General features: G+C 45.3%; 2 protein-coding genes across 7 annotated transcripts; one reads left to right on the top strand and one right to left on the bottom strand.

Moving 5' to 3' along the window:
* The first annotated feature begins 55,794 nt into the window (after window positions 1–55,794).
* On the top strand, window positions 55,795–66,564 carry LOC120402351 (serine/threonine-protein kinase PDIK1L-like). 4 transcript variants are annotated; one of them, XR_005597159.1, is made up of 6 exons: window positions 55,928–55,995; window positions 57,268–57,896; window positions 59,105–59,321; window positions 61,843–62,078; window positions 64,161–64,293; window positions 66,247–66,564. XR_005597159.1 is itself a non-coding variant. In XM_039532932.1 (5 exons), exons 2-4 carry the CDS (start codon window positions 57,351–57,353, stop codon window positions 62,070–62,072), a joined length of 993 nt encoding a protein of 330 aa, XP_039388866.1. In that variant the 5' UTR covers window positions 55,795–55,928; window positions 57,268–57,350; the 3' UTR covers window positions 62,073–62,078; window positions 64,161–66,564. The 4 variants fall into 4 exon arrangements, 3 of the variants coding, with proteins under 3 accessions (XP_039388866.1, XP_039388869.1, XP_039388868.1); XM_039532932.1 differs by having other exon boundaries at window positions 55,795–55,928; window positions 64,161–66,564; XM_039532935.1 differs by having other exon boundaries at window positions 61,843–62,096; window positions 64,161–66,564.
* A 20,576-nt stretch (window positions 66,565–87,140) lies between these two features.
* ELP3 (elongator acetyltransferase complex subunit 3) lies at window positions 87,141–231,786 on the bottom strand. Of its 3 annotated transcripts, none has more exons than XM_039532197.1 (15): window positions 231,521–231,757; window positions 229,507–229,606; window positions 227,490–227,628; window positions 221,864–221,934; window positions 219,145–219,208; window positions 217,423–217,491; window positions 213,447–213,601; window positions 174,471–174,632; window positions 171,994–172,120; window positions 145,433–145,626; window positions 130,290–130,380; window positions 121,711–121,776; window positions 118,561–118,788; window positions 115,824–115,905; window positions 87,141–88,652 (listed from the first exon to the last, which is right to left on the bottom strand). In XM_039532197.1, the coding sequence occupies exons 1-15, from the start codon at window positions 231,537–231,539 to the stop codon at window positions 88,576–88,578; spliced, it is 1,644 nt and encodes a 547-aa protein (XP_039388131.1). In that variant the 5' UTR covers window positions 231,540–231,757; the 3' UTR covers window positions 87,141–88,575. The 3 variants fall into 3 exon arrangements, with proteins under 3 accessions (XP_039388131.1, XP_039388130.1, XP_039388129.1); XM_039532196.1 differs by lacking the exons at window positions 87,141–88,652; window positions 231,521–231,757 and adding exons at window positions 110,032–111,119; window positions 230,952–231,088; XM_039532195.1 differs by lacking the exon at window positions 87,141–88,652 and adding an exon at window positions 110,033–111,119 and having other exon boundaries at window positions 231,521–231,786.
* Between the last annotated feature and the right edge of the window lie 1,936 nt (window positions 231,787–233,722).

The following is a 233,722-nucleotide window of genomic DNA, read 5'->3' as shown; positions in this document are numbered from 1 at the left end:
GCTGCTTCATGCACCAGCTGGACGGGGATCAATGTGAGGTGCCCCTTCTTCCCTTCCTCTGCTTAAGCATGCTGCCTTTGCACCAGGCTTGGCCCTGGAACTCAGAGCCTTTTATCTGATGGCCATTCGTATTCATAGATTCCAAGGCCAGAAGGGATCCATTGTGATCATCTAGTCCAGGGGTGGTGAACCTATTTCCCGCTTCATTTAATCCAGCACCGTGTGCCGGAAGCCCCGAACCTGTCCCTGTGGCCCCTAGGTGCAGGGGTGATCAGGGAAACTCCGCATGCCTCTCCCACCCCCAGTGCTGGCTCTGCAGCTCCCATTGGCTGGGCATGGTGGGGGTGGCACCAGTAGGTGCAGGCAGCATGCACCGTGCAGAGCCACCTGGCCCCTCCCCTAGAGGCCGGACATGCTGGCCGCATCTGGGAGCAGTGCGGAGCCAGGGAAGGCAAGGACCCTGCCTTAGCCCCGCTGCGCTGTCAGCCAGGAGCCGCCTGAGGTGTAAGCGCTACCCGGCCAGAGCCCACACGCCAACCCCCCTCCCCCAGGTGGGGACCCCCTCCCACACGCTAACTCCCTCCCAGATCCCGCATGCCCTGCCCTAGATTGGAACCCCGTCCCCTGCCCTAACTCCCTCCCAGAACCCCACCCGCACCCCAGCCCCAGCTCTGAGATCCCTCCCGCAACCTGCCCCATCCCAGAGCCCCTGCTCCCTGCACCTCTCATTTCTGGCCCCACCCCAGAGCCTGGGGGCCCCCTGGGGGGCTGTGTGTGGCCCGTAACTGATTTTTTCTGTGGGTCAACGGCCCCTGATAGAAAAAAGGTTCCCCACCCCGATCTAGTCTGACCCCCTGTATAGCTCAGTCAGAGAACTTCCCCATAATAATGCCTAGAGCAGATCTTTTACAAAAACAACCAATCTTGATTTTAAAATGGTCAGTGATAGAGAATCCACCATGACCGTCGGTAAATTTTTCCAATGGCTAATTACTCTCACTGAAAAATGTACACCCTATTTTCAGTCTGAATTTGTCTAGCGTTGACTTCCAGCCATTGGATCATGTGATACCTTTCTCTGCTAGGTTGAAGAGCCCATTATTCAATATTTGTTCTCCATGTAGATACTTATAGACTGTGTTCAGGACACCGCTTAACCTTCTCTTTGTTAAACTAAATAGATTAGGCTCTTGGATAAGAGATGTTTTCTACGCCTTCAGTCATTCTCATGGCTCTTCTCTGAACCCTCTCCAATTTATCCACATCTATGCTAAACAGCTCCCGGACCTTAGGAAATTTGGGCCTGATTTTCAGAAGCGCTGAGCACCCACAACTCTACCTAAACTCCTTGAGAGCACTATTGCTCAGTGCTTCTGAAAATCAGGCTCTCTATGACAGTGCAGTTTGGGACAGGACTGCAATATGGGGCTTTTCATTGCTCCAATCCAGCCCAGGGCTGTAATAACTGGAAGCTCTTATTAGTGGATGGCTGTGGGATGATTTTAAAGGAATAAGACATTTGGTCTCTGCCTTGGCTACAGAGCCACCATCTCAGGGTGGCACTAATGGCCACCCTCAAAGAGCGAGGCTAAGGAATGAATGAGCCCTGGAGACTGAGCTGTGGCGGAAGGTCGTCAGTCCAGCTCAGGTTATGTCATCAGGCAGGGCTGCCCCGAGGGTGGGGGCAAGTGGGGCAATTTGCCCCAGGCCCCCACGAGAGTTTTTCGGGGCCCCTGGAGCGGGGTCCTTCACTCACTCCGGGGGCCCTGGAAAATTCTTGTGGGGCCCGGGCCCCCGGAGCATCTTTCACAGCAATTCAGCGGCGAAGGGTCCTTCCGCTCCGGGACCCGATGCCGAAGCACCCAGAAGACCTGCAGCAGCGAGTCCCGGGGCAGAAGGACCCTCCCCGCCACAGTGCCGGGTCTTTGGCGGCAATTTGGCGGCGGAGGGTCCTTCCACTCCGGGACCTGCCGCTGAAGTGCCCCGAAGACCCGCGGCGGGGGGGGGTCCTTCCCCCCCCGGGACCTGCCGCCGAAGACCCCAGGCCCCTTGAATCCTTTGGGTGGCCCTGTCATCAGGGCGCATGGGGGGAAATTTTGTTGTTGGAGCTTACCCATTGCATGTGTAATGCCATGCTCCTGGATGGGTCATTGTTATCGGGCTGGGGCCTCCGTATCTTAATGCATGAGCCTCTAGCGCTTGAAAGTAGGTTATAGCAGGATCATCAACCTCTATGTGACCCCGCCCCCACCCGACGGGGACAGAGCACCACACCCAGTGGGCAGGGGTTACACATATGAGCAGAGGGCTGGAATCTTGAATCCTCACACTCCTGTGGAATTCTGAAGGAAATAAACATGCCAAAGTGGGGCAAATCGTCGCTTTCCAGACCCCGAGGTGGAACTTTAAAAGAAACCCTGTGATTTTTAGTTTGTAATTGTAAAAATGGTTTCTTGGGGGAATTTTGTGGCGAATATAAATTGGTATTATTAATGTGTTCCGGTAGCCCCTAGCGGCGTCAGCACAGAGCAGAGCCCCGCTGTGCTATGCACTGTACATACTCTTAAAGAGAAACAGTCCCTGCCCCCAGGAGCTGACTGTCGAAATAGACAAGCTGACGAGGTGGTCTCATCATTTTCCGTGCCTTCAGTTGAATTCTAATTGAAGAACACTGGGTGTGCTTGCCTAGCTGAGCCACTTACCATGAAAGCCAGCTTGTTAATGTAGCTGTGAGTCTTTCCTCTAATACATTTATTTCCTGGGTTTCTTTGGTTCCTCATTAGGGTCAGAGTCTGCCACTCTTAGGCTACGTCTACACTAGAAACGCTACAGAAGCACAGCTGCAGCTGAGTCACTGTAGCACTTCAGTGTGGACAGTTTCTGCAGCAACGAGAGGGATTCTTCCTTTACTGCAGCACATCCACCTTCCTGAGAGGCGGTAGCTAGGTCAATGGAAGAAATCTTCTGTAGACCTAGCATTGTCTACACTGGCGCATAGGCCAGTTTAACTACATCTCTGAGGGGTAGCTGCGTCGCTCCACCTTTCTAGTGTAGACCAGCCGTTAGTCATGCTGAGTAGCACATTACCCCATACATGGGCCCACTGAAATAACTGGGTGAGGTTCCGTGCTATGACTCCAAGAGGTGCAGCCCAGAACTTGATGCCCAAGATGAAGTGCGGGGGCCGAGGTAGTTTTAAGCCACCTTTGCACTCTCTTGACCCTGGGCTGCTCCGTGGCCCCCAGCACAATTTAAAAGGCCCCGTGGATCTGTCTAAGGAATAGAAGCCTTCGCAACTGCCTAGGAGCTGCAGCACGTGGCCTCGTCAACAACACCCTTCCGAATCTCCCCTCCCCCCCGTACCTTATATCAGGACTTGTGAGGAGGTCCTTGGAAGGCAGCCTGTGGCTGTCTCCCTCAGTCTCTGAAAGCTGGGATTTGCTCTAGCTGTGAAAAGAGTAATTGCTTATCAATGTTCTTTTGAAGCATGACAACGGTAACCTTTCACTGCTAATCTATTAAAGCAAGACTATAGGAGAGGGACGTTTTAAAAGACTATGATTATCATGACAATTCAAATGCTCAGAAGACTAACAACATCTTAATAAGACTAGCTGGCAGGACCCTGCAAGATTGTTCTGTGACCGTGTAACTATGATAGGTCTGGAAGCTTTGCTGTAATGCGCAGGGGCGGCTCCAGGCACCAGCGCACCAAGCGCGTGCCTGGGGCAGCAAGCTGTGGGGGGCGGCCTGCCAGATGCCGTGAGGGTGGCAGTCAAGCTGCCTTCGGTGGCAGGCCTGCGGGAGGTCCGCCGGTCCCGTGGCTTTGGCGGCAATTTGGCAGTGGGTACGCCAAAGGCGTGGGACCGGCAGACCTCCCTCAGGCATGCCACCAAATCTGTGTTACCAGCAGACCTCCCACAGGCATGTTGCCGAAAGCCACCTGACTGCCGTGCTTGGGGCAGCAAAATACATCGAGCCGCACCTGCTAATGCGCACTCGTCAGCACAAGTAGGTGGCTGTGGGGTACGAGCGGGTGGTTCAAGTTGTTGAGTTATTTTGTCCCCAAAATTACTCAAATGTACAGTCTAAAGGAACAATAAATGGGAGGCCAAATCTCAATAATTGTCTTTCAATGCCAGTTCAGGAATGTGACTCCTGCTATTTTGGCCACATGGGATTCTTTGCCAGGCCCAAGAACAAGCAAAGACAAGCACAATAATCACAATTATTAATTATGACAAAGAGAGAAAGAAAGAACACAAACAATGGCTATTTCAATTATAATCTCTTCTTTATTCTTCTCTGTGGAGAACTTGCAACAGATTGCCCCTTAAGAGAGAGTCTATCCTGGTGAGGGTTCTCTTCTCTAAATAGCTTTGGACCAAAATTACAAGTCATTCCTGTCTCAGTGTATCATAGATAACTGAAACAAGGCAAGGGAATTTCATTTCCAGGCAGGTGAGAGTCCTATTTGGTTTTTCATGGATAACCTGAACAGTTTATAAAGGGGCAAAGGTGAGTGGACTTAATTTGTCCTATGAAACCAAAAAAAGTATTTAAATTCAGTTACTTAAAAGAAGCCATTCCAGGCGTGGTCTTGAGGCAAACAATTAATGAATATTAAGACTCTTAAACTCAAATTAAATCAGCTATTTTTCTCTTTTTAGCTCTCCAGGAATACATAGTCTAACAATCTGATGTTTTCCAGAAGGAGCTTTTACTATCTTAAATTACAAGAGCATTTCAATATCCCATTAAAATCATTACAAGAAAATTTTAAATCTAATCTCTTGGCAGCACTTTTGCAAACTCCATCTCACTTTTGCATGTTGAAGTCTTGGTGATGTCATCATACTGCAGAAACAGTACGGAACTAGAAAGTTGATGTTTCTTTGTTCTTGCTGCCTTTTTACTGCTGTTGCCGCTTGTTAGCTTGAGATGAGATGAACTTGTTACAGCTGAGAGCGGAGCAGATTGCATTGACTGTTTGGTTTGCTGAATTCAGAGATTTGATATGCTTCTCCTTCCACAGTTTTACTGGAGGAGGCAAGCACACTTCCTTCAGGTGTTGGCTGGATTTGGAGATCAGCTGCTCTCATCCTTTCATTGGCTCAACACCTTCCTGGGCTGATTTTAGAAGCATCTTCACTTCATGAATATGCAATATGTTAATGCATATGCAACAGAGTTCTGATTGCCTTTACTTTTGTGGTGGGAACTCTTAGAACACCTTTACAGCTGAGAGTTTAAACTCTTTTATTCAGTCTGTTTCTGAGGTTTCCCTTTAGTTCCATCATGGTTTAATAGGAGTTGAAATTCTGCTTCAAACAAGTCCAGACACTCCTATGTCCCAGTAAAGGTCTTTCAGCTCCCATAATAATTTTAAAAAAACTTAAATTCTTATTTAAGAGAATCTTTAATGTAAAAAGTCATCAAAGAAGTTATTGTCCCTCCTTCTTAAAGACCTTTAAAGAGGTGGTTTTTGTATTAGGCAAGGACTTGCTTAAGCATTGCCAGGTAACTAACTAATTCCCCAGTATAAATATTCCATACTCAAGTGGCTTCTTATTTAGCAACTAGTTCTGGCATCAGATAACAACGTATTTTAGTTATCATTAGAGGAAGGTTATTTATAAACCAATGGTATCAAAAAGTTATTATAAGGTTTGCATTTAGATACAAAATGTTTGCAATATACATCTCAAAAGCAGTTCATGCTATCTCAAGCCTTTAAGGAACAACCAAAGTTTGCGCCTTTAAGTGGAATGATGGATTAGATGTAAAAAAAAAAAAATCTTTTGTAAAACGTTTTTCCAGTCAACAAAGACAAGTGCAGAGTCCTGCACTTAGGAAGGAAGAGTCCCATGCACTGCTACAGACTAGGGACTGAATTGCTAGGCAGCAGTTCTGCAGAAAAGGACCTGGGGTTACTGTGGACGAGAAGCTGGATATGAGTCAACAGTGTGCCTTTGTTGCTAAGAACGCTAACGGCATTTTGGGCTGTATAAGTAGGGGCATTGCTAGCAGATCGAGGGACGTGATCATTCCCCTCTATTCGACATTGGTGAGGCCTCATCTGGAGTACTGTGTCCAGTTTGGGGCCCCCCACTACAAGAAAGATGTGGATAAATTGGAAAGAGTCCAGCGAAGGACAACAAAAATGATTAGGGGGATGGAGCACATGACTTATGAGGCGAGGCTGAGGGAACCGGGATTATTTAGTCTGCAGAAGAGAAGAACGAGGGGGGGGTTTGATAGCTGCTTTCAACTACCTGAAAGGGGGTTCCAAAGAGGATGGATCTAGACTGTTCTCAGTGGTAGCAGATGACAGAACGAGGAGCAATGGTCTTAAGTTGCAGTGGGGGAGGTCTAGGTTGGATATTAGGAAAAGCTTTTTCACTAGGAGGGTGGTGAAGCACTGGAATGGGTTACTTAGAGGAAGGTGGTGGAATCTCCTTCCTTAGAGGTTTTTAAGGTCAGGCTTGACAAAGCCCTGGCTGGGATGATTTAGTTGGGTTTGGTCCTGCTTTGAGCAGGGGGTTGGACTAGATGACCTCCTGAGGTCCCTTCCAACCCTGATATTCTATGATTCTAAACTCAGCATGAACTGAGAGAGGACATGAAAGAGGGCTGTCAGCAGCCAATTAAAACCACAAGCTGCACTTCCTTTTTATTTAGAGGATGTGGGGTTTGGTGCTGGGGAGGACTGGAGGATCCAAGAACTGGAAGATTCAAGACACAGAAAATTCTTGAGACTGGAGATGCTTAAATCTGGAACAACGTGGGGCTGTGCTATGTCCTGAGTTGTCTTAAGAGTATCAAAGAATTAATTATCTGAAAAGGGGGGTGAACAGTGAGGTGGCAAAGTTTGCAGCTGATACAAAATTACTCAAGACAGTTAAGTTCAAAGCAGACTGCGAAGAGTTAAAGGGATCTCACTAAACTGAGTGACTGGGCTAGAGAATGGCAGATGAAATTCAATGTTGATAAGTGCAAAGTAATAGAAAACATAATCCCAACTATGAATACAAAATTGTGGGGTTTAAATTAGCTGTTACCACTCAAGAAAGAGACCATGGAGTCCTGGTGGATAGGTCTCTGAAAACATCTGCTCAATATGCATCCGCAAACCAAAAAGCTAACAGAATGTTAGGAAAGAGATAGATAATAAGAGAAAAAATATCATAATGTCACTATATAAATCCATTGTACACCCACTTCTTGAATAGTGCGTGCAGTTCTGGTCACCCCATCTCAAAAAAGATATATAAAAATGACTAGGGTATGGAACAGCGTCCATTCAAGGAGAGATTAAAAAGCCTGCACTGTTCAGTTTAGAAAAGAAACAACTAAGCGAGAATATGATAGAGGTCTATAAAATCGTGACTGGTGTGGAGAAAGTGAACAGGGAAGGATTATTTGGAGCCCTGCAGTACCCTGGAGAGCGGCACCCATAATGCTGCCAACCCTGAAGCCTCAGGCTGGGAATAAGTGAGATAGTTTGGGGTTTGTGGCTGCTGTCTTCCCTTCCTTTTCCTTAGCTGGTACTGCTTGTCATCCGGTTTCTACCAGCAAGGATCCAGCCCATTTTATTATCTCCAACCCTGAAGGGAGCCCCTCCTTGCATAGACCTTGCAACATTAAGTACCAGACTTGAGTTTTCCAGCGATGGAACTATATTTTTTAACTCATGCAGGAAGATGAACCTGCCAACCTGTCTTATGGGGAAGGAAACTGCTCGCACTTAACCTACCATACACTATAGGGGTCACTTCTGAGAGGTGGCCTTGCAAGATCCCTTAAGGTCAGTGCTGGGAAATGATCTTGGTTTTGTCTTTGGGCGATGGTGGCTCTCTGTGATTCTTCCACCATCCCACGGAGGAATCTGTCTCATGTGCTTTATGTATGTTTCTCAAGTAAGTGCAGTGGGTCTCTAAAGAGGGGTGGACGTGATCAGCTACAATAAGGACTGACCCAAATGCCACCTCTCTTTTTGAGGCTCAAAAATGTTCAATGAACTCTCTCTCAAAAAAATCAAACCGCTTTACTTCCTTGTCTCTTTGCATCACATAAGAACGGCCATACTGGGTCAGACTAAAGGTGCATCTAGCCCAGTATCCTGTCTTCCAACAGCCAATGCCAGGTGCCCCAGGGGGAATGAACAGAACAGGGAATCATCAAGTGATCCATCCCCTGTCGCCCATTCCCAGCTCCTGGCAAACAGAGGCTAGAGACACCATCCCTGCCCATCCTGGTTAATAGCCATTGATGGACCTATCCTCCATGAACGTATCTAGTTCTTTTTCGAACCCTGTTATAGTGTTGGCCCTCATAACATCCTCTGGCAAGGAGTTCATTGCTCTGTAATCAGAAAGCAGACAAAAGGGTTGCACAAGTCCCTTGCATTGGTTAGTGACACATTCTCAGGGCTCTGCACATGTGGCCCAGCCCAGAAGGTAGAAACTGGATTTCTTCAATCCAACATTGCTGGGGAAGAAACTGAAACTCTGAATTATTTTGAGTAGCAATATTTAGGAGCCAGATTATTGTTGTGACACACTGGCCAGACCTTCTGAAGGATGTTCATTGTTTTCATGACCATACAGGGCTTTTACAATGCAGTCTGGAACTGCTTCATGTTACCACTTGATCAGAGGAATCCGAGTTTGAGTCCCTAGCCCTAAGCGGCTCATTCCTAGGACTTAGAAACACCGCAGAAGTGATCCAGTGATTTGGCTGAGGGATACGCCTTTGTCATGGCACCCCACTGAGCAGGGAAAGGGGAAGATGCTTTTTTTTTTAAACCTCCTTTTACTGTGTCCCAGTTAGTCACAGAGTCAATGTCCTGGTAAGTATGTTTTCCTCGCAGTATCTCACTAGCATATGTGTCTCTGGCATGTTACTTGGAAGGCAACAGTTGGCTTTGATTTTCTCTCACTCTCTCTGGTCCTGTGCCACTGAAGTCAATGGGAGTTTTGCCATTTGCTGCGGAGGCACAGGATGGGAATGTAATGGAGTGCACAGACCTAGTGAGCAGTGTACGATAGCTAAATCACATAGCTTGTGCCTCCTTTGCATGATGGGGATCATACATACACCCACGTATCCTCACCCCTGCCCAGCCCCTTTTTGTACTTGACTCTAGTGAGTAAGTATGTGGACAAGCGAGGCTTGTGACTGTGCAGACAGCTGCATCCAGCATGTAGGACGACTATTGCACCCACAGGGTAGCCTCCACTCACACTTTTGCTGGAGTGCCACAATTTTGCACACCCTGCTGAGCAACCTGCAAGGACTTGCAGGAGCAGAGTTTTAGCAGATTGGTTTTTGTTTGTTACCTCCTCTGCTCCTGGTATTGATGAGTCTTAACTAAAATGTCTAACTCAAGTCCATGCAAAGGGAACTGGGGCCTGGATGCCCCTCCGTTTGCCCTAGGAGATTAGCTGGACTTATTCAAAACAAATGATTGAAGTCATGCTGAGGATGCTTTGGGTTGCCTGGAAACCAACATGCTTTGGAGGAGAGAGAAGCAGATGCTCTGAGAGGTGGTGGTGAAAGGCAATTAAAACAGAAACGCTCCGAGTCAGATTGCTATGGATTCCTGAAGGAAAAAAAAAAAAGAGCAAGAGACAGACTGATTCTTAGCAAAACAGAAGCTCAGTGATGATCACAACCTGGAAATAGAAGCCAGAGGGTGGAAGGCACACAGGAGAGCCATGCAGGCCTGGCTGTGTCATTAACCAGGCAGAGGAGAAATTGAAATGGAGAGACATCTCCTTATCCATGGAACAACATGCAGAGAGCAAAGTGAATTCTGAAACCCACAGCTCTGGACTGCGGGCGAGAGCTGTAACGAAAGGGCCACGCAGCATGTAGCAGCCTGGTACACAGGCGTGGAAATGGGCAGTGATGCAGAAAGGGGGACACGGTGCCAGTTTCAACCCCATAAGCCAGGAGCAGGGCCCTGGTGCTGGGACATTAGCTGGGACGGGAGCCTGCAGTGATGCAAACCAGTCCCAGTCTCCAGGCCATCAGGGGGTCTGCCGGGGTGGGGGACAGTGCAGCCCAGAAAGCAGGAGTGCTGGCTGGGAGGGGACATGGCAGGTGTAGCCAGAGGAAAAACTCTGATTCAGCTTCCATCACCAAAGCTCCTGTGGACCTAGTGGTGTAAATACCTGAAAACAGGAGCGGGGACTTGCCAGTTCTGTGGGTTGTCGTGATGGGTCTAGAGATCATGGGAGGCTGCAGCGTTGGATGGGCTTTGGGTGATGGGATACACCATGTGGAAGAGAATGAGGACAAGATATAAAATTGTGTCTGAAAAGTCTTATGCTTAAGGCAGTCTGTAGCCGGCTAAGTGAAAATGTGTATTTAACATAGCCTGCACAAGGGAAGGTACGTCTCTGGTGGTCTGCCTCCTTTTTCCTATAAAACCCACCATTTAGACTTAAGCAGGCTGAAGAATCTCTGTATTGATTTAAAAGCAACAAATGAAATGGAGAGGCTAGAGCGCCTTCTCCTGGAAAATGCTGAATGCCCCCCGAACCCATTCTCCTGCATTTTACAGCATAATTTAGTGGGGGGGGGGTTTCCTTCACAAAATCATTATGTTCTACTGAACTGATCAACAGCCATGTATCAAACCCCCGCCCCCATGCCACCACACATACCCAAAGCACGTTATCCCTTCAACCTGGGCTCTTCTGTGCATCTCCCACCTGAGTCTAAGTCTCTCAACCCCCCTTTTCCCACCCCTACGCTGTAACATCTCTGGAACAGGCCTGTCTTTGTTACTTGCTTCCACAGGGTCCAGCACAGGGGTGGGCAAACTATGGCCTGTGGGCCACACCCGGCCTGCCAGACGAATTCATCCAGCCCTCGAGCTCCTGCTGGAGAGTGGGGTCTGGGGCATGCCCCGCTCCTGCTGGTGTTTGGGGCCACTCCGTACACGTGCTGCAGCTCCATGTGGCTCCCAGACGCAGCAGCATATCCCCTCTTCGGCTCCTATGCATAGGGGCAGCCAGGGGGCTCCACATGCTGCCTCCGCCCCAAGTGCCACCCCCACAGCTCCCATTGACCAGAACTGTGGATGTGGCAGTGTGCAATGCACAGAGCCACCTGGCCACGCCTCTGTGTAGGAGCTGGAGGGGGGACATGCTGCTGCTTCTGGGCGCTGCTTGAGGTAAGCGCTGCCAAGAGCCTGCACCCCTGAGTCTCTCCCATGGCCCAACCCCCTGCCCCAGCCCTGATCCCCCTCCCACCCTCTGAATCCCTCGATCCCAGCCTGGAACACCCTCCTGCACCCCAATCACCTCATCCCCAGCCCCACCCCAGAGCCTGCACCCCCAACTGGAGCTCTCACGCCCCCCCGCAGTTCCCCAACCCCCTGCCCTGATCCCCCTCCAAACCCTTCGGTCCCAGCCTGTAGCACCCTCCTACACCCCAAACCCCTCATCCCCAGCCCCACCCCAGAGCTCACACCTCCAGCTGGAGCTCCCACTCCCCCCAGCCCCGTTCCCCAACCCTCTGCCATGATCCCCCTCCGAATCCCTTGATCCCAGCCTGGAGCACCCTCCCCAGAGCCCTCACCCCCTCCTGCACCCCAACTCCAATTTTGTGAGCATTCATGGCCTGCCATACAATTTCCATACTCAGATGTTGCCAAAAAGTCCTTGACTAGGTTTCCCAGGGGCTTCCATGGCATAAATAATAATAATGTAGCCCTTTTGGCCCAAGAGAATAGCAAAATTTGGGACTTTACAGGGCTGTTTCCATTTGATTGAGAAATCAGTGCCATGAGTCCTGGTGCAATCATGTATATCTATAAGAAATGAACACCAAGTCCTGTTTCCCTGAACACAGTAGGAACTAACAGCAGGCAGCTTCCTTGCTCAGGAATTCCCAAATCTGCCACTCCAGTGAACTCTGTGCCCAAGAAGCTGTCTCTCTGCTTGCTCTCAGGGTCATGCTCACAACTCCTCCTGCTGGCTTTCCTGCCTCCTACACACACCACCTGCAACCAACCTCTTAGCTCCTGTGTTTGTAACAAGGGAAACCCCTGCTAGATACCTGGTTAAGCTCTGCCTATTGCCATGGGTCATCACCACTATTGTCTGCAGCTGTCTTTACTACATAAAAGGCCTTGATTGCATCTTCTGTTGAACCTGAGCATGTTTGGCATCTCCACTGGCTTTAACATGGTCTGTGATTTTCTTTGGATCCAAAGCTTATCTGATGGCAGTCTTCAGCATAACAGTGATATCCCCTGACATCTATACCAAACACGGAGGGGTACTTGCAATGTGAATGCTTAATATGTTCCAGAGGAACTAAAATCAATGTGCAGTAACAACACCAACACCATGAGAATACAATAGAGTAGATGCTTGTTTGCAGCAACACCTTGTAAGAGCAACCGCCGCTTACAAGCAACGTTTCCCCTGGGAACACTTTCCCTGCTGGGAACTGTCGATGCTCCCCATGACAGCAACAGCTGCTTAGGAGCAACATAGCAAAAGGGCTCCAATGTGCTGTTACTAATGAGCATCTACTGTACTGCCGTCCATCGGGAGTTAGAGCTCATGGCAGAAGTTGTGGTGGGCACCTTCTGAGGCCTTGAAGATTTTCTTCTCGTCTCGTTACAAATTACAGTTTTATTGAAAGAACAATTTCACCCATTTAGCTGTCACTCAGCTGGTGCTGCAGCCACTTATTAGCATTGAAACGGTGCTACGAGAAGGAGCAATCTTCGATATTTCTGGAGATCATGGGTCCTTTCGCAAATTACCTTTTACTGGTAAATTAAGTTTGTCAATACCAAGCTCGCCTGGCTGTGCTTTAAGGGTATAAATGTCTGAGTTTAAGATAGAAATGAAGATACAGCACACACCAAATGCAGATTTCACATATGATACACTGTGTCGTGTAGCAACCACTAGAGTTAGGGCTGCAGAACAGTTTCCATTCTAAACCCCTTTGTTTTCATGTGCTTGTTACTTTGAGTCATTCTCTGTTGGAATGAAGGGCTGAAATTTCCCATTTTGGTCTCCATTGTGGAAACGTGAAATGGTGAAAAAGAAGCTGGCATCTGAAACCTAACTTGGCCAGGATGCAGTGCTCTGTTATCTTGCTTGGCATGAAAATAGATTAACTTTGATTTAAACAAAGACACCAACGCTTGAAAGTTGCAGTGGCAGTAGAAAACATCTTTGCCTGCAGATATGCACTTTCACATATATGATTCTGTGTATCTGTCAGAAGTAAATTTAATTGTGCACTGGTTGGTTCAAGTAACTTCTTACAAGCTCCCCTGGTGGCAAGGTGCACAGCAAAGAATTTACAAGCTGTGCTGTTAAAGGTCCTACTCTTACCATTATTTCTGCACAGGCAGAACCTGGTGCAAAGTCCACTGGGTCTCTATGTAGCAGCAAGGATTCACCTGTGCAGACCTGATGACTAGATGGGAGCCTAAGCCAATAAAATTTGTAAGCTTCACAAGCAGAATAGCTGCAAACGTTCACACTTGTATTTTTAAACCTGCAGTGTTTCCCATTTCACATTACTGCAAGCTGATTTTCCTTGTTGTACTGTGTGACACTCATTGAACTTCTCAGTTAAGACCTCGGCCGATAATTTCATAATGCAGTACAGCTGTGAAACAACAAAATTGCAGCAACATTTACAAGTGGTGCAGTACAAAGAAGCTGGGTGCCGCAGTTGGGTTGGTTTCAAAGGTGGGTAGAAAATAATAAATGAAATGAGTTTACTGGTCCTCCTTCTAGCCTCCTTTGGATACATGTCTGTGTTACCAAACCTCTCTGTGATTAGCTGTAATTTGCCAGGAATGGCACTCCCCACTAGGGGCAGTGAGGAACAGAATAGAAAGGCTTGGTGCATATCAGGATTGAGGTTCATTGGCGGGGCTCTGCAGGTACATCTACACACCCCGTGGAAGCAAGCGTCCCAGCTTGGGTCAACAGATCCAGGCTTGTGGGACTCGTACAGTAAAAACTGCCATGTAGACATTGCATCTTGGGCTGGAGCGCAGGCTCTGAAGCCTAGGGAGGGGGTGGGCTTCAGAGCCGGAACGGCAACTTCAAAGCACTCTCTCTGCAGCTATTTGTAGAGTGCTGGTGTGAGCCCTGCAAGCCCAAGTCTGTCAATCTGCACTGGGAGGCTCGATTCCACAATCGGGAACAGTAAGGGTGGTGGCAGGTCCGGAGCGTGAGGCACTGTGTGTTGTGGTCCCAGCAAGGCAGAGCGGCAGTTCAGGATGGAGGTGCATTTGCACAGCTGTGTGGGAGCCCACTACTAGATTAGCTCAAGGGGCTGCAGGTAATGTCTGAAGTACAGGGGTAAAATGGGGAGGTAAGAACTTGCACAACATCTGTTATTTGTTTGCACCGCAGTAGCACCTTGGAGCCCCAGTTACAGGCCAGGGCCCTATTGTGCTGGGTGCTGTACAAACAGAGCAAAAAGATGCTGTGCCTGGCTTTAATCACACATTGGTGCCTCAGTTTAACAAACAGTAGCATAAAAGTGGACTAATTGGAGCTACTGGAGATTGTGGAGCTGCTTTTTACTTACTCTGGGCAACTGAGCAAAACAAAGAAACAACAGTACCAAATACCGTCTTCAGCATTAAGAATACAAAACCTGTTGGGTTTAACTTATTTCATCCTCTTTTGCAGGATTTCTCAAACTGGGGTCTGCGGACCCCTGGGGGTCGGCGAGGGTGCTCCAGGGGGTCCGCGATCATGCCTGCTGTGTAAGCTCCTCTATTGGGTTCTGATCTGATAGGCAAGGTCTGAGCACACTTATTAGATTGGGCTTCGAGAACACCCATCTTTCCCCAATTTGTGCATTGGTCTGGGGCTGCAGTATGCATGTACACAGGCACGGAGGGAACTTTTACTGCAAAAATTTAGGCATTGAGTGAGTGAGGAGCCTACAGGCTTCAGTATCAGTTGAGCCGGGGCTCTGTGAATCCCTCACTTACACTGATGCAAATCAGGAGCAAGTCCATAGATATCAGGCATAAGAAATATCAGAATTATCCCACAGATGGCTATGCTTGAAGTTCCCTGCTCTAACCACTAGACAGACTTCCTTGAAATTTTGTAATTCATGTCTGTTCCATTTGCAAATTACTCTTGTAAATACTGTGTGAGTCAGCTACTGTGCTTCCTCTCAGAATGTCGTGTCTATGAACGGATGTGAAAGAAGCAAGGGTGCAAGAGGTGGTGGTAGTGTTCTCTGCCGCCATCGGTGCTTGTCTTCCAGTTCCTCATCCCTCACCATCTACCCCCTAGACACAAGAATCAGAAAGTGACAGCAAAAGCCACTTAGCACTTTTAGACAAAGCTAGAGAATCAGGCTATTAAACTCCACCACCAACTGCTGTGAGACAGATAATGAAATCGCCCTGCAGCCTTCCATTGAGTGATACTTTCCACAACCGCACCGCAACAATTACTTACCGTATTGCTTATCTGACAAGAGATCACAGCTCAGATTTATGCCGGCTAATAATAACATAATCTCACTCTCCCCATTCCATCGAACACAAGAGGGCAGCTTCTTTAAAGGGGACATGCATTTATATTAGCCCTGCCAATTCACAAGCTAATTCCTGGTTCCTGCAGTTTTGCTCTCGTGACCTCGGTCATTAAGGATCAGTATACTAGGCCCATAGGGCCACCTCCAGACCCAGTGTAAAGATGTGCAACGGCACTGCAATCAATTCAAGTTGCACCTGATTTGAATCTGCTTCCTACTGTCAGGATTGATATTAATAAGCCTGACGAAAGACTTGATTTGCTGTGCAGTCATGTACACTGGTACGAAGCAAGTGGGAAATGTTACCGTATCAGAAGGGCAGTGTGTTATGCCCCCTTTGCGCTGGTGAAAATGACTGTGCAAGGTGCATGGCAATGGTGAACTGGCCCAGAATCTCTGAGGGATGGCATCTGGGCCTGCAGTAGCTGAGACAATCCGCAGTACGAGATCCCGATGTAACTCACTAAGCCACTAACCCAGCTGTAATTTGGTCAGGGTTAATGTCCCCACCTTGAACAACGTGCAGTGGGGCCTTTTAACTCAAGGGAGTCGGGACTTTGGTTTTATGTCTCAGCTGAGAGAAAGCTTTGCAAGTTCAAACAGCCTCTTGGGGTCGGGACTGTATTTGGAATAAAAGCACCAACTATTCACTTGTTGGCACTACTGCAGCATCTGGATTTCCCTCCATTCAAGGACTTCCCTGCCTAGGAGATGGAATAAGATGCTAGTACCTGTGTGATTTGCCTACAGGGCACAATGGGTGATTGTTTACCCTCCGTTGACTCTGATGGAGTCACGTACACTTTACACCAGAGCATGGTGTCATTCAATTCTGCTCTAAGAATCCTTCCCCCATCGTTTCTCAGACTCAGTAAGCTACTTGGCTCCAAAAACAGACTCATTACGCTGGGTTGAGCTTGACACTAGAGGAGAGAGACTCCAACAATGGTAACAGGATGGATGAGCACCAGGAATGTAACTCATACAAAGCTCTAAATAACGTGTGTTTTCCAGCACACACGTCACATTATCCCTCATGTACAGATTCCTCCCACCCTCCTTTCAGAGTCACATTCAGCCCTTTCAATGGCCTGAGACTCAATAGGCAGCCCCAATGTCTGTGCCCTCATCTCCTGAGAAAGCTTCATAATCATATGCCTGAGCTTGTTGTCTGCAATCTTATCCATCTAAATGGAGATTTTAATAACGGGGTCTAGGCCTTGGTTGGCTTCAGCTCCTTTCTCCTCTGGTTGGGGCCACAGCTGCCTCATCACCTCGCCTTGGCTAATGCACTTAACAGGCCACGGCCAGCCAAAAATGTAAGCAGCTGGGCTCAAACGGGGGATGGAAATGGATTCAGAACAGTGACGAAAGTGCACTGCCTGAATCACCGACTCAGGGCAGGGAGGCAGGGTCATTGGCAGCAAGTACACAACAGAGCTATGTCTCTGTGCTCTAATAATAGCAGCGTCCAAAGTGTGCCTACGTACGGACAGCGGCACGCTCGTCAGCAGGGACAGACGCTATGACCTCCGGCACCCATCTCTACTGCCCTTCTAGCTCCATGGAGCGACTGTTATAGTTGCAGAGCCAGCCACTAGGGAGCGGTAGGATCACATCCGCGAAGCCAGTGTTTTGGGTTGTGCCTTTGTTTTGCCTTTGCACGGCACCGAGCACACTGGGGTCCTGGTCCATGACTCAGGCATCTAGGTGCTACGATAACACAGATAATAATAATAGTTCACATTTTTAAAGTGCCTTTCATCCCAAAGGCACCTAAAGCCCTTGGAAGACCCGAGTGAAATGTGCACCCATGCAGAGTCAGCACAAGGGCTGTGCACTACGCCAACGCCAAAGTGGGACTTAAGTTGAATCTAGGCCTTGTGCCAGCCCTCTGCATGGGGTGAATTTCACCCATTCTCCATAGTGAGGTCAGTCACCTGCCAATGAAATGCAGCCACAACTGGGGTGGAACACAGTAACTGCTTAACACCGCACAGTGATGCCACACAATAGGTTTTAGTGGGGGAGGGAGGGAGAGGGGGAAGGAAGCAGAGGATAACATTTCTGATTGACACTGAATTTGGCCAGGGGACTGAGGCTAACACCCGGCCTCTGGCTAAAAGTGCAATGGGATCACTGATGACTGCAGCTTGGGTTTAACGTCATCTGAAAGGCGGCATCTCCAGCAGTACGGTGCTGTTTCTGATGTACTTAAAAGAAAATCTGTTAGTTTTTGAGTCTTTACCTAGTTGCACCTCAAATTCTGCTTTGGCCTGCCTAATTATACTTTTACAGTTGACTTGCCAGAGTTTATGGTCCTTTCTATATTCCTCAGTAACTTCCAGTTTTTAAACGATGCCTTTTTGCCTCTAATAGGGTGACCAGACAGCAAATGTGAAAAATCGAGACGGGGTTGGGGGGTAATAGGAGCCTATATAAGAAAAAGACCCAAAAATCGGGACTGTCCCTATAAAATCAGGACATCTGGTTACCCTAGCCTCTAACCACTTCTTTTACATTGTTGTTTAGGCAGGGTGGCACTTTTTTGGTCCTCTTACTATGTTTTTTAATTTGGGGGATACAATAGACCCTCAGAGTTACGAACACTTCGGGAATGGAGGTTGTTTATAACTCCGAAAAAAACATTATGGTTGTTCTTTCAAAAGTTTACAACTGAACATTTGCTTAATACAGCTTTGAAACTTTACTAAGTGGAAGAAAATGCTGCTTTCGCTTTATATTTTTTTTAGTTGTTTATATTTAAAACAGCACTGTACTGTATTTGCTTTTTTCTTGGGCGGCAGGGGGGAGGTCTTTGCTGCTGCCTGATTGTGTACTTCTGGTTCCAAATGAGGTATGTGGTTGACTGGTCAGTTTGTAACTGGTATTCGTAACTCTGAGGTTCTACTGTACATTTAATTTGAGCCTCTATTATGGTGTTTTTTTAAAGTTTCCATGAAGCTTGCAGCCATTTCACTTTTGTGACTGTACCTTTTAATTTTTGTTTAACTAGCTTCCTCATTTTTGTGTAGTTCATCCATTATTATTAAGTGTTCTATTTTTATAGCCCTTCTAATCTCCCTGAGCATTTCAGCCACCATCACAATCCTGGTCAGGTGGTCGGTAGCATGGTCCTACTGCTATATTCTTACTATTTGAGCATGGAATTTCTACCCATAGAGATTCTATGGTACAGTTTGCAAATTCCACTTCTACAATGCTCTAAGCTTTGGACCTCGCATACCCCTCATATTGGATGAGAATACATGCAGAGATGGGCATGGCTGCAGGCCTTCCTATAATAGCTTATGCACATTTATGTTAATAGAATCATAGGGTTGGAAGAGACCTCAGGAGGTCATCTAGTCCAACCCCCTGCTCAAAGTAGGACCAACCCCAACTAAATCATCCCAGCCAGGGCTTTGTCAAGCTGGGCCTTAAAAACCTCTAAGGATGGAGATTCCACCACCTCCCTAGGGAACCCATTCCAGTGCTTATAATGGGGCAGCACTCTGCACTGACATAGGGAGACCCAGCTTTGTTTCCAGTCAGCCATGCCTTTCATACATTGTGCCTAAAGCCCCCTAAGCTGTATCAGCCCTTATGAAGTGAGCATTGCCATGGAGATCATTAACACAGGCCAGAAACCAGTGCAGCTTTCATAAAGTCCCATTATTTTAAAAATCCCAACAGGCCAGTTAATGTATAGGGGTGGCTAATTGCCATGGAAAATGCCAGTTCAGTGCTTTCAGCCGTATCTCATTAAAAGGGAGGCCACACTCCTCCAAATAAGGATGAAATTCCTGTTTCCCCTTTCCTACCCCTGGTCTATTCTCACAGCTGAATCTTGAGACACAGGGTTCCATGTGTTAATGCAATGACTCCCTGCTTGGCTGTTTGCTGTTGCATTTCTCCTGGCATTGGCTCTATCTCACACTTTTCAAAGAGCAGCCTCACACTTCTGGGACTCAGCCGCCTCAGAGTCATGTGTGCTGTAACTACATGCCACGCAGCAGCCAGAGCTTTTGTGAGAGAACAACATCCCTGTTCTTCCCTCCCTGAATGTAGTGCTAGTGAAGGGAGCCTGACTGGCAGTCCTGTATCCAGCCATAGACATGGTACAGCACAGGCAGGAGCAACAGCCAGAAGGACAGTCCCCTGGTTCGGGTACTAGCCTGGGGTTTGGGGGATCTGGGTTAAATTCCCCGCTTTATCACAGGCTCCCTGTGTGAAACTGGGCAAGTGTCGCTTAGGGCTAGATCCACAAAGGGGACTTAGGCTCAGCGTTGCAGCATCTAGCTTTAGGCACCCTGGTGTGCAGTGGAACTGCAAGCCCTGTGTGAGGAGCCCAGGTGCTCCACCCGAGGCATAGGGAGAGTTAGGCACTGAAGAACGGGATCCACACAGTCTGCTTTTGTCCTAAGCTCCACCCATCAAAGGAGTTAGGTGCCATAGTCCAGGGCAGAGGGTGGCACCTGTCCTCACTTGTGATTCCCAGCCGTGAACTCCCTCCTGGAGGCAGGTGCCTAAGACAGGTCTGCCCTTTCTCAAGAAAAGTGGTGGTGGTGTCATTATAAGGGGGTCTCTTCTGGGGATGAGTGGGAAAGCCCCATCTACTGAGCCAGTCAATTAGCACCACTTGTGGCAGGGAGGGAGGTTGTGTGTGATATGGATGCTTGCTGGCTAGGATGGGAAGGGCTTTCAGTCACTGTCAGGCTGAATTGCTCAGTGCTGGGGCCGAAGAGGCAAAGACCAGTCTGAGGTCAGTCCAGGTCACGCTGCAGAGGCAGAGTCCGCTATCATGCTGAAAGCGTCAGGCGAGAATCAGAGTCAGGCCAGGCTGAGGTCTTGCACCGGGGTCGGCAGTGGTCCTAAGTCAAAGACAATAAACCAATGTCAGGGTCAGGAGCTAGACCAAGGTCAAGAATCTAGGATCCAGGCAAGGTGGGGTCTAGGGCAAAAGCACACTGGAGGTCTACATTGCTCAGCCAGCTCCCAGAAATGGCTTCCTGGTTTATATGGAGAGTGCCAGCCAATCAGGGAATCACAGAGGTCTGTCACGCATGCCATTTAGGGTGGGACTTCCTGCAGGGCTTAGCCTCTCTGGACTCCTTGGTGACCAGCCTGCCCCTGGTGCTGAAAGGAAGCAGCATCTGCCTCAGACTACACAGTCCCTGGTTCTAGGCCCATGGGGTCTTAGAGCCACTCCCACCCGGCAGCCTAGTGTGAAAGACCTAGTAGCCTTGGGTGGGAGGGGTAGCTCAGTGGTTTGAGCATTAGCCTGATAAACCCAGGGTTGTGAGTTCAATCCTGCAGGGGGCTGTTTAAGGATCTGGGGCAAAAACCTGTCAGGGACAGTATTTGATCTTGCTGTGAAGGCAGGGGACTGGACTCAATGACCTTTCAAGATCCCTTCCAGTTCTATGCGATAGGTATATCTCCATTATACATAAAAAAGCCTGTCTATACCATCCTCTGCATCTCCTTACCCAACAGCAGGGCTATGAGGAAAATGACTTTGGTTTTAATTGAAATTCTCTGTCTCTTACACACACAAACACACACAGCCTCTCTGGGCTTGGGCATGCTAAATCCTGAGCATCTTTAACTCTCAATGAAGGGGTGCTCAGCACTCCCACAAAGTGCTCAGCACCCCTCCAGCATTGTTATCATCTCCTCTATGCCATGGAGATAACTGCTATTGACCAGCTTTCTCAGGCGTTCCCGGAGAGAAAGATAATTAGCAATCAGCTTTCCTTTGAGATTGTGATCAGTTGTAGCTACCACATTGAGATGCTGAGATTAAGTGGAATGTGCTGCCTGATCAATACTAATCAGACTCTCAATGAATGCTCTGGAATGAAGCTTTCCTTCCAGGTACCATCCTCGCAGACACAGGTAAAAGAGCCACAGCAGGGTTGGGAGGTGAAGAGCACATTTCAGCACCACGGAGAGCAGCAGTTTACATTAAGGGCCTGCTGCATTGGGGGGAGAGATAGCTCAGTGGTTTGAGCATTGGCCTGCTAAACCCAGGGTTGTGAGTTTAATCCTTGAGAGGGCCACTTAGAGATCTGGGGCAAAAATTGGTCCTGCTAGTGAAGGCAGGGGGCTGGACTTGATGACCTTTCAAGGTCCCTTCCAGTTCTAGGAGATTGGTATATCTCCTTTTATTACCTACACTGCAGTTAAAAACCTGTGACTGGCTGGTGCCAGCTGACTCTGGCTCACAGGGCTCAGGCTAAGGGGCTCTTTAAGGACTTGGCCTGGGGCCGGGCTCTAGGACCCTGTGAGATGGGAGGGTCCCAGAGATCAGGTGTCAGCCTGAGCCCAAACATTTACACTGCAATGAAAGAGCCCCATGAGCCAGTTGGCACAGGCCACCCATGGGTGTCTGATTGCAGTGTAGACATACCCTAAGACGGCCAACACATACTAATGAGCATTCACCCATTCCTTCCTTCCTTCTTTCGTTCTTGTGTTAAAAAGCCCCCCTCCCTAGCTCTAGGAGTTTGTCAAATCTTTTAAAGCAACTGACCACTTCCCCATTTCCCAACTTTCAGAATGCCCAAGAACATAACTCACCTCCCACATCTGCTTGTTCAGCATCCCCCAAAGCACCAGACCTGCTTCCAAGCTTTGGACATAGGCAGGCCCCTCGGAGGGGCTAACTCTCTGGTGTGCTTGGGCCTCTTAGCACCAGGGGAGGAAATGGCTTCTTGTGTAAGGAAATGGCTTCTTGTGTGCTCAGTCCCCCCGCCAACACAGAGTGATCAGAGTGGCCTAATAGCAGGTCCCTTCCCAGCCCCCAGCACAAAGGACATGCTGGGAGGCAGCGAGGAAGAAGGTCAGGGGCAAGCCAGGCGTGGGCAGAAGGGGGACACGGCCAGGGTGCTGCTGTACTGCAGCTGCTCTCTGCTTCCCACAGCCCTGGCAGTACCTGGGAAGCAGAGCAGCCCTGGGCCTGGACTGATTGACACTGGGGGCTGGACAGGCCCCTAATATGGGGAAACAAAGGTGGAGTAAAACCTTCCCACTCTGCTCCTGCCCTGGGCACAGGGACAGAGCTCTTGGGAAACATGCCCTGAAGGTCATCAAAGCCAGACCATATCAGACAGGAGCAGAGAGTGAGTTGAATTGTCCAGGATGACCATAGAGCACATTCATTTCCAGTCCACTCTCCCATTTGAGCTTGGGAACTGTAAGTTTGAGCACCTCTGCTGACCAGAACAGGAGCGGCAATACACTGGGAGAGATGCAGCTTCTGGGGTAGGCTGGTCCTGGGCTGGTTAGGTCTTTATGGGTCAAAGCCAATACTGCAAATGCCACTGGAAACCGATCAGAGGCCAGCACAGAGTACAGCCCACCAGTGTCCTGTGCTCTGACCATGCAGCTTCCAAGCAGGCAGCTACATCTAGTACTCACATATGTTTCTGGATGCGCTCATGTTACAGCCTCGTGTAGACTGTGTCGTAACATCTCCAGGTGCCAAAGGCCAGGATAACTAGTGAGATCTGTGTCCATATGAAAATACTGCACCAGCCTCGCCAAGTGCAGCTGAAGAAAAGCAGCCTTAACCTCATCGTAACCTGAGCTTCCTGGAGTGGCGGGGAGGCTAATAAGTGTTGTTACGTGCTGAGGAATGTTGCTGCTGCAGCATTGTTACTGTCTTGGAGCTCTGATGTCAGCTGCACTAGCAGACAGCGCAGCATATTAATTCAGCAGAACTCAATGTTACTCATAAGGAAAGACCACAGGCTCGGTTCAGTGGCAAAGGTGCTCGGCCAGGTTTATTGTCGATGAAGCACAGTACTAGCGCTCTGGCTCTGTGGTTACCGGTACACTAACGTATGTATGGCCACAACAATGGTACCAGGACACTGTCCCCTTGGCTGGACAAAAATGCCCCTCCGATGAAATAAGTTACATATTACACTCCAGACGTTACTAGTTACCACCCTTCTCCTGGTACCTGCTAATTCAAACAAAACAGCCTTTTCCATTATCCTGTCATCCCATCCTTCGGAGGGGTTGGTGTGCTCCCGTACCATCTCTTAAGATTGTGTTTACGTAGTTACTTGAGAATTCTTCATGTCCTGTACCATCTTCTCAGGTCAGGACTGTGTTTATTTGGTGTTAGCCAATACTCAATGTGTGGTTTTTTTTGCCCAGGCCAGCCCTACTCTGGTTCACAGCCTTTGGTTCACACTGTTAGTTAGGCCTTGGGCTCCAGCAAGGACTACAATAAAACCCTCTCTCAAGTGTGCATCTGTGTGATGGTACCTTCAGCTCAATAGTTTAAGGGTCTCAATCTGTTGCGCAAGGGTTAATTGGAAGAAAAACTTTCCAACGTGGCCCCACTAGCTTGATGTGCCTGAGAACAGACATCAGATAATACATTGCTTCAACCAATGTTCTAATCCATACCAGTGTTTAATTAACCTGTATTTGATCCTGAAAGGTAGTGGGTGGCCTTCACGCCCATTTAAATCAATAGGAATTAAGGGTGCTCAGCTCTTTGCAGGGTCTCATCCTTTATTTGAGTGAGTGAGCTGAAGAGAAGAGGAAATGTGACAGAGACTAATGTAAAGAATACTGCTTTCAAAGCTGGTTAATCCATCTCTCTGAAATAGTGTTTACATAAAAATTTAGCAATTTGGTAATCTATAATCTGCAATAACAGTGCAATAACAATTGCTATTTCTGTGAGTCCCACTGAACCAATTCTTTGCACTGCCCCTGCTGGCGAACTAACGGATGACCTGAGATGTGAGGATACGTAGAGTACATCCATGCTGCAAATTCGAGTGTGATTATAGTGTGAGTGGGCATACCTGTGCTAGCTTTGTCACAGTTCCAGGGTAGCTGCACCTGTATTCCCCCTCCATGTTCCACCAAGGGCACCCACTTAAAGGTTTCCAGCTCCCAGCCATCACCTCTCTTGAGTGGAGACCCAAGTCTCTCTTCCTCTTGAATGGGGTTTTTTCTAAGGCTGCACGGTTCCCTGCCTTACACAGTGATATTCCCAGCAAGCCAGACTGCCTAAACAGGCCTGCGTCTGCGCTTTGCTTTCTCTCCAGCGGTTATGAGCAGCTGTAATTGCCAGTTATGTTACCACCCGGCTCTTTCTATGCAAGCATATTTATTCTTAAGGTGAAAGAATTACAAAGAAAACATATTAAAACAATAAAAGAACCTGCACGTGTGCTAAAAAGACCAGCCCATCTCCAACCCAGGGCTCTGGGAGGAGTCGGTCCTTCAAAACCCACAACTGGGTTTTTGTCACGGTTACACATTCATAACTGTCTTGGATCCAGAGCCAGAAGCAAGGCTGGGAAGTTGACGCATTTCTTTATACACCTTGGGCCTTTAATCTTCTCTCCAGGAGCAGGTAATCAGCCAACAATGACCACCCACTGGCCACTCCTCAGGGTGTAGCTTGAAAAGGCTGGGTTTTTGCATAACCAGAGGTGGCAGATTTGCATTAACCTCCCCCTAGCACAGGCCTGCACAACTCATAAAGCGGCGAGGGCCATATTACTCCAAAGAAAACAGCTGAGGGCTGAACCCCCTGGCCCCGCCCCCCCAGCGCCGCCAAGCCCCCCCAAAACACAACACACACCCCCAGCGCTGGCTCCCCCTCAGCACCACCTGCCTCACGGAAACAAACCCTCCTTCCCCAGCGCTGCCCCACCGAAACAGCGGTATTGAAGCTTGGTAATATGTTATAGCGGGCCCCTAAGGTAGTATAATTAAGGTAAAAGAAAAATGTCTTTTTGCTAGAAGTAGAATAAGATCTTCCCCCCACTTTGTAATCAGTTGCCCTGTTCAATGAATGAGGTGTGGCTGAGGAAGGTGTGGAAGGCAGCACCTCCAGACAGCTGCAACCCTCAGAGAGGGGATGGGAGTCAGACCAGATCAGTAGAACAGGTCAGCCACCGATTCGGAGCTTGTCTCCTCAGGCCCCCACTCCCCCCGCCACTACCTGCCCGCTCGCCTCCTCAGCCCTCCTCCCCAACTGCCGGCTCACCTGCCCCCCCGCTCGCCTCTTCAGCTCCCCACTCCCCCGGCTCGCCTACTCAGCCCCCGCCACTGCCTGCCCGCCCACTCGCCTCCTCAGCCCCATCCCCCACCGCCGGCTCACCTGCCCCCCCGCCACTCCCCACCTGCTTGCCTCCTCAGCCCCCACCCCCAGCTCACCTCCCTCACCCCCCGCCACTGCCCACCCGCCTCTTCAGTCCCCCTCCCTCACCCGCCGCTTGCCTACTCACCCCCCGCAGGCCGCACAGTGAGCCCACGTGGGCCGCATGTTGTGCAGGCCTGACCTAGGGAATCCCCAGGAAAGCCACTTAACACTTATTGTCCCTAAAGTCCATATTTGTCTGGCACATTGTCAATCTAGTCCTTTGAACTCCAAGAGGTCACATCACATCTGCCCCCCTAGAGAGGTTGTGTACAATCCTGGCCCACCATAATACATAACCTTTGCATTCAATTCAGTAAGGTTTTTCATGGATATTGCAGGAAATTGCCATATGTGTCACAGCTTTAATCTACCTAGTGCAGGTAGAAATAGTATTGATGATGCGGCGGCATATACTACAGTGTGGGCTAGCAACCCAAGTACATACCTCGGGTCCCCAGTGGACCTATACTGGGATAGAGAGCTTGTGCTGAAGCCCGTGCCATCTTCAATACTACTGTTACCCATGCTAGCTAGACTAAAGCTAGTGCAGATGTGTCTACCTGCCGTATAATTACACCGTAATTTGTGATGTAGCTGTAACCTCATAAACGCCTCGGGGCAGGGACCATCATTTTATTTATGTTTGTACAGTGCCTAGCACAATGGGTCTTGGTCCATGATTAGGACTCCTAGTGCTACAGTAATACAAATAATAAATGTCACCACACAGTGATACTGGTGCATGAAGAAAGGGCCATTCTCATTCAGTAGCGTTTCATATCCACTTTGCACTAGCGTCAATGACTACGTAAGGTATAAGGCAATGATGAATTGAGCCCCAAAATATTTCAGCATGATCTGGCACTGCTATGGGTTGAAGTTCTTGTTTAACAGAAATGTCTGTGTTAATTTCAAGTCCACTTGAATCAGGGAGAAATTGTTTCAGGGTTATTAAAATGGGTTCTAAAAATGATCTGTAGAAAAATAAGAATGATAAAAATGAGAGATTTTATTCAACCTTTATTTACCACCCACAAAAATTCTTCCTATTTGGGGGTTCCTCCCATCAAATTCGCCTATCCAGGCAATGTGAGATCACACACAACTCTGACGCAGTCATTATTATTGCTCTTGGTTCCAATACAAAACCCATACAATTGAGTGACTGACTGCAGCTTTACAGAGAAGAATTCTCATTGATTGGCCTGATTCTGATCTCATCTACTTTGGTTGCTGATGAACCAGGATGCCCAAAGATGAAGAGCTATGGTCCTTTAGAAATGGAAAATGTTGTATCATGGTCTCCTTTACGTCTAAAAAAACTGAGTCACAAAAAGGTTATGCAATGCTTTTTAATTGCTTCCAAAAATGTCTTAATGGGCCAGAGTTTAAAATTCTGTACGCACGACTTTGATTTATTTTATTTTTATTTATCTAGCCTTTCACATTAAAACACTCTCCACAAAACTCACCTATTGAGGCTCTACGTGCATTGTCATCAATTAGAAATGCAATTACTACTACAGACCCAGCAACTGCCTCAAAGTCAAGAAGAAAGCAGAAACCATCTCAACCTTAGATACCGCCACACAGATCCCAGGCTTCACTGTGTAAGCTTCTTGTCAGGTGGCAACAGCAGTAACAGGGGCCAAGCTCAATATCTAGGGGTTCCTCTTAAAATTACAAAACAAAACAGGCTGAAGCTCCCACCCAGAAATCTGGGAAAGCTACCCTAGGTACCTCTAATAGGCAATACTTCCCCACTCACAAGCACAGAGTCTGTGTATAACAAAAAGAACATTTTTATTAAGAGGCTAGGGAACACAGCATTTATTTTGGAAAACACAGCATCAGTGGCTCAGAAGTATTCAAACAATAAGTGAAACACCCACCTGGTGCTATCTTGGGCAGTAGTCTTTTGCCTCAGTTTCCCACCTTATGGTGTGAAAGGCCAGTGGACAAATGTCCCTTTAATACACCACTCCTCCTTTCCCTCTGCTGCACCCTATGCAAAGTTCATTGTCCGAGGTCACTGTTTCACTTCCTTAAAGAAGTCCCACAATCCAAGGGTGCATTCAGGAGAGTTCACCTCCAGTCCCTACAGCTGGTAGTGATTGATGCCATCATGCAGTTGCCTCTGTTGGTGCTTTTCAGCCTCTCAATTCTTCCTGTGCCACTTCTGCTGCTGCCAACTGCAGATGCTCTGCTTGCATCCTTGGTCTGGTCCAATACCACAGCACCATAACTAGCTAGCCCAGCAATTCCACAGCCCTAGGAATTGCTGGGTAAAGGACCTCTCTGGTGCTAGTACTGCTGCTACAACATCGTTCTCCATATTCCCTTTAGCTGCCATGCTGTGTTCTGAGGTTCCACCACTTGGCCCAGTTCTTAGTGATTTCAGGTCAAGCAATTTCATTGGGTAGTGGAGAACCACATTACAGTTGCTTCTTCTGCATTTGCTTCTACCACAACACTGTCTCAACACCACATCTAAAGCTCTGACCCATAGATCAGCTTATTGGTGATTTCAGCTCTACTAGCTAGTGGGAAGAAACATGAATCTTAGTTGAGGCTAATCACTGGGGAAGAAGGTCAAATAGCATCTAGAATCCTTAAACAGAGTCCTCTCCACCAGCTACCAACTTCTACAGACGCAGTCTCTGTTGCTCACTTGAAATTGGCTCACTACCCAACACTTAGCAAGTGACATTACAGGTATGGTGACCCCCAATTAGGACTATTAAGTGCAGTTCTACTTCCCTCTAGTCATCCAAGAAGAAGAATAACATTTCATTACCCCTGCATCCAAGGTTTAAGTGAATTTTAACCCAAAATGGCTAAAATTGATCACCTTGGCAAAGTAGGTGTGTCTATCCAAATAAGATCTGTTCAAGAGGGCTTTCTCTCCAGTTTACCAATAGATGGCAGTAGAGAGCTCCTTCAGACCACTGGCTTATAAATGCAGTTACACCCTCTCCTAAGAGACTTGCTTTGCAGCATGTTCTGAGGGTCAGCAGACCTGGCTATTTCTGAGCTGGGGGGGGGGGTTCCAAAGCTGATAGCCCCTCCCAGAGCACACACTGCCACCAATATCTCCTCCTTCATACTGACAGTATTCCAGCTTGTGTGTGCCTGTTGATCACTAGCTGGGGTGAGAGGTGGTCTCTCATGTAGGCCAGTTCCCAGCTGTTTAGGATTTTATAGCTCAAAACCAACACCTTAAACTCCACCTGGAAACCCACAGGCCAATGTAAACACTAACACCCATCATTCTTTACTCACATGCTTAGGTGTTTACAGAATTGGGGGCTGAGTTTTAGTGGGGACCCAACAAGTGGGAATTACAAACAGGAGGGATTAGAGTGGATGAGGAAGGACACTCAGGCAGTGGCTGAGTTCAGGCATGTCTGCATCTTCATGCTTCAGTTTTTATTTATTTTTTTAACCTCAGTGCAAACATAATGGCTCGCTTGCTGCAGGTGAGATGTCTGATCTCTAACCTCCTGTGGCTTTGTTTGAAATGAGCTAATGAAATAGATTTGTGACTCTAGTAATAAAAAAGGGCTTTACTCCACCTCAAAATAAATAGGCACATAGAAAGTGCCATGCCACATCAAACCAGTAGCCTACCAAGGCCAATATCCTGTCTCTGATGGCAGCCAGCACAGGAGGAAGGGTTGCTTTGTGGTTAAGGGTTTGGGTATTTAGGACCAGTTCCTGGTTCTGCCAGACTCCATGTGTGACCTTGGGCAAGTCACATAAGCTCTCTGTGCCTCAGTTCCCCAGCTGTCAAGAAGGGATGATGCTATTTCCTCTTTTGTCTTGTCTATTTATCTTCTCTTGTCTTCAGGGCAGGGACTGTCTCATACTTATAGCAACTAGAGGGATGGGGGGCCAGGATCTTGGAAGACATCCCTAGGTGCTTACTCAGTAGTAATCAAATGCATGACAGCTAGCAGCATAGCTGGCTCTATTCCTCAAGGTCTGACTAGGTGCCTTGTGCACAAAGAGCAGCACTTCTGCATCTGGGAGGTGCTTACAGGAACAGGGAAAGTGTGTAGTAAAATCAAAGAACTGCATTAAGGGAAGAGGTTATCAAGGCCTCATTAAAAGGTGAAATCACAGGACGATGATTCCATCTGCACCCTACCAGCAAGTGATTAACTCAGTCTCACGTGTCCAGCCATGGCATGAGGACACAAGTGGAGCTGCCACGCTGATGAAGAGGTCAGGCAAGGATTCACAAAGCCCCGTTGGGACCAAACAGCATGTGTCAGGAGTGAAATCAAAAGGAAAGGCTAATTAAGGAACCTAGCATCGTATTTCAATCAGGAAGATTGTTTATTTCATTCTGAGGTTTTCATTTCTTCCCTGAAGTTTGTGTGTTACTTTGCCAGCCCTGTAGCACATTGGGACTGGTGATTCATCCCTTCTCAGAAGAAAGTAAGGTTGCAATAACGGGGCCTACACATTAACCCTACCTGTGAGCTCAACTGTCAAAAATGAGGGCAGGTTTATAAAATGTCACAATAAGCTATAACCACAAACGTTGATGAGAAAAGGTGCAAAAAGGAGACAGACTTAATTAGTTCAAACAAAAAGAGCTCATGATATGAACTCAAGGACTGTGTTAAGATCATGCCCAATAATCAAGAGAAGTGTGGGACCGAAAATCAGTAAACCAAAATTGGTGTGTTGGAAATTGGTGTGTTGGAAATTAGGCCTAATTGGTGGACAAAGTACTGAGGGGATGGGCTGTTCCACCCAGCAGTCCCTTTTGGGGTCCTTACAAAAAAAAGACTGGGGGGTGGAGGGGGGGAATATGGACAGATGGAGGCAAATACCTGCTGACCAAAAGATGAAAGAAGAGGCAGGAGCGAGAGCATTGAGCTGTTTAGGCCATTGCTTTTAGTTGCCTTGCTGGTGACAGGCTTACAACAGTGTTGTAAAATACAGTCTTGGCTGGCTAAGCCAGACTCTTACTGGACAGAAATTAAAAAAGAGGGGGATAGGAAAGAGAAGAAATAAGGTGGGGAAGGAAAAGGACACAAAGGTTGGAGGAGAGGTGTGAGACAAAGTCTCGCATCCCAGGTGGTATTCAAGATTTAGCCAAATCCAGTGGAGGTGGTGATATCATCTGGGTCCCTCTCTCTTGTCCTGCTCTGGTCAGAACATATCTCAGGTTCAAGACAACAAAAGTCCAGGGTCCCAGGAGACGGTGGAGGTGGCATCCATCCCCAGTAGTCCTGTGATTCATTACTTAACCTCATGGGCTTGATTTGTCACTTCATGCTTCCAATTTTGCCCTGGTGCAACCCAATGAACTTACATCCGAATAACACAGTGGTGAACCAAGTTTCACATTTGTAAAGTGTGCTGGGGTGCAGTTGGTATGAAGGAATCTATGAAAAGTAAAGCTCCATTGTATTGTAAGGCTTCCTTTGCTGTTTCTGACTAGGGCTTTGGTACTACAGTTTCAGCACCATGCAGTGGAGAGTACGAAATTGCTCATCAGCACAGAACCACCTGCTGGGTGCTCAGGAATTCGCTTTGGCTTCATGCCTCCCTTCACAGATAGGTTTGTTAATAAAGTGACAAAATGGATTTATGTATGTATTTGGCCTGATCTCTGCACAGAAAGAGGGAAACCTTTGCTAAGGACCCACCACCAAGGTGCTAAGCCAAAACTCTGTGCTTCAAATGCTGCAGACACATTCCACCTCCCCTTATGTCTTTCAATGTAGGATCACCCTCCGGTTAAATCATGCCTCTTCCGAGAAACCTTCAAAACTGGGCTTCCCCTTCCCCTGGTACAGCCTCCCTTATCTGAATTGTTGCTCTTTATTTTGTCTGGTCTGTCCTAAACTGTAAGGATACTACTTTATTTTGTATTTTTTAGTGTCATTTAGACGTACAGTGCTGTTAGTGTTTATTATTACAGACGCTTCCCGAGTTACGTAAACCTGATGTACACAAATCTGAGCTTACAGGAAAAGTTCCGAAAGCTAGAAATAGGAGGGGGTTTGGGGTTTATTTGAGTAAATGGTCAGAGATACGTTTCCGATTTACGCAAAATACGAGTTACGCAAGGCGTTCTGGAACAGAACAATTGCGTAAGTCAGGGAGTGTCTGTAATAACAATACTGATGGTTGATGGTTGATGACAATACTGATGGTTGACGTCCACAGTGTAGTCTGCAAGGCAGCCATGAAGATATATTAGCACTATGAATTCTGGATGGAATCACTGAGTGAACTGTCAGTCAAGAATAAAATTTACTGTTGATTAGGGTGCTCTACAGAGAATCTCTGCTCACTGAGCCACACAGTCTACAGTAGCAGCAAGTATTAAGTAAAAGTATTTTTATTATAAGAAATTGGGCAAAGCCTCTATTGCTTTTTATAAGATGCTACAGCAGAACTTTGTACAATCTAAGTTGTGTGTTGGTTCAGTTTTCAGAAGGCTCCCATTTTCCATTCCTGGCATCACTGTGGTCCCTGGCAGCTGGGAGGAGCAGCTGCAAAAAAAATCTTCTTCTAGTGATGGTCCCGATTATATTTCACTGAGGGATTATGCATGTGTGTCACATGTTCGAAGCTGGAGATTTTGAAAGTTGTAGGGTCTGTTGGTCCATGCGTGCACCCTAGGCTCATTTCATGGTTTTGTCCAAGGTAATAAAGAGCAGGACTGTCTCCAGTTCCTTCTCACCATTCCATGGTCCAGTTCAGAACTATTACTGTCCTCTTGCATATGACACACTTTAAAAAACATAGTGTTGTATATAGTTAGGCTTAGAATTTTTTACTGTTTACATAGTAGCATTGGTACTTACTAGGTTTAGGAGTAGAATTGGGGCTTTGGGGGGGGGGCTGTTTCCAAGTAAACACCCCCTCTATGCCACCCCTGTACCCATGCACTGGTACTGGACTATGCCAAAGATCCCAGGTTTTAAAATCTGCGCCTCCTGCTCGCATTCCTTCTTGGAACATCAACACTGCCTCTACTGCTTGGGAGAAGCCCACATTTCATCCAAGTGCAGTATTTGCCAGTCCTTCCCCAGCTGTACCAGAGGAAGCCGGGTTCTCTTCCTCTAGAAGCATCTCACGAAGGTTGCCATGAAACCTCATTCAGACCCAGGTTGGACAATCCCCCTTGTGCATCAGCCTGGAGTACTCCTCCAGCTATGGAGTCTGAGTCCAGCACCAGCAGTACCACCACTATGGATCCCGTGCCGGGACCCAGTCGGGAGGCAAGGAAGCATGCACATAAGCATGGCAGTAAGTAAGGAGAGGCTCCTTCCACGAGTTCCAGTTGTGGAGAGTGAGCACAGTCTAAAGCGCACAAGCATGAAAAGAGACCCCAGAAACCAACCGATCCATCAGTACCGGGTACTGACCAACACACACTGTCAACACTGGCATTTCTCCGAGCTCGAGAGCCGTCCACTCCAGGGAAGACCATTACTCTCATATCAGTTCCATGGACTGAAAGAGTAGCCTTGATTCCAGGGAGGTCAGGAAAAGTGCCAGAGCCCCAGGAAATGATTGCATTCGGAGAGCTGGGGTCTCTACACCTTCTCGGACCCTCTACTTCCACAGAGACTTTATAACCTGTTCAGGGTATGCCATAACTGAGCTGCTGCCGGTGCACATGCTTCTGACGGCTTCAATGGTACCGCCGATGGAACTGGTCTCTGAATTTTCACCTTCAGAGGAATTGGATGAGAGTCAGGGGCTGTCCATACCTTCCCGCCACTACAAGTACCAATGGAGGCCTTCTACATTGTTGCAGTACCCTCCATTCCAGTAGCCCTGGAGTCACTGGTTTCCTGCACTGTGGGGCCCACTATAACACTCTCCAGATCTGTCATGCTGGCCCTATTGGGAATCCTGGCCCCTATAGCCACCCTCAGAACCCATCTGTTCTGCCAGAGAAACGTTACCTATTTCACCAAGTCGGGCACCTTTGAGTAGATGCTTGGAACCAATGATGGAAGAAGAGCCGCTCAGTCCAGCTCTGCTGGTACCACCAGAGCAGGAGAGATTTCCATCATCACCACCTGATGCGGCAGTGGCTTTGGCATCTCCCCCATCCCCTGATGACTACTGCCAATTCCAGGATCTTCTGCACAGAGTGGCAGGAGGGCTGCACATTCTCCTGGAGGAGATCCAAGACATTCAGCATAAGCTGCTGGACATACTTCACGCATCGCTGCTGGGTAGAGTTGCTCAGCCAATCAGTGATGCCAACCTCAAGCCAGCTGGGATGGTTGGGCATATGCTGGCCACATATACAGCCAGGGGGCAGAGAAACATTGCTATGTACCAGCCAAGGAGTCTGAGTTTCTTGTCTCACTCCCCACCCAATTCACTTGTGGTCCCGGCACAACAGCACCCACACTCCACCCCATCTGACAGGGAAGGCAACTAACTGGACGTTTTGGGCTGTGAGGTCTTCTCCTCAGTCAGCCTTCAATTCAGGATCTCAAATTATCAGGCATTACTTGTGTGACACTAGTAGAACAACCAACTTGTGTATGACCCATAACAGCTTAACAAGAGACATCACAATTGTATCAGGACAATTCACTTGTATGTGAATGTCAAACAGATGTACTAGACCCACAATAACCAACCCATTCATTTGTAGTAACAGAAATCAAGGATAGATGCTAAGTGTATTTGTCCATGTTTACCTGTGTCTTGTTAAAACTTTAACAATGTAACCAAATTAGCTTGTAGATGTTAATTCCCTTTCATGTCTTAATTGCCTTATATTATATATGTGACTGTAGTCAGTAAACCTTAAGATCAAAGATGTGAGACATCGCAGGAAACTAATAATATCTACACTGTCTTCAGCTTAACTATCTCTGTTATAATTAAGGCTGTGAGTCTGTCACGGAGGTCATGGAAGTCATGGATTCCGTGACTTTCTGTGACCTCCGTGACTTTTGCAGCGGCTGGTGCTGGTTCAGAGGCTGCCCAGCCAGCAGCAACAGTTTGAGTGTGTGGGAGGGGGCTCAGGGCTAGGGGCAGGGGGGTGCTTACCTCAGGGTGGGAGTCTCACCGGCTCCCACTGGCATGGATCCCCTGCAGCTTCTAGGCAGCGGAGGGGCAGGAGGTCTCCGCACCATGTGCTGCCCGTGCCCGCAGGCCCCGCCCCTGCAGCTCCCAATGGCTGCAGTCCTGGGCCGGGCACCGCCACGTGCTTTCCCTCCCCCTCCCATTACCAGTGTGGGTTCCAGGCCACCTCCCCCAGCACTCGTGGTGCCCCCGGACTGCCCCCTAGAGCAGCCATGGCTCCCCGCCCAAGTTTTAGTCAGGGTGGGTATTTTTAGTAAAAGTCATGGACAGGTCACGGGCCCATGAATTTTTGTTTCCGGCCCATGATCTGTCCATGATTTTTACTAAAAATACCTGTGACTAAAACGTAGCCTTAGTTATCGTGAATGACCTGCTGTTGTTTTGTAGTGTAACTAGTTTACCTGTTTATGCACAGGAAATAGAAAATTAACTTCAAAGCAAATGTCCACAACTGTCTGCATGGCCTCATCTTCCACGGAGGAGAGCCCTGCTGTGAACATTTCTGGGAGAAGGCTTGTTAGCCTGCTGGAGAGCTATAAAAGAAACCTCGGGCTTGATCCTTTCATCTCTAGTCTGATGAACTTTGAACAGGGAAAGCGTAAGCTGTAGGACTGAGATCTTTCAAACAGTTACTCGGAATACCCTGGAATATGCATAGAAAGACTCTATCAGACTCTACATCTAAAGTGCATTTGTATTTGAACCTTTTGTGATGATTCCAGAGAGGCTCTTACAAGCCAGCAGCTATAACCGGGGTGGCCAAACCGTGGCTCGTGAGCCTCATGTGGCTCTTTACGGTTAAAGTGCAGCTTGTGGAGTGCCCCACGCCCCCCCATTCTCCACTTACCAGACTGTTTGGGGAGCTCAGGACGTCTGCCCTGCAGCAGGATGGCGGGGCTAGGGGTTTCTGCCGAGCAGGGAGGGGAGTCTCAGGACGTCGGCCTCATCAGAGGCACCGGCCGAGGCTCGGGGCTTCAGCGGGAGCAGGGCTTGAGCCATGAGCCCCGGCAGCTGCACCCTCGAGACCCCCAAACCCTGCAGGGCTGAAGCCCCTAGTCCCATCACCCCGCCGCAGGGCTGAAGCCCCAGCCCCATCAGGCACGCCCCAGCTCCCGAACTGCTGAAGATTGTCCCATGTGGCTCAAAGGTCAGTAAGTTTGGCCATCCTTGAGCTATAACATCACTGCTTTGATCCTGATCTATGAACACTGAAAGTCACTTGTATGTATGATTCCTTAACCATTAATGTCGCTCTTCTTTTTATTAATAACTAGTTAGTTAGTTTACTAAGGATTGGCTGACAGGGTGATATTTGGGTAAGGTCTGAGATTCACATTGACCTGAGGTTAAGTGTCTGATCCTTTGGGATTGGTAGAACTCTAAGGATGGTGAATAGGGTTTTCACTAACCCCTCACGCTATTAGATTTGGTTGTCTAGCTGGGAGCCAAGGGCTGGAATGCCTAAAGGGGACAGTGTTTGGCTTCTTGTTAACCAGTGTGGTACCATAGAAGCTCTTTTGTTACTGGTTTGGTGAATCTAATTATAAAATAAACCTCCAGTTTTGGGGACTGTCTGCCCTATTTCTTGCAATCTGCTCCGAATGCAGCCTTCTCAGTGTGACCCATCCAGGCACCTGGTCACAACTTGCCAAATACGATTTCCAGAATTACAGCAAATTAAAGGACTTTGCTGAAAACTGCCACAAGACTGGGGCCCGCTTCCAAGCAATAATAGAAGAGGGGAAGCTTGTAGCAAGAATATTGCTTCCATCAGTGATGGAGGCAGCAGATACCTCATTGTGCTCTATGGCCACGGACATAGTCATGCGGAGGAAGTGATGGCTGCATTTCTCTGGTTTTCCACAGAGGTACAAAATACCATCAAAGACCTCCCTTTTGATGAATCTCATCTTTTCAACTAGAAAATGGATGATTCTCTCCAGGCCCTCAAGGATTCGAGAGCTACACTTCGTTCCTTGGGTATTTACAGATCTGCGCCGAAGCATAAATTCTACTGTCTGCCACCCAGACAGCATTACAGAACCTCTTAGTTTTTCCATCAGAGGCTTTACAAACCACCAAGAAAGCATCAAAAGACTCAAAGATCTCATCCTCAGGGCCCGTCCTCCCAACTTTCCTCCTTTCAGATACATCCTCCATAGAAGAGATATTTATGAGGAACCCTAGAGAGCCATCAGCCACCTTGCCTGCAGCCATAAAACCACAGCACCCTCTTCAGGGGCATCTAACACTCTTCTTACCAGCTTGGAGTGCAATAACGACAGACAAGTAGATAATAAATGTCATCCACTATGGCTGTATGATCAAGTTCATCACTACCTCATCCACAACCCCCTCCCCGATCCCTCCTCAGGAATCACTCTTACAACAGCATCCTTGCCCGGGAGGTGGACTCTTTACTACAATGAGGGTGATAGAGAGGGTTCCTCCAGATTATAAAGGGACAGGATTCTATTCAATGTACTTCCTGATACTGAAAAAGAAAGCAGATGGAGACTGATTCTGGACCTCCACCGTCTCACTCGCTTCATCCGCAAACCCAAGTTTTGTATGGTCATGTTAGCAGTGAGCATCCAATCATTAGAAAAAGTCATGTGGTGCAGGGCTCTCGATATGCAGGATGCTTATTTTCACATAAAAAGCGACAAGGAGTCCTGTGGCACCTTATAGACTAACAGAAGTATTGGAGCATAAGGGCATGCGTCTGACGAAGTGGGTATTCACCACGAAAGCTTATGCTCCAATACATCTGTTAGTCTATAAGGTGCCACAGGCCTCCTTGTCGCTTTTTACAGATCCAGACTAACAAGGATCCCCCTCTGATATTTTCACATAGACATTCATCCGGCCCACAGATGGTTTCTGAGGTTCACGGTTGACCCGCAGCATTTTCAATACCGGCTCATGACATTAAGACCCACCACTGCTCCCAGGATCTTCACCAAGGTTTTTTCCATTGTGGCGGCCCACCTCATGCATTATGGGGTCCTGGTATTCCTCATCTTGGCGACTGGCTCCCAGCAGCGCAGTTCAGAGACGAGACTCAGCTTTCAACCTCCATGTTGCTTGGACTCCTTTTTTCCCTCGGAGTCAGCATCAGTGTCAAAAAATCAACCTTATATCACACACAGAGAGAACAAAAGGCACATCTTTGACACCATGGTGACCACTCTGCCAAAGGTCAGGTCCCTGCTTCAAAGCATGCGGCGCGAGAGCATCGCAATGAAACAGATGTACGAATTTTTTAACGTGGTCAAAACAGCATATTTCCCCCTAATATTGTTCTGAGAAATAGCTGAACTGTTTTAGCTGAAACTCCCTGAGAAAGTTCAGACTGAGGCAGACACCAGCATGGAAATAGGCAGCTGAAAACATGGTCTTATAATATAAAATGTCAGGCAACTTAACTATAGATGTTGCTCCCTGCACCACCTATAATCTTATGGTAGCATCTAGGAGGACAGCTACACTGCACAATTCCTATGGCAGTATGCAGCGTACATACACTGCACGCCCCCAGCATGGGTATAAATAGCAGGGAGGCACTGCTTAGGCCAGTAGGGGAAGGACAGGCCTGAAAGCTCTTTGCACACCTAAGCAGTACCTCTCCTGTCTACCCTGCTATTTTTTGCAGTGCAGTGTCCTGCTGCTTCCCTGCTGCCAGAGCCTTTCCCTCCTGCCTCTTCCTTTCACTGACACATAGCTACACACTGCAGCGTGAAGGCAGCCTGCTTTTCACTGTGGCATGTAGCTACACGTTCCTTACATGCTGCCGCCAGATTCAGATCAGGCCCCCATTGTGCTAGGTCAGGGTTTCTCCAACTGGGGTCGCTACTTGTGTAGGGAAAGCCCCTGGCGGGCCGGGCCAGTTTGTTTACCTGCTCCGTCCACAGGTCCGGACGATTACGGCTCCCACTGGCCGTGGTTCGCTGCTCCAGGCCAATGGGAGCTGCTGGAAGCGGTGGCCAGTATGTCCCTCAGCCCGCGTCGCTTCCAGCAGCTCCCATTGGCCCGGAGCAGCGATCTGTGGCCAGTGGGAGCCGCGATCGGCTGGACCTGAGGACAGGGCAGGTAAACAAACCGGCCCGGCTTGCCAGGGGCTTTCCCTGCACAAGCAGCGACCCCAGTTTGAGAAATGCTGTGCTAGGCGAAGGACATAAATCCACACCGTGTAGAGGCCAAGCATAGGAGTTTATTACACACAGCGCTGGCGGAGTGTCACCTGGCTTATTAGGCTCAGAGACACTGCTAATTAATTGATTACAATAGAATATATAGATTTTCCATGGGTGGGGGAAGTGACAGGGTCGGCAGTTCCACACCCCGGGATAGGTTTTGCAGCAAGACAAGATAGCACATTAGCCAATGGTTAAAAGGTTACATTATGTCTCCGCCCATGGACTCAAGTTAGCAAGTTAACATTTAATTAATACTTTGATTAAATGTTATTAGTATAAAATATATATGTTGAATTCTGATTTGGGGTCCATAGGAATGGAACAACTCCTTTGATTGTCCAACAGGTACATTCCTAGGGTTAAAGCAAAGAAACAGTGAAAGTATATGGCAATAAAGATTGTCCCCTTTATGTCTTAAGGCAGGCATTGGTCCCTCGGAAGGGAGGTGGAAGGATGCCATCTCTTATATTGACATGTGCCAACTTTTCATAAACTCAAGGTTGGATCTGTGGGAAGAACGTTCCCTACAGAAGAGACTGACAAAATAGGAAAAGGGATCCTTTGTTCAATCTGAAACATTGGATAAAACATAATTATTCAGTTATAGCTCCAACATCTGGCATTTCTACTGACCAAGCATATCTTAGCAAAGGCAGTTAGTTATCTTGTTTACCCAGCTTTCTCGTAGCTGATCACTATTTGCTAGGCCTCTGGTCTCTTGACCAAACTCTGGACTTTGGGTCTGGAAAAGAGCTGGCACAATCCATATACCAGGTTGTTATATAAAATGCACATGGATTTTAACCCTTCACTAGGTGACAGGTTTCAGAGTGGCAGCCGTGTTAGTCTGCATCAGTGAAAGGAACGAGGAGTACTTGTGGCACCTTATAAATAAATTGATTTGTTAGTCTCTAAGGTGCCACAAGTACTCCTCATTCTTTTTATTGTGCTACACGAGACAGTCCTTGTCCTGAATGCAGGGATTAAACAGACAAGACTGGCAAAGGGTGGAGAAAGGAATTGTTGCTATACTGCTTGTACAGAAAGACTAGGTGACTTGCACAAGGTCACACAGGGAGTCTGTGGCACAGCTGGGAATTTGAACCCAGGTCTCTGGTGTCCCGATCCAGGTAATGTCTTTGGGGAAGGGACATCTCTTTGTTTTCTATTGTACAGTCCCTTGCCTAATAGGGCCCTTACCTTTAGACGCTCCCGTAATACAAATATTAACATTAATGCTTGCATGCTCACCTTCTCTCTGTGTGTTTAAAGCTATGTTTACTGACTAATGTGGGTTCCTGCTCCCAGCACCCCAGGCAGGCTGTTACGGGTAAGTAGCTGCTTGAACCAAACAGTAAGCAGCATTATGCAGCTGCCTTCTCCTGCGATGATCCTGCTCTGTTCTAGATGGGCTTTTTCCGGTTGGCACATCGTTATGGGGGCGTCTCAGATGGGAAAGTGCCGATTTGCAGAGTTTTGTAAATGAAATAGATCCATTTGCATAAAAAGAGGTTAAAAAGCAATTAGCGCCGCCTCCTTCCACCATAAAGTGCACTGTGCTCATTGCCTAAAAGGGTTTGTTCATGCCATCATGCCCTGTATTGCGTGTGCCTGTGTATGGGGGCGGGGGAGGGGACACGGCGAGATGTAAATGAGGCTCTTCCATCATGAGCGCTGGTAATAGCCCCATATCACATTCCCAGAGTCTCAGTCATCTGGCACGCCTCAGGAAACTCTGGGATTAAAGGCACAGTTGAAAGCTCACTAAGACATTAACTTCTTAATGCACGCGGGTTAGGAATTAAAACAAATGTCAGAATGTGGAGGGACTGATTTGCATTTTACCTGGCGTCTTAACGTGATGGGGCTCTGGTTCCTTCATTGTTGTTATTCATTATTATGATGATGATTATTATTTATATGACCATAGTGCGTCGGAGCCCCAGCCACAGATCAGGATCTTGCTGTGCTAGGCGCTGTGCAAATATAGCCTGAAAAGACCATGGGCAGTGTGTGAACTGCCTGTTCGGAGAGGCTAGCCCTGGCCCCGCCCCTTCCATTGCCCCTCCCCCACCAGAGCCTTGAGCCTCCCACCGTGGCCACCCCAACGCTCTCAGCCCCGGGTGGGCGGCCCGGCCCCAATGCTCTCAGCCCCGGAGCACCAGCTGGGCAGCACGGCCCCCAGTGTCCCCATTGACCCCAGCCCCAGAGTGCCGGGTGGGCGGCGCAACCCCAGTGCCCTCAGCCCCAGAGCACTGGGCAACCCCCTCGCCCCGGACCCCCCACCAACCTCAGAGTGCAGGGTGGGCGGTGCCCCAGAGAACTGGGTGGCGCAAGCCCCGGCCCCAGCTGCCCCAAGTCCCGGGCGGCAGTCCGGCCCGCCCTAGCCCAGGCCCCAGGGGAAGAGTGGGAAGCAGGAGGGGGCCTCAAGGCAGGGCCACGCCTGGCTGTTTGGGGAGGCTCAGCCTCCCCTGGCCTGTGATACGATTCACCTACCAATGAAAAACATGGTCCTTATCCAATCTAAGTATAAGACAAGAGACACCAGATGGATACAAGATAGACTGGCAGGGGAGTACAAGGAAACAATCAGACCGTCCTGGCCACATGATAAGTAGTGGTCTCAACACACCAACTGCGTAACTGTTGTCGAGCTTTTTGTAGGCATCACAGCAAAGAACATAAGAACATAAGAAAGGCCGTACCGGGTCAGACCAAAGGTCCATCTAGCCCAGTATCTGTCTACTGACAGTGGCCAATGCCAGGTGCCCCAGAGGGAGTGAACCTAACAGGCAATGATCAAGTGATCTCTCTCCTGCCATCCATCTCCATCCTCTGACAAACAGAGGCTAGGGACACCATTCTTACCCATCCTGGCTAATAGCCATTTATGGACTTAGCCACCATGAATTTATCCAGTCCCCTTTTAAACATTGTTATAGTCCTAGCCTTCACAACCTCCTCAGGCAAGGAGTTCCACAAGTTGACTGTGCGCTGCGTGAAGAAGAACTTCCTTGTATTTGTTTTAAACCTGCTGCCTATTAATTTCATTTGGTGACCCCTAGTTCTTGTATTATAGGAATAAGTAAATAACTTTTCCTTATCCACTTTCTCAACATCACTCATGATTTTATATACCTCTATCATGTCCCCCCTTAGTCTTCTCTTTTCCAAGCTGAAGAGTCCTAGCCTCTTTAATCTTTCCTCTTATGGGACCCTCTCTAAGCCCCTAATCATTTTAGTTGCTCTTTTCTGAACCTTTTCTAGTGCTAGAATATCTTTTTTGAGGTGAGGAGACCACATCTGTACACAGTATTCGAGATGTGGGCGTACCATGGATTTATATAAGGGCAATAATATATTCTCAGTCTTAGTCTCTATCCCCTTTTTAATGATTCCTAACATCCTGTTTGCTTTTTTGACCGCCTCTGCACACTGCATGGACATCTTCAGAGAACTATCCACGATGACGCCAAGATCTTTTTCCTGACTCGTTGTAGCTAAATTAGCCCCCATCATGTTGTATGTATAGTTGGGGTTATTTTTTCCAATGTGCATTACTTTACATTTATCCACATTAAAAGGATGCTCTCCTATCACATACCCAACACCATATACAAGAAAAAACAACTCGACTCAACACATTCAGCTAGCGAATTGGACTGAAAATCAACCGCAATAAGACAGATATCATGACCTTTCATATTGCCTCACCACCCGCAGTATGGATAGAGGATTATGGTCTCACCAATGTAGAAACATTCACATACTTGGGCTGCACCATCAGCCAGGATGGTGGAACAAGCCAGGATGTCCGGAACAAAATAAATACAGCCAGGAACACCTTCAGGAGCTCAAATACAGTCTGGAAATCATCAAAATACAACACCAAAACCACACTCAAGATTTATCAGAGCTGCGTACTTTCAACTCTACTTTATAGTGCAGAATGCTGGGGAATGAGAACGTATGACATGTCCAAACTGTCTTCATTCCATACAACTTGCCTCAGAAAAATCCTCCATATCCTTTGGCCCAGAACAATCTCAAACCAAGATCTATTGACACAGTGCAGCCAAGAGGATCTGAGCACCATCATTGCCAGGAGGTGTTGGAGATGGATCGGTCATGTGCTTTGGATGGAAACTGATTCCATCACCAGACTAGCAATAAGATGGACACCTGAAGGCAAGCGAAAATGAGGCCACCAGAGAACAACATAGTGAAGAGTTGTGGAAACCAAGCTGAAAAACCTGGGACACAGCTGGGGAACCACTGAAAGACTTGCCAGAAACAGACAGGAGTGGAGGAGCTTCGTCACTGCCCTAAACGCCAGAGGCATAATAGGAACATGATGATGATGATGATGGTGACAGCAAAGGAGAGTTTTAGGGAGAGTTGAAGGAGGATAATGAGATAGTTTTGCAAATGTTTATCGAGAGCTTCTCCCCAGCATGAGGGGCGGTGAAGGAGAAAGCACGGGGATGCTTGTTTGGAAATTTAACAAGTGGGTGATGGAGGCTGGCCTCATTGGCCAATCAGAGATGGGAAGTAGCATTCCTCTCTCACTCACACACAAACACTTTGCTTTCCCACCCCTTCTTCTCTGCAACACACAGAGAATAAGCTACAGAATGAGAGATGATAGGTAGGGTGTGGGTAGGCCATGAAGGGCTGTGAAAATGAAGACAAGCAGTTTCTGTTTGATGCAACAGAGAAAATAGCGCTAATGGAGAGATGCAAAGACAGAGGTGACATGGTCAAAGCAACCAGCTTGGAAAATGGCCTTTGCAGCAACATGCTGGCTGGATATGAGCAGAACAAGATTGCATTTGTTAGGGCCAGAGAGAAGATGTTGCAATAATGGAGATATGACGTGGATGAATGTTAGCTGTTTGGATGGACAGGAAAGGCCGTATCTTAGCGCTGTTATGCAGAATGGATCTGCAAGACTTAGACAGAGCCTGGATGTGAGGAACTACAGAGAGCTATGAATCGAAGATGACACCCAGCTATGGGCCTGAGTCACAGGCAGGATAGCAGTGTTGTCCACATTGATCAGAGAAGGAGGTAGCAGAGAGGGCTTGTGATGGGAAGGGAAAATTAAGAGCTCTGTTTTAGCCAAGTTGAGGTTGAGCTGATGGCGAGACGTCCACGGGGAGATGTCAGCGAGATAGGCTGAGATTTTAGTTTGGCTAGAAGGAGACAGTAGAGAGGTAGATCTGTGCGTCATCTGCATAGAGAGGGTAATTTGTGTTTGCAGGTCAGATTACCCAGAGATATGATGTAGAGAGAGAAGAGAAAGGGCCCAAGTCCACAGCCCTCTGGAACCCCTTAGAAAATTGGAGGTGGGAGGAGGATCCTCTGAGGGACATGCTGAAGGAACAATTAGAGAGGTCAGAGAACCAAGAGGAGACAGAGTCACAGAAACCAAAGGACAAGATTTCAGAAAGAAGAGGATGATGATGTGGATGGTGGCTGACAGGTCAGGGAGGATGAGGATGGAGGACTGGTTCTGAGATTTGGCTATGAAGAGGTAATTAGGAGACCAATGGCTAGAGCAGTGAGCCTGGAACTCAGAAGACCTTGGTTCTGTTCCCAGCTCTTCCACTGGCTCCTGGCTAGACAATCTCTCTGTCTGTGTATGGGTAAACTGAGGCTAATTAAACTTACTTGTCTCTATAAAGAGCTTTGAGCTGTATTGGTGGTAAGTGCTAAATGCTGCTGAGAGCAGGGGAAGGCTGCTTTTATAGCTAAAGCATAGAACTAGGGGACTCAGGAGAGCTGAGTTCCAATCCTGACCATCACTCACTCGGGGTGTGATGGTTGGCCTTGGGCCTGCAATCTTTACTCACACAAATCACTTCATATAAGGCATTGCTCACTGAAGTGAATAAGGCTGCTCATGTGAGTGAAGGGAGCAGGATGGGGCCCCTAACAGCTCTGTGCCTCAGTTTCCCCATCTATATCATGAGGTTTAATAGCACACACCTCACAGGGTTGTTGTGAGGTTAAATTCACTAAGGTTTATAAAGTGCTTTGAGACACTCAGATAGAAGGTGCTATAAACACACAAAGTACCTGGGAGTATATAAGCCCTCAACAATCATAATCCAGAGTCCTTGAGTGATGGCCTGTGTCCCTGCCCAGCAAGTTTGGTCAGTCAGGCTGGGTTGGCTCTTGGTCTCTTGGGATGCAGGATAGGACTTGTTCAGTTGTAGATTTGAAGCTGCCGCTAGGAGTCTCTCTGTGGCTGCTTTTAGGGGACAGTGCGTGTGCCATATACTTTGGCAGGCTGATCTTTGACCATTTTCTGTGTCCCCTGCTTTGTGGTTTGCATTTGCTCCTGTGATGGGCCTTCCCGGGGCGCAACCTGAACTGTGGGACTGCTGAGCCCTCTTCCAACCAGGTCAGGCTCCCTCTCACGCCGTGATGTTGTTGCTAAGCCACAAACCTCTGTCAGGTACTGTACTTACACAGACTGCCCTAGGCTGAGTTACATGAATGCTTCTGCCATCCACTCATGATCTAACAATAGACGTGATCCAGCCAATTCCCCCCAGAGCTGCCCATCCTTGCACCCCAGAGCTGTACCATCCTGCCTTGGTCAGAAGCCTGCCCAGTGTACGTTTATTACCCCGTCTGCCCCTCCTTCGATGTGGGGAGGACACGCACCTTATTCCTGAGCTGAGCTTTCCCCGGCACGTCAAGGAAAATACACGGTTTTAGGTGAAACATTAAGCAGGTTTATGAACTACAGAATGATGGCTTTCAAGTGATTGTAAGTGGTAGGCATAAAGGACGGAGATAGTTACCAAAGAACAGGGCCACCCAGAGGATTCAGGGGGCCTGGGGCAAAGCGGGGGAGCTGTGGTGCTTGTACTCACCCGGCAGCGGCATTTCGGCGGCGGGGGGCAGTCACTCCGCGTCTTCGGCAGCACTGAAGGGCCCCCCCGCCGCCAAAGACCTGGACCACCACCGGGCCAGGGCTCGCGGGGCCCCCGTGGGGCCTGGGGCAAATTGCCCCACTTGCCTCCCCCCTCTGGGCGGCCCTGCCAAAGAAAATAAAAATAAGCGCACAACCTAAGTTCTATAAACAGGCGTTGAATCAAGCACTGGCTCACCCTGACAGATGGCACAAGCAGGTTACAGATCTTCAATACACAGGCTGGAATTCTCCTCCAGCCCTGGACCACCTTCCCCCTTTCAGTCTTTGTCCTCCAGATGGGTTTCCAGGTGTTGAGTTGTGAGGGGAGTGAGGCTAAGGGATGATGTCACTTCTCCTCTTTTATAGTTTCTTCCAGCTTGCTGGAAAAAGGCTTTGCTATGACATGGGCCAAGCAATCTCCATTGTGTAAGGGCCCCCGCTGAGAAGTCTCCATTGTATACAGATCCTGGGATGGTCTTTGGGAGTGTGGCTGCCCTTTAATGGGCCATCAGCACATCTGGCTTCTTCATTGCTGAACTTGGGGGGCAGGGGAAGGGATAGCTCAGTGGTTTGCACATTGGCCTGCTAAACCCAGGGTTGAGTTCAATCTTTGAGGGAGTCAGTTGGGGATTGATCCCCCTTTGAGCAGGGGGTGGGACTAGATGACCTCCTAAGGTCCCTTCCAACTCTGGCAGTCTATGAAAGGCTGGCTGTGTGTATTCCCAACCTCACAACATGTTTCAGTAACACACACTTCACATGCAATGATGGTCTATTCAATCCAACAGGATATTAATATTTAACAGATCAAAAAGACACCTCATAAAGCAGACTTTGTACAAAACATATCATAATTATATGACAGTGGTGAACATGGGGTTGCAGGGTGTTGTTTTGAGGTACCAACTGGCACAGCTCCCTCCTCTGTCCCTGTTCATTGTGATAAGTAGGAGCCGTTCCCTTTTGTCAGGAGGGTTGGCCTGTCTGGGAGTTCACTCTAGTACTTGATCGGCTGGGCTGAGCTGGCTCGTGATCATTTGAGCTGCTTGGTTCTTTATTTTGATGTTAACACCAAATACTGATGTAATCACCTGTCCCTCAGATGCCTATTGAGAAGTATTTCATAAATACAGCAAATCAGAAATAAATAGGGATTGGGTGGGGCCAGTCCTGGCATGATTCCAACACTTGAGGAAAACTTCTGTGCAAGAAGCAGCACGTCCGTGTTATGGAGAAAGATGTCGTGGGAATGTAGCTTCCTCTTCCACTACCAGAGCCTCATAAAGACAACCAGACAGCCTGGAAGCCGAGACAAAGCGAGAGCTAAATTAAAGAGAAAACAAATACAGTGGCACAAATACAATTAACATATCAGCAAATTGCTCAATTTTCTGGCAAAATTGGATCGTTAAAATGATTTTCTGTTCTATTAAGTCCTGCAGGTGCTTTATCTAAAGCATTTCTCTCTCTCTCACACGCACATTCTGCTTTCCTACCCCTACCCCTCTGCAACACGCAGAGAACACGAAAACAAGCCGATAAGCACAATGAGCAGAAAGCTTGAAAAGAGCCACCGATCCAGTTTGAAATGATGCCCCCTAGAGATTGGCCAGCTGTCCTGCCTTGGGCTGTCATAGCCTTTGAACTTATGCTAAACAGGGTCAGGACAAATCATTACTTGGATGAGGGACCTCTGAGCTGTTGCAGTAAGTGGAGCTCTGAAATAATCCCCCAGCATGGTGCCAGAGGCTGCTTTATTTGTTTAACTGAGGTCAGGCCTGCTTGTAATCCTTATATACCCCAGAGTAGGAGTGCTGATCCCCAGTTTGCTGGCCAAATTTCAGCATGAGGTAATTGCCCCATTTTAAAATGTCGTCCTTCCCAAACCACTGGCTTTTCGACATCAGTGAAACTTACATACATTTCTATCACCATGTAGCTAAACATCTAAGGCAGTGATCCCCAAACGTCTCAGTGTCACATCCTCCTTCCTCCTGTCTGCACCTTCTCCCCCTCCCGCCCAGCGCTGGGGCTGAGAAGCAGGGCTGTGGCTCCTGGGGGGACGGGGAGGAGGGATTCAGAGGTAAGGGGGCTGAGGCTGGGACCGCAGCTGGGGTTGGGTCTGAGGCCGGGAACAGAGCCGTGGCTAGGACCAGGGCCAGGTGCAGAGCCGCTGTTGGGCTGTGGTCAGGGGCCACAGCTGGGAGCAGTGGGGATGGGTGGTCGGGGCCAACTCCAGACCCCAGTGTGCCAAGCGCGTGCTTGGGGTGACATGCCGCGGCGGGTGCTTTGCCGGTCGCCGGGAGGGCGGCAGGCGGCTCTGGTGGACCTCCTGCAGGCGTGCCTGTGGATGCTCCACCAGAGCCGCAGGACCAGTGGACCCTCTGCAGGCATGTCTGCGGGAGGTCCACCGGGACCGGTGACCGCCAGAGCACCCCCCGCGGCGTGCCGCTGTGCCTGGGGTGGCAAAATTGCTAGAGCCGCCCCTGTGGGTGGTGCTCTCTCCCTGCCTCCCACCGCACTCCTCCCCACAATATTCCTCCATGCCCCCCTAGGAGGGCGCACCCCACAGTTTGGAGACCTGTGATTTAAGGCATCCCGTGCTAGAAAAGGATACCATGGCAGACAGAAGAATGACCACAGGAGAGCGTTAGGGCTGGTAGGCAAGGCAAGGTGTTAGTTATGCAGAGGCAGAAGCTGATGAGAAAATAACAGATCTATAAAATATTAGAAAATAAACATACATGGTCATGTTAATATGTGACAATGTGGGGTGTTTCAAAGGTGGGATTGATGTGAGCTTGGGACGGCTGCATTAGTCTCAAGTGGTGAAGCTAAGAGTGAGTTAGGCAGATGATTTTTGTGCCATCTTATATTCTGTGCATGCCACCAGCACAGTAGCGGATAAAGAGAGGATTTCAGTCTCCAAGGTCGTGAGTCCGACACCCGTTATCCGATAGTCACATCAGACAGAACTCCTGGAAGGAATTATCTAGATGCTGAACCGATGCATCCTGCAGTCACAGAGTGGAGAGGTTTTTGTTGTCCCCTGGTGGCTGGCCACAAATGAGGCTGATGAGTCTAGTGCAGCCAGGAGGCGTACTCCTTTAGCTCAAGCAGCACTCATGCTTTTAGTGCAAGAGGTCCTGTGTTCAAACCTTGATGTCAGCCCAAGCAGGGTGGGTAACATCTGCTTAGATTGTCTCAAAGCGTAGGCTGAACTGCTGAGAGATTCTTGCCTAGCCAATAGCTGCCAGCTCATTCTTCTCCACAGCTCACTGCTTTTGAACTTCCCCAAACCCTGGCCATCATTTAATGGTCCTTCAGCTAATCAATACACCCACCTCTCCCATGTAAAAAGCTTATCCTCCCAGCATGTCTTCTGTTTGGTGCATGAACCAATCCCCTTCATTCTGCAGCCCAGCTGCAGTTAGTTTATGGCCAGGTTTTATCATTAGGGGCTAAAAGGGGGAAAAAATTGCAGAGTAAAAAGGTTCCATGGTTTATCCAGTGGCCGGTGTAATGTGGATGCAGCAAAGCAACTGCAGTAAGAAGGTGACTCTCCTTTGGGTCACATGCTTATTACACCAACCGTATTCTGTGCGCGTGAGGCGGCCAGACAATGACAAAGAAAGAAGGGGGAATTATCCTGACTTTCCCCCTTCCTTTTGACATTTGGTTTTGTTTGATTCTCAGTTGCTGCGCGGCCAAAGCCAGTGACTGGGGACTCTCTGTGGGAGGAAATGCAGAACTGCTAAACGAGCAAAAAAGCAAGTCATAGTAGACTAGGTTCCAGGCCTTGCTCCAGCCCTGAGAAGAAATGCTCTAGTTCAATTATCAGATTATCTAGTTCCTCACCTGGCACCAGTGCAGCATTGTTCCTGGCAGCACATTTACTTGTGTTTCCTTGCGATTAAACTTAGATTGCATTGGACTCCTGGGGGAATGCTGTGCCAAAGAATACAAACATTATGTGCATAATATTTTAAAATTCTGCAAAATTGACAAATGTTGTTTGTCAAAATAACACTACATAATCATGCCAGTTTCAGTTATTTTGGTAATTTATTTCAAAATACCTATCAGCAAGTATGTCTGTAACAATACAGAGTAGCAGCCGTGTTAGTCTGTATCCGTAAAAAGAACAGGAGTACTTGTGGCACCTTAGAGACTAACAGATGTATTTGAGCATCAGCTTTTGTGGGCTACAGACCACTTCATCGGATGCATAGAATGGAACATATAAGAAGAGGAGATATATATACATACAGAGAAGATGCCATACCAGCTCTAAGTGGCTAATTAATTAAGATGACCTGTTTTCAGCAGGAAAAAAGCCTCTGGCTTGAATAGAGACTGGGAATGGCCGAGTCATTACACTACTTGAATCTATTTCCTTATGATAACTATCCTTACACCTCTTGTCAACTGTCTCTAATTGACCATCTTGATTATCACTACAAAAGTTTTTTTCCTGCTGATAACAGGTCATCCTCTGTATGGACTAACACTTGCTGGCAATGAGACATACACTATGTCTGTGGGTTTCACAGATACTTTCTGACATCAGATGAGGTTCAGGAATCTTGGGTTCCATTCCAGGCTCTAGGGGAGTATGTTAGGAGACACGGATTTTCCTGCTTGGTTCCCCCCATGTGTGACCCCCTCTACCTCATCCTCTCCAACCTGTCCCTTTTCTTTCCCTCCCCTCACTCCTTGTCCCAGTCTCATTTTCCTGGCCTATCCAGGCCCCAGCTCCACTCCTGAGTCCCAGTCCCCTCTCCTAGCTTCTCATCCAATCTGTCTTTCCCACCCTCCTTACTCTGGCCGCCAGTCCCAGTCTCCCTCTCGGGGCAGTTCATCCACTGTCACTTTCCTCCCTCCCTGGCTCCTTGTTCCAGTCTCTTTTCCCAGCCAGTCCCCAGTTACGCCCCCACACTCCAGCTCCTTGTCAGATCTATCTCCCTTCCCCAATCCCTCCCCATTTCCTTCCTCCTCCCGCTCCTCAGATGATCTCATTGGCTCCCAGTCTCCCCACCCTCCTCATTATTTCTCTCTCCTTGTCCTAGTCTCTTCCGGCCAGCTCCCAGTCCCAGACAACTGTGAGGGACCATGGGCCTCAAACCTGGGCCCACGGGTCCTTGGCTGCCACCCAGCAGCTCACCTGAACCAGTGGAGAAGGGGCTAACATGGTCTAGTTCACAAAGGGCCCCATCCACAAGGCTGCTGATTGGGGGAGACATCCAGCCCCACTGATTGGCTGGGGCACACCACTTAAACCAGAAAGAGGCAGAGGAAGTTGTGTGAGCAATTAGGTCAATTGCTGGCTACTATGGATCCTGCCTACATGCCTCAATCCTGAGCCCTGCCTCCCAGCCTGCTCCTGTCCTCCTTATCCTACCCCCCGGCCCCCGTGTGTTTCCAGTTTCTGCTTTCATGTCTTGCTCCAGCTCCCGTCTCCTCTCCATGACACTGACTCTGGCGTCTACCCCTGGCTTGGCTCCTGCCTCTGACCTTTGGCTTGGCACCTGATTCTGGTACCAGATGCCTGACTCTAAGCATTAGGCATGACTGCCATGCCCTGGCCCTATCACTGCTGCTCAACCAACCCTATACTCCTCTTTCCCCAGCTCTTAGTTTCCTTGCCCAGTCAGTCCCAGCCTCTCCTTTCTTTTCCTGAGTTCCCAATTCCTATTTCCTTTCCCAACCAGTTCCAGCCGCGCTTCCCCCCAGCTCCCAGTCTTCTTACTGTTGCATTCATTTTGATGGAATCAATGGGCAAATGGTATTAACACAATTCAGGCCTGGTCCAGCATTAAACAGTGTTAAACAAGATCCGGAGTATGGTATTGAGAGACCTCAGCCTGGATAGTACCATGGAAAACATACCAGTCAACATCCTTTTATGAAAGATAAAGAAAAGCAGGAGAAACAGTTAAAACATTTGAAATGTAAAGTATTAAATATTAGCTGGAGAGAGTCTTAGGAGGGAAACCCCTTTGTTTGACAGTCTCTTAGCCAGTATTCAGATGGTAATAACTGTCCTTTTGGGGAACAGAGAAGTTAGCTAAGATGGGCTGGAGCTGCTGTTGTTGCTGATGTTAAAGTCCAATCCCATTTCATCCCAGGTGGTGGTTAGGATTCAGCTGGAGCCAGTAGAGGGGTGGGTCTGTATCTGACCCAGTATCTGGGTCTCTCTCTCTGACCCGGTCTGGTCAGGTCGTCTCTCAGGATTATGGTGACGAAGGCCTGGGGTCCCAGGAGATGGTAGGAATGGCAGCCATGATGGTGAAGCTTCCTTCTGGAGCCCCTGTCTGTTCTTTATTTTTTACCCAAAGTCTCTTTCTTTAAGGACCCAAAAAGGGAGTGATGAATGGACTAGCTCATCCCCTCATTATTTTGTCCACCAGTTAGGCCTAATAACTGACACACAAATTTTGGTTCATAATTTCCAGACCTTCATTTTCTTGTTTACAAGGCATGATTTTAACATACTCCGTGAGTTTTTGTTTGGACTAATTCAGTCTGTCTCCCTTTCGTGTCTTTCCCCATCAACATCTGTTATCTTAGGTTTCTGTGACATCTCATGAACTTTATATATGTTACAGCTGAGCTCACAGTTAGGGTAAATTTGTAAGCCCAATTATCAACCAGTCTGAGCCTTCCTCCCCTCAGCCCCAGTTACAGTCCTCTCCCCATCTAGTCCCAATCTCACCAGATGCCCAATCCCAGCCGGGAGCCATAGCAGGGAAAATCTGGGTTCACCCCTGCAGCCTGGACTAGAGGGACCATGCTCAATCCTGGCACACATAGGAGGTGTGAGGGAATGGCATCTGCCCAGCCACTGTGGGGATGGCACATGTGCTATCTGGTGAGCACTAGGACCTGTGAGAGGCTGAAGCATGCTTGTTGAAGACAGAATCTTTGGAAATTTTTCTGCTCAAGTCTAAGAAGTCTCCACTGAGCATGTGCAACCTGAGATTTTTCAAAGGCTTATACACTGGATAAATTTGGTCAGATTTTCACCAGAGCAGGCAAAGGCACATCCCTGACACAAAGGCCACTACCCTGACTAATTTCAAATTCCTGCACCATATTATGGGAGTGCTAGAACTTCTTGAAGAATAGGTCACCAGAATTTTTTTCATATTCCAAAATTATGCATTTCCCCCTAGCCTCATTCTCAGAAATGGCTGAATTGTTTTGGCTGAAACTTTCTAGAAATATTCAGCCTGAGGCAGACACCTGGCATGGGAAATTGCACTCCAAATGGTTAAAATTTGGCAAAGGTATGAGCAACTGAAAACAGGGTCTTATAATGGGAAGTGTCAGGCAACCTTAACAACAGTCAGTGTAACCATCCTGTATATAATAATAATTAATAATAAATCAAATTTAATTTGTGACTTTGGGTAGATTTTACATCAGTTACTATTTATGGTTTTCTCCCTGCCTTGTTTTAAATGATATTTCCTTCATCTGCAATATATTTGACATCTCCGCTTGTCTCATCAGTCCATTATTCTTTGTTTTTTCTTTGCCTTTAGCCTAAAGCCATCATTCAAAAGTGAAATGTTTGCTCATGTTACAAAGCAAACATCTGGCTTCATTATGGAGAGATGTCTTCATATTTTCATCACAGGCGCTTCAGGTAGTGAGAGCTGGAATTATGCTAGAGCACTTCAGGGCAGTGAACTTGATATGCTCAGTACCTGGAAGGCCTTCGAACCTACATTAATGAACTGGCTTTTGTGTAAGTGATGTTGTCCTTTAGTTGGTGGAACAGAGACAGACTAAAGGATTTACAACAACTACATGCAGCTAAAGAAGTTCTCCCTTAGCTTATGGCTACTACCCCCAGGCTATAGAGTCATTTTTGTTCCCTCTCTGGCCCAATGGACATTTATTTCATACAAAGTGGAATAGCTGCAACAAGGAAAGACCCCCCCTGCCCTCCCCCGCATATACCCTATATTAGAGCACTCATGTGGGATGTAGGAGATGTGGGTTCAAGTCCTTGATGCAAGTCAGGCAGAGTGAGAATTTGAATCTGGGTCTCCCCCATGGCAGGTGAGTGCTCAGGTATAAGAGAGGCACTATGACATTTTGTGCAGGGCTCAATTCAGCATTCATGTTTGAAGGCAGCTGGTGAGAACGCCTACGGCAAATGTCTAGATTGAGGACGCCACTGGGGCTTAGGTGTGGGCTAGGCAGCAAATAGCTTTGGCTTTGTACATATGCAATGTCAGAAATTTAAGTGCCTACAGGATTAGGTGGCAGCTGAACAGAGATTCTGAAATTCTAAGTTTTGGATTCAGATACCTAAAGTTGCAGTTAGGCACCTAAATCCCTTTGTGTATCTAGTCCTAAGCGCTTTACAGACATGAAAAAAAGACATAGGCCTAGTAATATTATTGGGAGTCATCAAATGGTATTATTAAATATAGTTTTACAAGTTTTATTTAAATTAATGTGTAGGTAGTAAGATCTTGGAGAAATGCTAGCTGTTAGTTGAGGTTCTCAATATCACTAGTAAAATTGGTTCTCTCCGAATGGAATAATTTCATGGTTGCAAATTTGCTGTCTACAGGGGATACCCTCAGGCAAATTAAAACACGATGTGAAAAGTACTATGATCCTGGACATGAAGATCTTACAATCTTACAACACAGGAATGTAGGGAAGGGAGCTATGAAAGGTGTGTGAACAAGCAGTAAATTATGACATAGGTTTTGTTGGGGCCATGCTTTTTCGCTATAATAGGATGGACATACAAATCCTTGGCTGATGGGAGGGCTGGGCTGTGTGAGAGTGGCAGGGAAGGGGCCTTGTAAGAAGGGAATTGAAGGAGTATATTGTGGAGGCATGAAGAGGTCATGGAAGAGAGCAGGAGGACATGAAGGAGTTGGGTGCATTGGGCAGAGCAGGGCAACTGAGTATGGGGAGCAGGGAGGCCAGCCGGAGCTGAGTTGTTGAGTGTAGAAGCTCTGAAACAGGGGAGGAAGACACATCAGGGTAGGGCAGAGCTTTGAGGGTGGGTGCGAAGAGAACGAGATGGCAGGTCACAGCAGCAGTTGAATGGTGTGGGGATTCCAGGGTACAAGGTGGCCTGGGGGCGGGGGGAGAGTGTGTGTGTGTGTGTTGTTTCATTGAGTGGCTGGGAAAGAGGCAGGTCCAGGGCTTCTATATCGTCATGCCAACTTTTCCCAACCTAGCACTAAACATTTCCCAAATCTGGTGAAAAATTCCCAGATAAAGTTTTTTACAGTGCTTCTATATCCTGGGAAATTTCCCCAAACCTGGGCATTTGTGAGTAAAATGTTTCAACTTGGGAAATTGGGAATTTTCATTCAAAACATTTTACTCACAAATGCCCAGATTTGGGGAAATTCCCCAGGATAGAGAAGCCCTGGGCAGGTCCCTGTGTGAGGCTGCCCTACAGGACGCAGACAGTGGTCAGCCCTAGGGGGAGATGGGGCGGGGGGGGGGTGTTTGGCAGCTTCCCGCCCACCAATGCCCCATCTGCACATGCGATGGGTGGTGGGCTACAGAGACTTCAGGCCCCAGACTGCAATGCGCTCCCTTGACGCCTACAGCGGCCCTGTGTAGTTTGTTGAGACCACGACTCCCAGCATGCATTGTTCCCGGCTATGAGCCGTCAGGACTGATTTGTGCGCAAGGGATGCTGGGGTTTGGAGTCTCCTTGCCAGCCGCTCTGCAGCCGGCCTCCCAGGCGGTCTTCAGAGCGCATGCGCGGCGGAGGCGGGGCTGCGCTCTGAGTGACCACGCTCACGGAGCGAGCCCAAGTGTTCGCTGGTTGGCGGGTGCGTGGCTGCGGCTCCACCCCTCCGGCTCCTGGTTGGTGTGTGTGCGCCCGAGGCTCCACCCCTCCTCGCTGGTTGGCTGGGCGTTGGCCAATGGGCTGTGTCGCGTGGCCGTGGCGGGAAGTGCGGCGGGGACCGGCCGGGTAGGTCAGCGCGCGGCAGTAACCGCGTCTTTCCCCGGGCTGAGGGGAGCCATGGAGGCGCGGGGCGGTGAGGACCCCGGGGGCCTCCGCTTCGGGAGACCGGGGCCCTGAGCAGCCTTCGCCTCAGAGCGCGGGAGGCTGGTGGCCCGGGGTGGGGCGCTGCTGCGGCGGGGCTGGGCCGTTGGTGATTGAGGGGGCAGGACGCGGAGGAGGGTGATGGCTGGGCCGGGGCGGGCGGGCGGGCAGGATGTGGTGATGGCTGGACCATGGGGAGGGGGCAGGTTCTGGTGATGGCTGGGCCATGGGGAGGGGTTGGGGGGCAGGATCTGGTGATGGCTGGGCCGGGGGGGGCAGGATCTGGTGATGGCTGGGCCATGGGGAGGGGTTGGGGGGCAGGATCTGGTGATGGCTGGGCCATGGGAGGGGAGGGGTTGGGGGCAGGATCTGGTGATGGCTGGACCATGGGAGGGGGGGGGGGGGCAGGTTCTGGTGATGGCTGGGCCATGGGGAGGGGAGGGGTTGGGGGCAGGATCTGGTGATGGCTGGGCCATGGGGAGGAGGGGTTGGGGGCAGGATCTGGTGATGGCTGGGCCATGGGGACGGGGGGGTCTTGCAGGGGAGGGAGGCAGGATGTGGTGATGGCTGGGCCATGGGGGGAGGGGGAGGGATTAGTGCAGACTGGGATGTGATGGTTGGACTGTGGGAAGGTGATCAGGGGCTGGGGTGGTTGGAAGATGAAGAGGGATGGGGGGGATTTCAGGGGCTGGGTTCTGGGGTTGGGAGTCAGGACAATGTTGTGGGGGAGGGGATAGCTGGCACTGCGGTGATACAGTAGGTGCATGAGGCTAGTCAGTGAGGGAGTGGGATTTGGGACTGCAGATGTGGGGAGTGGGTGTAGGGGTTGGTGGGGCTGTTCAGCACCTTTGGAGAGGCAGAGTTGGCAAACCAGCTTTGCCTAGAAGCTGCTGCTCAGGTGATGTCTTCCTCCATTTCTCCCCTACTTGGGGGATGCACTCTGCACTGGGAAGGTCACCTTTCTCTTTACCAAACATTGTTCATTGTGTGCACTGTTAATGCAGCAGTTTAGTTCTGCACAGTGCCATTTTGCAGTGTGGTTGTAGCAAACTATGCAGCAGGACTGTGCTGAACAGTGATTCGTGAAAGCTGTGTCCATGCTCGATTTCTTTCTTAAAATCCCACTGTTGCAACAGGTTTCTGTGTTCCAAGCAACACACAGTAAAATATAGACCACTAAACTAAAGGATCAAACAGAAGCACATGAAGCATTGTGGGTGAGCTGTCAGATTTTTACCAAACTTTCCTTGTCTTTCTCTTTCAGGATTTTGTTGCAGGTGAAAGTCTGAGGATTGTTATGACTTCAAAGACTATTTTTGTCTATTGCCCATTGGGCCACAAAAAGATATGGCTACAGAAGCTAAGTACAGCATTGTACGGGAAGTGGGCCGAGGGAGCTATGGGGTAGTTTACGAGGCAGTTGTCAGTCAAACCAGAAACAAAGTGGCAGTGAAAAGGATGCAGTGTAACGTACCTGAAAATGTGGAACTGGCTTTGCAAGAGTTTTGGGCCCTGCAAAGTGTTCAGAGCCAACATGAGAATGTGATCCAGTTAGAAGAGTGTGTCTTGCAGAGTGGCCAAGTCTTTCAGCCAATCAGCCGCCAGTACAGGAAATCGGATAGTCATCTGCTGCTGATTGAGACCTGTCTGAAAGGGCGGAGATGCATGGACCCCAAGTCTGCCTGTTTTGTGTGGTTTGTGATGGAGTTCTGTGATGGTGGAAACATGAATGATTTTTTGCTGTCTCGCACTCCAGATTCTCAGCTGAATAATAGCTTCATGCAGCAGCTGAGCAGTGCTGTTGCTTTCTTGCACAGAAATCAGATTGTGCACAGAGACCTGAAGTCAGATAATATTCTTATTTCCCATAGCCCTGGAGGTCCTGTAGTAAAGGTAAGAGGGGAATCCTTCTTGCTGCTGCTCAATATATGGGTGAAGTGTTGTGCCAATTGCATTACTTGCACTGAGTTGGTCACTTGGATAACGTTGTAATATTCAGTTTCCTCATTTGTTTCCTTCCCTTTGAACTTTTAGAAAAGGATGGGCAATTCACTTGTATGAGTCTCAAAAAAGAATTTTGGTGAGGGTGTGGGGCAGTCAATTACCTTTTGGCCTCTTCGGAGAATCCTGAGAGCATTTCAGTAGCATCTTTCATGCGCAAGACATTCCCTTAAGAGGAACAATTTAGGGCTAATTCAGTTTTAAACCACTACCTAGCCACTGTGTTCCTGATCAGTGGTGGAATATTTTCTCAATGAAAGCAGCAGGGCACTTGTGATTTCAGTGCAATCACACTGTTGGGTCCAGGACTTACTGGGGCTATCCTTGGTAACACTGAGACTAGAGGGTTGCCACACTAAATGGTAGAGGATAAAGTTGCTTGCATAGAGGGACATTTTAAATACACTCTGGATTAACTGATTGCAACTAACCTTACTATGGTTCCTGCTTTCTGGAACAGATTAGATTTGTCCTTTTGGGGGTATGGGAAGGAAGCATGAAGATATTGAGAATAAGGTCTTCAGAGGCTTATACAGCATCTTCCCTTCCCTTATTGGTGGACCTACAGTCCTTACACACCTGTCAACGCTTCCAATATTGTAGTCTATAGCACTACTTGCTGTTTTGGAAGCAAGAGGTTTTCTTATCTCTTGCTTCATCTGGGCTCCAGCCATGGGTCTTTGTGGTTAAAATGAAGACTGACTAATTCTCTTCCTTACAGAGACAGACTGAAAAAAAAAAAGTCTTTCTCTGGAATAATTCAATGGGAAGAGCAGCTTAGTGGCAAGAAAGTCAACTCACAGTTTACTCCCAATTCCACGGGAGTTCCAGCAGTTAACTCAAGATGGTAGGCCTGTCCCTTGTGGGTAACCCATGTCTTGGCCCTCTAGATCAATACTGGCATATTGCTTTCTCCTTTAGAGCAGCCAAAGGACAAACTGAAGTTTTATTATTCAGTACAGATAATAGTGAATATATTAGAGTTCAGAGCACTCAATATAGCTACCTGCTCAATTGCTGTTCTGTTCATGCCTGTATGCACAGTACAATGATATAGGTAATGATGGTGACCTCCTAATCTCTCCCCTTTTCGTCTATAGGTAGCAGATTTTGGCCTGAGTAAGATATGCCAGGGGAAAGTGAACGTGAACCAGCATTGCTTCTCGTCAGCCTGTGGGTCAAACTTCTACATGGCACCAGAAGTGTGGGAAGGTCGTTATACTGCCAAAGCTGATATCTTTGCCCTCGGGATCATTTTCTGGGCTATGGTAGAGAGGATTACCTTCAGGGATGGAGACTCTGAGAAGGAATTGCTTGGTGAGAATACTTGCTGTACAGCCAGCAATGAGCCCTAATTTATAGATCGTTCTCCTGCCCTATCCCCAGCAATCCTCTAAGCCCTGAGGATCTTTTCTCCCAGGTATAGTCACATCATCACCCTTTTTTCTGGCATAGTATTGGATATGGCTTCCTCTGGAGTCTGTCAACATTTCTCCACATCTCCACCAGAGGTATTGCCAGAAATCCGTAAAGCCCTCTTCCTCTTTCTCCCTACCCCTTTCCTCATGTTGAGTCCGCTTCCTTTGCGGGACTCCCCAATCTTTAAGACCTAGGAGCAACATGTTCAGAGCACATTATCTTAACTTTACTTTTGTTTGAAAGCTTTATTAGACTTTTGTGATCTGTACTGCTTTTCCATTTACAAAAAATGTTTTGAGATAAATGACCAGGAGAAGAGAACTTGTCACCTGGCTTGGGCCATCCATTGAGGATAGGGGGTTGGGAGAGCAGCAGAAATGGGACTAGCTCCAATGAACTTTAATAAACCAACCAACCAAAGAACTCCGAAATAAAACCTCCAAACATATTCCAAAGGAAATCCTGAAACTCAGAGTTAAATTCCATTGGTGAAACATTTTCAGTATATCCACACTCTACAGTCAAGATTCAGCAGCTTTATAGCCATGTCTGCTTTACCAGTGGTTCTCACACTTACTTGATCGTGCCCCCCTTCTTTGTGTCTGTGGTAGTTTATGCGCCCACCTCCTGTCACACCAGTACATATACCGATATATGCGGCAGCGGTGCTTCACTAGAATGAGTTTTGGCTCTTTGTTTTTCACTTGAGTTTTTTTTTCTGTGGCACGAACGAGCCAATGATCCATTGTAATAAGAGCAAAAGCAAAACTGCAGTTGTGGTCCATGCTGACACTTAAATGTGCAAATGGATTAACCTACAAATGGCAATTTGTATAATGCTAGGCAAGCTTAACAGAAATCCATCAAAATGCACAGCGCCATCTGGAGTCAAATGCACAGTGCCATCTGAGAACCTGATATGTCCGGAGGAATCATCTTTGCTAGTTTTTCATTGCTGGGGGTAAAATGTGTGCAGTAAATTCCCCCTCCCCTAAATCTCATGCGTGCCCCCCATCCCCCCCCAAATACATTCTGCACCCCCCAGTTTGAGAACCTCTGCTCTACCTTGTTACCCTTGCTGTAAATCTATCTTTCCTTGAAGATGGGCTGATCTACAGTTGGTACATTTTGTCCTGCTGATAGTGGTGGTATATTTAAAGCCCACAAGGCAAAGGACCCATCCAAAGGATTGTACGGACATGTAAGAAAATAGGTTATGAAGCGGGGAGGGATGTTTAAGTCATCCTTAGTGCTGTGTCTGGCTGAACAAGATTCTACAGGGATAGATGGTGTGTGATTCTAGGAATATATATTGCGACAGAAAATGCGCCTCGAAAGAACAGAATGACAATCTTTTATATGAACATACTAATCAGAGGCATTTCAACTCACACTCAAGGAAGCCCAATATACATAATGTACACATTTTTTTAAATATTGTTATAATTTCAAGTCCCAATAAAGGCATTCAGAGAGAGGCTCCTTTTACTGAGCGGCTGCTTTAAGTTTTCAAAACATAATGGAATTAAGAACTGAGATGGTTCCTTTTCAAAATGCCAAACAGGAAAAAAACGTTTTAGTTCGTGGCTAGAAAAACAGGAAATATTCTGGGGCTGAGACCAAGGCATGAACAGACTTCATTAAAGTTTATTCAATAGCCATCCGCCAGCTCGAGATAAGAGACTTGCCTGGCTAACCTCCATATGCAGATCGGTCATTTATTCAGTGCTTGCTGCGAGGGCAGAGCAGCTTGACTGAGCAGAGTTTCCTTTGCTGTCTCTTTGGAACCCAGCTAATTCACTTTGACCAGTGAATTTATTTACATTTCTGTTCCTTAATTTTGCTGAGGAGAAGCTGTATCCAGCAGACTGGATAAAGGGAAATGGAACATATGGTCATTTATTATTAAAAGTTGTGTTTGACTTAAATAACTGAATCACTATTTGCTCAGTTAACTTTTTTCTAAGTCATATGAACCAAACATAACCTGCCTCTCTCTGTCTTAGAGCTTCCAGTTCTGCTGATGTGGTAAAATTAATTGAAACAGAGTGTAGTAGGGGAAGCTCTTTGCAACAGGCTGTTTTCTTCACATGTGATCCCTATAACCATTTGACAATGTCCTGGGCAGGCCAAATTTAAAAGTGTCTTTCTGTTTCCCTCTGCTTGATGCACACTTGTGCAGAAATGGGGATGTAACAAACTTGATGGTTCCTGTTTTGGTATTGAACTTCTTCTGGGGCTGGTATCTTACAACACTTATCTTGGCAGTAGGCTCTGAAGTTGAGTTTCACATGCTGTGATCTTCTACTAATAAATCTTGTGTTGCTTGTCAGATGGACCTGTGGTGTGGATGAACTTACTCTTGTGAGGATTCTCCTTTTCCCCAATCTGACTTCTCCCTCTTTAAAACTATGCCCAGGAACCTACATCTGTCACGGCAAGCAGCTTATTCCTGTTGGGGAGGCGCTGCTGGAGAATCCCAACATGGAACTGCAAATTCCTCTGAAGAACAAGAAGTCCATGCCAGACGATCTCTGCAGACTCCTGCATGACATGTTAACTTTTAACCCAAAGGAAAGACTGGATGCCTTCCAACTAGAAATTCGAATCAGGAGAATCTCATATGGGAAAAAGCGCCAACGTTCATAGCAGCAGGTTCGTGTCTGTACTGAGGTAATCTCATTTCAAACTTGCAATCCTAGTTTTTGATACTGACCTGATTGGCCTAAATTTCTTTAAATCTAACAGCAGTTCTCTAGTCATTGCTTAGTTTCTTTCAGTTTGATTGCACCCTTCACTGTCAGGATAACTGCTCTATAGGTTCAGTATATTGTATAGCCCTATGAGTGGTAACTGCTCAGCACGCTTATCGGTAATAGAACTGGAGATAAGAAACCAGTGTCAAATTAACCTGTTTCTCCTTAATAAGCACCTGTAATGGGTTTCGCACACATTTGTTACTGTGTGTTACCACATATTTTCCACATGTGGATGCACCTTAAAAGGTGGTGTTTGGCACTCTCTTGGATGTTAGACAAATGTGAGCCAGGTTATATAATGAAAAGTTGACTGTTATGTTAGTGCCAAGAGCACTATCAGATTGGGAGTCGTGCTGTACACAGAGAAAGGTGGGGTTCCTGCCTCAAACTGCTTTTACAAACAGGCCTCAGTCCTGAAACAGAATCTGCTAGAATGTGTCCCTGTGCCCTTCCTGGGTCCCTATGAAAATCATGCTGCTGATTAAGTCTGACTATGCTCACACTTGAAAATTTTGGCCCTAGTCATTGCATGTTGTTGTGACCTTTTTTGTTTTTGAGAATAGACAGTAGCAGCTTTGTTAAAACCTAAAGTGTGTACAGCACAAATTTCAGGAATTCTTTGTCAAATGTTTTGGTGTATTGTAATGAGGTAACAGAAAGCCGTTAATAGGGTGGTGACCAAAACACTTCATTCTGTTGCAAATTACACTAATTCGCTGTCATTTTCTATTTTTAAGTTTGCTATAAGACTATTCTCCATGGCGGACTGCAGAAATGTTAGTTGAAATGAGCAGCAATAGAGATTGATACCAAACTTTATAAGACTATCAGTCACCTTTCTTTTGCCCCCAAAGGGGTCTCTTGCATCTTTTCCTCAGTGATAGAAAACCCCAGCTTTCTTGCTGAAGAATACTGGGCTCTCTCAAACCCACCATGCTGAAGCACAGTTGCCTATGAGGGTTGCTAATAAGTACAGTTTTTCCTTCCTGGAGCTGGGAATCTTTTTCGGGCACCTCTAGCTCATATCAGCCTGAGAAGCAAGTGACCCCCAACCTGAAACTTGTGGTCTAAGGCAGGTTCCCCCCCCCCCCCAAAGCACTGGTGTCAGGCACTGGGTCACCTGACTGATTCAAATTATGATGACTGTTGCTGCGCATCAACAATTTTCTTCAACTGGGTTATGAGGAAAAAAGTTTGAAAACCACTGGAGTTGGGTACCGCCCAACAGTACACTAATTATCAGATCAGTGTTAGATTGTTTACTATCATGACTGTGAATTCTTAAGCTAATGGGGTAGAAGAGCATAAAGGATGCTGTACAGGGGCTCTCAAACTGGAGGTCAGGAGATTATTACATGTGGGGGGGTCAAGAGCTGTCAGCTTTCATCCCAAACCCCTCTTTGCCTCCAGCATTTATAATGTAAAATATATTCAAGTGTTTTTAATTTATAAGATGGGGGGGTCGTACTCAGAGGCTTGCTGTGTAAAAGGGGTCACTAGTACAAAAGTTTGAGAACCACTGCTGTAGAAGATTGGAAACATCATCAGTTTCACATGGCGGTTGCAGTGTTAACAGTAAATCTGGAGACTGAAGTCCTCTCTCTCTCTGAATTGCAGGTACAGCAGGCAGGGCAGTGCGAATTCCCCCACAAAGCCCTATGTGGCTGTCTCAGTCCCCTGCTTCAGCAGTCTCCTCTCAGGAGACAGGGTAGCTCACTTGATGCTTGTTCAATTTTTGACCTCTCTGTTGAACCAGTGCAGTGATGGTTTAGCTATGTAGAAAGTTTTACCCTAGGAATTAGTGTCAAACCACTAACTAGACATCAGATGGTAAAAGATTTCAGTTGTCACCAGTCTGGGCTGGAATTGAAACTGAATCACCCTGCTAACATGTAATCTGAAATAAGGGTTCTTGTTCATTGGAATGCTAGTCTAATTAAGGTGTGGTGATGAGGTCTTTGATTGTCTTCTTCCACAGGTCCTGTATTCCACTGTTACCATCACACAGGCATCCTGACCAATACCTCTGAATTCTCGTTGGATTAATGGTTTGACCCTGATGGAGACTGGTCAGAATAAATCTTGACTGCTTCCCATTTGCCCCAGTGGTTGTATGTAAAGGAACAATTATTTATTTGTATAGTAATTTTAATATGTACGTCCTATATAGATTGCCCAGTTTTTTTAATGGAGTATTGCAGAGTGACCCTTTGCTTGTATAATAGTGAAGAAGGATGTTGGTGACTGGGGCTGCCAACCTTATCAACTCGGTGGCCATGCTCTGAAGTGTCAATTCCAATATGACCTGTCCTTGGTACAGCAGATGAGGATTGTCTTGTGCAGTGTTTAATTAGAGCTTTTCATGTAATTACTTCATTCCATGGTGCTTGGCCATGTAACTAAATGGTGGCTGTTGCTGAAAGAGTGGCATGGTGTAATCTAATCTAATGTTTATCCAAAAACTTTCTAGCAGAAACAGAATATATTTTCATCACAGTAGTTTGTGAATATTCTTGCTTAGCTTAACAGAAATGCATTCTTAAAATAAATACAAAGACTGTTTAATATGTTGTTAGAATGTATGCATCACTATTACCTTAAGTGGTTTAGAGACTGAAGCTGTCTGCTGTGTCAGCTGTTTGTTCCAGCTACTCTGACATGGGAAACGAAAAGGACTGAACTGGAGTACTGGCAGGTCAATAGGGACCCAACCTATTTTCCCCCCTGTCTGAAAATAGTTAACACCTCTGGGATTGATATTTAACTATTTCTAAAAGCCCTTATTTCCAGGAAGGTGACTAAGTAGCCCTGGTTTTCCCTCTAATTCTCTTCTTGCCCTCAGCGCTCTTTTAACTTGTGGTTTGAAGGTGGGCTACAGTATCTTTGGACACAACTGATATTATGGGACAGGAATGTATTGTCAGAGGAAGGTAGAAGAGAGCTCCTCTTTTTGTCTCGATGGACGCTTGTGCCATACAGGAGACCTTGCCAACCCAGGCATGTTGGAAGGGGGTCTTGGGGGAGGAAGCAGGTAACTGATGTGAAGTCACAACAGCACCATTTATGGAGGGAGAACAGTGCTTGGAATTAATGGCAAAAATGTTTGAAATATGTTACAGATTTTTAAAAATTAATCAGATCTCTGGGCCTTGACAGTCTGCTGTGGACACTAGCTATTGCCTGCAAACCAGTCTCCATTCTCTTCCCTTCCCTTCTGCCACAGAGCTGTGACTGCAATATAAAAGCTTCTGCATTCCCTCGTCTTAAAAGTTCGTATAGTAGAACCTTCCCTAGAATATATTCCACACTACTTACTTATTTGATCTGGAAGCCCTAGTGGGCTTCACAGGAAGAAGTGGAGAACTCTCCCTATGGCTTGGTGATGTCTACCTCTGTAAAATGCGGCATTTCATAAATACCTTGCAGACTCAAGTCATCTGAGCTCTAGCTGTGACCATCAAATAACAAATGAATATCCAGTATTAATGGTTAATGATCAGAGCTGCTGCAGGAACATACTCACCCAAAACTCTCCTTTATAAAACGTTTGGAAAAACCTCAAAATCTTTTAACAAACTTAGTGCTGGTGGAAGTTGCTGGCCTGGCAGTTATAGTGAGGTAGCAGTGCAAACTTTTGCTCTACATTCTGCCCTGGACAAGTAGGTTAGCTATAGCAGTGAAAGGAGTTAGTTCTTCCCAGTCGGTTCAGCATTGCTCAGAGGGATACGGTTGGATAGGCTCAAGCAGGTGAGAATGGGAGTCTGAAACTCATTTGTCATCTGGAAATTTTAGATGTATTTTGGAGAAGGTTCTTGTCTCGTTAAAGCAATGAGACTATTAGTAAGTATGCTTTGGCTTTGGTCTGCTCGTCTTCCCATACAATACTGCTCAATTTTACAGCTTGCTGGTGTTGCTGTGGTTTTGTTTCTCAAGTTAGGTGGCTCATTCTACAGCACTAGCTGACTGTTTTTTGCTAACCAGCTTTAGGCTGCAAAATTGTTCAACCTGCTTTACTGAAGAAATTATTCTTTTAAAATGTATTTCTTCTTTCTTAACTCCCACAGCTATTGAAACTGTGCTGTCTGGCTCTCCAATGCCACCTGTTCTTAAAACACGCAAAGTCTGCTAGTCTTGTGGAACCATCATAGTTGAGGAAGAGTCAAACTTTGGAATGTAGACCACAGTTAAGATTACACCAGGCAATAAAACCACTTTGAGGCACTTTAAATGTTTGTGTGGCACAGGGTTGGCTACTCTTGCTTGTTTTATCGTACTTTGTTGATGTTCTCCACAGCCTCTGTTAGAAATACGTATTTGTATGTGTGCGTTTTTGTTACCTCACACTGTGTATGTTAAATTTAATAAAAGGTTTTATACAGACACCTTGTGTCCAAAGCTATTGTTTCAGTGAGCAAAGATAAATGTTTCTCAGCTTTTATTATTTACATGACTAAAAACTAAATGCTCTCGGGGGAGGTTTAGAATTTGCTCTTGGTTACCTGTCTTATGCTCCTGACATGCTTGTTCCTAAAACTCCCTCTCATCTGTGACATAATGTGGTGCTGACAGCAAACAGGGACAATTCTGTAGGGAACAGTCTTGCACTGTACTGAGACTAGATCACCTAATAAATCTCATCCATTTTTACCTTCTATTCTGTCCTACAGAAGGTAGCACTTCTTGAGAATTGAGCCTATAATTGGGGAATGGGCAGAGTTTATATATGGAAGGCACAAACTGAACATGAGCATGGCCTGGAATAAAGAAACTGTATTCTGTAGGGGAAAGGAGGACAGAAAACTGGACCTTCTGAGTTTCTATGCTACCGAAGTTTATCTCTTCAAAGTTAAACTATCGTAGTTTCAAGAAAGCAAAATACAGAAAATCAGCTATTGCCTTCACCTCGGGCCTAATGTATGTATGTCTGTTTATTTGAAACTATTTCCATGACAGACTAGTTCAAAATTCCTTCTCCACATAAAACGTATCTACTTTTGTACTACCTTGGCATAATATGCTTTGGTTATTCTACAGCAAGTGCTTGTGTTAACTTGCACAATCCTGAGAACTGCTGGTCTCAGAACACTTAGGCTTCTCAGTAGGAAAGTTTAGGGACTAAAAGCAATATTAGGGTTACGGTAAGTGAATTCCACTGTGCCTAGTCCCTAGCTCTTAATTACTGAAACTGTTGAGTCCCTTGTAGGATGGCTTCTGTAATATTTAAGTAGTAACACTGGCTAGAGTTAGAATACACAATTGCAAAAAATCCATGGTAATATGTATGAAATGCATTCTTTCAAAAGATTAAAATGCTGGGATTGAATAACAGCTTATACAAAAAGGGAAAAAGTCTATTCAGTCCTGCTAGAAAATGGGAATACCAGAGCAAACACACCCCTGGCAGAAAGTGACCATCTTGTCCCTGACTGAAAACGGCGTGTTGAAATTGGGCCTGACTGCTTCTCAGCAGCTTGAGGCAAATGTGGGAGGGACTTCTGACCTTGCTTTCATGGTATCAGGTACATGAAGCCTGATGCAAACAGTTTCTGGTGCTGGGCATTCTGACTTTAATAACCATTATTACAAACAGCTCTCACTAGGAAAAGTTTTATGCTGAACCCAGGTCTATCTATATCTGCTACAGTTTAAGCTCTTCATAACCATGCGGACTGATAGGGCATCAAAATACTTGCTGTCCCCACTGGTAAGTACTGCCATGATATGCCTCAGAGCTGGAAAATTGTGGGGGGGGTTTTAAAAAAACAGGTGTGGGAGGTTCTGCACACCCTTCTTATATGTGTGGCTCAGCCAGGTATGTCAGAGATGACCCACCAACACTTGACTGATTTCAGGTTAACATATACTGGTGGAGTTCTGCTATCCTACTGTGTGTTTCCATTTCAGTTCCAGAAGTTGTGTAACTCCTCCCTGTAAAATAAGCATCAAGTATGTGTTGGCTTCAGCAACCATCCCCCTGCACTGAGAAAACAGCTCTATAGAGTAACCTCCTATGTAAGTTCTTCCAGCAATGCTGGCCCGGGCAGGATGGACTCAGGTTGGCTGTGGGATGATAGATGCTTTCAAACATGTTATTTTTCAAATGGGACTAGGAAACTATACATGCAAAGAGGTAAGGTGATATGGGAAGAGCTCATTGAAAGGAAGAAGAGTCTTCACTAGCTCCTCTCCCTGGCAGGGAAAGTCAGCCAATGTGATTCCATTTTCTGCTATTGCTCTGGTTTTAAAACTAATCACAGCAACATGTTCACCACCTGTGCAGCTTTCAAAAAAAGAGGAAAATCCCATCATTTCTTCATCCAGAAGGCAAAGGGGACAGTGATGGAGAAAACAAAAGGGCTGCTGCTTTCTAATTCCATCATATACTCACAGTACCTGTGAGATCTACAGCTGCTAGGAAATAGTTGTAATTAAACTCAAAGGGGCAGCTTACCATAGAGTAATGAAAGCTTTTTGGATGCCTGTTGCCAGCATATTATCTACATGCTGCAAAGGGGATGGTTTGAAACTGGATCCAGGAGCTGGTAGAAATAACTGCCTCATCTCAGTGGGGTCTCAAGGGTAAGACACCAGGAACAGATCTCTCCAAGCTGTAGCCAAAGTTTTGGAGTTGGCGAGATGAAAAGTTTGGCAACTTACTTCATGGGTCTGGCCTGTAGCTTTCAAGTCCTTTGGCAGCTACTGCAAGAATTTGTCATAAAAAGCATCAGAGCCAGTTCAACTGTGGTCACTCACTGAAGAACTTTTCTTCAAGGGCTAAGAAAAGCTCCTGAATGTCTTCAGGCTGGAGATGTGAGGGGGTAAGGATCTGAGATAAGCTTATGGTTTTTAATTTCCTGTCCTTCATGTGTGAAGTGGAGCCAGTATGATTTGTGGACTATATCAAGCAGAATTTTTTTTGCAGTGGGTTGTAGCCAGAACAAGTAGGCTGTAATATCTTCACCCCTGCTTTACATACAGAGGGGGGGAATGGATCAAACCAAATGCTAGAGGAAAATTCAGTAGATGAGTCTCTGCTCGCTTGAAGTAGTGCTGCTATGGGACACAATGCTCTTACAGGTGCTGGCAGTTGAGGAGAGGTAAAACAGATTCTTACCTTGGGTAGTTTTTGAAAACACCCCAGCATCTTTTACAGCAATAGGGATGTTAGGTCCAGTGTCCTTAGCTAACTACAGTTAGTCTCCCTGATTGGCCATAGCAGTTTAAACTGGCTACACTATTCTTCCTGTCCTCAACTGTTGCAGTTGTTTTCACAGGATATAGTAACACTATGAGGAGTCCTTGTGGCACCTTAGGGACTAACGAATTTATTTGGTCATAAGCTTTCATGGCTATAACCCACTTCAATCAGCAGAGTTGGATCTGATGAAGTGGGTTATAGCCCATGAACGCTTTTAGTCTCTAAGGCGCAACAAGAACTCCTAGGTGTTTTTGCTGATACTGCCTAACGGTAACAGACTATCCTGTAGCTACTGTATTCCACTATCCAGGAGGCTGGAGTTCTATGGTGGGTGACATGATCCAGCTACGTTCAAGGGGTTTACAAAGCACAGTGCAGCCATTTCTGTGAGCACAATGCTAAGGAACATTTCAATGCTGCAGTATCGTTCTGATGAATGAGGTAGCACTTTAAAATGATGTTAACAAGCTTGCACATTTCCACTATCTTTCTGTCAATCTCTGTTACTCTTTCAAGAGCCTTCTTGCTGCTAATTGATTTCTCCAAGGCTTTTTAAAGTTGAATGTGGCAATTGCCTCTCTTCTAAGCAGCACCAGTCTTCGCTTCCTTTCAAAGAGCTGCAGGAGTGGAGAACTTGAATTGAATTTTCTTTCTATTTAAAAATAATTATGTAAAGCTGCAGCCACTAGTCTCTCTTTACAGCAGTACCTATTTGCCAGCACGCAGGCCCCTGTTTTGTGCCATAGTCCAATATCTGCCCTCCCCAGTCAGCCACGACACCAGCAGACACCATAGGCTGATAGTTAAGAGAGAATAGCAATAGGTGCTTCCATAGTGGTCATACAGAGAGATTTTTAGAGCAGGAGCAGATACATTTTAAAAAAAGATTCTGGTTTTAAGTGAATGAGAAGTCAAACTCATTTCCCATGACTTAGCGGTAGTAGGAGAGAGTGAGAAAGTTTTACCAGGGCTATAGGCTTCCGTAGCTGCTTTTTAGAGGTCAGGTCACACACGCATGAGTGCTACGGCCTTGTCTACAGGAGAAAATTGCACCACTCTAACTTAAATAGTTTTTTAAATCATTTTAGTTTAATTGGTGCAAGCCCCTGTTTGGATACGCTGATTTCAGGGTAAGAATGTCTTCCTACAGGTTAGCATCAGTTCACTAGGCATCTGTTTAAGTTAAGCCAAAATAGACCACCAAACTGAAAATAAAACCATTTAAGTTAAACCAGTGCAACTTTCTAAGTAAATTTAACATCAGTCAGCAAGAGAATGTGTAAAGAGTGGTGTCGCCCAGGGATCTGTACTAGGCCCAGTCCTATTCAACGTATTAATAAATTATCTGAAAAAAGGAGTGAAGTGGCAAAATTTGCAGATGATATAAAAATATTCAAGATACTTAAGTCCCAGGCAGACTGTGAAGAGCTACAAAAGGATCTCTCAAAACTGGGTGATGGGGCAACAAAATGGCAGATGAAATTCAGTGTTAAATAATGCACACTGGAAAACATAATCCCAACTCTACATATAAAATGATGGAATCTAAATTAGCTGTTACCACTCAAGCAAGAGATCTTGGAGTCATGGTGGATAGTTCTCTGAAAACAGCCACTCAATATGCATTGGCAGTCAAAAAAGTGAACAGACTGTTGGGAATCATGAAGAAAGGGATAGATAATAAGACAGAAAATATCATATTGCCCCTCTATAAATCCATGGTATGGCCACATCTTGAATACTGCATGCAGATTTGGTTGTCCCAGCTCAAAAAAGATATATTGGATTTGGACAAGGTTCAGAAAAGGGCAACAAAAATGATTAGGGAGATGGAACAACATCCATATGAGGTGAGATTAGTAAGACTGGGACTTTTTCAACTTGGAAAAGAGATGACTAAGGGGGGAGATTATAGACGTCTATGACATCATAACTGGTGTGGAGAAAGTAAATAAGTGTTATTTACTTCTCATAACACAAGAGCTAGGGGGGGTCACCCAATGAAATTAATAGGCAGCAGGTTTAGAACAAACAAAAGGAAGTATTTTTTCACACAAAACACAGTCAACCTGTGGAACTCTTTGCCAGAGGATGTTGTGAAGGTCAAGACTATAACAGGGTTCAAAAATGAACTAGATAAGTTCATGGAGGATAGGTCCATCACTAGCTATTAGCTAGGATGGGCGGGGATGGTGTCCCTAGCCTCTGTTTGCCAGAAGCTGGGAGTTGGCAGCACAGTGACATAACCTCAGAACAGAGACGAACTGCAAGGGAAGTTGGAGGAGGGGCAGAAAAGGCAATAGGGACTGAAATAGGAGAGGGGAGGCTGCCCCAAACCCTCAGTGACACCCTGGCTCCCACTACCCCTGTTAAAGCCACTTCCAGGGCTGCGTAAGGGATGCTGACGGGAAGCATCTGTGTACAAGCTTGCTCTGCATCTGTCCTGCACAATAATGGAGGTAGGATGACTAGGCAGCAAGTGTGAAATATTGGGACGGGGTGGGGGGTAATAGGAGCCTATATAAGAAAAAGACCCCCAAAACTGGGACTGTCCCTATAAAATCGGGACATCTGGTCACCCTAAATGGAGGGCTTCATTCACAAAAGTTGTTGAATAAGCCAACCTTCGTCACCTGCAGTAACTCCACCCAGTAGCTTTAAAGGTGAAGTTTACAGATTTGAAAATAACCTGCATGTAGTCAAATAAGCTGATTACAGGGTTTGCACAAAATGCCACATGGAGCTGGACACACAACCTGGCAGTGAGACATCTGCCACTGCCCTGCAAAAGTACCTGTGGGCTCAACTGCAGCTGAGGGGCCCCCCCGCTGCACATGAGGTGGGAGATCTCCAGAGTTCGGTCCCTCTTAAAGCCAGCAAGAGGGCAGATAGAGTTTCACGGGGAAGAGACAGGACTGAGACAAGACCTGAATTTCTAGAAGAGAAAAGCAAGCAGGTCCAGGACTATAAATATAGCTTGGAAGTGGAAGAGCCATCAACCCTTTCAGGCCTCCTTTCAATATTACAACACTGCAGAAAAGGGCACAATTGTATTCCTCCTGCCCTATGTGGAACATTCCTGTGAACTCCCTCGCTGAGCCTTCTACCCTTATGGGTGTGTTGTTTCTTCTTTGGCTGGTGCTAGGAAGTGGGGAAATGTCCTCCCTGACCTAGCCAGAAAGAGGGGGCTAAAATTAATACAGAAGCACGCATGACTGGCTGCTGCCTCACCCTGCTTGTGTTTAAAAAAATAAATAAAAATGCAACCTGAGTTTACATTAGCTGTCCCTTAAGAAAATGCAGCAGCTTTTGTAAGTTTTTCTTTAATGAGATTTCCTGACAACCTCTTAGCTTTGGGAGACCTCAAGAAGTGGCTGCAGCATCTGTGAAAGGCTGCTGAGCTGCAGCACAGTGAATTAGCAATAGGGTGTGTGTGTGTGTTTCTTCACTGAACTCCTCCAAATAACTAGCCATGCCTGATGCACAAGAGCCCTAGCGGAGAAAAATGTTATGGGGTTCATCCATACTAAATGCTATGTGACACACAAATCCAGGCCCAATATATGGAGATATACCTATCTCAGAGAGCTGGAAGGGACCTTGAAGAGTCATCAAGTCCAGTCCCCTGCCTTCACTAACAGGACCAAGTACTGAGTTTGCCCCAGATCCCTAAGTGGCTCCCTCAAGGATTGAATTCACAACCCTGGGTTTTGCAGGCCAATGCTCACACCACTGAGCTATCCCAGTCCACCCCAGTCTCCCACCTTATCCTACACTGCAAGTTTACAGAAAGAACAGAGGCACCTTGTCATATCAGTCCAGCCCAGGGCTTAACTACATCTGAAAACACAGACCAGTGTAACTAAACCCCTTTATGGCTTGTCTACATGGGGAGATTATACTGTTTCTATAGTAACACTGGTATAACACCCCACATGGGTAAGAATGTCCATACAAGAAGTTATACCAGTGCTACTATACTAGCATGATAATATCAGTGTACTTCCCCATGTAGCCTTTTGGTTCAGTCTAGCTACACCAGTGCAAATCCCTAACACAGATGCACTTATAATGGTTTAAGCCTCACTTAATAACCACATTAAGCTAAACCAGTTTAGACCCTTCTTAAAGCAGTTTAGTTGATACAGTATTTTACCAAATTAAATGAGTCTTAAACCACTTAAAGCGTATCATCATTAGGGCCTAGACAGCTTTAGTTATGCCAGTGCAACTGTATGTATTCTTCCATTGACTAAGCCCTGGTGTCTGGCCAGCACTGAGGAAGAGCTGGATGAAGATTAAACCGAGACAAACTATGTTATTGCCGATGGGTAGAGCTTTGAAGAGCTTGCTGCCCTCAAACATCATCCTACCTCAAAGATATCTGCCTTTAAATACCCAACGTAGGCTAGGCGGCCTAGACGCCTCACTGCTGTTGGAATCTCACATAACATGGGTTGCAATAAAATACACCCTATCAGCAACAGCTCTCTAGGAGATTGTGCCCTAGGTACTAGAGTGATGGCTGCCACTATAAGAGCCGTGCCAGTCCGCTCATCTCCGATGCCTCAGTCATGCACCTCTGAACTTGAAAGCATCAGCCTTGAAAAAGTTGCAACTGGTGCAGAACTCCTGTTCTCACTTTCAGGTGACGTTGTAAACAAGAAGCAGGCAGAATTATCTTCTACAAATGTAAACAATCTTGTTTGAGCGACTGGCTGAAGTAGGACTGAATGGACTTGTAGGCGCTAAAGTTTTACATTGTTTTATTTTTGAATGCAATTATTTTTTGTACATAATTCTACATTTGTAAGTTCAACTTTAATGATAAAGAGATTGCACTACAGTACTTGTATTAGGTGAATTGAAAAATACTATTTAGTTTGTTTTTTACAGTGCAAATATTTGTAATAAAAAAGTGAGCACTGTACACTTACTTTGTATTCTGTGTTGTAATTGAAATCAATATATTTGAAAATGTAGAAAATATCCAAAAATATTTAAATAAATGGTATTCTATTTTTGTTTAATAGCACGATTAATCATAATTACTTTTTTTAATTGCTTGATAGCTCTATTACTTATACAAACATACAGGAGGGAGAAAGCATAGGCCTGGTGGTCAGGGCATGCACCTGGGATAGGGACATTCAAGTCCCTTCTCCAAACCAGGCAGAGCAGGAATTTGAAAACAGGGCCCTCTCCCACACTGGTGAGTTGGCTAGCCCCTGGCTATTGGCTGTAGTGCAGTGAGTCTTTCTCAGACTCTCTAGTTTTCATGAGGAGGGGATGACCTGCGGTGATTTGGGCACCTCACTCCAAGAGCAGGCTCACAGCTGTGAATTCCAAGCAGAGATAAGCAGTTCCTTCTACTCCATAGCTAGGTACCTAATTACCTCGGGGGCTGGTGAGGCTTAGGCCACAGACCTCTTCTCAGCATTTACTTCTAGCTAATTTAATTAGCTGCCGCTCAGCCTGCTGGCTGCTGTTAATCCCATTTTTAGGCACCTAACTCTTCTCATGCATTGTATATGGCAGCCAGGCACCTAATTTGGGGACAATTCCACTACGCAGTAGGGCATTGCAGTACTGACCCTAAGTTCCCTTTGTGGATTTTGCCCTAAGATGCTGTGGTGACAGCTGCAGTGTAAAAACCTAAACAGAACAGAAGAAAGGGACAGAGGCAGACTGGGCACTGAGCTTGTGCTTTCTGCATATAGCTGCAGTGCTGGATAGGACTGGCACTTAAATAACAGGGAGTGTAAGGCTGGTTTTGATTTCTCCCAGTTCTCAAAAAAGAGGTGCCTACAATTAATTTTGGGACTATATGTAGTGCTAAGACATCTATCTACCTGATTTGCAGGAAGTTAGACAGCTGAGTGATAACATTTACACATACGCTGAAATTATGCCCATGAAAACATATGCAGCCTTGGGGGGGGGGGGGGGGGGGGAAGGGAAATATCAAGATCTTGGAGGATTACTGGAAAAAAAACAACACACCTAAGTGAAACAAATTTTCAGCCTGGAGAAAGTCTTTACAGCAGAGTAGCAAAATAGGAGATTGATCAGGGGACAAAGCTAAAACAAATTGCCCAACCTAAAGCACTGCTAAAAACGTCTTCTATGATGGAGTGTGTTTGCACCCTGAATAATTTCTATGCCAAGGTTTCTTTTCCTCTTCAGAAGAAAAAGACAGCAGACGGAAAACAATGCTGAAGCCAAGAAAAATCTTGCTTGTATAGACTTTAATTTTTCCCCGGGTTAAAATCCATCAAGGCAAAGGAAGGGAAAGTGAAAAGAGTCACCTTTGCCCTTACTAAAATGAGACCTCACGCTCCAGTGCCTCAAACTGAACAGCAGCCTTGACATTTGGTGGAGCAGGAAGTGCTCTCTCTCCACTCCACTGCCTTATTGATGGGTTGGGTTGAAGCTTCCCTATTTATTTTCACTCCACAATATAAGCCTTTCTTTAGCAAAAAGGCGGACGCAAAATCACAGGATATTACACAAGAGAAAAATGGGCTAAGAAGTTGTTACATGCAATTTAGTAACCAACAGAGAAGGTAGAAAGGTCAAATCTTAAGAGACCATCCAACAAACGGAGGGGAGGGGGAGGAGGGGTGAGAAACCTGCACAACCACTAAAAAGATTCTTGTAATAACCACTGAGGAAGGTAGCTCAGGCCCCCAGTGCAATGTGCTATAAACACAGGGCAACTTCCAGCTGAGATAACGAGCACTACTTAGCAAGGAAAAGTTCTTTATAGCCCTGCTGGGAGGGCTGCTAGCTACAGGTATAGTCCATGAGGGTTGTGGTTTGAAGTTTTGGCTATGGCAACATGCAGGATGCATATGCCGATGGGGCAGAGAATGGATGCACCTGGCCCTTTGGGGACATTTTTATTAGCAGTGCCAGCTCCTGCCTGAAATGCTGGCTTTAGGTCTGGGCATCTCTGTGGGTAACAAGAATATCCAGAGTTAGAACAGTAGTATAAATAATACTTGTAAAACAGTATTGGAAGGGACAGAAATCTTTCTTCTTCAGGGCATGAGCCAAACTACTGGGACAGTCGGAGGGAGGGGGGCAGGAGAGGGTGGTGTCAATGGATACTTTCCTTTGGTGAAGACACTAAAATTGGGCCATTAAGGCAGAATGCTGGGCATTACTGGAAGCTATACAAGTCTGCAGCATCACCAGTGAGTCACCCAGACCACTCTCTTCCCACCCTTCAGCGGCAGCAGCAGGGTCCAGCCCCAGCAAAAACAACAGCGGCTCCTGAGAGCCCTCAAAGGGACCAACCATGTTCTTGCACCCCAGCCAGTCTCCTCCCTCCCCACAGCCTGCCACATGGCCAGCCTTGGTGCAAACAGCAGGGGGGACCTCTGGCTGCTTTTACTTCTCAGAAAATTTCTTTCAGCTTTCAAAGATGAAAGTGAGGCTGTGATTCCTCACCCTCACCCAGCTCAGGAGTTACCACCAGGAAGGCGGCTGCCAAAGGGGGCTGTTCTTTCACCAGGAAGGGCTAAAAGGGTGGTCTGTGAGCCTAGAAAGGACCAAGTTGAGATCCCACTGTGAGACAGGGGTCCGTACCTGCAGGAAGAGGTCTCTCAAGACCTCTCAAGAATCTGACCGTCATGTTATGAGAAAACACCATCTGGTCCTGGATTGGTGGGTGAAAAGCAGAGATGGTCACAAGATGCACTCTAATGGAAGAGCGTGCCAGGCCCTGATTTCTCAAATCAAGCAGGTAGTCTAAGACAGATTGTATGGAAGAATGCGAGGATGCCCAGCAGGAAAACCTTGTGCATTTGGCCAGGTAAGTCAGTCTGGTTAAAGGCTTTCTACTTTTCAGGAGGACCTGCTGGACTTCCTCCGAACAGATCCGCTCCTCCGGGTTCAGCCACACAGCATCCACGTCGAGCAGTGGAGGGACGTGAGGGTGGAGTGTAAGAGCCGACCGTAGTCCTGTGACAGCAGGTCCAGTCAGTTGAGCAGGGGCCAGGGAGGGGCCTCTGGAAGATCATGTAAGGTTACCTCTTGGTGGAGCAAGCACTCGTGGTGAGAGGAGAAGGCCCTGCTGAAGTAATCTGTTAGTGTGTTCTTGACGCCAGGGAGATGACAAGCCTCCAGGTAGACCTTGTGGTTGATGCAGAATTTTCAAAGGAGTGCCTCTTGGCAGAGAGCCGATGCGCATACTCCTCCTTGCCTGTTGATATACAACATCTAGGCTGTTTTGTCCGTCAGAACTCTCACCACCTTGCCTGACAGGTGAGGTAGGAAGATCCCGCATGCCAAGCGGACCGCTTTGAGTTCTTTGATATTTATGTGTAACATCATCTCCTCCGGGGACCACATACCCTGGGTCGGGAGATCTCCAAGGTGCACCCCCTAGCCGAGGTCCAAGGTGTCTGACACCAACTCAATGGAGTGAGGGGGGTTGCCAAATGGAACTCCCTCTAGCACCTTCTTGCGATCACTCCAACGCCGCAGTGAGGTGAGTATTGCCGGGGTATGGTAACGATCTTTTCCAGGTGATCCCTGGACTGGAAATAGACTGTTGTCAGCCACTGCTGCAGGGGCCATATCTGGAGCCTGGCATGGTGGACAACGTATGTGCAAGCTGCCACGTGGCCCAGAGACATAGGCAAACCCTGGACATAGTCGGGGGAACGTGAAGACTTCCACAATGAGGTTTGTCAATGTCTGGAACCTTTCTAGCGGCAGGAACACTGTGGTGCGGGTTGAGCCAAGCACCGCTCTGATGAATTCTATCCTTTGCATTGGAACTAATGTAGACTTTTTGTCATTCACCAGTAGGCCCAGGGAGCAGCACGTGGCTTGCAACAGACTCACAGACTTTAAGATCAGAAGGGACCATTATGATCTATTAGTCTGACCTCCTGCACAACTCAGGCCACAGAATCTCACCCTCCCACTCCTGTAACAAACCCCTGACCTATGTCTGAGCTACCAAAGCCCTCAACTTGTGGTTTAAAGAACTCAAGGTGCAGAGAATCCTCCAGCAAGTGACCCATGCCCCATGCTGCAGAGGAAGATGAAAAACCCGCAGGGCCTCTGCCAATCTGCCCTGGAGGAAAATTCCTTCTCAACCCCAAATATGGTGATCAGCTAAACCCTGAGCATGTGGGCAAGACTCACCAGCCAGACACCCAGGAAAGAATTCTCTGTAGTAACTCAGATCCCACCCTATCTAGTGTCCCATCACAGGCCACTGGACATCCTTTTGGACCTGAGATCTGGAGCTGCCTTTGACCAGCCAGTCATCGGGGTACGGGTAGATCTGGATACCATGGCACCTGAGGTAAGCCGCCACCACCGACATGCACCCTCGGTGCTGTTAGGCCAAACAAGAGGACCAAAAATTGGTAGTGGCTGGGTCCCACCGTAAATCAGAGGAAGTGTCTGTGTCCTTGAAAGATTGCTATGTGGAAGTATGCATTCTTTAGGTCAAGGGTGGCATACCAGTCTCCCAGATCCAGGGAGAGGATGATAGAGGCCAGGGAGACCATGCGGAACTTCAGCTTCTTTAGGTACCTTCTTGAGGTCTCGCAGGCCCAGAATGGGATGGACACCACCCGTGGCCTTTGGGATTAAAAAGTATCGGGGATAAAACCCCTTGTTCCTGTATTAGACAGAAACCTCCTCCACCGCACCCAGTTGCGGTAACCCTTGAACCTCCTGTGTGAGAAGACTCTCATGAGAAGGGTCCCTGAAGAGGGACAGGGAAGGGGGTGGGGTAGAAAGAAACTAGAGGGTATAGCCCTCCACCACTGTGTTCAGGACCCAGCGGTCCGAGATTATAGAGTTCCATGCAGGGAGTCTTTTTCAACAACCTTAGAGCCCTGTTTGGATATAGATGCGGTCTTTCTGCCGGCTCCCCACATCTGATCTGATCTGACTGAACCTCGACTGGCCATTGGGACTTCATTCTGATCTGTGGACTCTGGTGTAGTATGTTTGGGGTACAAATGTGGAGTGAATGAGGTTTATTTTGTAAGCAATAAAGAGTACTTAAAAGTATTATCTACCAAAACTGTGTCCAGTATCTGTCCATAGGGAAGGCTCCTGCTGCGGGTCTAACACTACACTGAAAAGATCACACACATTCTGGAAGCCTTCTAAAACAGGTTGGATCTGCTACACTTGCAACCACCAACCAACAGGCCACCTTCATTCCTAGAGTTCAGTACATTCACTCCTCAAGGTGTTCTAGAAACCCAAAAGGAGTCTCAACCCAAGACATGTCAATCTGACCCAGGCTTTTCCTGACTTATGAAAGGGAGTCATAAAAAACTGGTGCAACTAACTGACCAAAATAGCCAATGCCTCATTCAAAGAAGGAATCTTCTCTTTCTCCTTCAAAATATGCTGTAGTCCAGCCAACACTGAAGAAACCCACCCTGGATATTTCAGTCCTAGTCAACTATCTACAATATGGAGGTTGTTGACTGCCACCTTCCATCTTTTCCAAATGCAACAGAGCTGTAAAATGTCCAGTCTCCTTTGGATACCAGATCATCTGACAATGTTTCCAATATAGCTGGCTCTCTTTATTCCTCTTCCTGGTTTGCCTGCAATCTTATCTGATCATATGAGTGCCAGAATTGAGTCACTCTACACAATCAGCAAGCAGTGTGTCCACAGAAAGATGTTATTCTCTTATCTAGGATTTTAAAAAAAGTTATATCTTTTAAAATTCAGCCTTGTCATTACCTCATTGTATCTTGTTTTGGTTATCCAGCTTGTTAATTTTTGACATTCTTCTGTAATAAAAAAAAACCCACTCTGAGTCATCTCTGTGTCCTTTTTAAGTGTCCAGCTCTCACATCCATACAGGTAGATTTACTATACATAGTATAGTGCAGCAGTCTAGTGCAGATGTGTAATTAAAACTTTCAACAACAGGAAAGTCTTTGCAAACTGTTGAATGCATTTTTTGCAAGTTGTATCATCCTTTTCCTGATTTATTTGTTGCATCTTCCCTCTGATGTTATCAGATCCCCTAAACAAGGGAAGCTATTCACTCATTTCACCACTTGACTGTTGAGATATTGCCTATCTTGTGTACTAATGAAGACTGTAAGAACTACTACTAAGGGTAACTAATTCAACTACTAACTATATACAACTATGGTGAGGAGGGCAGTGACAACCCTTATACACTCCATGCCATCAGACAGAGCTGGTCCCCTACAGATACTACTGAGGGAAAAACTTCCAGCACTGGTGCATGTTGCAAGCACACAAACCTAATATGGAATGGACATGAGCAAGCACTCAAAGAAGAACTTCCCCTGGCTGGGCTCAGGTTATAGAGCCATAAGATACCCAACAGACCTGCCTTTCTGAGCGCATCTGGTGAAGCAGATAACTGTTCCTCCACTTGGAACATCCCATGCATTATCTACTCCATCTCCTGTCACAGTTCAAATTGGGAGGAACTGTCCAAGGAAACAGAAAAACAGAAATAAGAAATCAGATTTTAGACATCTAACTGACAGGTCCACTACCTATGCACAGGCCAGAAACAGATGGCACAAAGCATCATGAACTAAAGTTGAGGCTGATCAACACTAGATCTGCCACTAACAAGCAAAAGACAATGCACGACTTCATCAGCAATGAAGTACCCAATACAGCCTGCATCACCAAGACCTGGTAGGCTAGCACAGAGCTTGCAGTGTCATCCAATCTCATCGCCCCAGGATACTTGGTACACCTCTGACCTAGAGGACAAGGAGGCAGGTGGCACTACATTCATCTTCTCTGCAAACATCAAATGTAAGAGAAATGCCTCAGGTACGACAGCTTCATTTGAATTCATTCATCTGACAGTAGAAACCAGAGTTACAGACCACCATAGAAAAAAAGTATTCATGAAAGAGCACACTGACACCTTGCTCTACCCATCCTTAACATAAAATGGCCCAGTGCTTGGATGAGAACAGATGGCTGAAGCTGAATCCAAGCAAAACAGGAGGAGGTGATGATGGTCAGAGGAACGTATTTTGAGGACTGTGCAATCTCCATTGGTTGAAGTTTGACATCCACAACTGGTCAATTAAGTCTATAGTCTAGAAGTATTATTTGATTCCTCACAGATGCTGAACTCTCACATCACAGGAACTGCAAGTAATGCTTTCTACTATCTCCAGTTGGCTGCCCATCCCAGGCAACAAGTCAGATCAAATGATCCTGATTCCCACATCCACCTGAACTGAGGAGTTGAGGCCTGGTGAGCCCTTACCATTCCACACTGGCCTCAGCCACTGATACGCTGGCCCCAAACAGCCCCTTTCCTCCCTACCACATCCTTGATCTTCTGACACCCCGCATCAGATGGAGAGAGGAGGTAGAAACTTGAGTGCTAACTGCGGAAAACAAAGGTGATTTAGACAGGATGAAACAAACTCCTCAAAACTTATGCTGAGGCTGTAACACAGGCCAAGAGAACCTTCCCTCCACTGAGGCTGCCAAATCCCACCCCAAGGAGCAATCCAGGGTGGTAAATCACTTAATCAATCCTGAATGCCTATAAGCTGCATCACAGCTGAGCACTGCAAAGGACTATCATACTACTACTATTGGGATATATCACACATATATCCATGTAATACGTTATAGGCCATCAAGGCCTAGTGTGGATGGAGTGTGTTTGACATAAGTACGTGTACTGTGTTGGCAACTGAAGCAAGAACTTAAGGTTTCAAGCGGTCAAGGACTATTTGTACAAAACAACTTTGTTATGTCCCTGGGAAATATACGAAGAATCAGCAGATAAGGAAACACCACCACCTGGACTGCTATAAAAAAATGAATAAGAATTGGAGGAAATGGCACGCCTTGAATCACGGCGGTCTGCCTGAAATTGAGTTGTCAGTGAAAGGCCCAAACAGAGACAAAAGACTAATGATGTCACAAACTGGATTATAAATGGAGGTTTCATACATTTGCAATTTGGAGTCTTTCAACAACCTTAGAGCCCTGTTTGGATATAGATGCGGTCTTTCTGCCGGCTCCCCACATCTGATCTGATCTGACTGAACCTCGACTGGCCATTGGGACTTCATTCTGATCTGTGGACTCTGGTGTAGTATGTTTGGGGTACAAATGTGGAGTGAATGAGGTTTATTTTGTAAGCTTAAAAGTATTATCTACCAAAACTGTGTCCAGTATCTGTCCATAGGAAGGCTCTGCTGTGGTCTAACACTACACTGAAAAGATCACCTGCGGATTCTAGACACAGAAACCATGGCCACTGAGCTGCGGGCAGCCTCAGTGACAGCACAGTCGCGCAGAGCCACCTGGCCAGTGCCCAGGAGCGAAGGGGGCACAGTGCGAGCTACCTGGCCATGCCCCAAGCGAGGAGCGGAAGGCCTACACCACATGGCCCCTCCCACGCCCCAACCCTGCCCCATCCCTGATCCACTCCTCACCCCTCCCACTACTTGGTCCCAGCCCAGAGCACCTCCTGCACCTCCTAACCCTCCCACCTCATGTTGGTCCTGCCCCAGCCCAGAGCACCCCACCTGCACCCCCAGTCCCAGTCCGGGCCGAGAGCCTGCACTCAGCCAGCCAACACTGAAGAAACCCACCCTGGATATTTCAGTCTCCCTCCCACTATCTACAATTTTGTGAGCATTCATGGCCCACCTTCCATCTTTTCCAAATGCAACAGATGCTGTAAAATGTCCAGTCTCCTTTGGATACCAGATCATCTGACAATGTTTCCAATATAGCTGGATCTCTTTATTCCTCTTCCTGGTTTGCCTTCAATCTTATCTGATCATATGAGTGCCAGAATTGAGTCACTCTACACAATCAGCAAGCAGTGTGTCCACAGAAAGACTTTGTCCACTTGAAACTGTCAGGAGAATTCAGCTCAGCAAAATTTGATTACTCAAACTGCAACTTGCACAGGATGCTGCTGCTAACACCAACGGGTTGATATTTTGTGGAATGCTGAGAGCAGAAGGTTCCATTATGGCTCTAGGTATCTGTGTAATCAGGGCATGGCCAAGAGGGGCTAATGAATCTGTGTTCTGGCAGAAGCAGAGCAAGTGCAGGAAGAAGACATAACAGAGAACCATGAGGTGACCTGTAAAAGGAAAACTAGATTATGAGTTTTGTACCTTTTGATGCTTCTTGATGAAGCAAGCAAGTGGCTTGAAAGATTTCAAATCTGGTCTTCCCTGGTTTTGCTGGAAGACCTGAAGGTTTCAGAAATGTGGATTGTGAGCATTCTCAGCCCTTATTGAAAGGATAGTGGGAGGGGTTGTTGAATCTTAATGCACGAGTTTTATTTTTATTTTTATTCCAAGTGTATATGAGTCATGTAAGCTAAACAGGTGATAATAAAACAAACTATCCCTCAAAGAGAATTTTAAACGTTCTGAATAAAAATCATCCTCCTTCAATGAATCAGGTTTGATTTCATCTGTATTTACGTCAGAATTCTACCAGTTCTTCAGTTACCACAAAGACTTGCAAGATAGAAAAGACCTGTAAAAAAAACCAAGCACAAATCCCCCGCCACCCCACCCCACCCTTTTCTTATCTGAAAAGCAGGCTGTCTGTATACACCATTAGAAAGCAAAAAAGGCATGGAATTTTCCTATCTCTGAGTTAAACTGGTCTGGATGCTTTTAGTCGCTGAAGCCTTAAAATGCAGGACACCTTTAAGAAGTGCACACTTTAATAATATAAAGTTTATTGTCAACTATTTTTACAATTATATTAGAAGATTCTCTCCAGAAAGAATGCATGTCTATAGCATGCCCATATTTCTCCCCTTCCTTGGTTAGGTGTCCAGCAGACGTCAGAGCAGCTCTTAGCCCATGACCCCAGAAGCCAATGTTCTGAAGCGGCAATAGATCCTGGTGGCAGTCATAGTTAATGAACAGCATTGAAACACAACTGCAGGAACTCTCTTCAAGTTAATCACATGTGTCTATGAGCAGCTATTACACCTGAAGCTTCCAGAAGACTTGTGGCAGATTCATAAGAGTAGCATGTGTAAAATGCTGAGCTCTGTACACATGGCTTCCTTGATTTCAACCCCATTTCAGGTCGAAAGACTATAAAAGAGTTCAAGCTGCTTCTCTCCTATCTTGCAGAGACACATTCTAATTCAATTAAGTCTATAGTCTAGAAGTATTATTTGATTCCTCACAGATGCTGAACTCTCACATCACAGCAACTGCAAGTAATGCTTTCTACTATCTCCAGTTGGCTAGGAGACTCCATCCCATCCTGGCAGAAGAAACTTGGCCTCAGTTATTCATGCCTTCACCACTTCTCACCTGAACTACAGCAATGCGATATACCTGGGCATGAAACCTTCAGCACTTAGGAAACTCCAAGTAGTACAAAATGCTGCAGCACGTGTCCTCAGCAACATGGGTTATTGTGAGCACAACACACCTTTTCTTTGCTTCCCACAGATTCTGAATGAAGTTCAAGGTCTTGGACCTTATCTTCAAAGCGCTCCATAGTCTGGGTGCAGGATACCTAAAAGACTATCTAAAGGTCCAGGGCGAAGACCATGGTTGACAACTTAGCTCCTCTGGCACAACGGGACTCTCAACAAGAAGAGTAAAGCTTATCTGTGCGGGAGACAGACCTTTCTCCAGAGGTGGTCCAAGACTGTGGAATAAACTTCCCCAGGAACTAAAGACCATCTCTAACGTCACCACTTTTCCAACTGCAAGGTGCATTTCTTTGACCTTTCCTTCCTTAATATAAACACATAGCAACAGGTATATTTATTTAATAAATAAAAAACCCTACCAAACCAAGATATTCCACTGCAAACACTCCCCCCTCTGGGAAGAGGATGAGAGAACAAACAACACATATCACATTACTTAATGCACTACTGGAAGGTGCTCAGATACTACGACAATGAGCATGGTATAAAAACCGATCTAGAATAGAACAGAGATCACACATTTACAACATAAACTTCAACATATAGGTTTCCAAATGCTTTTAAAAATAGAGCTAAGGAATCACTATCCACCGCTGAAGGGCAGCCCTAGAGCAGGGTTGGGAAAACTACGGCCTGGGGGGGCCGCATCTGGCCCTCAAGATGTTTTAATCCGGCCCTTGAGCTCCCGCTGGGGAGCGGGGTCCGGGGCTTGCCCAGCTCTGGCGCTCCAGCCGGGGAGCAGGGTCAGGAGCTTTCCTCACTCCGCATAGCTCCTGAAAGCAGCAGCATGTCCCCCCTATGTCTCCTATGCACAGGGGCAGCCAAGGAGCTCTGCACACTACTCCCGCCCCAAGTGCTGCCCCCCGTGGATTCCATTGGCCAGGAACCATGGCCAATGGGAGCTGCGGGGCAGCGTCTGCGGACAGCACAGTGCGCAGAGCCACCTGGCCATGCCTCCATGTAGGAGCGGAAGGGGGGACATGCCGCTGCTTCTGGGAGCTGCTTGAGGTAAGCGCCGCCTGGAGCCTACACCATTGAGCCCCTCCCACGCCCCAACCCTCTGCCCCATCCCTGATCCCTCTCCCACCCTCTGAACTGCTCGGTCCCAGCCCAGAGCACCCTCCTGCACCCCTAACCCCTCACCCCCAGTCCCACCGCAGAGCCTGCACCCCCAGCCAGAGCCCTCACCACACACACCCTGCACCCAACCCCCCCTGTCCCAGTCCGGAGCCCCCTCCTGCACCCTGAACTCTTCATTTCTGGCCCCACTCCAGAGGCCGCACCCGCAGCTGGAGCCCTCACTCCCTCCCACACCCAATTTTGTGAGCATTCATGGCCCACTATACGATTTCCATACTCAGATGTGACCGTCAGGCCAAAAAGTTTGCCCATCCCTGCTTTAGGGTGCAATGTAGCAGCTGATTTGTGCACAGCAATGTCACACAGCGGTTTAGGCCAGGAGATGAAGAAAACTTTGTCCACTTGAAACTGTCAGGAGAATTCAGCTCAGCAAAATTTGATTACTCAAACTGCAACTTGCACAGGATGCTGCTGCTAACACCAATGGGTTGATATTTTGTGGAATGCTGAGAGCAGAAGGTTCCATTATGGCTCTAGGTATCTGTGTAATCATGGCCAAGAGGGGCTAATGAATCTGTGTTCTGGCAGAAGCAGAGCAAGTGCAGGAAGAAGACATAACAGAGAACCATGAGGTGACCTGTAAAAGGAAAACTAGATTATGAGTTTTGTACCTTTTGATGCTTCTTGATGAAGCAAGTGGCTTGAAAGATTTCAAATCTGGTCTTCCCTGGTTTTGCTGGAAGACCTGAAGGTTTCAGAAATGTGGATTGTGAGCATTCTCAGCCCTTATTGAAAGGATAGTGGGAGGGGTTGTTGAATCTTAATGCACGAGTTTTATTTTTATTTTTATTCCAAGTGTATATGAGTCATGTAAGCTAAACAGGTGATAATAAAACAAACTATCCCTCAAAGAGAATTTTAAACGTTCTGAATAAAAATCATCCTCCTTCAATGAATCAGGTTTGATTTCATCTGTATTTACGTCAGAATTCTACCAGTTCTTCAGTTACCACAAAGACTTGCAAGATAGAAAAGACCTGTAAAAAAAACCAAGCACAAATCCCCCGCCACCCCACCCCACCCTTTTCTTATCTGAAAAGCAGGCTGTCTGTATACACCATTAGAAAGCAAAAAAGGCATGGAATTTTCCTACCTCTGAGTTAAACTGGTCTGGATGCGTTTTAGTCGCTGAAGCCTTAAAATGCAGGACACCTTTAAGAAGTGCACACTTTAATAATATAAAGTTTATTGTCAACTATTTTTTACACAATTATATTAGAAGATTCTCTCCAGAAAGAATGCATGTCTATAGCATGCCCATATTTCTCCCCTTCCTTGGTTAGGTGTGCGTCAGCAGACGTCAGAGCAGCTCTTAGCCCATGACCCCAGAAGCCAATGTTCTGAAGCGGCAATAGATCCTGGTGGCAGTCATAGTTAATGAACAGCATTGAAACACAACTGCAGGAACTCTCTTCAAGTTAATCACATGTGTCTATGAGCAGCTATTACACCTGAAGCTTCCAGAAGACTTGTGGCAGATTCATAAGAGTAGCATGTGCAAAATGCTGAGCTCTGTACACATGGCTTCCCTTGATTTCAACCCCATTTCAGGTCGAAAGACTATAAAAGAGTTCAAGCTGCTTCTCTCCTATCTTGCAGAGACACATTCTAATGCATTCCATTCAATTTTTGCTGCATGGCTCCCATTGACTTTAATGAGTCACGCAGCTAAAAATCTAGCATAATGCTTTTAAAAAATATCTTTCTGAGTGTTCAAATATTGCAGCACAAAGAGCACTTATAAACCTACTGTACCCCAGGATTCCCCAATATAGGGGAGTGGGCAATAGTGAGTAAATGAGCTGAACACACAGCCTTTACAGACTGAGGTTTGTAGCTTGGTCTCACATCGGACACTTATTCTGACTCTTCTCAAAAGACTTTTCTTAGAATCTCTCTTTGCTGGAATGATCCAAAATTTAGACTCTGCCCTAGTGCAGAGTTAGTCAAAATGTGAATCTCAAAATCTTGACAATATCCAAACTGTTTGCAAACCACTCTGCCCCCACCACACACACCTACCCCAAAATAATTAAATCTTGTTACTCGGTATGGAGAGAAGACAGCCAGCCCAAATTTAAAAACAGATGCATAAAATAATAATACAATATTTGTGCTTCCCGAGTAACTTGCAAGCCCAACTTCAACTGACTGCAAGCTTCCCATGCCTAAGTTTTAAACATGATGCTAGTGACATCATAATGGAAATGCGACTAGAACATGGGCAAGATATTCAACTAGGCCCCCTAAAACGAGAACCTTCAGTCAGAAAAACATCACAACTCTGCTTGTTTCAATGCACTATTGCACCAACTCCAGTACTATCATGTCAGCTAATAAGATGAGTGGTTCTCTCATGAGATCCCCACTGACAATGGACGGTCTCTCAGGAGAATAATATTGAGTCCCTCCCAGTAGAGATTTCAATTTATGGCTGGGGACACCAGCATAACAAATACTTAGCAACAAGCAGACCTCGGTTTTAAGCTTGCATTCCTTCCCCCACGCTTTCTTGCCAGGGTTAGTCAGCATCATGTCTGCCCTGCTCCCAGCAGCACATCTGGTCTGAAGATGGGGTTCCCGTGCCCCTTGTTAAGGGCATCAGTCCAGCCTTTTCACCATATATGGCCCTTCCAGCTCATAGCCAATCTTCCTGTAATAATTCCTGGTGCCAACTCCTGCAACAAAATAGAGGGGGCAAAACTCATCAGTGCAGTGATATACGGCAAGAGATCAGGCCCTGGAAATCAGAGATATGCAGACAAGTGATTTTCACTAATGAGATATGTAATAAGAACATAAGAAAGGCCGTACCGGGTCAGACCAAAGATCCATCCAGACCAGTATCTGTCTACCGACAGTGGCCAATGCCAGGTGCCCCAGAGGGAGTGAATCCAACAGGCAATGATCAAGTGATCTCTCTCCTGCCATCCATCTCCATCCTCTGACGAACAGAGGCTAGGGACACCATTCTTACCCATCCTGGCTAATAGCCATTTATGGACTTAGCCACCATGAATTTATCCAGTCCCCTTTTAAACATTGTTATAGTCCTAGCCTTCACAACCTCCTCAGGTAAGGAGTTCCACAAGTTGACTGTGCGCTGCGTGAAGAACTTCCTTTTATTTGTTTTAAACCTGCTGCCTATTCATTTCATTTGGTGACCCCTAGTTCTTGTATTATGGGAATAAGTAAATAACTTTTCCTTATCCACTTTCTCAACATCACTCATGATTTTATATACCTCTATCATGTCCCCCCTTAGTCTTCTCTTTTCCAAGCTGAAGAGTCCTAGCCTCTTTAATCTTTCCTCGTATGGAACCCTCTCTAAGCCCCTAATCATTTTAGCTGCCCTTTTCTGAACCTTTTCTAGTGCTAGAATATCTTTTTTGAGGTGAGGAGACCACATCTGTACACAGTATTCGAGATGTGGGCGTACCATGGATTTATATAAGGGCAATAATATATTCTCAGTCTTATTCCCTATCCCCTTTTTAATGATTCCTAACATCCTGTTTGCTTTTTTGACCGCCTCTGCACACTGCATGGACATCTTCAGAGAACTATCCATGATGACGCCAAGATCTTTTTCCTGACTCGTTGTAGCTAAATTAGCCCCCATCATGTTGTATGTATAGTTGGGGTTATTTTTTCCAATGTGCATTACTTTACATTTATCCACATTAAATTTCATTTGCCATTCTGTTGCCCAATCACTTAGCTTTGTGAGATCTTTTTGAAGTTCTTCAGTCTGCTTTGGTCTTAACTATCTTGAGAAGTTTAGTATCATCTACAAACTTGGCCACCTCACTGTTTACCCCTTTCTCCAGATCATTTATGAATAAATTGAATAGGATTGGTCCAAGGATTGACCCTTGGGGAACACCACTAGTTACCCCTCTCCATTCTGAGAATTTACCATTAATTCCTACCCTTTGTTCCCTGTCCTTTAACCAGTTCTCAATCCGTGAAAGGACCTTCCCTTTTATCCCATGACAGCTTAATTTACGTAAGAGCCTTTGGTGAGGGACCTTGTCAAAGGCTTTCTGGAAATCCAAGTACACTATGTCGGATCCCCTTGTCCACATGTTTGTTGACCCTTCAAAGAATTCTAATAGATTAGTAAGACACGATTTCTTTACAGAAACCATGTTGACTATTGCTCAAGAGTTTATGTTTTTCTATGTGTCTGACAATTTTATTCTTTACTATTGTTTCAACTAATTTGCCCGATGTTAGACTTACCGGTCTGTAATGGATCACCCCTAGAGCCCTTTTTAAATATTGGCGTTACATTAGCTAACTTCCAGTCACTGGGTACTGAAGCCGATTTAAAGGACAGGTTACAAACCTTAGTTAATAGTTCCACATTTGAGTTCTTTCAGAACTCTTGGGTGAATGCCATCTGGTCCCGGTGACTTGTTAATGTTGAGTTTATCAATTAATTCCAAAACCTCCTCTAGTGACACTTCAATCTGTGACAGTTCCTCAGATTTGTCACCTACAAAAGCCAGCTCAGGTTTGGGAATCTCCCTAACATCCTCAGCCGTGAAGACTGAAGCAAAGAATCCATTTAGTTTCTCCGCAATGACTTTATCGTCTTTAAGCGCTCCTTTTGTAGAGGAGAGTCCAGCAAAGCTACACAGTATAGTCCTGTTTTTCTGAAGGGTTTTGGAGACATTTGAACAATGAGGTTTCGGATAAACTGCAGAGCAACCTGGTATGCACATCACTGCTGGAGGAGGGCTATGTCTGACCCTCCTTTAAGTAAACAAGCCTCCCTCTCCCCCCAAGATGTATTATGCTATGCTAGGACAGCAGGAAGGAAGCAGGCAAACTATGTGGAGATCTTCACCAGCCTACGGTCCCCAGCACAGCGGCCAGCATCCCGTCACTTCCCCTTGCATAATGCCTCACAAAATCCTTGAAACTTAGCTAGTCACTAGGCAACCTCTGCCTGGGGGTGACCGAATCTCTTTAGGGTTAATTTATAAACCAGATAGGTAGATAGTTTACTAAAGCAAGCTCACCTACTCTCTTACAACTTGATGTTAAGGCACAGTGACTAGCATTTTCCAAGGGACCTGAGAGAGAAAAGTGCCCAACTCTCAGGAAGTCAAAATGAATGGGAGTTAGGTACCTAAATTCCTTGGGGTAAATCCTAGCCACTGGCCTTCCAGGCTGCTGCCATGGATGGGCTGGGGGTAGTTAATCATTAGCATTCTGGAAAGACTGTGCTCTGCTTTTGGGGACAGAGGTGTAGGAACCTGGTAAAACAGCTGAACAGAGCAACACACCTACCCTACCCTTCCTCCTGTGAAGAGGGATGATTGTGAGCAGAGATGGAAGGCTACAATTAGAATAACCATTTAATGTTCCTAAGTATCGAGAGCTCAACTTAGGATAAGTTTAACACAAAGCAAAGACAAGCTCTTGAGAGGCAGAGGTGCAGCTGCAGACATTATTACAGAGAGCTGAAGAGCCCTGAAACCCAGCAAGCTCTGTCTTCACTCACATAAATATGCTTGGATCCACTTTAAATGTACAAGTGGGCTCCGCAGTCACAAATTCAATTTCCTCATTAAAAGGGAGGCTTTAGAATGCTATTGTTCTTAAACAGGCTCTTCTCCCTCCTTCTTCCTCTTTTCTTCCTTAATTAGATCCTGTGGTGACCAACTCCAGGATAAGCCCAATGCCCTGGAAGAACACTGGCTTTTCAGTAACATCCAGCAGAGGGACAACATTACAGGAGAGAGTAATAACAGCCGCCTCCACCCTATCTCTAATTATACACAGATGAGGGACAAGGAAGGACAAACAGACAGACAAACCCTTCTGAGTGCATTATTGAATCGTTGGTAGTCAGGCTGGCTGACAGGGACAGAAAATACCTGGCACTGCTTAAAGAAAGAAACGCTTAAACTTCTTTGTTTCTAACCCTGTCCCTCCAGTCAGTTCCTGGAAAATGTGGCACTTAGGAACTGGCTCTTTCCCTATCCAGGAATTAACCACATTACTACATAGAGACTTAATCAGTCCAATTATCAACCCTTCTGTTCCCACATGCACAACATTCAGAGTAAGTTTGCTTCAGCCATGTTAATTCCTTGGGATGTTCATGTAAAAGCACTGTCCTTGGACTTTATTTTTAGTATTGTTACCAAACTACTTAAATACTTTGCATCTCTACAGAGCTGGATGTTCACAGAGCACTGCAAAGATGCTAATTCCTCTGGTGAAGTATTCAGAGGAATAGCCGTGTTAGTCTGTATCAGCAAAAACAACAAGGAGTCTTTGTGGCGCCTTAGAGACTAACACATAAGAACATAAGAAAGGCCGTACCGGGTCAGACCAAAGGTCATCTAGCCCTGTATCTGTCTACAGACAGTGACCAATGCCAGGTGCCCCTGAGGGAGTGAACCTAACAGGCAATGATCAAGTGATCTCTCTCCTGCCATCCATCTCCATCCTCTGACGAACAGAGGCTAGGGACACCATTCTTACCCAACACATTTATTTGGGCATAAGCTTTCGTGGGCTAAAACCCACTTCATCAGATGCATGGAGTGAAAAATACAGTAGGCAGGTATATATATTACAGCACATGAAAAGAGGGGAGTTGCCTTACCAAGTGTGGGGTCAGCACTGCCTTTTTGATTTTCAGGTCACTGAAGAACTTCTGATGGCGCAATATTGGCCTCTTACTAGTCTCGTTATCTTTCCTTTGTATCTGGATAATTTATTGCAATGCCTTTAATATGGGTCTCTCTGAGAAACTGCCAGCTCTCCCTAACTCCTTTTTCCCTTAGATTTATTACCCATGGGACCTTACATTCAGTTCTGAGTTTGCTAAAGTCTGCTTTTTTTTAAATCCATTGTCTTTATTCTGCTGCTCTCACTCCTTCCTCTCCTTAGAATCAAACTCCATCTTTATGTGCCAGTTTTATTTGCCCGCTTTCAGGGGTCATTGATCTTGTAGCAGGGTGGACCCTGCTCCTGCCCGGAGGGGCTTAAAATGCTGCCTGACAGGGCTTGAGAGGGGTGGCTCTGGAAGCTGGGCTGATTAAAGAAGTGGCTGCAGCTGGGGCCACGCCCCAAACTGAAGCCCTGGGGCTTATAAGAGGCAGGGAAGCCAGAGCACAAACAGTCTCTCTCTGGCTATAGAGGGAGATGGGCCTGGCTGCTTAGAGGCTGAGGTTGGATACCTGAGTGCAGCAGGGCTGGGGGACAGGCTGAGGAGCTAGGGAAGCTCCAGCCGGGAAAGCCACAGGCTGCGGCCTAGCAAAGGGCCAAAGGTACTGGGAGTTGCAGAGGGCAGCCCAGGGGTAGGACAAAGCAGCAGGTCCAAACCCTTATTGCCTGTGATGAGTGGGCTGATACTGCAGTCTGCCCCAGGGTGTGGGGCTAGACCATGACTGTCAGTGGCCACTACTGAGGCAAAGTGGGGATAGTAGGGTGGGGGTTCCCTTGGGAGGGGGAGACCCAATTATAGTTAACGAGGCACCGGGTCCAGGGAGGGACACGGATCACCAGCCTGCCGAGGGCGCTCCAGGGCGGGACTGAGTGAAATTCCGAGACCAACCAGCAGGAGGCGCGGCAGGGGTGAGTACCGCCCGTTTACAGATCTCTACTGAGAAAAGGCACCATAGCTACACTTCAGAATGTCTATGGTAACCCATTCACATCATGTCCAAATATGAAGTCTGGTTGAAATTCTATGGCGTATGTTATGCACAAGGTAAGACGAAATGATCAGAATGGTACCTTCTGGCCTTGAAGTCTATGAATCTATGAAAGACAGTCCCAGGAAAAGGAAAGGAACTTTTAAAACAGTAAGAAGTGCTATTGCTTTGTCTGCATTTCAAAAACAAACACCTAAGTACAGGGTTGCACAGAGTTTAAGTCTATGTATAAAGCAAAACAAAAACGCACAACAAAGGCCCTACAGATCTTCTGCCACTGCTCACTGACCCCACTCCGAGGATTGGTTACTTACAACTTTTTGTGAGCTGTTACCTTTGCAAATATGTTGCCTGAAAAATTGTACCCTGCATTCATTCTCAGAACAGTACAGATGCCTAGAGAAATGAGACACAGATCTCTGGCAGTAACACAAAAGAGCTGCCCTGCCATTTGACCAGCAGAGTACTTCATTTAAAAAGATTAATGAAGCCTCAATATAAAAAAAACCTCTTGAAACTGAAGAACAATTACTAATTCTTATCATTAGCATTAAAAACACCTTGATCTGAGCTATTTAAATGTCCTCTTCAAGATAAAGACTTAGATAGTTTTTGGGAGGTTTTAAAGATATTATAGGCGGTGTCAGAGGCTTGTGCTGTCTGCACTAAGAGCTATTAAATAGGGCTAGTTATGTCAGAACTCTTCCTCATTTGAGGGCAATAGGTTCAAATCATTAAGAATGATTTTGCAGCTTTGCTAGCCAGGTGCCCCAGAGGAAGACGTGACACTGTCATGTGGGGAATCACAATCTGAATCCCTTCTGAGGTCTTTTGTTCAAAATTCAAAGCCAACAATTTATTTCACAGAGTCACGTCCTTCAACAAGAGACACATTTCTGAACTGGCTCAGGAACAAGAAGTGGGAGGTGTGAGAATCCCGCTCATTCCCACTGTGACCAATTGTCAAGCTTTAGGATCCTGTGTGGAGATGCAGAACTATTTTGCTGACTTACCTTGGCAGCCAGACCAGACAGGTCTCATGCGTGTTTCTAAAACAAAAATCTATAGGATGGAAGAGGAAGCCCTTAGAACTAGTTATCTCAGGAAGGAGCGCAGGTTAATATTTTATGGTAAGTATGGAAGCCAGACGTATATTATTAGGAAAAAGGCCTTTTCCCAAGGTCTTTACAGTAGCTTTCTCTGAGAGCTTCCAGTTCCACACACAGGTCCAACTATACAGGGGAACGCCAGGGCTTCAATTCATGGATGAGAAAATGGTGCAAAGACAAAGATTTAAATGTATTAAGCACCAGGGAACTTTATGGAGAAGGGAGAGCATATACACAAGAGATGGACTGCATCTTAACCAAAGCAGAATGGACTGCTGGCACAGAAAGTTAACAAGTTTACGGGGGATTACTTAAGCTAAGAGCTGGGGGAAAGCGGAGAGGTGCTGAGGAACACACCAGTCAGACAAATATACCCACTAGGGATGTCAGTAATACAAAGGCATCGGTGTCTAATGAAGTATAGTTCAGAAAAACGTGCCTCTTTGGAAAAATTACAGGGTGTCTAACCAAGGAGTTAAATAAAAACAGGTACACAGTGAAAAACAAGAATGTGTGTCTTTACACCAATGGGGAAAGCTTGAAAGTAAATTCAGGTACATTGGAATCCCTGGCAACAGAAGATAAGCTTAACATAATATGCATTACTGAAATGTGGTGAAAAAATAGATGAATGAGACCCTAATAACTGGCTAAAAATTATACAGGAAGGAAAGGTCAGACACAGGGGAATAGCACTATACATGAAAGATTCCATGGTATCTAATGAGAATTTCATAATGAAAAGGACCATATAGGAGAATCTATATGGATACAAATCCCAAGTCATGAGAATACAAATAAACTAACAGGGTTATACTGCCATCCTCCTGGTCAAGAAAAGGATAGTGAGTGCAGAGTGCCAAGAGAAATCAAAGCGGCAACTAACAAAACAATACACAGTTTCAACTACTCACAGATAACTTGGTTATATCTCACAATGGGTCACAGGTTAGAGAAGCAGTAACATTTAGTGTGTCTATAATACATCTTTACAAGATGTGTCTGGTGTAAAGATCTTGGTGATGTGAGTCTTCTCTTTACTACTCACTGCTGCACACAAGTTTCCACCCAGCCAGCTGATGGGCCTTTTTCAGGTGAAGCTACCCAGACAAAGCCCAACATTCCCATCGCTCAAAATGATGCAGCTATATTCTGCTGAAGACACAGTACAGAATCATCCATCAATAATGGGGTAAGAGTCTCACACATACACACTGGATTGAGGAGATTTTTTTTAAATGAACACAGTTCATTGGGGTTTTTAAAGTAGTGAACATAATAAGAATTTCCTTGAAAGTGCTTGAATTATTCACAAGACTTGGCTTTAAACCAAGCCCTGCTCCGCATAGCTGAAAAATTCTGCCTCAGATTTGCTTTGAGAGTTTAGACTGAAGCAACTCTATTAACCCAAAGACCATAGTTGCTCTGAACAGCAGAGTCCACAAAACCAAATGCCCAGGGCAACACAGTTGGAACACTAACTGGGAATGAAAACTCTGATGCTGAAAATCTCCACCAGGCATGGCATGTGGCAGCCTGCCTGTTAAACACAGATAGGTGTAAGCATGTCACTGCTATGATCCCATCTCTACACTACATTGAATAAGGAGTTACATTTAAGGTCCTTAATGGAATGGGACCGGCATTTCTCACTGTTTGCCTTAGGCTCATCAGGAATGTTACCTATGCTAGAAGAGGGAGGACTTGTAGGGAAAGGGGACAGAACTTTCTTGTCAGCTGGCCTATGACTACAGAACTCTATCCTATCTTAGTGTTTTCTAGAGTATCCATCACTTCAGTATTTTCACTTAAGTGCTTCCAGGTAAATTAGGTATAATTGGCAAGGTCCCTAGTGAATTTAATGGGGTCTTCGGTTGTCCTCCCACAAGAAGTCAGAATGATCATAACTCTCAGTGAATTCACGACAAATGTAATATCCAACTTTTCATCCTAGCATTTCTATAGTAAAAACCCATCTGCTTGTCTGTGGTAAGAGGAGAAGAGGACCTAAGGTTAACTGTCTGTCAGAGTTGAGTACATTTTTATAAGGGGTCAGGTACAATGGTGCTAAGTGCAGTATAAATACCAAGAGTGAACAGAATAAAAAGGTGAGGGAACATGAATCCTGAACGATACCTCGCTAGCAGATTAGAAAAAGAGGAAGGAATCTGAATTATACTTAAACTGGGTGAAAAACAGGTTTAATTATGTACATGCTCAACTTTTCAGCACAAAGACAGACCATAAATATACTCTTCTGACTCAATCCTGCCACACAGGAATATACAAATATAGCATCTCAAAAGAATCTTTAACCACAGCTCACTAGTCAACAGATTAAGTGAAAATAAGATAATTTTAAGATTATTAAAGATTTTGACAGATGTCAATGTTTATTTTTAAGCATTTTTTCCAATTGTTATCAATTTAAATTTTCACAATTGTGCAAAAGCTGGAGTTTAAGGATTTTGTCCTTCATTTTTATCAATTTACTTTTTCACAGTTGTGGGAAATCGGCGGGGGGGGGGCATTAGCCTATAGCAGGGAGGCGGAGGGGTCAGTCAATTATTTCATGACAGTAGATGTTGGGATTCAAAGAATTAAAGTTTTATAACTTAAACACAAACTGTCAACATCACGTTAAAACATAAAAAGTAAATATCCTTAAATCAACCTCTAAAAAGTTCTCAAGCCAAATTTTTCTTACTTTGCATATCTATAGATTTTTATTATCACAGATAGATGTATTTTTTCGTAAGCTTGTGTGTGTACAGTGAATTCAACATTAACTGACATTTACTGATAAAAACCTAATCCTTCCAAGCCTACTTAAATGCATTCAGTGGAACATGCAATATGATATAGTAAAACTCAGCTCAGGTATACAGAGTGAAATTCCCAGATTGTTTCAATCCATTAACGTGCCAAGTGCAATTCTAATTATGGCAAAACCACCTCTCAGAGGTTCTGCAGGAAAAATTACTTCCTTTTAGGATTGCACAATATGCTGCCTTGAGCATAAAGCAGTCCAGGCAAATTGTGAGAACTTTCCTCTAAGTTCTGAGTTCTATACAAAACGTTACTCAAATATGATCTGGTTATAAAGGTGCTAAAACAATTTCCTTGGTTGGTGTACAGAGGCCTTAAAGGAAGGAATAGGAAAAAAAAGTTACATGGCTCTGCCAAAACCCCAAAATTTCACCTAAAGTCAGCAACACAACTCCAATCGTTCCAGCCCAAAGAGGACCAGATGAGGCTGCTTCCTACAGTACCAGTCAAGGATGTTCTTTCATTAATTGAAGCTAAAACTGCTAAGCAACATATGACATCTCTCCCCAAAAGGGTGGAGTATACAGTAGAACCTCAGTTACAGACATCTTGGGAATGGAGGTTGTCTGTAATTCTGAAATGTTCGTAACTCTGAACAAAGCACAGTTTGGGCCCCTGATCCAGCAGCTGACACTCTAGGCCAGATTTCAGCAGCAGCTGAGCTCCCTATTCAGCGCTGGCATGAGTTTGCAAGCTTGTCCCTCTCCCAGCGGTGTGTGTGTGCTGTAAAGCAGAGCATCCTGCTGGAGGAAGGGGGAGCGGGGGGGTGAAGAGAGAGAAAGAGGGTGAAAGCATCGCAGACCCCAGAGCTGCTCCTACTCTACTGGCTCCAGCTGCCTTGGGCTGGCAGCCCTACCATCTTGCTGTAAGTGGCTGCCCCATGCGTAGGAGGTGGGGTTGGGGACAGGCAACCCAGATGTGCCTACCTTTAAGATGCAATACAGGTACAGTACAGTATTTGCTTTGGGGGGGGGGGGGTCTTTGCTGCTGCCTGATTGGTTACTTCCAGTTTCACATGGTGTCATAGAATATCAGGGTTGGAAGGGACCTCAGGGGTCATCTAGTCCAACCCCCTGCTTAAAGCAGGACAAATCCCCAGACAGACTTTTGCTCAAGGATTGAACTCACAACCCTGGGTTTAGCAGCCAATGCTCAAACCACTGAGCTATCCCTCCCCACTCCTGTCTAGTTGACCAGTTAGTCCGTAACTCTGGGTTCGTATCTTTGAGGTTCTATTGTACACCTTTGCTGCACTGCCACCTTTGATGGTCCAGAAAGGCACAGAAGGAACCCAAATCTACTCCCTCATTCATGTGTGCAATTCCAGCTGAAATCAATGAAGCTTAGATACCACAGTGACAGGTAGGGAGAACTGGCCAGGAGATTTGGAACCTGCTATTGCCACTAGGCAAACCATAATATTATTTATTTAAGATACAAATACAAATACTGAAGTATTAAAGGGAAGAAATGGGAGGAAGCAAGAACTCCGAATGAGAGTCCCAGCTCTTCCCCCATGATTTGGTGACATCTGGCTCCAGGTTAGAGTCAATGGATTTACACAACCAGAGTGTTATTAAACACATTCCAATTCAGTCACTTACAGATAAGACGCTTAATATTTTAAAATGTCGTTTAAGCCATAGGAGATCTTTTGGGTGACATGACTGGTAAAGAAAAATCAGCAAACACAGCAATGTCTTTCAAGAGTTTTGCTGTTACCTATAGAAAACAATAGGAGATTTTATACTCCTCCATCTTACCTTCAGCATGATTTTTGAGAAGAAACTTTGCTTAGTTCAGAAAAAACAATTTCAACAAAGTGGAAAAGCTACTTCTTGCATTCAAAACCATGGTACTTAATGCAGGACTTCAGATCAAAATAAAGCATAATTTAACAGTGAACTTTGGGAAATTTCCCAGAAACTATGTTATGTAACTATGTGTAATTTTAAAATTGTTGTTTGGGACTAGCCTTTACCTATGCAAATAATGTTATTGGAGTCAATGAAGTGACCAGAACTACTTAAATGAGCAAGATTTGGAAGATCTGACCCTAAGAACACATCAGTATTGGGAACATAGATCACTGATCTGCTATGGCTATTCCTATTTACTCCTGTATCCTGTCTCTGGCAGTGGCTAGTACCAGATGCTTTCGAAAATTTTGGTTTTTATTGTGAAAGTATTGCAAAAAAGCATCTAGTTTCTGTTTGTTCCCACTCATCAAGATAAAATTAACCAGCCTCATTTCATTGTGCCTGTCTACTTCAAATAGCCACCTTTGGTCAGGATCAAGTGGTGTAAATAACTAGAGGATTAAACAGGAAAGGCTCTCAAGCCAAACTCAGAATCCCTGAGAGATGCAGTCATGAAGTTTCCTGCCCTAACATAGCTCTGCATGATTTCCAACTCTTTGTACTTTGCCACATGACACATGGAAGCAGCTACAAATGCATGCACGTCAGTTACAGACCTCTAACTGACAGTTGCAATTTGACCCCAAGAGACCATCTTGCCAAACACAGTAAAAGGAAACATGAGGGAACAGACACCCTGACACTGTTGTCTTGGGTACTGAAAACTAATCTAAAAATGTGTCCTACTGGCAGGATGATTGATTAAATATTATTGCAGCATTAGCTGTGAACACACTGACGGTCCAGCCCCTCGTCTGGATCGTCTGGTTTGAACTTACAGTTTCACAATGCTGTGAGGTTTTTTTTGTTTTTTTGTTTTGTTTTTTTATGGAAAATGCAAGTGTGACATAAAAGATTCTCAATCACTAACATCCAATTACAAAGAGGAGTAAACAACTGAAAAACCATAGAGAGGATCTGAAATAGTGATAACAAAATCAAAAGGAAGCTGCCTTTTTGGCAATGTGGGACTTAAAAAAAATGAGGTTCAATTAAAATTCATTGAAAAAATCAGAACGCTTCAAAGTTGTTGTAAGTAAAGTTCTTAATTTAAGAAAAGAATTGGTTAGTAGTCCCTAAAAGCACCCAACTCACTTTGGCGCCTGGGCTCCTACATAAAACTTAGGGTAGGCACTTTTGAAAACATTGACTGTTACTGGCTTTCAGGAGCCATCCCACAATGCCCCACACTGACAATACAATCAATACAATAGCTCCTGCTGAGGATGCGCACTTCTGACACAAGGAGCAAAGTGTAGACATGCACAGGTGATGTAATTACTGCGACATATAGGTCGACTTAATTTTCGTCTAGACATGGCCTAAGTGATTTACCTAAGATTACACAGAAAGTCTGTAGTGGAGCAGAGACTTGAACTCGAACCTCAGGCTAGTGCCCTAACCATTAGACCATCCTTAACTAGAGTAGAACTCAGCAACTCACTTCACACAGGCTCCTTAACAACTATGAGCTAAGGCCTTTCAGTCTCTGTTGGCATGGGCTTGCATCTGGACTAGTGATGTGGAAACACTTAGCTCTGTATCGCATTAGCACTTTCCCCAAGTCATCCAAGCCTCTGCCCTCAAACTGATGTTTAAATCCACAGTAAGGCTTATGAAGGGCGGGGAGGTAGTAGGGTTGAGAGTCAGAGCCTGAAGGTCTAACACAGCTAATTTTAGCACCATAACATGAGTCCAGGTCTGCAGACCCAGACTCTGAAGCTCGCTGTTGCAGGTTTTTTTTTGTTTTGTTTTTTTGCCATCTAGACAGACCCTATGAGATCAGGTGAAGCAATCTCTAGATCTGAATGCTGGCGGACTAATAGCAGGGGGAATTTTCTATTTGGGGACCCGAACTATGGAACTTGTTCCTTCCCTCGATTTGTCAGAACTTGCGTTTGCTAAACTTCAGAGCATAATGCAAGACAACACAGAGTTTCAGAGATCTAGAGTTGTTGGACCATAATGAGGGGAGAGGGGGAAAATGGCAGCTGAGAGCCAGTGAACCAAGCAAGAGGCTGGGGTCTATTCCCATCTCTGCCACTGACTCAATGGGTGACCTTAAGAAAGTCACTTAATCACTATGGCTTAGTTCCCCCATTTGTAAAATGCCCACCTATTTTTGAAAGGCACGTCAAGATCTATGAAGGATTACCTTAAATACGAAAGTAGTAGTAAATAGGTTATGAAGTCCCACTGCAAACTAAGGGGTATAACAATATATTCTTATTCCCCTCCCATAACATTATGGGATTTCTGTGTGTTGGTAAAACTACACAGCTAATAATGAACACTATTGTATAGGCTTTTGCATGTAAGCAGTTCATCATTCTTGGGTTTTCCAATCGCTATATCAACAAGGCAAATAAACCCAAAAGACCAGAATTGTAATCAATGGCATGGGGGGTAGGGGGGGCAGAAAATCAATGAAGTAAAAAACTCATGATAGAATTAATGAGCTAATTCTGCAGCAATCAATTTTTGGAGAGTCATTAGCACAAAGTAGATGCACTCATTATGTCTGCTCATTTGCCATTTAAAAATCAGCTCAGAACCACCATGGAGCTTCCAGATGGTGAGATTACATCCCAGTGATCTCTTAGTGTGGTGGCAATATTTCATTAATGACTACACAGCCCTGCCCATCTCCAGCTGGCAGAAGCAACTTTGGAGGGGGAGGGGAGAAACCACAGCAAACTGGGGTCTTAGTGTTGACAATGCCAAAGATAATTAACCTTTGACCCTAAATCAAGCTCTCAGTTCTTTCTCATTTCAAAATCAAACACTGCATTTTTTAAGTTAAACAATTGCCTTTTATAATTTAACAAAAGGCTATGTCCTACAGGCATTAGAAAATCCAAGAAGAGAACAGTGCCGCAGCATTTCTGCTACAGTACTAATGCTGGTACTTCTCAGGCTGAAGGTTTAAGAGATTTTAGATCTACAATCAACATGATGTCCCGCGGCTTCTTTTCTGCTTGGTGGATAAAGCATCCACCCTCTGGCATGGTATTACTGAGAATTTGGGGATTTAAACTGAAACACAGAAGCCTTGGAATTAAAGCTTTGTTTTCCTCTACATAAGTTAAGAGAGTTTAGTGATGATGAAAAGAACAGACTGAAAATCTTGGAGACTGAATTCCAATGTCCATTAAACAAGTATGGTACGTGCAGCAGTGCTGAATATACCCTGCCCCTCCAAATCCTGCCTCAATACTGACCAAGAAGCACTACCATCAATAGTGAAGGGTAGGTCAGTCGCTATGCCCATTCAAATATTGAGCCTTTTCTTGTGAGACTGACATCTTGTTCACTAGGAACTACTGTGCGATCGCCAATTAACTGTTATCAACATTATTTATTCATATTGTAGGAGTTGTTAGAGGCCCCAATTATAGTGCGAGGCTCTGTATGAACACATAACAAAAAGACAGACCATGCTTTCAGGAATTTATATTCTAAGTGACATAGGACACCAAATCATTAGTAGTGATTTTTGGTCACTAATAATCTGGTACTAGATTTGAATTAGCAACAGAGGTGGAAAGGGTCATACCCATTATGATGCCCTGGGCCGTCCAGTCCTGTACAACAAGAAAAACCCACTTAAAACAGTCCTAAGGCACCTACTGAAACCTTTTACTTCATGTGTCATCAATAGTCAGCCGCACAAACAGTTAATCCAGAAATACTACTACAGATTAACAAGAATTGGGGATAATGAAGAACCTCCCCCTGCCCTACAATCTTTCCCACTTTTTCTGTTTTATTTGCAGTCTGTTGAATTCCTTGTGTCACGTCTACCTGTCTTTCTGTCTGGATGCAGCTTCTAGCAGAGCCAGTTAATGTCATAGGTGGAGAGACTCGTTAGAGAGAGAGAAACACTTATTATTTGTATTTCTGTACTGCACAGAGGTGTGATATATGCACACAGATGAGGAGAGGCAGAAGAGTTTTTAATATATATCTTTGTGGCTTCATGTTGAATAAAGAACGCTGAGATCAGCAGTTACAGGTGCTATATTCACACTAAATGTTGTTATTCCCCAATCCTTCTGCTTCTTAACTTCTCTGATGAACTGGCTAATGAAATAGGCCAGCAACACTTGACATCATTAGTTTTTAATCCTTACCCATCCAGAAGTCCACCCCTGCTTTCCTCCATCTTCAGCCTCTGTGTGCTCAGGTGTATAAAATTCCAGGCCTGTGGCCATGTTAATTTTCTACTTGGCAGAACTCACATAGAAATGTGGTCTGGGGAAAAACTGATCATCTTGCTGCACTGTTAATTAGTTCATAGCACAGAACAGTAGTGTACCCCAGTCCTCACACCACTGAGATAAGACTTCTGTTTCGCTGAAATGAGGAAATCTATATTTAGGTCTCACTGCAGGGACACATCAAACAACTCCTTCAACAGGCTACCTGTTCTGGTGCGATTTAATAGATGTGGGTGTGGTTGCAGAGCTCTCCAGCCTCTGCATCAATGATAGTATTTTAAAAGGCTACCAGACATGGGGTGTTAAGGAATGCAGCACTTGCACTTTAAAGGGAAAGGGAACATGCTCATTAAGGGGCCTCACAGCACATGTGATTTTAGTAGACAGACACTTGTGATAGTGGAATTTTATCTCTGCTCTGCATTCCTCGCAGAACTGTCTACTTCTGCACAGAGATAAAGCATAATGAAGCCTGTCTGCATGACAGATGCCTTTCTATTCTTTTGACGTGAGGAGTGTAGACAGACACAACAGCAATTATTTCAAGTTAAAGATCTCCTTTTTGCAACAAAGAATTTTCTCTGAAAATTTAAATTTTAGGGTTGCTGTCTGAAAAACCAACCAGGAGTCTTAGAACCATTACATGTATTATTTTGTACATGTAGTCCTGGAAGTCTGTGATGTAATTAGGGCTGTCAATTAATCGCAGTTAACTCATGCAATTAACTCAAAAAAATTAACTGCGATTAAAAAAAATTTATTGTGATTAATTGCTCTGTTAAACAATAGAATACCAATTGAGATTTATTAAATATTTTTGGATATTTTTCTACATTTTCAAATATATTGATTTCTATTACAACACAGAATACAAAGTGTACAGTGCTCACTTTATATTATTTTTTATTACAAATATTTGCACTGTAAAAATGATAAAATAGCATTTTTCAATTCACCTCATACAAGTACTGTAGTGCAATCTCTATCGTGAAAGTGTAATTTACAAATGTAGATTTTTTTTTGTTACATAACTGCACTCAAAAACAAAGCAATGTAAAACTTTAGAGCCTACAAGTCCACTCAGTCCTACTTCTTGTTCGGCCAATTGCTAAGATGAACAAGTTTGTTTACATTTATGGGAAATGATGCTGACTGCTTCTTATTTCCAATGTCACCTGAAAGTGAGAACAGGCATTCACATGGCACTTTTGTAGCTGGCGTTGCAAGGTATTTGTGTGCCAGATATTCTAAACATTTGTATGCCCCTTCATGCTTCAGCCACCTTTCCAGAGGACATACTTCCAGGCTGATCATGTTTGTTAAAAAAAATAGTGCATTAATTACATTTGTGACTGAACTTCTTGGGGGAGATTGGTACGTCCCCTGCTGTTTTACCCTCATTCTGCCATATATTTCATGTTATAGGAGACTCGGATGATGTTTGATTTACGAACATTGTCACTGCAGATCTGACAAAACACAAAGATGGTACCAATGTGAGATTTCTAAAAATAGCTACAGCACTCGCCCTAAGGTTCTGAAATACTGTCCAAAATCTGAGAGAGACAAGGTGTAGAGCATGCTTTCAGAAGTCTTAAAAGAGCAGCACTTTGATGCGGAAACTACAGAATCCAAACCACCAAAAAATATATATCTCAACCTTCTCCTGGTGGCATCTGACTCAGATGATGAAAATGAACATGTGTCGGTCTGCTCTGCTTTGGATTTTTATCAAGCAGAACCCGTCATCAGCATGGATCCATATCCTCTGGAATGGTGGTTGAAGCATAAATGGACATATGAATCTTTAGCGCATCTGGCACGTAAATATCTTGCAATGCCGGTTACAACAGTGCTATGCAAATGCCTGTTCTCACTTTCAGGTGACACTGTAAATAAGAAGCGGGCACCATTATCTCCTGCAAATGTAACCAAACTTGTTTGTCTGAGCGATTGGCTGAAGTGGGACTGAGTGGACTTGTGGACTCTAAAGTTTTACATTGTTTTATTTTTGAATGCGGTTATTTTTTTGTACATAATTCAACATTTGTAAGTTCAACTTTCATGATAAAGAGATTGCACTACAGTACTTGTATTAGGTGAACTGAAATATACTATTTCTTTTGTTTTTTACAGTGCAAATATTTGTATTAAAATAAATAGAAAGTGAGCACTGTACACTTTGTTTTCTGTTGTTGTTGAAATCAATATCTGAAAATGTAGAAAACATCAAAAACTATTTAAATAAATGGTATTCTGTTATTGTTTAACAGCACGATTAATCGTGCAATTAATCTTTTTAATCGCTTGACAGCCCTAGATGTAATAGCTAACATAAAAGACTGGTTAATGTTCCTACCTAGGGCAGTGCTTGGAGTCGGTGCAGGGGCTCTGAATCACAGGTCTAACCTTTGGCCTTAACAACCAGGCTCGTAGGAAGGATAACAGATGGAGACACTGATGACAGTTGTGGGAGTGGGCAAGTGCTGCTTTCCCTCCCCCTTTTCACCAGCTGGCCAAAGACTGGATGGATGGGGGCACGACCATCCAATCAGGCAGATATATCGGGTTATTCTGCACTCACGGCTCTAGCATACTTGTTTCTTGCTACAATGAAGGGGATGGCCATGAATAGCTTGGTGAGTTATCTCATCCTTTTGCACATAAATCTCAGGTTGCAAAGTTAAAATGAGTGGCAGATACAGTACTGGAACCAGAGCAGTTGAGTCCCATTGTGCAAAGTGATAAGGAGTATCAGAACAAGCACTAATGCCACGTACACAGAGTGAAGCTGGAGGTATGGGATTTGTGCTGAAACATAGGACGTGCCTATAACTCTAACAGCTCTGAGTGGGCCAACACTGTCTGGCTTGGAATCACCTGGCTTTCGCAAACTAAGGACAAGAGTAAAGGGCAGACAAATCATAGCAATGGACACACATGATCTTATGAGATGCATGTCTCTACCTGCATTTTGAGGGAGGCAGTGCCATAAGGAACATGCACCAATGCTCCTAGCCAAAACCTTAACACTTCCCCCGACAACTTCAATCTTGCCTAAGATGGTGGCTTGTTAAATGGCATCAAAGCTCCATTCTAAAGCCTTTCCACTTGCATGTGCTGCCACTGAAACAGATGGCACCAGTGTCAACATCAAGCTGAGTCACTCTGCTTTGACACACTTGTTCTTCAACCCCTTCTAGCCAATATGCCGCCATACATAGCAGAAGTTTCAATGGAGGGCAATAGACTTTGAGGCTTTTGCCCCAGGACCGCATCCACAACATAAGGCAGAGCTCCTAGAGCCAATTCAGTCACAGTGTGGCCCTTGAAATCTCAAGCATTGGTAATGTCAGTCCATGATGGGCATCTTATGACTGCGCTTGGGACAACCCCAGTTAAAAAAAAAAAACTTACAGGAGAACGTATGCCACTTTAGCTGTTTCTTCTTGTTGTGTTTTGTAAAATAGCAAAAGCTAAGGCCTCACAAGGCATCAAGCCGGACACATCTCATGTGACACAAACTGACTTTTCTTTAGTTTTAACAGATAGAAGCACAAAAAGGAAAATCAGAACTGAATTAATCAGGAGAGTGAAAAACAGCTAGCAGCTGAGAGAGAAATGCTTTGATCCAGCAACGCCACAAAGGTGCTCCAATAGTCAGTGGTTAAAACATCTCAAAAACAGACTTAAAGGCACTAGTGGATTGTCGGAACATAGGGACTGCCATACTGGACAGGCAGACTAGGACCTGGTCTACACTGGGGAGGGGGAGGGGGAATTGATCTAAGATACGCAACCTCAGCTACGAGAATAGCATAGCTGAAGTCAACGTATCTTAGATTGACTTAGAATCACTTACTTCGCCACTCCCCCATCGACTTTGCTTTTGCCTCTTGCCGAGCTGGAGTTCAGCAGTCAACGGGAGAACGATTGTGCATCGATTTATCACGTCTACACTACACGCGATAAATCGATCCCCAATAGATCAATCGTTACCTGCCAATCCGGTGGGTAATGTAGACGTACCCTAGAGGTCCACAGGACCAACATCCTATCTCCAACAGTGGCCAGTACCAGATGTTTCAAAAGGAAACTTAAGAATCTCCTGAGTGCAAAGTCAATGGTTTAATCATATCACAAGGCAGGAAGGGACAGATCGCTTAAAAAATACTAGCTTTATATTAATTATAGTATTTGCTGTATTTATTAGGTGGTACTGGTGCTATGACAGCATAATGCTTCTGGGGAAAAAACGCTCCTGTCTGGACCATCACCTGGATATGTATCTTTTATTTCACAAGTTATTCTGAAAGGAGTGAAAAAAAAATATTTGGGTCATTTTTCCCCATCACTAATACTATATGAAACTGCTGTATTTTAAAGATAAAAAATTCAAGTCCTATGATATTATTTTTCATGTGTTTCTATGAAAGCATTAGTAATTTTAATGCACAGACTTAACTCTCACTAGTCACGGTTACTGTAAATGGCAATAATCATTAACTGAATGGTGACATTATTAAAACAATCCAGCATCTGATTATAAGATAGACCATGGGATCCTGCTCTATGAATTTGTTTATCCACATCAAGAAGAGTGTCCTATGCTTTTATCATTTAGGGGAGTAAACAAATGGGGAGCTTAAAATCTAACAAGATAGACTATTCATATTTGCAAATTTCATGAGCTTATATCACAGCACAACTCAATTTTAGTAACTGTATTGTGATCCTTTTAACTTCCAGTGACTTTCTTAGAAGTAAAGAACTATTGTGGAAAATGAAAAATAGAATCAACTTTCAAAAAGGAGGAAGCACTGGATATTTCAACTTGCATACAAGAAGACTTACAGCTAAATTCAGCAAATGCAAGATACAAACATCTTCATACATACTGAGGATTTTCACTTCCAGAATATAAAGACTTTAACCTGTGGATATCAGATATACAATGAATTTAGGTTGGTTTTTAGGGTTGTTTTGTTTAAATGAAAGTAAAAGAAATACACACACACACACACACACACACACACTCAAACCAGGTAAGGCTGCAAGTAAAAACAACAAACCACAAGGAAAACACACACAGAATAATTTCAAATGCTCATGAAACAGACATTTTAGATCAGACCTCCCAAGAGCTCTGAATAATGGATTAATGCCTCAGGGGTCTACTATTCAGCTACCTAAGCCCGCATACTAATATACTATCTTGCATCAGAAAAGCAGAATGGCATCACTCATGCAGAAAATTACCTTAAATGAGCAATGGCTTCATGATAAACAAGTCATTCACATTTTACTTAGCTCTGATATAGGATGTGGGGGTTGGGGGGCATCTCCACCTTATTGTTATGGATAGGCAGCACACTTCTGGCTCTAAACAATGACCTTGCAAGCTGAGACAAAACCACTCTGTTTTTAAAATGTGAATACTTAATGCTGTCCGGTTTGGCTAAGCATTTAACACAAGGTAGCTCCTGGTGAAAAAATGGCAGCTAAAACCTTGGTAGGTGGTGAGTCGTATGTTGTGAAAAAACTGGAATTGGACAGTGTTATATTCAGACTCTAAAGAGCACAAAGACTTCCACCCCCAAACCTTGAAAAGAAGATTTAAGCTTCTATTTCCCCCCCCCCCTTTTTTTTTTTTTAAGATGGTGATTACAATGTGAGAACATAATAGGAACATGGATGGTCAAGAAGGATATTTCACCTGAAAGAGCGCAAAATGCATCTTTCCTCTTAGTCAGGAGACCACAATCCTAAAAACCAACTCAGAAAAAGAGGCAGCAGGAATGAGATTTCAGCTGTTACATGTTAGAAAAAGAGTTTGCTTCATGCTAGTTAGGCATGCTAAAGCTCAGGAGCATAATGGATTATAATCTGCATCTAATTTGATTTCCCCCAAAGGGCTGGTAGGTGCTATACACTCTACTGGGGTAACTCTTGAGCATTTGAAACCCCGGTGCAATGATCTGATCTCTGGTTTGATCACTATCTGTGGGCAAAAAAGCAACACCAGAATGTGCAACTTTAAGAAAAGCTTTTTTTTTCTTCAGGGGCTTTACTTCAGGAACCCCTTAGTCAAATGGCCCTTAATTGGGATTGCAGACTTTACCGTATATCTCCATGAGACGCACCAAATTTCAAGGCAATCTGATTACCTGTACAGATTTTAGAGGATTTAGAACAGTCAAGCTTTATTCAGACAGACGGTTTTAACCTTGAGAGCTATCATTCTCTGTTATAATACATATACAATCAGCAGTACAGCTAAAAACACCCATTGTAATTAGGAAGAAATGAACATCAGAAAAAACTTCCTAATAGTGAGATCTATTAGACAATGGAATAGTCTCTCAAGCCAAATGGTGGAATTCCCATCACTGCGTGTCATTTAAAAACTGTATCGGACTGAGCTGAGTACTAGAGGATACACCATAGAAAACAGTCCTGCCTCTAGTACCTAGGGGAATAGACTATATGACCAATAGGCTTCTTCCTTCTCTGAAGATCCCCTGTTCTAATATCCTGTCGTGGCCTGGCATTATTAAAGGAAGTTTTCCAGCTCCTAACAACATTTAAAAATTGCAGGCATCCATTTTAGTCTCTTTGTGCAGCTGCAGTGATCATGGCTGTCAACTGTGCCTCCAGAATAAATTAAACCCTAGTCATGGGGAAGGGAGCTGGACAATACAGGAACTGATTCATTTTCCCACTTCATTTTCAAGGCACAGTTCAATGACGACTAAAAATAGTAGTGTTTTGACATCTGTTCAGTGGTCTGTGTGAAATAAAATCAAATCTACACTAGACTCTTTTCCCAGTATAGTAATGTTGGGTAGAGGCATGACTTTTTTTTTTCTGCAACATTTTTATACCAGCAAACGCGCTAGTGTAGATGCAGTTACTGCCATCAAAGATGTTTTTGCCAGTACAGCTTATTTCGCTTGGGGAACTAGTAAGCTGTGCTGGGAAAGCTGCATACCGGCAAACCTTTTCTAGTGTAGGCCCAAACTGCTGTAAGATAGGGCCATCTGCTTTAGTGGCTTGTCTTTTCAGCCCTCTAAAGTCATGATTAGTAGGACAGGAGGGAAGAAAGGGAGGTCTGAGGAAATGAGAGACAATAGGGGTTCACAGTAGGAAGTGATGAGAGGTGGTGCAGGCGATGGCCTAATTACCAGAATCAGTCTAATTCATGGGATTTCACCTGGCACCAACAACTAATACCAGGTCCCTCTTAGTAAAGTTGCCTCAAGGATGTAAAGAATCTCTTTCCTCCCATAATTTCACTCTGTTCTTCTCCAGCCCTCAAAATTATATTGGTTTGCGCTGTGAAAGAGCTTCTCAAGTGGTGATTCCTCTGTGCTAAAGAGCACAACTCTGAGAAGAAGATAGTAAGAACAGTGATTGTTAATAAAATGGTTCATTCCAACATTAACGTTACTCGTTTAGGCTGTAGCCAAGCAAACTGAATTACACTCCTCGAGGAACAGCCATGCTAGTTCAGTAATTTTTGCTGAAAATATGAATGTATTTGTAAAAACATTTTATCTTGCTGTTTACTGGAAAAAAACCCCAAATTATATTAGGACTATGCTCATCATCATTCTAGGGTGCAGAATTCAACCCTGTGCAGTGTGTCACACAATGAAAGAATACTAAAGAATCTGCAAAGAACAGATGCCTTCCAGCTGTTACTTGGGAAATGTTATCCAGTGAAGTTCAGTTCTCCTGTTGGGTTTTATCTTAAATCAAAATGCTGCCAAAATTCACTTCGGCACTAGAGAAGATTAACCCTACGTTACTGATTTTAAAAATCTATTTTGAAACCGGTTCAGGTACACAAAACACAGCTGCAAAATTATCCACTATCTCACTGCAGTGTTAGGCTGCCAGCATGTGTGACAAAAGAGAAGCTTTCAGCTGTGAGCTGCCTCTGAAAATGTTTCTCAGCAGGTCTGTCTGGTTAGTGGTATACCTTTTTTTGTTTGTTTGTTTTCCAAATGCTTTGCTTCATTGGTTCCTCAAACTTTCTTGTCCTACCCGACTGAGCAATGACAAATGTCCAAGATTCTTCTCCTTTCCCCTCCCCATGGTTTTACATTTTGTCTAGGGCTTTTCTTTCAACTCCTTCTTTTGAAGATGCATTTTTCTGCTTTTAAGAAAGAGAGAAAGCAAGTCTTCAAGGATTCAGAGTGTTTGTAGTAGGATATGGAGCCATTTATCTCTAGATTATTGGTTCAAATCCAGCTCAGGGTGACCGATGACTGTTCAGCGTCCTATGTTTAATGAGTTGGGCATCTCGGTTTAATTCCTATAGGCCAGATATCCACAGTCACAAAAACCACCATTAGAACTGGTAATAATTATAGCCCTTATTTGTAGTCTCCATGGAAGGTACAAGGATAGAATGGGCCAGGGAGACTAGCCAGCTTCCACTCCTGGAAGTGATCCTTCTGGAACAAGGCAGAGGCATAACATCAAGAAAGGGCAACTAACACTACCATTACCTCTGCTGTAATAGAGTACTCAGAGCTTCTCTAAAGTGAATATGGTGCATTTTACAAGCACTAAATTCAGCTATAAGGAACTAAATGCAGTGGCGGAGGGAGGGCGAGAGCGAACTGGGCTACATATCAGGAAAAAGTACCATGACACACTCAATGGTCGTCTAAAATACATCACTTATTAAAACTTCACTGTGTAATTAGCCTTCTGGCTAGTACAGAAGTAAAACAGAATTTGGATGATCTCTCCCTCATGGTCCATATCAGATGCTAATTCACAGACTGGTTCAGAGACTACCAGCTCCCAGTGTGCACTAAAGAGAGTCCCAGAACAACATTCTGAAGCGGAGTCTTGCCGGTCAGGATCGAGGTGCTTTGTTTAGGCTCTCTGGGGATCTGCCTGCCCTGCTGTTCCATTGTCTTTAGAAATACCAAATTTACTCATTATTTATAGGGGGGGGAAAAATCTCCAAATAAATGCATCAAAATATGGAGATGCTAAAGAATTGACTCCCTGAAATTTGAGTACCTGTTACTGATCGTCTTCAATAAAAGGCAAATAACAAGAGACACTTGGGATGAGCCATGGATAAACCCTTTCCAGGGTGCAATCCATAACTAATACTGTGGTATAATTATGATTTGCAGAACTGAAGTTCTTAAAGAGCGTTGCCTTTTAAGATTTAATAACTAGGTATAACTTGGGATTGATCCTGTACTACCTAAGGCAAGGTTTCAATGCATACAGTGATGGGGAGTGGGTGGCAGGGCAGAGAAGAGGAGTTCGGGCCTAAGGTACGGCGGAGGAAGTAGAGACCAGGAAACTGGGACGGTAGCAGAGGAAGTTGGGGGTTTAGGGTTGGGGGCCTGTCAACCCTGAATTCTCTCCTGGTGTGTGTGTGTGTGTGTGCGCTAGGATCTGGGGGAAGTCCTGCCCCTCTTCCTGCCCCTCTATGTGAGCTGGGATCTGGAGTTTGTGGAATGAAGACAACACACATTTAAGCAACTATTCATTTGGATTTCAGATAAAAACCACATCACTGCTGGGTGGGGTGGGGAGCCTGACCAGGGTGTGTGGGAGTGGCCTGGTTTGGATGAGGGGCAGATTGGGTGGACCTGGGACATGGCTGGAGAAGCCTGGCTGAGGGGCAGGAGTCCTAGCTGAGATTAGGCAGCGGGAGTGAGGGCCCCAGCTCAGTGTGCAGCTTGCGCTACATACTTAAGGCCATGTCTACACTATGGGGACTATAATGGCGTAGCTACGATGCTGTAGCTACGCTGACGTAACCCCATAGCATAGACGCCACCCACTCCGGTGGAGGGTTTTTTCCCTGTCACTGTAGGAACACCTATATCCTCAAGCAATGGAGGTAGGGTGACAGAAGCATTCTTCTATTGATCTTGCTGCAGCTACACCAGGGGTTAGGTCGGCATAGCTACGGTGCTGGGGGTGTGGATTTTTCACACCTCTGAGCACCATAGCTATGTTGACTTAAAATTTAAGCGCAGACCAGGCCTAAGATAGTGTGTGACCTCCCAGTAAACTGAGGCCAGTGATATGTCTACACAGCAGCATATAGCAGGAGACAAGCAAGGAGCAACTTCTTACACATTTATGGCTTCTACAGTGCTAACTAATGGCTTAATGGAACTGGAATGGGAGAGGGACCTGGAAATGTGTGTGTGGTGGGGAGAGGAGGGAGGGGGTAGCTACATGTTGCAGGGAATGGTGGGGTGAGGCATAGAAAAGGAGACACACACCAGTCTCTCTCATGATTAAAGTTACTGTAACAATCATGTAATAAAAATGGACATAGACCATTAATGAGATTTCTCTCACTGGCCCTGTTGACAACTACACATTGCTCAAAAGCTTGTCTCTCTCACCAACAGAAGTTGGTACAATAAAAGATATTACCTCATCCACCTTGTCTCTTTAATATCCTGGGACTGGCATGGCTACAACAACACTGCATACACATGACAAACATTTCAAAACATGACCATTACGCTATAACAAAATGTACAGGAGGGGGATTGAGGAATCACATAGCAATCGTGTGGCCTAGTAGAAAGAACACTGAACTAGGACTATTCCTAGCTCTGCCACTGGCCTGCTAGGTGATCTTGAGCAAGTCACTTCATCTGTGACTCAGCTTCCCATCTGTAAAATGGGGATAATGATGTAAAGTTCTTCGAGATCTACTGATGAAAAGCAGCACAATATAAAAGCCAGGTTTTTTGACTATTACCTTGCCCCAGTAGCATATCAATTACAAACCTTGGTGAGAACAACATCTATCTAAATGACCTCTAATTCCTGCCAACAAACGTTTCTCTTTTTGGTTTAAAAAATTAGGCGGCAATTAAATGGCAAAAAACTTTGTTAACGCAGAATAAAGGTTACCTGGTGATGTTTGTATCCTTCAAGAATGTCAGCTTCAGCAAAACTCAAACTGCTGAAAGCCAGGAACTACACAATTAAGGTAAATGCCCATGCAACCTTAACTATACCCTCTTTGAGCAATGCCTCACTACGCCCATAACACACACATTCTCACTTTGTCTCTTCATTGTACTGGACAGGAGATACCTGCACTGGACCTATGCTCAAACACTGACCCTTTCCCCCCAACCCCAAGAGACTATCACACTTGTAAAATTTAACAACCACTTCATACCCTTTTGTAATACCTTTACACACGCACACAGGACATGACCTAAACCTACACTTTTCCTTGACGATCATTAAATCCATGGCCTGCTCTCATATCCCACCTCACAGCTGACAATACCTCCGGCAAGAAGATTCCACTGCCCGCCTACTGACACAACCTACACCAGGGGTCGGCAACCTTTCAGAAGTGGTGTGCCAAGCCTTCATTTATTCACTCTAATTTAAGGTGTTGCATGCCAGTAATACATTTTAACATTTTTAGAAGGTCTCTTTCTATAAGTCTATAATATATATCTAAACTATTGTTGTATGTAAAGTAAATAAGGTTTTTAAAATGTTTAAGAAGCTTCATTTAAAATTAAATTAAAATGCAGAGCCCCCTGGACCGGTGGCCAGGACCCGGCAGTGTGAGTGCCACTGAAAATCAGCTCCCGTGCCGCCTTCGGCACACGTGCCATAGGTTGCCTACCCCTGACCTACACAATTCTGTATTGAATGAGGCAGACTGGAACCTCATGGTACATATGAGCCTCTTTCCCTTAACAACACACATGGGGGTACTCAGACCCAGATCTCCTCATATCATAATCGCAGCTCTTCCAAGCTGCTGCCACTTATTCTTCCACAATTCAATAGTTACATCTATCACAGTGAATGAAGTTGGTGCGCGTGTAGATAATTCCCAGTGATTACTGCCAGCTTCAGGGGGGCAGAGTTAAGGTTACACAGGCATTCACCTTAATTGTTCTTCCTGGTTTTCACAAGTTTGAGTTTTGCTGAATTTGACATTCTGGAAGGGCACAAGCTATCACCGGGAGATCTTAATTCTGCATTAACGAAGTTTTTTGCTATTTAATTTGTTTGTAGATTAAGTTTTGAAGAAGAATTAAGCAAAGATACCTGAAATGACTGCAATTTTCCATGACCCATGCTCTTCTTTGGCTATCCTTTCTGCTTCCTCCATTAGCAACATACCGAATCCCTAGAAAGCAGGAAATGAGAGGGGAAGAAAATGATAAAAACAAGGGCAGGAAAAGAATAACAGCTTGAGTACTTGAGAAGAGCACTGCAGCAAACATTAACCTTTATAATGGTGAAACACTCAAAAGTTTCTTCAATGAAAATTACTAATAGGTATAAACTGCAATTTTCTTTTAGAGTCTTTTCACATCTGACAGCTTCTTAGTGTCAAAGAACAAGGCTAAAAACCACAGATTTACTCAACTTGGTACAAGTCTCCTAGAACTAGCTAGAGAAACAAGTTCCTCCTCCCCTCACTGACATTTCCCCTGTGCTCAGAAAGGGAGCGGGAAGTACTGTCTAGTGATCAGGACAAAGGAATGCAAGTCAGAATGACTGGATTCTATTCCAGCTTTTCCAATAATTCATTGACCCTGAAGTAGTCATTTAAATTACGTGCCTCACTTTACCCATTCATAAAATTGATCTGTTTCGGATATTTATATGCCCCCTCCCCATCGCCCTAGTATTTGAGTACTTGACAATCATTAATGTATTTATCCTCAATATCCCCGTACGGTAGGGCAGTGCTGTTATGACCATTTTACAGATGGTGAACTCAGGCAAAGAGAGACTAGGCGACTTGCCCTGGGTTACGTAGGAAGTCTGTGGTAGAACAGAGAATTGAACCTGGGTCTCTCACAGCCCTGGACTATTCTTCCTGCCTCATGTGGTACTGTGAAGCTTAATGTTTGTAAAGCATTGAGATGCTAAGATGAAAAGCACTGTAAAAGTGCACAGTAATCTCTTTGTGGCATGAACCATGCCTTCTTTTATGTTGATAAACTTCCTAGCATAAAGTGGAAGCTACTAGAAGGAAATAAAATACTGTTTCATTACAAAGGAAGAGCCCCTCCATACACAATTCTACAACATGTTTAGACTGTTCTGAAATGTCTTTGCTGCCTCTGCGTCATATTTTGTGCATCATAGCCTGCTGCGTGGTGGGTAGAATAAAAATGAAGGGCAAAAATTAGTTCTATGATTTTGTTTTTTCAAATAACTTTATGCAGTTCAAGAGATTTTTAGTACTGAAATCTAAAATAAAATAGTCATAATGAGAATGCGATATCTTTTGTTGTTTCTTTATTTGTGGTAAGTATTTAAATGGAGCATATGTCAAAAACATTGTTACCACCAAATATAGGAGATTTCATCTCAAGTTTTGTTTTTGAAAAATTTATATCAGTTTACATGCTTTGATAAGATTCTTTAGTAAAATCTACCAGTCTTGTCTCATTGGTCAAGGGAAAAATCCCTGACCCCATTTCACATGTATCTTAAAATATATTAAGATGTAGGTAGAAAGCAAATACACTTCACTTGCTTTCTCACACTACTTCCTTTCAGTGACTTTCTGATGAAAATTACATGCATCATCCCTCTGCTACCTACAACATCTTTTGGCCTATTATGGGAAGAGTGTGAATTTTATCTTGTGCTGGTAATTCTGAGCCTTTAGATCAAGCATAAAAAAAGAAAAAAATAATCAATTTATTCTTTGCACCAGAAAGCCTCAGGGCTGATGTTTTAAATTAACTTCCTTTTATTTAATAATCTTTTCCTGTGTAAATGCATTAGGATGCAACACTTTGTTTGACAGTGATGACCTCAGGCAGTGAGGCGGCAGCCATAAAAACAATGAACGCTTCGACTATAGAATAATTAACATTTCAAAACCTAGGGCAGAAAAAGTGGCCATCATAAGTAAAAAAGCAAAGGGAAAGAAAAATCAATTGAATCGAGCCAAATGCAAACAAATTAAAATGGACTGGAAATTGAAATTTCATGGCATATGACGTGCTTATGCGCACTGTAGTAACACTTGCTTTGGTAGATTCAGAGGCACCAGTGCTCAAGATGTTAAGTCGAAAGTGTTCTTCCCATCCCTGAATAGTAAAGTGCCCTGGTATGTACAATCTTTGATTAGGAGAAAATGTTAGGTTGAAGAATTTTATATTTTTTTAAAATACCTTGTATGCATTTTATGTTTTTAGGACTGAATCATATAGCCTTCAGCTTCACTTCAGCCCCACTCCTCACACCCTACCAGGTAGACAGATGAACTAAAATCTGAATGCAATTCCTGCATCTCTGTGTTAGAGATTAATTAATCCTCTCAATTCTCAGAGAGAGTGCAGGAACTATGGGTGTTCAGTATCTGAAGGCTGAACTAGTGTCACCATACATGAGCCTACATCATATGGATGTACAGAGATAAAGCGTATACCCATGAGACAACCATAACTGCAAGTGCTCAAATACATTAGTGAAAGCTCACTGGCGGCAGGAATTTAATCTACTAATACAAGATGGAGATCAAATTCAATTCTGGTTCTGTTGCAGCAGATTATTCTTTTTGCCAGAAGCTGGAAATGGGCGACAGGGTACAGATCACTTTATGATTACCTATTCTGTTCATTGGTCACTGTGGGAAGACAGGACACTGGGCTAGATGGACCTTTGCTCAGACCCAGTATGGCCATTCTAATGTTCTTATTAAAGTAACTGTATGGCCAGTCTCATCAAGATTGTCAAAAAAATTTCTTAGTCTTTCTAATAAAATAGCTGGGCAGGATGGAATATAAAAGAAGACAATGAAGATTACTTAGGATACCTGATGCTGAAATTTGGAAGGATCACGACTGCTCACTGGAACCACACTACCATACACATGCAGTTCTCTAACGATGGAAACACTTCCCTTCAACTCAGGTCTGAATGATTCTTCTGAACACTTTCGCAAACGTAGAAGGCCAACCAGAATATCCTGTTCTGGATCTTCATAGGACAGGAAGGTCTCCCAGCCACCATTTGCCACATAGTCTCTTCGAACTAACTCAACCTATTCAAAGAGAACAAGTAGGGGGGAGGAGGAAAAGAAAATCCTATTAAAAAATAATTGGGCAACATGTTGAATAGACCAAAACCAATTTCATGGATCCATAAACCGTTATGGGTCAGAAAAAGTGTGAAGTGCTTTCTTAAAGCCCAATTTCATTCTAGATGGATTTTAGCAGCACTAGATAAGAGCCGAAGGACCTACAATCACATTTACCTTGTGGAGAGGACATCATTACTTTTCAGTGTTGAATACTTCTACCCATAAGGTATTTAGAAAGTACCAAATAAGCACAGTAGCTAGGGGTTGTAAAAGGTAGAAATGGAAGACTGGATCTCCCTCTGGTAACCTCACCTCCATTGGTGCTCCAAGAGCATCACAACTAGCAGCTCCTTCTCTCCAACCAGAGGTCTCAAACCTCTAAGGGCAAATTCATCCCTGACTACAATTTTATTGCTTTGGTTTCAGTACCATTATACTTGCTGATAGCATCTGTGAATTTGGCCCCTAGTCTCCACTTCTCTGAAAAGAAAAAGTATCTTGCCAGCAATTTAATCTGGGTCTTCTAATTAGTAATAAACTGCTTCTTTCCTAATCTGTCAGTGATGGGTCTTCAAGTGATCATGACTTCTCATTAATACAGTGCCTTTCATTCATACAGATTCAAAAACACTTCATAAACATTGCTGACTGACTATATAACGAAAGTTAGGCTGATCTTCCCACATCCATTTCCCTGCCAGTACAGTGCAGGGTTGTTCCCTATAGTAGTATGCTCTGTCCAGTCTGTTTTAAAAAGTCTCAAGTAAAGGGCTTTGAGGTGGGGTTCCCGCTGAACTCCTTCCTACTCATCATCTTTCTGGTAACACGATACACAGAAATGAATGCACTATTTCAAGACCTGATCACACAAGAGCCAAATGGTGAGATTCTGTTACCTCTCTGCTTCATGAGATCAATATGCCTTTGTGTCTGCAGCCCAAAATTAAATGGGCCTTTCACTTCCTACACCGGTTAAGGTTAACTTAGTCAACACTAAGATGAGGCTATCTGTGAAAAAGTTCAAATGAATCTTGCATGTGTACAGAATTCTACAAGATTTCTACTATCATATAACAATACAATAAGGCAGGCCCAGACTCCTATCATGAAAATGAAGGTTACTTTGAGATGGACTCTACATACAGACACTCAGGGGTTGAGCTGGCCTAGGCAGCCCATGAGAGGGAATATGCAGAGGATCCTCATAGAAGAGCTAAAAGTTGATCCAGCAGTCCTATTGTTATTTATATAGCACCAACAATATGATCAAAGTTTACTGAAAAATAAGAGGACAAGATTCTTACTCTAAAGAGTTTACAATCTAAAGCCCAGATCCTGCAATGAGCTCCATGCAGGCAAAACCTACTCTCCTTGAAAGATAGAGCCTAAGTTAAAGATCCACTCACTACGCAGATTTTATTAATTCACAGCTAAAGAAAGGAGGCAGAAAATAATATTAACACAGCTAACCCAAAAGGTTTTAGATTTAAAGCTTCGTGAACTCCGGGCTTCCTAATTAAGGAAAAGCAATAAAATGGAAGAATGTGTCTCATTATTTCTATTTCAGTAACAAGTAGAACTCCTTTGTATTCTGTGCTGCCCAAACACAAACAGTCCTTGTCCTCAAGAACCTGCCATCTAAAAAGATAAGATGACAAAGCTTGGGAGAAAAAAATAGGATTATAAAAATCTCCAACTTTAACAGAGTTTTATATAGTGCTCATTTTCATAGTATCTAAGCATTTGCCAGTCAAATTACATCTGCATAGCAAAGTCCCTAGGGAACTCCATGGGGTCCTCTGCTCTACCCCCTTCCCTAGGTAAACAGGAGGCTCTATGTGGGTTGAATATACAGCTAGACCTTACATCATGTATACAAAAAGCTAATTTAAAGAAAATCTACTAATGGGGCCTTGATGACTAAGGGAGACAGAAAAGAGATACAGTGAACATCTGAAGTCACTGGCAGCTAACGACAGTCAAATGAATTGGTTGCTTTCAATCCAGTTCCTAGACTATAAGTATACATGTGAAAAAGAAACTGGCAAAACTAAGGATAAGATTTTGTTATGGTTGTTTTTAGTAAAAGTCACGGACAGGTCATGGGCAATTAATAAAAATTCAAGGAAGCCTGTCTGTGACCGTCTGACCTGTCTGTGATTTTTGCTGCTGCAGCTCCATGGTTTCCCTTGCCACCATGGTAGCTGGGAGCTGTGGGGTTCCCCTCTTGCCTGCAGCAGCTGGAAGCTTCAGGGGGGGCCCCCTCTTCCCACAGTGTCTGGGAGCTGCAGGGTGACCATATTTCCCAAAGAGAAAACAGGACACTCCCAGGCGTCCCCCTTCCTCCCACCCCCCACGTGAGGCTGTCACCTGTCACTGGAACCCTGAGGAGAGCCCTCTCAGGAGTCTGTCACCTGTGGCTGGAACCCTGCAGGGGGGCCCCTGTTGCTGGAACCCTGCCAGGGTCCCACTGGGTGCCAGCTCCAGAGTCCTGCAGCCTCTGGGGCTGAAGCAGAGAACGTCAGGGAGGTCTCTGAAAGTCACGGATTCCGTGACTTCCATGACCTCTGGGACATAAACATAGCGTTAGCAATAACTAGTACCCTTGCTAATAATCCTTGACCTTAATATTAGGACAAGTGGCTTATACAGAATGAACTTTTCAGGTTATGTCTTCACTGCAAAAATGGTAGGTTTTTACATTGAGATAGCTCCCTTGATGCAGAATCCTAGCAGATACATGCCACTGGTAGATGAAAAACTGGAGCCAGCTACAGGCATATTGCAAAATTGGCTGCACAATTGAGTCCTAACTCCTTCATACCAAATGTTTCACAGCAAGTCACGTCTGAAGCAAGCTCCCTGGGATGCAACAAGACTCACCTGATATGGTCTCACTTTATGATGAATCTCTTGTATTCCAACCTCTCTTGTCCTCACATCACGACACTAGGAAAAGAGAGAGAGAAAAATTACATAAAACAGAGGAATACATGCAGCTCAAATACATTAAGATTTCCAATCACCCCATGGGCTCAAAATTAAGTTGAAATAGCCTGTCTTACACTGGTAGAATTTGAATAAATAGACTTCAAAATAAAAATGCTCACCGAGCCATCCCTAATGTACCTTAGAAAAAGAACTTTGTGCTAAATGTAAAAACATGCTGATAAAAATCAATTCACTGAGCAACCATTACATCTCATGAGAAAAGGTACCATTTGATTTGCAAGTAGCAGGGCTTGGAGGGAAAAAATCAACAGCTATGAAAGAGCAAGAAAGACTTGACATTATCATAGATTTTAAGGCCAGAAGGGAAAAGACGGTTACTCACCGTTGTAACTGTTGTTCTTCGAGATGTGTTGCTCCTATCCATTCCAGTTAGGTGTGCGCGCGCCGTGTGCACAGCTCTTCGGAAGATTTTTACCCTAGCAACTCCGGCGGGTCGGCTGGGCGCCCCCTGGAGTGGCGCCGCTATAGCGCTAGATATATACCCCAGCCGACCAGTCCGCTCCTCAGTTCCTTCTTGCCGGCTACTCCGACAGTGGGGAAGGAGGGCGGGTCTGGAATGGATAGGAGCAACACATCTCGAAGAACAACAGTTACAACGGTGAGTAACCGTCTTTTCTTCTTCGAGTGATTGCTCCTATGCATTCCAGTTAGGTGACTCCCAAGCCTTACCTAGGCGGTGGGGTCGGAGTGAGACGTGGCAGAGTGTAAGACTGCTGAGCCGAAGGCTGCATCGTCTCTAGATTGTTGCACCAACGCGTAGTGGGAAGCGAAGGTGTGGACAGAAGACCAGGTGGCCGCTCTACAGATGTCCTGGATGGGGACATGGGCCAGGAAGGTGGCAGACGAGGCTTGCGCTCTCGTAGAGTGAGCGGTGAGGCGGCTAGCTGGCACACGAGCAAGCTCGTAACATGTCCGGATACATGATGTTACCCAGGAGGAAATCCTCTGAGAGGAGACCAGCTTGCCTTTCATGCGATCAGCAACCGCTACGAATAGCTGGGGTGAACGCTGGAAGGGTTTCGTTCGCTCTATGTAAAATGCGAGTGCCCTGCGGACGTCAAGGGTGTGAAGCTGTTGTTCACGACTTGAGGCGTGCGGCTTCGGGAAAAAGACCGGGAGGAAAATGTCCTGGTTCAAATGGAAGGCCGACACCACCTTAGGGAGGAAGGCCGGGTGTGGCCGAAGCTGCACCTTGTCTCCATGGAAGATGGTATACGGTGGACCAGCCGTTAGGGCACGAAGCTCGGAAACTCGTCTCGCTGAAGTTATAGCGATGAGAAAAGCTGTTTTCCATGACAGATAGAGCAGGGAACACATGGCCAAGGGCTCGAAGGGGGCTCCCATAAGCTTGGCTAGAACTAGGTTCAAATCCCAGGATGTGGTAGGACGCCGTATCGGCGGGTACAAGCGATCTAGACCCTTAAGGAACCGGGAAACCATCTGATTGGAAAAGATGGATCGTTCTCCTACGGCCGGTTGAAAGGCGGACATGGCCGCTAGGTGTACTTTCAAGGAGGAGACCGCAAGTCCTTGCTCCTTAAGGGACCAGAGGTAGTCCAGGATCGTAGGAATAGGATCCACGAAAGGATTAAGGCCTCTCTGATCGCACCAGAGTGCGAAACGCTTCCATTTTGCGAGGTAGGTTGAGTGAGTGGAAGGCTTCCTGCTTTCCATCAGGACTTGCTGCACCGCAGCTGAACAGTCACGCTCCGCGCGGGTCAGCCACATAGGCACCAAGCTGTAAGATGGAGGGACTGCAGGTCCGGGTGGCGGAGCCTGCCGAAGTCCTGCGTTATCAGGTCCGGCCATAATGGGAGGGGAATGGGATCCCGTATGGAGAGCTCGAGCAGCAGGGTGTACCAGTGCTGTCTTGGCCAGGCCGGAGCGATGAGTATGAGGCAGGCCCTGTCCCTCCGGAGCTTGAGTAGCACGCGGTGCACAAGGGGAAACGGAGGGAAGGCATATAACAGGTGACCTGTCCAGGGGCTCAGGAATGCGTCCGATAGGGAGCCATGGGAGCGACCCTGGTAAGAGCAGAACTGGTGGCATTTCCTGTTCTCTTTGGAGGCAAACAGGTCTATTTGGGGAAACCCCCACCTTTGGAAAATTGTGTGCACCACATCTGGACGAAGGAACCACTCGTGGGAGAGGAATGACCTGCTGAGATGGTCGGCCAGTGTGTTCTGCACTCCTGGAAGAAACGACGCTACCAGGTGAATAGAGTGGGTTATGCAGAAGTCCCAAAGGAGCATCGCTTCCGTGCAAAGCAGGGAGGAGCGAGCCCCGCCCTGTCTGTTGACGTAAAACATCGCCGTCGTGTTGTCCGTGAAAACAGCCACACAGCGCCCTTGGAGATGGGCGTGGAAGGTTTGACACGCCAAGCGGATTGCCCGCAGCTCCCTTACATTGATATGGAGGGAGAGCTCTCGGGGCGACCAGAGTCCCTGGGTGTGTAGGTCGCCGAGGTGTGCCCCCCACCCCAATGCCGAGGTATCCGTGGTCAGGGTGACCAACGGGCGAGGAGGGCGGAATGGGACTCCGGCACACACAACCTCTGGGTCCAGCCACCAGTTGAGGGAATCAAGGGTCGGTTTCGTGACTGTGACTACCATGTCTATGGAGTCGCAGTGCGGGCGGTACACCGACGCAAGCCAAGTTTGAAATGTGCGAAGACGCAGCCTCGCGTACATGGTCACGAACGTGCATGACGCCATGTGGCCCAGGAGTTGGAGGCAGGACCGCACCGTTGTTGTGGGAAAGGATTGTAGGTCCCGGACGAAGGAAACCATAGTCTGGTGCCGAGGTCGAGGGAGGCAGGCCCTGGCCAAACTGGAATCCAGGACCGCTCCGATGAACTCCACCCTCTGTGATGGAGCTAAAGTGGACTTCTCGGCGTTTATCATAAGTCCTAGGCGCTGAAACAGGGCTAGGATCTCGGCCAGTTGACATGCTACCAGTTGGCGGGAAGGTCCGCGGACCAGCCAGTCGTTGAGATACGGGTACACATGCATGCGACGACGGCGGAGGGCTGCGGCAACCACTGCCATGCACTTGGTGAAGACCCTCGGCGCGGTGGAGAGGCCGAAGGGTAGCACCGTAAACTGGTAGTGCATGTTGTTGACAACGAAACGCAGGTAGCGTCGATGAGGAGGGTAAATCGCGATATGGAAATACGCGTCCTTCATGTCGAGGGCGGCAAACCAGTCTCCTGGATCCAGGGAAAAAATAATGGTCCCCAGGGTTACCATGCGAAACTTGAGCTTGAGTAGGTATCTGTTGAGCTCTCGGAGGTCTAGTATAGGTCGTAGACCTCCCTTCGCCTTGGGGATTAGGAAATATTGGGAATAAAATCCCCTGCCTCGCATGTCGTTCGGCACCTCCTCTATGGCACCCAAACTCAACAGAGTCTCGACCTCTTGCAAGAGGAATTGCTCGTGAGAGGGGTCCCTGAAGAGGGACGGGGAGGGTGGATGGGAGGGAGGGGGCGAAACAAACTGAAGGCGGTAACCATACTCCACCGTGCGAAGTACCCAGTTGTCCGTTGTTATCTGGGACCACGCCGGGAGGAAGTGGGAAAGACGGTCGAAAAATAATGGGGAAGGATCCGGTGAATACACTGATGGGCCGTCCTCGGGCGTCCCATCAAAAGGCTTGCTTAGGCCCCTGAGGGGGCTTGGAGGGCGCTTGGGACTGATTACCCCGGTTGCCCGACGGTCTACGGCGGTTCACCCTGCCTCTGCGCCTATTATCAGGCCGTGGCCTGACCTGATTAAACTGGCGGTACGGCTGTTGCCGGAAGGACCTCCGCTGGGTAGCCGGCGTGTGCATGCCCAGGGTGCGGATGGCGACTCGGCCATCTTTGAGAGTCTGAAGCCTCGAGTCCGTTTTCTCAGAGAAGAGGCCCTTGGTGTCGAATGGTAGGTCCTGAATAGTGTGCTGGACCTCGGGTGGCAAGGTGGAAGCCTGCAGCCAGGAGATTCTCCTCATGGTCACTCCCGAGGCCAGAGTTCTGGCTCCTGAGTCTGCTGAGGCCTGGAGGGATGACCGGGAGGCTTTCTTGCCCTCTTCAATAAGGGCTGAGAATTCAGGTCAGGAGTCTGTTGGTACCAGCTCCGTAAACTTTGAGAGTGACACCAAGGTATCGTAAGTGTAGCGACCGAGGAGAGCCAGTTGATTGGCAATCCTTAGCTGGAGGCCACCGGACGAATAGACCTTCCGGCCCAACAGATCCATCCTCCGCGCTTCTTTTGATTTTGGCGCTGGAGCTGGTTGCCCATGCCGCTCCCGGTCATTAACGGACTGCACTACCAAGGAGTCCGGAGCTGAGTGCGTGTATAAATACTCATACCCGTTGGGTGGAACTGAGTATTTCCTTTCCACCCCTCGAGCGGTGGGAGGGATGGAAGCCGGTGACTGCCACACCGTATTGGCATTTCTTTATATGGTCCGAATGAAGGGTAAGGCCACCCTCAGCGGGGCCTCAGCTCCAATTATGCTGGTCACCGGGTCATCGTCCTCAGCAACCTCCTCGACAGGGAGGTTAATGTTCTGGGCCACCCGTCGAAGCAGGTCCTGGTGGGCCCGCAGGTCAATCGGTGGAGGACCCGATGCCGATGCCCCCGCAACCGCCTCATCTGGTGAGGAAGACGATGACATGCCCTGGGTCAGGGGTTCCGGTGGGGGCTCGTCCATGCGCTGCGAGGCCTCCGCGTCTGTGGGATGCTCTCCCACTACAGGTGGCGGCGGTTCCTCCACCAACGGTGATGGAGGAGGTCCGCTGACCGTGGCTTCCGGCGCCCTGTGGTCGGAAGTCCTGGCCCGCTGAGTGAAGGGGACCCCTTGAGCCTCATTATAGGCCCAGAGGGTCCAGAAGCCCCATTGTTGGGGGCCGTGGTCCTGCCTTTGGGGGTCGGCGCGTAGATCACCCACACTGCCCGCTTGGGAGGAGACTGAAGGCTGGCGGGAAGGCCGGGGGGGGGCAGAGGCACTGTGGGACTGTGCCGTCGATGCCGCCGGTCTGTCCCTGGACGGTGCCGGGGAACGGTGCCGGTCGTCGCGGTGCCGGGAGCGAGAACGGGACCATCGACCGTGCCGGTGCCAGGAGGTCGACCGAGATCTCGACTGACGTCGGTGGGAGCGGCTGCGAGATGACCAGTACCGCGAGCGGTACCGGGATCCGGACCTTCGCCGGTACCGACGGTCGGGTGACCGGGACCGGGATCGTCTCCGGGAGTGCGACCGGTACCGCGATGTGGAGCGGTACCGGGACTGCGACCGGCGCCGAGATGGAGAACGGTACTGGGATTGTGACCGGTGCCGGGATCTGGATCGGCGAGAAGGCGAACATCTCCGGGATCAGGACCGGGACCTGGAATGCCTTCTATCCTGTCTGTCAGGGGAAGGAGGCCTCATGATGGCCGGTTTGCCCACTGACTTCACAGCCCGCACTGGCGGTGCCAGGGGCTGGAGACACGGTGGCTCTGTGAGCTCTATCAGCTCTCTCGCCGTCGAGAAAGTTTCGGGCGTCGACGGGAGAGGCAGCTCGACCACGGTTTTCACCGGGGAGCAGGGTGGTACCTCAACGGCTCTTGCAGTGCCGGAGTCGACGGTACTGTGCACGGTTTGTGCACCACCACCACTGTCGGTGCCGGGGGTGCCGGCGGTGGCTGGGTGAGCCGTCCCGATGCAGGAGGTTTGGAGGCCGTCTGTGCCGGCTTACGCTTCCTCGCAGGAGAGAGGGAATGGTGCCGGGACGCCGGTGCCGGCTGTTGTTTTTTCAAAGTCTCGGTACCGGACCGGCTCGGGACCGCTGGTGCGCTCCGCACCGAAGAGGACTGCTGAGCTGCTGGTGCCGGCACCGTAGGGCTAAGTGCCGACTCCATCAAGAGCTGCTTTAACCGAAAGTCTCTCTCTTTCTTTGTCCTCGGCATAAACGACTTGCAAATAGGGCACTTATCTGCACAATGGGACTCTCCTAAGCAGCACAGGCAGGAGTCGTGAGGGTCTCCAATCGGCATGGGCCACTGGCAAGCCGAACAGGGCTTAAACCCCGGTGCCTTGGGCATGAGCCCGCACCGGTTCGGGAAAAGAGGGGCTAAGCCCCCCCGATTCCCCTTAATCCACTAACGAACAAACTAAACTAACTATTTTAAATAACTATATACACTAAATACAACAAGAACCAGAGATAAGCTAGGGATGTGGAGGTCAAAGGAGCACTCCACTGTTCCAATGGCCGTCACGGGCGGTAAGAAGGAACTGAGGAGCGGACGGGTCGGCTGGGGTATATATCTAGCGCTATAGCGGCGCCACTCCAGGGGGCGCCCAGCCGACCCGCCGGAGTTGCTAGGGTAAAAATCTTCCGAAGAGCCGTGCACGTGGCGCGCGCACACCTAACTCGAATGCATAGGAGCAATCACTCGAAGAAGAACATTGTGATCTTCTAGTGATTCTAGTCTGATCTCCTATATAATAAACCATAGGCCGTAGAACTTCCCCACAATAATTCTTAGAGCAGATCTTTTAGGAAAACATCCAATTTTGATTTAAAATTGTTAGTGATGGAGAATCTACCATGACCCTTGGTAAACTGTTCCAATGGTTACTCTCACTGTTAAAATTTTATGCCTTATTTCCAGTCTGTCAGGTCCTTCACCAGAGACATCTAGAATTGGAAAAATCTAACCTAGTGTGCCAGAGATACTCTTGAGCAGGCAATTTGTAAATCTGGGAATTGATTTTTAATGCCAAAATCGGCATGTGACACCTGAATATCAGAAGGTAGAGGGTTAACTCTCTGGTCAAGTGTCCCACAGATGTACAGGATGGACTAACCGTGAGAGGTTTGGGACCAATGGTCCAAGGCGTCAGAGAAAAGCCAGGTAATTTTACAAAACTTTACAGCTCCTTGGTAGTCAGAGGGAATGAGACACAGAACTCCATGTTAGCGAGCTTGATTGTAGCTTGCACAAGTCTTTTGTATCTCTTCTTGTAACCAGTGCAAACCAAGCCCCATGAGAAAAGTCTCAAGGAGAAAAACTTTTCTGAAGACAGACTGTTTTTATAGCACAAATAAGAAAACTCTGAAAATCCAAAGTCAAGCATAAACCCACATGGAACTTGATTTCCAAGGCATCCAAATGACCCTACCTGCATCCCAACACCCTCTACAATGCCTTAAAAAAAAGTCAAGTCAGATTATATATTATATACAGTGAAATAATTTAATCTTTGCTATGACCATAAAAACTGGCATGCTTTATTCTTATATGGTGATTATGCTAAATCTGGCCTTCTTTATGGTGATATGCACAAAATCTACTTTGCTTTACAAATTCCTCACTAGACCAATGGCATGCAGAAGACAGTCAATTCCCCACTCTTCATTAAGGGCCCTAGTCCTGAGCGTGCACAGCATTTTTCAGGACTGTGCCCTTCAATTTCTTTGCCCCAATCAGTAATCCACAGAGACGGAACAAAGAGGGAAAGCTGAAATTGCCAAGAGGACAGAGCTGAGGAGTCTGGGCATCCTCTAATTATGAACCTTCATACCTAAAATACCTAGGTTTCTTGTGGGAATTCAGTCCCAACTATCATAGCCTTAAAAAAGCTGTTTATTTATAATGTTATACCTCTAATAGATACAAAGACAATTCACTGGTATCTTGTACTTCAAGTGACAATGTGACAAACTCTTTTGGTTGCTCACTCTACCAAGCTGCAAGGCTTCTTCCCCAGTAAATTCAGATCTACAGTCATCCGCACAGTAGAAATGTTTAGAGATTCAGTACTTTAAAGGCAGCCTGCCACGGAAAACATAATTGGGTTTGAGACCCTTTTTTTTGCTTTGTTATGTATAAAGGAGATTTATTCCCCACCTACAATTTTTTTTAATTCTTAGAAATAGCCGGAATATTAAGTTTCATCATCATATCTGTTTTTGCTGGAAGTGTTCCGTGGAAGGTTTCTCAACCCTACTGAGGAGGATAAAGACGCTAAATCCTTAACAAAGAGCTTTTCTTCTAACTAACTGTTAGGTGTTTGAGTTGAATAATTTTTTTAAAAAGTTGTCAGTCTGCATAAAAAACTTCCCTTTCTCACTTGAGAAATGTCCTTAGTAGCCAAGATGTCACAAATCTCCTAGTTCTCTGGTCATCCTGTATCTTGCAGGGAAAATCTAAATTTTTAATGTAGAAATCAAGCAAAACATCAGTTCTTTGGGAAAAATCTTTGAGGTATTCCTTTACCTATCAGAAAACAAACAAACAAAAGGACAAAACCCCAATATTTTCCTTTGCAGGTCATCTTTAGTTGAGCAGCAAATCTGGCTCCTATAGTTCACATTCCTCTCATTTTGCCATTTTTCTCCTCCTGTTCACAAACACAATAATCAGTCACACAGTGTAGTCAGCAGGCAGCTCCTCCTTGGCATAAGGTTGCTGATCTTTTACCTGTGTTCCTAGATCCTTCATCCTGGCCAAGGCAAGTTCTCTCAGGTTACCATGCTCCACTCCTGAGCTGACTAGCGGCATTGGGATATCCCTATACAAAGGAGAAAAACAAAAACTTTATATGACCATATTCATAAAATATGAAGTCAGATGGGCCACCACCATCATCTAATCTTACCTCCTACATAACAAAGGACTTATCTGAATTAATTCCTGTTTCAAAGCCCAGTAGCTTTGGCTGAACTAGAGCATGGCCAAGCCAATTAACAACTGGAGGCAGTGAAGGGGAAAGAGCTACATGATTGGTTTTTACAGCAGGAAAGGACTTTTCACATGCTAGGAAATAGGCTATTTATGTGTTTTTATTCTCATATTCATCATACTGGAAAAAGGAAAAAATTCTGTTTTACGTGTGAATTTTCATTCTAGGACCCTCCATGTCAGAGAGTCTTCGCAGCAAGCATTGGTATAGTCTCCAAGAATCCTGGATATAACAATTGTAACTACAGCCTAAAATTCAGTAAAGATGCAAACAAGTTTGTAATAATCTAACATCATAAGAGTATATTATAATAATTATGAATACCATTTTTGCATAAGTACTGAGGTCTTCTACAACAGAAGATAATGCTGTAATGATAGATTTCAGTATTTCCACTTGAAAGACTGATTTCCTCATGAACTTGTTGCCACAAAGAATCTTGTGCCCTTAAGAAAATATCTGAACTATTATACCCTTCATCTTCTGATGCTATGAAGCGCCCGTTGATAATGTTGATTTAATTTAATTTACTTTGGGGAAAGGATAAGATTGTGCTTGGGACAGCGAGTTCTACTGAATATCCTTCAGTAATTATTTCTGAGGTGGCTCACTCCAGACCAGGGCCCACCCATGAAGCATTCCTCATAAACGGGAGGAATCTGCCTAGACTTCAGAACCTCGGGGGGGGAAAAAAATCAAAAGAAACTTTTGGAGTTGCATAGTTTTCAAGAGAATATCACCTCTGGTCTTCCAACTCTTGAGGTAGCAATGGCCTCCTCCTAATGTGTAATCTTTAACCTTAACCTGGAGGAGCAGCACTTCAAAGGAAAAACCTGCTGAGATAAGGCAGTCTGAAGATGCTCTCGCTGGAAGGAGGGAAGGGATATATTCCCTTGTCTAAAGCCTCAATGACTGTTTTCTGTCTATGCTCCCAGAAAAGATTACCAGCAGAGTATTTTGAAGGAGATCAACCTGCTTTTCCAATTTTTTGGCAGGAGCTGCAGTTGCCATGGGACATGTCTTTGGAAGTTTTGAATATACAGCATATCAGCCAGGTGAAGAATTAGTCCTCAAAAAAATTGCTAGGAAAATTGAGAATGGGTGTGTGGGGAAGTGTGCATGCTAACAACAGCCTCCAAATTGAATATCTCTAGGCCTGCACAATAAGAGACTGCAGCCAATACTCTCAAGGCTGAGGCTGCTGCATCCAAGTTCAGTTTGATGATGAATACCATGGAAAAATGGTATTTAGTCTGTAGAAGAGAAGAGGTGGGACATAACAGTTTTCAAGTACAGAAAAGGTTGTTACAAGGAGGAGGGAGAAAAATTGTTCTAGTTAACCTCTGAGGACAGGACAAGAAGCAATGGGCTTCAATTGTAGCAAGGGCGGTTTAAGTTGGATATGAGGAAAAACTTCCAGTCAGAACAGTTAAAGACTGGAATAAGTTGCCTGGGGATGTTGTGGAATCTCTGTAATTGGAGATTTTTAAGAGCAGGTTAGACAAACACCTGTCAGGGATGGTCTAGATAATACTCAGCCCTGCCATGAGTGAAAGGAACTTAACTAGAAGACTTCTAGACTACAATGGGATGGGGCAGGGGTCCCAGGGGACCATCGGGGAATGGGAGGGGGGGCAGTTGGATGGGGCAAGAGTCCCGGGGGGGGGTGTGGCATCAGGGGGCGAGAAGCAGGGAGGGGGGCAGATAGGGGGTGGGGCTGAGCCACGCCTAGCTATTTGAGGAGGTACAGCCCCTAACCGGCCCTCCATACAATTTCTGAAACCCGATGTGGCCCTCAGGCCAACAAGTTTGCCCACCCCTGATCTAGATAGATCTCTTATGAGAGATTTTAGGGCTTTGGGCTACCGTTTTGAAAACTGATTGTGGGCAATATCCTTCACTAGTCCCTACACCAAACTCCTGAGAGACGGGGGCCAGCATATTACCAAGGAGATTAAAACAAGTGTGCAGGCATGTATCCCACCTGTCTCCTTAAGGAAAACAGCAGCCACTTTATGATCTCCTGTGGCCTGGAAGAGGAGAGGAGACAGGTCTATCTCCCAGGGAATGCAATCTGAATCACTTCATGTTTCCTGCTGCTGGGTCTGGGCTGAGTAGTAGGGAGGCCAAAAAATGTAATATTAAATTAACGATTATGTCATGTGATGACACCTCCAGGAATATACCCAACCAAGACTGGCAACCCTACTGAGTGGGGACCAACTGCACAAAATGAGGAATGAGCTGGGACCACTAAAGACAAATGACTCATTTGTACCAGAGAGATTGCAGAAGCTGGCACCTTTCACTGCAGCTGACCTCTTCCAGGCAGAACAGCTTGTAGGAAGGGAGGAGGGGGTGGATGCTTTGTGGCCTTCTCAGTCATCTCAGCACAGACCTTGCCTACATGCTGGCTGGGAGCAGGAATTTCTTCCTCTGGCTTACTGGGGGGTACCTTGCCTTTCCCCAAGATTCAAGAGACTCCACTGAAACTATCCTGCTAGCTCTAAAAGCTGTGGGAATAAGGGTCCCATACATAGGGGAACGTCTGGAAGACAGTGGAAACCTACTGATCCTGGCCTGGTTTCACTGAAGCAAGCTTCCATGTGCCTGGCTGGCCTGCTCAACTGTCAGCATGGATCTTGTCTACATGTCAGCGTGAGCCACTCTTTCCTGTAAGCTACTCGACCTCTGTAACTGTGGAACTCTCCAACATTCCAGCTGAGAACTGGCGTCCTGCAGTTTGCCTGCCAACCATTTTTTGAAAGGGGAAGAGAGGAGAGGTCCACAGAAAGCTAAGTCTGGTTTGGGTTTTTTAGCTAAGCAGTTCTAAAGAAAAAAACCTCAAACGTTTATGCCTTGCCTAAACTACAAAGTTAGGCCAACATAAGATGCCTTGTGTTGACCTGGTTGTGCATGTGTCTACATTTAAATTTGTCTCCCACCGAAGTAAGTGTCTCGTTACAGCGATGCAGTAACACCGCTTCCCCGAGCAGCACTGAGACACAGTCAATATATTGAGGTTGATGCAGCATGAGTTGCATTACTTATGTCAACCCTAACAGTCTTCCAGGAGCTGTCCCACAATGCTGGCCACTGATCACTCTGGTCACAATTGTGAACTCCACTGCCCAGGGGTCCTGAAGACCGGAAGACCCTCCTTCCCTTTAAAGGCCGAAAATTTTTGAAATGTCTTTTCCTGTTTGCGCAGCTTGGCGAGCACACAACAGCAGCTCTCCATGGTTGAGTGCAACTGCCCAGCTGACAATGCCTGCTACACACTCCAGACATGGTCTGGCTTGGAGTAGATGAAAGATATTGGATCTCCTGGGCTTGTTGGGAGAAGAGGCTTTGCAACCACAGCTATGGACCAGCTGTAGAAACAAGAACATCTCTGAGCAGGTTGCATGGGGGATGCAGGAGAAGAGGTATGACAGAGACCAGCAGCAGTGCCATGTGAATGTGAAATATCAGAAGGCCTGAGGCCAACACTGGATCCGGAGCCAAGACACAGACATGACGCTTTTACAAAGAGCAGCATGCCATACTTGGCGGAGGCCTCACCACCCTCCACACGCCACTATGGATACCATCAAGGGACTTGAGTAACAGGCCCCTGGCATGAACAACAAGGAGGAGGGTGGGGGACATGCGACTGGGAGGTCCAGCTATGCTGCAAGTCTGGACCTGTTTGAGACTCCACCACTGTCCAGTCAGTCCCAGCAGTCGAACATGGGTGGGCTCGATGCAGGGGAAGGAACCACAGGTAAACATGTAATTGTATTTCCCATTACAATGATGTACTGATGGCACTCCCAACTTAACAAGACACAGCTATTGATTTTTCATTAATTTACTCATACTAAAAGAGTTAGCATACTTGATGGTGGTGGGCTGCGTACTGGGATACGTACCTATTATGCACCGCACTGTGCATCGACTCAAGCACTCCTGGTGAGTACAAACAGCGCGGACCAAGGAGCCAAATATACACGTGCATAAGCGATATACTAACTGCAGCCAATGTAACTTGTGTCAACTGAAGCTGACAGTGTAGACATGGCCTTAGTTTAAAGTCTTTTGAATATCCTGTGAAAGTTCTGCTACAAAAGAAGCCCTGGAATCTGCCAAGTGCGCTGCTTGGAGACAGAGAATTCTGGGGAGTTCTTCTTAAGGGGTGGTCCTAAGCCCAGGCTCAGAGCAAAGGCAAGGTTTGTCTCCAGCTGCTGTGGAGAGCGGGTACGCTCACTGTGGAGATTAACAAGAGGGGACTGAGAATGGTGCATCTTTGCCCACCCATTTCACATTTCTCCGTTTAAGCAAACATACTTTTTTCCCCTTGCATTTCTTACTGACCACAAGCCAACTACACCCGGGTTTGGTTCACTTTCTAGTTTGTGTATCTGCAACAATGGATCTCTGGCACACCAGACAACATTAGCCAATGAACTGCCTCTGCACAGAGGTATTGGCCTATCAAGGGCTCCCTATGGCAGTGCTGCCTTAGTGGTGTTCAAATATCAAAACCTCAGCATTAAGGACCCTCAGAGGGCCCTGGTTCCCACTCCACCCAGAGCCACCCTCTCTCCTGCACATATATCTCCCCTCACAAGGACAATCACCACCCTGGTGCCTTTGAGTCTTCATTGTACCATGATGAACTGCGGGGGTGGGGTAGGCCAGTGAGGGGTTAAGTGAAGATTTGTGGGAGAGAAGGTGCAGAGAGCAGTGTTTATGTTGGAGGGGATTACCCATAATCAAAACAGGCATCTTCTAGAAACAGCAGGACGATACTAATGATAAAATTCCAAACTAAATTTTTTTAATAAAGTCTTTTAAAGATGACAGAAAGATAAGCCTGCTAGCCATGTGTATTACCAAACCCTGCTAACTTTCTGAATTTATTTTAGAGAAACAGGAGACAAAAAAATAAAAAGTGAACTATAAATAGAATATTAAACTGTACAACGTAGAACAGTTTGATCTCAAAACCTAGTTTAAACAAGCTCCTTAATGAGCTTTTAAACCTCTTTCCTCCCCTGTATAATTATTCAGCAAACACAATGAAGTACAGAACAGCATGTTAAAGAACAGGATCTCACACACACAAACCAGACGATTCAGGGAGTTGGTAATGTTATTAGTTTAATCCACTTTAGGTCAATAGTGATTAGAAATCAGTATCATCTGACAGCTGTCTGGTGGCCTATGTGAAATTTATTCACAGGTATCAGTCCAGTTCCTTAAGAATGTGTGTCACAAAAGCCACCATTAACAGTCACCATTTTTGGCAGTCTCAGCACAGACACCCAGGTCTGAGTGAGCCAGGGAGACTATCAATATGACAAATGGTCGCTGCAAGGAAGAGTAGAAGTACATTGGCAAAAAAACCAGGAGTACTTGTGGCACCTTAGAGATTAACAAATTTATTTCAAATTTATTGGCAAAAAAGAGGACAAGGGAAAGCTTGCCCTGCTGCTGCCCATGCTACGCCTGTTCTGTAGAGTTAGGACTTCAGGCTCCAGGGCTCTCATTTCATTCCAATGCCAAACTCACTTTAAATAAATTTGGTAACACTTTTACCAGTATTAGGGTGTTGCACCAGAAGCCTTGAAAATATTATTTCCCTCCCTTATTTTGTTTGCAATACATTAGAACTTTTTATAAAGCAGAAAGGGCTCTGAAAAAATTCCTCACCTCTGACGCGCTCTCACACCAAAAACAAGGCAAATGCAATTAGCTAGCCAGTTAATTTATTCATCTGATTTCTTAGAGTAAATAAGGCATCATAGAACTAAGATAACAAACTCCAAACAGCTTCAATTAGAGGTAATGAGCACTTCACATTGAGTCTAAAGGACACAGTAGAGGAGAACAGGATTTTCATCTGGGCATGTTAGAGCTAAGGCAATAATCTGACTGAGTGCCTATTTCTTCCAATTATGGAACAGCGCCAAAAGGGCCAGGCTGTTTTGTACTTCTCAACAGGAACACAAATAAAAACAACTGACATCTTCTAGCACCAGGGCTATAGCAAGGGTGGCCAAAACGTGGCTCGAACTGCATGTTGCTCTTTTACAGTTAAAAGTGCAGCGTGCGGAGCCCCACATACCCTCCATTCTCTGCCTATCAGACTGGGGGTGGGAGGAGAGAGAGCTCGGGGCTTCTGCCCTGCAGCGGGGTGGTGGAGCTATGGGCTTCTCCCAGAGATGACAGCTGCCTGCTGAGAATGGGGGGAAGGGGCACAATTTAAAGGTTCACTACCTCCAACATTGCTTGCCTCATAACTTGCCTCCAACATTGCTTGCCTCATAACTTGCCTCCAACATTGCTTGCCTCATAACCTAAGTTGTGCAGAACGCAATGCCATCCACAGCCTCAGAAACCACCCTGACATTATAATCAAAGAGGCTGATAAAGGAGGTGCTGTTGTCATCATGAACAGGTCTCACTACCAAAAGTAGGCCGCCAGACAACTCTCCAATACCAAATTCTACAGGCCACTTCTCTCAGATCCCACTGAGGAATACATTAAGAAACTGCACCATCTACTCAGGACACTCCCTACACTAACACCGGAACAAATCAACATACCCTTAGAGCCCCAACCGGGGTTATTCTACCTACTACCCAAATTCCACAAACCCAGAAATCCTGGACGCCCCATCATCTTGGGCATTGGCACGCTCACTGAAGAACTGTCTGGATATGTGGACTCTCTACTCAGACCCTACGCCACCAGCACTCCCAGCTATCTCCGTGACACCACTGATTTCCTGAGAAAACTACAATGCATTGATGACCTTCCAGAAAACACCATCCTAGCCACCATGGATGTAGAGGCTCTCTACACAAACATCCCATACACAGATGGAATACAAGCTGTCAGGAACAGTATCCCTGATTATGCCACAGCACAACTGGTTGCTGAGCTCTGTGCCTTTATCCTCACACACAACTATTTCAAATTTGATGACAATATATACCTCCAGACCAGTAGCACCGCTATCGGTACCTGCATGGCCCCACAATATGCCAACATTTTTATGGCTGACCTTGAACAACGCTTCCTCAGCTCTCGTCCACTCACACCCCTTCTCTACCTACGCTACATTGATGACATCTTCATCATCTGGACCCATGGGAAGGAGACTCTGGAAAAATTCCACCACAATTTCAACAGCTTCCACCCCACCATCAACCTCAGCCTGGAACAATCTACATGGGAGGTCCACTTCCTAGACACCACGGTGCAAATAAGTGATGATCACGTTAACACCACCCTATACTGAAAACCCACCGACCGCTATGCCTACCTTCAAGCCTCCAGCTTCCATCCCGGACACAGCACACGATCCATTGTCTACAGCCAAGCACTGAGGTACAACCGCATCTGCTCCAACCCCTCAGACAGAGACCAACACCTACAAAATCTTCACCAAGCATTCTCAAAACTACGATACCCGCACGAGGAAATAAGGAAACAGATCAACAGAGCCAGACGTGTACCCAGAAGCCTCCTACTGCAAGACAAGCCCAAGAAAGAAACAAACAGAACTCCACTGGCCATCACATACAGTCCCCAGCTAAAACCTCTCCAACACATCATCAGGGATCTACAACCCATCCTGGACAATGATCCCCCACTTTCACAGGCCTTGGGTGGCAGGCCAGTCCTCGCCCATAGACAACCCACCAACCTGAAGCATATTCTCACCAGTAACTACACACCGCACCATAGTAACTAACTCAAGAACCAATCCATGCAACAAACCTCGATGTCAACTCTGCCCATATATCTATACCAGCGACACTATCACAGGACCTAATCAGGTCAGCCACACCATCACTGGCTCATTCACTTGCACGTCCACCAATGTAATATACGCCATCATATGCCAGCAATGCCCCTCTGCTATGTACATCGGCCAAACTGGACAGACCCTACAGAAAAGGATAAATGGACACAAATCATTAGGAATGGCAATATACAAAAACCTGTAGGAGAACACTTCAATCTCCCTGGACACACAATAGCAGATTTAAAAGTAGACATCCTGCAGCAAAAAAACTTCAGGACCAGACTTCAAAGAGAAACTGCTGAGCTTCAGTTCATCTGCAAATTTGACACCATCAGCTCAGAATTAAACAAACAAAGACTGTGAATGGCTTGCCAACTACAAAAGCAGTTTCTCCTCCCTTGGTGTTCACACCTCAACTGCTAGAAGAGGGCTCATCCTCCCTGATTGAACTAACCTCATTATCTCTAGCCTGATTCTTGCTTGCATATTTATACCTGCTTCTGGAAATGTCCACTACATGCATCCGACAAAGTGGGTATTCACCCACGAAAGCTCATGCTCCAATACGTCTGTTAGTCTATAAGGTGCCAAAGGACTCTTTGCTGCTTTTACCGCCAACAGTTTGAATCATCTCCCTTACCTTCATGGCCCATCTCTGCAGTTCCCAGGTGTTAGCTCCACGTGGAGAGGCAGCGGCAAACCGCTGGGAGCTGCAGGAAGGGCTGCTGCATTAGCTCCCCAGGGAAGGGCAGCAGCCAAAGCAGTGGTTATCCCTGCAGCTCCCTGCTGTTTGCCGCTACCTCTCCTGACAGCCACAGCTCCCAGCTTAGTGGCTCCAGTAGCTGCTGGGCAATGAGGGGGCCTGGCAGAACCATTTAACCAAGCGGGGCCAGAAAACCCTGGCAAAAATTGGGGGGGGGCGGGGAAAGAAGGTGAGAGGAGACATGACCCCACATGCTCCTCCCACACATAGAATCATAGATTATTAGGGTTGGAAGGGACCTCAAGAGATCATCTAGTCCAACCCCCTGCTCAAAGCAGGACCAATCCCCAAATGGCCCCCTCAAGGACTGAACTCACAACCTGGGGTTTAGTAGGCCAATGCTCAAACCATTGAGCTATCCACCTTCTCTGGCTTCTGCCCACTGGGGAGGGAAGTCTCAAGGCTTCAGCCCTGCGGGACGCACTTGCCAGGGCTCAGGGTTGAAGCACTGCTCCTGCTGAAGTCCCAAGATCCCCTCCCCTTGGGGGCTGAAGCCCTGAGCCCCAGCAGAAGTGCCTTGCAGGGGCTGAAGCCACACACCTTGTGTGGGCTTGAGCCCCAAACCCCAGCAGGTACCTCCCACAGGGCTGAAGCCCCAAGACCCCCTTCCTCATGGGGCTGAAGCCCAAGCCCCAACAGGTACGCCCTGTGGATGCTGAAGCCCTAAACTCTGGCAGGCGTGCCTTGCGGGGGCTGAAGCCATGCACCCTGCGGGAGCTTAAGTCCCAAGGCCGGCAGGTACCTCCCACGGGGCTGAAGCCCCAAAAACCCCCCCATCCCCCATGGGGCTGAAGCCCTGAGCCCTGGCAGGTGCCTCCTGCGGGGCTGAAGGCCCTGAGACCTGGTAAGCGCACCCTGGCACTCAAACTTCTGAAGATTGTCATATGTGGCTTGGAGGGCCAGTAACTTTAGCCACTCCCTGGTCTATAGAAAAACCCAGTGTGGAGACTTTGCCACCTTTGGAACTCTGATGTGGTAAATAAGACATTGCAAAGAAATAAAAATAAGCTTTCACAGCAACACATATCTGATCCCCTCGTTTGCATATGGGGAACAAACAATAATTCACAACTTCTAATCAGCATATTAACATATGGAAATATGCATTTTGTGGCAGTGACAGAGGAAAATAGGCCTCCCATCCTCCCTTCAATCCAGATTAGAATACGTTTGTTTTCATAGTTGGGGATGGCTGTATGGATCAAATAGCTGCATGTTCTGGATAGCCTAAGGACAAAGCATCAGATTGGAGACACTGAGACTTCTTAAAATTCTGAAACAAAATTGTGAGAAAATCTAGGATACCGGAGGTGAAATCTTGGCCACAGTGAAATTAATAGGAATTTTGAGATTGACTTGCAGGGGGCCAGGATTTCACCGTTCATATTTAGGCAGTTTGGGTTGCCTAGGAAGGCAGTGTGGGAGGGATAGCTCAGTGGTTTGAGCATTGGCCTGCTAAACCCAGGGTTGGGAATTCAATCCTTGAGGGGGCCACTTAGGGATCTGGGGCAAAATCAGTACCTGGTCCTGTTAGTGAAGGCAGGGGGCTTAACTCAACTCGATGACCTTTCAAGGTCCCTTCCAGTTCTATGAGATAGGTATATCTCCATATATTATTATTAGTGTGAGCCAGTGGTCAGAGACATGGCTAGCAATGTAGACACATAGGTTTTATTCTGGATTGCCACTGACTTGCTGTGTGGTCTGACCAAATTGTTTAACCTGTCTCTCTCAGTTTCCCCATCTGGAAAATGGGGGTAATACCTGCATAGGATCATCCGGGATCATCGAGTCCAGGGCCCAGCTATTTCAGGCAATCCTTTTCCATAATCCCATTCATAAACTTATCAAGCTTCATCTCCAAACTAGTTTGGATGTTTGCCTCTACTACTTCTCTAAGGTGCTTTAAGATGCTCAAGTAAAAGGTGCTCTAAGTGCCAGTTACTATTTTCATCATTGTGCTTTTTTTCCCCACAGACACCAACAAAGCATTCAGTGATCCTTTTTTAACCTCTCCTATCTATATAAATTCTTATGTAAACATCATAAACATCTGAGTACTTCCCATAATTATGGCATATGCACAAAGATATCATCTCTCTTTCCACCAGTCAGTCGTAAATGGATTTAATTTTTTTGTACTCCCCCATTCCCTCCTTTTTAAATCTAGTGTTACTGAGGGATGTCTTGGTTAAAGATGTGGGTTTTGCATTTTGCCTAGAAAGTGTTGCAATTCATCTTTATCTCTTTTGGGAGTGAGTTCCAGATTCATGGGCCAGTCATTGAGAAAACTGTCTCCTACACAATAGGTTCACTTTTGGAGGTTGACAGTTCAATCACATTCCAAGCCTATAGGACATCAATGGGTGAATCATGGTGTCTGTATCTGAGTCATCAGAAATGGGCAAAGTCTTGTTATAGAAAAGCATTTTTTCATGGTTGTGGCTTTGTGGATATCCAGAAGCAGTGTGGAATCCAGGGGAATACTGAAGCACTTGGCAGACACCCTGTAAGGGAGGTTTCCTCTTCCCTACTAGCACACCCTCTTTCCCCCTTTGTCTCCCACCCCACCCCCTGGATTCAACTTCAGCTTCCTGCTCTTCATACATACTGCTCATTTCAACCAGACCCTTGGAGAGATAAGAGTTGGTGCTGTTTGCATGCTACTTCCATTTCCATCCATTCTTCTTATCAATCTCTCCGAGTGACATCATACAGAAGTAGAAGATGGGAGAGAGGACGCATCCCTGAGGGACAACGCATGAAAGATACAAAGATGGAAGAGCAGGTGCCAATCAATTCTCTGGACACAGTTTGAACAGAATGAATGGAACTACCTCATTATAACACTACACTACAAAATTAAGTCGACTTTATCTAATCCGACCTCGAGCCTCCATATTAAGTCGATTGTGTGCGGCCACACCATGCTCATTGTCTCGATGGAGTGTGTCCTCACTAGCAACGCCTGCATCGACGCACAAAGCAGTGCATCGTGGGTAGCTATCCCAAAGTGCAACTTACCACAGTGTGTTTTGGGAAGTTTGTGCAATGCTTTATGGGACCAAAACATCGCCGCAAGGGAGAATGGGAACATTGCGTCAGCATCCCATGATGCACTGTCCTCCCTCCCTCATATAAACAGCAAACAACCCAGTGGTTTTCGCGCCTTAAACCGCCGCACGTATGCCGTAACTCCAGAAGCATGGAGCCTGCTCAGCTGTGCAGTCTTGTTATGAGCATTTCAAACACCTCACACCTTCTCCTGCAGTATTTCCAGAGCCGAAGTAGGATCCGCTGCACAGAACATAGCGATGTCCTGCAAGCAGCCCTGCTGCAAGCCACTGAAAAAAACAATTCACAGTTGCTGCTGGCAGTCACAGAGCAGCTGCACGCTGTTGAGCGCCGCTTCTGGTCCCGTGAAACAAGCACTGACTGGTGGGACCACATCATTTTGCAGGCATGAGATGACAAGCAGTGGCTGCAGAACTTTCGAATGTGGAAGGCCACCTTCCAGGAACTTTGTGCAGAGCTTTCCCCTGCCCTGCAGTTCAGCAGCACAAAAATGAGAGCTGCTCTGACAGTGGAGAAGCGAGTGGTGATCGCTATTTGGAAGTCTGCAACGCCAGACAGTTACCGGTCAGTGAGGAATCAATTTGGAGTAGGTAAATCAACAGTGGGAGCTGCTGTGCTCCAAGTGTGCCGGGCCATTAATTGACTACTGCTATGAAGGGTAGTGAATCCGGGTAACGTGCAGGACATAGTGGATGGTTTTGCCGCGATGAGGTTCCCTAATTGTGGTGGGGCAAAAGATGGCACACATATCCCTATCTTGGCACCAGACCACCTTGCCAAAGAGTACATAAACCGAAAGGGATACTTTTAAATGGTGTTGCAAGTGCTGGTGGATCACAGGGGGCGTTTCAACTACATCAACGTAGGATGGTCAGGAAAGGTTCATGACGCACACATCAGGAACTTGGGTCTGTTCAAAAAGCTGCAATCCGCGACTTTCTTTCCAGACCACAAAATGAACACTGACGACGTTGAGATGCCTATAGTTATCCTGGGGTAGGCAACCCATGCCTTGCTCCCATGGCTCATGAAGCCATACACTGGCCGTCTGGACAGCAGTAGGAATGTTCAACTATATGCTCAGCAAGTGCAGAATGGTGGTTGAATGTGCCTTTGGTCATTTAAAAGGGCACTGGAGGGGGTCAGGTAGGGTCAGCCCCCAAGAATCGCATGCAGCTCATTATAGAACCGGCACATGTGAGGTTCAGCACCAGAATGACAGTTTGCCTCCCTTGCCTTCTGGTATGCTTGGCAAAGCTCTTTTATTTTCACATGGCACTGCTGTGTGTCCCTCATGTAGCCCTTCTCCCCATTCCACAAGCAATCTTTGCATAGATGTCAGCATTTCTTCTGCTGTATCGGAGCTCTGCCTGCACAGACTTCTCCCCACACAGCGATGAGATCCACCACTTCTTGTGCAGACCAGGTTGGAGAGCGTTTGGGGCATGTAGTCTCCATGATCAGCTGTGCTCAAGCTGACATGCTCCCAATGCTGATCAAACAGTAAATGGGAAATCAAAAATTCCCGGGGCTTTAGCAGGGGAGGGTCTGTTTCCTGTGTACCTAGCTGCCATGCAGCAGAGTTGAGAATGATCTCCAGAGCGGTCACAGATGAGCATTGTGGGACACCACCTGGAGGCCAACTAAGTCGAATTACACAACACTGTGTCTACAATACCTCGCAGTCGACCCATGAAAATCAAATTAAATGCTGTGCTTCTCACAGAGGTGAATTACAGAAGTAGACATTAGAGGTGACTTAGGTCGATGTAAAGGACCCGGTAGTGTACACATACATTGACAGGTCAACTCATCAAGGTGGCTTCCTTCGACCTAACTCTGTAGTGTAGACCAGGCCTCAGTGTAATTTTGTTAACCCTTATGACATCCCTGAGGAGTGACAGCAGGATCCCAGAGTTGAAAGTATCACCTGCTGCACAGATCCATTAATAAGGAGTTTGGATATATAGGCCTTAGCCACAGCCAAGAGAGGATCATCCATCAATGCTATTTGTTCCACATCCTGGCCTGAAGCTCATTTGAGAGGGTTCTGGAATACTGGCAATACGTAGGTGAGTTCGAGAGGCAACTCTGATGCTCACATTATTCAGTTTAACCCACTGACTGGCAGTAATTTTAATAAACTTTAGTGCAATAATGATTGAGAAGGACAAAAAAATATATTATAGTTAAGATCTTATTACAATCAAAGCAACTCTTTGTTCAGCAGAGACAAAAAACAACTAGTAAAGCCTGCTTGGATATAGGTATTCAGGCCTGTCTGCAAAGACCTATACTTTAAGAATTTAGGTGTATTCTTATCACTTAGCTAACCATAGAGGTATAAAAGAAAGAATCAAAATCACTGTCTGCCGGTGTAAGGGCCTTCTCTTACTGTGACAGTCTGAGGCCTGGTTCTTAGGCTAAGGCCTTCTGCTAAGCAGCAGAGGCCAGCCATAAGCTGGGAAGTGTATGGTCACATCCTCACATTCCAAACTAGTCACATTGAAATAAGATGCTATTGGGCTATTAGGAATACAATCCTGTCCTGATATTCCTGTCACCTCCAGAGAAAGGGAAGAGCCTAGAAGATGTAAAAGGAAACTTAGTTTGATAGCATCCTGTCTGGCAAGAACTCACTTATCAATAGCTGTGATGTGAAATCCCCATTTCTGTATTGTTCTATCCCTGTAGTCTCCAGTTCCCTATTGTTTGTCTGTATAATCTCTGTCTGATTCTGTGATTGTTTCTGTCTGCTGTATAATTCATTTTGTTGGGTGTAAACCAATTAAGGTGGTGGGATATAATTGGTTAAATAACCATGTACCGATATGTTAGGATTGGTTAGTTAAATTTCAGTAAAATGATTGGTTATGGTATAGCTAAGCAGAACTCAAGTTTTACTATATAGTCTGCAGTCAGTCAGGAAGTAAGGGGGGGATGGGAACAGGGACTGGGGGTGGGGGAATTGGGATCATGTTTTGCTAAAGGGAGGAATGGGAACAGGGGATGGGAACACAAACAGGGACACAGGCAAGGCTCTGTGGTGTCAGAGCTGGGAAGGGGGACACTAAGGAAGGAAACTGGAATCATGCTTGCTGGAAGTTCACCCCAATAAACATTGAATTGTTTGCGCCTTTGGACTTCGGGTATTGTTGCTCTCTGTTCATGCGAGAAGGACCAGGGAAGTGAGAGGGTGAAGGAATAAGCCCCCTAAACAAAGCCCATCAAGAAAAATTACCTCTGAACACGGTACACTCTTGTCCATGGTGGTACAAGAGCCAGAATTCTAGCCACCAAATCCACTAAGGTGCTTGGAGAATAACTCTTGTATCTTCCAGACTTCCAGAGCTCATACAGGCCAGTACCACGGATCACTAGAGTTGGGTAGAGTTTCATGCCATCAGGGCGAAAAGAAGGGTTCTCAAAAAACTCCTATAAACACAGAACACAAATGCAAATCAGAAACCAAAGCACTAGGTTCCTGGGGCTTTCAAACCAGAAGCTCTCTCTCTAAAAAAAAAAAAAAAAAATCAAGCTGCATCAGAAGGATAGATGCTTAAAGCACAATTATGAGAATGTACGTTCAATTTAAAAAGGCAGTCTTACATTCAGTTTCCAATATTTTTATCAGTCTAAAGATTTATTCTTAAATGTAGAGGATTATACTTTTTTATAAAAGAATAAGATCGCTGCAGAAAAATTCACTCAAGAGGAGGATGCAGATTTCACCAGACTTCAATATGAAGTCAATAGATATCTGAGCCGTATTATTCATTGCAATAGAATTTTGCCCAAAATCAGAATAATATTAAGGAATGGGCATATCTTCACTCTCTGTGGACAACATTCAGAGATTACTCAAAGTGTCCAGGATACATCAACTGAATAGTAATATAAAAACAACTGAAACCACGTCACCTATGCGCTGAGCAATACTGGGAAGGTGGGACAAACAGCACCTACTACTCACTTATCCATGTCTAAATTCCAGTACACAGCTCCAAAGTGAAAACCTCCAAATTTCTATGGTCACTGGAAGCCATTAGACATATATAGTGCGCAGAAAAGTTATGAAATACTGTTTTACTACAAATAAAATTCCAGTAACCACAAGTAAGGTCATTAGTCAAAAGCTAAAAGATTGATTAGAAGCACTGAGTCAATTATCTCACATTTGTCTATCTAAGTGCTGACAAGGCTCTCATCACTGTAGTATCTCACAATCATTAACGGATTTTAATCTGACACCACCATTTATGAAGTAGGAAAACGTTATCCCAATTTTACTGATGAACTGAGACACAGGATGTAACAAGTGACTTGCACATGGTCATACAAGCAGTCTGTGGCTGAGCTGGGAACAGAACTCAGATCATGTCAGTCCCATTCCAGTTCCTGAAAAACAAGACCGTCCTTTCTACTATTTAATTTACCATCCTCACTAGGATGGAAGACCAATGAATTCTGAATTATGTTTACCAAGGAATACCACAACATGGCCAGAGACCGTGTTGTGAGAAAACTAATGAATTGTATCAGTCAAATATACACACACACAAACAAATAATAATAATTAGAGAAATTAATATTATATATGATATTATAACAAGATATAATGGAATTTTTGCTTTTTAAATGTGTCTGCTGATGCAGCATTTAAGAACTGAGCTGAAACAGTTTCAGGGTTGTGTAAATCATTAAAACTGGTTTGTGTGTCTTATTTATAAAATCTTTGGTCTGTGTAAATAGAGGGGTGAAGCAGAGGGTCATGGTGCCCCCGCCCAATAAACAAACAAGTAAAAATCTAAGGCCACAAAAACAGACAAATAAGGTAAGTACTGGATAGACCCAGTGGGGTTTACAGCACAGGACAGAAGTAGACAGATAAAAGTAAGTTTTAACAAAATAAACAAAAATGTATTAGTTTAGGTTAGTAGTTGTGATTTATGAATGAGAATGTTCTAGACAGGTACACAGATGAGGTAACTTAGTAAACTGAGTCTGTGCAAAGTTACAGAACAAGGGATAAAATACAGGTGATTGACAATAGAAGAGTGGAGAAGACACAGAGGAAGAACATAGCAGAGCCCAGAGATTTGAAAAGAGTCACCCTGTCACCAGGACAGGTAACTTGATTAATTACCTTTCTTATCTTAACTGGTTTTGCATTATGTGTAATTCATAGGTGATAACAGCATTGTCTTAAAACATGCAAAATAAAGGCTATAAGAAACTGTTTAAGCCTACATTAAAACGGATCTCATCTTTCACCAAACAACGTGCTCAGCAAAAGCTTTGGTAGTGCAGTAAGATCACCAATGATGACCATCAGTTGAATATCCAGCCATATTCAGTCCTGGAACCTTAGTCTCTGATGGGGATCAACAACCTTTGGCATGTGGCTCACCAGGGTAAGCACCATGGTGGGCCGGGCCAGTTTGTTTACCTGCCGCATCCGCATTTCGGCCAATCGCAGCTCCCACTGGCCGCAGTTCACTGCTCCAGAGCAATGGGGGTTGTGCAAAGCAGCAGACAGTGCATCCCTTGGCCCGCGCCGCTTCCCACAGGTCCCACTGGCCTGGAGCAGCGAACCACGGCCAGTGGGAGCCGCGATTGGTTGAACCTGTGGACGCGGCATGTAAACAATCTGGCCCGGCCCACCAGGGTGCTTACACTGGCAAGCTGTGTGCCAAAGGTTGCCGATCCCTGGTCTATGACAAGTCACAGTTCTTGGGAAGGTTTTTTGTTTTGTTTTTAAAATCCTTTCTGTTGAGGTCTTCTGAAGTGAAAGAGTCTTTTACCAAAAGAAGGATTCAGTCAAGTCCCTGGTCAGCAGAAACCCTTTTATCCTAAAGTTTCCATGAACCAACTTTTCCTTATGGCCCCCAAAGTATTTCACGTGTCAAAATTAAATGATGTTAGGATGTCATCTCAGCCGTGTCATGAAAAGTGAAAGTAATAATACTTTGCATACATATACATGGTAGCAATTTTCATAATCTCAAAGCACTTTACAAACAGAGCCACAAAACATCCCAGTGAGCCAGGTAAACAACACTGGACACATTTTTGGAATAGGCAACCTGAGGCACAGAAAGATCAAATGTCTCACCCAATAACACATACGAATCAGTGGCTGGGCCAAGAACAGAATTCAGCAGGCCAGACACTCAGAGTCATGCTTCAATGACAGATTTCCACCCTCTTGAGGGAGCTCAAAGGCACTCCATGTGTAAAAGAAAGCAGTTATGAATGGAGGAATGAGTAACCCCTTTAGCACTAGATCACGGTGCTCTGAAGAGAAAAATAAAGACATCATGATGCTTTGTCTGGAAATTCATAGACTTAAATCTGAAGAGGCTGGAGTAATATGACCAAGCAGCACAAAAATAAAAGTGAGATTTGCAGTAAGGAAGCACTGAAAACTTCTACAATGAAATACAGAAAATACAAATAACAAATCACTCACTCTGTTTTTGGTGCTACTGCAGAAAAAAAATTCTTTCCACTAATAAGGTTCAACATTAGTATTCACAGCAATGTTTGAATGAATGTCAAAAAAAAGTGTGATTCCTGTCAGAATATTTAGAAGCTCATTGATTTATATTATAAATTAAATGCAAATACATTAATGCACCACTAAGGTTTAGAAATCAAGCATTCAAAGGCAAGGTCAAAAGTTATAGTTTCTAACATAGCACTAGCTTCGCTATCTTGCATCTCTCATACTTCCCATTTATGTTACTTAACACATACACCAGAGAAGTCATCTGGTCAAAAAATGATAATGTTTTTGTATACATTTTTTAAAAATTGTTTTTCAAAAATGTCACTTTTTTTATTTCAATAAAAAAAATCCCCTCCTTTTTCTCCCTTTCCAACCCGACCTTTCCAGCAGGAAAATGGAAAAAAGGAAAAATGGCAAGAAAGAGAAAGGTGGGGGGCAACCAACATTTCATTTTTTCCATCAAAAAACAACATTTTGAACAAAATATTTTAATTGAAAAGTGTTTTCAAGTGAAAATTTTTGACCAAATCTAACATGAAATATGCAAGACCTGCAATGGGGCCATGTCAAAGTGATGGTAGAAACCTTAACTTTTTAATCAGAGCTGAAATGATGCCTTTAAAAGCTGATGTGATCAAGGCACCTTACTACGAGATAGCACCTCATTTAAGGGCAGAGCAACATTTAGCTCCATGGAGCCTTAAGCAATACCCACTAGAGTCAATGGGAGTCATTCCACTGATTTAAATAGGCATTGGATCAGAACCTTAAGCACTAAGCTGCTCATAAGTGCCTCAGCGGTTACAAATTTAAGCAATTAAAGGTGACAAAGCTAGAGGAGTCTGGCTGACACCCAATGTTCTAAAATCACTTTAGGATGCAGAAAAATGCTCTCACGTGCATAAATATTCCAAATGGAAACATAACTTTAAAGCTACTAAATCAATTTTCTTCAGCTTTGAGATGTAGTTTTTCTCTTGCTGAAGACTACAAAAACACAGGTTGACACGTCTTTCAAAACTCAAAAGGTTGATGCTAGAGTCAAATTTTAAATCAGAGCATTTGGGAGGAGGGCATTATGTTTTCATACCGGTTTAACTTATTTTAAAACATCTCAGCTGAATCAGGTCAGCTCTTTTAATTATCTTTGGGTTGACAACATGGGACTCTTCAGACCAAATGGATTTTTTTTCAGAAAGTTATGAGTATCTGAAAAAGATGAGTTATTTAATATCTGTATTTTTGTAGTGCCTAACAGTCCTAGTCATGAACCAGGACCCCACCACACTAGGTGATATTCAAAACAATAAAAAGACAGTCCCTACCCTGGGAAACTGACCATGTAATATATGGAGATACACCTCTCTCTCAGAACTGGAAGGACCCTGAAAGGTCACTGAGTCCAGCCCCCTAACTTCACTAGCAGGACCAAGTGCTGATTTTGCCCCAGATCTCTAGGTAGCCCCCTCAAGGATTGAACTCACAACCCTGGGTTTAGCAGGTCAATGTTCAAACCACTGAACTATCCCTCCCCTCTTAAAAGTAATGTAAATTAGAATATTTGAGGTAACTACAGCATGCTCACACTGCAAACAATATAACAAATAACTAGAAAGACCTGCTATTCAAAATCCTGCAGCTTTATCTGGGTTCAGATAGACATGTTTTATTTCTATGAACAGCTGCTCTATGAATTACAAAGAGAGAATCTTAATAAAATCCCATCAGTAGACACTTTCAGTGTACAAGGTTATTCAAGTTAGCCATTAAACATATTTTATGAGAACAGTAATTGATTTTATTAGCACATGCCTTTGTTGTAGAAGTTCCCCGTTATTACAGCTAATGGCATCTATAGCATCCATTCAGCCACAACCTCATAAACTCACTGCCAGCATGAATAATCAGGGTCTGATCAGTGCAAAATTAGTTATTAAGATGCCACTCACTTTCCATCAATGCAGAGGCATCAAAGTGGAAGCTAGACTCCTGCCTTTCGTCTGATTCCAATCAGTTGTTTTATAAACTAGTCATTATTTTGCATTCGTTTACAAAATAGCTTAGATATTACTTGCTATTAGTGCTGTCCAACATAACAGGTGTTAGATGGAAAACAGCAGTCTGTTTAATACCAATGAGAACCAAAACAATTTAAAAAAAACGGGAAAGAACACAGGAGTTGGAGGTTGGGGAAGGTAAACCACTGGACTTGAATATCAAAGAAAATTTACTTCCAAATTAGATAACCATCTAATTTTTGATGGTTTTATCACTATGATATTTAATAAACTGAGAATCTGTTTGCTACCTATGTGTCTGGTTATATGTGCAATACAAGGATCAACTGGCTCTGGACCAGTACTCAGTATATTGACTCAGAATATCCAGTGATACTCAGAACTCAGTGGTTCAGGAGCCAATATGGCAATCAACATTACCCAAAAGAGCCACAGTATGTGAATTCATTGTTTCATTTACTGTGCTGTTTGTTTATTTATTTATTTTTGGTTATTCTAACCAAGTATTATTTTATCAACTACAATTGGTCAATAACATAGTAAAAGCATCCTGATTGGTTAATAAATCAGTGTTTCAATATCGTGCGTTACAAAGAGCCACAAGAGACACATTAAAGAACCACTTGCAGCTCCTGAGCCTCAGCCTGAGTATCACTGATCTAGTCCAAAGTTTCTTCCTGCCCTCTGTCACAGGTTAGCAAATATTAAAAAAAAGAATTCTAATTATGATCTTGCATCCCCCACACCCAAATTTCAATTCTGACTTGACTTTAGCAACTGCTCTCAACCCACTAGAGTCAGAGATGCATTTTAATGATATATGAAAGAGTGGAAGATCTAGGGATTCATCCCATCTTTCCACAGAAACAGAGACCCACCAGCCATCTTTAATCTTCCCGCTATGACTAGTCTCAATGCCACTGGGAGAGATTGCTCATTGTATAAATGTTGCAATTTCCCCCATTTGCTAGGTTTACTAAAATGACAGAATTATTTCTAGTAGGAATGCAAGTTAACAAAAATCAAATGCATTTTAAAACAATTGTGCATCATAAATGATTTTTCACTCAATTTGATTACATCAATATACTCAAAAGTGTCAATTTTATGGATTACCCATAATAAACAGTGATTTAAGCTTATATCCTCATGAAGTTGAGATGAGCAATGTTTTAAAACTCAGTAATCCAGCATTTCTGGCAGAATAATTTATAACAATAAATGTTAATACTTCAAAGCTACAACAGCTTTGAATGACTTTCTCCAATTCTGCAGAGGGATGATATAATTCTATGCTTTAAAAATAAAGTTTGTGGTCCAGATATGGAGGTATTAGTTTTATCTTTAATATTTGCAGTGTTTCTTTCTTTAAATGCTACAGTGCTAAAATTAAACACCACAGAGAATAGTCTCCTTTCACTGAAGCTTACAACTACATGATCTAAAATACTGGAGGATTAGCATACAAAATCTATCAAAAGATTAGAAATATCTATTGAAGAATACTTATCTTCATTAACTATATTTATATACATATATAGTGTCTTCATTACAAAGAATCCCAATGTATTTAACAAGTTATAACTATATAGGAATCCCATATGCACCTCAGAAATGCAGCTGTTTAACAGTGCACAGCAATACTACACAGTAAAACTAAGAACCACGCAAACACAATGCTGCCATATTAAACTTCAGCGTTTGTTGTACCAGAGCTGGAATTTGGCCACACCGTGGAAGTTAACACCACCATCTTTGTAAAGAGATCAAGTATGAATTTTCAGATACACAAATCAGGTTACTAGCTCCTTGCTAAAGCGTCTATACATCATATAAACAACTCCAGATTTCATCATGTTAACAAAAGTTTCTAAAGCAGCTGGGCCCAACTTTCAGCTTCCCCCAGGATACAGGGTACCTGTAAATCAGTGGTTCCCAAACTTTAACAGCCTGTGAACCCCTTTCACTAAAATGTCAAGTCTCGCAAACCCCCTCTTAAAAATGAGTATTTCCAGGGTTTTTCTCCTTTACCTGAGTATAAATGATAAAAGCAGTGATCTTGAAAATATAAAATTTGTTTTTATGACATGCTTATTACACACTATTATTAATTATTATTTATCATTACAGTATTTTTATTACATTATGAAAATGGCAACACTCTTCCAAGATCTCCCTTTCGTAGCTTGTATCACTTTGAATAAGCCTGTTATAAGACAAGGCTCCTATGTTTCATCAAGGAGTATCAGATGTGAAACAGCATGAAGGTATTCAAGAAGCCAACTCAAAGAGTTCCTCCTACACAAGCATTCAGCTCTTGAGCAGTCCACGCAAACAGTGCATATTACAACAAAGCTTAAACTTGTTCTTCATAATAATTTAAAAAACAATACTAGCTGCCTATTTAATTTAAAAAACAGCAAAAAATATTCACCTCCCTTTCCATTTCTTATAAGGAGTTTTGAAGTTTAAATCGCATCAGTGTGATAGATAAGCTTGCTTTGATCTGCTTAGCTCTTGGAAGTCCAGGGGCTCCGGGCTGCTGGTCCCATGCTGTCCGGAGTCCCTAGGGGCAGAGCTCTGTCTGCCATTAGGGGATTTTTTCCCCTAGAACCCCCTGTAACATTTTGCGAACACCAGTTTGGGAACCACTGCTGTAAACCAATGTGCAACCAAGGGAGGAAAGACCATTTTCCAGTTGAATACAGTAACTTTCCTGGCTACAACTATGCTAAAAAGCCTCTTAGCTACTGACAAATCAAGCTATCACACTTTACCACCAAACTGTGTATAACTAGAATTACAGGAACTACTGGTCCATGAAAACAAAGCCATAAAATCCAACCTTTTACCCCCAAAAGGCTAAGTTCTCTGCTTAGGATAAAAATCTATTTTCAGCCCATCTACACATGTATTTCTTCAAATCCAGTACATACAGGCATGTGGAGAACAGCACACCCTCTGTATAATTTTGCCCCAACTACTGGGCAGCATCATATAACAGGAAAGTATCTGTATCATTTGAAGAGCATACACAACAGGATATGGAAGAAACCTATCAACATTACATTGGTCCCTGGGACCTTGATATATATTGAGCATACAGAAACAACGCAAAACAAATTATTGTGGTCCAAAAGTCACCCTACATTTTTTGGCAGATCTCTATAGTTAATGGGATCCCATCCTTTATTATCGATACATCTGAGATATTTCTGTAATGCCATAATTGCAGCATTTGAACGACAAACAGATAAATTAGTTCTGCATGTTAATGTCCACAGAAGGCTTTACAGAAGAGTCTGCAATTTCTGTTCTAGGAAGCTCTGTTATTTATTTCCCCCAGAAAAATATTAATTTCACTTACTACATACAGCTTTTTCAAAAGTGCTCTACCAGCAAATTAATTCTCACAACATCCCCATGAGGTAAGGAAGCATTACTGCCATGTTACACATGCCCACACACCTGATGGGGCAAAGTCCCACCAGTTTACACCAGAATCAGCATCAATGGAGCTGAACTAATTTACATCAGTTGAGAATCAGGCACAGAGAGGTTATATAGCTTGCTGAAGACTGCACAGCAAGGCAAGGGCAGCAAGAATTAGAATTGTAGGATTCCTTGCTCCCAGGCGCCAATGATATCCAATGGACCTTAATACTTCACACTGTCTTAATATTTCAATCATGCTGCCACATGGATAATAATCATTTTAATGAGTCAAAGCAAAGCTTTTTAACAAAGAGGCAAGCCTTGAGTTGTTTCTTAATTCCCTTGAGCGGTTTCTTAATTTGTGGAAGGTAAGGTACTACATTATTCTTTCTGCGATGAAAAGGAAACAACTCTAGTTTATTCCCCCGCCACTTAGTCTTTGGAAGAAGTCCTCAGACTTCAGCAGCATGACCTTAATATTTCTTTTCAACCACAGAACACAGGTCATCCATCAAAGAACTGGGCAATCCTCTCCACATGGCACTCACTGCACAGAACAGAGCATCTGCTTCATCTTCTGTGTGCACCAAATGAGTCTTTACATTTATTCTAGCTTTCCCAGGTATATAACACTGGTTTTTATACTTTTGCCAAGAATAGTCACCTCCTCTCTCCAAAGACTGAGAATAGTACAATTCTGTTCCCCTAAGAGCAGATCCTCACTCATGAATTAGTACGCAAGTTCTGCCAGGCTTACCTTCCTCCAAGATGTTCTGTAATACCTGTTACTTAAAAGCAGTTCCTTCTGCCCTAAAAAATACCTGTGACCAGCAACTCAGCAACACTTTTCTTGACTGACCCGTCTTGGTCAGACCTCTCCATGCTTGCAGAGAATCCTAATCTCAGGTATATGGTTTTGGACAGCCTCTACAGGTTGTATGCTCTTGCACTGAGTGACATGTCTCTTCCATATGTGTCTTATAAAAAAGTAATTTCCTAACCTTTTGTATTTCATGACTCAACTTACCCCATCATGACATCAAGACCATCAATTTTATTATCATTCAGCTACAGTGAATGCACTCCCATGCAAATTGCCTATACACCTGTCAAATTATTTTTTATTGTATTATTCCCTATATTCATATGGGCCTTTTTTTAAGGGTTCCGTCTATCTCTGGATTTCCCTTCCCAGGCACTGGTCCATCATTCTAGCTTCAGCAGTGGGGAGGTGGAAGGGATTTACTGGTACACTAAAAACTCAATCTTGTGGCTGTGGGATTGAAAACCACTGGTTGGATAGCGGTATGGTAACTATCCAATCCCACAGGAGCGCATGGTTGACTGGGCATTGCTAAATGGCAGGGTGATCTTTCAGACTGGGTGGGAGAAAAGGCTCTGGCTTGTCTATTTATTGGAATCCTTGGTGCAGTGGGAAGAGTCTTGTACAGATGGTCTTTGCATCCACCATGCCCTTCTGGATTCATAAAAACTACTGTGAGGAAATTTGGGTGAGACAAAATACCAAGTACTACACAGAATACAGGAGGCAAGACCCCAGCTCTAAGGAGTTTAGAATCTATTAGATGAACAGAAAACAAGGAGAAAAACAATAATGGTATGTTGTGGTTTGGCTGTTTTATACACAATGCGTATCTGATCTGCTCAGGCCTTCCAGGGCTAGAAGTGACTGAGTATCTCAATAGCAACCAACCCTTTCCCCTTTGCAATGGTATTAAGCTCCAGTTTCTATCTTTGAGATATCAGACCTCAAACCTAGGTCTGAAGATTGACAGCCTCAGGCTTAGCTTAGTGTTATTTTTGAGAAAAGTTTTCATTTTGGAGAATGAAGATAATATTTTTATAGCAGCTGGGTTGTGGGGTTTTTTGTGTTTTTTTGACAACTCAGAGATTATAAGTGCTAGAAATATAAGCAGCAATAATGAATTAGTGGGCAGAGTTCAGGTGAGGTAATCAAAGACTCATAATAAATGCAATTTATCACATAACCATGCAATTTATCATTTACATGTGATCAAGTGCGATATAAAATTATTTATTTACACTTTATATAGTAAAATATACACCTCAACACAAGGGCCATAGAAGGTAGCCAAAATATATACCGGTATTATTGGAACCTTAATCTTTTGCATTTCCTGACTGATTTTAACTGTGAAATTTTAACGTAGCAATAGCACAGCTTTCTACATGGATATCATGTTATGGTTTGTATGCCTATGGACAGCGCTTCACCCACCATATAGCAGACTTAAGTCAAGTTTATAAGTTCCTTCTTGATTCAGCTATTTTCTTAATGTATATCAACAGATAAGGGGGCCTTACTTAAGAGGAAGACGGAGTTATTTCCAGTGCCACATGTGTATAGCCATGGAGAGTATAGCTTTTTTTTGTTTAAAAGTATTCTCAGAGTTGCAGCAGATACCCAATGAGCACATGCAAGTTGATTTATGTAGACATTGGGGGTTACGTGAACACAACATGGCCAGCTGAAAAAAGTGTGCGCAAACACGGGCCCTATATCTAGATTTCATCTATAAAGAAAATATAAGCTCATTTACCTCAGAAAAAAGGTTCTAAAAATACCTACTTCCTTACTGTCAATAGACTTGTTAACAAAAATAACCATTACATTGTTCATAGTTCATGACTGCAATTATTTGCAATTTGCAGTGATCACTATTTCTGAAGTTTACTAAGTCTTTGAATAAAGCTCCAGTAACTATTTTTGAAAAACAGGTAATTAAACACCTTCTGTTCTGTCTTTGAAGATGTGTGCATGGAAGAGAGACAAAAACCTTTCAGCTGTAATGTGTACCACCTGCCAAGAATATTTCAATGAAGGGATGTTTAGTACAATTTAAAAGGGAAAACTTTTTTCCTACCAAAAAGTTTTAGAATCTCCACTTAACACAGCAGTAATCCTATTCCCCAAAAGAATAAAATCAATGTTTGTTAGCTGGTTTAGCCATCTCTTATTAGTTGTGTAAAGGTTCCTGATGGAGATTTATATTCTTTTTAGGGCTGTCAAATGATTAAAAAAATTAATTGCAATTTTTTTTTAATTTTGATTAATCGCAGTTTTAATCACACTGTTAAACAATAATAGAATACTATGTATTTAAATATTTTTGGATGTTCTCTACATTTTCAAATATATTGATTTCAATTACAACACAGAATACAACGTGTAGTACGCTGCACACTTTATATTTTTATTACAAATATTTGCACTGTAAAAAAGAAAAGAAATAGTATTTTTCATTTCACCTCAGACAAGTACTGCAGTTCAATTTCGTTATCATGAAGTGCAACTTCCAAATGTAGAATTTTTTTTTTTAATATACCTGCACTCAAAAATAAACAATGTAAAACTTTAGAGCCTATAAGTCCACTCAGTATTACTTTTTGTTCGGTCAAGCACTAATGCAAAACAAGTTTGTTTACACGTGCAGAAGATAATGCTACCCACTTCTTATTTACAATGTCACCTGAAAGTGAGAACAGGCGTTTGCATGGCTCTGTTGTAGCTGGCATTGCCAGGTATTTACGTGCCATATATACTAAACATTTGTATGCCTCTTCATGCTTCGACCACCATCATGCATCCATGCTGATGACAAGTTCTGCTCGATAACGATCCAAAACTGTGCAGATTGATGCATGATCGTTTTCATCATCTGAGTCAGATGCCACCAACAGAAGGCTGATTTTCTTTTTTGGTGGTTCAAGTTCTGTAGTTTTTGCATTGGAGTGTTGGTCTTTTAAGACTTCTGAAAGCATTTTCCATACCTCATCCCTCAGATTTTGGAAAGCATTTCAGATTCTTAAACCTTAGGTTGAGTGCTGTAGCTATCTTTAGAAATCTCATTGGTACCTTCTTTGTGTTTGTCAAATCTGCAGCAAAAGTGTTGTTAAATCAAAAAACGTGCTGGGTAGTCACCCAAGACTGCCATAACACGAACTATATGGCAGAATGCAGGTAAAACCACAGAGCAGGAGACATACAATTCTCTCCTAAGGAGCTCAGTAACAAGTTTAATTAACGTATTATTTTTTAATGAGCGTCATCAGTATGGAAGCATATCCTCTGAAATGCTGGCCAAAGCATGAAGGGGCGTACGAATGTTTAGCATATCTGGCACATAAATACCTTGCCATGCCAGCCATAAAAATGCTATGTGAACGCCTGTTCGCACTTTCAGGTGACATTGTAAATAACAAGCGGGCAGCATTATCTCCCATAAATGTAAAATTTGTTTGTCTTAGTGATTGACTGAACAAGAAGTAGGTTCCAAAGTTTTACATTATTTTGTTTTTGAGTGAAGTTACATAACAACAACAAAAATCTATATTTGTAAATTGCACTTTCATGATAAAGAGATTGAACGACAGTACTTGTCTGAGGTGAACTGAAAAATACTATTTCTTTTGTTTATTTTTTTACAGCGGAAATACTTTTAATCTAAAATAATATAAAGTGAGCACTGTACACTTTGTGTTCTGTGTTGCAAGTGAAATCAATATATTTGAAAACAGAAAAATATTCAAAATATTTATAATAAATTCCAACTGGTATTCTATTATTAACAGTGTGATTAAAATTGTGATTAATTGTAATTAATTTTTTAATCGAGTTAATTTGTTTTGAGTTAATTGCCTGAGTTAACTGCGATTAATTGACAGCCTAATACTTTTAATTATTTATGAATTTCAGGTACCTTGTGGGAACTGTAAGCTCTTTGGAAAAAATAATTTGACGTCTGTCTGCAGCTAAATAAGTTATATAATAGCATTTCACAGGATACAGGATAATCATATACCTTCCACCACATTACTTGGGATTAACGCCTCTTCTCTCTTCAGTGGTGGAAGCACCACAAACGACTGTACTATATCAGACCTCTAGCCTACTGCACAATTCAACCACAGAACATAAAAGCATCAAGTGGAAAGATAAAATACAATGCTAAAATGGGACTATATCTCAGTTTGTTTGCAGAAAAGTTCCATTAGGAACTTGCAACGACATTCTAAAAGCCTGAGAACACTTCCAATGGCTGCATTTTGTTTAGTTCAATAAAATTATACTAGTTGAACTACAATTAGTCATTAGTATGGATACAATCTGCTAAATTACAGTTTCTACTTAGTAGCTCACAAACAGCAGAAGAAGAAATTCCCAGAATACAATTCGTAATTCTTCAGACTCCTAAATCTTTTGCTTAAAACCTTAAGTTCTGTTCAGTATAGTTGCTGGCAAGTGTGATTCATGATTCCCCCATTCATTTATCCCTCCCATCAACTCATCTCTCTTGTGCTACAAAGGAGAAGCTGAGTGTTTAATCACATTCCACAGAATGAGGTGTCTGCTCTGGTAAGAAGCCCATTTATTCCTGCTGACTTCTTGATTTATTTCAGCTATTATTCTAATTATTGTATCAGTCCGACTGCTAGGGTAGGCTCTGGGGGTTGTTGGTCTTAGCTATTACATTTACACTTGCCAACAAGAACAACCAGAGTGTGTAAATCTCCTGGAATTCCTGGCATGATGACATGGATGTGATGGGAGGAAAACAGGATCACTCTTAAAATAATTCACATTATGTGGTGGGGGGAAAACGAACAAACAAAAGTGATCCCATACTGTGGTGACAGGCACCAGTAAAAGAACGTGGATAGAAAATGAGAAAGAGAAATGAAGGAAAAATAAGCCTTCTATATCATTTTTGTCAAAAAAAACATTTTAAGGATATTACAGTTTGCCATCGTGGAAAAAAAAGGCAAGAAGCCAGAGCCTTCCCAGTTTAGTCAATGCATTAAAGTTAAAATAGAAAATATTCAGAAATTCTTAAGGAAAACAGTTTGTCTCACAAGAAAACGGGACTATCGAGAAATACTTTTTAAAACAGCAACACATAGGTGTTCATAATATAAAGGCCCCCAGACTACTGGCTGAGAATGATGGGGAACACTTCAAAAGAAGTAAACACTGATGGAATAGCAGGGCTAATTGGGGTGTTATACTTACAACTATAATTACCAGCTCAAATTGCAGAAGCGTCTACTATCCTTAATTCACCACTGGGACTACCAGTAAATCATTACTTTCCTAGGAGAAGTTACTAATACTTAATCATAGAATCATAGAATATCAGGGTTGGAAGGGACCTCAAGAGGTCATCTAGTCCAACCCCCTGCTCAAAGCAGGACCAACCCCAACTAAATCATCCCAGCCAGGGCTTTGTCAAGCCTGACCTTAAAAACCTCTAAGGAAGGAGATTCCACCGCCTCCCTAGGTAATCCATTCCAGTGCTTCACCATCCTCCTAGTGAAAAAGTTTTTCCTAATATCCAACCTAAACCTCCCTCATTGCAACTTGAGACCATTACTCCTTGTTCTGTCATCTACCACCACTGAGAATAGTCTAGATCCATCCTCTTTGGAACCCCCATTCAGGTAGTTGAAAGCAGCTATCAAATCCCACCTCAGTCTTCTCTTCTGCAGACTAAACAATCCCAGTTCCCTCAGCCTCTCCTCCATAAGTCATGTGCCCAAGCCCCCTAAGCATTTTTGTTGCCCTCTGCTGGACTCTCTCCAGTTTTTCCACACCCTTCTTGTAGTGTGGGGCCCAAAACTGGACACACTACTCCAGATGAGGCCTCACCAATGTCAAATAGAGGGGAATGATCACGTCCCTCGATCTGCTGGCAATGTCCCTACTTATACAGCCCAAAATGCCCTTAGCCTTCTTGGCAACAAGGGCACACCATCGACTTGTATCTGTCACCCATTGGTGACAAGAGGCAGGTGCTTAGATATCTTCCTGAAGGCATGTTCATTATTCCTCTTTCAGTCACTGGGAAATAGAGGTTACTTACTTTTAACGGGAGGTTCTTCTAAATGTGTGGTCCCTGTCTATATTCCACGTGTGGGCACGGATGAGGGCCATGTGCCTGAATCTAGAATTTTTCACATGACGTGTCTGCTGGCCTGCATATGCACCGTAGCTATCCTTGTGCTCCAAACTGAAGGGTGGTGAGGGCTAACACCTCTCCAGTCTCTATTCTGACCGCAGACCAAACAATCTACCGCAGATGGCACAGAGGGCAGGTAGTGGAATATAGACCGGGACCACACCCCTCAAAGAACCTCCAGTTACAGATTAGTAACCTCCACGTCTTCGAGTGATGGTCCCTACATGTATTCCACACATGGGAGATTAACAAGCAGTAATCAAACAGGCGGCGAGTGCAAGGACAGAGACATGTTAGCTGAATGTAATACTGCTGTCCCGCAGCTTTATTTTCAGTGGAAGACAGCATATGGTGGGTCTCCCATGAGTGCCTCCAGCTCACTGTCTTTTCTGGCTGATACTATAGCTATTAGAAAGGCCACCTTCAAAGACAGATGGGCCATAGAGCATGTGGCTAGAGGTGATCCTTCCATGACATTAGAAGGGCATCACCCATTGAGCCCTTGTCCAGGGCTGCTCTGGAGCAGTACTGGGAAAGTTGCTTGTTTGCCTGAGAAGCAAAAAGCTCTTGCTGTGATCAAATCCAATGTTGCCTCTATGAGTGTATGTACCTTGTAGGGGTCAGCATGGATTTTTCATGGTTCATGCAGGCACCTGGGGGAGGCAGAAACCTGAGCAAAACACAGGTTGCCTACTGGTCTTCTTCATAGGAGTTGCCTGTCAGGAGCCAATAATTGAGGTATGAGAAGACTGTCAATCCCTCTTTTCATACAAACTGCCACCACTGAAAAAATCTCTGTAAAGATCCTGGATGCTGTGGTCAGTCCTAAAGGAAGGACTCTGAATTGGTAATGGTTTTGATCAAAGGGAATGTAAGGAACCTCCTGTGGGCTGGGTGAATGACTACATGAAAGCACGAGTCTCATATCAAGAGCTGTGAACCCTGTGCCCTCCTATAAGAAGGGAATTATTGATGCCAACGAACTCATGCAGCATTTTAGCTTTTGGACTAACAATTCAGTTGTCGTAAGTCGAGAATTGGCTTCCACCCTCCATTCTTCTTGGGGATCAAGTAGTAAGGGGAATCAAATCTCTTCCCTTGATGTTGAGGTAGATTCTTTTCTATGGCTCCTCGGAGAAGAAGAGAGTCCACCTCCTGGTGTAGAATGTCCTTGTGAGAGTGGTCCCTGAAAAGGAACCAGGAAGGGGATCTGTGGATAGGAGTTTTAACAGAAACTCGCTGAGATAGCCTCTGTGAATAACTTCTAGTACCCATGTGTCAGTCATTAGGGTCCTCCAGGTTTTGGCAAATTGGATACGGCAGCCTCCAAACATCTGAGGAGGGGAATGAAAAGGCATCAGTAAAGGAATGCAGGTCTCGACAGTCTCATCTAAAGAAACTCTTTGCCTGGGGGTGAGAGTACAAACTGGCAAGAGATGATGTAGAGGCTGGGTTCCTGGATCTATAAATCCTGTCTCTTACGTGGTGGATCCTGAGGACTTTGGTGATATAATGGCTGAGGAGGTGGTCTCACCTTATACCCAGTCTGTATTGTTTTCTCTCAGGGGAAATAGTATAGATGCCAAGTAAGCGTTGTTTTCCTTGAGTCCTTGAAGAAACAGAGAGACTCATCCATCATCTTGTGGAACAGATTATGTCCAAGGGCAGATCTTGAATGGTAATCTGCATTTCTCACGGGAAATCTGATGATTAAAATCAGGAGGAGTGTCTCCTCATAACAATGACCATAGCCATCCCCCTTCAACACAGTACCTACCGCATCCACTATAACACGAAGGGAAGTTTTGGCCATCAATCTGCCCTCAGCAACTAAAGCCTGGAAGCAGGCATTATCCTCAGCAGGGAACTTGTCTCTAAAAATCCATACATTTTGCATATTTGGCGAGGAGGGCCTAACAGTTCGAGAACTGGAGTTCCTGAACTGGAGGGAAATGGAAGAGAAAACTTTCTCCCCAGAAGATTGAGCCACTTGTTTCCCTGATCAGAGGGAGTAGCCTCAGGGTGTTGCTGCTTGGCCCCCTCTGTAGCCACCTGTACCACCAAGAAGAGAGGCACTGGATGAGAGAATAAAATCTCCCTCCCCTGCCATAAAGAGAACAAAGCAACACTTCTTGGCTCTCTTAGGAGTGGGAGCACAGGAAGCAGGGGTGTGCCAAACTGGCTTTGGTGGGTCCATGATGGCCTCTTTGACGGGGAGGGCCACTTGACTGGGATCAGAATTCTGCAGAACTTCCAGTAATTTGTTCTGAGATGCCTGGATTTCCTCAAGTTGAATCTGTAGCTTTGTTGCCACCTTGTGCATGAGCTCTTGATATTGTTTAAAGTCCTTTGGCAGAGATGGAGAAGATGGAGCAACTGCCTCATCTGGCAAAGATGATGAAACCGCTCCCTGTAACTGTCAGATCTGGCTCACCTTCCTCCTCCAAATATTCCAACATGGCTGGTTGCAGATGGTCAGGCGATTGCAAATAGGACTCATGCACCAATCCTGGGTGTCTAGGGTAGGGCTCTCACAGTCCCTAATATTGCCAGTAGGATGGATCAATCAGCAGAGGAGGACCCCATGCCACAGGGTACCATCTGTCCGTTGGCAAACTGTGTCTGATCGGAGGCCAGAACCCTGATCTTCTAGGGCTTCTCTCTGGGGCTGCCTCCAACCAATGCCATAGAGCCTCCTGCAGTAGAGAAAGAGAGGAAAAAACACCTGGAGCAGAGCCTGATGCAAGATCTGAGGCCTGAAGCCAAGGCTATGAACCAAAGTCAGGCCATGTATTAAAGTAAATGCTTACAAGTTCACTGTTCAGTACATTAACTTGGCAAAGTTGTTGCTAGTGTACTAAGCACTAGATACTTATGTAAATATATTCCATCTAGTATAGATGCACCCCAATCTAGTACAAGATAAGATGGTTTGACAAAACAATGAACAGGGATGGTTTGTTCAAGATATTAGGAACAAAGGGAGGTATCAAATAGATGTCATAAAATACATAAGGTCGTGTGTAAATTGTGTATTCCAGTTATTTGTCTTAGCCTATAAATGTCAGGGTTCTTCACCTTAGTTCTTTGTGTGGCCTAGGGAACAACAGAAACTTCTGCTGCCTACTGAGACATTTCTTGCTACTAGGCACTCATGTGCCAGTGTACCTGTAACCACAGAGCCAGAGCACTGAGACTGTCTCTAGGGGGAAATAAACCTGCCTTTGTCACCGACCTGTGATAGTGGTCTTTCTTTATGAACAACATCAAAGTCTTCTGAACCAGCATGCTGCACTATCTACTAATAACATTGAAGCTTCAAGGACAGAAGCACTGAGCAGCCTAAACAACATTACCGAGGTAACAACATTCCATCCTTCAGCACTTAACACTGGGTAGTATTATCAAGGTCTGCTGAACCAGCTATCTGCTCAGAGCTGGACAGCATACTAAACACACACACACACACACCAATTGACAACACCTCTGACTCATCAGAAGAGAAGGTCAGATCCCGGGCTACAAAGGAACCGATGGCTGTGCCTCAAGGCTGGCAGGTGGGACAGAAGAATAACTCTGCATCATCAGGATAGTCTCTTCTTCTTGTGTATCAACGTCCCAGAACAGAGACTGTCCTGATAGGAGGAATGAATGTGGAGAGAGGAAAGTAAAGATGTCCTCTGGGGAGATGTAATTCTCAGACCGCCCTATAGTATGAGAAGAATCCATCAGCAGAGCCATCAGAACCAGAGCTTCCCTGATTACAATGAAAGTCTGATCCATCCAGGGCCGTGTTGCTACAGATACATCAGCTCTAGAAGTGGATGGAAGCACTAGAAGCTGTTTATCCTGAGTCTTCGCCATCAGAACCAGTGTCAGAAAAAATGGTTACTCACCTTCTCGTAACTGTTGTTCTTCAATATGTGTTGTTCACATCCACTCCAATTAGGTGTGTGTGTGCCGCGTGCACAGTCGTCAAAAAGTTTTTCCCCTACCAGCCCCCATCAGGTCGGCTGTGGAGCCCCCTGGAGTGGCGCCTTCGTGGCACTCAATATATGACTCTGCCGACCCAGCGCCGCCTCAGTTCCTTCTTGCCGGTTACTCCAACAGAAGGGAAGGCGAGTGGGGTTGGAAGGGATAGGAGCAACACATCTTGAAGAACAACAGTTACAAGAAGGTGAGTAGCCGTTTTTTCTTCTTTGAGTGATTGCTCATATTGATTCCAATTAGGTGACTCCCAAGCATTACCTGGGGTGGGGTCGGTGTTATGGAATCGCTGATTGGATCACCGCTCTGCTGAAAGCTGCATCATCTCTGGCATGCCGGATGACGACGTAATGGGAGGTGAACGTATGTACCAAGGACCAAGTTGCTGCTCTGCAGATTTCTTGTATCGGGACCTGGGCCAGGAACGCCGCTGATGAGACCTGAGCCCTCATGGAGTGTGCTGTAAGAGCCAGGGCTGGTATTTTGGCCAACTCGTAGCATGTGCGGATGCATGACGTGATCCAGGAAGATATTTTTGAGATGAGACCGGGAGTCCTTTCATCCAGTCTGCCACCGCTATGAATAACTGATTCAACTTCCTGAATGGTTCAGTGGGCTTGATGTAAAAGGCTAATGCTCACCAAACATCCAGGGAGTGCAGCCTCTGCTCACGGCTACTGGCATGAGGCTTAGGATAAAAAACAGGCAGGAAAATGTCCTGACTAGTGTGGAAGTGTGACAACCTTAGGAAGAAACCCTCCTTGCTGATTTAACCCTCCTAGCTGATGTCATGGCGACCAGAAAGGCTATCTTCCATGACAGACAGAGAACGGAGTGGGAATTCTAACTCCTCAATGGCAATTCCACCTCCTCAATGATCTGGCTTGGGGAGTCCAACTGCACCAGACTCAACAGTCCCTCTTGCAGGGCCAAAGTCGACGGTGCCAGCTCCAAAGTCTTCGACCCTGGTGCTCCTCTCTGGGACGCGCCCCATTGGCTGGCTCCAAAGGGGTGGGTCTCTGAGTCAGAGATCCACTCCTCCCCTACTTCCAGTGCCGCTTCAACGCCGAGGAATGGGACCAGTGCCAGGTTCGACCCCGCTGGTTTCTGCGCTGAGGAGCGGCAATGCCGCGGGTCTCTCCCAGAGTCCTTCTGTGGTGCCACTTCTACCACTGCCGCCGGGGCACTGTGCACCAATGAGCTCAGTGCTGGTTCTTGCCGCGCCAATGTAGGTTGTGGTCTAAGTGCCGCCTCCATAAGGAGCTGCTTGAGGCGAAAGTCTCGCTCCTTTTTTGTTCTGGGGTGAAACCCTTTACAAATCCTTGTCCACTTGCTGTTCTTTCCCCAGACATTTTAAGCAAACGTCGTGGGGGTCACACGTTGGCATGGGCTTGTTGCAGGACTTGCAGGGCTTGAACCCCTGGGACTTAGGCATGTAAGTCCCCCAAGGAGAATGCAGTCAGGGTGGAGAACTAGAACTACAATAACTAAGAACTAAACAACTACAAAATACAAACAGTCTGAATAGAAGCTAGGGAAACATGGAGAGCTTGTGAAGCAAGACACCACAGTTCCAACGACCATCACTGGCGATAAGAAGGAACTGAAGAGGTGCCGGATCAGCAGGGTCATATATTGAGCACCATGAAGGCATCACACCATGGGGCTCCACAGCCAACCCGACAGGTGCTGCTAGGGGAAAAATTTTCTGACGACTGTGCCCACAGCGCGCACACACCTATTGGAATCAATATGAGCAATCACTCAAAGGAGAGCTGTCAGATCCATACTCTTGCATGACATCTTCTCCTGCTCTGAAGATTTACTCGGGCGTTCTCAGCGCCCAAGAGCGAAGACTTGCCTGAGTTTGATGAGGATAGGGGAGGGATCCTCTCTCTTTGGGGCAGTTTTTGACGACAATGACTTGTCCTATCTCTAGGAGAGTGCCCCTTACCCTCGTAGGAAGCCGCCTCCTTAAGCTTAGCTGTCTTAGCTTCCGTTCCTGAGCTCGTGGTCAAAGGGGTGCTGCCTGCTTGCTGAGGCTGATGTACAGGGGGGGATCCCCAGCCCAGATCTGATTGGGGTCTCATTGTCTTCTCCATCAGACCCTCACAAGTTATGAGGGGAAAAGAGTGGCAGATACTGCACTTGGCAGGAATTTGAGCCTGCCCAGACAGCAGAGGCAGCACTGAGGTTCCTCACTCACAGAAAAGGAGCAAGGGCAGGACACACAGTTTCTGAACCCCGGGACCCTGAATATAATCCCAGACTTCCTGGAGGGAAATTCCCACAGGTGGGGAAGAAAAGGGGGACTAGACTATATTATAAAATACTAAAAACTAATTACATACAGTATATTGGCAGCAATAATGCAGTAAAAAGGAGCTGAGGAAACCAAAGGTTCCAACTCAGACCATGCAGCAGTAAGAAGGAACTAGCGAGATGTTGGCCTGCGTGACCTTTTATGCCCTGAAGTCAGAGCACAAGCAGAGCTACGGCATGTGTGCAGGCCAATGGACACATGCCTGAGTTCATAATATTTTACAGGCAATGGTGGCACCATCATGTGAGGAAAGATGGGATTAAGTCCACAGCCAGAAATTTATTATGTGAGTGAATGGATTTATTTTCTCCAGATTTATTTAGAACTACCAAAAACCAGAAATGTCTCTCTCTCTAAGGAGAAAATAATAAGTATAGTGGGACAGATGTGATTTTATCCTGCAAAGTTAAGGATATTTTATAAAGGGCTTTGACGACAATTTTTGTGATGCTATATCCTTTAAACCATGTGCAAAGTGGCAAAATTAATTAATCTTAGCAACATTACCAAGCAGATCAATAACAGACATTAACAGATTAATAAGAATGCTTTGTTCTTAGTTTTTCACATTCAATTTCATTACTTCAGTGTAATATAAATGTCAAAATATTTACTAATATGGAATAACATTTATGTAGCACAGCAGCATTTTAATAGCTCTGCAAAGCAGAAAGTGAGGAATGCTGTATCCAACAAACTGCTAGGGTATTTTCATCTCTCTAGATATTTATAGTACATATCACTGCGGCATCTGAGCACCTTACAAGAAAACGAATCAGGGATCCTTTTTCGGTGGTTCACTATCCCTTTCCCAAACACCCTGTTACACAACCTTTCCAGGACTTCCAGTCAATCAGCCTTCTAGCCTTGTCATTCGCTCTCAGCCTTCTCCTCACTGCCATCACTTCCCTTCCTTCATTGATATGGTTGTTGATTCTCTCCATGCTTCGCTTTCCTCCACCTTTAACTCTTCTGCCCCCTTTCCCATCGCAAGGTCCATCCTACCAACCTCCAAGACTTACTCACCCATAACACCTGCTTCTTTTGTCCCTGCTCTCATGCTGCAGAGTGTCTCTGGTGGAAATCCTGTGACCAGGCTGATTTCCTCCACTATAAATTTGTTCTCTCCTCCTCCAGTTCTGCCATCTTCCTAGCTAAATAACTGTCCTCCTTCAGCTTAGTTGAATCCCATGCCCACAATCCCAGCCACCTTTGACTCATCCTCTCCCCTACTTTTCTCTTTAAATCATTCCAATACAAGCATGCTTTAATTTCTCCCATCTTTAAACAAACACCCTTTGATCCCACTTCCCATTCCAACTACATCCACATTTCCTTTCTCCCTTTCATCTCTAAGCTCATTGAACACACTGACTACAATCGCTGTCTGGAGTAACTCTCCTCCAATTCTATTCCGGGACCTTTATAATATGGAATGAGCCCCTTGAAATCCACTGAAATAGCTCATGCCAAAATCTCTACTGAGATTCCACAAATGGAATTCCACAAGTGAGGCACTATCCACTTGTTCCTCTTGTTATGAATGAAGAGAAGCTGTACAGCAAAAAAAAACATTACCAATTGTAACTTCTAGTTCTACTCTGCAAGGACCCACCCTGAACAACACCACCCTCTCCTTAGCATTCACATCCTTCAAATACTTTTAGGGTATTATGTATTCCCTCTGTTGTCCCTTATCAAAGTTACATACACTTAGGTTTTTAAATCTTACCCTGACAGTCAGGTTCTCAACCATCTAAAACTCATTTTTATCATTTATATGAATTCGCTCCAGTTTGTTACTTTCCGGTAATGACGTGACCAGAACTGAACCCCGGACTGCAGATGCAACTTCACTAGTGATTTAGAGAGGGACCACTGTTCCTCCTTGCTCTGCAGCACAATGATACAGTGCACAGCAAATTGGCTGAGTTCACAATTATCTTAAGTCCCTTTCAGAATTACCAGAAAATGTGGTCTAGTGGTGACAGCAAAGGAGTCTGTGTCAGGAATTTTGGGTTATACTTCCAACTCTGCCAATGACTTCATCTGTGCCTTGTGTTAGTTTTTTAACTTCTGGACCTCAGTGGGTATGTCTACACAGCAATTACACACTCGTGGGGCTTGGGCTGCAGGACTGTTTCATTGCTGTGTAGACTTCCGATGTGGGACTGGAGCCTGGGTTCTGGGAGCCTCCCACCTCGAAGGCTCCTACAGCCTGGGCTCCAGCCCAAGCCTGGAAGTCTACACAGCAACAAAACAGCCCCGCAGCCTCAGCCCTGCGAGCCCAAGTCAGCTGGCACGGTCCAGACACAGGTTTTTATTTGCAGTATAGACATACACAGTGTGTCTGCTTGTAAAATGGTGAGATTACTGAATAAATGTTTATAGAGTGCTCAAAGATCCATGGACAAAACATGCTATAAAAAACACAGAGTAGTATTAGCATTTCCATGTTTCTCTCCAATATCATATGGATGCATTTCGGATTACTTCTGCTAGATGTGTTTGCTTGTAACTTTCCAAGCAGAACCACATTTTATTTTCTACCTATATTTCTGACCTGAATCTTCCAATCAATTGTTTGATTTTAAGGCAAGAAGGAACCATTATGCTCATCTCTGCTGACCTCCTGCATAAAAAACTATAGAATTTCACCCAGTGATTCCTGTATCAAACCCAAATATTTATTCTTGATTTAAAGAATTCAAGTGATGAAGAATCTATCACATACCTAGGTAAGTTGCTCCAATGGTTAATTACTTTCTCTGTTTAAAACCTGCACATCTTTTAAGCCTGAATTTATATATTTTACTGGCTCTTATTATGCTTGTCTGCAAAATTAAAAAGCCCTCTGCTAGCAGAATTCTCCTCCCATGCAGGTACTTATAGACTGATCAAATCACCTCTTGGATAAACTGAATTTACTGATTTTCTTTTGTCTCCCACTGGAAGGCAGGTTTTCCAGATGTCAAAATCATTCTCGTAGCTCTTTTCTGAACCCTTTCCAATTCAGCAACATCCTTTTTGAACTGTTGACACTACAGTTGGGAGACAGTATTCCAGGAACAGTGATAGCAGCTCTTCCATACTTCTATTCAATGTTCTGCTGTTTATACAGACAACATATTTTTTCTCTTAGCTATGACACCACACTGGGAGCTCATGCTCAGTTGGTTATGCACCATGAACACAGAGTCATTATTCTGAGTCATAGCTTTCCAAAAATCCAGTTCACCCCATTCTATAAGTGTGACCTAATATTCTTTGTGCCTAGATGTATGACTTTGCATTTGGCTGTATTAAAACATATATGTTATTCAAGTAAACCCAGTTTTCCATGTGATTCAGATTGCTGTTTCCATCATTATTTACTACTCTGCCAATTTTTGTGTCACCTGCTAACTTTACCAGCAGTGATTTTATATAAATCCATGGTACGCCCACATATCGAATACTGTGTACAGATGTGGTCTCCTCACCTCAAAAAAGATATTCTAGCACTAGAAAAGGTTCAGAAAAGAGCAACTAAAATGATTAGGGGTTTAGAGAGGGTCCCATACGAGGAAAGATTAAAGAGGCTAGGACTCTTCAGCTTGGAAAAGAGAAGACTAAGGGGGGACATGATAGAGGTATATAAAATCATGAGTGATGTTGAGAAAGTGGATAAGGAAAAGTTATTTACTTATTCCCATAATACAAGAACTAGGGGTCACCAAATGAAATTAATAGGCAGCAGGTTTAAAACAAATAAAAGAAAGTTCTTCTTCACGCAGCGCACAATCAACTTGTGGAACTCCTTACCTGAGGAGGTTGTGAAGGCTAGGACTATAACAATGTTTAAAAGGGGACTGGATAAATTCATGGTGGCTAAGTCCATAAATGGCTATTAGCCAGGATGGGTAAGAATGGTGTCCCTAGCCTCTGTTCGTCAGAGGATGGAGATGGATGGCAGGAGAGAGATCACTTGATCATTGCCTGTTAGATTCACTCCCTCTGGGGTACCTGGCATTGGCCACTGTCGGTAGACAGATACTGGGCTAGATGGACCTTTGGTCTGACCCGGTACGGCCTCTCTTATGTTCTTATGTTTATATTTTCTTTCAAATCTTTGATGAAGATACTGAATAGCACTGGGGCCAAGAAGAAACCCTATATGCTTTGTACATACATACTATTGTGTAACAGCTTCCTAAACAAGATGCTTTTGCCTCCAATAAATATACAATTTTAAATACAACGAAAGAAAACCACCTTGCAAAAAAGTAAAAGCCTTAATTAATATCAGAAAGGCAACATTGTGTTTCACCTTCCACAGAGACCTTAGTGATTCAGTCTTTCACAAGGAAGGGAGAACATTTTCTGGATGAAGTATTTCAACAAATCTGCCTCATCACCTGAATTTTAAGGTACACGTCCTTAAGAAGAAAGTCTGGCCTGTAAAATAACCACTAGCAAAGCCACGAAACAGAAATAGTGTTAGATCCACTAAGGCAAAACAAAAGCAGGGTTATTTTAAGCTATACTTACAACAAACTGGTCAATATCTCTTTCAAGCCCCATGTTCGGCAAATCAGGCATCATGTGCGCCACCACTTTAAACCCCGCATCCTTGGCTAAGTGAAATGACTCACACACGGCCTTCACAGTATGTCCCCTGGAAAGAAGAAAAATTAATTTAAAAACCTACACACCTTCATGAATTGCAACCTTTCCAGTGTGGAATTCACTCCATCTAGATATCCATCTTAGCCCCATCCTCACTTTCAAACACCACCTAAATAAATGCACCCCCATCACCAAAGAACTATCCCCCTTATATTTAGGGCCTTTTCTTTTCCCTCCACCACGTAAGATTCCCCTCATTTGTGTGTGTGTGACTGGTTTTATGACTGTGGTTTTACTTTATTAGTAAAATATTGTGATGTTTTTATAAATCTGTTCTATGGTGAAATTATCTGGCACTTTGAATAGATTGGGGGGAGGCAACGGAGAGTCATTTCATAAATAAAAATTATTTCCTTATTAGAGGAGAGATCTGAGCTGCATCAATAACTCAACTACTTGATGCCTGGACTTATATTTGAATATTCTTCTGCCTTGCAGCAATTGGAAACACTCAAACAGCCCCACTAATGACTCACACTACATAATGGAAAAGTAATTTCCAAACATTTAGCCTAATTGGTTGTAATCTGACATTTAGCTACAAGCAAAATATGAACATTTAAAACAAAAATCCACCCCACATGTTAAATGAAGAATGAAAGTAAACCAGAGCCATCTTAGGAGAGACTAGCGTGACCATCAATCAGCTCAAAAAAACAGACTTCAATTAATTGTTTTAGAGAGCTAAAGGGATATTCTAAAACACAGGAGTTGTGGGAGGGGGATGTCTGCATGAGCGGACTACAATAGAGCACAGAACCTTTTAGGCATATTGCAAGCATCTTCAAAAGTGCCAAAACCTTTAAAAATCTAATCTTAAAAGGATTCCTTCTGTATAAGAGACAGCTACCTACTACCTTCCTCTTCTTCAGGGCCAGCAACAGAAACTCCATTTGCAGTTTCACTGGCAAACTTTCAAAACAGCAGTGACATGCAATTTAGAGATGCTGCAAAAAATCATTTCATCTGATGGACAAAACTGGATGGGAACTAAAAAGAGATCACAGAGGTGGATAACAGGGATACTGTCTTTGAAAGATCCATCTCTGAATAGGCACAACAGCTGTGAAAGAGTCTGTAGAAAAACAGGGATAAGTGGGCTTGATAAGCTTGAAGACTGTGGAAGAAATCAGCATTAATGAATGTACCTGAGCTAAGAATCAGATGACGTGGCTACTACTTTTTTAGTACAGTACATTGCTATTTACCTTTGTAAAGCTCTTTGACATCTAAGATTGAAAAGTGCTATATAAGGGTTAGTTATTTAGTTTACTTGACTGCTTGGTTTGCTCAATAGGCTAAAGTTATTCTTGAACATTACAGCTTTGCTCATCTGTTCAGGCACTGAATCTGGTACTCATGCAGCAAAGAGATTCTGTACCTTCATGCATCAGCCATAGTAAGACTAATCTTTGGGGGGGAACTGGCTTCAGACTCAAATGTCAAGTCTCCACAAGAAAATGTCTGACATTTTCAATTACTGCACAATTGTCACCTCTAAGTTTGGTAAAAGGTAGTTTTTTTAAGCCAATTTCCATATTCCCATTTCTCTGTAATTACTTATGCTATTGGTTTATTAAAAATCTTAGGTAAATAACTGGTGTGTGTGATGAGGATGAAGGGAAGCTTTATATAAATCTCCAAAAATACAAGTGTTCTGAAGTTAACAGGATCTCTAGTTCTACAAGAGTATGAAGCATATTTCTCCCCCAGCAGATTACGAGAATATGAACTGTAACATTCCAGGCGCTTTGGCAGTGATTTTGTCGTCACTGGTCCAGGGCCACAAAGAAGTTGTCAAGAAGTTCTTACTTGTACACTTCCCAGCCTCTGAAAGTACTGTATATGTAGAATGATCCTGATTCAAGAATCAACAGGTTTAATTTCTAGCTATAAAATAGACTGCAATGAGTGTTGATTATAAACAAGTACCTGACCTGCCTCACACTCTGTGCCAAGTGCGCTGTCTCTTCTTTAAAATCCTTCAGGAATGACCACCATGACCTAATGCCATGCTTCCTGCACATATGGTACCTCTTCAGATTATTTTGTACAGATTTTAATGTACCATGTACCTACTCAATTCTTTGGATTGTAAATTTCTCAGGACAAGGACTCTAATGTTTGTTTGGGCACATCCTACTTACTTTACAAGCTTGTAGAGCTATAAAGACAGTACCCAGCACTATAAAATACTTATGGAACAGGAACATCAGTATAAAATTGTACAGAATTAGGCTGGCACTCTGAAGTATTTGTTCCCAGGCGTCTTATAAAGTACTCCACAAGACAAACAATAAGCAGTCACATTGAGCTTTACTCTGAAATATTCTTCTCACCTGTTGGTATCTCTGGCCACGTCCTCATAGACACTTTGCACTCCAATCTCCAACCTTGTGCAGCCGTATGACAACATGTCACTCAGGTGCCGCTTCAAGCAGTAATCAGGCCTGGTCTCTATGGTGATCCCAACACACTTTGTGAGGCTTCTTTCTGAGTACCTGTGAACAAAAACAAGCTTCTTGTTACGATCACAAATCAGTTACAGACTGTTCAAAACAGTCCAAAGATTTCCAGGTGTCAACTTTTTACAATTTCCTCTTCAACTAAAACCAGGAAAAGAGAAACACACTATAGCTTGGCAATCAGAATGGACCCAACACTGTCACAATGTGAATATACATAGTTGTATACATCTACAATAAAAGTTTTACTCATTTTTTAATATTAAAGAAAGTGGAATATGCCTGGCTCACAAGGTTCTTTTAAACAATACTTGTTGGGAAGAGGAAGATATCCCCTGAACTGATCAAGCCCTTTTGTGCTAGCAGCAGTGAGAGGTGGGGCCTATATAAGAAGGGAAAGTCAAAATGGGAAATAAAAAGGTGAGCTGTGTTACACCACAACAGCCAGTCTGACATACCCAGCTAATACTTCTATTCAAGTAACTGAGGTGCATGTTTCTCCGAATTCTACAAAATTTTAGTTTAGATAAAGCTCTGTATAATCCACTCGTTTCCCATTCCCAAGGAGTAAGGTTGAGCTCCAAGAGGCAGTAATGCCGAGTGCAAGAACAGGACTTAGAATAGATTTAGCTGGTGTGTTTTGATAAGGCCAGATACTTGCAGGCAGTCTACGCAAAAATCCACAGAGCATCTTTCCTCCTGGAGTCGAGTAATGCTCTGAGCTTCATTTACATCTGACATTTCAACTCTTTTTCTTTATGGGACTAGATGCACAACACAGACTAAATGACATACGGTGTTACAAAAACCCTCCAACAAGAGAATAATATTCAGTAAGTTACTGCAAAGCTTAATTCAGTGATTGGGGCACAGGATAAAAATAAAAGTAATATTACTATTGATACTTGGATAAAAACTGTCAGACATTAGAAAGAGGTTGTCTTTTAAAAACCCACTGTGAAATGTATTCTGATTTGTAAGACTTAAAAAGAAAAAATCTTGGCGTTGTTTACAAATAACTAATGGTCCCTGTACTATTGGGTTATCCGGGAGAGGGGGCGGGCGGAAGCCAGCTCCATGCTAACGGATCCCCCCCCCAGCCTAAGGGGAGGATCCACAGGGCCACGGAAACCCACTAAGTGCGGGGGACAACTAATAAAAGAACAGGGGCAGGAGTGAGGTCAAAGGGTCAGAAGGAGGGAGCCTGATGGGGACACCGAGCAGAGAACCCCGGACAGCGCCCACTGCTCCTCGAAGGCGTCAAGGGAGCCAGCGGACACCGCCCAGAGGAACTCCGCCCGGAGACGTGAGCGGACAAGGGACCGGAAACAAGCCCCACAGTCGCAGGAGTCTCCGTCGGCCAACCTCCTCTCCCTGGTCGCGTGGATGGCCTTTTTAGCCAGGGCAAGGAGGAGGTTGACTAGGAGGTCCCGCGACTTTGTGGGGCCACGGATAGGGAGTGCATGGATAAGGAGGTGGGGGGAAAAGTGCAACCAGAAACGCAAGAGGATATTAGTGAGGAGCCGGTATAGGGGCTGCAACCTGGCGCACTCTAGGTAAACATGCGCCAGGGTCTCCCTCACGCCGCAGAAGGGGCAGGTGTCCGGGACAGGGGTGAACCGCGCCAAGTACACGCCCGTGCTCACGGCCCCGTGAAGGAGCCGCCAGCTGATATCCCCGGCGGGCCTCAGGACCAGGGTGGAGTACAGGCTGGCTCACGGGGCTCCTCACCCTCCACAGGTGGCAAGAGGTCCCGCCACTTGGTGTCGGGCGGGACACGAGGTGAGGAAGTGAACGGTATGGAGCACGAGCGCGAGAGTTGTTTCCTCGGCGCGGTTCGAAACGGACCGGCTGCAGATCGTGCAGCCGGCTGGCGGAGAAGGGGCGCGGGGCCGGTCGGGTCCACGGGCAGGGGCCCGATGAAGAGGTCCGGAGGGCTCGGGGTGGGGGTGGGCGGGCGTGCCCTCACGCAGGACCCGGTCGAGGTAAGCCCGAGCAGCGGCGGCAGCGGCCTTCACCTCCTGTAGTACGCGCCGGGAGTACAAGGTCTGGAGAGCCCCATCCGCCGAGCGAAGGCCAGGGGATCCAGCCAGTCTCCCGGTCGTAGTCCAGGAGGTCTCCGACCCTGGTGGCTTCTGCCAGGACCAACCTCTGGCGCACCGGGGACTCCGCCACCTGCACACGGAGCTGAGGTTGTGTAGCAGGGGCTCCGCGAGGAGGTCTGCCCCTCGGTGGCCGCCACGGACATGGTCGCAGGGGCCAGCTTCCAGGTCCGGAGGAGGTCCGGGGAGGAGACCGGCAGCCCCGAGCGGGCGCGCGGACGGCCCCTCGGGTCGAGAGAGAGGAGCTGCCGGTCGTATCAGAGCCCTCGGAAGCGGCGGAGGAAGGTGTGCACCAGGGCTCTCCACGTCGGATTACCCGCACCATACAGGAGCCTCTGCAGGGCCTGGAGGCGGAAGACGTGGACCTGAGTGCATAGGCACTTCAGGCCCTGCCCCCACTCCTCCAGGGGCAGGTGGAGGACCCCTGCAGAGACCCAGTGCAGTCCTGGCCAAAAGAACTCCAGCACCACCCTCCGGAGGTCGGCCAGGAAATCCGGGGCTGAGACCAGGGTGTTGAGCCGGTACCAGAGCATGGACAGGACTAGTTGATTGAGCACCAGCGCCCTCCCTCGGCGAGAGAGGCACTGGAGGAGTCCTGTCCATTTCCAGAGCCGCTCTGTCACCCTGCCCAGCAAACCTTGCCAGTTCTCCGGCGGAGAGGGATGCGTGGCAGAAAGGTAAACGCCGAGATAGAGCAGCGGACCCGCGCTCCACCGGATGGCCTGAAGCGCGGGTGGAGGGAGCTCGCCTGCCACCCGTCCCGACCACCAGGCCAGAGCTCTTGACCCAGTTGACCCGGGCGGAGGAGGCCGCCGAGTACACGGCTTGGCAGGCCTCCACCGCGCCAAGTCGCCCGGGTCCTGGACCACGAGGAGCACATCGTCGGCGTGCGCCGACAGGACCAGCCGCAGCTCCGGCTCCCGAAGCACCAACCCCGTCAACCTCCTGCGGAGGAGACAGAGGAAGGGCTCGATCGCCAGGGCGTACAGCTGGCCCGAGAGGGGGCACCCCTGCCGCACTCCCCGCCCGAAGCTGACCGGCTCGGTCAGGGTCCAGTTGAGCCTGACCAGACACTCAGCGAGCGTACAGCACCTGGAGAAAGCCCACAAACTGGGGTCGAAGCCTAACGCCTGCAGAGTGCCCAGGAGATACCCGTGGTCCACCCTGTCGAACGCCTTCTCCTGATCCAGGGACAGGAGGCGAGCGACAGAACCATCCCTGCACCCAAGCTCCAAGAGATCCCGGACCAGATACAAGTTATCGAAGATGGTACGGCCCGGGACGGTGTAGGTCTGGTCTGGGTGGTCACGTCCTCCAGCACGGACCCTAGCCGAATCGAAATGGCCTTCGCAACAATTTTATAGTCCGTGAGGAGCGAGATGGGACGCCAATTCCGTAAATCGCGGAGGTCCCCCCTCTTCGGCAATAAAGCGAGCACGGCTCGCCTGCACGAGAGAGGGAGGACCCCGCTCCGCAAGGACTCGGCCCAGACGGTGACTAGGTCTGGGCCGAGGGCGTCCCAGAACACGCGGTAGAACTCCACGGTCAGCCCGTCCATGCCCGGGATTTATTGGTGGGCATGCGACGGAGGGCTTCCGAGAACTCGGCCAGAGTGAGAGGCAGCTCTAGCCGGTCCCGTCGCCGCGCTGACCATCGGGAGTCCGTCCCCAGAGCACTTTGCAAGCGGCAGGATCGGTCGGATCCGGGAGAAAAGGCGCGTAGAAGGTCCGGGCCCTCTCGCACATCTCCGCCGGATCCGTGAGGGGGGAGCCGTCCTCCGCCAGGAGGCAGGTGACGTGCTTCTTGGCCCCCCTCCGTTTCTCCAGGGCGTAGAAGAAGCGGGAGCCGCGATCCATCTCCCGAAGGAGGCGGATGCGGGATCGAACAAAGGCGCCCCGGGCCCGATGGTCTTCGAGGACCCGGAGCTCCTCCCGCTTCTCCCGGCACGCTCCGCAAAGGGATGGATCCTCGGGGCTGGCGGCCAGACGCCTCTCCAGCTCTAAGACCTCCCGCTCCAACTGCCCTATCGCCGCATCCCTCCGTCGGCTGGCGCCCCGGGTGTAGTCACGGCAGAAGAGCCGGGCGCGCACCTTCCCCACGTCCCACCACCGCCGCGCCGAGGGAAAGGCGCACCGCTGCCCTCGCCAGGCCAGCCAGAACTCCCGGAAGGATGCCACGAAGCCCCATCCTCCAGCAAGCTGTTGTTGAAGTGCCAATAGGCGGCCCCGGCCTCTCCGCCAGAGAGAGGCCGCCACGGTGACGCAGGTGGTGGTCGAAAAAGGGGCCGGCCGGATGCTGGAGGACTGGGCCCGTGAGAGATGGAACCGGGACAGATAGATGCGGTCCAACCGGGAGTGGCACGACCGATGGGCTTCCACCGGACATAGGTGTACATGGAGGCGTCGTCCGGGTGGTGGTCGCGCCAGACGTCCACCAGGGAGTGATGGGCGACGATCTCCTGAGGACGCCCGCGCGGCCGGGCTCTGCTCGGTTCCCGAGCGGTCCCGCTCCTCGAGGACGGTGTTAAAGTCCCCCCAGGACCAGGCACTCGCGAGGATCCAGGGAGCCGAGGAAGGCGGACGCCTGCCGATAGAACTGCAGCCGCTCCGGGGCAAATGCCGGGGCATAGATGTTGATGAGGTTGACCACAAGCCCCGCCATGCGGACCCGGAGGTGCAGCAGGCGGCCCGGCACAGCCTCGGCGACCCCCAGCACCTCTGGCCGTAGGTCGGGGGAGAACAGGGTAGCCACTCCAGCCTGATGGGTGGTGAGATGGCTGAAGTAGACCCGTCCCCCACTCCAGCCGCCAGTTAGCTTCGGCCGGATCCGTGTGGGTCTCCTGCAGGAAAACCACGGAGTACCCCCCCTCCCGAAGGAAGGAGAGCACCTGGCTCCTGCGGAAACCCACCCTACAGCTCCGGGTGTTTAGTGTGGCAAAGGTGATGACTGCCATGAGGAGGGCTGGGGGGGATCCACGTCAGCAGGGGCGCTCACGGCCCCCGTTGGGCCACGCAGCAAACCATGGCCCACCCCGACGGCGAGCAGGGAGTCACGGAAGCCGCGCGCCCGGTGGTAAGCCGCGACATTCTGCTTCCCGGTCCCCTTGCCCTCCCCTATGAGGGCCCGCGTGGCCAGGAGGATCCGGTGGAAGTCCCCCCAGCGCTGGAGAGCAAGCACGACCTTGTTGCGGGAGCCCCAGACGTCCTCCAAGAACTCCTGCAATTCCTCTCGCAGCACATGGGGCGGGGTCACGATGGGACCTCTGGCGCAGCCCGTGGCCCACTGGGACGGGCAAGCAAGGGCGGACCCTGGCTCAGTGGGGCGGCGGAGGGAAGAGTACAGCCCCGAGTGGGTTGGGACTGTGAAATTCAAAGGCCGCTCCTGGGAGTCATCCTCTGGGAAAGGGAAGGAGACAGACCCAGGGGCGGCAAGAACATCACAGGAGGTGGAGGGGCAGGGCTGGGGTCAGGAGCAGGGGTGGGGAGGGACAGAGATGGGACCCTGGGCCTCAGGAGCTGAACCATCAGCAAGTGGCTCCTCGCGGCCAGGTGCGGGAGTTGGAGGGGTAGGGAGGGGTCCCCAGTGACACCGGGCTCAGGCTCAACGGCAGGCAGAGCAGCCTCGGCGCGGGAGATGCCGAACCCTCAGGGGCCCCACCCAGGAAGGAACTCGATCGCCCGCACCACCGAGGACACCCCAGTAGCCGGGCAGGTCGAGGAGTCTAGGGGACCCGCGGAGGAGGGAGCGGACGAGCAGGAGGGATGGTGGAGCATGGGAAGGGGAGCTGGGGTGAGGTCTGCCAGGTCAAGGCCCGTGGGCAGAGGGTCGTCCTCCCGGGTGACCGGGTCAGACCCAGGGCCTCGATCTCTGCAAAGATGGAGGGGAGCTCACCACCCACCATCCCAGAGTCCTCCCCGCTTGCGCCCGAGGCGACGCTCACCTCGGGTATTGCGGGGGGCACAGGAGGCAAGGGAACAGGAGGGGCTCCATCGGGGGCCTCCGCAGGGAGGGACTGCGGAGGAGGGATGGTGGTACCCTCCGGTGCTGCCACGTCTTCCCTAGCCGTCATCGGCAGATGGGGTATCCCCGTGGGCATGGCGGAAGGCTCGGTGCCTGCGGCCCCCTTCCTGGTCTTACGGGGGGCTTCCACGGCAGAAGGCACGAGTTGAGCCCGAGCCTTCCGCTTACCCCGCTTACCCTCCACCCGGGTCCAGCCCTCCATGGCATCGCCTGCGGGCTGGTCAACAGGGATTGGGTCAGTGGGCAGGTAAGACGGTTTGGGGGCTGGGAGAGGCACTGGTGGAACAACAGGAAGGAGGGATGAGTCCCCCTGGGGAGAGCCCTCTCCCACGCCCGGCAGTATCCCTGCCGCACCCTCCTCCACAGGCCCCGCCAGAGTGCAGGTAGCGGAGGCGGGGCTCTCCCGCTCATCAGGGCGCCCTGGAGGACGACCCCCTGAGGCCTGAGCGGGAGCAGTGATGGGCTGAGGAGGAGGAGGCGGCTCTGGGTACCGGGTAGCCAGGGGCGCCGGCGATGACAGGGCCGGTGCTGTGCCGGGCTCGGGGTCCCGAGAGCTCCTCGAGCCGGGCCAAAGGGCAGTCCTCCGACGTGCCCGTCGCCCGGCAGAGGTAGCACCGGGCCTCCCCGTGGAGTAGTGCACTCGGTACTGGGCCCCTGAAAGGGGACCAGGAAGACCTCGAGCCTCTCCGCACGCGCGCCGGGCGGCAGCTGAAGCTGCACCTGCCGGCGGAACGAGAGGACGTGACGGAGGGCGGGTCCTTGCAGCCCAAGGAGAGGGCTCACAATGGAAATGGGCTTCCCAGGGTCGAGAGGGCGGGTAACAGGGCGGCATTGGGCAGGAAGGGAGGGATGGAGGTCAGACGACACGGACCCCCAGGTCCTCCAGCGGCTCCAGGGGACGAACACGCCCCACCGCCAGGCCCTTCTCCACCGCCTCCTGGGCGGCGGCCCGAGGCAAGGAAGAAGACCACCTTGCCGTACATTTTGGAGGCCGCCACGATGGCCGTGGGCCCCACCACTCGCCAACGCCCGCACGAGGTCTCCACGTGGGCAGGCGGGCACCAGGAGGCAACGGATGCCGTGCTTCCGGTCAAGGTGGGGAAGGGGCCCGGCCGCTGTAGATGGTAGCGAGGCGGCGGTTGGGGAAGATGACGAGCGCGGGCGGGGGCCGCCGCCACCTGGGCGTACACTCTGGGGCCGAGGAGGGCACCCGCAGAGCTGGTGGAGGAACAGCGGGAGGACGCCGCGGCCGGTGGCGGGGCCGCAGCAGCGGTGGCAGGCCCCGCCATGGAGGGCTTTGTCTTTCTAGCGGGGCCCTTCCCCTTCTTTTTGCCTTGGCCCTTTCCGCCGGCTGGGGGGGTTCCCCCAGAGGCGGAAGGGGCGAGGGACGTGGCAGCAGCAGAGGGCACCCCATCGGTCGCCGCTGCCGGCGCCTCAGCGGTAGCGGTGGCAGGAGGTCCGCAGTGGCGGTTGAGGTCGAGACCGGGAGGCGTTTGGGGGAGCAGGCGAGGCAGGGGGACAGACGTCATCCCGGCAATCCCACCGCCCGCCCCCCCCGCCATGCTGAATGGGGAGGGAGGGCAAACACCGGAGAAAGGGGGTGGGGGTAAGGGACAGGTCACCTACTCCTCCCTGCTAGGCTGTGGGCAGGGAGGATGGTGCCAACAATAGAGAGGGGGGGGCAGATACGGGGACTATCGAGGACTTTGGGGAGGGTCAGGTACCGACACAGGAGCAAAATCCGGCTCCTCTAGCTGCACTAAGGGAGGGGGCGGGGGAAACAAGAGCAATGGGGGGTGCAGTGCAAGAGGGGCAACTTAAACAGGGGAGAGGCACAAGCGCACTGATGGAGCTATGGGTGCACGAGGGGAGGGGCTAAGCAGGGCAAGGGGCCGCGGAGGGAGGGGAGCAACCAGGCTGGGAGTGGGGCAGAGGGACCAAGGGGCTGGCTTCAGGGCTGGGGCAGGACAAACAAAGCTGCAAAGGGAGATGGGCGGGGCAGGCAAACAAACTGAAGCTGGGCTGGGCGGGGGAGGGGGGCCACAAGGGGCAAACGGAGCAGGCAACAAGGGGCAAAGCTAGGGGCCTGTTGCAGAGGAAGGGGTCAGTCCAGGGAAGGGGGTGCGTGCACCCACAAGCACTTGTGCACAGTCAAGGGCTAGCTGGCTGCCGCTGGAGGCCCAAACGGTGGCAATAGGGCGTGGCAGGCCAGGCGAGCAGCTGAGTCCCAGAGGCAGGAACTGAGGCAGATGGTAAGGGACTGCAGGGGTGGTGGAGGGGGCAGCGGTGGTGGTGGGGGTTGGGGGGGGGGGACACAGATGGACCAGGGGGCAGGCTCCACGCCACACCCCCGTGTCCCCACAAACACAGTCTAAACCCCCACCACTAGAGCACAGTCAAAAAGGTACTCAGTTTTTAAGGCCCCCTCCACAGTGGTCTTCAGATTGCTGTGCACTTCCCAGCAGCCGGTGGTCTTCTCAGTCCTCCTCCAGGCTCCAGCAGCTCCCCGGGACAAACACAGCTCCAGCAGCAGCAGCAGCCTCTCCTCCTCCAGCAGCCCTGGTGGCTAGGCAGGAAGGACCCCCCACAGGTGGTAGCTGTAGTGGTGGTGGGGTCCTGGCTTCTCCCTCCAGAGATGGGGGAGTGGGGGCTGGCCAGCAAGGCCCCCCCCACCCCTCACTCACTTGCTCAGCAGCAGTTGTAGCAGCAGCAGTCCTGGGAAGAAGCACTCCAGCCAGCAGCAGCAGTCCAGGAAGGGAGAAGGGGCTCCAGCCAGCAAGGCAGCCAGAGAAGGGGGGGGCACTCCAGCCAGCAGGGCAGCCCAAGCAGGCAGAGCGCTCCCTGTAGCAGGGTGGACCCTGCTCCTGCCTGGAGGGGTTTAAAAGCAGTCTGGCAGGGCTTGAGAGCTGCTGCTCTAAAAGCTGGGCTGATTGAGGGAGTGGCTGCAGGTGACGCCACGCCCCAAACTGAGCCACAGCTGGCCCCTATAAAAGGCCAGGGAAGCCAGAGGCCAGACAGTCTCTCTCTGCCTTCAGAGGGAGATGGGCCTGGCTGCTTAGGAGCTGAGATAAGTACCTAGGATGAAGCAGGGCTGGGGAAAGGCTGAGGAGCTCCAGCCTGGAAAGCCCCAGGCTGCGGCCTAGCGAAGGGCCAAAAAGTACTGGGGGTTGCAGAGGGCAGCCCAGGGGTAGGCCAAAGCAGCAGGTCCAAACCCTCCTTTGCCTATGATGAACAGGCTGATACTGCAGTCTGCCCCAGAGTGTGGGGCAGGACAATGACTGGCAGTAGCCAATACTGAGGCAAGGTGGGGATAGAGGGTGGGGGTTCCCTAAGGAGGGGAGACCCTAAGAGAAAGGGGTTACTGCCAGGGGGCAGCACCCCCATGTAAAAGGGCACCGGGTCCAGGGAGGGGCATGGGGCCTGAGGACAGGTGGATCACCAGCCTGCAGAGGGTGCTCCAGCGCTGGAACAGAGCTAATTCCCAGAGTCACCAGCAGGAGGCGCCGCGGGGGTGAGTCTGACCCGTCTACAGTCCCATATCAGAGGGCATATATGCGTATTAAGGAATAAGCCACCTTCAGTATTGTGTAAAAATATAAAGAGAGGAGGAGAAAAGAAACAAAAATAATTAATTTTTTTCTCTTGAAGCAAATTAATAGCAAAGCTATGAAATGCTGAATATAATGAACACCAGAAGACCCCTAACTACCAGTGGTTACAAAAATACTGTTATGATTCCAGTGCAGCATGATAGCTAATGAAACTGTCTTGCTGTAAATAAAAAAGTGTGGCTGAGTTAAAATAGTGAAATAAACATAAAACGGATATTATAGTATCAAAGAGGGGAACCCAAGGGATTAAAACCAGGGAGATGTTTAATACAGCAGTTTCAGGATTCATAAATGGCAATGCCTACATCAGAATAGTGAATATCAACACACCTTTCAAATCATCTGGTTAGCTCCCCCTCCCCTAATTTCCAAGATCCCTCCCAAAACAGCATCACCATTCTTCTGGAAAAGGACTAGTTGAATTTTCCTGGTCACTGTCAGTTTCCACTGGCTGGAATCTTACGCTACAAATGCCAGCCATAGCCAATTCACAAACAACTAGAAGGACTAAAATCATACTTTTCCCAACAAACCTCTCTGGGACTGGACATATTTTATGTCCAGAAGGAATGAAAGGCAGTGACAACATACATGGAAGGAAAGGACTAATACTGGTCAGTGCCTGTGCTCTATGTTTAGCAGCTTTCTATTTCTACAATTGAATTATGCTCATCAGCCATGCATCTGGCTACAATGTCTCTTGTGTATATATAAGTATCTATTCTATGAAGATTTTAAAAAACAAACAAACAAAAACCACAGCGCTCATACCGAGCAGGCCATTTTAAAACAAGAATCATTCATTGATACTGCAGTTTTTATTTGTTAATTTGCAAGGAGAAACAGACGGCAGAAGTATATCCACTCAGCATTCTACTGCAAATGGTTCTGGTAAAAAATCTTGCTCGTTATTCCCTGAAACATGCAGATGCAAGAGAAATAAGAACGCTAGAGAGAGAAGAGGTTTTTCTCCTCCCATTAAGGTGAGAAATAACAAAGTAAGAGAACAATAGGATATTTTAACATCACTCCTGTTTGCAAAAGGATAAATCTATTTCACTTTGAACTTAACATTTAATTAAAGAGCGTTACAGAACTTGTAAAGTTATAAAGGGAAATGGACATCTTTACAGCCACTTACAAAGCTGCTGAGATCTCCCCTCAATCAACCTCACTGTCTCCCTTTTAAGCTAATAGTTATCTTTGATTCATCAACTACTACTTAGAACTGCTACATTAAAAAAGTACAGCAAGAGAGAGGTAATCAAATCCCAAGCATCATGTTATAGGCTGAACTGGTGTATTGTGCTTTACTTTGTCTTCCTTAAAAAGATCAGGTATAAGCGACTGCCAAAGGCATGACAGTGACTTGATGGAACACTGGTCTAATCTGGTATGGTAAATTCTACAGCAGATGGAAGTGTCTGCCATCCCTCCAATATATTGTGAGCTGCCATAAATAAAGAGTAGAGGGAAATATCTTTTCAACCCTGCAAACACAGACAGAAGATTACTAAGTTTCAAAATACACAGAAAAACAATGAAACCTCAGATAATCATGGGAGGATAAATTAATATAAGAAAGGTTGATGCATAGATATTACGCCAGACACGTCAGAAGTGATCAAAAAAACAGAAAATAAGATGACAGAGTCACACTAGGAACTACAAAAGATTCTAATGTAATGGAAACCAAACATCTACCGGAAGAATGGAAACTGACCCGAGTGAACATTGTTTAAAGTCATCCTAGACTTATATATCCCTTTTACTGTATGGAAGGTGTTGCTAAAGGACACCATTAACTTGAAGAATTACACTTCTCACTGAAAGTTCTGTACCCATGAGTTAACTGCAACACTTACAGTTGCAGAAAGAGAAAATAATTAACTTATTATTTTTCAATTTATTTTATGCATTTGACAGCAATTGGTGTTGTATCTCCATTACTGAAAAGACTCTTATAAAACTGTAGGCCTAACTTGACATGAGTAATTTGATATAAGACAGACCTCATTTCCAAGTAAGCATGACTGGGAAGGTGAATGGAAGACTAAGTTGTAAATAAGTGTGTAACAAGCATTATTCTGGAATCAGTCTAGCTAAGGTAAGCAGAAACACCTTGGTACTAGGGATAATGGACAAAATAAACCTGGAATGTAGAGATCAGTTTATATGTGAACGGCACATGGATAGAGCATGCTGTACAGGGACTGGTTCCAGAGACATAAATAAGCAAGTCACGAAGCACATGATGCAACGTATAATCAGGAATGCAGATGTTAGTAAACATGTATGTAAGGAAGTTTCGCTGTATAACTTTAGATTTGTGATGTACCTTGCATCCAGCCCATGTTTGAGCCTGGCCAGCTTGACCATAGGGTTGCTGTATGCCAAATAAAGGTATCCGAGTCACGAATTCTGGAGTTTAACTGAGTTTTTGAGAACCAAGTGGAAAAAGGTTTCATGGGATGCCAACAAAAACATGTACTGTGGAGTACAGAAACCCTTATAAAAGAACAGGTAAGGAATGTGGGGGGAGGGGGGGAGAATCAGGACATATTGTCTTAATGGTTCTCTATCAGATACTGGATTTTTTTAAATTAGTCAATATTAAAAAAGCCAAGTTGGCAGTGTTTCTATTTCAAAGTACAGTCAATGCATCAGAGCACTCACCTAGCCAGTAATCATGAGAAAGAAAGGATGGCCAGATTTATGCTCTGTGGTAAGGAGTTTCCTTCCTGATAGAAGAATAAATAGAAACCTTGACCATTCTAGGAGCCCACTACTGCTTTGCTATTCAGTTTATGCAAGAGAAGGTTAAAAGGTGACCTGATCTTTCGTCCACATATACCTACACAGGGAAACGATTTGATAGCAGAGGACTCTAATTTAGCAAAGACAGAACAAGATCCAACAGCTGGAAGCTGAAACTAGACAACTTCAAATTCCTAAGGAATAATTTTGTAACAATGAGATTAAGTGACCATTGGAAACAGTTATTAATAAGGCCAGAAGGGACCACTGATCACCTAATCTGACCTCCTACATTAATACAGGTCATAAGATTTCACTGACTTAATTCCTGATGAAACCAGAGCATATCTTTTAGAAAAAGTATCCAATCTAGATTTAAGGATATCCAGTGATGGAGAATCTACTATGGCCCTTGGTAAATTGTTCCAATGGTTAATTACTCTCACTGTTAAAAAAATTTACACCTTACTTCCAGTCTGAATTTGTCTAGCTTCAACTTCCAGCCATTGGATTGTATTCTACCCTTCTCTGCTAGGTTGAAGAGTCGTCTTATCAGATTTCTGTTCCTCATGTAGATACTTACAGACTGTGATCAAGTCACCATTTAACCTTTTCTTTGATAACCTAAATGGATTGGGTTCCTTGAGTCTTCCACTATAAGACATGTTTTCTAACCCTTTAATCATTTTCGTGGCTCTTCAAATCCTCTCAGATTTATCAGCATCCTTCTTGAATTGTGTAAAGACCTGGACACAGTATTCCAGCAGCGGGGGCACCAGTACCAAATACAGAAGTAAAATAACCTCTTTACTCCTACTCAAGACTCCCCTGTTTATGCATCTAAGGATCACAGCCCTTTTGGCGACAGCATTGCACTAGGAACTGGTGTTCGGCTGGTTATCCACCATGAACCCCGCCGCCTTTTCCCACGCTAGAGTCCTCCATCCGACAAACATAGCCAGCATTCTTTATTCCTAGATGTGACTTTTTAAAAGATATGCTCTAGCCAATCAAAAGTTATGGACTTGATGCAGGAATCACTAGGAGAAATTCTACATCCTGTGTTATGCAGATCTCAACAGTCCTGTAACAGGGTTGGGATGCATATGCACAATCGAGTGTGCCTGTTATGTCCCTTGGGCCCTTAAAACTTGAAGTTGTACTTGAAGGTCAAAGGTTTCCTCTTAATCATGAATCCCTACAGGAAGTTGCATATTATACTTCCTGTTTCTTAGGCAAGCAGGGTCAGGGAAAGGGCTCTCTGCTTCTGTCAGGCAGAAGGCATGAAAGGGAGATATTTACAGAGAACAGGAACCAGAACAGCGTGATCCCATGGAATAAGGGCTGTAATGACTGTGACAACTGGAAACAAGGGCTGAGAGAAATGCCTGAGGTTCAGTGACACACAGTTGCTTTGTTTTGCATCTTTGCTTTTTAGTTAAAAAAAAAAAAAAAAGCCCTGAGAAAGAAAGGAACTGGATCTGCACAGTTGTTTGGAGTATTTCACCTTCCCCAACCACTGGATCAACCTACTAGTTTTAAAAGTCCCTACTGGCTTTAAAAATGTATCAGTGTTTCCCAAATCTGATATACTCAGTTTGTTTTTGTAAATTCAGCCAGGACTCAGAGTGATGAAGTGTTCTTTCCTTTACAAAGATCAACAAAGATCTTATAGACCATATTATTTCCCCCAACCCCACCCCATTACACCTGTACACCCCTACAACTATCAGTAGATTTGCACAGATTTACTGACTGGAACATCAATTCTTCTGAGGGTGCACGTGGAGAAACAGAATCCCCTTCTCTCCTACTCTGATGATTTTTGCAGGACTCATAGGAGTAAAAAACAGTAAAATCTAATTTTAGTCACACTGAAGTAAGCAGATTTGACTCCGAATTTACACTGACAATTTTAAACAAAGCATTTAACAAAACCACTGTTTTTTTCTCAATTTCACTTTAGTTTGAAGGCAGTGATCACTTAAGGGACCCAAAAGTCATACAATCAGCAACTATTTACATTTACAGTTCATATTATGATAGAGTCCAAAGGCACCAACCAGGATCTGGGTCCCAACATGTGAGGCACTATGCAGATGTAGAGAGTAAAACCTCTCTTTTATTAACTAAATAGGGACTGAGTTCATATAGTCAAAAAGCTGAACATCTCAAAATTACAGTAGGTATGGTACATAAGTGCAATATAGTGCACTGCCTCGCTTTCTTCTTCTCTTTCAAAACACTGCGATTTCCAATGCACTGAAGGCATAAGAACGTAAAAGGGTGTTAGTTTGTTCGTCATCATCACTTTCATTATACGATTTTTTTTCCCTCATCGGCAAAATGGTTCCTATAAACAAGATTGGTGTTTATAAAAGCAAGGTTCAACTGTAGTAAGACAGCCCTTTCCTAGAACGCTTACAAGCTAAAATGACAAAGATACGAGATAAGGATACAATGTACAAGCAAAGCAATCAAGGCAGGTGCAGGCCCATAACAGGTGAATTCCATGCCTTGTGTGTCACATTTGCTTACATATTTTAACTGTATTGATAAAAAAGCCCTTGTTTTAGGGGATTTTACTGGAACATTTGGGGTTCAAGTGGGGAAAAGGAAGAGTGAGTGGAGAGAGGAGAACTGAGGGTCAGAGAAGGAGAAACGGGAGGATGAAAGGAGGGTGAGCAGTGTAACGGGGCAGTGAGGTTGGGCAGTTGAGGGGTGACAACGTTAGGAGAGGGGATGGAAGGAAGGAGTAACAACCACCAAGGGCAATACAGCAAATAGTGGGGGGGGGGGGGTAGTCCAAAGTCAAGTTAAGAGAGAACTCAACAATGTCAGGAGACTGTGAAGGCTCAGTATCCCAGGTGAGCCCTTCTGAGGGTGTCCTGGAAAACCTTGGTTTACTCCCTGTGCATTCAGCTCTAAGCAGTGCACTTTGGAAGAAGCCCCATAGGCTCCTCAGTTCCACTTTCAAATGGTTCTTGCCATCCCCAGCCTGGCTCAAGAGAAATGCCAGTAAGTATATCTACACAGGGATAAAAAAACCCAGCAGCTGGCCTGAGTCAGGCTCAGGCCCTGAGGCTGAAAAATCACTGTTCAGACCGGGATGGGCAAACTTTTTGTCCCGAGAGCCACGTTGGGGTTCCGAAACTGTATGGAGGGCCAGGTAGGGAAGGCTGTGCCTCCCCAAACAGCCTTGCCCCTGCCCCCTATCTGCCACTCCCAATTCCCACCCTCTGACAGCCCCCCTCAAAACCCCTGCCTCATCCAACCCCCCTGCTCCTTGTCCCCTGACCTCCCTCTCCCAGGACTCCCTACCCCCAAGTGCCCCCCCCACCCAGATCCCACCCGCTATCCAACCCCCCCGCTCCCTGTCCCCTGACTGCCCTGACCCCTATCCACACCCGGCCCCCTGACAGGTCCCCCGGGACTCCCATGCCTATCCCAACCTGCCCTGCTCCCTGACTGCCCCGACCCTTATCCACACCCCTGCCCTCTGCCAGGCCCCCCCCGGGACTTCCACGCCTATCCAACCCACCCTGTTCACTGTCCCCAGAACCTACACCCCCTCCAATCCCCCCATCCCTGTTCCCGACCATCACCACCCAAACCTCCGCCCCATCCAACTGCCCCCTGCCCCCAGGGACCCTCTGCCCCTTATCCAACCCTCCCGCTCCCTGCCCCCTCACCATGTTGCTCAGAGCCGCAGGACTGGCAGCCATGCCACGCGGCGGTGTAGCTCCAGGGCAGGGGGGACAGCAGGGGAGGGGCCAGGGACTAGCCTCCCCGGCTGGGAGCTCAAGGGCCGGGCAGGACAGTCCCGCAGGCTGTAGTTTGCCCACCTCTGGTGTAGAACTTCAGGCTTGGGATGGAGCCTAAGCACTGAGACCCTGAGAGGGTGGAGGATCCCAGTGCTTGAGCTCCAGCCCGAGCCTCTACTCAGCAATTTTTAACCCCACAGCCCAAGCCCCGCAAGCTCAGGTCAGCTGACCCAAGCCAGCTGCAGCCACAGAGCTTTTATCCTCCTGTAGACATACCCAGTGTGTCCATGCATTTGAAGTTACAAGAAAAGGTGCACTTAAACTATCAGTATCCACGAAGCATTGAGGAAAAATCTGAATATCATGTATGAACAACATGCAAATTCCTTAATTAGGCAAGCCCCAGTACTGAAATTTTCTCTCTCTCTCAAACTCTAATGGCCTTGCTACATCATTACTCCAGCATCTGAGCAACAGCAATAATGAGCTCAATATCTACAGTTTTCTGCTGGTGAACGTGACAGGCATTAGATCTTACTCACAGAACACGTAGTTAGAAAGTCACATTTGTGGTAATGCAAAATGTTCACAGTATGGACTCCTTAAAGCTTACTGCTAACACTGTGAAGTACAACTGCCTTTGTATCACAGCACTTCATGACTTCCTTTATCACCTGATACCAGAAATAATATACGTCAAAAAGGGTTCTGTTTCACATCAGCACCAGTGCCCCAAGGATCAGTTTTACAACAATGCAACAGCTGCAGTAAGTTAATAATTACCTTATTTTTAAAGAAGACTAAACTATTACTTGGCTAATTTTCATAAAGTAACAATATTTACATTGTCTGCTAAAAGATGCAAGAACAATCCTTTTTCTGAAATGCCACCACATTAGATCAGTCACAAACCCATTCCCAGTGACAAATGCATCATAGTTCAGTACAATTTGGTGGAGACCCAAGACACAATCTCTGTGTAAAAGAATATCAATTTTAACAGCTGGAATTCTTAACTTTTTTTATTCCCTTCTCAATTTCTTTAGTGATGAATGGAATGAAACTGACACCTCTGAAAGTCCTTTATCCACAGAAAAAGTCCATGAGCAGCAGCACTGCAAGCCTCCTCTACCCCATTCTGTCAACATAGCTCAGCGTTGAGCCATCAAAATAGTTCAATCCATGCTCCATGTAAATGTTTCGCTTGAGTACCAATGAAGTAACTATGATAATTTAGGGGATTAAAGTTTCACACAGTTTTCAACTCTGCTCTCAAACTTCACAAAGCAACATCATAACCTTATAGGGGACACACCCTCCCAGTCACAGGGACACTCGCAGTGGTACAGAACTCATGCAGTATGTGAGAGACATAATGGGTGTTAGATAGGGGGGACATGCATAAATGTCCAACAGCACAGAACTAAGGCACACATGAATCCTACAATCAGAATCATGTCAAAATCTGTAGTCATTGCCTTAGATCTCCAAATCAACTCTGGGATAATAAACATACTTAACCCCACCCCAGGGATAACAAACATACTTAAACCCTACCGTCCATCTTCAAGATGAAGGCAACACTAAATGTCTAAACACAGTTTTTTTTCAATACAAATTCAAGGTGAACTGCAATAAAAAGAACCCAAGTGTGAATGAGCTTACAGATGGAGTTAAACTTTTCAAACAAAACATATATGTACACCTGTGGCAGGAGCAAGACTGCCACAACTTTCATATGCACCTTTGCCAAAGACTAGAAGATAAGAATCTGCTTCCCATCCTAATATATTTTCTGATCTCCTCCTCCACCCCACCCCACCCAAATTTTCTGATCTTCATGAATTTGTACTGGTGAGGTGCCAGCTCCAGAGACTGAAATCCTTCAGGTATTCACGGCACACCCCTAGCATTCCTCAACCTGACTTGGCATGGGCATGCGAGGGGAGTTTGCTCGCCATGGCCCATTCAGTCCTTGCCCTCTCTGCTGGTGTCATCAAGCAAGCCAATTAGTGCCAATTGTGATATTTTCTGTTAAACTGACATGTCCACAGCAAGCTGAATATATTAGTCACTTAAGTGTCTTCAGACAGCCACTAGGAGAATTTGTGGTTGCTTAACTGAAAATTTTCCCTTCTGTAAATGGATAGATCCACAGATCCTAAGTTACTACCCAATTGAGCTGAGGACCTGCAACATATAAAAGTTTTCCTGAGAAGCTGAGCCACAGCTGTCATTCAAATAGTCAGAAGAGATTATTTAATTTGTCACATGATGGAAGATATTTAGGGAGGAAGAGAAGAAAAAGGAGCCACCAGAAGAACTAAGAATAGCCAAATATTTTTCCCACTAAGGAACTGCTGTAGTGGCCTCAGGGTTGTAGAATAGTTGTAAATAGAGGTGATCCAGGTGATAACGAATGAGAAGCAAGGTAGGTCTACAAGACATTCTGAAAATGTGGGACACACTACCAAAAAGTGTAAGAGAACTCCCCGCACTGAACAACAGCTTTCCTCCTACTAAATGATGGGGAAATGGTTCATGACCTCTTATGTCACCCTATCACACCAGCAGCATCAGATAAATCACTTTTTAAGAAGGAAATGGCTATCAGCAGGAAGTTCTGCAACAATTAGTATAAAACTATTTTCAAAACCAAATCCCAGCTTACACAAGGCAATAACAAGCAAGCAGAACAGGTACCACTTTTTTCATTTTTTTTAGCTATGGACTCTCAGAAAAATAGTCTCTCAATAATAGGAAGCCTTGACTTTTTGTCCATTTGCTCATTTAGCCTAAATAGGCTGTGTATCTAATGTCTCCCTCTTGGCTTTAAAATACCAATTCTATTTAGCATGATGCTAGTGGGAGGACTTAACCTATATAGTGCATCAAAAGAAGAAAAAAACATAATATAGAGCTGCATGCAACATTTGGTTTGTATTCCTCCCCATTTCTGGCATCTCTGCCACACAATATACTACAAAACCTGCATTAGAGACGGCTTCTTACAGGCAACCCCATATTTCAAACAACTATTTTAAAGTACCCCATATAGTTTCCAGTACAATTTTGTTTGACTTTTAGTTAAATGCCACTTCTGGATACGTAATCGATAGCTGTTGGCCCCATAAGACAGGTCTCATCATATGCCTATTTCTCTAGACAAATAGTGCCCATTCAAGTGCACTGAAAAGGTACTATATTCCATGAACAGTGAACGATCTCAGAGCAATGATACTGAAGAGTACAAGCAACTGGATAAAACTGCTGTGTGCAATGAAATAAAGACTACAATAAAAATGTCATGCCGATGTCACCAAAGTTTGTCCAGGACTTCTCATACCTTTTCTGCAGGATTTGGTCCAGGAACCTTGCAAAATGACAGTTAAAGAAAATGTCTCTGTTAATAAACAAAGGTAGTCTATGAGAGAGCCATAATTACACTGACAGCTAATCAGTGAATAGTCAATGTGCATATGGTTATAGATATAGGATAACAAGAGAAAGGAAGGAAAGAAAAAATGTAATATAAAATTATGAAAAGTGACTTTGCAGTATCCTTTATTAAATCTCAATGAAACTCAAAGCTTTTCTTAGTGGAATTCATGAGAAAGACTACACTAGATGTGGTCTATAAGCATAAGCCTAGGAGAAAGAAATCCCTAGCTCAAATCCCAGCTCTGATACTGACTCATTACGTGGCCTTGAGCAAGTAAGAATTTCTCAGCCCACTTATTTATACCTATGACTACCTGTAATTCCTGTATGAATGATGTACCCTCACTCCTTGCTGACTGTACCTTGATTCATCCACCTTAAACCCCCTCATTGGGGATACTGCAGACTGTATGTGTTATGCGCTACCCAATGTCAAAATACTAACATCCCCCTATATTCTGTATGGTACCCCCGATGACTATTAACTGAATTTTCAACGCTCTGTATCATTTATTTTTAAACATTTTCTAATAATATTTTAAATCTGTTTCCCCAGCTGTAAATTAGGGATTATACTCACTACCTCACAGGGGTGTTGTGAGAATTAATGCTTGAAAAGAGCTTTGAAGATTAGAAATGTTAAAAAACAATTATTGCAGAAAAGACCTGTACCCAGTAAAAATTTGTTTTGGAGGTTCTGCACCTACCTACAAAATAGCATTGGGTCCTTTACATCCGAAACATATAAAAAACATTGAGCTAGCAGAGGGAAAACAGCTCTAATGTTGCTTCAAGGAAACAATATGATTGTACCAATAAAATTATAACTGCAGATAATAAAAAGAAGCCATAAGCCAAAACTGCAAGGGAAAGTCTATGGCTTGGATGTTAGAAAACGGAGGAAGTTATCTACACAAGTTCCATTGCACAGAATTTAATCTTCTGACAACAAGTAGAAATGGTACATTTTTCTATTCAAATATATATAAAATATACACACATGTAGCAGGGTTCCTGTGCACTAGGACTCCTGGGTTCTATTCCCAGCTTTGTCACTGACTCTCTTTGTGACCTTAGACACATTGCTAGGCAAACCATGTTTTAAAAGATTCAGCTAAACTTGTTTCACTGTAAATAGGACTCCTGTCTCATGTAACCCATCTGTAAAAACAATTACCTCCTTCACAAAGGTGTTGCAATACACAAGGCTGCTCTACTCTTACCGTGTTCCTAACACTTCTTGTTCTATACTCTAAAACTTGTTGCAATGGAGCACAGGAGTTGCTAGTCCCATTGCAACTGCACAGCTCAATAATTTTTCACTGATGGTAGCTGTAATGTAGACAGTGTGGCACTAGCTCCTGATGTCTTAACCACTGTGTTGTCTGAACCTGCTTGGAGCATGGTTAGATGATATGGTGATCAAAATGACATGGTCAGTTTACACTAGCAGCCCCACCTCTGCTACCAACATTTATTTCACTCAGTTCAGCGTTCTCATAGAAAAACACTTCTTCCTTATATAAAGATTGAAAATTAAACCTGACATTTCAGACCTGCATACTGAACCACCATCTTGCTAGAAAATGACTTTTCCTTAAAGGGAAATTAGTAATGCTGAAAGATGACCAATTTCTCCTTTTGGAATCATCGACCCTCTATGTAGTAAACAGAGCACAAGCACTGGCACCACAAACTACATATTGCTACCCCAGCAGCATGTTTTAACATGGACTTGGAAAGCAATCCCTGCTGGGAAAAAAGGTAGTTCAGGCCCTATGTAAGCTCTTCAGGACAAGGGATCATCCACTTCTACACTGTTCTCCATGCAGAGGCAGGGCTCTGCCCAGTGTCTGTTCACCAAGTGTCATGTAAATTTATGACACTATAGTTTCTAATATTTATCCTTGCATATACTGCAGAAACAGACTACGATACCAACTAATACAATGCTTTGATGACATGGAGACATGTTCTGTAGAAACTGGAGCTAAGCAGTTTATTTAAGACTTTAGCCCAACAAACAGGTAGCAATCAAAAGTTGCCACCACAGCATGGGGGGCAGGATTTGAACTGAAAAGCTAGAAGTTGGACGCCAGTCATATTCAAACTGACCAAGAGATGAATGTAGTTCCACATCTCATTGTCAATCCCCTTTGGTCACCGAGGTCCAACCTAACATTACCGTTTCAGTACAGTCACTGGAGTAGTTGCTGTTCTTGCTAAATTACATGGACATAGCATTAGAGCAGCAAAAATGAGAAAATCACCTTCTGTGCGTGTGCAAAAGTAATTTTCTAAAAGTCTAAAAACCCTGAAATTAATTTTTCAGCTTCAATAATTTCATGATCATAAAAGCCATCATTTCTACCAGCAAAAAGTAGAGCACAGCTCAATTGTATTTACAAATATTTCTAAGACAAGCACACCTATCATTTCTGCAAAGACTAAATATCTTAGTCATCTATCTGATAAGAGTCTGCCAAGGAAATATTTGTTTTCTGCTTTGCTCTTAGCAAATCTCAAATAAAGTCATGTCTATATGTGCTGGTGTACATGCTGTTAAGTATATTTAGCCCATCTCAATTTTAGTAGTCGCCTTTATGTAGACAGAAACCTGTAGTATTTCCTCCCATGTGTAAAATATTCAGAAATAATAAATCAAACACAAAGAAGGGGAGGCCAATCCGCTTGCATGACTATACTAGGCATGAATCCGTGGAGGATGAGGGCGGCAGCAAAAACAGGCGCCATTATCCTTCTAAATTGCAGTCACTGAGATTATGAGAAAAAAAATGAAAGACTTAAAATACTTTGAAATCTGAACATTATCAGGCACTCATGCTTTGATCAAGGTGCAATTTGATGAAAGGACATCTTACATATGTTTTGAATAATATGCTTCAGCAACTGAAATTGGCTCTTCAAATAAAATGAGCAGTGCAAAGATATAGGGACACACTAGCGTGCAGCCAATCTAATGGTAGGAGTTCTCAAGCTCTTAGCAAAAAAAAGATGCTATGAATACTGAAAATCAGCCACTTAGGAAGCAAGAAATCAGACTGTAATAGCAAATGCTGCTTTCAGTCCCACAGGAGCACCATTAGACGTTCTGGAGCACAGAGAGAAGCTACTTGTGCCTCTAGAAAGGTAGAATTAGCTTCCCAATCTTTGCAATTAAAGGAAAGAGAGGAAAACAGGGTGGAAGTTCTGGTGCAAGTGATCTACATGTATGCCAAGAGAATAATATAGTGTTGACTATCTCCTAGCCACAAGAGGGACAAATTAAGTTAATGCCACACTCCTTCAATGAAATATCCTTCGTCACTAGCCAGAATGGGCAAGTCAGTAATGTGTCTTGCTTGCCCATAGAGGATTACATACTGCTGTAGAACAGCATTGATCTATTCATAATAGTTCTATAAGAGAAAAAAAAAAGGGGGGGGGACCCTAATTAATTGTGGAACCTACATTCTGCAGCAAAAACTGACAAAATCTTCTTTGGCAACCCTTAATCACTTCACTGCTAAGTATCCTTTTACTAAAGGAAAGCCTTTTAAAAAAAAAAGTTGAGTTATTTTTTACTACCTGAAAGCAAAACTTGTAGCTGATTATAGATAATCCTCCCCTGCTGTAACCACTAGACCACACAGCACTTATTTTTCATAATGACATAAAGAGAGCTCATATCCCTTCCAAGGGTGGGGTGGGAGGAGGACAAAAAAAGTAGTTTTTTTTTTTTAATTTTGTTACTTAAATGTTACGTTTTTCTTTTTTAAAATAAACCTGTTGAAAACAATGCAAAATCAGTTAAGGCCTACACTTACTATAATCTCTAAAATATTTAAATAAAAATAAATATGCTGAATCCATGAGCCCATCAAAAACTAAGTTCAAGGCTTGTTTTCTATATAAAAAAAGAAGCAAGAGAAAATCCATCTAGCTTTTGAGGCATCCATCTAGCTTTATAAATATGACACAATAGGTCACTGATCCCGTGAGGGACCTAGCATCTGTGCCACTGAGTTCAAGACACTACTGGCAAACTCATCAGAGGTGTTGGGACCCAGCCTCTGACTCCAGGAGACACCATCATGTATCCCATCAGGACCATCCGCTGACTGAGCCCACCTGGGTGGTCTCATACGCCTATTTTATAGCTTCTCCTTACCTGAGCACTGACTGGCTCAGTTCTCAACTTACGAATATTTACTACTCCCCGCACCATGGAAACTTACTCTCCAGAGCATGAAAAAAACCTGATCTGCCCAGTAACTACCAGCCCTTGCTTCTGGACGGTTCTGGAAACTTCAAGTAAATGGCTGCCTGCTGTCTCCTTACATGTGTACACTGGCAGAGATTCTTTTGTTTTTCTGGGGCAAGGTGTAGGAGTGGCAGTTATGTAACAAGGCAGAAGGAGCAGAGTATGCAACCAGAGAAGAGCAACACTGGTGTCAAAGCAGGACACTGCAGGAAGAAGGGACAACATTCTTCAGAGTGCAGCTTCTAGTGCTGATTTCAACACCTGAGAACCAGAGGGGGAAAAACAGAGTAAACAGTGCAACAAAGAGCTGCAAAGCCTGGTTGTCAGAATGAAACATGAAAAATGCTCCTAAAAAGGCAATGACATTGAAGGTGATGTAGACACAACTGAACAATCTGGATCAACTGTTTACTAAACTTATTTTTTGCGCCATTCTTATGAACTGCCTACCATGTCTTACTATGCTAGTAAATGATAACAGATTATTGTCATACATTTGTGTTTTGGGTGGATTACTTATGAATTTCAAAATGTTTGTGTTCAAAATATAATTGATATGTTTGTTGTGGGAGTATTTATCAATTAAATTTTTACTGTTACTGCTGGACTTCTGAAACAATTTTTTATTGCTCAGTATAATCAAACATCCTATGCTTCCTGTTTAAAAGTAAAGTTTTATAAGACATTTATGAACTAAAATTTGAAAAAATTCAAGCTGCTTGGTATGTTGCCAGAGAAGGATTTAAACAGATTTCAATAAATCTTATGATTTATTGTTTTCCCTATAAAACTCTGTTTAAAATAAATTATATAATTTAAAGAGCAGTACAAACAGCTGCAGTAGGAGAAATCTTTCATTTACAATCTAATTTTTTTTAAAACAGTCCACTGATACTCAGTGATTGAGAGTGACTTTTACCATTTTGTTTCAAGGTCCAGCTTAGACATAAAGGGTTATGAACGTCCAACATCAGCAACGTCTACAACTTCAAAGTCACCAGCAGTGCTGCAACTAAACATACAGACCGCAATTTTTTTTCCCCTTTTCTTTTCTTTTTTTAAAACAGATAAAGATTTTTTCAGTAAACATATGGATGAGTTCATAATCAGGACAAACAAATTCGAACTAGATTCTACAGATTAAAAGATTGCTTGGTTCATTTATGCAACAAATTCTCTCTTTTGTCTTGTTCAGAACAAACAGACTCAATTATTGACAGGTTCAATCATTATGGCCAGACTACACTCCATCTGGCAGAGCAGACACTGCTGGAGCCAGTGTATGAGAAGGAAACTGAACAGTGTGCAAACACTGACGGAAAATTCATTAATCACAGTCATGATGGGTGCAGCAATGTACACAATGATCCAGTACTATGTGCTTGTGTGACAACAGACAATGGGGTTGTCTATCTTACAGAAACAACTGATACATCAGGAAATGCCCATATTGCAGGTAACCTAAAAGAAATTGCAGTAAAAGATAAACTGTGGGGGAAAAATTGAGTGTCAAGTGTGTAGTTTTGTCACAGACAATGCTGCAAAGTAGCAAAGGTGAGAAGAAATCTATAAGAAAATAATGACGGGAACCTGAAACTTACAACATATGGGTGAAGAGCTCACTTTAGCCAAAGACTTATTTCCAGGAATAAAAGAAAATGTTGCTGAAATTAAAAAATACCTCCATAATAACCACTTTGCTTCAGCTACTCTGAAGAGAGCAGGAGGATCCAAACTAATTCTCCCCCAAGATGTATGGTGGAATATAGTGGTTGACCGTTTTGAGCTACACCTCTACCCCGGTATAACGCAACCCGATATAAGGCGGGTTCGCATACAAGGCGGTAAAGCGCCGACACGCTGCTCTGAGCAGCATGTTAAGGGTGCTGGGCCAGGCCAGGGGGGTTCAATAAGGGGCAGAGGATCTTGGGGGCGGTCAGGGGCTCCCCCCCTCAGGATCTGGGAGGCAGGATCTGTGGGAGGGCACTTTGGGGGCCCTGCAGTCCCAGAGTGGCCCAGGAGATTAGCGAGGGGGCTGGTAGCAGCCCACTCTGCATCCCTCATCCCAGCCCCAGCCGTGTCGCTCAGGGGAAAGGATCCCACCTGCACTCACCAGCAGTGGCGGAAGCAGAGCAGCCCGGCCCCAGCCCGCTCCACTCCACCAGCTCCCAGCCGTAGTGCGCCGCTTCCCGCCACAGGTGAGTATGGGGGGGCATCCTTTCCCCAACCTCCCCGCACTCACCTGCAAAAGGAAGTGGAGCGCCGCGGCTGGGAGGTGGCAGAGTGGGGCGGGCTGGGGCCATGTTACTCCACTTCCCGCCACAGGTGAGTGCGGAGGGAGTCCTTTCCCCAACCTCCCCGCACTCACTGGCAGCGGCAAGTGGAGCAGCCCAGCCCAAGACAGCTCCACTCTGCCAGCTCCCAGCCCTGACACTCCACTTCCCATGGGGCAGGTGAGTGCAGGACCTTTCCCCAGCCGCCCCACAGCAACACGGCTGGGGCTGGGGCAAGGAAAGCGGAGCGGGCTGGGGCTGCGTTGCTCCGCCTCCCAGCGCAGGTGAGTGCAGAGGGGCATCCTTTCCGCAACCTTCCCACACTCACCGGCAGCGGGAAGCGGAGCGCCGCAGCTGGGAGGTGGTGGAGTGGGCTGGACTGCTCCACTTCCCGCTGCTGCCAGTGAGTGCCTGTCAGGGGGCGGGGATGGGTGGATAGAGGTCGGAGCAGTCAGGGGATGGGGGTTGAGTGGGGTCCTGGGGTTGATTAGGGATGGGGGTCTCTGGTGGGGGCGGTCAGGGAACAAGGAACAGGAGGGGCCAAAGCAAGTTTGATATAACGCTGTCTCACCTATAACACGGTGAGATTTTTTGTGTCCCGAGGACCGCGTTATATCGGGGTAGAGGTGTATTTATTAAGATCTGGCCTAGTCTAATGACAATTTGTGAAGAAAATGGTGACAAAATAGATGGAACTATCACAGCAACAGTAGCCACATACACTGAACATTCTCATACCTAACTCCATAGCTTTGGACAAACTGCAACAAGATTGCTGATACTGTTGAAATTTGGAAAGAACTTCAAGAGACACTGGAGAAAGGCATACCCAACAATAAAATTACATTTCAGGTAGTAAAGAAGCAGAGGGATCAAGCACTTATTCCACCACATTTTCTTGCCAATATTCCCAACCCAAAGAATCGCAGTAGATGCCCAACAGTTGAAGAAGAGGTGCTATGACATAGGCCTCTAATAATCACCCAATTGTGCTAAGCATAATACATTTCAGGGATGGAGGTGAACCATTCAAGCAGTGCATGTTTGCTGAGGAAATATTAAGGAAAGTCAACTTTAAGATGAGGTATATGGAACTGTCAAAGTGGTGCCATTACCATAGCAACAGGGATAAACAATGACATATTTACATTCAATTCTATTAGTTTAATGACTATGTATTATTTCAAGATCTAAAATTGGATTTCTTTGTGATCTCAAAGCATCACAACAATCTAAAGGGTAAAACAAAATCTAATACATTTTTAAACATATCAGTGAAACGTAACAGTGCTGGTGACATTTCTAGTCAATATCATTATCATCACATTCATCACTATAATCTCTGTGGAGTTACCATGGTCTTCATTGCCTTGGCATGTACACAGTTCTGTGCAGGGAAGATTATTCTGACTACAGAAACAGTTGATTGTGTGCAGTGACCTCTCCTGGTAAAGATGCAGATAAGGGCTAGTAGATGCTCTGATGCCACTGGGCCCTTGAAGAAGGAAGTATTTCACATCATCCACACTTTTCCATCCATGTTGCAATGGTGATTCAATATCTGCTTTACCTATATGTGAAAACATCCAGAACTTTGTTTGCCAAGATGCTCATTTGACATGCTCTTCAAAACAGTGGGAGTTTGGCCAGTGACTTGTCCTTTTTGATGGCTAGACTGAAATGCAAACAATTCAGGTTTCTGCGGGCTCCTTTTCTCTCTCGCTCTGGTCATGCACTGTTACCAACTTACTGATAGCAGAAATTGCAACTTGTCTGTCACTTTTCCAATTCAGCAAGATCTCTAAAGCAGTAAGCTCTCTTTGTTTTGACAACATTCAACACAGATTCTCCCGCTTCCCCCAATACCAAATAAGGATGTAATGTGTGCACACCAGCAAGTATGTTGCAGCAGTCAGATGTGTAATCACAAATTACATGCACAGGTATGAAGCAACACTTGTCAGTTGTGCTGGTAATGGTACCTGTTTCAATCTACATATCATTTTTTGAAAGTATGGAACAGCAAGGACCAAAACATCTGTATCAGGTGACCTAATCACTAAGGTTCCTTTGACACCAAAAGACTCTAAAGCCATATTGGCACACTAAACATGCAGAAGCATCCTTGTGTCTGCTTCCTCTTGAGTACTGTACAAGTCTTGGACTTCTTTATATATTTTATTATACTTTTTTCTTCAACACTGTGCTAAACTATGCTACTTCACCACTGGAAAAGCCTCCAGCAAGGAGGAGTGTTTGTACTGGGTGTGCTCCTACACTCTCAGGTGCATTTTGAAACACATATTCACAGAGGAATTTTACAAGTGCCTGCTTGCTGGATGCCAAGTTTAGAAGTTTCTTCCATGGAGGCACAAGGCGCCCACCAATCATCTGGTATTTCTTGCCTCCAAACTTAGATCATGTCCTGAACTGTCTTTCTGCAGTTTCCACAGAGTTACTGTTATCATCTCTCTCAAAGACTACAGTTACAGTATTAGCTTTGTCAAATTCTTTCAGGAACTACCTCAAGTATTTGGCAGCCAATTCACTGAATGCGTGGAATTTGTCCACAGCCATCATTTGTATGACAGCCATTGCATCTCTACTACACAGTGTAGTTGCTCTGTTGTATGCTCATATATTCTTTCAGCTTGGGCTTCCAGCTGATGTCCGAATTTCAACTCTGTCTATTCTTCTCCTTGGTCCATCAGCACTGAAGAGGGACATAGGCTCAAGTCCTATTGAGTGACTAAGAACAGTTGCCATTGAAACATCTTCTCTGCACATTACAGGATGGTGATAGTGACTGATTGTGAAATGTTCAGAGAGATTAGGGAGGCTATAAAAAAAGAAAACTCAGTAATAATGGGAGATTTCAACTATCCCCAAATTGAGTGGGTACATGTTGTGATGGGTCCCAGAGTGCCACCTGGAACTGAGGTACAGTTGAGCCCTTTGTCTCACCAATCTGGGTTCCCTCTTGCACTGTGATGTGACAAGCTGCAAAGCCCGAGCTTGCACTCACACCAACATCCACAGGCAGGGCTCACCCTAGTGGGGTTCATGAATGCTCTGGCCAGCCACTCATGACCCACAATAGAGAGGCTACAGCTAAAATACTCTCAGCTCCCCAGCCTAAGACTCCAGAGCTGTACCATCCTGCCCTGGTCAAAACCTCACCAGTATGAATTTATTACCCAGTCCACCACGTCTACAAAGGAAAGTGGACATGCACCAACTCTTATTCATGAGCTGAGATTTTCCCCCTTTGCACTTCAAACAACACTTAGTGTTTTAGGTAAAATATAATAACTTTTAATTGATTATAAGTGATAGCAAACAGATCAAAGAAGATTATGATAAGAAATAAAACAAAACCACAATCTACGCTTAATGTACTACTTAGTATTTGAATCAAGCAGTGTCTCCCCCAGTTAAAACATCTTTTAATACATTGTTGTTTGGCAGCTTTGATTAATAAACACCACATGAAGGTATTGAAAGAGTAAAACAGTAAAAATGGTGGTCATGTTACAGTGTTTCTGGACTGTGCACAAAACTTTCTAATTTTGGATACCATTGTCTCATCTCACCTACAGAATTACAGCACCACTTGAGAGTACACACAAGCTTTTAAATGATATATGATGTGGGTGTGTGGAGCAGGTACATTAAGCTCCAAAAATATGGCTCTTTTTGGAGAATTACTGCACACCTCAAAGATGCTAAGCACCCACAATAGAAATTAATCCCATTGCATCTTAAATTGGACATCCAATAGTTAAAGCACCCAAAACCAGTAGCCATTTTTTTAAATTTTGACCCAAGTCAATACATGTGTCCTCTCTTTTGATGAAGGCTCTTAGGTAGCAGCTTCCGACTGCTTACATCCTCTCTTAAAAGAGGAACAGAGTGTTTGGGATACCTCAAAGACAAATATCTCATGGAGAAATAGAAACATTTGGAAGAAAAGGAAGCCTTGCTGCCTAGTCACCCACACACAAGGGCACTTAAGCAAAAACCCAACTGTCTGACCACGACTGTCAAGAGGCAGTATCATGGTGCAATCACAAGACAGAAGAGGAACTGTAACTCTCAGAGAAGTCAAATGGTATTGCAGGTGCTCAGTATCTTGGGTTCAGGCTTTTAGTATGCACTACAAGTGGAAAAAGAGCCTTTTCAAGGGCGTTATAAGACAGTTAGTTGGCTTAACACAGATCCAGCCATGGATAATGGACCTGTTATCTTCTTGAGTCTATTATTATTCTTCTGCCATGCAATAAAACCAAAGTGTTACTTTTTATTGAAAAAGAGTTATACTGGTACAATAGCTATGACAGATATACTGGTATAACTGTGTCCACACTAGGGAGGTTGTGAGGCTTTAACTATACTGGTAGCATAAAGTGTAAAGCTGTACAACTTATGCATGCAGACAAGACCTTACCATTATACCCACTAGTTTATTTACTAGTCATTTAAGTGTGCGCACATGCTGGGTAATAGCGACTTGTAGAATGTTGGGTTCCATCACCCTCTCCCCATTCTTATTTTTCCATTAGGGATGTGACTGCAAAATGCCAGATCAAGCATATAATGTAGCATGATATTATTAAAATGAAAAAAAAAAGGGGAGGGGGGTCGAGAGGGGTGTTTTGGTTTTAGTATATTGAGTTTTGCACTGATGAAAGATACCCAATTAGAGACCAGAGTCCAGGCTAGCCACAGAACAGGCACAGAGAGAAGGCAGGCTTCCCCCACACTGGCCATTTTCAATGAAGTTAATTCAAGTGATTTTATCCTCTAAGAGGACAGAGCATTTACTAATTAAAAGCTGGATCCTGAGAGGTGCTCAGCACCCATAGGTGTAGTAAGAGTGCTCAGCTCTTCAGGATCAGGCGATGAATCACAATAGGAGACAAGTATCAGAGGGGTAGCCATGTTAGTCTGGATCTGTAAAAAGCAACAGAGAGTCCTGTGGCACCTTTAGGCTCATCACCTCTCATGAGTGGGGCGGGAGAGGAGGAGTAAAATGATTATTTACACCTATATTTTACACCTCTCTTTCTTCCATTTTTCCTCTTGGAAGAGCAAATGCAGCTACAAATTCGGATCAAGTCACCATTCCAGTGCCCACAGGTGGGTGCATTTCTCTAGTGAACAAAAAGCAACAATAAAAAACCCATCTTACAATTACTCTTTGGCACAACAATAACTTTCCTTCCAAGGGAGGGATGCTTATCTTAAAGTCCACATCTTTACTTGATATCCAGGAATGTATTGAAAATCACCTAAGCTGTGTGTTCTCAAGAGATAAAAATTAAAAGTTTCTCGGCCTTGTTGTGTATTCTTTACAAAGGCAAAATCCCTCATGGCTCTGAGAGTAATTTACTCATTCCACAACTAGCAAAGTTCTCAAGTTTACTGACTCACTAGAGACAATAACCTCTGGAGAAATTACATTTGCCTCAACTGTCTAAACAGTGCTTATCACTATAGTGGGCAAGCACCGTACAAACATGCAACTGGGGTAGTTTGCCAACTCCATGTGTGATAAAGGCCTCTATCTAGAGAGTGTAAGATCAGTTCTCTGTTGAGCTTGATCCAGTTTTTTTCTTTTTAAGTCACAACACTATTCTTTGCTTGAATAATTCCTGTATGCAACATGCTCACTTTCATGCACCTGTTCAGTTGGGGAATTTCTGCTAGTCAAGATCCTACATTGGTAAAGATGAACTCACCATCTTTAAACAGAGCAGGACAGACACTAAGTGAACAATACTAAAAATAAAAGGGTGGGGTCTGCAACAGGCATGAAGCAATGATTCCACACTGGAACTTGACCAGGTCACCAGTGCTAGCGCTCACAAAAAAGTTTTAAGATTTTTTTAAATGACTGCTAGCAGTTAAGCCTTCCTGAATCTTACCCAGAGACACTGCCTCCAAAAGCATAGATTTCCAACTGGTACATTTGGGGACTAGTTTGGTTCCTATTCAGAGCAATTTTATCACCACTTCCTGCACTACTTAAGTTTTCCCTGGAAATCTCACATGGAAATACTTGCAGACTCTACTCTATTTAATTTAGGAGATCTAACAAGATCACGGTTATTCCTTAGACTACCCATTAGTTCAATATTGCTGAGAAGTCTCCCAGTACCAACAGCATCCATTACCAAATGAAATAACAGCAAAGAATCCTGTGGCACCTTACAGACTAACAGACGTTTTGCAGCATAAGCTTTCAGAACCAGACTAACACGGCTACCCTTCTGATACTTGACAAATGAAATAAGAAGACATACTGAAAATTTCTAAATCCAGACCCACTGAGTCTTCCTCACTGGAAGCCAGGATACAAACCATCATGGAATGAATTATGGGAATTCTGAGGATGAGGGTGAAGAACACTTCCTCAAGTAGAAATTAAATGTAGGTAAATCAGACAGAGGATTGGAACAAATTCAAAACATAGTACCAAATATATGAGGATGCCAGAGGAGTGAATTTATCAGATTTGCAGCAGTGATGCTCAGATATAAAAGTCAGCATGTCACCTTCATAGGAATAATGCAAACATGGCATTTGGCCAGATCTCAGGTTTAGGGCAAAGAAGAAAAGTGACTGGATCCTCCCCTCCCACAAAAAATAAGTTTTGTCCAAACTCTCCAATATACAAACACATGGAGCTTCGGTTCACTGGGAGAAAACAATATGCAGGAGAGGGTGGATAAAAATCAATGATTTAAAAAAAAAATCGGGTTTTAAATCGTATTTTGAGGAAAAAACTTATCTAAAGATAGTTTTAATTAAGATACATTATAGCTCAAAGAGCTCTCATCATGAAATAGGGATTATAAATTCTAATTCTATAGTATGAGACAATACATTCATGTAATGCTGGGGTCCCCAACGCGGTGCTCGCAGGTGCCATGCGCCCGCATCCTGGCCGGCGGTCGAGCATCCACCGAAATGCCGCCGAAATTCGGAGGCATTTCGGCAGCGACGCCTCTCGATGACGCTGCTTGCCGCTGACAAGCGATGTCATCGAGAGGCGTCACCGCCACGGTACTTCGTCTGACGTCCGCCAGATGAAAAGGTTGGGGACCACTGATGTAATGTCTAAGGAAAGTTTTGTAAATAGAGTTCCAATAGTTCATGGATTAGGTATCCAGTCTTATGGGGTTCCACAGGCTTCTGTATCAATTATTTAGGTTAATCTTTCTATCTATCCAATGGGATTCAGTGCTCACTCTAGAAGATACCATCAGAGATGCTTAGTCTTGCAGTTCTCAAACTGTGGATTTGTCTCTCCAGAGTTAAGCTTGTTAACAGCAAAAATTATTTTAAATAAATAAATAATATATTGAGTTGAGAAATAGCAGACCTCAACTCTATTGTCCCTCTGCAAATTTGTGTACACAGAGTCAATCCCTTATCTCTCTTTAAAAGTGCAAAGTTTCAAAAAGTTCAATGAATAGAAGATTGTTGGGGGCGGAATAGATCTGGACAAGGAGAAAAAGTCTGGAGATAAATGTGAGAAGCAAGGGACATATGCTTGTTTTGTTAAAATATTATGTTTGCTGTTGAAGAAAAGAAATCCAGAATACTTAACGTTGTTGTTTTAGTTAAATATAACAATTTAAATGCCTGTCTGGTGATGTTCTCCTCCTAATATAGCATGGCAAGAAAATCCTCCAAATATTAACGATTAACCTGTTGAATTGGAGATAGTTCACCTCCCAATGACGTCATAAATAGCTGCTTCAATTATCTTCAGTAAATGAAATTACCAAACAATCATTCATTTTCTGATATAGCTGTAAAATTAATCTGAAAAGTTTTCAAAATAAATCACTGTTTAAAAAAATATATATAGTGTGTATCTTCTAAAAATGAAACCTACATCTATCTCTGAGTTGTGAAGAATATGTATTACGCTTTAACAACCAACAAGAACGCACTTTTATGTAGAAAACCATGATTAAATCGAGTCTTCCTGACTAGTAATTTAAATCAAATCCACCCTGATACAGGATGCTGTTTTGAAACATTTTAGCTGGATGGTAGGTCAACAGCAAATGGGATCACTGTATAAGGACCAATGAATCTAGACAATTTTTAGAGAGAGGAAAAATCTCAACAGCTATTACAATCCCCCCCAAAACAAGTGACTACAGAGATCAGGGTCCTAGGCTACAACAATCTGGAGCAATGAACTGAGACAAATGCATTAGCTACAACATAAAGCAAGAAATAGCACTACAGAATTTTTTTCTTTTTAGAACCAGACCAAAAAGAGATGATTGTGTAATGGAAAAGACTGAACCCTCAAAATCACACAGTCAACCTATAAAGCTTATCCTCAGCATATATTGTTATTCTCAGAGCAGGAATCTTCCATTTATGTGTTACAACATCTATGCACGATGAAGTTAAGCAAGAAGTAAGAATTCATATTGCTTATCTAGAAGACACACTGGTCGCACAATCTTCCAGCCTCTAGCTTAATCAGGAGGTGGCACTTGAAAATGTCTTGCCTACTCTTCCTTATCTAAATATTTAAAGAGTTTCTGTTTATCCACAGGAAAACTACAGCACTGGTAATGCAAGTTTTCCCCACATTGCTCAGCCAAGATGTTTAAACTTTATGTACCACCTTGATGGATAGTTTAATTGTCATGCCTATTTAAATTTCTTGTCTGTTTACTGAAGAAGCCAAATATTATGAGACATCTGTCACCAAGAACTGGACTGAGACCAGGCTAGAGACATCACATTTAACAACCTTGTCTCTACCAGACTATACAAGCTTAGATGGTGACCTACAGTATAGGTGAAAGGCTTAGTAGTAGCCAGACCTTGAATCATTGAATCTCCATATGGCTGAAGCAGCTGACATTTACACACTGAATTAAATTGGACTGTCTTCTACTTCCATACATTCCCTCCCAAATGAATTTTAGTTCATAATTTAAAATGTCAATAACAAGAGTGCTAAACCAAGTACAATTACATCCTTCCCTTCATGATTTATGTTTTAATAAGGAATAATTTCAGATGTTTTTAGCCGAGTAGGAGACACTCACTGGAGCCTTCAAAAGTATCATCCATCCACAAGTACTTCCCCTACATGCACTGGTTTTCCTAATTTGTTCATGATTATGTTTATTTGACAATTCCACCTGGAAACACTGGCCAATTTTTGTTTTTTTTTAATTTGAACAGAAAGAAAGTATATGCTGCCCTCCAGAGGAAAACAGGAAGAAGAAAAAAGATAGATCTAAAATAATAGAAAAAAGCCCTGCCTCTGCAGAAAGATGGATGATTTTAAAAAGGCTGTTTCGTCTTGAAATGTCAATGGCACCAATTAAAACTTAGCACATTGTCTCCAGTTCTTCACTTAAAAGTACTGAACTAAGTTATAACAATGCAGTAGGAAACAGCTAAGGACATCTCAGTGTGACCCTCACAGAGTCCTAACAGCCCAAAAATACTTTGGGGACCCCAAAAAGCTACATTTTTCTTTGCAGTTTTACAATGCAAAATCTGCTGGATCTATATATAAGCCTACTCACTTCACGTGGGACTTTGGCCAAATCAATTTGACATCAATTGAAATTAGACGCTCAAATACCTTTGAGGTTCTGGGCCTCAGTCTCTCTATTCCTCCATTCCCCATCTGTAAAATGGGGCTAGGATAACAGCACTTCCCTATCTCCCAGAAGCATTAAGAAAACACATTACAGATTGTAAGGCACTCAGATGCTATGGTAATGGGGGCAGTCATAGGGGCAGGTGGCTTTTTAAGAGGTTGGGGGCTCAACTGTACCCTATACCAGGTTCAGCCCACCTTCCCAAGACAAGGGCACAAGTCTTGAGGTCATGTGGTAGAAGGCTGTGACTCAGAGCCTGGCCTGCTAGGATATAAAAGGTAGCCTGAGTTCAGGGAGATTCTGAAATGAAAATGAGAGAGACAAGCAAGTAGAGGCACAACAGCTGTGTTTTGACATGCATGCACCATAAGCATGAGAAAAGATATTAACTAGACCTCGCGGCTTTCCTAACCACTCATTCTGCCTTCCTCAGAAGTTCAGAAGCACTCACTTTTATCAAATAGCTTCTTGTGCAGAAGTCAAAATGGTGAGGACTCACGATTTTCTAAGAAGGTGGTTATTTATCTGATGGAACATGCAGTAAAAGCAGGGGTGTCTTATTCATCTAAATAAATATGCCATTTAATCTGATCAGGACACCCAGGAAACAAAGCATTTGTATAACAAATAACTGCCAAAACTTTATTCTGATCACTTTCTGCAGTTTGTATTATCCAAGCCTATCATATGCTAGAAAAAGTTGCATTTAATTAATAAGGAAAAGAGTAAACATTTGAACATGATTAAAAAAAACCAGGTAATTAAAAGGTTAAAATTAAAACAAATTCCAAAACAGCGTAAGCACAGGATGTAGCTTACAGAACACAATACACCCCCTTGTGGTCTAGTGAAGAAATCAACTGCTACTTTCCATCAGAGATAAAAAAAGATCTTGAATGAAGTAAACAGAGGTTTATAAAATTATGAATGGTGTGGAGAAAGTGAAAAAATAAAGTTTTATTTACCCCTTCCATAATACAGGAATCAGGAGTCACCCAATGAAACTAATAGACAGCAGGTTTAAAACAAACATAAGGAAGTACTTCTGACCAGATAGCAAGTGTGAAAAATCGGGATGGGGGTGGGGAATAACAGGCATCAATAAGACAAAGCCCTGAATATCAGGTGACTAACTTCTTCACACAATGCACACTTAACCTGTACAACTTGTTGACAGAGAATGTTGTGAAAGCCAAAACTATAACTGGGTTCAAAAAAGAATTAGAGGAGGTCATGGAGAATAAGTCCATCAAGGACTATTAGCCAAGATGGTCAGGGATACAACTCTATCCTCTGGGTGTCCCTAATCTTTGACTGCCACATGCTGGGACAAGATAACAGGGGGCAGCTCACTCGATAACTGCCTGTTCTTTTCATTCCCTCTGAAGCATCTGACACTGGGCACTGTTAGAAGACAGGATACTGGTCTAGCTGGACCACTGATCTGACCCACTATGACCATTCATATGTTAAAAAAAAGATAACACAAAGAAATTTAACAGTGTTTACAAACTTCAAGGAATATGATAAATTTGAAATCTAGCCATTTTTTTTAAAAAGTTAAAAGTAGTTTCAAGACTGTACTGCTGCTCCCAAGGCTTCCCTGACAATTTGAGATTTTTACAACAATCGTTTTCTAAAATGGTTTTGCCTGTTACTATGGGAAAGACCCACAAGAACAGAGGACACTGTGAAAATGACTATACACAAAGTACGCAAGAAAAAAAACTAACTATTTTTCTCCAATTTAATTCAGTTATGGCAATCTTAAGAGTTACCTGTAAGAACAACAGATAACAAATACACAGAGGCATGTTTTTAAGAGGATGTTGTGCCTTTAAATCTGCAGCGAAGAATAAGCATGCAATAAAGAGGGTTCACTGTGGCTTAAGAAACAGATGCCAAGGGAAATCCTGAGGGCTGATGGATGTGATTTCAGCTTTATGAAACAATCAACTGCCCTCAGGTGATATGAATCTTTTCAACCTCTTACTAGCAGCCTCAAAAAATGGGTCAAAAGGGTTCTTATATGAGGACTCAGGCCCATATCATCCCTTCCCATACAAATACTCAGCAAGGCAACAAAAGCAATACATCCAAAGCTCTGAAGCTGCAGACACCCCAACTGCATCACCACCTTGAAGGAAGAGGATGGAACGATGACAGATTATACATAAATGAATTGTGCAGAATGAGAGGATGAGGACAGCTCAGTGTTACTGACTGGAGATTTTTCCAATTATCCACAAATCCTGTGCCCCCGCCCGCAATACCTCCCAAAAAAGTGCAATTTTAAAAAGGAAACTGAGATCTATTTACATTATTTATTAACTTGATTAAGAATATCTGTGTACTTTTTCTTTGCCAAAAGAGTCATTATATAAATCGGATATCTGGATAACACAATGTTATTTAAATACTTCACAATTTAAAGTTTGCACCCCAAAAACAGTCATTGTTGATATCAGCGGAGTGTAGATAAGTAGTTTTCAACCCCCAAGGGGTCCACGAATGACTGTCGTTACCACAGAACAGTGGTTTTCCAGGGGTCCACAGACTATATATCTGATTTCTAAAGGGGTCAAACCTCCATTTGAAATTTTTTAGGGGTCCGCAAATGAAAAAAGGTTGTAAACCACTGTTGTAGATAGACTGGGAGTTTGCATTTAAGTGGTAAAAAACAGACTAAAATACCAAAGTAAGAACAATCTGCTCAATTTGATGCCATATCACACAGAAATAGGCTTGTACTGTGGAGAAAATTTTCCAGCTTGGGTGCCTAGAGTTGATCTTGTGGGTGCTCAGCACTACTGAAAGTCTATCTAAATATACATTTGGCTGTCTAACTTTAAACACCCAGGGTGGAAAAATTTAGCCCATATTTTCACACTCAAAATTTATTTTCCTATGCTAACTTAAGGTTTTTTAAAAAAGTGTGTTAAAGGACACCAAGCATGCTTACCGGACAGCCTCCGATACATTGTTGGAAGTGTGCCCAGATAATGCATCATGAAGGTTTCGGATGAAGTAATCTCTGTAGTCTTCAGGAAGGGCCATAAATGTTCCTCCCATCACAATGAATTCCACCTTATCCACACTGTGGCCCAGCTGCTTCAGCTAAAAAGTTAAATATAGCTATGAGAGACTTTGTACCTAAAGGACTCCAATGAAAACCTTTTGACTCCAAAATATACTGTACAGTTAGTTCCTTATCAGAATTGACCTTTCATATCTTCTACTAGAATGCCAAATCAATAATACTTTTGTATACAGTAGCCTTAATATAACTTTGCAAATAACTTAGAAATGACTCCTCTATTGCAAGAGCATAGGATGGTTTATAAAGACTATGTAAAGAGAGGTGACGTATGGGAAAGTGCTCTAAAGAGACGGGGCATCACAAATGACAGAGCAATACCACAAAGGAAGCTCAAACTGGAAAAGCAGAGTTCAAGGGGATGGGCAAGACCATGGCTATACAAAATCCAGAGAGTTTTTCCACTTGATTTAGAGAGCAGCAGAAGCCAGTGAAGGCAATAAAGGATTAAGAGCAATGGAATTTCACTGTTCTCCTAGAAGTTGATTTCAGGAGAAGAGACAGAAGATTTGAGGAACCATTTACTCTTTGTACAGATAAGAGACAGCATCTACTCACATCAGAATTACAGGCAAATTAGTGATCATTTCAACAATATCCCAGGTAGTTTTTCCTATTATATTAGCAGTCAATTACTATTCAGAAGAGTTGCAATCTTAAACACTGTTTAGAATTGGTTGTTTAGCCAATGTAAACAACATTTAGCAGGTTAAATGGCTTAAGATTCATTCATGAAGAGAGATCATTTACGTTGGACAGACAAGGCAGGTGAGGTAATATCTGCTATCAGACCAACTTCTGCTGGTGAGAGAGACAAGCTTTCAAGCTCTTCCTCAGGTTGGGGAAAGGTACTGACAGAGTGTGACAGCTAAGACCATGTCTGTACATACAGCGGCAGCAGTGCAGTGCATTTGGTGAAGAGAGCTCGAGCAGCAGAAGCCATGTCAGCAGAAGAAGCACGCCCACCGATATAGCGCTGTGCACACGAGCACTTATGTTGGTGTAACTTATCAGGGGATAGCCGTGTTAGTCTGTATCCACAAAAACGAGGAGTCCAGTGGCACCTTAAAGACTAACGGATTTATTTGGGCATAAACTTTCATGGGTAAAAAAACCCCACTTCTTCAGATGCATGGAGAACACTTCAATCTCCCTGGACAGTCTATAACATATTTAAAAGTAGCCATACTTGAACAAAAAACTTCAAAAACAGACTTCAAAGAGAAACTGCAGAACTAAAATTCATTTGCAAATTTAACACCATTAATTTGGGCTTGAATAGGGATTGGGAGTGGCTGGCTCACTACAAAAGCAACCTTCCCTCTCCTGGAATTGATACCTCCTCATCAAATATTGAGAGTGGACTACTTGCACCCTGATTGAATTGGCCCTATCAACACTGGTTCTCCACTTGTTAGGTAACTCCCTTCTCTTCATGTGTCAGTAAAATAATGCCTGCAATTATTCTGAAAATCTAATTTTCACTCCATGCATCTGAAGATGTGGGGTTTTTTACCCATGACAGCTTATGCCCAAATAAATCTGTTAGTCTTTAAGGTGCCACTGGACTCCTCGTTGTTTTGGTGTAACTTAGGTTGCTCAAGTGGGTGGTTTTTTCACACCCCTGAGTGATACAAGTTAAGCCGACATCAGCTGTAGTGTAGACACAGCCTAAATACAAGATCAAACAGATTGTTTAGCATAAGTAGTTGGCACATATTATAAGAGAGCATTCAACGTGAAGTGGCCCATTAACACCCCTGTAGTCTTAAAACACAGAGGGTGGTTACTGGGTTAGGTTGCTGTAATAAGCCATAAAACCAGCATTTTTATTAAAGACCAGTATTTTTAGTGCCTACCAAAGTTACGAATTTAAGCTCCCAGGATCATCTTTTGAAAGTGTTGTGCAGGTTTCCTTTGAGGACAAGGACTGACTGATCACTCTGTATCTGACCTTTTTGTGAAAAGTGTTCACACACAAGTGATATGGTGTTTTGTCTTTTCATTTTCCTGTGTGAGTTCATGCAAGAGAGTAGTGATTGTCTGGTTTCACCCACATAGTTATTATATTGGATTTATGGTTATTACAACAACTGACCCATCTTTTTGTCTGATGACTACAGGGGGGTTTAAACAGGCCATTTCACCTTTATTGGTCACTTAGAATATGTACTAACTACTTATGCTAAACTATCCATTCAATGTTATATTTAACTATGACACTCAGTACCTTTCCCAGACCTGAAGAAGAGCTCAGAGACAGCTTTGGAGCTGCACAATCACCAATAGAAGTTGGTCCAATAAAATATATTACCTCACCCACCTTGTCTTTCTAATATCCTGGGATCAACACAGCTACAACAACATTGTATACATCTTTTAAGTTAGGCAGTTTCATATTTTTTGAGACTATCAAGAACTACAGCATGAGAACAACCATTGAATCCTACAACTTATCTCCACCAAGTTTATTTATCGGGGAGAAACATGGAGAAATTTTCTTGGGGATACATACATACATACATGCCACCCAAACTGGGACTGCTGGAACAGCCCCCAGTTTTTGGCCTCTGTCCCACTTCCCCCTATTTGTCTTGAGTAGCAAGGACTGGATTCCTTTTTGCTGAGTTCTTGCCACTGAACATCAGAGACTGCTGCAGGACAACAAGTAGACACTTCTCCTATTCCTCCTCCTCCTGCACTACTCTTCCTTGTTCCCCTTTGTTGGCTTCTATGGCAGCGGTCTCCAAACTTTTTTGATCGCGCACCCAATCAGTAAAAAAATTTTGAGCACACACCCCCTGCTTCTGGCCGAACAGTCGAAGCAAAAAAAGCTGCTCGCACTCCCGGCTGAACTGCCAAGGGGTGGAGAGTGGGGGGTGGAATAGCCACTCGGACTCCCGGCCGAACTGCCGAAGGGGGGCGGTGGGGAAGCGGCGCTGCTCCGGCGGCACTCCTCCTGCCGCACATCCCAAATGATCCTCTTTGGAGACCACTGTTCTAAGGGATGGAAGCAGCCACTAGGCCAGCAGTTTCACCTCAGCCCCACCCTCAGGGGAAGGGAAAAAGGAGGCACCTAGATGAGGGAGAATAGAAAAGGAACCTCAAAACAGAATAAGAAGAATGGGAGAAACCCCACAATGGGGGAAGGAAAGGGAAACATACCAGAGTTTGATCCCATGTTCATTTATCATTATTGTCCAGTCTCCATCAAGTGGCAGGTTATGACTTAGTGAGATGCCATCCTCCTAGTTTTCCCCAGGTTTATGCAGTTTTTCCCATGGAGATGCTACTGGAGGGAGCTGGGCTAACGGAACCCCCCACCCAATCACACAGATGTGAAAGTGGTAAGCCACGAGCTTCCCCAGCCCAAATGTAAAAGGCAGGGCTTATTTAGGGGTGAACTAGTCAGATGTTGTGAGAGCATCAGTAGCTAAATATCCATATTTTAGGATGGTTATCTAAAGTGTAAGACTTTGGGGGTTTTCATCATTGAGTTTATATGAGTTTTTCTTATACTGACAGTAACATTTCATGTTGCAACATCATTATAATGATATACTTATGTATGAAAATAAAGCAATATAGGGAGCAGAGAATGAAGGATTTGGCAGCTGGTAGGAGAGAGGATCTTAAAGATCATCATAAGCAAGTCTATTTTGAGGCCCCAAGATATTTATATATCTATTTAAAAACCCAAATCTCACCAGAGTGAACAAGACAATTCAGTAACCCCCAAGATAACTCTCTTAATTGGAAAGCTGTTTTCAAAATGCTGGAAACTAAGGGAATTATTGCAACTATTTTCAAACAATACATTCCCTTCATTGCAAATATTTACCTGTTCGACTCGATGTCTTGTCTGAAGATAAGGATCATATCTGGCACGAATGGCCCTCATTGATGTTGGCTAGGAGAAATAGAAGAATTCATTATTAAACCTTATTTCTTGACAGCATACTGGAAAAGAACAAGACGTGAATCTTTAGCCCCTGGTTGGACACTCCATTTTCACAAACATATAATTATTAAAATCTTGATCCCATTATGACTCCAGTGTCTATCTGGCTGTAGTTTACTGAATATTAACCAATGTAAGAAATCAAATTTGTGTTTTGCCCTGATGTTGTAATGCGACTGAAATAGGTCAGTTCAATCTTTTTTGACACCATTTTTACTTCACCACCACAAGTCTGAGTGGATGAGGATGGGGCAACAAACAGATTTATATTGTACCTCTGCAAATTATGATTACAAAACTATTGTCTCAAGATACGTCATCTTGATGCTTCATTCATTTTTTTCCTCCTACCCTCATCTCACTGCTTCTTCTCCTTCATGATGCTCCCTGTGCATGGAATGACTTCTCAATGTCAATTTGTTATCCACCACCCTCTTTTCATCAAATCCCTAAGAAATCATTTCCATGATGCAAACATTGTGAACTATTACTAATTGTTTTTAGACAAGTTATGCTCTCCTTTGAGTTTTCTAGTGCATCAGGGACTGTCTCTCTATATTTTGCAAGTGCCAAAGACACTTAATATTAAACGAATACATGTATACAAACACAGGCACATGTGCTAAGAGTCTCCAAATCAGTGTGAATTAGGAACGTTCTACTGTACATACACACTTCCTAATTTGCACTAATGATTGGGAGACCCATTGCCAATCACTGATTATTGGATAATAACAAGTGAACCAAAAAATTAAAGCTAAAAAGACACTGTACCTAAGTCTACTTAGTTTGTTTACTTTGACAATTACTTAGTTTCAATTATTTTTGACACTTCATAATATAGTAATAGATGGAATGAAGCATATTTTTACAAAAATGTTTAAATAATTTAGTCTCACTACAGTATCTGCTATTAAGCTTTTGCTGGGTAGCAGGAAAGCTTTTTTTTGCACTATAAAATATGTAGATTAATGAGGTTCTACTGCAGATACATATGTAGTCGCAAGATGTGCTACTCTGGGGTTTGGCATGGGACACCAAATCAAGCAAGTTAAGAAAAAGATTCACTTTTGAAGTATTTTATTTACAGATTTAAAAACCTCAAGATCCCACTTTTTGCTAAAGTGAGTTACAATGAGCCGGGCTATAGAGCACGCAAGTTTCCACTGGGCTGTTTCCTCGGGCAATATTTATGAGGAAGAATAACTTTTGAAGAGATCATACTTGGAACCTGCCAGTGTCCCTTTAAGTTTAAGGGCATCTGAAACAGGAAAATAAAGAAAACTTATCTTTGCCAACGTGAAAAGGATAAAATTGGTAGGAAAAGAAAAACTTTTTTTCAAGCCTAAGGGGGGGAAAAAGCTAACAAAATAATCAGAAGAGAGAAGAACTATTAAAAACTAATTCAAAGGGATTTCCAGCCCTAGCAGTTTAACTGTTTCAGTTTCACTACTCAGATGTTTCTTTTTTGTCCCCCTCTCTCCTTTTTCATTCTTGCAATAAGGACTGATTTTCTAAAGAGTTGTGAATAGAGATGAAAAGAGCTGGTCACAATTTCACAGACAGAATGTGACATTGCAACATGACCCTCAAAGATAATACCTCATAGCCAGTGTAAGACTGTGTTGAATATTCAAAATCAGAATCGGGCCCACCAGGGCAGTATCTGCAAGTATTAAAAGAGAATAAGGAGTCATACACAAACCTGTACCAATGACAAATACAAAACAATAAAGAGTCTCTTGATTTAACTGAGACAGGTATCTGCATTTGTGCACTACAAACCATAGTTTAAGGATGTGATTTAGAATAGTAATAAGCACCCTCAACTTCTATTGACATTCCTAGGAATTGCGGACACGTAGCACTATACAAGTGCTGTACTATAGCAGTAAAAAAAAAAAAAATTACATGTAAAAAAAGATGATCACTAGTACTGCACAACAGACATTTCACTTAAAGCATCCAAGGGATCAGGATAATAATCATATATAGAGAAATGTGGACCCGCCAAATAATTGTGTCTACCTAAAATAATTTTTAAATAAATTATACCAAAAAAATGTATAGCACATACCCTTCAAAAGCCTGAAATAATTTCAAATAAACCACATCTCCACTTTATTCATTTAGGGAACCAGCTCTAGAGCTTTGGACTAGTATCACAGAAAAATTATTAAAATGAAAACAAAGCGATACTATAAGTAGTTCTAAATGTGTATAAGAAGCATAAACATTTTCCAAACATCATAATTAAATTAGCCGTCCCCTATCTAGAAAACGACTCCTCTGGTTTAATGTATCTGAAGCATGTAGGATGTCAATATACATAAAAAATAGATAGGGTCTTCAGTTACAAAATAAAGATAACTCAAGATCTGCATTTCATTTCCAGATACCATTAGGATTTAAATATTGATAGTGGAGAACCATACTTCTATGTAGTTGCTTGAATTCAGGGACATACTGTTTAGCAAACCACAGAGTAAAGTAACATGCACACTGGACAATTGTACAGTAAATTACTATTACTGGCCCTGACGACTTACATTAAACAGATTTTAATTACATGCATGCAAGTTGCAGAGAAACCAATTAGTGGATACCACAGCATCACTGCTGCTCAGGAAAGAACTGGTAAATGGATTGCTTCCCACAGAAAGGAATCTGTTTCTGTTCACTCTGAAACAGCCTCAGTTTACTTCTCAGGGTTACAAGTGTAAGGGCTAACGTACATTTCATTCAATGTTCAAAATGACCTGGCACAGGAAGTGTGAGAATTCTCTCAGTTTCAGTAGTTCAACAGTACAGACTGAGCACTCTCAATAACCAAGTTAATGGAGCAGTCAGCATGTTATTACTTAAAGTACAGGTCTCTGATTAGCAAGCAAAAATGCCATCATCAGGTTCCAGGAATGTCTCTCAATGATTCCCTATCAAATCAAACACACTCAGTTCATAATAAAATTAGTTACTTTTCCCACAGCTTGCATGGCAAACTCAGTCTGGACCATTCCTTCTCATGAACCACCACCAGTACTGAAGAGTCTGCAATCCAAATTAATATCCTTGTTTAAACTGGAGCAACACAATTCAATGTATTTGTATGTATTTGCACTGAAATGTCTCAAATAGTACTACTGATGACGCACAAGGAGGAAGAACAGACTTCATCTTCAGAACAGACTCTCTTAGCATGTTGGCACTGAAAACTACTAACATTTTATTTTAGTTACTAAAGCTTGCAGATATTATGCTGAACACTCAGAGAGCAGAAGTGGTGTCTGAGAAGGAACCATTATCAAATAGCCAGAATAGAAGTACAAAAAGAACACCTACTTTTTTCGAATTTCTGTAATGTCTATTTCCACTCAGATTGGAAGAGCCCATGGACATGACATCCGAGCAAGCAGTGGGTTGGGGATGTCATGCGAACAACAGAAATACTTGAGATAGCAGGGGATGAGGTAGCTAAGTGGCATCTTTCATTATAAATTTGCACTTTTGCAAAGTTTTAAATATTTTATTTCCCCAAACTTTTTAAAAGTCGTATTTAAATTTTGCAAAGCCCTGCAATTTTTTCTTACTTCTCTAATAATTTCCATTATATTCATGGTAGTTTTTGTCCACAAGTTTGTTTACAGGCTGCTCAAGAACATGCTACTTAAGTCTCTACAAGCACTTTTCAAATTGTGACAAATATTTTCACCCAGTTGGTCTGAAATAGCTCAATCTGAGTAGAGTAGACACAGACCTTCAGGGTATGTCTTTTTTCCCCAAGCATTTGAAAAGGAGGGAGAATTGTAACAGCAGAGATGAGGAATTGTTCAAATGGAGGGGGGATTCATGGTAGATTGCCATAAATTATTGCACTAAGGATGTATTTTTAAGTTGTGTGAATGGCTGTGGAACCAGCTTTTTTATAAATCTACACGAACAAACAACTAGAATAACATAATTTGTATTCCACTATTAACAAGTGGCCAAATCCAGCCCTTTGTATTCACTTAAGTATTTCCACTAACACAAGCAGGGATTGGTCCATTGATGGAAAAGCATGTTTTCTTTGAAGAGAAAGAACTGTCAAATAGAGTATCTGTTTCTGCATAACCCATATGCATCGACAGTCTGGATTTTGATTCAACTTGCTACATGTTTTCACTCATGCAGAAAGAAAGGTGGCCTGTGGAATTTTAGAGGTAATCCAGGTCTGTAGAACCCCAAAACGACAAAAGTGACAGTATGCTACTGCACATGGCCAGACTTATTCCAGAGATAATGAAACATTTCTCCTTTGGCTCCTCTGAACAGTCATACTTACACACATATGTTTCCTGTAAAGTTAATGTGTGGACACCTGTGCGGTTTGCACATCACAGCCACAACAGCAATCTGTAATAAGGAGAGTTACAAAGGAAGGAAATTATAATCATAGTTATTTCTGAAATTATGAAAGATAAAAAAGTACATCCTGAAATTATACAAATTATACAAACAGGTCTCGAGGTCCCTTCCAGTCCTAGAGTCTATGAATATGTGAGGGACTATTTTAAGTTTTCTGAATCTGAGCCTTACCTTTAACACACTGGTGCATTAACTCGAAGGAAAAAATAGTAGTGGCAGTGACAGTCAACCACCATCAAATGCAACAGTAAACAGTCCAGAGGGATATAGCAGCAGGACATGTTCATAGCACACAAGACCACATTTACAAGCAGATGACCCATCTTAGGTTTGGTACCACAGGCACACTGTCAAGACCCAGTGTCAAAGGTCTCACCCCCACTTGGAACTGTTGGGCTCCAATGTGGGGACCTGACTTGGTTTCCCTCTAAACTAAAAACCAGTTTAGATCTAGTAGGCTGCCACCACTCAATCATTAAATGTGGATTGAGACACAGTCCTTCCCCAAAATCCTAGGGGATTCCAAGAGCCCCAAATCCATGGAGTTCTTACACCCAGGAGAAACAAACCATTCCCCCTGCTTCCTCCCCCCTCCCTTTTCCTAGGAGAGACACGGGGTCTAACTACAGAGGGATACCTCCCCCTTCTCTTTCCCTGAGAATCCACCCAAGGAAAGACCAACAAGTCCTTAATAGAAAAGAAAAGAATTTATTAAAGACTAAAAAGAAAATACAGAATCTCTATGAGCCCAAGCTGGACACTCATAGGGTCTAACCTTATCAATCTCTGGAGAGAATTCCCCCTCCCCCCTTTCTCAGTCAAAGCAAAATCAGCAAACAGGAATAAAGCATTTCCTTTAGCAAACACACAATTGCAAATATAGAAATCAAATCATAAGACTAATTCGCCTTTCTAATTAATACTCACTATTAATTAGTAGAAACTACTCCAGGAGAGCTTGGAGACATGACTGTCTCTCTTAGATTCAAAAAGAGTTCTAACAAAGAACACAGACAAAGGCTTCCCTCCACAGAGATTTGAAATTATCTCGTCTCTGATTGGTCCTTTGGTCAGGTGGTCACCAGGTACTGCATGTTAACCCTTTACAGGTAAAACAGACTTTAACCCTTAACTATCTGTTTATGACACGCCCCCCAAATCGCCAACAGTGGGAACTACTGGTGGTGATTTCCTCCTAGAACTGTAAAATAAACAGATAAACAAAACACATGCACTATTACATATACTACTAAGTATGTAAACAACAAGATATTTGACATTGAAGAACACTTTGTATGCATTTGACCGGACATACTTGGCAACGTCCTTGCCCATTCCCTCCCAGTGGAAGGAATGTTTTTAACTTGTTTGTGCTTTGTTGACCCCAGAATGCCCACTGGGATGTCAGGGCCCAAGCTTAAGAGCTTGTCCCAGTACTTAGTTGGAACTACCACTGTCTTTGCGGATGCTGGCCTTCCTGGTGTCCACCAGAAAGAAGGTCCTTATATAAAAGTCCTTGTTTTACAACAAACTGGAATTGGGTAGAAGAGTTGAGAGGCGGTGGGTTGAAGCTTTCTTAAGGCTGTCATCGGCTTCCTGCTCAGTCTGGAACTGTTCCCTTGAGGCGGGAGACACCAGCTCCTCTGGGAGCGATGTAGGTGATGAGGTTGTTTCCATTGACTGTGGACCGCTCTCCGCTGGTGCACAAGGTGATATTTCAGGCTCTGGCTGAGCCTCTTGGGTAGAGTTGTCTGCTGCTTCTGCCAGTTTAGGCCCCCTGGCGGTGGAGTGCGCTGGCGTCAGTGCTGGCGCTGGTTCTGCCGCTGGTTGCTCTTCCAGTTCCGGTCCTGGGACTGGATGTACTATGGCTGCTGTAGTTGTTGGCATGAGATCCGGTTCCACCACCTCTGTCTGGGTCTCTGGTAACACAGACAGGGTCCTGGTGGATGGCTCAGGAACAGGGATGGGAGTGCCTGCTTGTTTGGCCTGGCTGCGGGTGACCACTCCCCCCCTCTTGGCCAGCTGCACATGGTTGGCCAAGTCTTCCCCCAGTAGCATGGGGATGGAATAATTGTCATAGACAGCAAAAGTCCACTTTCCTGACCAGTCCTTGTACTGGTCTTCAGGGATGCTGTACCCATGGCAGGTCCTTTTAAAATTTTTCAAGAAGGCCTCAGTGTTCTCACCTGCCATGTAGGTGGGAAATTTGTTGGGATGGGGAACAGTGCCTTCTGGTGTTGGCCACACCCCTCTGCAGTCAGTGAATTTTATGTGTGGCTTGCTGGTGTTGCTTTTTGGTGCTGGCCACACCCCTCTGCAGTCAGTGAACTGGTTTCCCCAATTCCTAACCCTTTCTATTCACGAAGAGACTGAATAGAAAAAAAACAAAACTTTTCATTTGCAAATGTGTAGTTGCTGTTTGCTGATATACTGAGAAGACCAAAAAAAAACCAACCTGGTTTGTCCTGTTTCTAGCACTTGCTAAGTACCTCACAGTGGGGGTCCTTTCTAACAAGCCTCCTAGAAAAACTTGCACCTCTTTCCTAGCTGTTTTTTCAAGCAGACAGAAAGAAAAAAGAAAAGAAGAAGAAAAAAAATCCTTTTCTAACACAGCCTGTTAGAAACCTTATTTCCCTCAGCTAAACCCAGCTGAAAATCCGTTTCCAAAAAAACAATCTTCCTCTCCTTCTGAGCGGTGGTACTAATAAGCCCAGCTGACCGGCTGGTCCTACTTAGTACCTGTGAGAAAAGTGTAGTAAATCCTTTCAGGGTTTTGTATTCCCTGGCTCCAGAGGATTTCAAAAGACACAGGGAAAAAAATCTGGCTGCAGGAGCTCTCTCTCCTCACCAAACCTGTTTTCCCTGTTGGACGGGGTGAGCTCCCAGGAGCACCTCCCCCCACCCAAGGAATCCTGATCACACAAAGGAGGGACACACCTCCTTGCAACCAGAGCTAAAAACCTCTGGCTTGAGAATCCTTATCTGCCCAGCAAACCTGTGAGGGCACTTCCCCCCACCTAAGGAATGCACACACTTTCTTTTCCTCCAAGGTGCTTTTCTATGCCACCCGAAAGAAAACTGCTTTTTCCTCAAGCTGCCTGTCCAAGCAACCCAAAAGAAAAACTGCTTCCAACAAAGCCTGCTGGAAACTCAATTCCCTCCAGCCAACCTGGCTGAAGATTTCTTCTAACAATGGGTTCGAAACTCCGCTGCCACCATGTCAAAGGTCTCACCCCCACTTGGAACTGTTGGGCTCCAATGTGGGGACCTGACTTGGTTTCCCTCTAAACTAAAAACCAGTTTAGATCTAGTAGGCTGCCACCACTCAATCATTAAATGTGGATTGAGACACAGTCCTTCCCCAAAATCCTAGGGGATTCCAAGAGCCCCAAATCCATGGAGTTCTTACACCCAGGAGAAACAAACCATTCCCCCTGCTTCCTCCCCCCTCCCTTTTCCTAGGAGAGACACGGGGTCTAACTACAGAGGGATACCTCCCCCTTCTCTTTCCCTGAGAATCCACCCAAGGAAAGACCAACAAGTCCTTAATAGAAAAGAAAAGAATTTATTAAAGACTAAAAAGAAAATACAGAATCTCTATGAGCCCAAGCTGGACACTCATAGGGTCTAACCTTATCAATCTCTGGAGAGAATTCCCCCTCCCCCCTTTCTCAGTCAAAGCAAAATCAGCAAACAGGAATAAAGCATTTCCTTTAGCAAACACACAATTGCAAATATAGAAATCAAATCATAAGACTAATTCGCCTTTCTAATTAATACTCACTATTAATTAGTAGAAACTACTCCAGGAGAGCTTGGAGACATGACTGTCTCTCTTAGATTCAAAAAGAGTTCTAACAAAGAACACAGACAAAGGCTTCCCTCCACAGAGATTTGAAATTATCTCGTCTCTGATTGGTCCTTTGGTCAGGTGGTCACCAGGTACTGCATGTTAACCCTTTACAGGTAAAACAGACTTTAACCCTTAACTATCTGTTTATGACACCCAGAGTGACATTAAAATCCTGATTGGGACAGTTCGGTGCATTTTCAGGAGAATGTGAGGCTGGGAGAATGACAATAGGCATTGGGGAAAGACTTTGGAAGATGGGCATTGGAGAGAGAGAAAAATAAGGGGAGGAAACAGACAAAAAGGGAAAGATAAATTCATCCTCATCAGCCGCAGAAAGTAATTCTCAGAATTTTTTTCTCCCATGATCTCCTAGTTTCTCAAAAAAAACCAAACCCTGAGCCTCACAACACCATTTGGGGGCATTAATCTCCCTTTTAACAAATAGAGATTATGAGAACTAGAGAGGTTAAGATGCAATTTTTCAAGTGTCCCCTAGTTTTGTGTACACAACTTGAGACACCAAGTGCCTGATTTTCAGAGATACTTGTCAATTATTATATGGCAACATGGAATTACCTTAATAACTGTACCTTTCCCGATTTTTTTTTAAATTGGGGAGAGGAGCAGGGAGTGTGTGTGTGGTATGATAGGAAGGCTTAAAATATCCTGTTGGATGCTAGCTATAGTTAGTGTTAACACTTTTCAGCCTTAATTATCTTTTAAGGAAATTGTGGGTGAAGGATTAAAATCTTGTTACTGGACCATTTGCTGAGCCGGCCAGGTGCAACAGCACTAAATTTTAAATGGGTCTTGTTTCCAGATTAACCTGTGGAAGTGAGACATGCTAATCTGTTTAACAACCGGCAGTCACTGCACCAGCCCTCTTTTTTGCCTTCATGAGATATTTTGAAAAACATATTCTCTTGCAACTGCTATGATGCTGTAGACCAGTGTTTTTCAAAGTTCGGAGCTGTAAGGCACTGGGTCACCTTGCTCAGCACCCAGGGACCCAGAGTGCTGTTCCTGGCCAGCACCACGAACCGGGACATTAAAAGTCCTGTCGGTGGTGCTGCTCGGCTAAGGCAGGCTAGTGCCTACCTGTTCTGACACCGTGTTGCACCCCGGAAGTGTCCAGCTTCTAGGCAGGGGGACCACGGGGCTCCACACACTGCCTCTGCCCCAAGCACCGGCTCCCCACTCCCACTGGTCGGGAACCAGCCAATAGGAGGGGGGGGGGGGCAGTGCCTGAGGGTGAGAGCCACATGGAGCCACTTGCACACCTCTGCATAGGAGCTGGACCTGCTGCTGGCCGCTTCTGGGGCACAGCGCGGTCTGCGATGCCAGGACAGGCAGGAAGCCTGCCTCTACACCCCAGCTGCGCTGCTGACTTGGAGCCACCGGAGGTAAGGCCGCACCCCAGCCCTGCGCCCCAATCCCCTGCCCCAGCTCTGAGCCCCTCCCACACCCCATACCCCTCATCCCCAGCTCCACTGGATTGCGGGCATCAACAATTTTCTTCAACTGGGTCCTCAGAAAAGAAAGTTTGAAAACCACTGCTGTAGACAATCTGGAAAGTTGACCACATAGCTAGTACTTCATTGAAGCTTCTGGACTTTCAACATCTTTAGAATGTTTGACAACAATTAATCCTGGTCTGTCACTGAAAGGGTCATTTATATACAGTGCTCACCCCACTAGCAGTTCGGATAGGCTTTGCCTTTAGCTTGGGTACCAGCACCTTGCGATACTGAGGTGGAACAGCAGCGATGATGTCAACCAAACGAGGCTGTGCAGAAAGCCCATACTTAGCAGACGTCTTGGTTTTCACCCTAAAATGGAAGGACCTCAAATTATTTTATTCTATTCAGGTCCTTACGCCCATTGCTGATATATCCCAGCACCTACCTACAACTCAATCCAGTAAGTGCTGTGTTACTGTCTACAGTTCAGACTAATGTACATTACCTAATGAGACCCACATTAAAAGAACCTAATTAAAAAGCTGATGCTAGCTATATGGGATAGCTAACTTAACGTTAAGGCATAAAAAAAATAACCTGAGGCAACTGTAATTGTAAGATTTTGTATTTTTGCTATTTCTTGGCCTTTTTGGGGGGGGGAATTAAAGTGTGGTTTTACTCAAAAAAGTTCTGAAACTAGCACTAGAAGGCTCAAAGTTTACTGTTTCTCAGTGACTGAGAGCAAATTAGTTCAGTTCATGAGATTTTTGGTCTAACTCCTACCATGCAAACCCAGATTCCTCCTGGGTCTCTTTCCAACTTGTGCCCAGGAAAATGTCTTTGAAGGGAATACCAAAGCACTGCATTAGGAACCTGGGGCCAAATCCTGTTCTCAGTCTCAATACAGTTATTCTGAGTTTATAAAGGCAACAGAGAAGAGTATTATTTTAGTTAACAATTCTTTTCACTATGGGAGCCTGAATTTAATCCAGATCATTGTCGCATGACTCTGGGTACATCTACACAGCAAACAAAAAGACCCATAGCAGCAAGTCTCAGAGCAAAGGTCAAATGACTTGGGAGCTAAAAATAGCAGTGGAGACATTCAGGCTTGGGCTGGAGTCTGCGCTCTGGAGCCCGCGCTCTGGAGCCCGGCGAAAGCGGTGGGTCTCAGGGCCGAGGCTCCAGCCCAAGCCCGAACACTAATTTGCTCTCAGCGGATCATAGTGGATCACAAGCGAAATACAACTGTTGTAAAAAAGCAAACATCATTCTGGGATGTATTAGCAGGACTGCTGTAAGCAAGACCCAAGAAGTAATTCTTCCACTTTACTCTCTGATTAGGCCTCAAGAAGAGTATTGTGTCCAGTTCTGGGTGCCACATTTCCGGAAAGATGTTGACAAACTGGAGACAGTCCAGAGAAGATCAACAAAAATGATTAAAGGTCTAGAAAACATGGCCTATGAGGGAAGATTGAAAAAATTGGGTTTGTTTAGTCTGGAGAAGAGAAGGAGACATGATAACAGTTTTCAAGTACATAAAAGACTGTTACAAGGAAGAGGGAGAAAAATTGTTCTCCTTAATCTCTGAGGATTGGACAAGAAGCAATGGGCTTAAATTGCAGCAAAGGAGGTTTAGTTTGGACATTAGGAAAAACTTCCTGTCACAGTGGTTAAGCACTTGAATAAACTGCCTACAGAGGTTGTAGAATCTCCATCATCGGAGACTTTTAAGAGTGGTTAGGCAAACACGTGTTAGGGATGGTCTAGATAATAAGTAGTCCTACCATGAGTGCAGGGGACTGCACTAAATGAACTCTCAAGGTCACTCCAGTCCTATGATTCTATGATCTACGCTGATATTTTTAGCCCCACAATGCAAGCCCTGCAAGTCCAAGTCAGTGGAGGGTTTGTTTTGTTTTTTGCTGTGTAGACATACCCTGTATGGTCCCTGTCGGACTTACAGGTTGGACAGACTTACAATATAAAAAATAAGAGACATGCTTATTCTTTTTCATTAATATGCCTCATGCCATGGTATAAAAGCTCTGAATGAAGTAAACGGGTATATTTTCAAGTCAGCGCACAAATGCAATTATATAAGATTTGTATTGGTGAAAGAAATTTAGTTGGGGGTGTGAAAACTAAGTACTATTTTTAAAAATGTCTGAAGAGACAATTATTCCTCCAGGGTTGGGTACCTGCCCTGGAAAGTATAGAGATAAGTTACTGGTTAGCACTACTTACTTATTTAGATTCACATCTCTTCCCTGCTCATGAGCCTCAATCAGCTGTTTAATGACATCAGCTATTGTCATCATCATTAGCTCTGCATGGCTGAGGTCTCCTGAAATAAAAATGACGTATGTTCAGGCAAAAAAAAACCACACATACAATTGACATATGCTAATCATTTGTGCAAATTACCAATTCAAGCACGTGATTCCTCATTTACATCACCCCCTATCCCCCACCCTGCTTCTTGCCCCCTGACTCCACCACCCCGGGACTCCTACCCCATCTAACCCCCCCCCATCCCCTCACCGCCCCCGGAACCCCTGTCCCTGACTTCCGCCTGCCACCCCATCTATCTCCCCCTCTTTCCTGAATGCCCCCCAGGACCCCTGCACCCATTCAACCCCATTTCCCCACCCCACCCTGACCACCACCTGAGTTCCTCTGCCCTCTATCCAAGCCCCCTACTCACTGCCCCCTTACCGTGCTGCCTGGAGCACTGGTGGCTGGCGGCGTAGCTGTGGCTGGAGCCAGGCACGCCACCGCGCAGCACAGAGCACTGGGTTAGGCCGCAGCTCTGCAGCTGCGCTGCCCAGAGCATTGTGCCTTCTGGGACAGGAGCTCAGGGGCCAGGCAGGAGGGTCCCGTGCAGGGGCGGCTCTAGACCCCAGCGCGCCAAGCAGGCGCTTGGGGCGGCATTTGGCTCGGTGGAGCTCGCATGCCTGCGGCAGGTCCACGGAGCCGGGACGAGCGGACCTGCCGCAGGCATGACTGCGGCGGGTGCCGTCTTCCCGCGGCTCCGGTTGAGCTCCCGCAGGCATGACTGCGGCAGGTCCGCTGGTCCCGGGCTCCGGTGGACCTGCCGCAGGCACATCGGCAGGAGCTCATCCGGAGCCGCGGGAAGAGGGGACCCGCCGCGGGACCGGGGAAGGGCGGCGCAGCGCTCCGCGCTGCTTGGGGCAGCGTGATCTCTAGAGCCGCCCCTGGTCCCGTGGGCCATAGTTTGCCCACCTCTGATCTAGACAAATTCAGACTAGAACTAAGGCACAAATTTTCAACAGAGAAGATAATTGACCCCTGGAACAATTTGCCAAGGGCTAGGCTGGATTCTCCAGCATTGGACACATTTAAATCAAGACTTTCTTTTTTTATGAGATGCTCTAGTTCAAACAGGAATTAATTTAAGGACGTGCTAAGGAGGTCAGACTGGATGATCACAGTAGTCCCCTCCGGCCTTGGATCTATGGCTACCTCAAGTATCGGGGGTAGCTGTGTTAGTCTGTAGCCACAAAAACAACCAGGAGTCCGGTGGCACCTTAAAGACTAACAGATTTATTTGGGCTTAAGCTTTTCTGGGCAAAAAACTACCCACAGAAGCGTCTGCCCAAATAAATCTGTTAGTCTCTAAAGTGCCACCCAGCTCCTGGTTGTTTTTATGGCTACTCCACACTGCTCACCTTACAACAGTGCAAATGTGCCAATGTGCCTGTAACACCCGGAGAGCGAAATAAAACCACCTCCCAGGAGCGTGGCTCCCACTGAGGAAACGCTGCCCACGCGGGTGCGTTCGTCGCTAAAACTTTTGCGTGTGGGGGGGAGGGGGGAGTCGGTGTTTTTTCACAGCCCTGAGCGAGGGCGAGGAAGGGGCCAGCGCAGACACAGCCACATGCGTCTCTGACAAGACAAGGCCAGGAACGGGCCACAGCTGCTGCCCCTGAGGCGAACCAGGGCGGGCCCCGCGGGGGGAGGGGGGGCGCCTCCCTATCCGCTCCGCGCTGCGGCCCCGATCCCGCGCACGGGCTGCCGCGCGCCGGCCGTTTAACCCCATTGGCACGTGAGCAGCGGCGGGGGCGGGAACACTCCAGCTCCCGCGCAACCGCCTTCGCGCTCGAGGCCCAGGCCCGAGGAGGCGACGTGGGGGGGGGGCCCACCGAGTCGTCCCCCCGCCGCAAGCCCGAGGAAGAGACGCGGGGGGGGCGGGGCTCCCGCGAGCCGCAGAGGACGGGGCCGCCGCCGCCGCCGTTACCTTTCTTCTTCTGCCTCATGCTGGACGCTCCCCTCGCGGCCACCAACGACAGGGAAAACTCCCTCCCCCACGTCCCTGCTTTGGGCGCAACTGAGCATGCGCTGCCGAACCGAGCATGCGCAGTGACCTTCGCTGGGGCAGCTGCCCTCGCGCTGCCCTGACTTCTCCTCAGAGTTTGCTGCCGGCTCTGGGGCGGGGTTAAGAGGGGTCAAGGGGGCATATGGAGGGGGGGGCTCAAGCTGCTGTAGGTGGAAGGGAAATGCGGGGGCGGGAGCCTGAGTTAAGCCCGGGGGGAGCCGCTGCCAGACCCTGTGCGGGGACCAAACCCGCCCAGGGAGGGGGAACAGTCACCCCGCGGGAGGAGCCACCTGCTCTGCTCGCAAGTCTAGGGGCGGGGGGTGCAGAGGCTTTTTTAGGTCTCCCCCCAGGACGCTGAGGGCGGGTTCCTGGGGCTGGGCTCTTAAAGGCACAGGCAGCCCGATTCCAAGCGTGTCACTGCCTAGACACCGCAGCTCCTCTCTCTCTCTGACACGTGCTGCGGGGAGACGTTACTGCTCCAGCCGGGAGACTTCATGCCCTGCAATATTGTACAGACACGCCCACAGCTTGCCCCCCTCCTGAACCCGAACTCCGGCCCAGAGCCTGCACCCCAAACAGGGCCGGGTTAACCTTTTGTAGGCCTGGTGCTAAACATATTTGTGGGCCCCCATGGGGGCAATGGAGACATGGGGGGGCAGAGTCCTCAGAGCGAGGGGCTGGCCAGGGACAACGGGAGATGGGTTATGGTGCGGCAGGGACATCTCTGCTCCACCCAGCCCAGTACAAGGGCACTGTTCACAAACCAGCAGCTGCCAGACGCACACTGGCCCGCCAGGCCCTGCGCTGCCATATGGTGTTAGGGTACACTAAGGGGGGATAGGATAGAGGTCTATAAAATCATGAGTGATGTGGAGAAAGTAGATAAGGAAAAGTTATTTACTTATTCCCATAATACAAGAACTAGGGGCCACCAAATGAAATTAATGGGCAACAGGTTTAAAACAAATACAAGCAAGTTCTTCTTCACACAGCGCACAGTCAACCTGTGGAACTCCTTGCCTGAGGAGGTTGTGAAGGCTAGGACTATAACAGCATTTAAAAGAGAACTGGATAAATTCATGGAGGTTAGGTCCATTAATGGCTATTAGCCAGGATGGGTAAGGAATGGTGTCCCTAGCCTCTGTTTGTCAGAGGGTGGAGATGAATGGCAGGAGAGAGATCACTTATGTTCTTAAGAGCCCCCCCACACACACGCACATCCCCTCACTGCCCAGTGCCCCCCACAGCCCCACTGCCACAACTGCACAGTGCCTTTACAAACCCCCCCGACAGGTCCTGGCGCCCTGACAGATAGATCTCCCCCACTGCACAGGCCCCCCAACACACACAGATCTCCTCACCCCCTCACTGCCCAGCACCCCCCCCAGACTCCATAGAGACCTACTCTCCCATGCCCTGACCCCCGTCCACAATAACCAGCCCTGTTGTGGTGACTGTGTCTGCCAGGCTGAGCTGGCAGTGCAGCCAGTGCTGGTCCTGGGGCAGGATAACTCTGGACCCTTGGGAGTGGTGCAATCAATCAGGCTGGAGTAGGAGCAGAGCCTGCCTGGGCCAAGCTCCATCAGGACCCACATACCTGGCAGGACCCAGCTGAACCCCCTGACACTGTCCCTTGTTTTCAACAATTCAACAATTTCAACAATTCCTTTGCATTTGATCCAGCGATGAGGATTGCCAGGAGTCTGGCAGAGGGCAAATATACTGGTCACTGGATGAGTAGTTTTCTGTTCCCTGAGTGACCAGAGCAGAAGCTGCACTAGAATAATCAGGAACCTGCTAGACCCAATTAAGGCAGACAGGCTGATTAGAACACCTGCAGCCAATCAAGGCAGGCTAATCAGGGCACCTGGGTTTAAAAAGGAGCTCACTTCAGTTTGTGGTGTGTGTGTGTGCTAGGAGCTGGGAGTAAGAGGTGCAAAGAGCCGAGAGGGTGTGCTGGTAGAGGACTAAGGAGTACAAGTGTTATCAGACACCAGGAGGAAGGTCCTGTGGTGAGGATAAAGAAGGTGTTTGGAGGAGGCCATGGGGAAGTAGCCTAGGGAGTTGTAGCTGTCATGCAGCTGTTACAGGAGGCATTATAGACAGCTGCAATCCATAGGGCCC

The sequence above is a fragment of the Mauremys reevesii genome, linkage group 3 (assembly GCF_016161935.1).
Source record: "Mauremys reevesii isolate NIE-2019 linkage group 3, ASM1616193v1, whole genome shotgun sequence".
Classification (NCBI taxonomy): Eukaryota; Metazoa; Chordata; order Testudines; family Geoemydidae; genus Mauremys; species Mauremys reevesii.
This window is presented reverse-complemented; position numbering and strand designations above follow the sequence as displayed.

Excerpts from the sequence above, each read along its gene's own strand:
- LOC120402351 (XM_039532932.1), top strand. The coding sequence starts at position 57,351 with ATGGCTACAGAAGCTAAGTACAGCATTGTACGGGAAGTGGGCCGAGGG. Across the intron at positions 57,897-59,104 it reads CTGGAGGTCCTGTAGTAAAG|GTAGCAGATTTTGGCCTGAG; the intron begins GTAAGAGGGGAA and ends TTTCGTCTATAG. Across the intron at positions 59,322-61,842 it reads CTCTGAGAAGGAATTGCTTG|GAACCTACATCTGTCACGGC; the intron begins GTGAGAATACTT and ends AACTATGCCCAG.
- ELP3 (XM_039532195.1), bottom strand. Across the intron at positions 145,627-171,993 it reads GAGATATTGACCAGTTTGTT|GAGTTTTTTGAGAACCCTTC; the intron begins GTAAGTATAGCT and ends CTGTGTTTATAG. Across the intron at positions 121,777-130,289 it reads TGAAGGATCTAGGAACACAG|TGTCGTGATGTGAGGACAAG; the intron begins GTAAAAGATCAG and ends CTCTTTTCCTAG.